The sequence below is a fragment of the Stegodyphus dumicola genome, chromosome X1, assembly GCF_044657685.1.
Source record: "Stegodyphus dumicola isolate Sdum_Otavi_A_Nest chromosome X1, ASM4465768v1".
NCBI classification, from domain to species: Eukaryota; Metazoa; Arthropoda; class Arachnida; order Araneae; family Eresidae; genus Stegodyphus; species Stegodyphus dumicola.
In genome coordinates, this window is record NC_140780.1 from 49474583 (window position 1) to 49719651 (window position 245069).

General features: G+C 33.6%; 1 protein-coding gene across 1 annotated transcript; it reads right to left on the bottom strand.

The window, feature by feature from the left end:
* Positions 1-8159: 8159 nt before the first annotated feature.
* On the bottom strand, positions 8160-167826 carry LOC118183558 (ras-related and estrogen-regulated growth inhibitor). The gene is made up of 5 exons (XM_085808388.1): positions 167448-167826; positions 40084-40140; positions 34251-34324; positions 27140-27371; positions 8160-20230 (listed from the first exon to the last, which is right to left on the bottom strand). Exons 1-5 carry the CDS (start codon positions 167542-167544, stop codon positions 20034-20036), a joined length of 657 nt encoding a protein of 218 aa, XP_085664514.1. The 5' UTR covers positions 167545-167826; the 3' UTR covers positions 8160-20033.
* Positions 167827-245069: the final 77243 nt, after the last annotated feature.

Genomic DNA, 245069 nt, shown 5'->3' on the forward strand with positions numbered 1-245069 from the left:
TACCCTATTTTGTTCATTAACAAAGAGAAAAGTTCTACTTTAACAGGACAGACAATCTTTGATTTTTCTCTTTCTTGAAAGTTATCCTATCTGCAGCAGATATGTTTACAATTTTTTAATTGTATTTTAGTTCTTTTCCTCTATTATCTTCTTCAAAAAATTACTTCTGAGAAATATGGATCTGTGTCTGATCGCCCTCGAATCCGAAAGAGTTTTATTCAAAATTTAAGCCAAACCAACTCTACTTTTTTGTTCAAAGATGTTGTGTTATAACAAATATTCTTGTTTTGACACCAAAGAAAGAAAAAGTTGGAGATGCAGCTAGTCACTAAAGCTATATAAAATATGAACAATTAAAAGAAATGTTAGCTATTGGGCGAAACCAGAAAACATATGACATCGAAAGTGTTAAATTTTGCGAAGCTCGTAGTTCTGATTTTTTAATTGTATTTTAAATACATTTTTGAATATTTCATCACAGTTTGAAAACTATGGTAAAAATCTAAAAACAGTATGAAAACTGTGACTGAAAAGTCACACTTTATACTTAGTTCTTAATAAATCAAGATTTGAAATAAATATTTGTTTAATCTTCACATGGACCTTAAAGTGAATGCAGTTCAATTATAAAACATTAAGCAGAAACGATTTTTAGATCATAGTAGTAATTCTAAAGTTTAAATGAAACTTATCATTCAGTAATACTATCTGCACATGCTGTCGCATGTTAAGTCCAGATTTCATCGCTAAGTAATTTGTTTTCAGAAGGCTGAGGGCGAGTATAAATCATTAGAATACATTAAGTAATAATTTAATACATTGCAATTTAGAAAACACTCCCATCTCAACATACTTTCAACAACTTATTGACATTCATTAATTTTCCTCCTTCTTTTAATAGTAGTAATTCCCGTAAGAACTGGAAGTTAAAAAATTATTTCAATTGCTGATTCCTCTGCCAATGGTCTAAAGTTGCTGAATGTTGGTTGTTCGACCTGGGTTCGATTCCAGGTGAACGGGCTGGCTGCATAGACATTTTGGCAGTTTTTCTTATGTGTGACATGAGCATGAGCTAAGTCCTCCCTGAAAGCAAACCTCTGTTCAGGCTAATAACCTTGTGTGCTCTGCTATAATCAAATTAAACAAACCAATAAACTGCTGATTTATCCTGAGGGCATCAAATTATGTATTTATATATATATAAGATTACATCTATATCTGCAATTAGAATAGTTCTCTATAACAAACTTTAATTGATCTATTTCATATAAAAATTAAAGAAGGAAGTAAAAGATGTATTTGCATGCAAAAAATTATTTTGCATAAATACATGATATGTCAAAAGTTAATAATTAGCTTATTTAGGTATTTTCAGTGTTCGCTGTTAAAGACCTTACGTTGATTTGTTTGCCAGAAGAGCTCAACTTTTATGCATTTACTAGATAATATTTTCTGAACTAATTAAATTGCATTTTGCGAGGTTCACATTTCTCTGCGTGTCTGCTGTAGCGCATTTTTTTAGCTGTTCTCTTTGTGTTTGAGAATTCACATGCGACTTCTAATTTTATCTTATTGTGAGTATTACTTGTTTGCTTATTAATTATTCTGAGAAATTATTTGTTGGCTTTCTAAAGCTTTAGTAGCTTTCTAAAGCATTAATAGCTTTATAATTTTGCAGCTCATTACTATAAAAAAAGATGCTTCATGTCATCCTTTCCTTTAGGGAAAGATGTACTTTCAAGAAGAAATGATTGTATTTTCTTACAATCAGTCAGTAGCCAAGTCATGAAAACCTAGTTTAGTTTTGTCTAGGCTTCATATTTAAATGACGATAGTTGTTTTAATAGAATAAAGTAAAATTGTATATATATATATAGGGTGACCATACCACCCATTTAACTGCTGAACGGCTGCAACTAATAAAATACAGTGAAGTGACTATCCGCTGTTAGAAGAAACAACTTACAGCGCCACCTGGTAGGAAACGGCTAAGTTAGTGTTCCTACCTCGAAAACGTTACGAGATAGGAGAAAAGTGAATTATAAAGATATAGAGCATTATCGATTTAGAACGAAAAAACACCTCGTGAACATGAATGCTAAAAATATAATTCTGAACACGCACATTTGTTTTTTCGCGATATCTGAAACTGTCACGCCACAAAACTTGAAGAAATGATTATCTTTCAGACGAAAATCGAGCCCGCATCACGGCATAATGGTATCGCTTATAATTCACAGTTGAGAGGATTGTGGTTCAGGTCACGTGGAGTGTATCCCTGTAATGACTGTTTTTACAAACAGAGTAGACAATATGCTGAAGTTGATCGTGCACAATCTTTTCGCAAAACTCAATCAAGTAAACGCAACTTGAGCTCGGTGTGCGAAATATGTTATGCAAAAGGTCCATGAAACGTCATACTTCTTCACCTGAGACAGCTGTAAAAGAGATATCGCCTCGAGTTGTATGTTGAAACTCATGGCCATGGAACGATTTTCAAACAATTGTAATTGTGAGATATTTCTACTTTACCGTGACACGAACAGCAGGGCGGTTGTACCGGCAGTGTTTCCTTGCAGGCCCGAACCCTTTTGATAATGCAATGATGCATAGTATATATAATGCAAATATGATTGAAGCTGATAATTATTAAAAGCAAATATGACGAACTGAAGAATATTAGGAAAGATGTGGGTGAAATTAAAGACCTACTTAAAATAAAAGGATAATGATAACGATCGCGCCCTGCTGATCGGGCCCATAAGAGATAATGTTAAACTGGAAACTGGAAAAGAAGGTTGAAAAGAAAATAGAGGAAATTAAAGTGATCTTGAAACCTACTGCCACTGATATTGATGAGTTATCTTTTTATTTACAAACCAGAGGATGTGAATATCGAAGTTTTGAATTCTTATTATAATAAAAATGGAGATTTTGTTATAAGAGTTAAGGATAAGAAAGACACAAAAACAAACCTTCGTAAGGCGATTGAAGAAAAGGAAAATTTGAATAATACGTACATGTTAAGAGCAGTAAATTTATCACAACTAGAGTTATTATATATAATCTTCAGGATTTTATGAAAAGTGATGAAATTGCGGAAAAGTTTAAACTTGATTGTACCTGCTCCGGTGATTGTGTCCACTTTTTATTTTATATGAATAAAGATAGAAAAAGACTTTACTAGTCACAGAGTTTTCGGCACTAATGCAAAATGTCAGGTGGTTGGAGAGTAACAGGTTAGCAGTTGGATGGAAATCTTATCCAGTCAGGCGTTTTCTTCAGGCTAAGCGCTGTTTAAAGTGCCTAAATTCGGACACACTAATAACGACTGTAGAAATAGAGTTAGCTGCATATAAGATGCTCTGGAGAACACAAAACATATTAGTGTACGGAAGGAAAACTGTGTTGTATTAGTTGTCGAATTTCAAATGAAACATTTCAAACAGATTATGGTACTAATCATGATACGTTCTTCAAAGGATGTCCAGTCTATAAAAAAAGAGGTTAAATACATTGTAGACCACTTGGATAGTGATATATAATAAATCATATGTAGATAATTTATACAATTTAGTTTTATCACTGCGGATTGGCTTTTATTTTTTCTATATTTTTATTGCATTTTATCTTTCGGATTTTAAATTTTGTAAATTTTTCTATTGTGTTATTTTAATTTGTGTTTTATTCGCATAAAGTTATTAAATATTAGTCTTAATCACTGTTCATTGCGGCATGCCAGCTTTCAGGAATACAGAAATCATTGGGCAAGCCTTATGATGCGATAATTGTGCAGCAACCATATCCTATTGAAAATAAATTTGCCTATTTGAAAAAGGGTTGGAGAGCGGTAATGATGAATCGTGTTAGATGTGCTATTGTGTTTGCCAATTAAAATATTAGATTTCAGACAGATTTGATTTCAGATACAATTGTGCGGTTTCCGTTTCCATTGAGAAAGAATTTATGGGAATTATTTCTGTATATTTCTCGCCACGTGAGGATTTGCATGAAAATTTAATTAAATTGGAAGATGCCATTAAATGTTATAATAATTTTCTTGTGTTGGGAATTTTTCTAAGCTTTTTTAACTGGGGTGACCTCTGAACGTTGGTTGCTCGACTTGGTAAACGGCAGCGACTAGGGTATTTTTGTGTTTTCCTCCATGTGTAACGTAGATTTTGGAAAGCACTGCTTAGGCAGTAGAGCCCCAAAATAACACTGTAATATCGCAGTGTAACGTAAATACGAGACAGTTTCTGTTAGGAAACTCTTCACAAAGGCGTCTTTCTCTTTACGAAGATAGCCCCTTCACTCGTTGCCGTATTCAGACTAACTAAGTTTAGTAGCACGAATTAATCTCTGCAAAAGTTTGAAAAAACACGGCCAATATCATAGAGAATATCATTCAGGATTCTTTCACAGCAAATATCCCTGCCTACCTGAAGACGGAAGAAGAAGCAAAGCTTACTCTTGAAATGTTTCCAAGAAGCATACAGTAATGATATTATTGCTCCATCTCCTCCTCGAGAAGTGATGTATCTCATTCAAAACCTTGATGTCAAGAAGGTTAAAATTTTGATACCATCTCCATAAAGGCTATCAAAGAAGCACCAAGAAGATAATCATTTTAATAACCACCGTTTTTAACGCATTATAGTCTTCGATTCACTACTACAGCAGTAGAAGCATGTTTGTCGTTATCATTTCCCTAAGCCAAGAAAGACCCCAAAGATCCTAGTAACTATATTAGACTTGTGGGAATTTATTTAATTTACTTTACAGTTTAAGCAGCCTGTCCTATCGCTTTTGCTTTCAACTCACACTTTCTTGCCAAAATGCAAATTGACTAGCGTACATGTATTAAAATGAAGTAGAAAGAAGTTAGTACTTAAGGGAATGTTTCGGAAGGTGAAATCAAAGCGTGTCCTACTTGTCTGAAGGCCACGTTGCTGGCTTTAATTTTTTAGCGATTAGATTTCTGTAGCGTTGAGCTGTTCTTGCCATTAGGCTTGTTTACGCCGACGTTTTCGAGTCAGGGCCAGATTGCGCGATAGTTAACATGTGAAGCCGTTAAGTTAAACTTAACTTCATTTACTTTTAAGTTATTCTGTACCTTTTAAGTTAAGCCAAAAGTGTTGGCTTTTGTAATCACGAGCTGGTGCCATCTGTGAACTTTATTTGAGTTAATAAAGGGTTCTTTACACCCTTCTCCTGACTTTGTAGTACTTAGCGATTAATCACTAAACAGCCTCCTATCCCCGAGCTCAGTTTATAATAGCCAAGCACACAAGACGTTATAACCAAGCTAATGGGTTTACTTCATTTACTTTTAAGTTATTCTGTACCTTTTAACCATTAGCTCACTCCTTTGTTTAGGGAAGCTGTTTAAGAGGATCATCCAACTAAGACTCTTAAAGCGTATTGAAGAAATACATAAAGTCTCATCAATCAAATAAGAACTAAAATCTCATCAATAAAACCCCGTTTGGGTTCCATAAAGGCCACAGCACTTCACATAAGCTAGTTAAACTGCGGTCGATAAAACTGCGAATGCCTTCGCTAAAAAAATGCTTGTTTTCTCGAATTTGAGATAGGATTTGACCGCGTGTGGAATCAAGGGTTAATTTTCAAAATCATAAAACTTCAAATCCTTTCCAAGCTTGTTAAAATCAAAAATTCATATTTAATACGCAGAACTTTTGAAGTTTGCATTGCCGAAGTACCTTCGGCTAGAAAATGCATTTCAAATGCAGTTTTTCGATGCTGTGTTCTAAGTGTTGTTTTATTTGTTTGTCAAGGGTCTGTCAAATCTTCTAGGAACGTATTTCGCCAAATATGCTGACGAAAGAGCAATCTTAAGTGTTTTGCGTAACCCAAATCATACGATGGACAAGCTCAAATTTAGTGCTAGCAGTATTTCTTACTGATAATCAATGTTATGTTTAAAACTAACCCACTAAAAAGCAATAGAGAGAAAAAACACTGTATGTCTCCTTGATAAAGTAAATACTTACCCACGTTATGCCAGCTTGGACTATCACTCTCAAAACCCAACGGAAAAAATTCTATCGTTTCCAGTGCAAGGTTATAAGAAACATAGTCAGTGCGCCGAGGTTTGTGCGTCATAGGCTTATCTTAAATGATCTACATTTGCATAACTATACTTTAAGGACTTGCCATAGGTTCTTTAGTAAGACTTCAACCACAGAATTCCCTGCAGTTGCTGCACTCACGAAATGTGATCCTACGATATCAAATAATTTTGAAAACTAAGAACGGTACATCAGGATCCTAAGAGATGAAGGTTGAACATCAGTAAGTCATGTGATAATTTGTTTTATGACTGTTAAAAAGTTTTTCGTATTTTTATCAATTTTTTGTGTATGTTTGCACGTTTCCAAAGGGTTTGACTGATTCCTTTTAATCATTGTTATATACTTCTTATAATTTAATATTTATATGTGTTTCTACCAATGACTATAGTTGGGTACCGACTGTGTTATAGTTCCAGAGAAATTTAATTTTTTTTCCTATCCCTCACCGCGTCATCAGCTCGATAGAATAGCTTCACACTAATGTAACGGGGCGCTTGCGCATTATTTCACATTTTCCTCAGAGAATACCTCCAGAGACACAGGCAGTAATAGGCCAGAAAATGTTTCAAGTTAAAAGTAACTGGCATGACATGTGGTAAAGACTTGGTAGTTGTTGCTGACATCTGTTTGTCTGTTAGAGAGGAAAACGCTGATTAAACTAAACGCCTAACATTTGGTATGGTTTTCATAAGTGTGAAATTTAGTAACGGTTAGGTTCTCGGACTCGGTTTATATATAGTAACTTCGAACAGGGTAACTTATAATTAGTTCATTTGTTATACTCCCAGCCTGTAGCTGTAGGTCAAGGATTGACTTTAACTTTGCTTTTGTAATTAGTTCATTTGTTATACGTTTCAGCCTGTAGCTTTAAGTCAAGGATTGACTTAAATTTTGCTTTTCATTATTTTAAGTTAAGTCACCTGCGGTGAGAAAATAAAGTTAAGTAAATAGTTCACATTCTGGTGTTATCTCTTTTTCAGACAGTCAGTTAAGCAAAAGGCGATAACTTGCATACACAATAAACGTTGAGAGTTAGTGGTTGATAAAAGAAAGCAATCTGATAGTAAGCCATCCTTCAGTTGTTTTAAGGTACATCAGAAAATTATCAATATACATTTAATTGTTAGCATTACGAACTGCATTTACTCGTACATGAACTGAGGAATAGCTCCTATTCACTATTTTGTTACAGGTAGAGCATCTTGTATGCAAATCTGATCTGAGGAAGCAGATCTGATAATATATACATTTTCACATACGATCGTATGATTTTTCGCATCAAAACATTTATTCCTCTTCACTTGTTGCAGTCGTTGTTCCGCAGATTACCACTGTTTTTAGAGGAGATCTGCAAATCAAATAGAGGAATTATGATATATAATGTTTAGAGAAAATTTAAATCTCAGTCTTTATATTTAAGCTCTTGCTAAGCTGTATAAAGCGCTTATGTATACTGGTACCTTAATCCTTATTTATTTGAAGTAATAATTATAAGATAATTATTTGAAGATAATTTATTTAAAGGTAATAATTTGCTCGTACTGAATTAAGTTTTTTTCTTAGGCCAGTACACTGAGAGCCGTTTAGAATTTCCATTAATTTTATATTTATTACTGAGCTCAAGATTCTGCGCTTGTATTCTGCATGAGAAATGAAAGATTATGTTGAATGATTTTCAATTAATATGAATATTTAAAATCGCATTTAACTAGCAATTCATAGCTCATATTCAGTATAGAGTTTTCATTGCTTTCCCTTTACGTATTTTAAGAGTCTAAGAAAAATGAGTTGGTGAAAAGGGAAACTGGAGCGTTTTCCGTTGTCTGTAAGGAAAACTCTTAAAATGCTCTTGCAACTAGCACGTTTAACATCCAGAAATAAAGTTACTGTAGATAACAGAATATAAGAAACCATTGCAGTAAAGCGACCGAAGAAACAAACCTGACGTATCTTTTACTAAAAATCTGCTTTGATTTTAACCATTCGGCTACTTGTGAGCAATGATTGTTTCGATATTTACAATAAATGACATGAATGGATGAAATGAAAAAGAGACACAGAGACAGTTTACAACTTTATAATATGAAATAACAAAGTTACAATACAATTAATATAAGTGCGAACTGATTCAAATTATAAATAAGGCACACAACTGCTTCAATAAAAACAAGACATAACATCAAGAAAAACTAAGCAGCAATACAGTATAGTACATAAAAAAGGTAAATACAGTGTGTAAAATTTTGCGCTCACAAAATTAATATTTTACACTGATATCTGAAAAACGTTTGATTGAAATCGCACGTACCTGCAATGAACATTTATATACTAAAGTCAGTCTGAAGAGACTCTAAATTCTGAAAACTTTAAAAGGTATAAATAATAGTTTAAATCTGTATTATTCTAAATGCAACACAAGTATTGTCCTTGCTCAACTAAAATCGCGCTGATGTATTACATACACAAAGTGCATTATACTGATATGCATTTCAGTCGAATATGTGCACATTGCTAAGTTCTTTTGAGGTGTAATCAGCTAGCGATGGAAATGAATAAATGACTTTTCTGCCCTTGTGCTTTAGAGTAAAACACGATATTTATGATATATAAACGATATTATTCAGACAGTTTTTCTATGTACTGCTGACTGTTTTTAAAGACTAGCTTAAAGACAGGATTATATTTTATGACTAGTAAATTCTATGGCCGTTGCTAAGAGAGTGATGTTTTTGTATAAAAATGCCTAGGCACTATGATCTAAATGATTTGAGAAAAAGGAAAAAATATTAAAAACTCTAAACTATTTTCAGAATTAAAGCTTGGAGATAAATCCCAGGTAATATTCTTATCTCAAACTGTACATAGTGCTATGTTTTAGCGAATAATAATCTTTGTTCATATGAAAAGGTACTTTTGAAGTTGGAGCTTTAGACTTTTTAATAAGTGAAAAATTGATACTTCAGTTTAATAATATTAGAATGTCACTTATTAAAATATCTAGTTTGGCAACATTAATGCCTCGCTGGATATAATGCTTCTTAGGCATCCTTTGGCATTTCAAAGACTAATGTGAACACATGAACGAGAACAAATGTGTAATGATTCCCAATGTCAGACAAACGCCTTTAAAAAACTGCAGCTTAAAATTTACATAAATTACTGTTTTACAGTAAAATACGTGATACCTGTTTGGTCATGAGTCACCCGAAACGTTTTAAATTTATAGATGCCGTGGCTTTGAGATTTTTGATTGCAAAAGCTCATTCCATACGTTATGCGGTGTAATTTTCCGTCATCAATATATTGCTGTAGTCATATGCATCACGAATTGCTCACTTTCAAAGTTCCATGTTCTTTAATAAATACACTCATGTCCATAAATTAAGGATAATTCGGAGTCACGCGGAAATCGAACTCTAAAATAAATATATCACCTGTAAAATCACTGCACACATCTTCAAGAATCATATGCAAATTTGAGGAAGTAACCAGATAACACCGATGGTACGTCACAATAACGAGAGTGTAAGAGAGTGACATATAAGGAATACAGGCAAAGAAGTAAAATTGTTCGCAGGCGCTTTATAAGCATTTCAGTGCAATAACCGAATAGTTATGACACAAAGGACGCATTTGGATTATTTTTTACGTGGTAGAATTATCGGCCGTCTGGAATGTGGGCGTACCCAACTGGAAGTATCAGACGAACTTGGAATTGCCCAGAGTGTCAGCTCCAGGCTTTGGCAACGATTCCAAGATGATGGTAATGTGAGTAGACGTTACAGCACAGGTTGCCCCAGAGTTACAACGCCGAATGAGGACCGGTATTTGGCAGTTACTGCCAAAAGAAACAGGCGGAACACAGCCTCAGACCTGTCTCGTCAGCTCTCTTCAGCCACTGGTACGACAATTTCAAGGCAGACCGTGTACAGACGCTTAGGGCAGATTGGTCTATGTGCTCGTAGACCTGTCAGATGCGTTCCTTATTACTGCAACTCACTGTCGCCTGCGGTTAGCCTGGAGTAGAGAGCATGCATTGTGGACACCGCAACAGTGGGCTTGTGTGATGTTTTCCGACGAGTCCAGGTTTAGCTTTCAGTCTGATTCTGGCCGGACTTTCATATGGAGAGCTCCAGGTACCCGTTACCACCAAGAAAACATCATCGAACGACACCGTTACGGTGGTGCTGGAGTGCTCGTTTGGGGTGGAATTATTCTGGGTTCCAAAACTGACCTGCATGTTCAAATTGGAGCCATAACAAGCCAAATCTATCGGGACGTCATTCTGGAACAACATGTACGTTTGTTTCGGGGCGCCATGGGCGCACAATTTGTGTTTATGGATGACAACGCCCGTCCTCACCGTGCAAACATCGTAAGCGAATGCCTTCAGTCGGAGGATATCACTCGTATGGTATAGCCAGCATTCTCACCGGTCTTGAATCCAGTAGAGCACGTGTCGGACATGCTTGGCCGACGAGTTGCAGCCCGTCAACCTCCTCCTACATGTCTACCGGAACTCGGAGAGCATTGCGTTTTGAGTGGTGTAATATCCCCAAGATCAGATCGATAATTTGATACTCAGCATGCGTAGGCGTTGTACGGACTTTATTGCATCGTCGGGGAGACATACAATGTATTAACAATCATACCAACCATGTAATATTGGTTTTTTGTTAACAGGTTTTTTTTTTTTTTTTTGTAATTTGCTCCAGGGAGAAAAAATCGCTGATTTTTTAATAATATCAAACATATAGCATCTTTTTTTGCTCTTTACCTTTTGTTTAATAAATAAGCTTTACAAATAAGTCAAATTTGTTTTGCTTCTAACTCTTCCTTTGCCTGATTTTGCATTATCCTTAATTTATGGACATGAGAGTATTTTAGCGTTTTAATGAATAAGAAATTATTTTGGAAACATGCACCGATATGTAGAATTTTGAAGTAATGTAAATCATAAAATAAATGAAAATTTGAGTTGTAATTTATTTAATTACCATTGGTTCCATTTCAGAAAATGATTTTATTAAATCATATTAACTGCGCTATTTGTTTTAGTAATATATATATGACATAATATGGCTGATTTGGAACTTGGTGGTGGCGTAATAGATGCGTGGAAAACGCTATTAAAATCAAGCTAATTTTTTGACAGATTAATAATGAAATTTTTGAAAATGTAATTGGTGCTTTTTGGCTTCGAAACCATGTAGTAATAAATCTGAAGCAGAAAGAAGTTTTAAATATGCGGCTAAATTTCAGTGAAAAAGACATAAAATATGAAGGTGTTGGGGTATCACAATAACAATATGAAAAATATAGTACGTAAATTTTAAATTTGTCTTGAATCTCTGCCGTAAGGTTACAGATTTACTGAAATGTGAATTTAGTGAATATTTGTAATATAGTCAAACTGAAATTAAACTTTACTCGTATTTAAGATTTAAAAATTCTACTTCTGAGTATCGCAGAGCAGTGGCGATGAGTTTGAATTTTCTTGTGCTAAGATTGCCGGTATCTCCCATAAGCAAAATCCATTCCATATAATACGAGACTTAAAACGTTTTATAAGAGTAACTTCACTTAAGTTATGTGTAACTTAATATTTGTCCACAACTTCTCTTATAATAATTTTCATTGCAGTACCTTTCCAGTTAATAGGTGCATGTATATATTTTATGCTTCAATTTGTGAGCGTCTGCACACTGCTTGATAATACAGTGGAACCTCGGATCACGAATACCTCACTTCACAGACAGTTCTTTCCACAAACAAATTATATGAACATCAACTCTTCGGATGATGAACAGTGTCACGAGTTACGAACATTCAAGTCAGCAACATATTAATTTTCAAAGTTGTTTTGAGATAAACTGTGCCACATAATTAACACTCTGGGTCATCTAGAAACGTCACATTAATATTTTCCATTGCTTAACTCATTAGCAAAGCCTGAAAACAAGTGAGTCAGATGACCACATACTTCTGCCTGGGGGAAATTATGGCCAAATTAGATAGCAGTCAGAGACGTTGAACACTTTGATAGTTAGGCATTTTTTTATCTATGATATCCTGTCTCTTCTCAAAACTATAAGATAGAAAGTTGACAATGAAAAAATCGAGAAGTTACAAGAGGATCATAAAAGTGAACATAATACGAAAAAAACTACAACTTCAGAAGAAGCAATAAGAGGCAATTTTGAGAGAAATGTCTTCGGAAGAGCAAAAAGCATTTTGAATGGCAATCCCATGTCTCACTTTAAAAGCATTTAAAACACAAGCGACAGAAAATCTTATTGAGCAAATGCTGAGTGAAATCGAAGCCCAATGAGTCTGAAGCACAGTCGAGTTGCGCTTCCAGGTAAAGCAAAGAGCAAAGAAGATGGCCCTTAAAGACAATAATTATCTGATGCTTTTATGCAAGGGAATTTCGTATCTAAACAACATCTTTACTATTATTTTTCACTTATGTCATACACTCTTCTTTGCACAGCTGCAGTAAAACTAAATTAAGTTTTCGTCTATTTTATGTGTTTAATAGTTTTTTCGCTTTATATTTAAATATTTCCATTGGTTTTGGATTTCGAACTTGGCGGCAAAGTATTGTTGTAAAGTTTAAGCAAGGAACCACTTGTGGTCCAGTAACGAATGAATCCATTGCACATTAATTCTTATGGGGAAAACTGTTTAAGTGTACGGACATTTTGACTCACTAATGGCCTTCAGGCACGAATTAAATTAGTGAACCGAAGTTCCACTGTATAGCAGTTAAATAAGTTACGGCCACAATGCAGAAACGTTAAACACACTTGCTGGTGAGTATATCACATATGAATTTACATATAAATGAGTTATTTGGCTTTACTCACAAGTAATACATTTTAACCATTTGCGTAAGAGAAACATTTCACTAGAAAAAATTACATAATCAGAAGCATAATTTTAGAATGCTGGCTGTATATTGCAATACAAATTCATCATTAAAAATTGTTAAGTCCGTTTACATTTTCATTCTGTAAAAAATAATACCTTTAATAATCTAAAATAATGTTTTAAGTAATACTTCAACAATATAAATTGCAGGTCACGATTAAACATTCTACATGAATCCATAGACTCAGACTGCCAACAAAACAATCTGGAAGAAAACATGAACACATACGCACTTAAACAGTTACTGCAATATTAAACACGTAGGTATAAGTGAGACGTCATGTATATTCTGATGCATAACTGACAGCATAAAATCTCAGAAAAAGTCTTGAATACAATCCACCATTAAAGCAAAAATAATATATGTAAAGTGAAAATGACTATTTTGTGTGTACTCAGTATAGCTTCACACAACATTGTAAGTATAATGCGGCGTTTCATTCTTTATTGTAGATAGCGTAAAAGTCTAAAATTCTAGTACTGAAGGTGTACGAAATGTTAAAAGCAAAATACATCATTAAGTATTCTCCTTGAATAATCAAGAGGCAAATATTTGCAAATATCAGTACAAATTTACAAAAAATTCCAAAATATTAAGTTTATAATCATGCAGGATGAAAATGGACGTCACACAAGCACACAGGGTCTTCGCTAAACCTATAATCGATACGTCGAGTTCCAGAAAATTCTCTTAGAGTGAGCTTAATGAATAAAAGATTGAAAAAGGCAACAAACAGTACACCAATCGTATAAGCACTTAAAGCAATCCTTACAGTACCTGTACAATAGAAATATTATTACTACATTTTCAGCTTGAAGTTTGTTTTAGTTCAAACATAGAGTGTACAACATTTTTTTATGAAGTACAAAATTACGTGGATAATCAGAATCAAATTTCATTCATAACTTTGCAGTAGTTCAGCTTGATTTCATGGTCATAAATATCTTTGCTACTACTTGTACGAAGACAGTATGTACGATCAGAATCTGTAATTTCTAGGAATAATTGCATATTAAACTTCATCAATTTGAAATTTTGATATCTGGCTAAGCTGTAATTAGTTTATTTGCTAAGATGGAACATTACTGTGAAAATAATCAACTTCTCATTGTTTCATAAAAAATATACGCAAATTTGGACGCCTTCCGATATTAAATTAATTTTAAAACACAAAAGCACTTCAATTTTACAGATTTGCTTTTTGGATTGCCTGTAATTGTGAGATGTACAGAAGAATCCATAATTCCAAGGTCTTCTACTAATCAAAAGTTTCAAAAGTATGCTTTTATTATTTCAAATAGCCGGACACATACAACTCAGTTCGTTGGGAATGGCCCATACCCATCGATCATTTAGCCGTGTCATCAAGGAGTACATTACCTAAGGAGTGACACAGAGAGAGACCAATATTATACCCGAGAGAATGGGCAAATTCCGTCCCAGTGTTGATGGAGAACACCACGAGGAAATATGGATACGAGGGTCTCCCAGCTCTCTTCTCCTAACACAAAAGCCCTCTAGAGGACGTTCGACCGGCCAGGATTTTGAGTGCCTCCCAAGTCGTATAGGCACCATACACTTACAAATATCCTAGCCTTTTTCGAAATTCGAACCCGAGCCAGACGATCAGGGCGGAGTTTAGGAAATATATACTGATATCAGTTCTTTTGAAATCTATGCATTGCTTTGATAATAAATCAATTCAGAAAAAAGTATGATGAATAGCAAGATGTAATACTTATAATACCTAAAGTAAAGAAGAAGCTGAATCGGAATGGGTCGTTCAGTGAAATATTTTTTACGTTTTGGATAAATTAGATGTCTTTATGTGCAAAAGAAGTTTAAAATACGTACATCATTAATTTTGCATTTCTTTGAATTTAAAATCTTGTATAGTGACTAAGAAAGAAAAATATCTAAAACGTATTAAAAAGAAAAGGACAGATTTAACCATAGAATTCACATTAATACCAAGAATAAGCACATCTAGAGATCCAAACTATTTAAACTTCCTCACGGTTACTATTAATGCTTATCGAAATTTTGCAAGGTGTGATTACAGCTTGATGCACATTCTATATTAGCTTACAATACATTAACATATAGACATATGAGGGCAAATATATACACATATGCACAGCATGTACTGTATGCAATAGTATAAATTGGACCTGTCTTTTAGAAATATCATAAAGCTCTTTTCATTTTCAAAAATTTTTAAAACGAGCTTCAAGATTCCATTTTGTTATAACGTTATTCGTTCCGAGTAATCCAGAAACAATCTTAACTTCAATCGTTTAACGTTTTAATAATCTGAACTTGGTAAAAGTTTGTTTTAGGAAAATATATTTTTAATTTACATGATTTACCTGAAACATCATATTTTGGACATGGAACTACATGCAGATTATTAAAATTACGGGGAAAAATATCATCACATTGCGACAGAAATAGCCTCAGTTATGTAGAAAAAATATTTTTAAATGTATTAACAGCATTATTGCATTGCACAGGCTTTAAAATTTGATATCTGCTTTTAGTTCGAATAGCAAGTTATAGGTATTATATTTAACAAGCACCAAAATAACACGCTTTATAACAATTATACAACTGAATACCGTCCATTTTCTGGTTTACTTAGACTACTTTTCGAAAACAATTGCCATACAAATATAGCAAAAATACATTAGTGTTTATTCAACACGTCAAGCAAAGCTTTGTTTACACGCTATTAAAAAGGGGAAACAATTTGTTTTGTTTGAAAGTTTTCCACTAACTCGAACAGAAAACACTTATTTACAAAAAAACATTTCACTTTACAAAGAACAATCATATAAACACCAGAAATCCATTTCTTTATTGGGCACAATGAAGTTACCTCTCATAAGGCTTCAAATATATTTACGTAGATATATAAATGCATGCTGATACGAGTTAAAATAACAACAATTGTTAAACGCAGAAGAATGGCTTATAAAAGACTGCAAAAACATTTTCTGCACGTCTTAGAGAACATATGAATTAGGATGGTTTATCATATTATGTTTTAATATCTGAATATAGATCTTTTTTAATGATTTCATATGCGTATTCATAATATCCATAACGCATAAAGCGTAACCTCAGTTATTCAAACTAAGTAAGTCATCTAAGAAGCAAAATAAAATTTAAGTACTCGATATTTGTTACTGAAAATCCGCATTTACTTGCATCCTCTCAGTTAACTGAAAATAACCTCGATTTCATAGATCTCAAGTTCAAAATTAGCTTTCCTAATTACCCTGAACCTTAAAATATAAAAATGCATTAAAGATAGGAAATGCTCATTAAAACATGAATACTTCTCAGGAAATATTAAGACGCCAGATTAGTCATAACATAAACATATAGATAAATTTTAAGAATCGTGTATTAAATACTAAAAAATATCTAAAATATGTAAAATCTTGCAAAAATCTACAATATTATTTTTAATAGACAATTTCGTTTTATTTAAGTCTTTTTATATTTTCTTGTTGCTGCTAGAAATGATATCATTGATTTTCAAGTTCCCATTATCCGAAAATAAACCACCCACCCCAAAACACAAATTTAAAGAAACTGATTTTGTACGAAGTAATCTAATTTCAGAAGAAGGGAAGCTTATTAGTTTAGAATTCTCAATAAATTTGGCTACTTGTTTTTTTATTCCTGTCTTAAAAGTAATGAACCGTAGCTTAATTTCGACTCATAACTTGGCGAAGATGAATATATTAGTTAGCAAACCATACGTTTAAAATAAAAAAGTAGAGAAAAATTTATTAATTTAAATTTAACATTGCTGTTATAAATTTATTTACATTTTATTATTAGATGTCTGTAAAGTACATGGTCAATCTGCATAGCTCTTGCCGAATGGTCATCAGGTGTCAGCGCCATATTTAAATAGATTAAAGCAGCTACAATAAAAGGACATCTTGGGAGTCTGTGTACCAGTTAATTCTCGAACGTTACGAAACAAAAGATAAGAAAGAGGTTATACAGTGTTTCAGGACGATGGGCGAAAATCTATTACAGTTTCATCCACCATCATAATAAAAATGCCAAACTAAACAAAATGCCGGATGATGCGTATAATGACGATTCTGTAGAAGGCAGAATAGTTCGCTAGCGTCTCGCTACATTTTAAACTGAAATCTAAAGCTGGAAGATACAATATATAAATCTATTCTAATATTTGTTTTAAATCAAGTTTCTCTTTGGAAAGTTGTCAAGGATTTATCAGCCACTTATCTAACGGAGTTTATGCATGGCTTCTTCTGACTTCCTGGACTTCTGCTGGCATTAGCTTCATCGCCGACTTGCATGTTTCAACTTGCATGTTTGTGGCGATATGATAAAAGTCAGTGTGTATCAGAAAGACACTACGTACAGTCAGTCTAGTTGTTACTTAGAACTATCGATCTGTTTCATTTTTCGGGGCATCACCGCTTATTGGCTTCGAGCAGGTAATAGACCATGATACTAAAGCTGTGACTGTCGTATCGCTTTGGAATATTGTTAATATGAACGTGTTTACACTTCCATGCTGCATTTCCATCACATCATAGCAGCGATTGATGTTCGCAGAACAAAGTGTACTCGGAACACACTAAAAAGTTTCAGTGAACTTGCTGTTTGCTACTAACAGCCCATAATTATTTTGATGAAATTTCTGCTTTTCAAGTTACTTTACGTTTCTTTGAATGTCTGTAATTATGTGATCTTAATCACTACTTCATTAACACTTTTAATATTATTTCATTAACAATGTTGAGGAGCAGAGTTTCATTGTAATACTCTAAACCTTCGTGAGTAGTTTAAATATATTGCTAAACTTATTTCGAAACCTCAAAATGTTTTGCAGTTGATCAAAATATAACCTTTCAATTTAACTTTAAAAAATATTCGATGGTATGACGATATAATAAAACTGAATAAGTCGTTTGATCTATATGATAAAATTTTAATATGATTAAATCTGAATTTAATATAGTTTATTTAGAATTCTGAAAACTTAAGAGATTCTGGACTTTGTAATTCCTTTTTTGGGAGGGGCAGCAATCATTTTCTTCCAGTTTCTGAAGTTAAGAGGAGTTTCATGTTGTAAGGATTATGTTAATTTTATTAACGGTTAAATTTCAAGTTAAAGTTTCTTTCCTGTCAAATTCTTAACTTCAACTTACTACTTCCATCCAGAACGCAGTTTTAGAATCACGTCTGAATACATAATGAGAAAGAGCGGTATTTAACCGCGAAGTTCTTTGGTCTTAGAGAGAGAGAATCAGAGTTTCTGATTTACCCGCGTCTGCCTTTTGGCCACTCTCTCTCTCTCTCAAAGTTGTTATTACGCTCGGCCGTACTCAGGCCCTTGATAAGCTTCGTAGTCAAATAGAGTTAAGGGGCCAACTCGATTTGAATCTTGATAGCTTCGGCTATATTTTTTTAAATTAATCTTAGTTTTAGTTAAATTTTTAGTCTCTTAAGTTCAAGCCCAAGTGTCGGCTTTGATTGTACACTCCAAGACGGAGTTTTTTTTAAATCTTATTGGAATAATAAAGGGTTAGTTACCCTTCCATCTTGTTGTTTCTTGTCACACGAACTTAAGCGATTATTAGCTAACTAGTTCTTAAGATTTGTCACTTTCTACAGTAACTGATATTTACACTAGTGAGAAGCTTACAATGTGTATAAATAAGATCTCTACTATGGTGGTAAAATAGCTTCTTTTAATTCCCTTCTTCTGATTTCAAAAGAAAGCTAAAATAAAAAATATTTTATGAAAATGTTTCCTTCAAATAATGTTAAACTGTGAAAATTTATGAGAATTCCTTGCAATAAAATTACTTAAAGGAGTAACCTTACCTGACGATTTTCTTTGGCTCTTAATGCGCAATATAAGTACACTTTAATCTGTCACGTTTCAGCAAAATTTACATCGTATTTACTCGAAAATAATATTATTCTTTTTTTTCTTTGTTACATTTTTATTAGAAAATGTAGTAGATTTTTTAATCGGTATTTTAGTAAATGAAATTATAGAATAAAGGGAAGGAGTTTAATTGTGATATTTTACACAGAAAATTACACTCTTTAAATGCTAAATAAAGAACACAGGTAATTATGTATATATTATAAACTGCATAGCTACGGTAATTATAATTAATAACCACGCCCAATTGAGCAATTTCAGTTTAAGCCTGCGTCCACTAAACTGGTCATTGGTATGCCTGAAAACAAACAAACAATAATGTACCGTTATTTTTCTCAGTTTTTTTCCTTCTATACCACTGCAAAATATCGTAATGCAGTATATTGTATGTGGATATCTGGTTAGGAGATGGCCTTTCGTTTCAAGCCGAAACAAATTAATTCTATTCAGGACCATGCTCTCATCAAACATTCATCTACATTTTTAGTGCTTAAGCTTTATTATAATAAGTAAGACCGTGTTATATTAGAGGGGTTGTTATTTTCGAGTAAATACGGTATGTAAATTACAGTTTACTCAAATTTTAATTGTAATTCAAAATCAGTTTCGTATTAAGATCTTTTCTCATTAGCATTTTTTATGCTTTACAACTCGCATGCAGCAGTTCTCTTAAACATAAATTAAGTACTTAAAAATAAAAAGATCTAATATCCTCTTAAATAAAATGCAATATTTACATTTTGTAACTCGCACTAAATCAAATGCGCTAAAATTAACTCAATGCTAGTGCTTAACAGCTGCCAAATGAGCATGAAAAAATATATCTAAAAATAAAAAGAAAACGATTTAAAAAATTCTTCTGTTTTGGGAATTTACTCTTAAATTGAGCAACAAATAATTCTTTTTTATTTTGCAACATTTACGTATAAAAAGACCAAACTTTGCACGCAAATGTTGCAGCAATATGGCTTATCTATAGTACGCCATTTTATGCATCTACTAGCACCATCTCATTGATGTGTTTCCATTATTTTCCACAGCGACCTTTCTTTTACTTTTTGCTTCCATCAGTTTTGTTGCTGTTTTTCCCTCCATATTTGATGCGATCCAAAAGAGATTGCTTGGATCTTCGACGAAAAGTATGGACTTCCCTGCAGAGTTCGTAAAAGGCTTCAGCAACTTGGCTCACATGCTCCGATGCAGCGACTTCAAGGAATGCTGCCTCACCATCTTTAGCCAAAATTTCCCCTGAAACATAATTTTACTTTATTAAAGATTACTTTAATGTGAACATTCTTTTTAATAATGCTCTGAAAGAATCTGTGAGAAATACATAAAGTATCGATAAACTCCCGGTGCGCCCTTATGGGGCCACAAGGAGTTGTTGCGTCTGGATTGGGGAGGGTGTGGGACATATGCCTGTTTACCTCTGTTAGACGCCAGGCGTCCTCCGTCACCTGTGTCCTGTGAGAAATACAAGAGCAGCAGAGTGTACTGGTATGCATGACCCTGCTCTAAGACGAAGTTTGAATTTAAGCTACTCTGCCTCATTACCAAAGTAGACTTACCAAAAAAAAAAAAAAAAAAAAAAAAAAAACTCATAAGTACCTATGAATTGATTTTAATCACTATAGTTTTCTTAACAGAAAGTTGAAAATTTAACTGCAACCCAACCGGGATACTGGCTAGTGACCCTGATTGTCGTACCGAATGGCCCGCGTTCGAATCCTGAAGAGGAGATCGATGTGTGTAAATGTATAACGTCTGTGCGGCATGGAAGGTGATCTAAATATGCGGCGATCCGAAAGTCCTCTTGAGAGGTTGGTGGTAGGGAAAGAAGACTGGTCATCCCCGGACCCGTCCCCCCAGGGCGCGCTCCATCAAAACTGGGGGCGGAAGTCATACTGTCAGCTGTATGGTGCTCTAGGGTCTTGCCAACGACAGGGGCAATCTTTCGTTGCCTGCCACGATGAATTTCGTGGGCTTGTTCTGATGTTGTTGTCAGGCAAGTGAGATAACTCACCGCAACTATAACAACAACACTTTTGTGTTTTAATTCACTGTAATAACTTAATCTGACATATTTCCTTGTATACATAAATAAAACACATATTGTTAAGGTTTTTGTATTTATTTAGCTATTTATGGTAGAATTTGTAATTAAAATTGTTTTATGTTCCCGTGCAATCCAGCACAAGACTTATTTGAAGAGAAAGCTACGCCGAAAAAAATTTAAATACAGGAGCACGCGCATTTAACATTTTAATAAACAGATATCTCGTAATTGTACTCTTTTGCTGTCGAGAAAATACCAGAATGTTCTCCTGCAGGATTATAAAGGTTATAAAAGCCGAAGATAAACATCTCAATTCAGTTTGTTTACTTAGTGCTGTTATTGATTGTAGCGAATTCGCGGTGAGATCGGATTAGCTTTCTCTGTTTTGAATTGAGTTCTATTAAAAGTTTTAGTTGTTTAAAATATAACTACTGTGAGATATTGCAACATAGTAGTACCTTTTGTGTTTTAATTCACTGCAATAACTTAATCTGGCATATTTCTTTGTATACATAAATAAAACACACACATATATATACACATGTGCACGTATATTTCTTGTACACGTAATACAAGTGCATATCCGTCTTACGTATATACAAACATATCTAACAATATAAACAAATTACCTGAAATTAACTTAAATAGAAACATTAAAATCTTAAATCTTAGTTTAAAATCTTACTTTTTAATATCGTATAAAGTTGCATGAATTTAACTTATTACGTAATTATTTAAAGTACTATAATTTTTTTTTGGGGGGGGGTAATTAATATTACATTCAACTTTATTGACAGAGTATTACACAAGATTGAGTTAAAGGTTTACTTGAGCACTTGTAAAATTTTTATAACTAATATTTCTAATCCCCTTACGAAACCGAGGTATGGATTCCAGGCCCTTTTATATCTTACATAGAAAACAAACCTGAGCTTTCTTTGTTCAGAGAAATAAAAATTGTAGAAATTTCTTGGGAGTTTAGTTCAAAAAACATTCATTCAAAAACGCCACCGATTTCAAAACATTGAATTGGAGCGGAGGTAATAGTATATTTAGAATTTTTACTTCTATTTATATTTGAGAAACTGGATTTTCTTTGTTAACTGATTCAAAAAAACAAACATAGGAACGGACTCTACACTTAAAATGATTTACTACTGTGCCTTAGCAAGATAAATCTAACTACCTATGAGCTTTGAGTTGCAAAAAAGTTCAAACTGCATTATGTAAGAGATAACCTAAAAGTATAAAAATGAATTGTAAATGTATAGTGCCCTTGCGGCATGAGAGCACTTAAAATTCTCCCAAGACACAGGGCGGAAGAAGAGGGATAGAGAATTCTTGGATTCCTTTCTAAGAGTTGTTCTGGATAAAATGTGGACTAAACTGGCCAGCCGATTTAGTTTCCTGAAGTCTAAATCCAGAAGAAATAACACTGAATACGATGTGGTGGGCATGAGTCATCATTTAAGTGTGTGTGCCTGTAACTAAGACACTTGTGAGTCTTGTTCGTAACCAATACCTAACTGAACTAAAAGCTTATGTGACTATAACCTTAGCTTTATCAACAAATAATTATATGTTGAATGAACTTATGAATATAACCAATAATTATATGAAACTTATTATAAATTTAAGCTTTATTTTTAGATTTATTTACAATGTCAGAAATTCGAAACATAAACCCTAGAGTCCACTATTCTTAGAAGAATAATGCGACAATGCTCGAGACACCCTTATTCAATGTTCGCACGAACAATATTTTTCTGAAGAACTCTCGGCTTTAGACAGACCTACCAGTCTCCAACAATAGTAAGTTAAATCTTCTTAACCCCATCCTCCGATGAGAAAAGTTTAATATAGTTTAAGTAATTCCAACATGAGTTACAATTGAAAATATCCCATCATTCTCCCAGCAAAAAGTAAATTAACGAATCATAGAGCCTCAATCTCTCTTACATAGTGTACTTCAATAGTTTTAGCCTATTAATGGCCACAATTTAGCCCGAAAAATTATTCATAAATGCATATCTTGTTTTAAAATGAATCCAACGGTACTGTGAAAATTAATGGTTAATCTTGCATTCTAAAAATATTACCAAGCTCGTCATTTAGTAGTACGGATATTGACTTTTGCGGTCCTTTTCAAATCAAATAAAAAGAGTGCTTTGCAAAAGATTTATATTAACATTTTTATCTGTTTGGCTGCTAAAGCATTCCATTTTGGACTTCTGACGGACCTAGCTTCCAAGGCTTTTACTGCCGCCATAAAGAGATACGTTTGCCCGGCGGGGTAAAAGTTCAACGATTTTGTGGAATAATGTAAATAATTTTGTAACAGCACTTTCAGAATTACAGCGGTTGGAAAAGTTAGCTAAGCAATCAGAATATATTGTAGCTAGTTATTTAGTATCAGAAGGCATTTTTAGAAGTTCCGTCCTCCTAGAGCCCCTAATTTTGGAGGACTTTGGAAAGCAGGCGTTAAATCCTTCAATCATCATTTTAAAAGAACTGTTGATAATGTTAAGCTTACAGCAAACTGGAGGAATCTTGAATGTGCGTCCGTTAACTCCTTAGCTTCTGAAGTTATAGATTTTGGAGTATTCACTCCTGGGCATTTTCTGATTGGACGCCCATTAACCGCCAGTGCGGAAAGCCAGTGTAAACCCTGGTGCTCTTGCTATACTCAAGGAAGATAATCTGCCTCCTTCTAAATGGGTTACATGCTATATATAAGAAGTTATAACCTGGCCTGATGGAAATGCCAGAGTAGTTTCAGCTGGAACTCCTGCAGGTGCATGTAAAAGATGTCTATCAAAAGTATTTCTGTTACATATTGAATAATAACATTTATCTTTAATAGATGAGCCTTATTAATGTGGAATCGTGTTATGTAGTATCTAACCATTATCAATTTTTTAAATGTATGCTATTTTAATTTAATTATATCCCAGAATGCATTAATGTCGTAACAGATATTCTCTTTCTTAATATTATTCAATACCAGGGATGGCCAAAGTGTGGATCGCGAGCCTCATACGGCTCTCGCAGGCAATTCGTGCGGCTCATGCATATAAAATATATGTATGAAATATCTTAAATTAAAACTATTCAGTGTCCAAAAGGAAGTAATTAATTAGTTTGGACTCTTTTTACAAAGTTATCAGGGATTTCTTTCTATTTAAAACCTCCTCCACTACTTCTATAATGATGTAAATATGAACTTGTGGCTTTTAAAAATTCTAGAACATTCCTGAATTCAAACGTGCGGCTCTTACTGACATGAAGTTTGGCCAACCCTGTTCTATACGTTTATTATATTATCAATGTTATACTTACGCAATTATACTGTGCTGAAATGTAAATATTTCAGCGTGGGATGGAATTATCTGTCTCATCCTATCTTGTAACTTACGTTTTTTATCCTAGGGATACATCTCGTCCTATCCTTGTAACACACATTCTAGCAACGCCCACCTCTCCAAAATGCTCAAAACGCCATGTAGACCGCGAGCAGAACGGATGTACACTTTGGTTCCTGCGCCAAACATTTTGTAATTAGCCAACAGATGTAATAAGAGCGTGCGAGTGTGAACCTTATGGCCTCTTGTGCCTATTTCTACGTATGAATAAACATTTTTGTAATTGATTACAGACCACTACTTGTTCGACAAATCTCAATCTTTAACGCCATGCATGGAAAAAAATTCATAAATATGCATTTGGTTAATTAAAATGAAAATCTAAATTATACTGTGAAGATTTAGACAATATATGTCTCCAGAAATATCTTTTATCAATCGCTATAACGCTGGAAATGTTCACAGAAATTACTTTAAAATAATTTTTAAAAAGTTTGCAATATTTTGAATTTTAAATGGGAACTTTTACAATTATTAGCAGTTTTTTTATTTCTTGGAGGTTTATTAATTAACCAAACTCCTTTTCTTGTTATTAATTAACCAAATTACTATTCTATTACTAACTTCAAATTATAATTTTGTAGTGCATAATTTATTTAGGCTCATGTCAGAACAGATTATACCTTGACGATAGATTAATTGTTTTTATTCTTATTAACATCTTTATTAGCATTTTTAATGACTAAGCAATATATTTTTAAATTTTAAAGACCTTGCCATATTATTTTAAATTACATTAATATAGTTTATTTTTTCTCTTACTGTTTGATTTATTTTGTTAATCATTCGGATATAATTCAGAAACTTGGATTTATTGAAAATATTTCCGTTGCTCCTTGAATGACCAAAGTATTTTCAACTATTTGTTATATGCTGTTTAGCTTTCGTTTCAATTTTAATTTATATTCATCCTATTAGTCATTTTACCACTTTTGCTGATTTAATTATTTCTATTATATCTTGATTATTTAATTAATTTCGTAGCATACAGCGCGATTTTAATAATCAATAATTGTAATTTTGCAAATTCCAACGTTTAGATTATATTCATAAAATTATTCACAATTGGTAAAAGATGCTTGAGTTTAAATACCGAAGATGGGACATGCATATCAGACTACAGTTTCAGGTTACAAAGATGATCCTATTAAAAAAAGGCTTTTTAGAGATGAACTTAAAATATTGAAATGATTACTCATCAAAATACAGATCTGCCCGACCTGTGCGTCCTAGAACTTGCTGATATTCTAAAAGTTGCGATTCGTACGAGCGAAAAATGAATGATAAGATCTTTCGACGGGGAATTTAAAACAAAGACCTGGTTAGATGAATTTTAAATGGATATATAACTGCTGACTCAAATGAGTTAAACTGCTGGTCTTTCAGGCCAAAAGCACATTTAAACTGCTGGTCTTTCAGGCCAAAAGCACATTTAAATCGCTGGTCTTTCAGGCCAAAAGTACATTAAATTATTTTTTGAAGAATAAAAGCATTAGAAATTAAACTGAAGTTGCAGTGGTCTGAAATTAAACTACAGTAAATTATTAGCCACGTAATTAATTTTGAAACTCTCTGCACAAAGTCAAGTAAACAAGAAAACGTATGCGGCGTTGGATGACATTTTATTATATTATTTTAGATTAAATCCAAGATTTCACGAAACGCGAATTGCAGTTCAATACATTTCTTATTCATTCTCAGTTTACACCACGCTTTTCGTCGTGAAGCACATGTATTTAACAACAAATTGTTTCCCTTATAAAGCATATAAAAATATAAAACAAAAACAAAAATTTCCACAAATATCTTAAATATAAGCTTCGAAAATGTACCATGTATATCATACTAGATGTTGATGCACTGATATTCAAAAACTTGGCTCAATGTTTATATTAAATATATTGTGCTCATATTTTTTTCTAAGTAATATTTTTCGAAATGAATGGTAAACAGAATTTTATCAGAGACAATGATAATACGGGTTGTAAGGTTTTATATGTAGTAATCCTTTATCTTATTGTTTTTATCTTTGCTGTCACTTCTGCTTTCGTCAGCTCCCACCGGGATACAAATTCATTAACATGTGTATAAGAACAGTTAGGGAAGTTAAGTGTGAACTTTTGGTAGCGAGATTTGACCTTTGCTATTTCTCGACAGTTCTTAAAATTATCCTTTATCTTCTTGCTTGCTGTGTATGCTAACATATTTAGAAGTTTGTGCCAAAGCTTATAACAGGACCTTGCCTTGTGAATTCCAAACGTTACTCACTTGCGTTTTAATCAAGCATTTCATTCGACAAGCAGTGGTGGCTAATTTCTTGTATACGAGTTGTGTGTTTGTTGAGTTAAAATAGAAAAGTTCACTTATAATAAAATCTTTATCTTAGTTACAATAATTTAACTTGAAGACTGAGAGGGAGCAATTAGCTCTTGACACACGGAAACTGATTTTAGTTTCTCTAATTCTTAGGTTTCCTTAAAAGGTTATATTGCGATAATTAATAACAAATTATTTCTGTATTCGGCCCTTGACATACTTTTCTAGGGAAGTGCGGTGCACGGTTCTCCTTTTGTTGGGCATTCAACTTTTGCCATTAGAAGCTCCAAAATGTTAAGCACCCATAATCTAAATGATCATCAGAAACGCTACAGATAGAAGCAGAAAGGAAGAATAATTTACCTTCTTCTGTACTGACTTGTCTTAGGTGTATGAGATCGGCTTTATTCGCCACAACAACTATAGGGCACGGTGATTGTCTTTGAGTCCCACCCGGAGACGCCGGCCTGGAGCTTTGAATGAGCTGCCGTACTTCTCGGAGGTAGGTGAAGCTGTCCCTGTCAATTATGGAATATACCAACATAAAACCATCTGCCCATTGTAAGGTCTCCTCTTTTGGAAAATCGGTGTCTGTCTGCAAAAAGCATTTCATAACAAACTTAGCTAAAAGTGCAAATTGATAATTAATATTAGCATGTCAGTGATGGCATTTTCATCGTAGAATTGAAAGGTCATACAAAATATGATCTTTTAATTCTGCAGTATTCTGACAAGGAGAAATTCATGATGAAAGATGCTTTAACGAATTCATAAAATCCTTTAAAATCTCTGGAGGTTTACTTTAATTTGAATAACCAGTTACTTCATGTTTGGAATCTGTACTATCACTTCACCCTTTTCTTTTTCCCGCCAGAATGAAAATGAGTTCGCATGTATTTAAAAGGAGGTTTTGAGATTGTTAAGTTAGATCGTGTTCTGCCATTCATGGCCACGTTACTAGGTTTGATACTTTAGATAAGAATTCCTGTTATCGGCAACTTTACTTCTTTAGTTCCTATCAACTATCGGCATTATAATTTGCTGATAGTTGAATTAATGTTGGTGAAGTTCTGAGCCGACTTCGCGTTAAATTCTTTGTGTAGCCTTTGGCTATTAGCTTTACATTTGACTCACTACTTTGAGTTTCTTCCCATAAATGCTGATGGATTCGTAAGCACCACGAGTGCTTTCTGTTCATCGCTTTAAATAAAGGGTCTTTTACACTCTTTTCAAGTTTCTGTGGACTCAGCGATAAGTCGCTCACGTCAACATAGAGCTAAATACTTCGTATGATAGTAAAGTGCAAAGAAAGTCAGGCTTTACGAATCCTTTAGACAAATATGGAAGAAATTCTGTAAATAAAGGGAACAAATAAATGAACTTATTGCTAGTGATGAAGACTATTTGGGAAGTCCGACAGACTGTACACTTCTCTTATGTTTTAAACAATTTCTTCTATCATGTACATTCACTTATATATCTTTAAGAGTTTTACTTTAACCAACCACAAACACTGATGTCATCATAACAGAGACAACAAATGCTAACTTAGAAAACACCGATTATGGAATTCTCTAATTATATAATAATTAAGATTGCTAAAATATATACCTGCAAAAGAAAATTTTAAACATTTTTTAAATTTAAAAAAAAACGTACTTACGCAGTAATACACTAAAAGCATCATATTTAGAAATGCATTTATTAATTATGTGACACTGATGCTTTATATATAACAGAGGTACTATAGGACGATGTTCCTGAATCCTCCAGCGTTTAATTTCTGTGCATTAAGGTAAAAGGAGTAACTTGTACATACTTAGAAAGTGGAGCGTAATCTTAATTGCATTTATTATTATTATTATTGCTACTCATTTACGTTTGCACTGTCAAAATATTTTCGTAAAGATATTCCGCATTGCTTGTTACAAAACATTACCATTTTCGTCAACTTTCCTATTTTCCGTCATCATTAAATTATACAGAGGCTTCTGTTCTTTGCTATTTATTCTTATGACCTAGTTTTATATTTTTAAATTTCTACTACATGTCCAAAATGTAATCTATATATGATTCCTGTAAACCTAAAGCAGATATTTCAGAAGCTGCATGAAAATAGAACTTCGTGAAATTTTCTTCGAAAGGAGAGGTACTGCAAAGTATGCAGAGTTAACTAACGCTCTGTTCAGAATGAGAGCTCTAATTGTATCTACAAAGTTCATTTAAGTTTATGTAGTATGGGTTTATTTCTGAGCCTGAGTTTATGGCAGAACCAGGCAGGATATTGAAGATCTCTCGTGATTCAACAGCTAAACCTAACCTGTAATAAGTTCCTTGTTAAACTATTTATGTCATTTTTTTTTCTATTTATCTATACATGTAATTCGAATGCAACATTCATTGTGCAAGCACAGTGAAACGCTGATAATCCAGCAGTTGGGGACTTTCGAGATGCAGGATTATCATACCAAAATTATATGACGCCGCAAAACGATTTTTTTTTTTTTTTTTTTTTTTCATTTTATTGAATGCATTAAGACGTAAAAAATTTGCATGTAATAGATTCCGCAAACATATTTAATGGGTAAAAGTTATTAATTCATAAACTTATTTAGAGTTTAATTATATTTAATCAATTCCTGCCTTGAAGTCATCATGATTGCCTTTAAGTCTTTTAAAATAAAGTTTGAGTGCTTCCGAGATTGCGCTCATTTTTCAAAATATGAATGTTAATTATTTCTACAATATTATATATTTTTTATTTTTTCCACAAATTTCACAAATAATTTAACGCTTCACTAGCCTTTCGCCTAGTGATCTTGATTGAGAATTCCTCTTAATCATTGTCGATTTCTGTTGCTACTTCCAGATTCAACACAGCTTGAATTATGGTGTCCTCACTTGACGTTTTAAACGAATACCTAAAAATCACATGTTTCCGTTTCATTTCTTTATCAAAATTTATATCAAGATTTGAGAAGCATTTCAAATAAAGAAAGAAAACGATACGGAAAGGCGAAGTTTTAAACAATAGACTAACTGAGCGCCGCCTGATATAACCACTGACCTGACTTTGTTGTAAAAGTCTTACAGTGTTAATAGTCATCCTAGCAGAAGGGAAAATTTCCTTCGTGTAAAAATATACATATAAATATTACATGGGCATACAAGGCCTGTGTATAAGCATAAATATGTTGATTACAATCATTGTATTGTACAGGTTACATATGATAGATACATAAAATCATGACAGCTATGTGTACATTTAAACATTATATGAATTCATATTTACAATACTTTTACTGAGATAATCAAATTAAACTTGTAATTCATTTACACATTGACTGGATTTTCAATATCATTTAAACTGCTTTACAATATTATTTTTATCAAGTACATACAAACTGGATAGTAATATGCTTACATTACAATAGTTTTGCTCTTACAGTCCTGTTATTATTCTACGGGGTGAGCTATTTTCCTAGTGTTGATATTCAGTTGTTGTAGTATTTTACAATAGACTAACTGAGAACTGCAAACGGGTGGGAAGCAACTTCTATATCTTGCAGAATATTACCGAAAAAAATAGTAATAGAGCCATTTCACGACAGGAAGGTGTTTGAAAAGAGTGCCGGACTATCGAATGGGCCAAATCTTTAGATGTCGGATTATAGGACATTTTTCTGTATATGTTTTATTTATTTCCATTGTTACGATGTAACTACAGATTTATCTATCCATAAAAGGCGAACTCTGGTACACTCTGGTACTCTGAACATAAAAGGCACACACACACACTGTTTCTAGGAAGTACGAGTAAAATATTAAGAACCTTTACTTTAAACCGTATCTTTGCGGTTTAATAGTGTTCACGTCCAGATAGCATTAGAAAATCTCGAATTTGATTATCGATGATTTTATGGTTTATTTTTTCCAGGTTCCTAATTCAAAACAATGACTCTATGAGGCATGATCTAGTTTTCTTGAAGCACTCAGTCAGCTCAATAGGCTTTAATTAACGGTTAAGGGAAAAAGAGGATTTGTTTATAAAGTCATTGTTTCTTACTGTAAGATTTCAGTTTGAAGGTTAAGGCTTTCGTGCTCTTACGTATTTGCGAATTTACGTAAGTCGCGTGTCACATAAATCGGGGGTTCTAGTAATTTCAAGAGCTGTAAGAAACATTCTGAAAAGAAACTCATTATTTTAAATAATTGATATGGAAAACATATTTTAATGTCGATAAGCAAATATATTGTAATACATGTTCTTTCTTGACAATGTTATATGCATTTGCCTATCTTTCTTTAACTGCGGATTCTATAGAGTTTTCTGGAAAAAAAAGAGAAAGAAAAACATTATACAAAATGGCAGTGTCCATTTTAATTTGAATAAATGAGGCTCTACTACACACGGAAATCAGTTAAAGGTTAGTTTTATGCATAGCAGAACCCAATCTACATAAAAAAAGCAAATCGGATTCATTCTATAAGGTTCTCCTTGAACAGTCTAATATGCTTTCCAGAATTCTCCTGATGGAAAACTTACACGTAAGTAAACCAGTACCAAATTGTCAGAATTCAACTCGAGACCAAAAATAAAAACAATTAGTTTCAAAGTGAACATGCATTATAATTGTTCGAGGAAAAATTTCATTTAGAATTCAGAATGTTGCATGATATTAAGATGTTAACCTAAATGATTAATCAGAATAAAAAAGTAACATCATCAGATTTCTCTATAGTGCTTACTGCTAACTCGATCTATAACAACTCTCATTTTGTTGATCCCCCTCCCCGGTAATATTTACAGAAGCCCTTCTTTAATTAGTCAGTATTACTAGATTTCTTTCCCAATCCTTCACTTATAGGTTAAAAGGATGTGAAGACCATAGGACAATTTAACAATTAAAACGTGTAACATTAAATAAACCGAAAAATATAATGACATTTAACAACTTAGTTTTTTGTAAACGGCATAGCTGCATAGACTTGTGACTTTCAGTAACGTAAGTACGTAGTACTCTGCTTTGGAAAGTACGCTACGAAGGCCTCCCTTCCCTTGGCCAATAGCACTGGCACGCTTTTGCTTAACCAAATAATCTAATATCAGTTTATTTTTCATTGCCAATATTATGAAAGAGATATTATTCAGTTGATAGATATTAGCGCTGAGTAGATGAATTAGGTTGGCATATCCCTTGTTTCAAAATCGGTGCTTCTTTCAGTCTGTTTACGGCAACAGCTAACTTCAGAACTTATTTCTTGCTTATACACCAGCCACGGTCAAAATGTGGCTTTCTGGTCTCCTAAATGCCGCTTGCACTGAAACAAATAGCAATTTTATTTATAAAATACAATTTAAAATAAAAGTCATGTAACCTCACCCGTTTTTAATAAATAGTAATTGAGTGTTTTTATTATTCATTTACTTATTTTATCAATTTAGACTAGAGAAACAGTAGGAAAAATAAATACATTGGCAACATGCTTCAGTGATAAAGTATATGAAATCTTACTGAACAAGACTACCAATACGTAGAGCTGTAATTAGTAATGGGAAGAAAAGGGAAACTTTTCTGATCCAGGTCACAGATAACGAATAAATTAAATGTTTTATAGGTAAATATAATCACTTTACATTGAACTTTCTCGTTCGTGTATGAGAAAATTGAATTCTTATTTTTTGTGCAAAAAACTGCATTAAGTTGGCAGTTTATTTTAAAAGGATTTTCATATTTTGAATAGTATTTTTTCGCAACTCCTGTTGTCACAGATAACTTACTAGTTCTCTTCCCTGCAGTGCATATTGTTACGAAATGTACAAGCGCGGTAAGATAGCTTCCCCGCAAAGCAGTTTAGGGTTGCCATAAATGGCAAGGGAAGGCATGGTTGCCACATTTGGCGAGAAATCGCTCATTTGGCGACAAAATTGGCGATATACAATGGACGGTTGGAGAACCTTCTGGAACGAATTCTTACCAGTTTAGCCCAGAATGTTGTCGAACACCAGTCAAAAGCTATATAAACCCTGCTGGTCCGCAGTCAGTGTGTGTCTCGAGTGTGCGTCTCTCATCGATTGAGTGTGTCTCGTCTGGCGAGTCAATCCCTGCGGAGGCGATAGCGTTGACAGCCGGCCAGCTAGTACCGAGTGGGTCATCGAGTGCAGCGTAAGAGTCTCGTAGACTATCGCGGTTAGTGCATCGTCGAGAGAGCGTGTTGAGCTCCGGAAACGACTGAACCGAAGAGTCAGAAGCTGTGCTCTGTGTGTCGTCGAGTGCATCGCGAGTTGTAGCGTGGAGAGTCTCGAGAATACGCGGAGTTCCGAGAACGACCAAGCAGAGTCGGGAGCTGTACTCCGGAAAGCAGAGTCTGGTGCTTTGCAGGAAGCTATTTCCACCGTGATAGCCTGATAACCTGAAGGCTGTGTCGCTGATCGTTCAGCGTGTTTATAGTAGTTCATCGACCACTGTAAAACGTGTTTTGGAGCTGTCCTGACAATATTGTCTAAATAAAGTGTGTTTCGATACTTCATCAAGTGTCGTCGTTATTCACTCCAAATCTACGAGCCCCGTACGAACGTGAAGGAAGAAAATAACGCAACAATACGGTTTAAGAGAAAAGAAGAATGTTAATTCTATTTTCTCAAATTATTGAGTTATTCATGATTAGAACGAAGTACATTCATCTTAGTACATTATTACAGACAGCAATATTATGAATAGTGTTACGTGTTCTTTCGTTTCAAGTTAAAATCCCGTAAAAATCAATATATTTAAAACTGATTAATAATTAAAATCAACATTTTTAAAATTTGGGAGAATTAGAAGAAAATGCTTCATATTATACTTGAAAAAGAAGAGATTAATATGTCATACGTATGTTTAAAATTAACATACTGTTTCCTAAATACAAAGCAACATCAACAAGAATATTTATTTATGTTACTAAATAACTACATCAATTTTCGTACCAATCACGAAAACATTATTAATATTTCGAGCATTTCTTTTTATTCACAACCTCTTTTAATAGTTTTAAAACTTTATAAAAATCTTGTTGCAGGTTTTGAATATTCGTGAATTTTATCGCACGGCTATTTCTGACACGAGGTTTGGCCATCCGTATTATACTTGTACATTATATCCGTATTATACCCATAATCATTGCTCTACCAATAAAGATAGTTTTTTAATCTTAACAAGAGCAGCAAATGGAAAGCGATTTACGTATTGATTCATTAATAATCAATCTTTGCTAAAGTTTTTGCCTTCATTGATCATGCCTATTTAATGACATTAATATGTTGTTAAGCAGATTTGATTTAAGGGAAGTCACTTCAAATGCGAAGTCGAATCGCACGTAAGAATTGTTTTATTTCAAATGCACAAAATCATTTTGAAATGATTTGTTCTCAAAGCTACGTTTTATTTTTGTATGGGATAAATAATTTCATAAAATTCAAATATCAACTTACTCGTGGGCAGGTATCAATTATTTCAAATATTACAGGTTCATTGTCCACCATTACTTCATTTTTGTACCTATTTTCTGAAAAATACATGAATATAAAATACGTAAGCATTTCAAATGAAACAAAACACTTTTAATAAAATAAAACAATATGAAACAATTAAGTGCATACAAAAAACTTTTTAAAAGAAGTAAATCTTTAAGAGTGGGTTTCTTAAGGTTCATTCAAATCATTTCTAACGAATGACTTCCCTTTTTGGTAGAGCTTGAGCAGGATGGGCACTCCTTTTTCTAAGCATTTAATAAGCAAAGTCTCATTTTCTTCTATCTCAAAAGGGAATGATTTTAACAAGTAAAACAAAAAAATGGAAGAGGCTATGAGCTAGGCGGATAACATTCTTTGCGTTTACCACAGGAACGCATCGAATGTTGAGTGTTGCAAGAGTGTTGTTGTTGTAACTTATCTCACTTGTCTGACAGTAACATATATAAATCTTAGAATACCACAATAAATCTCAGAAACGTCAAGAAGCATAGAAAATTAATTGCTAAGCATGAAAGCCAAGAAATTTCGTAGATGTTTTTAAATACAATGATGCGACGCTCAGAAAATAAAAACAGTTCTGGACCTGCACTGTATCACAAATAGTTTCTAGCAAGTTTATGTGGTCAGTTAACAAACCGCAAATGCAACATGATAGTGAGACTACCTATCTTGAAAACAAAATATTACATTCGTAGTAAAACTAATGATACTGCGTAAAATTTCCAGACACTAGTATAATTTAAAATTGATAAAAACAACAACATAAACAATATACTTTCAAAAGAGTTATGTTACTAAAATGAATGATAAACAAAAAATCAAAATGCTTGAGGATATTTTAATTAAATATATGTCATTAAAGAACTGCTGCGTATTTTGTATCTTTTCTATACTTTTTTAAAAGGCGTTTTGTGTATTAGTCATATTTATTTATTTATAGCATATCCATAATATTTATACGTCATTTACATTTTACATTTTATTAAATTTATTTCATGTTTATCCTATATTTAGTGTTTTTCTCATTCTTTTAAAATTTGGCTTAATTATTTCTAAGTTATATATGTCTAAATTCTTTAAAATGTACAATGATATTTTATATTATATAATTTGATTATTCTTCAAAATTAATATATAAAAATCTGTAAACATAAATTTGCAACATATGTAACAATTATCTGTATACTGTGCTATGAGCTTTATTGTAAACATTGCCATCTATGTAGACACCGCAAGACCTGAATAATATGTTTCGGTATGTCCTATGTATATTTGTACAACCATTGTAACTTTGTAAAATTTTATTTCAAATAAATGCCGCTGGTAGCGGATGGTAGATAGTTTCCATCAATACAGCACAAAAGCTAAAAGTCGAAATGATAGTGTAGCTGCTCTGTTGATGATATCCTGTCTCCTGTATTAGTTATATGCATTGATTAAATGTTTAACAATTTTGTAAAACTTCGGCAACTTTCGATTATGGGAAAATTATAAATCACTTTGGAGTAAAAAACAGTTGATTATCCCATTTTTTCCTTTTCAGTATTTGTAAGGTAATTGCATACGAAATAGCTTCTTGCCTTCTGCCTAGAGTTGGAAAAATGCCCGCTTTAAAAAAATAATTCTGTTTTTCTCTTTAAGTCACTACATTTTGTAACACAGATAAACATTTTTCGAAATTCCATAAATAGATCTGGATATTTCTTTAAACATTTGCCTTTGCAAATAAGAATTCCTTAGCCCAATTTATCAGTATTGATTGCAGTGCCTTCATACTAGAGATCTTAGGAGAGAGAAAATACAGAGACGGAGAACATATCACAGCTAAGCTTTCGTTCTGACAGATAAAATAAACTTCGAAAACCCCGATTTTCATATAGAATGTCTTACAATCTCCACAAGCATTCATAAACATACATACGAGATTTGCATTTTAATACGCGAGATGTTAGATGTTCAGTATTGTATCCATCTGAGATATCGCACATTCTTGAGATCTGGAATGAGCTGCATATGCTTACGTAGAGACGAAAATGGAATATTTGGTGTGATCTTTTAATTTAGGACAATCTAATGTTTTTTTAGATTCTCTGTATGATATTTAAGAATATATATATATATATATATATATATATAATAAAATTCCATAGTCAAGAATACACTTAAAATTCTAACTGTATGTTCTTTTCATTTTTTAATGGCGACGGTCTCTTATTTTGAAAGTACGTGGAATTAAATCCACAGCCCTGTAGTCAAGTTGTTTTTCCCGCCTTTTCTACACGTACAGTTATAGAATGTTCTGGAGATATTTAAAGCGAACTGGAATGGCTGACGAGGCTGACGTCATTTCTTGGAAACTCCGCCTTTCCAGAGGCTATAAAAGGACTCGCAAAGGAATATCGGGGTCTTTTCTTTAATGTAACGATGCAGTAAACTTCATACAAAAAGTTATTAGTAATTCTTTTTTATTTACTCCGGAAATAGGATTTTTGTAACTGCTATTTCTCCTGACAAATAATAAATGGATCCTGTTTTTTAAACTTATCGTCTGATAATTTAAGCTACGACTACATCTATATTTCTTCACCAATCTATTTATTCCGGACAAAAGCTGGTACATAACACACACACACACATATATATATATATATATATATATAGGTTATATAAACAGTTTTGTTTTTACAGCGTTTATATAAACACTATTGATAAGAAATCAGAAGTAGGCTAAAATGTATGTGAGAACAAATTTTCTTGGTTAAACACATCCATTTTAACGCAAGAAATAAAATAACATCAAACCATTTAATTCCAAAACATACACTATTAAACCTATTGAAAATAATTCAGCAAATCAATATAAAGATTTTGAATAAGATATAGATAAATTATATAATAGATAAATTTCATCACTCGTATTTTAGACTAAAAACGTACATCGAAATTCTCGGTGAAATACAAATTCTAAAACTTAATGATGGAAGATAAATGATCATTTCGTTAGTTAATTGCGTCTTTTCCTGGAGGTGGGAGGACGCAGATGCAACATTTTTGTAAAGTACTGAAAATTTAAAATCAGTATTACACAGATAAAACAAAACTTTAGGAGATCATAGGATTTCACATAAAAATATGAGTTATACACCTCAAATCTGACGTCTTTTTGTACTGTTTTTGGTATTATATATGGCATTTTGATAATTAGCGGATAAAATTGGAATGGTTAAAAATGTTCCAATTTCCGTCCATCGAAAGTTATTTATAACTCCACCTACTTGAAATGTAGCACCTAATTTGGGACAAAACTTTCCACCTTAGTGTAGCAAATAGTTTAGAACGGACGGAATATAAAATATTGAGGCTGCTAGTCTTGAATACCAAGTATTTCTACCTGTTTTCTAAGCGCTTTCTTTTTATGGAAAAAATTCTTCATTTAAACCATTTATACAATCGAATTCATCTTATTGTTTTATAAAATTAAAACATTTTCTCATGACCGAAGTTTATGTTTCCAACTTAGGCGATAGTTGTGAACGAAAATTTGATTTGCATATTCAAAAGCATAATATGTTCTTGAAAGAATGAATTCAATAGTGGCCTCATACTTAAACTGTATGTTGGCTGAATTGCTTGATCTGAAAGCAGATGACGAACTTGAGTTATTTTTTTTAATAAAATGAGAAATTTTTAGCAAAATCAACTTTTTAACTAAATTTTGCTCATTAAATATTTATTAAAACTATAAACAATAATGATAATGATAATAATAACGGCTCAAAAGAAAGTGTTCAAATTTATATTTAATTTTTATCTGAGAACTAAAGGTTAGAACCTATAAGAAATTTTTGTTGGTTATACTTTATAATATAAAATTACTGAGAGCTAAATTTTCAAACTGACATTTGTTACAAATAATTCATATTATTTAGTAGTTAATTCATTAAATAAACCAATAATTAACTTACTTTTAGCTTAAACTAAAATAAACAAATTATGAAAACTTTCTAAATGGGTCAGAGCTTGAAAAAATAATGATATCCTGTTCTCTTTTATTTATTAGATTTTACTTCAACAGATACAGTAAAAGTACATATTTTTATTATGTCAATAACTATAAACTTGCGTCTTTCTTCCTACGACTTGACACTTGATGGTGTTTCGATTCTGATGAAGTTCGTTGCCTTGAAGGAAAAACGTAGAATTTTATTGATACTATTACAAATAAAATATGCAGTTTTATTCTATAAAACATCGTAAAATATGTAATTTTCCATTTAGCTTAAAACACACGTCTTTCTTTATTCGGTTTCCTTGTACATTTTGTTAAAACCATGGTTTGTGCAATTTAATTGTTAATTTAAATTACTTTTATAATTTCATTTACAACTTAAATTCAACAAGAATCGTTTACATGTTATGTAACGGAGAAAAAGCCAAAATTCGTCAAAAAAGAGTAAATAGCTGCTAATTTTGAAGCCATACCTCAAATAAACCGCCAATGCAACCGTATTACATTTCTAATATTTAAAAGCGCCTATAAGTTTTAAGAACGGAGTTTTATTTTTTTCGGAATTTGTAATTGTATCATAGATCTATAGGATACAGTAAACAATGCAGATGATGATATTCGTTTCTTAAAGAGTACAATGTATTACCGAGTAACCATCAGTGTTCCAGTTTCCGGAGTTCATAACTAAATACTGAGTGAGAATGGAATTCTCCAAAATGGCGGAACAAGAAACAGGGGTACAGCAAGACACAATATGAAGTCGTACTTAGCGGAATTCACGTGACGGTAGAAAGTTGTAAATCATGGTAAAAAAGTCCTTTGAAATTTTTTTAAAAGCAATTATCTAAGATTTTCCAACCAAAATAAAGAAAAATTAATTATATCAAATTAGTGCAAAGTTAGTCCTTTTCCATTAATACGCAAGTACCGATGAGTTTTCGTATGAAAGCAACACTCAAGAGTTATGCACAATTCTAAACCATAAGTATTTATACAATGAAGATTAATGTAATGTTAGTTTGTCTCCATTTATATAGCAATATCAACTATGTAGTTATGCATCCAGCTAACCAACTAGCTGATTGACTCAAGGAAAGTGTATATCTTAAGTACCTACTCAATACGTAAAAGGAGGGAAACACCAAAATTCTGATGCCTCACCAGTGGCTGAGCGGTTAAAACCGCTGAATGCTGCTAGTTCACCTAGGGTTTCAAACAACTCAACGAAGGCATCCCTTCTCTTAGGAAGATAGCCCTTGTAAACTTTTCCATAATCAAATAACCTAAGTGGAATTCTGAAGCGTCACCAACTGTCAGCTGGTGAACTATATTTACTGATTGTACCAACCTGGGAAGTTCTGGCACCTTCCGCCATTCACGCAGCCTGGCATATAAGCATGCAGTTACAAAGACAGAGCACAAACCTATGCTCTTTACTTTAATAGGCAGTCGGGTACATAAGCTCAGTCCGTATCTCTATGCCTCTAAAATTATATGCACCGTATTTACAACAAATGCATTATCGAAAACTATTCGAGGAACGGGAAAAATGGTTTGCGGCCTGTTGGCTGCCTTTTTGAGAAACTTGCCATACAAAATAATCTCAACGGAGTGTAATCATGAATATTACTCCTAATTTATTTCTAATTTCAGTAATTTTTCAGCTTAATATATTCAGAGGTGTTTAGTTTAATTTGCTACCCTAGAGCCTCTAGTAGAAGAAAAAAAGTAAACAGTCCACTGATATTAATTGTAATATCATAACTTCAATACATAACTTACCAGTTTGGTGATCATACTCTCCTATGTATCTCTTTGTCAGAAAACGGACAGTGAGAGCTGTAAAAGAGAAAGAAAGATTTTCAAATGCTATTTTAACTTTCTCTGCTCGATATAATGAAACACATTAGTTTATGAGTAAAGTAATCGAGGTGAGGAAGAATTCCGTTTAAAGAACAGTACCTCTTAAATATTAGAAACTCTTTTTTTAACGAATTAAACACTACCAATAAATAACACCACAGCAGAGTTTAACTACATGTCAAAGGCATATGCTTCCATTTTTGTTCCCAACTCGTTAAAAGATGAATCTTACGATGAAATTAGCTGCCTGTTACATACATAATACACTCATGCCCATAAATTAAGGATAATTCGGAGTCACGCGGAAATCGAACTCTAAAATAAATATATCACCTGTAAAATCACTACACATATCTTCAAGAATCATATGCAATAGGAAGTAACCAGGTGACACCGATGGTATGTCACAATGACCAAAGTGTAAGAGAGTGATATATAAGGAATACAGGCAAAGAAGTAAAATTGTTCGCAGGCGCTTTATAAGCATTTCAGTGCAATAACCGAATAGTTATGACACAAAGGACGCATTTGGATTATTTTTTACGTGGTAGAATTATCGGCCGTCTGGAATGTGGGCATACCCAACTGGAAGTATCAGATGAACTTGGAATTGCCCAGAGTTTCATCTCCAGGCTTTGGCAACGATTCCAAGATGATGATAATGTGAGTAAACGTCACAGCACAGGTCGCCCCAGAGTTACAACGCCGAATGAGGACCGGTATTTGGCAGTTACTGCCAAAAGAAACAGGCGGAGCACAGCCTCAGACCTGTCTCGTCAACTCTCTTCAGCCACTGGTATGACAATTTCAAGGCAGACCGTGTGCAGATGCTTAGGGCAGATTGGTCTATATGCTCGTAGACCTGTCAGATGCGTTCCACTTATTGCAACTCACTGTCGCCTGCGGTTAGCCTGGAGTAGAGAGCATGCATTGTGGACACCGCAACAGTGGGCTAGTGTGATGTTTTACGTCGAGTCCAAGTTTAGCTTGCAGTCTGATTCTCGCCGGACTTTCATATGGAGAGCTCCAGGTACCCGTTACCACCAAGAAAACATCATTGAACGACACCGTTACGGTGGTGCAGGGGTGCTCGTTTGGGGTGGAATTATTCTGGGTTCCAGAACTGACCTGCATGTTCAAATTGGAACCATGACAAGCCAAATCTATCGGGATGTCATTCTGGAACAACATGTATGTTTGTTTCGGGGCACCATGGGCGCACAATTTGTCTTTATGGATGACAACGCCCGTCCTCACCATGCAAACATCGTAAGCGAATGCCTTCAATCGGAGGATATCACCCGTATGGACTGGCCAGCATTCTCACCGGACTTGAATCCAGTAGAGCACGTGTGGGACATGCATGGCTGACGAGTTGCAGCCCGTGAACTTCCTCCTTCTACCGGAACTTCGGAGAGCATTGCTTTTTGAGTGGTGTAATATCCCCCAAGATCAGATCGATAATTTGATGCTCACCATGCCTAGGCGTTGTACGGACTGTATTGCATCGTCTGGTAGACATACAATGTATTAACAATCATAGCAACCATGTAATATTGGTTTTTTGTAAATAGGCCTTTTTCTGTAATCTGCTCCAGGGAGAAAGAATCGCTAATTTTTTTAATAATATTAAACATATAGCCTCTTGTTTTGCTCTTTACCTTTTGTTTAATAAATAAGCTTTACAAATAAGTCAAATTTGTTTTGCTTCTAATTCTTCCTTTGCCTGATTTTGCATTATCCTTAATTTATGGACATGACTGTATTTAAATTTCTTGTTTTATTCACGAATTTTACTCCGTTATTCAAAATAATATCTTACTTTTAATATGTGTAGAGAATGTTTAATTTTTAGTTGTTTATACTTCAGTATCGCATTTGAATGGCTAAATGTTTTAATATGAAAAGCGGTAATGAAATGGCATAGTTTATTTATTTCAGCTTTTATCTTTCTCCGTGTCAGTTCCTTTAAATGACCAATTGTTTAAATGATACGGGAATAGAAAAGGAACGATATTTGAGTCGAAGGGAATCGAAAGTTGTTACATGGATATGCACTTAAATATTGTAATATCCATTCCAAACAACCTTTGGCAAATTACATTTCTGAAATGGTTCCCGTTGTGCAAGATTTCAAGATAATGGCAAGACATCTTATCACGATTTAGTACATGTTCAGTCTAAGGAACTCTTTGACAGCCACTTGTCATAAGAGCTAAAAACCTTTCGGGTTTAATTCTGTTTATATCCAATAAACACGTGTTTGACATGATCAATGGCTCATGGTTCAATGGCATGGATGGTGTGTGATCAATGGCTGTTATTTATACGCAGTTAAAAAGAATTGTTGTTGTTGTTGATAATTATGCTCACTTGTCTGACGAAGTCAGCACAAGGCCCACAAAATTCCTCGCGGCAAGGAGCGCAAGATACACCTGCTGTTGGCTACCGCCTTGAGTATCATACACGTGACAGTGCAATTTCGCTGAGTGCCGCCCCCCCCCCAATTTTGATGGAAAGCACCCCTGGGGAAAGGGTCCGAAGGTCTTCCAAACCTCTCCCCTTCCATCAAACCACACGAGAGGACTTTCGGCTCGCCGCATACTTAGAGTGCCGCCATGCCGCACCGACGCTATACATTTACAAACATCCATGCCTTCTTTGAGATTCGAGCCCAGGAACTTCGGCATGGCAGTCAGCGACGCTAATAACTATATCGGTTGGGCGTCGTTAAAACAATTAGACAGATGGAGAGTGTTATAAGATAAAATTAAATGGTACCGAAGGAAACATTTTGAAAATAAGAGAAATCACAATGTAATTTCTTTTTCTTTAAAATAAAGCATGTTTAAAAACCCCCTTTTGCACAAATTGAGCGACATGACGCATATCTTAAGTCTCATTTATTTTCCTAGTATATTATATTTAAATGCATTATAAAAAATCCTAGAAAAGAATTCACAATGAATTTCTGAACAAAAATAAAATACACGACTTAGTGTCTTTGATTTAATAAATTTTTTTTTCTTCAGTGGGTTTCAAGCAGACTTAATTAAAACACCGGCAGTCGATGTATTTTAATGAACGCTTTGCTTTCAATTTATTTATTAGAACTACGTGCCATCTACAAAATATAAGCAAAAACTAAAAGAAAGGGAAAACTTTTTCTCACACGTTCGTTTTAAATTAATGTTCAACAGCAAATTTTAGAGTAATTACGTTCCCAGGGTAAAAAAAGGAATAAAGTTCCTGAAGTGCAAATTATATTTTCAAAAGAATCCTTTATGCATTTTGTAATAACGAACATTCTTCAAATTTTAATTAAATCCGAAGAAAGGTTTGCTAAACACATTTAAAATAAATGAGTTTTTTTCCGGCAAATCAAAGGACGACAAATTTTATCAATAAATTGATTTCCCGTTAGTACTGAGGGAATATAACAATTTAATTTCCAAAGTAACTTTTCTGGCTTCAGAAAAAATATATATTATTTAATAGAAAATGTGAAATTAAATGAAGTAAAGGGAGAAGGCAATGTTTTAGCCTTGATACTAATAACTTAAACTATTTTCATTTTCATTCTTTTGCCTTTTTTTTTAACCAAGGGAACATTATTGCTTGAAATAGAACACATCTGAAATTAAAATTTTCGCTTTACGTTAACATAAAAATAGTTCTATCACTAAAGTAGCTCACGTGTTTATGTCTAGTGTGTAGGGATTAATATTGTCCGCAAAATATCGTTCAATGAACTACTATTTTTTTTCCTCGAAGAATTCTGATCTGCACGTGGTTAATCTTTTTTATGAAGAATTTCAAGTCATTAATTGCTTTTTCGATAATTAACTGCTAGTATGCAAAAAGAATGAGACTTTTGTAATTTTATTTTTAATATTTTAAAGAATATTTATTAAAAAAGGTACTAATAAAACTTAGTTTGAGGAAAAAGAAACATTTGTTTGGATGGGAAGGAAATATAATCTGTCAGTCGACGCCATTTAGAGAATGATTTACATCGCAGTAAATGGTGTCTATAGTAGCTCTCGATAAACAGTTCTTTTTTACACCCGAAACACTAATTTTACTTGTGAGAACAAACTGTAGAGCCATTTAGGTTGTAAGGTATTTCTCCCGTCTTCTTAGCGTGCCTTCGTGGTGTGGTGATCTGCACGCTGGGCGCGTATTCCAAAAGTTCGCGGTTCGACTCCCGTCGAAGGCGTTGCTAATTTTTCAATCCCTCTTGCTTCTAAAAAAAATCCTGATGACTCTGCAAGGTATTAATCGGAGCAGGAAATATGAAAAATCAGCAACACCCTGGCCCGGATTCGAAATCTAGACCTTCCGCTTACTAGCTGGGCGTGCTTTTCAATTAGACCACAAAGGCATGTAGTGAAGAAAGATAAAATACCTTACATTCTCCTTTACTTAAAGGGTGTCTAAGGAAGGATCAGCCCCAGTCACCAAACCCAGGTATAAACGAACTGTCGATCACTATATTTTAGTTTGGACGCTACTTGTGATTCTCGATTGCTAGCCAGACGTGCTTTTCAATAACACCACTAACGCAGTGAGGAAGAAGAAAATTCCTCACAAAGTTAATCAAATGGCAGTATATGTAATAATATCTCTTATAATCATGATTACTGTTCTTAGCTCCTGTCATATGACATGATGGGGAAGCAAAACATCATTGCTAAATGCTTTATTAAAGTGAAATAGCATAAATAAAGCAAACAGTAAAGGTTTCTTGGAAAATGAAAACACTCTGTTGTTATTATTTTTTCTGTATAATTTATTTTTAAGTCATTCAACGCCTAAGTTAACGGACGCAAATGCGAGTGACTATAAAGCAAGATATTTCCTTACAATGAAAGTCCACATGATGTGAGATTATTTCTGTTTCTAGCGAAAGGAAACAAAAGTGACAGAAACTGTTATGTTCCTAGGAAGCAGTTGAGAATCTACATGAGATTTTTTTGCTTTTCTGCATCAGAAATGCTTTTGTTTGATTCATTTCATATGCGGAAAAACACACGATGATTATTTGCCTAACGGAAAGGATGCCTTTTTGGAGGACGTTCTAAAGAAAGCCAGCATAATCGTCGGGATTTGAACCTGCTTCGAAAGGCCACTGTTCAACGATTTTACTGCTCGGCTGTTGGTGGACCGAATGAGAAATGAAGATAGCTCCCATTTCATCTTGAAAGAGTATTCTAGAATTCTTCTGAGCCTTTCGAACGCTTTTGCGTAATACCTATTGAATCGGCATCGTAGGTTAGGTTAGGTTATTTAATTACGGCAAAGCCTCAAGGGCTATCTGCCTAATGGAGGGATGCCTTCGTGGAGGACTTTCTAAGGGAAACTGGCTCTTATACACGTTACACATGGAGAAAACCACGAAAACACTGATGCAGCCAGCTCGTTGGCGGGATTCGAACCTCGGACCGAACTACCAGTGTTCAGCGACTTTACCGCTCGGCCGCTGGTGGGTTCTGAATCGGCATCATAGAAACATTCTCTTCTACGAATAGCGCTCTGTTGTTATAAGTCAACTATCCAACAACAAAAAATATGAACATGTTCCAAATAATTAATGTGTTATTTAGGATGTATTTTTACTGTGTAGGAATAAAAAAAGTAATTTTTATAAACAACAGGCAAACGTTGGAATTTTTGAGTCACATCAACTTTAATGCATAAATTAAAATTAGTAGATCCGCCAAATGATTGAGTAACTTACGTAAAAACCCAGAAATAATGAATTTAATTAAACATCCTATAATTGTCTTAAAATAATAAAGGCTTTCTAGACTTCTTGCCAATCAAAATGCTTTTAAGTAGATGGTTTAACAATAAGAACATGAAGTTCCCAAGCAGTTCTTTTTTGGATTACCTCTTCTTTTTGAATACCAGCTACTGGCAAATGTAGCTGCTATCAAAATAAAAAAACACTTTACATTAACCAACATTTAAGGAAATGTGACGTGTTAGGATTCAAGGAAGACTGAAGAAAAACTGAAATCAGTACTTGGATGATAACGAAAGACTTTTTCAGTTATCTGTTAAACTTAACTCCTAGCAAATAAAATATTAAGTGAAGAAAACGGAATGGGAAGCAGATTAAGAATAACATAAAATAAAATAAAATGAAAGACAGACATAAAATAAAGTACTAGTAATAAAGACTTCTGACTTTCTAGGTTTTAGACAAAAACACTTAATATCAGATTAAACATGCAGAAATTATTTTGTTTTTATTCTCTTGCTCAATGTTTCGCTCCAGATTAAGAATAAGACAAAAGCCTCGCGCTTAAATCCAAATCACACTTTGTAGAGCTATTAGGTATTTTTTGGAAGCAGGCAAGATGAAAAAGGAGCAACGCCTTCGCCGGGAATCGAACCACGGACCTCTGGAATACGGGCCAAGCGTGCAGACCACCTCACCACGAAGGCATGCCAAGAAGGCGGGAGAAACACCTTATACACTTACCCTTTTAAAGAGCGACTGGGGTATTTAGGGGACCCAATCGCCAAATTCTGGGTGTGGAGAATCATCATCCACCACTTTTTTTTTTAGTTCGGACGCCAGTGTAGAGATACTAGGTATTTTTGGAAGCAGGCAAGATGAAAAATGAGCAACGCTTTAGACGGGAATACACGCCCAGCGTGCAAGCCAACACACCACGAAGGCACGCTAAGAAGGCGGGAGAAGCACCTTATAACTTTAAAAAAACTCATCTAGTAATTTCTACGTAGCATAAAATATTATGAATATAAAAGTTACTTCTTAGAGCTTTTAGATGCTGAGTTGTCTAATTAACACTTTGTTCCATCCACTTATATTATATATATTGGTTCTGCTCTTGAATAATATTTTAGCTGCTACTTTTTCAATTAAATAATAACTTTATATAGTTTTGATTACAGAGCTCGATGTTTTAAAATTCCTTTAACACTTCAATTTGAAGAAACCTTCGTGAAATGTATTATTGCAATGATATAGCATTAAAGAAAGATGAAAAAATTCCTAGGGAAAACTGATTCATCTTTATAATACGCACGGGAAGAATTTGGAAAAAAAGAAAAAAGTAAATAAATTGAAAAAAAAAACCTTAAGCCAGCTCATTACGCTAAGAATCGAATCTCAAGGAGAACGGTTTAGCGGTTTTAGTTGGGTATTGGCGGGCTATTTGAAATTACACTTCAAACGTACTGTTGTTTCCTTTCTTCATAAGCGATAATGAGAATACACATAAAAACCTGACATCTAAATTTCTGGTGTATAAAGCATAAAAAATAGCATCAAACAAACTGCCAAAACCAGCTAATACACGCAATTTAATTCGGAAAAATGAAGGAAGGAAGACATTTTAATTTCTTTTATTTCTCAAATTCTTTTAATTTCATAGTTGTGCAATTAACATAACACTCGCTATACGCGGTTACAAAACATGTAACATTTAGTACCTATTTACTTCTAAAAGCTTGTGCATTTATTTTTAAAATAGGGACTTTTAAAAAAAAATTATTTCTTTTTTGCTGCTTTATTCTTTTACTATTTCTATTCACTCTTTTCACTCAAATCTATTATCTATTGCTGATCAATTTTTCATGCCAAACATTTCATTCACTAAAGTTAGTACACTGGTTTATGTACACCAATGCCTCTTTCTATTTTAGGATTAGTATATTTACGTTTTATTATTTAGAATGGCACAGATAAATAAAGATACCTACGCAACTACAGCGGCGAAATAAGCATGTTAAGTCGCGCTCCTGTTTCGGAATTATAACTTAGAAATTATCTAAATGTCACCAGCAAAATGTGGTAAAGTACCGGTTATTTACCTCGGCACTTTCTTAGTGATTCATAACAGATCTCCGATCTAGAAATTCACATTAGACTACATATGTAGCGTATTTTCAACATTGGAGAATGATCAATTGTGGAAAATCATGTGCACATCGTCAAATGAATCAAAACTTGCCTCCGCCCCATGAAACACATCAGGACACTAAACAGATGAAGTTTCTTTCTTTCTTCTTGCTGGTGTTGGGTACGTGAATTTTATTTGAAGTTTTGATACTGGCATCCAGAAAATAGATAACAGTTCGCTCTTTTTTTTTTTTTTTTTTTTTTTTTTTTTTTTTTTTTTTTTTTTTTAGTTGTAAAATATGCAAACAAACACAACATTTTTATTGAGTGGTTCAAGTTCTAAACGCAACTTGTTTGTACCTCAGTTCCCGTGTGAGGGTGCGAAGCTTCAACAAGCTTCTGTTAAAAAGAATGGTCGAGAAGGGCTTTATATACTAGTAAGAAAATTATAAAATTTAACAGGGTAATATTAACAGCAACAAAATCTGCAAATTATGGTTTTAAATAACTTTCAGCTTTAGCATAGCTCTTCGATGAATACTTTGTTAGGCTTTCTAAAAAATTTTTACATTCCACTATCACTTCAGTTTCCAATGCGCGCTTTATTGAGAGCATAAGAATGAGCCGTTATGTGCAAAGAGGCAATTTGGATTTCTGTCATTTCATTGTAAATTTCTTCAGCTGCATTTTTAGTTTCTAGAGGATAAAGTTACTGAAGCGTTTCACGCATTTGATCATATTACATCAATGAAACAAAAGTAATCAACTGTTCAATTATTGAACTTGTTAACAACACAGGAAGGCATAAAATATTAAATTTCTTAATACATAATTTTAGGTAATTGGAAAATGAGTTTTCTATGAGTTGATTTGAGAAAAATAAATATAAATTATTTATGCATGTTTCTCTATAAAAACTTCCCCGGATACGGGAGAGCTCTGGATTTTGGTTGTGGGAGGTATGTTCCACATGTCGTGACATCATATTTCCTAGAAAGACAAATCTAAAGTAAAGTTGATTATGTGAGCTATAAAAATTTCGTAGAGAATTTAAATCTTACTGCAAGTTAATATTTTTCAGAAAGAAAATCCAGTTTTGAAGCAGATCCTAAATTTGTTTGTAAGACACATAACTAATTTAATGAATATCCTGAAATTCTTAAGGAATATACACTCACGTTTGTGAAAATTGCAACACCAAGAAGGAATCGTCATAATTGAATGCAATTTAATACACAGATGAGTGGTAGTGGTACAAATAAATGATTAAATGTTCAAAGCAAACAAACAATAACAAGAGATCAGAATCAGTATTTTGTGTGGCCACCACGCGCCGCAATAAGTGCTGCTACACGACGTGGCATGGAGTCAAACAAAGTTTGAATGTCTGACTGAGGAAGAGCATTCCATATCGTTTGTACGCGTACCCAAAGTTCGTCTGCAGACGCAACAGGACGAGGATCACGAGCAAGACGCCGACCAATGACATCCCACACATGTTCAATTGGCGACATATCCGGAAAACACGCAGGCCAAGGAAGAAGCTGTACCTGCTGCGCTGTAAAGAAGGATTTAACAATCCGAGCAGTATGAGGGCGGGCATTGTCCTGTTGAAATACAGCGCCTGGCAAGCTTTGAAGGAAGGGAACAGCTTCGGGCTGTAGAACTTCACGGATATACCGGTTGCTGTTCAGATTGCCCACAATTCGTAGCAATTGAGATCGTCTATGATATGCTATGGCGCCCCAGACCATAACTCCGGGTGTTCGTCCACTGTGGCGTTCGATAATGCACTCCGGAAGGTGGCGTTCACCGGCATAGCGTCTGACACGAATGCGGCCATCATGGTACCACAAATTAAAGCGGGATTCGTCAGAAAACACGACATGCTGCCAATCAGCACGCCAGTCTCTATGCTGATTGGCCCATTGTAGCCGCAGGCGGCGATGGTCGTGCGTTAGGGGGATCCTGTATAAAGGAGTCCGTGCGCGCAGTCCACACTGCAGCAGACGTCTACGAATTGATGAAGCACACAATGAAACACCTGTAGCTATTGACCACAGTGCTGCCAATTGTCTAGAGGAAGCTGTACGGTCCGTCCGCGCCATGCGGACCAGGTGTCTATCATCGCGAGCTGACGTCACATTTCGGGGTCCACTCCCGGATTTCCGAGTTGTCCGACACTCGTCCGTCCACTGCTTCCAAACGCGCATCACTGTGCTGCTGTTACGCTGCACACGAGAGGCTACTGCACGATACGACAATCCAGCTTCACGAAGGCCGATGATTCTCCCTCGTTCAAACTCTGTAAGTTGTTCAAATCTCGCTCTCTTTCGTCGACGAGGCATAAGTACAGATTGAGTTAACGTTTACCACTAGCAGATAACCACCGATAACCATACACGCCTCGCTACAGCCGTCTATTTATTCGGATCCATCAGCCGTTCAGAGGGCGCTGCTCAGCATACGCATGCGATACGGATTTGCAATTCTAATCATTTGCATATCATGCGCTACTTTGCATTTCCTGAAAATTTCAGCTCACTCGCGTAAGTCCTTCATGGTGTTGCAATTTTCACAAACGAGAGTGTAATTTTCAGTAATTTTATGCTAATGATTATCTGATATGCAATGAAGATTTAGTTTCTGTAGTTGCAACCCATATAGAATCTGAAATTTATTCCTTTAATATTTATGCCGTAAAATTATTATTTTGAACAATACAAAGTTTAACACATATTATGCAAACTTTATTATTCACTTCTGAATTGCGCTTTTATTATTACCTTAAAAAATCTAAGGATTACTTTTATGCTGCAAATAATTTTCTAACATGTGCATGTTTAATGCAAATACTAGGCAGTACTTATTTTTGAAGTATTTAATGCCTCCTTTTTTTCTAACTTTGCTTTACATAATATTTAATTCTCACTTTATTTACTTTAACCTAGTTTTCGGTAACTAGCTTAGTTCCTTTACCTTTTTGGAATTATGATTCCTTCTAATTTACAAGTGAAGGTACTAAATCTGTTTATGTTTTTGAAACTAGAAGCGTTAGAAAACAAAATACATTTAAAAGCATATTGTTCATAAATTTTTCTAAGTCGATATTTTTCTTACAACATATTTCCAAAGCCAATTCTTGAGCTAGCCAAACCATTATGGTCCTGACTTTTATGCACACATTTGAAACTACTAATCCGTCATGGAAGAGATCTATTTATACTTATAAAAAGAAACTGCTGCAACGCTGCGAGATTTTCTCTCCTGTTATAACTTATTAAGTAATTTAGCACATAACTCAAATTAAGGATGATAAAAGACACTGTGATAATTTTCTAAAAGGATAACTTATAGGTCAATCTGAACCACCACAATTAGTCGCACGAAAATATATGATGCCATAACAACTGTTTCAGATAACAAAATTTGTTACAAAATTCAATAAAGACATTTACGTAAAAAATTATACCATGTACAACACCAGAGAAATAAGTTAACAGAAAAAGGTCATCATTTAAGTCTAGAGCACATTGAAAACCCCATGTTAACCCTTAATGCTATGTCTTGCGAGAATACTGCTTGGACGCATTACGTTATTCTAAAAGAAACAAAGTTTGAATTAAGAAATTACGATGCTTAAATGAAATTTACTCTTTGTAAATCCGATTATAGATAAGCCAATGGTTGACATATTTTATAATTTAAACCCACGTAATTCTTATAAAAACTGCTGAAAGCATCCTATGTCCTGGCAATGCACTTTTCATTAATGCAGTTTTATTACCGATGATTATATTCTAAGCGTTATTAGCACAAAGTATTTACCCCTCTCACAGATTTCTCTTTTTGTATGTATCATTTTAGCGTACAAATGACGATTTTGGGCAACTTACGCGTTCGATAGTATTTTTTCACTAATTTACAAAGGAACGCAAAACATGAAAGCAACGGGAATCATGCGAAATAGCATGTAAATATTTGGCATTTCAAGTCTGTCCCATCCATTACTATGATTGTATTTCATTTTGTTATTAATTAAATCATACATATAATATCCGAATAAAAGTCTTAGCGTTTACCGAATATACATTTCTTGAGCATGTACAAACTTTCTTGAATTGTATATTTTTGCGTATTATTTGCCCTATTCAAAATTTTATCACTGAGTATTCTTTTGCATCCGTGCATCACTTTGATATTAATATTCAGAGGCTGGTTTCCGATCTGGTAAGATCAGATTGCTGCAGAGCACGCAAAGGCTTGAATATCATGACAAATGGCTCCATTCCCTAGGGCAGCCTCTTAGGCCAGCGTATCGGCCCTTTTATTACCACGCATTCCAGAGTGCACTTTAAGTGCAAGTATAATCTATGTATAGGTGTATATATATATATATAGGTAATTTTCATTCTGCAATATGCATCAGTTTTTCTTTGGTATAATTGAAAACATACTGCATTTATCGGAGCTTACCAGTAACCAAGCAGTCAAATCCCTCAACGTTGGTAGTTCGCCCCGAGTTCAAATCTCAACGAATGGGTTGGAAGGGCGTTTCAGTGGTTTTTTCCGTGAGTAAGGTGGATGCGAGCCGATTTCCGTTATAAAGTCCTCCAGGAAAGCATTCCTACCCTCAGGCAGATAGCCTTTGCGTGCTTTGCCAAAATCAAATCAAACCAAACCTGCATCTATCGAAATCCGGTACTTTCCTATGTTTTGATTACAGATTTTACGCTGGTTTTGTTTCATCAATTGAACTCTTTTCTAGCTGCTGTTCAGAAGTATGTCCATTTCTGTCGATAAAGAAACCAATTAAAGTAATATGCTAAAATTACGCAGTAGTTTGTTCCTCCACTGAAGACGCAAGTCAAGGCAAAGCTGAAATAGGAATAGTTTTACTGCGCAACTAATTTTCATCAAGGAAACGAATAAATAAGCAAATAAATAACAACTATATTGATTTTTATGTAAAATTTTCCACATATATTAAAATATATGACAGTTGCGTTTAATACAAAGATTAATCATAGTCAGAAATAAGTATACTTTATATCAGAATTAGAAAATTAGATGACTGTGTTGCGATGTCAGGTCGTCAAATTAAACCTGCATTCATCCAATTCTTAAGCAAGCCTTGCTTTGAAATTTGGTTCAATGAAGACTTCTTTTTCTTCCCGCAGAACCTCAACATCTGGAAACCGTGATAGTCTTTTGCTAAAGGCTTAAAGTCAGATTACTTCGTTTCATCAATAACACCTTTGATTCTGAAATTCCAAGTCAAGCGTAATTTCTGAAGTCAAGCGTAATTTCTGAAGTCAAGCGTAATTTCTGATGAAGGGAGCTTATGATATTTACCACTTGCTTACTCAACATCGCGATCACATGAATTCCATACAAATTCACTCGGCCAAATATAATTTCACACAAGCTGCCATCTTCCCCTCCAAATAGAGGAAAAAATAAAAGAATAAAGTAAAATAAAAAAATCTAAAAACTTTCAGATTTTATATTAACGCGCAAAGGAGCGTTTTTTTAACGTTTTGTTTGTTACCTTTACTTATTAAATATCATGTTCTTCGCACTTAAACCATAAAATTCAATAACAGCAATATCGCAAAATATTTAAAAGAGCATATCTTTTAATTTGAATAAAGTAAATAGCATATCTTTTAATTTCTAGTCAGAATTTCCGTTACACAGTCTCGCATGCTGGAGATAAAAATATTTCTCCAAAGTACAGTGTTGCCATTGCTCGCTTTAAAATCGCTAAATTTGTTAATCAAAAATTTTTTAATGTTTGAGAATTTATGAAACGGGTAACAAAACAAATTCCAAATTTCAAATTTAAGCTTCCAGATGCCCGTATTCGGGTGGAGACGCACCTTATTCAAAATTTGATGGCTGTAGGTACCTTTGTTTTCTCACAGTGAGAGAAATATGTATACATTAATGCAGATTCTTCATTATTTAATTTTTTAAATATAATGCAGGGTTCTAATATTTTGTGGCAACAATTTGAAAAGTGAACCGACATTTGTAGTGAACCAACGCAAAATGCCAAAACAAAATTAATAGCTCTTCTGGGCAAATTGCCCCTTTAGACTAAAATAAAACTCTGTTAGTTCTTTCAGGTATTGAAACAAGATGAATGAAAGAGAATAAGTGGTAGAAGCAATCTGAAATACAGAATTTGAAAAATGAACCAATAAAATTCGACTCCAATAACAACCACTAAATGAAAGAAATTTAAATATTTAGAGATGAAAGAAATGTAGTTTACTGCTCAAGAAGATGAAAGTTAACAGATAAGTCTTTATGTACGTGCAGATGAAATAATTTTTATTATTATGTCCCCTGAACATATTGCTTTGTGTGATCACATCAAATGTTCAAACATCAAAGAAACTAATTCTTTTCGTAAATACTTTGGACTGCATTCCGAATAAAAATGTAAGAAATGTTGTCTGATGTATTAGGCTTAATGAAGCCAAATTAACGAAAGCTATTCCAGCTTTTGGTTCTAGATAAATTACTTTGTTTACGATTCGAAATGCCGAAGTTAATTAAAAATCAAAAAAAAATATTATTTGTGTTTCGCGTAGACAGATTAAACCAACATTTAAAATAACTACATTACTTAAAGAAACTTTTTATTTAGCATAGATTTGGAATGCCTAATTTAATATGCTTTAATTTTAAAAAGTCTGCGAAGTATTTATTTAATGTGCATGACTAGCATATTAAATACAGAACACAAGTAAGAAGTAGCGCATTTGAAATGAAGACTTTATAAGGAAAATGCATCTGAAGTATTACATAGAGTTTTTTTTTCCTCTGAATTGTTTTGTAATGTAAATTCTATTAATTTAATGTCAATTTCAGAGCTGTAATTGGAATGTTGTTCGAATGCATTAGAATAATACATGTAAGGAATATTCCCATAACTTTAAACGGCATAAAAAAATTAACGACAGTACACTCTTTCATTATTAAGAGAAGGCATTTACATACTTAGATAACTAAGAAAATGTATTTTAATACAAACATCAGGATTATATTCTGTAATTAAAATAGGCTTATATTACTGTAAAATTAGTAAATGAATTCTTGGAACTTAAATTGCAATTCAAAAAATTAAAATGCATCGAATATTTAATTATTATTATTCTTTCTTAATTCTCCTTTAAAAGACACAATATAATTTATTTTTCCGATAAAATGTTTGATGTAATATAATCTTTAAAAGACACAATATAATTAAAGTTTATTTTTCCGATAAAATGTTTGATGTAATATAATATCATTTTAAACTTGGAAGTATATTATAGGTCTGTTTAATCAAACAATTATTCATACGTTATACTAAAAATATTAAAAATGATATTACATTCAGAAATCAGCAAATTACAGATTTCTTTGTTTCTGATGAAAAGGGACCCGTACTTGTTCGCTCTCAAAATTCATAGTCTTAACTAAAATCTATGTCAAACCCAAGGTTGTTGCTTTGCCTAATCCCATACAATACTTTCATCCCTGTGTCTTCCCAATTTGTAATACAATAAGTGTTAAATGGTACTGTATAGTATTGTAAATATGCAAGTGTTAACAGTATATGTGTCTCTATTGTAACTTAGTAAGTGTTATATAGTACTGTATAAAATTGTATAAATATGTAATTTTATAAAATAACCGTACTGCTCTACAGCGCATAAATTCAATATATTGTTCCCTGCAATGAATTACATGTAATCAGAGAGCAAAACAGTAACTTGTATAAGAAATGCCGTAAAAGGAAGTAATGAAACAATCTAAGAACAGGATAGTAATCTACAAACAATGTAGCAAACCAAGGTGCCAAGCGAATTCTACAATAAACTGATAATACCGGTAATACACTCCCGGCGCGCCCTTATGGGGCCCCAGGGAGTTGTTGCGTCTGGATAGGCGAGGGCGTGGGACATATGCCTGTTTACCTCCAGGCGTCCCCGTCCTCCGTCACCTGTCCCCTGTCTACCAGCATGTATCTGTGCATTTAACCATTTTATTAAGTATCTATTATATATTTGAATTAGTGAAATTGCGTACTATGTATCTGAGTATTATGTGTCTGCATCTTTACAAACTCATGCTTGCACTAGTATCCTTGTGTCAGAACGAATCTATGTATTTAATATCTCATACCTTCACGCATATGTATTTCAAATAACCATTTAATAAGCACCTATTATATATTAGAATTAGTGAAACTGTGTACTCAGTATCGCAGTATTTTCTGTGGCTGCATCATTACAAACTCATGTATGCATTTATATCATTATGTCAGCAAGTAGCTATGTATTTAATATATCCTACATCCACGCATATGAATCAGTGAAATCACGTATTCTGTATCTGTGTATTCTTTCATAAGATCTTTCAATATCTATGCAACCTAGCAATTAACATTATGTACACTGGTGTGCAAAACTTAAGCAATAATGTAACTTTTAATCAGATAGCCATGAAATTGCAGAAAAGGGATTCTTGCGATCAGTACAATGAACATGCAATTCAGCAATTCAGTGGAAAAGGTCGTGCGTATGCAAATGTCAGGATCAAAACGTCACAGACGACGTGAGGGCACGCAAAACGCGTAGAGTCGGCGCGCTCAGCTCAAGACAACAATAAAAGGAAGGATGGAGACGCAATTAAAGGCATTCACTTCAAGTTCAAGTGAGTTCTTTCGTGAAATATGGTTAGAAGAAATCCTCTGGATGACTTCATACGTGGAAGAATGATCAGAAAGCTGGAGAAGTTGCGTAGTGTGACCAGTGTAGCTGAAGAGTTCGGAATCAACAAAAGACGCTTTTCGCTCGCTTGGAAAGCCCTCCAAACCATAGGTACAGCTGTTAGAAAGGTTGGTGGTGCCCACCCTAGGAAAACAACTGCAGTGGATGACCGATATATCGTTCTGCAGTCGAAAAGAGCCCGAAAACAGTCAGCAAGCGTCATAGCTCAGCAACTGTGTACAGCACCAGGGCGACAAGTGTGGTGGTTTACTGTGTCCAGACGCCTTCACAAAGGTGGCCAATTCTCCCGGCGTCCTGAATGCTGCATCCCTTTGAAAGTTGGTCATCGGCGGCACCGTTTAGAGTGGTGCAAGAAGCACAAAAACTGGACATCTCATCAATGGAGTCGTGTCGTTTTTGCGGATGAGAGTCGTTTTAGCGCCACAAGCGATTCTGAACGCCATTTGATTTGGAGAGAAGTCTGTACAAGGTTTCATGCCAGTAACATTACAGAAAGAGACCATTACGGTGGTCCTGGAGTTCCCATCTGGGGAGACATTATGCTGAACGGGCGGACAGAGCTAAAAGTTTTTAACAGTAGTTCCGTAACCGAAATCGCTATTGTCAGGAGACGATCCTTCTCCTTGTGCGTCTGTTCTGAGGTGCCAATGGAGCAGACTTTGTTATTATGGATGATAATGCACGGCCACACCGGACTCCTGCTATTCAGAAACTACTGGAAAGTGAAGATATCACTCGAATGGTTTGGTCAGCGTATTCCTCTGATTAAAATCCCATAGAACATGTGTCGGATGCTTTGGAGAGACGCCTTGCGTCACGATTACAACCTCCGGGGAACACACAACAATTGAAACAGATGCTGATTGAGGAATGGGCACTCTTACCTCATGATCTGTTGGACAATCTGGTGCTGAGTATGGAGAGACGGTGCGAAGCAGCCATTGCAGTAAGGGGAGGGCATATCCCATACTAAGGAACATCTGCTTGGTGTTCTTCCTCTTGTACAGACAATTATATGTAACGGTACTATGAGTTCAATAAAACCTTTTTTGTTTGATTCCATACTGTATGCATTGTATTCCTTTTTGCGCTACTATGCTTTCGTCATCGTTTAAACACAAAATACTGTCTCTCATTTCTGAATTTCATGTTTCCGAGATGATTTCTCGTGGGGTTATGGCAAAACGAAAACCCGTTGCTTAAGCTTTGCACACCAGTGTATTAGCATCTATGTTTCCCTTTGCACCTGTGAATGTATCTATGAATACAATACCTTTGTTTTAGTGTATTAGTTTCAGTGTAATTGTATAAATGTATTAGTGATTTCTGTATTTGTATTAGTGTAAATGTATTAATGTATTTGTATTAATGTATTTGTATTAATCTACTAGAGAACTCTGTACCTGCGTACATGTCTGCGTATTTGTACCGTTATATGAGTTTTCTGATTCTATATTCGATGTCATATAACTACCGTATTTCTGTAGACTAACAAGTAACTCGTCTGCCCTTGTATGGCCCTGTAATTTTAATTTAAGATCAAAATAAACTCCCGGTGCGGCCTCCTGGGGCCCCAGGGAGCTGTTGCTACTAGATAGTGGAGGACGCGGGACATATGCCTGCTTGCCTCTGTCATACGTCAGGCGTCCTCGTCCTCCGTCACCTGTCTTCCCAATTCTTTGCGATTGAACACATACCATTCTTAGCAAAACTAAACTCAGCCAGCTTTCCACGGTCAATACTTTGGCGTGTTTCTCTCTTTTCTTGATCCAAAATAGTATTTTAATTGTAATTAAATGAAGAGCTTTTCTATACGAAAAGCATAGCATACATGTAAAAACCTTATAGAATTTCATTGATATAAGTCGCAGACATGTCTTTTAAACACGCAGATTTATTTGCCATTTGTTTATAACAGAAGTAAATACAAAACCTGGCATATATTTATTTATTATTTCTTAATACATACAACCATAATAAACTGTTGCATATTTACATTTGCACTGTTAGCTATCAAAATTGCTACACAATGAAGGCAACATGCAACAAACGTTAAATTTGCATGAAAGGTATTGCCTGCTGGGATATGCAAATGATTATCATTTCAACGTATTTGCACAAAGCAGGTATGAATAACGGTATATACATTGTATATAAGTGAGAAGATTTTACAGCAGATTTGAACCAAAAGTTCGGATACCGTATAGGTCTCTACAACAATGCAGCGGGTTCAGATAATCGAGTTTGTCAGCGCTGGTATTCACAGACATCAAACTACGACGTTCCCTTATGTTGGACGTGGCTAATGCTTTTGACCGCGTCTGGCATATCTTTAAGCTCATATCTTTAAGCTCATTCCTCTTGCTATCACCCGAGAAACCATAAAGTATTTTCTCTCCAGCAGAACCTTCAGTATCAGACAGGGCAGTCCATAAGCAGAGATATCAATGCAAGTGCACAGCAAGGGTCCATCTTCGGACCAATTTTCTATTAGATTTACGTTATGGACTTCCCGATGTTCGACGATAACAGTAACTGTGTCATTGCGTGTTACGCTGATAACATAGCTATTCTTTCCTGTTCGCTGAACCCAAAATTTTCCATAAAACGCATCTAAGATCGTATGCATGAGATAGAAAATTGGTACCGAAAGTGGTGAACAAGCATAAATGCCTCCAAATCTCAACTATTGCTCATTGGCCTTCATTGCAAGATAAATGTTGATGAGGAGTCATTACCGTTTATTGAAAAGATGCTTAAGATAGTCAAGACAGCATACTTAGTGGTGAGATTCAAATGCACTCTCATCCTACTGGCAAGAAGAGGAGCAGGGAATAAGAGCATTCAAGTTCATCACTAAGGTTCATCGACACATTCACACGAATGCACTTATTAACTGGCTAATTTCAGGTCACGGCCATTTCCCTACATATTTCTACGAAAGGAATATGTGCCTATCAGATAACTGCCAATGTGGAGAAAGGGGTGACCCGGAACATTATATTTTCAACTGTCCCCTGACAAGTCAGTGGCAGCTCAAAAGACCCAGTACTGAAATCCCTGCGTTCACGAAATTTGCTTACAAACACAAATACATTCGTAGCAATCTTCTCAAGATACTGGAATTTCTTGAAAGTAGAGGCATAGATTTATGCATCCCATCATGAGAAGTCCTTACCAAATCCATGTCTGTTGTTACGGTATGTGCGATCTAATTCTATGTATGCTTCGTGTATGTTTTAAGTCTATGTATATCTATGTATGCTTTATGTTCAGTTTTAAATAAACACCCGCACCTTTGGATGAAATGAACGGTGCGCCGCGTGCGATTCAGAATCTGTGGCATGAACTAAGTCAGCAAATGCGCCTACGTACGTCTCACACGATCCCGAATAGGGTTGTTCTAAATACTTATAGGAATGTGACTATACCTGCTTGTCTATGATGAATACCTGGTGTTCCACCCAATTTTCCCTATACCTCTACCCATCTCGTACTATTTTTCACACGCTTGCAGCTTAAACACCTGTAATCTGCATTTCACCCATACGGACTTTTATTACGGTAATTATGCATGGTCTCCTCAAATCGAGGTTATCTGAGGTTTTGGTAATAGCATGATAGAATTCCCGCTGACACCATCCTAAAGATTAATATCACAGTATCATAGTATCTTAGCAGGTTTCAGTTCATCATTATGAGACTTTTTTGCAGATCCTGAGCTTGACGTCGCTTTACAATGTCCGCACATTTTGAAGCTCTTGCTTCCCTTACAATTTTGGACTAAATATTTTATCATGTCAGTTGCTGAATATTTTCCGCTCAATGTTATTCAAACGAAGCTCCATTTAATTACGTGGGGCGTGAAAGAATCCGAAGATCTTTTTGATTTTCCAGCCGAAATTGGAGCTATACAAAAGCGAGGAGATAGAGATGATAATGTCACTTACTATAAGACTACAACTAATCGAAACGAACTTTATATAAACTTTATATAAACGAACTATATGTAAAGACTTGTACCTGAAAGGTTTCTTGTTAAAAAGTATCTTGATCAAATATATAAGCGTGTTAATAAGACGATATCAAAACTACCTCTCGAACCCAAGATGAGGGTTGTTGGATTTCTCCGAGAAAACTCGCCAAGCCTCAGACTTGCCCAGAACAATGCTCCATTGTCTGAAATTTCAAATTCATTTGCTAAGCCGGAATTTGAAAACATTTTGAACATCTTAGAAACAACGTCTGCCGATGTAACGGAAAATGAAGAGACGCCCACATAAGTCGAACCTAACAATATGCCGTTGGTTAAGAAGAAAAAGAGACTCCCGCCATTATTTGTCCTTTTCCGGAAGTCACTTGGAATGAAAAAAATATTTTTACTCAGTATGCAGTAAACGAATTAAACCAGGGAATCCATCACGATTACGTTTAACTCCAGTGACTAAATTGCCCAAGTTCTTGAATATTTAATGAAGAATGGAGAACAATTCAGAGTCAAGGCGAATATTCCAATGAAAGTGATTATCCGCGTTTACCTGTGGATACCAGACTCGAAGAAATGAATGAACTCTGTAAGAATGGTTCTCCAGGAAAAACGTTGACCGTGAAGAAATGCTTTCTGTATGTTTCGCCTCTGTGAGAAGAACAGGTGTAGTGAGAAAAATCTACACTGTGAAGCCCATACAAAACCTGAATGTTAACGTCAGACATTACCGATAGAGTAAAAATCTGATTTAATGTTTTAGATATCAAAGATTTTGGCCATGGCCTAATTTTCTGCAATAGCAACACAAAATGCCTCAAAGGTTCCGGAAATAACTTGACTATACATGTGAACTTCCTAGAGATGCAAAACTCACCTGTGTCAGACTGCAAAAGGATCACGTTTCGTCATTTAAAGAGAGCGAATTTTCACCTAAACTTCGTAATAAAAACCCATAAGGAAAAATTAACTCCGAAGCTGATGAAACCCTACTCCTCCCTCAGCTTCCATTTTCAAGAAATCGCTTCCGGAAAGCACTCTCCCGATTACATCTACTGAAAAGATTATGATGGACTTGATTTCAAATAAGAATATCAGCAATCTTCCTTTTAGAGCCTTGGAAACGGCTAAAAATGCAAGACATTACACTAGCCGATTCAGAAATTTAAGCTGGATCTTGCTCTTTTAGAAATCTTGCTCTTTTAGAAATTTTAGATTTTAGAAGAAGTCTAAATTTCTTCAATTCATCGAAGATGCAGAGAGAAATTAAATTTTCTCACACCTTGAACTTATGATTCGGCGACAAACGTCACATTAATTCCAACTCCTTGATACGCCGTTCAAGTGATTCTTGATTCGGCAGCCGACGATCCTCGAGCTGTGCCTGTTTTTCACCCCCTGCCTTTCGATTTTTCCTCGCTTCTCAGTCCATCAGATGGCGCCACTTATGCCACCAGCTTCCAGATTGAGATTGCCGTCTTCTACTCCACAGAGGTTCGAATCCCGCAAACGGGCTGCCTGCATGAGCGTTTTCGTGGTTTTCCCCATGTGTAACGTGCCAGTTTTCCTTAGAAAGTCCTCCACGAAGGCATCCCCTTAGACAGATAGCCCTCGAGGCTTTGCTATAATCATACACACACTCTACTCTACAGAGGAAAATGAGGCCTCCCGTCTGAGACAGTGGTTAGCGACGCTGATTGCCGTACACTGAAGGGCGTGGTTTCGAATCCCGGAGAAGGCATGGTGGCACTCTAAATATGCGGTGAGCAGCCTAAAGTCCTCGCGAGAAGTTGGTAGTAGGGGAAAGGGGTGGGAAACCCTCGAACCCGTCCTTTCGGTGTGCTCTCTTTCAAAATGGGGGGGGGCGAAGCTAAGTAAAGTCGTAAGAGAAATAATGGTTTCGTAAAGGCTGTATAAGGGAAACTTTCGCATTCACATTACACATGAGAAAACTATGAAAATGCAGCCAGCCCGTTCACCTGGGTTCAAACTCTGCATGAACTATCAATATTTAGTAGTCTTTCACCGGTAAGTCAGTACCAAAGCCAGCTTATAATAGGAGCCAGGTTATTAGTCATTAATTTTCTATTACATTTGTAAACATTTAAAACATTATTATATTCTCAGGGACAAAAAGCAAAGTTTGTGTTAACGCGTTATTTTGTAAACTACTAAACTGTACTGTAAATGAATGTCCAGTTACATTTGCTATTATTCTGTCTTTAGTGTTATTGGAGTTTAAGCTAAAGACGAGACGATTATCTCCCTGCTTTCTGGGAAGACTGGACAAGAATTAGATTTTAAAATTAGTGACATTTAAGGTTTATCCTGCAAGCTGACGTTTCAAAACAATTTTGCAATTTTATAAGTAGCCTGATAAGTTGATAGCTGAGAATTAAGCAAACTATTTTTAATCGTACGTTATTCATTCGGAAACTATTATTTCAAATGCCAAAATTGTTATGGCATAATAATGTACCTTTCTACAGATATCCTTCTTTCCACTTCGTAGAACTGCCGTTATACCCGAATATAAGTTTGCGTAGTCAGTCATCCCGCATGTTCTCCAAATTTGTTTTCTTACGATTATTTTCGCTTTCCCGAAACTAAAGTTAGGTCTCAAAGGAAAGCTTTTTGTAACATGAAAGAGTTAAAATGAATGCGAAAATCATTTCTAAAGGTGACACCAAAACTGACCTCTACAAGACTTATCTCTAAATACCTGTTGCATTTGCACGAAGACAGATAGTTGCATCAGTGTTCCTTCTACGACTCTGCTGTTTCTTAAATACACTCTGATTACTTAATTAATGGACACTAAAACTTTAGTCGAAAGTTTTGATGGAATGGTTTCCGAAACTAAGAATGCGAAAGTAAGTCGAATATTGAAATATAGTACTCGAAACAGATATTAAGTCGAATTTTCATTATTTCTTTTGAGAGATATGTCCTTCATAGGCGAAAACTATCATATGTTCCTTATGATAGTTTTGGCTTATTGAAACTTGACATCATTTAGACTGATTCCTCGTTTTTTACCACAAAAGTGAAAATTCTTTGCACGATATACCTTTCCCGTAGTGCATAACTTCAAATTAACTATTTAACGATTTATAAACTCCCAAACTTTTAAAATAAAAGTAATGAATTATTTCAAAGTATAAAGTTATAAATTAATTCAAATTATTATTAATAAAATTAACTCTTAAAATAAAAGTTATAAATTACTTCAAATTAACCATTTATATACTTTCAATCTTTCAGTAGGTCAAATCCAATCTTTCAGTAAAATTACGCGAAGTATAAATTTTTATATTAACCCTCTTTACAAAGAATATTTCAAACAAGGAATTTCCTTGTACTATTGCAGATAATTTTAAAAATATGCTCTTTAATACAGGGATTACTGGTTTTAAAAATTGGCAACATTATATGATTTAGATTATTTACTTCGATTTTAAAGCTGTATCTCTAGGCGGGATAGAATAAACGCTAGATTTTTTTGACCAGAAAAGTTTGGGAGATGCTTCTGTTATTGAGTTTCGGGGAAATCGCCGGTTAAGCGGTTTTTTAACTGCTTGTCTTCTGAGCCTTACTTTAAATTTAATTTGCAACAAAAATGTCTAGTAAACGAAAAGCGGTCTCTAGAAAGATACAATTGAAATTTTAAGAGAATTCGACAAGAGAACAAAATTAATGGAAATACAACTGTCGAAAGAAAACTAAATATTCTTATATCAATACTGAAAACAAATATTTCTGAAAGTAGGAAATTAGAAGAACAACAGTTTAACGAAAATGCACTCCAAAGAAGTTGTGCGTTCAAGGAGAAATATCTGTACGTTCAAATCATATTTTGCTGAAGTATTTCAATCGGTGCAGTGCGTCAAGTAGTCCAGCGAATGGGTCTATGTTGACAGAAAAGAGACAAAAAAAATGACATCAAGTGTGAATATAGAAAGCGACTACTTTTTTCACTGAAAGCTGTACAATTTTAAATTGCGTCACAGAATGTTATCATAAACGGAGAATCCAAAGATGTCTCAGATGAATTTGATGAAGATTCAAGATCTTTTCTAAAGTATATAGACATCAGCTAAAAGTATTGCAGAAATCGGCCTTTCCTTTCCTCTCCTGTCTTCAATGAATGAATGGCTTTGAAGACTTGCAGTATCATGGTCAAAATTGCGTCACTATTTTATGCTGACCAAATACTCATGAAACAAAAGTCGATAATTCTGCTCATAAGCGTGTTACAAAACCAAAATGTTTACAATGTGTTCGTGATATATAGCGAATAAAAAATATGTAGATAATCGCGAATATATTTCCAGAATGCCTCAAGAATATAGATAAAGTATTAAAAAATAAAAATAATTTTTTGCATAAAATTTAGTTTTTTTAATGTTCTACTATTTTATTCTTGCTGTTTAAAAAGTATTTAATTTTTTTTCTGAAATATGAATAATATTTTAACAAACTTAAAATTAAGTTGATAAAATATAATGATGTGCAAAGCAAAGGCATGATGATAAAAAATCGTTTAACCATATAATGCATCTCGTTCTAAATTAATGTGCCAATTATAAATATCTTTCCTTTACATATGCTTTCTGAATGATCCATTGAAAGACGTATTAACTGCCGCTTTAGTGTATTTCCTCTTATATGTAGTTTTTAAATGCACCATGGCGTATACTGCGTCACAGAGTATTCTTTCGAAAGAAATGCAGTGAAAATAACTCTGTGTATATGGACGCCTGAGTGGCAAAGTCTTTGTCAGTGGTATGAAGTCGTCATTACTTATGAATCCCGCTTTTGCTTGTAAGCGTCATAATGGTCTTCCAGTCTAGTGGGGATCAGTAGGATATTCACAATCTCACATATATAGCAGAACCCTACACTTTAAGCAATTAATTTTTATTGCATCAAAACTATTTTATTACTACATCCTTATCCAAAAAATATTGAGCAAAATGTCTAAAAAGACATTTTGCTCAATATTTTTTGAAAGTAGAAAGTAGTAATTGAAAGCGAATTACTACTTTCGTTGTAATTAAAAGTAGTAATTGAAAGCGAATTACTACATTGAAAGTAGATTCACGCAATTTTTATGGTTAATGGAATTGCTAAAATTTATTGTTAAAGTAGTTTTATTTATATGACATAAAAATTTCTTGGTTCATAAATGAGAAATCAGTTTTGAAAGTGTTAATCGTCAATAAAATTTCCTTCCTAAAAAACATTTATCAGATGAAAAAGCAAACTAATAATGATACAGCAAGAAACGAAACCGGAAGAAAAATAATACGAATATTTTTGTGTTTTTAACCCAGCTGCGCTGAAAGAATACATTAACTGAAGACTTCAACTAAGTGTTATAAAGTAGTACCGCTTAGCGACGTCCGTTGGGGGGGGGACAGGTGGAAAAAGGATAAAAAATTACTTTTTGAGCAGAGGGAGAAGGAAAAAGATAAATGCAAACGGGAAAAAGAGGTTACTAACTTAAAGGGTGTGCAAGATATTTGAAGTCGGCAGGCTTCACCGTAATTTCCCTTCAAATTTAGAATACATTAACAATTTTAAATCAAATTTACGACGAAAATAATAGAAGTTTTGCAGAGTATTAGGCGTCACCCCTTAAGGTTATCATAATACGCTAAATATATTTTACTACAGTGGAGATATCCGAAATTTTTTGCGTTGTAAACTATTAGTTATGTAAGCATATGAAAGCAAATTCCTACTTAGAAAATCCATCGCTATTAGAAAAGGTCAACACAACTCAAAACAATGCAAGTTTAGAGTTAAAAATTCGCAGATTTCCGAATTGTACCAATTTTTTCTCAAGTAGCGATATCATTTAAATGTACTTATAGCGGGCCAATAATTTTCAAAGTTAAAAATTAAACTTTACAGTCATTCTTATATAATAAAGTAGCCGCAGATTGGTTGACACCTTTATCTATTAGCTTATAATTAAATATATCTGCTAATAGTCTCCTAGTTGATGACTCTCAAAGTTTATACAAGGGTAAAAATTATATTTATTGTAGAATTTTCCAAACTTACGAGGATAACTGATTGAATGTCCTTACAGGACACACTATTGGTAGGCCTACCCTAGTATTAATGCGTACTACTGCTCAAGATGTCCAATGAAACCTCGAATCAAGTAGATTTTCCTACTTTGGTAACTTATAGGTCCCGCTTTAACATTAAAAAATTTTTAAGACAATATAAGAAAGACATATAAAGACTAAAAATAGAGATATTAGTTTTAAAAGAAGGGTAACACGAAATCAGTACGACTGCAAGCGTTGACAAGAAGGTAGTTACCTGGAGATTTTGCTCTGATGTTTGAGTTAATGACACCGCAATACTACATAAATGTACTAATTAAATTAAGATTACAGTTAAAATAATTAAATATTTTATAAACTATCGTAATAAAATATTCTACTTTATTAGAATTTTGTGATTTTAGATTAAAAAATTTTCATTTTAGTTAAATAGTTTTAATTTAAGGTAATAGTTTAAAAGGCTTTTTCTCTTTCCTTTCGGCATGCCTTCGTTGTGTAACGGTTAGCACACTCGGCGCGTATTCGAGAGATCCGGGTTCGAGCCCCGGCGAGGGCATTGCACATGTTTAACATCTCTAGCATGAAAAAGTACCTAATGTGACTACAATGGCCCTCGAAATAAAAGGTGGTGAATGGTGATTCTTCACCACCAGGATTTGCCGTTTGGGTTCCCTAATCCCCAGTCGCCCTTTAAAAGGGGGAGCATATAAAGTATTTTCTCCTTCCTTCCAGTCTGCCTTCGAGGTGTAACGGTTAGCAAACTCGGCGCGTATTCCAGAGGTCCAGGTTCGGGTCCCGGCGAGGGCATTTTTTATTTCTCCCCTCTCCTACTTCAAAAATCCTAATGATTCTACAGGTTATTCCTTCATATTTAAAGAAAAAGAAATAACCAAATGAGCGTTATTTTAAAATAACGCTTTTTGCTGGTTTGTTAAATACATCGCGTTTCTTCTAAATTATAAGAACACAAAAAAAAATATTGCTTTCCTTTTAAGAATGAGTTAGGTGTACATTTGTAGAGTTCTACTTCTTGGTTAACTTAAACCTTGGTCCCTATTGTGTTTGTTAGAGAACTCATCACCGCGTATATGTAAATAACAACTGAGTGAGAAGAAAATTCAAAGAAGCTTTTTCCTTTACCTTAATGCAAGGCTTGTGCTCACAAATAAGTCTCTTCTGCCTGCAGGATTTTCAGGCAACATAAATGTAGACTTAAATTTGAAAGTAATTAATGCTGGAGAATCACAACTGCAAAAGCCTAACACGTGATGGTAGAATTTTGACTAAATGCTCGTGTAATTCGGTTAGCAAAAAGGCTACCGCTCGATAAAGTACATATTTCTCAGAGATGAGGGAGGAATTATCTTAACAGTCAGCATCGCAGGCAAAGCTCTTTATCTAATACACGACCTGATATACAATCTAGGAAAACTAGAAATAAAAGTTAAAGCACAGACCATGACATAAGGTAATGAATCGATTAAATTATAATCTTTGCACACTAACTTAAAACAGTGACTTCTTGCTGTGTGTGTGTACGTGAACTCTAATTTTAATTCCTCGTGTTTCACAAAATATACTAAGAATCATACACAGGTAATTTACACCAATAACAAAATAAACAAATGTACAAAAGCACTGCAAATGGGTAAAAATCATTACAAAACAAGAAATAAAATAAGAAAGAAAGAAAGAAACGAATAATTAAATTTCAGTAAAAAGGCTTCCTGCCGAATTCTTCCATTTCCATGCGTTTACTTTTTATCATATCTAACTACAAATTCGTGGAAACTAATTACATTTACCGACTATATATGTGTTTCTAATTAAAGTTCGCCTGATGTTGTTCACTAGTTGAATTTTCCTTCGAAGTAAACCAAGCACCAGCAATAATATATAAAGGCTGGAAAGAAACAGTAGAAGAATAATTATTTCGCAGTTTAAAATATACTCAAAATTGCGAGAAAAACCTAAATCACTTAGAAATAATATGTATATAAAATGTCTTATGCAGCGATTATATCAAAAAATTCAAAAGCCGTGAATTGGATTAATTCTTAGAAGAGGAAGGCATTAAACTCTAGTCCTCAGTCGAATACAGGACAGCAACAAAATGGAGTTATAGAACACGCTAATAGTTACTCTAGCTGAAGTGGCCAGATCTCTGCTGTTCAGATCAAAATTATCTCAAGGGCTGTGAGTAAAAATGATATCAACAGCAGCTTACATACGCAACCAGTGTCCTACTAAAATCAGATCCAAAACGCCTGAAGAAATATGATCTAAACGAAAGCCTACAAGATCGCATTTCAGAATCATAGGCAGCAAAGCTTTTGCATTATCCTATTGGAATAGGAGAAACAAATTTCTCCCGAAAAGAGAAGAATATATTCTCATTGGATATTCCGGAAGAGCAAAAGCATTTCGTAAATGTAAATCTGGAACTTGTGAAGTAATTCAAATTCGATTCAAAGTTCGATTTTTGGAACTGCCGGAAAATGAAGAATTTTCTATTTAGAGGCCTTAGAAGAAGGTACCAGAACCAACTGTTCTATATAATGATAATCAAAGTGCACAGCATTTAGTGAAAAATAGATTTCATCTTTCTAGAACAAAAGGCATTGATACTTGTCTTCATTATGACAGAAAATTATATAACAAAAGAAAATTGACACTAAGTATATGTCTGCAGCAGAAATGCGCGCCGATATTTTAATGAAGAATCTTGGCAGGGACAAACATAGAAAGAATGTATGAATTTATTCGATCCTGAACTTTAACTACTGAATGCATTTTTTTTCTGTCTTATTCTCTTTTAAGCTCTGCAAGGAAGAGTGTTGGGAAATTTGCATTTTCTCTTGCATCAGTACAGTGTTAAAGAGAATAAAGTATATAATCCGTCGGTAGAAGCCAAGAAATATCTGAAAACTGTGTATCGTCCCGAAGTACTTACCCAGGGTGTACGTCGTCCTGGTTATCGACATAGCCAGTAGCTGTGATTATCTCCAGCTTAGTAAGGCGATTTGATGCGTGGAATCCCAACATGGAATATAGCTGTCAAAGTCTAGAATGGGAATAGGAATTTAGCAGAGTGTCCCGGAAAACGCATGCAAATTGCACAAAGCAATTGCCCAGCTAACGTAAAGGATCCTACTCACGTAATGCAACAGTTTATGCCAATCAAGTTAATCACCTGTTATCCACCTTTTCTGATAATACTATAGGAATTCTTTTATGTAATGTTTGTATATGTGATAGGTTGGCATACCCTGTTCATGTGCTTTGGGGAAGGGAAATACACATTAAAATTTATGTTTCATTTATATGAAATTTGCTCCTTTGGTAGACAACCACGTTTTCTACTACGTATTACTCTCAAAAACATTTTGCATTTTAGAAGCAAGAATCGGAAGCTATTTATTGAATATATAATTTTGAATAACGTTAATAGTTACTTAAACTAGCATAGGATTATTATATTATAAAAAGGTCTTATTATGAATGAAGAGTGGAAAAGCCAGATCGTCGGATGGTAGATCACTGGGAACTGAGACTTCGTACATAAGATTCGGACAAAATCTAAAAAGTGTCGGATCAATTATAATTGAACTAATACGGAAACATTTTGGACGAACCAAAGTTTCTATTGTGAAATGTTTTATAACATTTTTGTATTTTCATTAATCAAACATGTAAATATTACTGGCCAATCATCAAGAATCCTGAATATGTTAACCAGTGTTCCTTACGTACAGGATTCAGAATTTATCGAAATACTTCTTTTTATGATTTAATATAAAAACACGCTAGCAAAAGCCGACGGCAAATTAAATTTTATTTACTCTTCCCATCTAAGTGAAGAGTTTTAATTTTTTACTTATAATTCCCTAAAACAATAACGCCACAAATAAATCCTTCCCATCCTTTTTAATCAAAATGTCTACTTTTAACTTTACATCACGCCTTTTCTAAAAACAATTAATTTTACCGCGCGATAGCTGGATTCTTTCGCGCTAACTAGAAAGAATTTTAATTAAATATTTAAATTAAGTATTCCAATGTACTGTAATTTATGCTTCTCCTCTCTTAAAACAATGTAATATTTCAATAAACACGCCGTAGATTCAAGAGTTAGAAAATTTTATATTAGAGATGCAAAATTCCTACAACCTCTCAGGTTAAAAAAGCATGTGGCAAAAGGAAAGATATTATCATTTCTGGATTGATATTAACTTATCTTGAAAGTATATTAAGCGAAAAAATAAGTATTTTTTCTAATGTATTTGATTAAAATTAATCCTAAAGCTGAAATATACCCAACCTATGTAAATGTTTAGCAATCAACACGTGATACTCTTTGCTTACTTAATAATGTAAAAGATGAATTACTTATATTTTTTGCAATTAGATGGTTATTAGATATATTTTGCCAAGTAAACTACTCTATCTTTCTATATCAGGAAGACTTGGTTCATTAACAAGAAAAGAATTAATTTAAATGTAGCTTTCAATTCAAGAGCCTAGCATACCTTTGGGCACTATACAAATCGCTCTACCACTTTGCCCTAACTTTGATTATTTGAACTTGAAAAGTACATTCTCGGTACTCCTTGTAGTTGTATTGTTTTACATGTTGCTCGAAAAAATGGTACCAGCTTGATTAGTCTTTCTTTTTTTAAGGAATGCAGTGGTACTTTTCTGTAGCTGCCGTGATACTTTTCTATTTTATTACTTCAGATGTATTTAAAGACTTTACAACTGATTTCTACATCGGCGAATTTTCTCTTTTTAAAAATGATTCAACTATAGAAACATTAGGAACAGTACGTTTTAGGGTATTCGTTTGGAGTCATCTTTCCGTGTAGAAGTAATGGTTGAAGGATTTTCCTTTTCTGATTAATAATGTTGCTTATTTTGCACATAGGAATTTTAATAGAATGCATTTTCACAACTTTTTGAATTATGGAACAGGAATATTGCCCTTCGGGAAGCTCAAACACATAACTTCAATCCATCGCTTGTTTACATGCGACATTTTAAAAGAAAAATAAATTTAAAAATATCTGATATGAGAAATGAGAAATATTTTCTCATTTCAAATAATAAGCTGTTGTCAGAAATTTTTATTCTAAAACATTTACTTTTTTTAAAAAAAATTCTTTATCGAAATCGTTCGAAAAATCTATAAACACACTCTATAGGGCAAGACATGCTGTGAAAGTTATTTACCAACATAGTAGTATTACCTACCTATTACATTACCAACATAGTAGTATTAATATTTACCTACCTACTGAGAAGACTACCTACTATTGAGAAGTGTTTTTAAGTCAGTTTCGGAAAAAAAAAGTAATAAATTTCACCATCGGCAATCGCTTCAAATACAAGCATTCATGAAATTTCACTGATTGCTCTTTTTTCATAATATTTCAATTGCTTCGTTGAATTGGCGAAATTTATGCATTTAGTTTCCATGAAACTTTAATATCTAGTTTATTTTAAGTAACATTTAATTACCAAAATACCATTTTGCCCATAAATTCTAAATATTTCTATCTTTTCTAGGTTATAAGACAAGATATAGTATATGTTTAAAGAAACTATACAAAATCTAGTATATTTTCAGTATCGACTATATATTTCTATTTCATGTACTAAATTTAAACAATTTTTTTACATAAATCAGCTTTTCTTCATAATTTGTTCATTAATGACAAAATGGATAAGAGCGCTATTTTAGCTTATTTGTATTGGTGTGTAAAGCGTTCAATTTTGTAAAAATATATTTTTACAATCATACCAATATATTACAAGTATGTGTTTTAATGATATGTATTATATACTTTCATTCTGTCAAAACAATCATAATCTTATACAAATAAACCAAATTACTAAATTAAAAATTTACGTCTGGGCTCTCAAATAACTTTTGAGATCTTACATTTATTGGTTCAAAATAATTACAATTAAAGATAAACATAATTATAATAAATGGTCTAAGACATTTCTAATTCATGCTTCAATATATTTCCACAATCCATGGTGTAATATAATCCCGATTCATGATTCAATATGCCCCCAATTCATGGTTCAATGTATTCCTTATTCATGGTTTAGCATTCCCCATTCATAGTTCAACCTACTGCCAATTAATGGCTCAACATATTACGAAATAGTTGTTGAAGTGCCAAATAATGGAACAACGTTTTAACATGTTTTGTTTGCAACGTTTTTAGAACTATAAACTTTCACGTATTATAATTGGGTGAAATCTTGAATAAAATATTTTACACTGTAGTGAGACTTTAACATGAAACAATACAAAACAACTGCATCACTTTTGCTGATTCAGCGGCTGGCTGGAACTTTACGGTAGCTGAGTTATAACTCCAGTAATTCTACCCGAAGAGAGAATCTTAATTGGGCTGGAGAAAATAAGTGTAACTAACTTTCAACATATACCAAACGCGCCTACGTCAGATACCTACGTCTATTTTATTACAAGCTCTCTTTCTTTCTCTGGGTAGGCCGCAGCGGCAGTTGCAGCATAACTCGTATTACAAATCATGCCAGTTATTACAATTTTCCTTCTCAATTTAACCTACGCCGCTTCACATAAAATCTGCATTAACCTCAGGACTGAGCGAGAAAATAACAAAACGAAGCATAAAGTAAAACATTGAGTGTAATGCTAACTATCTGTAAAACTTTAGTAAAATGTCACAAATTTACACTTGTTTGTTTATTCGAAACATCCAGTGGAATTAAACAACTAAAAACTTAATGAAATTACTGACTAAATACGTTTTTAACATTATTTTATTTTTACACTAATCTGCAATAAGCAAGGAAGAAAACGTTCACTTCATATAAACGAAAAACGAATAAAAACAAACATCTACCATTTTCCTCGTCGAGAACACAAAACAACTGCAATCGCCATTGAGAATAGCGTACAGTTTCAAAATAAATAAAATGTTGTTCTTGAAATGATGGAATACATACGATATCTATGCAATACTTTATTTTTCTCTTTGTTCTTGAACAACTCTGTGGCAACCACTCTGTGGAAAAGATGGGTTTCAAATATTTCCTTTTGTTCAGGAAATATATAGAAAATGGTGTCTTTTTTGAATTCTCGAAGTCTATCAAATGAAAAACATGTAAAATGGAATACTTGTAACTGGTTGAAATTATACGTAATGGAGGCATCATAATAAATGATAATTGTTGTTTTTTAAGAACAATTTGCAAAAATCATGATTTAGAAGCAAATATCAGAACGTAAGATCGTATTAAATTATATAGCTTTCCATTAATTTTTTTAAATGTGTAGAAACTTTCACATATTATTATCAAATTCTGATTGTTGAAATGTAATTGAACAGAACAGCTCCACGAATAAAAGTAATGGTTATTTTTGTTTAGCTCAAGAAATCAAACTTTGAAGGTATATGTGTTTTTCTGATATACCTTCAAAGTTAAATGAATGATAATTAATTTCATAATTAATAATGAAATAAGTTATTATTCATTCATAAGTTTAATTAATGGTAATTCATTTCATAACAAATTATCACTGGAAATAAAATATGGTTCCAGAGTAAATGAAGTACTCTTTTCGAAATGATTAAATAAGTTTAATACCAATGACATTTTCATTTTTGGCTCTGTTACGGACTTTTGTAACCAGGTAAACCTGTTTCAGGTATTTTTTTAACCAAAAGATATGTAGATCATGAACCATTTTCAAATTATTGATGTCTATCAAATAGAAAATATATCAAATTAAATATTTGTAATCGGTTAAAATTCAACTTAACCTACGTATTTCATAACAAACTGCAAAAGTCACAGTTTAGAAAATATTACGACCTGACATCATATTTAATTCCGAAGATTTCATTAAATTCTGTTAATATAATATAAGGTATTTCTCCCGCCTTCTTGGCATGCCTTCGTGATGTGGCGGTCTGCACGCTGGGCGCGTATTCCAGAGGTCCGTGGTTGAATTCCCAGCGAAGGCTTTGCTCATTTTTCATCCCTCCTGCTCCGAAATAACCTAATGTCTCTACAACTACATAGAATCTCTCGCATATTTTTAGCAAACTGTTTACCTTAATAATGAAATATGATCTAAAATAACAGAACAAAGTAAAAATGACTTTTTTTGTTAGCCTAAGAATTAAAACTTATAATTTATTATTATTAGTTGATTAAGAACGAAAACTTGCAATTTATAATTTTTTGTTCTTTTCACAAAAGAAATTTCTTCTTTCCTGCTGACGAAATCGCCATCACGATTTTGTTGAACTCATATTTAATAATTAACTTAAAAAATAGAGACAGGTACATAAATGCTCAAATAAGCCAGCTGATTTGCTATCTGAAGTGCTTTTAATACAAACTTATCTTGAATTGTCAGTTTTTTTTTAGGGAATTTATTTGATTCTGTTAATTATTACGCAGTCTTTGAACATATTCGACTGGCTTGTTACCTAAATCTGGATGTTTAGTCAGCAAATGTCTCATAAGTTTTGATGGTTTCATGGCGCCATTAGATAAACTCACAAAACATGTAGCACAAAACTGTCGTGGATCAAGTTCAGCCCTAGGTTCTTATAAAAAAGCATATTTCAAATAATCATAATCATATTGCCTTAAAATTATTTTTTTTTCTTTCTTCGACCTCCAGTTTTATCATCTTCCCTGCTGGTTCTTAGTGATTATGAAAATTGTGAGCGCTAACTTGCAGTTTAAATTCAATACCAGATTTTACAAGGGAGATTAAAACACTTCGTTTTTGTAATTATATATATGTATAAATTGTTATCTATTATCATGTTTTCTATTATATATTAAAATTAACATAACGTTACTTTACTATTAAATATTAAAATTGCCATAATATTACTTCAAGAGGTAAGTAAGTTTTTGGGGACTCATACACCTTAAACCCTCTCATGATCTTCGAATATGTGACTGTTGCAGGAATTGAGATATATTATTTATTTTAAAAGCAATTACTTCCAACTTTTTACAGCTGACTACATAATATAGCTGCTTTGGAAACTAGTAACCAGAAAGTTTGTGTTGCCACAAATATTTTTGTAACTTAATCCTCTTTGTGACAAAATATTTCGCCATGTTTCCATCTTGCGCGCATCATATTTTAAAAATTGCTAATGGTACATACTTGAAATTTGATGGAATTCTTTATATGGGCACTATTTTCTAACTGAACCTACAATCTGATGAATATTTTAGTACTGAAAAATTTTATGGACGAAAACATTACATATTTTTTTTAATAAAATACATTTTATAAACTCAACTCCAAATAAAATAAAAATTTAACATAAAATTTTTAGAATTTTAGGTTCACAGTAGTTTCCAAATGTTATAAAAGCTATACATTAAATATGAAATTAAATTATGAAACAGAATGTTTTAAAATGTGCGCGCAAGTTGGGAACATGACGAAAAATATTGTCACAAAGCGGATTAAATTATAAAAATATTTGTGGCAACACAAACTTTCTGATTACTATTTCAGAAAGCAGCTATATTATGTAGTCAGCTGTAAAAATTGGTAGTAATTGCTTTTAAAATAAATAAGTTATCCCAATTCTTGCGATAGTCACCTATTCGAACATCTTATGGGTTTTAAGGTGTATGAGTCCCCTTAATTGTACTCGGAATTAGAACTCAATTATGTCCCAGATTTATTAGATACAAGTGTAAAGAAGTACTTAAATGATTGCAATATTTAATTCAAGAGCACAAAATAAATTAAAACCAACTGTGCACCGTAATCTAATTTGATGCCAAGTCAATTGCACAGAAATCGGTTTTCTTATTTTTTTACTTTTTATATTCCGTTGATCGCGTAGGGAGGTTTTTGAGGTAGAAGTTTTGCAAGTCACAATTATATTTTGTAACAAATCAATTCGCAATACTCTTGTTCTGTTTTACATATAATAATACAGCTTAAGCAAGACTTATTTTTTACTTTAACATTTTTATTACATGAGCTTAGCCAAATTAAATAATATCTGAATTTCTTTCTAAACTATAAATATAATGCTACGGATCAACGGTGATCCGTAAACCACAGATTGCCGACCAATGTTCTGTAAATTTAGAGACATTATATTGCCATACCTATACATAAATTCATTCTATAATTCTCTATGAAAATACATTCCATTTTTCACATTTTCAATTACCTTAAGCAATGTTAATTGAAAGTTTTCTATTAAGCAGTGCCAGCATATGTCAGTAAAATAAATATACATAACAAGCAAGAGTTAATGATTAACACCAAAGGTTCTTTCACCTAGAAAGCAATATAAGCACTAGACTTCTTGATAGATATAAATTTTCTTGAACGCCTGAAGTGAATTAGAGATTTTCCTATTAGATCAATTATTAACACAATAATCTGCTCATTGAAAAATGTAATTCTTATAAATAACATCAGATGATAATTTATTGGTTATTCAAACCTACATAATTCTTCTCAATGACGGAGATTTTTTAATCCGATAGTGACTTGTTCCTTTTTATATCTGAATTTGATTCATTTGATTTTGGCTTAATTATTTTCATACGGATTCTACTGTTATTCTTGATGTTTGTGATCATTAAAAGTTATTCTTTTGCTATCTAATATGAATTTTATCATTATTATCGTTTTTCAGTCGTGAGGAAAACAAGCCTATCTTTTCAATTCCGTTTCATATTTAAATTTCATAGTTCGGTACAAAAGCAACAAAATGTTTGTTTAACGAATGATTATATTCTTTTATAGTTGTGTTAACCAAAGTTTAGAGATTTTGTTCAAGTCTTAAATTTAAGTAAAGTAATTAATTAGTAAGCAAATAAAATTAGGGAAATTTCAACAAACAGTTTCCACACTTTCTTGAATTTTGAGCCAATCTTTGATTTGCTAAGCAATTCCATTCACTTAATTCTTCATATATAACGTTTTTTCTCAAATTCTTGTTATATAGTTAATATTAGTAATTTATTTTCATTCAGAAATTAAAATGGCTGAAGAAAGTTGAACCTAAAACGATTCTGATTTTCCTTAGTGTAATCATTTATATATAATAATGTGAATAAACAAGTATTAGATGATTGTATAACCAACGAACTTGAAGATCTTTCGTACAATGCACTATAAACATCACTGCATACATCTTCGATACAATTCATATACTTCTTATGTAAGATTAAAAGAGTAATCTCGATTTTAAAATAAAACTCTCATCAATCAATTGAAGAACGAGAGATTTTCCAAGAGCTCTTTCCGCGTTGCTGAGTGATGAGGACCAAAATAGTCACTTTAAACTGCGAAAAAAAATGCAGGATCTTATTTATGCGTTTGGTTAATTGAAGCATGCTTTACTGCTGAAGAAAGATGAAAAACGAGGTGGGAACATTCCAGAAAAAGATTAAAGACGTTAGAGAGTGAAACATTTCAGAAAAAGATTGAAGAGGATATAAAATATAGATTAAGAGTGAGAGAAGTGCAATTTTACATATTCCTACATTCTAAACGTAAAATTCATTTTAAATGATAAAATGAGCCACTCGGCGTTCTGACAGCAACAAAACCCCATCCAAACAAGTACATTCCTTATATATTTTTATAATACACCGCCAAATCGAATGAATCTGTTAGCTAAATTACATCTATACTATTCAAATTAAATTATTTTTTTTTTGGGCAAATGGAACCCCAATTATTTTAAGACTTCACCTAAACATTAAAAATGCATTGAATAGTTAATTCGAAAATAGTAATTTCATAGAAGCAAGTAATAACTGAGTTAAGAAGAAATTTTATGCTGCAACTTTGTGCCCAAAGAAATTTCAGCTGAATAATCATGCACGGTTTAGATTTGCTAATACTCCATTAAAAAAACGTATTCTTTTCTCATATAGAAAGCCAAAGCAAAACGGTATTTCTCTAGACATAATTACGATGCATAGTTTGGTTTGGTTTGGTTTATTAGATTACGGCAAAGCACTCGAGGGCTATCTGCCTTAAGGGAGGGGTGCCTTCGTGGAGGATTTTTTAAGGAAAACTGGCTCGCATACACGTTACACATGGGGAAAACCACGAAAACACCCATGCAGCCAGCTTACGATGCATAGAAACTACTTATATCTATACTAGTATATGATTTCTGACGCAATCTCAAAATAACTACAAGTGCGTTTCCAGTAAGATTTTAATAGTAAAATTTGAAAGGATACCTTATTTGTTGAAGGCAAATACATAGAACAATGCAGAGGCCCCAGCGAGAGCTTTTTCTTTTGTCCTACTGCAACACTCGGTCTCACATGCCAATTGAAAATTTCGTGAAAATGATGGAAGCATCCTGGCATGTCATCATTGGCATCCACATCCGATTAATGAAGCGAAGCTATATTTATGATAAATTAGGTTTACATATTTTAACTTTCACAAATTTTTTTAATCATTTTCAAAATTTCTTTTTATTTTCATCTATAATCCATGCCTAAATTTCATTTATTGTATATTTTTTTTATTTTGCATGTTTATGCTTACAGTTTGCTTAATTCTTTATTCACTGATTCGTAATTTCGTTTACTTTTAATTTGCATTCTCGCTTAATTTTCCATTTTAACTGATTCGATTTTTGCATTATTTCATCATTATTCATTTGCAATCTCATTCTTTTCAAATTTCTATAGTTATTTTATATCCTATTACACGTCAAATAATGTTAACTTAATTTGTAATCTTTCACTAATTCTGTAAATTACGTACTGATAATTCCATTAGTAATTTTAATTGACTTCATATCCTCATTTATGTTTCGTTCCGAAGTATTCTTCATTATTCTTTTCAGTTATATTTTCAAGCATACTAAACTGAATTAGTATTATAACTAGGTCAATAGAAATTTATTTTTAACTATTTTTCATCGTATAATTACGTATTAGATTTAATTTCAAGACGTATTAAATAGTAACATCAGAGAGAATCGAATATGCAGGTTTGATAAATATAGGCGAATGTTGAAATCGAAACACTTTAATAGTATTTGATACATTGAACGGAGTCAAAAATATTAATAACCTGTTAGCTGCCTATATAAGCGAAACAGTTACCTACTAAACAGCGGTAAATTGCTTAAATCAATATTAAAATTTAATTTTAGGAATCAGCTTGCTGAAATAAAAGTATTTTAGAACACGGTTCTGCTGAACCTGGCTGAATCCCTTCTATCTTGTACTTGCAGATATTACTTTAAGATTTGCCACCCAACCGGGATAGTGGTTAGTGACTCTGATTGCTGCACCGAAAGATCCGGGTTCGAATCACGGAGAAGGCACTAATGTTTGTAAATGTATAGCTTCTGTGCGGCATGGGGGCACTCTAAATATGCGACGAGCCAAAAGCCCTCTCGAGAGGTTGTGGTACAGGAAGAGAGGCTGGAGACCCTCAGAAGGAATGCTCGCCTTTCTAAACTGGGGGTGGAGCTGAGCAAAGTCGTTCACTTGTATGCTGCCTAAGGCTGTTGCTAACGGCAGGCGCAATCTTGCTTTCTTGCCACGATGACTTTCGTGAGCTTCCTCTGATATCAGACAAGCAAGATTAGTCACAACAACAACAACGTTTAGATTTAATGTTTACGTTAACCATGCTAGGTTTCTCCTTGCCACGATGACTTTCGTGAGCTTCCTCTGATATCAGACAAGCAAGATTAGTCACAACAACAGCAACGTTTAGATTTAATGTTTACGTTAACCATGCTAGGTTTCTCCTTGCCACGATTACTTTCGTGGGCTTGCTGTAATATCAGACAAGCAAGATTAGTCACAACAACAACGTTTAGATTTTTACAATTCAAATACTTCTTATGTAAGATTAAAAGAGTAATCTCGATTTTAAAATAAAACTCTCATCAATCAATTGAAGAACGAGAGATTTTCCAAGAGCGCTTTCTGCGTCGCTGAGTGATGAGGACCAAAATGCAGAGTTTCCCCTTACTTTAATTCATTTGATTTTCAATTTCCTATTCGATTAATTTCTGTCATTTCCATGCTAATTTATGCCTCTGTATTTCGTAAGAAAAGTCACATTATTAGTAAACAGAAGGCAAGCGTGTGATTACATTGGGAATTAGAAGCGGAATTTTTATTTTAACTTATATTTTATTTCATACCGACATTTTTATTTTTGTGCTACTTATCCTCATTTATTTCCTTTAATTTTTGTATACTCCACAGGCGTGTTATTTAACGTAAGGAGATGAATGAAAGAAAATAAATCAGGATGTTTAAAATCAATATGACACAAAGGTCAGGTACCTTAAGTTAATAGTTCTATTACCACTTCGTTAAAAAATTGCCTTTCACTCAAAAAACAGAATCAGTCCTTTCTTTAACAAAATGTTTAACTTTTTTCACGTTAAAGGCTCTTGATGTTCTTCACTATCGCTGCTTTCACCATCGACTGGTGTTATAAGATCATCCAATTCTTCATTTGTCATTCACGATCGTCATTTCTCGCCTAATTCTTTGATTTCTCCCTCTTCCATACCTGAAAATCCTTCGCCACCTATTGTTTTTACAGTTTGTACGATTTTTTGGCTTCATTTTCATTCGATGAAAATCCTTTAAAATTGTTCACAACTTCTGGCCAGCGCTTATGCCAACAAGCATTCATTGCTGATGAATTCACTTGTTGAAATGAGAGTTTAATCATTTCTATGCAGTGTTGATTTGCTTCCCAGATGCCATTAGCGTTATGTTGAATTGCTTCGTAAATGCCGTTTGCGAAGCAATTCAACATAACGCCGTTAGCGGGTCGTGCTTTCCTTCGTTTAATGCTTTTATCTGCAGAGATATAAACATGTCTGACTTAATATATTTTGAATATTTTTATGATTCCTTTATCCATTGGTTGGATTAAGGAAGTAGTGTTCGATGGAAGAAATAAAACATTTATATTTGGATGCAATATTGTGAGTGCCTCAGTCCATGTCCTGGGGCACTGTCGAGAATTAGGAAAACTTTCAATCTCAGGCTTTTCTGCTCAAAGTAATGTTTGACTTCTTTAATAAATGAATTTTCAAAACAATTATTTTAAAGAGGAACACCGCAACGCGGCCGATGCTCTACAGCATACTGCGCATATCTGAAATTCTCTCGTTGGACAAATTAAATGGGGGCAATCAAAAAGCCGTGTTCCGTAAGTCGACGTTGGGCAAGGTTTTACTATACTGCGAATTCTTATAAACAGACATCGGATCTCGACGAACGTGATCGACAACTGCACAGTACAGTAATCCGCACTCTCGATAAGCTATAACTCTCTCGCGATCAAATTTTGACCTTTACTGATATGAATTCTTTCCTCTTTACACGAGGCGAAACATGATCTTCGGCTTTTAAAAATCAATGAGCAAACACGATTTCCAAATACTACAAATCTTGCATTTCAAACTGTCCTTTATTCTGCTACGAGATGTCATTACTCTAGTCCAGTGATGGCGAACCTATGGCATGCATGCCACAGTCGGCACGCAGAGCCTCATCTTCCGGCCCGCGACTAAAATATTACTTCCTTAATCAATAATCACAATAAAATGATACTATTTAATTTAAATAAGTGTTTTAGTCTGTTTTTGAGCGTTTCACTTACTTACTTATCGCATAATGCCACTGGCATAGGGCCTAAGACTAGACATAAGACTTTCATACATCACCATAGAAATGATATACATATTTATTGACCCAATTTATGACGTTTCAATTGTTTGGGCCAATCATATTACTTTTTACATGGCAAACAATACGCCAGAGTTGAAGCAGCTAATGTTTAATAAACGAATTCAAATTTATTGCAGACTGCCGGTGAGCTTTAATACTTTCATTGCTAAATAGATTCCAGTTTTCAGATCTAAGCATTTTGAGGTAACTTATGAATAAGTCTAATTTAACATCTTAAACGGAATGGCACGCGGCCATTCTATTTTGGGCATGTGGCCCCAAAAAGGTTCGCCACCACTGCTCTAGTCTGACACGTACGCATGTCGCGAAATGCTAATCATTTGCTTATCCCAACATGTTCTACCATTTATGCAAGTTTCAGATTTGTTGCATGCTTACTTCTTTATTTAGTTTTAACTGCTAGCAGTGTATGTACCTATATGAACGTTAAAATATGACTGCCTTATTCTTGCTTGTCTTTACATATTTCGAAAATAACAGTGCTACAGAGTTTCTTATTACATATACATATCTAAATAGTTGATAAGTTTTTGTTCAAAGCCTGTATTTTTAACTCTTCGAGTATATTATGCTTTTTTTATTATCATGTTATCCACCCTGCACTTTTAGAACTAAGATACTGTCACATGCCTGAGATTATCTTTTCTCTCCCTCCACAAACATGGTTTCTTTTTTCTGCGACGAAGAGGTAAATTATGTGAATACTGAATACTTCCATCAACATTTTCCAGAAGGTAACTATTTTTCATTTAGGTAAGCAGTTTTGCTGCTGTGCACTTTTTAATTGGGGCAGGCTGATCAACAGCGCACGTACACACACCGAGACACTACAACAGTTTATGATAGTAAGATGCTAATAGACTTCTGAACTCCTCTGTATGTTTTATTTGCTCTGTAATAACGGAGTTCATTCAAATGGAAATCAAATTAAACGGAATGACTAGAAACACGAAACATTTTTTAACAGAAATAAATTCTGAACATTTGATAAAGATTTTCATTTACACGTGTCTAAATGTTATGAATTTTATTCAGAAAATTGAACTTTCTTATGTAACATAGCTCAATATTTATTAATATAACTCGTACAATTTGAGATATACATGCGATCCGAAAGAAATAATAAGATTTTGAGAAATTTTGCCATCAGCTGTAGGCAATTATTTTATTAATTAATCGTCTTCAAAATCATTTAATTAATCACCTTTTAAATCATTTAATTAATCATCTTTATAAAGATTTAATTAGTCATCTTTCTAATCATTTACTAAATTCACTTAAGAAATAACAATGCTTAATGAATTAAATATGATTAATAAGGAATTATGAATAATGAATTGAATTATTATTATTTATTAAGAATTAATTTCTCATTAAATCTAAACATTTCCTTGAAAAGTACTTTGTAATTAATTATCTAGCTTCAAATTTACAGGATATATGAATCAAGGATTTGTGAGAATTAATATACATAATTTAAATTAATTATAATGAATATTTTAAAGGCTTAACCTTTTAAATTATAACAGAAGGCATCCCAGAATTAAATATAAATGATTATTTAGTATTTCGCAGTATGCAATAAAATTTCTTTACTGAATACACAGCGTTTATGAAAATTTAAATAAAATGCTTCTTACTGAGAAAAAGCAAATTTTAGGAACGAATTCCTGAAATCTGAAAACCAGAAAACGTTCTTTTGTCAATCAAAGGCTAGACGAAATGGATCGCTTTTCTTGCTACTCTGTTTAGCAGAGGTCAGTACAGCCAGGTTCTACGAAACGTTTTTAAAACATCTTAAGCAATATTTCTGGAGTATATATAAAAGAAAGGAGAATTTATTCTCGGTTGGGGAAAAAGAAGCGAAACATTATGTGAATATTCAAGAAGCATGTGTAACGAAAATAAATAATTCAAATTATATAGACGACACTTTCCCATTTTTTCATATTTCATATTCAGCCATGACCCTATTTTTTGAACAACTTGGTTAAACTCTGTCTCTAATATAAAACATAAACGGAACTTTTACTTTTCACTATAACTATAAATTCCATTTTTATAGTAACACTGCACTGAAACTTAAAAAACGGAATTTCTAAAACTGGAAAAACATTATACATTTATTAAAAATACAGGGTGTATCAGTACAGCGTTGACAAACTTTCAGGAGAGATAGAGTACACCTAGAGGATGGGAAATCACATAGGAATTGCATGGTCGGAAACGCTTTCCTGGCGCGGTAGTGACGACACAAAAGTCAAGAAAAAAAAGGACACGATCGGGGATGAGAAAACATGTTTATTATTTGAAGTACAACAAAAACAAGGAAAAAACAACATAAAGGTGTGGTGTGTGGTGTATTTAAATATGGCAAAGCACACTAGGGCTATCTGCCTAAGGGGAGGGATGCCTTTCGTGGAGGACTTTCTAAGGGAAACTGGCTCGTATACACGTTACACATGGGGAAAACCACGAAAACGCCCATGCAGCCAGCCCGTTCGCGGGATTCGAACCTCGGACCGAACTACCAGTGTTCAGCGTCTTTACCGCTCGGCCGCTGGTGGGGGAAAAAAAAACATAAAGAGACAACAATCATCATCAAAGAATGTGTTCGAAATTACCACCCGGACCGCGATGCAGGAACTGCGCGTCATGCATCGTTCACTCGTGAAGCAGATCTTTCATGCGGAGATGTGAGGCCTGCATCCCTGTCCGGGGTCGTAATTTCGAACACCTTTTCTTTAATGACGATCTTTGTTTGGTTTTGTTCTTATTTGTAGGTTTCTGCTGTACTAAACATAATAAAATATGTTTTGTCTCACTGTTTGTGTCCTTCCTTTTTTGCATTTTGTGTCGTCACTACCGCTCCAGGAAAGCATTTCCGACCATGCATATGCTATGTGATTTCCCATCGTCTAGGTGTACTCTATTTCTCCTGAAAGTTTATCAACGTTGTACTGATACACCTTGTATGTTTAAATGCGTGTAAATTAGGCTGTCTTCCTATGTTATTTACATAGATTTAGGATGATGAAATGCATTGTAGGTGTCACATTTATTACAAATTTTCAGACGTCGTAATAGAATAATAATTTTATCATGGAAACAAAGACAAAATTAGCGGGGTAGTTTTGAGGTAAAGAGTGAGATTTCTTGTCCTGGAAATTACAATAACAAATCCGTGAAGCTTATTTGCTGCCAAGAATTTATCAGTTCAAAACGGAATAAAACAGTTTCAAAAGTATGACGCAATGCTATGACTAAATAAGGATCATTTTACATATTTAAACATCGTTCAACTCATATTTATGCATGTAAACGATACATATTCTAGCAAATTAAAATTTAATTCTAAAAATTAAAATTTAATCAATTTATTTAATTTAGAAATCAAATTAAATTTAATCAATTAAATTTTAATTCTAGAAATTAAAATTTGCCTCATCCAAATTCTAGAAATTAAAATTTAATCAACAGTGTGATATGAGATCAAGATTGCCATTTAAATACACAGCTTTCAGCTACATCACACTACACACACAGAGATTATCCTTATTAAAAACCACGTTTCTAAATTTAAATAAAACACCACACGACTTCCTTGTACTTCCTATTAAAGTGCACTTTTTATTTTTTGCTGTGCTTCACTTAAACTTATTTCCTCGGATTATTATAACTTAAGTAACCGATCCCTCACTAAAAATTGAAAATAAACATCAAAATTTCAAATTTTGCAGTTAAATATCCATCTCAACGTTTGTAATGCCGGAGTCAAACTTTTTATAATTTTATTTTTTCACAATGAGTACAAAACTTTCCCAAATATAAATATAGGAACCAGGAGACAGCATTAAAATTTAGATTTCGCTATTTGTCGAAAATCATTTTTTTTTATTTGAATTTCCAAAACATGAATATTTTCGTTAGAACCGTTTCGTCAGTTTCTTCAGTATTTCATTCTGTAATTGTTTATGTCTACGACCAACGATTGCGAAATAAAAGGCTGGGCAAGGACTTTAAAGCCAGTAAGGATGTTGGTATCTATGTATTTATATATATATATACTGATATACGTTTGGTACTGCGGATTTCGATAAAAAAAAGGGAGTTGCACAACTAGATGTTACAGCAGTTCAGAAATTTTAGAACTGAAATTTAAGTACAGTTCTAAAATTTCTTATTTTAGATACCTAATAACTAGTCATTTTATACAGATAAGTATTTACACAGTAATCAAACTTCCTTTAAATTTTAATCAGACACTGAAATTCACATTTTTACGAAAACTTAATTTGAAAATGAAATTAATTAAAAATTTGTAAGCACATTATTCTTCAAATTAATAAATACAGGGTGTTTCAGCAAATGAGTTACAAACTTTCAGAAGAGATAGAGTACTCCTAGACGATGAAAAATCACATAACAAGGCATGGTCGGAAATGCTTTCCTGGCGCGGCAGTAACAACACAACACAGGAAAGGATGGACACGAACAGGGTGAGAAAGTATGTTTATTATGTTTAATACAGTAGAAAACAAGACATAAGAACAAAACAAAGAAGAAAAAAAGAAAAGGTCGGTATTAAAGAAGGTGTTCGAAATTATGACCCCGTATAGTGTTGCAGGGTCACATCTCCGGCGCATGGAAGATCTGATGTTCTGGAACATACCGGGCGTGTCTTGGACTTCCCCAGCAGTTGCCACGATATGTGCAACAAGTTCCTCAGCCCTGTTAACGGGGTTTTCGTGCACCAGTGTCTCAAAATCTGTAACCGAAACAGTGTATATAGATGTTACTGAAACATCCTATCTATAATGCGAAAGTTAACGTTTTTATCATGCTAAACCATGCGTTTGTATAAAATTGTATACAGAAGCCCTTTGTGCATATAATTCAGGGTATTTTATATGAGGAACTTGCTGAAATGCAAATATAAAATCAAGTGGCTCTTTAAATGGCAAAAGCTTATATTAATTTTTTACCGTAACTTTGTTTCTAGAGAGAATGTTGAATTTGTTTATGATGCTTGTAAAAAAGTGAATTTTGATATAAAAGCATAAAGTTTCGACTTTATGGCCTATTTAAAAGTATCTCAGCCTTTTAAGAGACTTTTACATTTCTTATACCTGCAAGATCATATTATATATGAAGGTGTTTCAAAAAGCAACTGAAAAATAAAAATTTCGAAGAAAATAATTCAGTGACAGATACAAATAATGGGCCAGTGCTTACAGCCAGTAATGCACCACTTCTTTGACTTCAGCAATACTTCAAAATTGCCGTCCTCTAAGAGCGTCTTTCAAAAACTGCAAAAGAATTAAGAGAAACTGAAGTCGGCAACTGTTGCATAAGACTTCTGTAATTATAGTCACTTTCACTACTGTAATTATAGTCACCATTTAGATACTCTACTTTGAGAACCTAAAGCATCCCCACTGCAGCCCAGACGTTGCTTCATGCAATAACCATACATTCGGACCCCTGAAGACAATTATGAGATCATGACGATTTTGAAATCAAGAAAGCAGTGTATTCTTGGCTGCAGACATAATCAGAAACGTTTTTCCTTGATCGAAGTTGATTGGCTTTGATTAGCTGGTGCAAAGGTGTAACAAGTATATATATATTGAGAAAGCGAGTGATTATGTGAGTAAAATTAGATATCATTTGTGTCTGTCGCTGAATTATCCATTTCATAATTTTGAATCGGTTGCTAATGCTCGATATATCCTCGTAGCTCACCTATTTATAGAATCATAAAATCATCACCACTACCTCATAAAACGTACTTTGTAGCTCAATAAATAATACGATCAGGTTATACGGTTATACCTGCCGACAGGATTCTGTACGGATTCGAGTAATTTTCTTTTTCCTATTTACCAATAAATCTTCTATGAAGTCTCAAACTTTATGAAAACTTCCAAATGGTTTTGAGAAGAATCTTAAAAATCCAGATTTGTAAGATGAAACAAATACTTAAAATTTACTTATACGAAAATAAATATAGGAAATATGGCTGATCTTAAAGCGAAATTTATTTAATTATTTCTCTTTCCGAATGCTCAAAAATTCTGTTATTCACCACTTCGGATGGAAACCAACATACGAGTAAGAATAATGGTGAATTCATTTCAGAATATATATACACAAAAAAAATTATTACTGTTCTATTTATAAATTCTTTTCATCCTTTGTTAAATTTCTTTAATATTCTCCGAACTCTAGTCTATATCTTTTCTTAAATTCTTTTAGTACAGAAATGCTTGCAGTTACAGAAATTTGTTGTCTTCTATTAATCTTTTTCTTTACTAATATTGCGTTAAAGACTAAACAACTATCCGAAATAATGAAATCTTTGGTGATAACTAAATATGATCCTAAAGGATTGCTCAGAAATACCTTAGAGAATTAGTTCGATTTACTAATTTCTTTATCAAGACAGAAATAAGCTCCAAAGCCTGTATTCTCAAATGAAGCATAGGGATTAATTCTATTCCGCTTAAAGTTAGAATAAATTTATGCATTCCTTTGATCAAAATAATTGAGCTAGCTCAGTGTTCTCGGAAGTGTGGCGATAACGTTAATGAACCGCTCTCTATAATTCACTTATTATCTGAATGTCACGGAACTATTGACTCTCTTTTCATGCCGTCATAGCTGTCTGGCTGAAATGGATAAATTAACAGTTGAATGCGGTCTCCTGAGAAGGAATCGCAGCATTGTGCAAAAAGACTTGTAAGGAGACATTCTTGAGATTAGTGCAAATGAATTAATAAATGGATTCAGAGATCATGAATTCGTATATTATTTTCAATGCAATGATTAATTCTTCTATTCTGAATAATAATATTAGCAACGTTTGTTTAATTAATTCCGAAAATAAATAATTCCAATTCGTTATTTCTGATGTTGAATCTTCTCCGAAAATCTACTGAAAATGCAAATTAAGTGCGTTTATATTGTGAAAGAGTTTAGAGAAAGAGCTCTGGCAATTTTTAGGCTCGGACTGTAATGATTATGCTTCTACCTGCAAGAGTGCACAGTGCGCTCAATCGGTATAGTAGTTAGGCGTCGCTGACTGCAGTGCCGAAGGGCCCGGGTTCGAATCCCGGAGAAGGCATGGATGTTTGTAAATGTACAGTGTCGGTGCGGCATGGCGGCACTCTAAATATGCGACGAGCCGAAAGTCCTCTCGTGTGTTTGGTAGAAGGGGAGAGAGGTGGGTGACCCTCGGACTCCATCAAAACTGGAGGCGGAACTGAACAAAATAGCACTGTCACAAGTAGGTTGCTCAAAACTGTTGCCAACGACAGGCGTAATCTTGCGCCTCTTGCCACGAGGAAATTCCTGGGCTTGAGTTGATGATGATGTTACTGTCAGAAATGTGAGCATACGTAACAGCAGCTGAGTGCAGACGAAGTTAGCTTTTCACTTGTACCTATGAGAAGAAGGCGCGTCAGCATAGGGGCCAGGTTTATTAGTCTCCGTCATTTGATTTCTACATAATTGCAACAGTTATTATATTATCAGGCCACAAGAGCAGGATTTTTGTTATTTTAAAATGTTTATTGGCACTTCAACATGAAGTGCCATTAAACACTATAATTGCTTTTATACATTTGTTGCAATTAGTTGGTGTTGTAAGACTCAATAGGATTTAAGGAATCTCAGTCAATTTGGTATGATTATAATATTTTTGATTTTACTTATTACTGAACGAAAAATCATTTCAGAGTCTCGTAAGGTAATGTTACTCAGATAGTAGATTAAGTTAATTAGATTATACGTTCGCGGAATAAGGACAACCGATAATTTACTTCGAGCGACATGGAAGTAAATTAAGTGGCCGATGCTTTTAATATTTGAAGAGTTCTTCAAAAGTTTAAGCATTTGTTTTACATTAACAGCCCCTATAAGCAAAATGCAAAGGTTTATTTATGGATTTGATACGCTTTTTGGAATTTTCAAATTTTCAAATGAAATTTTTCAAATTTTATACTTTTTATCAATGAAACAATTTTATAAAGTTAATGATAGTTCAAATTAAATTATTACCTCTCCTTTGCAATTAATTCGGAATTTCATTTCACGACAATAATATTAGTTTTTATAATTCTCTCGACTTAATTAATATGAAAATTAATATAAAAACAAGATTTAATGAAATTTTTGTTAAGATAATGTGAAGTCATTACAAATGAAAGCCACGTAAACAAAAGTTCAAGTACACTAATGTATACTCACGCAGTAATTTTCCACCCAGCCTTAATTTAATAGAATTGTGTAGCTCTGTTTTAAACAGTATTAATGCTTTTTTCGTGCGCCGCTAGTACTGGCACTCCAAACCAAATAAATACTAATAGCGTTCAAGCGTTCTACTACAGTGCAACTCAATCACATTCTTGAATAGATTCATGTCTTTCTAAAGGACCCCTTAATACAAAAAGCGTTTCTGAGTAGAAATCAGTTTAATTCTTTTAAAAGAAATCCAACTGAAAATTATTTTGCGGCAACATCGCAAATTCATTATTTCCACTCGTAAGTTGCAAAATCAACGTTTACAACACTTATAATAGATATTCAACTACTGAAGGTAATTTTTTTTCATTCTAGAATAGCTTGAATGCGAAGCAATTCCGTGTAAAATTGTAAACGAAATCTTAAAGCGAAAAGATGAAATAAATCTAAAATTATAGTTAAACTCTTTAGCCCCAAAGACCTCAGGCATGAAAATATGTTAATTACATTTAACATAGCTACTTAGGTTTAGACATGAAATATTTATCCAAACATTTCCTCATAGCCATAGGAGAATGACCCTGAGTTACACTAACTGATTCAAATTGAATCAAAGCTGAACACTACAAGCTGTTTTCTCCTGTGGCCGCATTTAATTCATTTATACCGCATTAAATGTAACTTTCGTTGTAGATATTTAATGAATCAGAGACCAAAATAAACTTATATTCCTTTACTTTAACACCCGATAAGCGACAGATTATTTCATACGATTAAATATGAATAAAATGTGTTGCTTCACCAGCCGTGGGTAGGCATTTTTTTCCCTGAGGCAAAGTCGTATATATGCGCCCCTATCCAACACTCAGATTAATTATTATCTGTATATTCTTGTGTTCAACAAACATAATTATACAAAATCAAATGTCTTATAATACTTTTAATGATAAATTCTTTTATTCAGAACATTAGTACATGTAATAATTTATTATTCTAAAATGAAAACGTCAAATATCACTTTTTAATTACCTTTATAATAAAATAATGACATTTAAAAATATTTGTTGAAGCATATAGGGTTCCTCACTTTGTAAATGCTACGTTACAGTTGAACGTGAAGAATCTTAAGAACTGATAAGCGAATAGCCGCTTGAGTTCGTGTGACAAGAAACAACAAGATGGAAGGGTAAATAACCCTTTATTATTGAAATACGATTTAACAGAACTCCGTCTTGGAGTGTACAATAAAAGGCGACACTTGGGCTTGAACTTAAGAGGCTAAGAAGTAAACTAAAACTAATCTAAACTAAAAGAGATATAGACGAAGCTATCAAGATTCTAACCGAGTTGGCCCCTTAATGCTAACTGACTGCGAAGCTAACAAGGGCCTGAGTACGGCTGAGCGCAGTAACAGCTTTGAGAGAGAGTAGCCAAAAAGGCGGACGCGCGCTAATCAGAATATCTGATTCTCTCTAACTCAGCAAGTAGAACTACGCGGTTAAATACCGCTCTTCCTCATTATGTATTCAGACGTAGTTCTAAAACTACGTTCTAGCCGGAAGTAATAAGTTAAGAATTTGACAGGAAAGAAGTTTAACTCAAAATTTAACTGTTAATAAAATTAACATAATCCTTACAAGCATAAGAAGAGTCTGTATAAACCGTTTTTTTATATATTTTTTTAAGTTTTTTTAACCTTCTTTTATCCTAACATTAGTAAATGAAACCATTAAAATTATTCTTGACGTAATTTTCGAATTAAAGTACAGTTGAACTAAAACATAGTCCTCCTGAATGGTATTTAGAAAATCTGATTTTGCTCTATTGACTAAAATTATTGTAACAGTGGGGTTTTTAAAACTAGGTATTTGTGAGGGAGTACGTAGATCATTTGTATCATTTGGATGTTTAACTGTTTTCTCCTTTTGGAAATACTTAAAAAAAAAATAAAAGCATTAATTTTTTCTCAGTTATAAACTGGAAGTTGAAAGCTATCTCATTTAATTTTTTATATCTCCATTTTAGTAGCTTAGACTGAAATATCTCTATTTCTTTCATTCCTACCGTAAAAAAATACTTTTCGAAAAATTACTTCTTTCGTCAAGTAATTCTCGACAATCTGACTTATTAACATTTCTTTTTCATTTTAATTTCGTTTCTTTTTCACTTTAATTTTAATTTAAATTACTTTTGCTTCATATTCTGTTGATATATTCATCTCTAATGGTAAATTTTCACATTTTTTAAGAAAGCTATATTTTTTCCTCTTATGTTTGTTTATTGTTTATGTTCTTATGCTTGTTTTTATGTTTGTTTAAGTATGGTAAAGCATGTAAGTGCTTATGTCTAAAAGAGTGAGATCGAAGGATTTTCTAATGGAAATTGTCTCGAATTTAGGTAACGCACGGGAAAACCCACGCAAACTCCTATGCAGTCAACCCATTTAGTGAGATCCGATATATAATTAATCATTCTGTTGACCTGCTTTTGATTGCAAGCCTTTATTTACGCTTTTTTCCTTTGCAGTACAAAATTCCGCGCAGACTTAACTTTTAAATTGATTTCCTGAAAGGTGTTATTAGTTTCTTCCGTTACAATGATTTTGTCATTTGATGCCTTCTATAAATTTCATCTTTACATAAAGTAGTAATGACTAGCTGAAAATTATATAAAATACGTGATAATGATTCTTCGATCTTGCTTTAAATATTTACTCGTTAACAATTAGTCAGATTTTTGATTTCCTTTGGTTATTAAATTGAGGCAAAGCACGCGAGTGCGCAAATTATCAAAAATATAACCTCCCTTTTTATCACTTTTAATGATCTGTTTTGAAACTACCCTTCTCGATGGGTTTCAAAATTAGGAATTAACCATTACAATTTATATTTAAGGAATTTTCCTTTTTAATAATATTGTAAAACAATAAAATTAAAGAAATTTGTAAATAAAAAAAGAAGATTTTTATTAGTTAATAAAGAATTTCGAAGATGAAAAAGGCTTTCAGGGAATAGAAATAATTTCTATTAATTTTAGTTCATTAAAACAGAAGTTTATATAACCTTCCAGCAGATTATTATTTCATTCTAATATAAAATGATTTAAAACAGAGATTTCAAGTAAGTTAATTATTGAAACTATACTGTCCAAGGATTTACACAGATTTCCAAACGGAGACATTTTAATGATTTTATGTGTGCCAAACTTTCCTCTCTTTGATTAAATAGAGTTTCAGTGAAAGAAAGTGCAACACAAAAAATATATGCATTTCTAATTCTCTGAGGTTCTTTAGCTTCCAATAGTTAAAAAGAGATGTACTGTTAATAATTACTTTTAAGTCTTTCAAATAGTATTGTAATTATCACTCAATTAAACTGCATAATGGCACCCCCCAAAAAAACAGATTGATTTGAAATCTAAAACATCCATTTTGATATCTTTGTATGCTTCTACAGAATACTAAGCTTTCTTAATTGCACATATCGTACCTCCCCTCTTATATTCTGACGTTATTTTTTCTTCGTGTAAACTAAAATTTTAATTACCGTTTAGTTATCAGTTCTGTGTAGTAAAATATCTAAAAGTTTACCTTAAATATTTGCTATTTATTATATTACACATTAAAGAAGCGATTCTCAACTGGTGGTACACAAAACAAAAATGGGTGGTACGCAAAGAAACAAAGTATTTTTAACCATTAAATTCAAAAATTAAATACTCCTGGCATCAGGTTAAAGTTTGTTTCCTAACACTCGTAAATTTATGGGATCTGAGCTCTGTTCAAGGTCAATAGCCGCTCATAGACTTTAACAAAATAATCCGTTTTTATTTTTATAAATATTCTTTCAGCCACAGACATAACAAAATTTGTCATAAATTATGTCTTTAAAAGGAGTAATAGAAATGGATGTTGTATTTAATAGGAAATAAAAATAAGTTCCTATAAAATAATAATAGCATCTCATTAAATCTTTTAGAATTGAACGATTTATTACCATGTCTGCATTTTATTTATTGCTTGCTCTATTTTCAATTAGAAACATTTTTTTACGTCAATTTGGTGTTTCTGACAGTAGGTATTTTGTCTTCTTGTTGCTTTGTATTCCCTACTTTTCTACACAATTTAAGAATAGCGTCGTTTGCTTTTGAAGAACTCGGAATATATTGTGCATTTAAATATTTGTGAGAAAATAATAAAACAAACCTAGATTTTCAAAAAGGAATGGAATGGAATAGAATGGAATATTCAGTTATGGGAAGCACACGAGGGTATCTGCCTAAAGGGAGGGATGCCTTTCGTGGAGGACTTTCTAAGGGAAACTGGCTCGTATACACGTTACACATGGGGAAAACCACGAAAACGCCCATGCAGCCAGCCCGTTCGCGGGATTCGAACCTCAGACCGAACTACCAGTGTTCAGCGTCTTTACTGCTCGGCCTCTGGTGGGCCCGATTTTCAAAAAGGAAAAATGCCTAGGATTTACTAAGCGGAATAGTGATGATTCACAGGTTATGGATCCAGGAGAACCTACTAACACTAAGAATACTGATAAGAAAAATTGTTCATAGAAAAATATAATGAAAGTTATTTATCATTTGGGTTTATTTGGAATGGATATAAAATTGACCCTCAATCTCAATGTGTTGTTTGTTAATCCAATCAAAGTATGAAACCATCGTTTCTTAAAAGACGCCTTGAATCTACGCATGCCAGTTTAAAGAATAAATCTGAAGAATATTTTAAGAAGAAATTATCGGAGTTCAAAAACAGTAACAAAGTAATGAAATGTTTTGTTAGTTCAAGTGAAAAAGCTTCGGAAGCTAGTTATGTAGTAAGCCTAAGATTTGTCAAGACTAGGCAGACTTATACTATTTTAGAAAACCTTATATTATCGACATCTAAAGATACCATTTTAATATTACTGAACGAAAAAGGCGCTAATTAACATCATAATATTCCGTTATCAAATGATACGGTGAGTCGACGAATTCATGAAATGGCAAATTCCATAAAAGAGAAACTTATTTAAAAAATAAAACAGAGTATTTCGCATTGAAATTGGATGAAAGTACTGATATAACGAACTTTGTTCAATTAGTTTACACACGTTTCGAAGATAAATGAATTGCCCAGGAATATTTATTTTGTGAGTCTCTTCATGATAGAGCAACTGCAAATTAAATTTTCAAAGTAATTGACAATTTAATGTCTGAGAATGATATTCCTTGGAATAAGTGCATTGCTATATGCAGTGACGGAGCTCGGGCTTTAACAGGAAAACATTCCAATGTTTTTTCTTAAATAAAGAAAGTCGCACCTGAAACTAAATTTACTCATTGCTCATTCATCGCGAAGCTTTAGCAGCTAAAACAATACCGGAAATCCTAAAAATCGTTTTTAATCAAACTGTGAAAATTGTTAATTTTCTTAATAGCCGAACTTTGAATTCAAGAATATATACGATTTTTTGCAAAAAGATGGGCAATGAATATGAAACACTTCCGTTACATTTCGAAGTAAGGTGGTTATCCATAGGCAAAGAAATCATCTTTTTGGACTTTGATCAGAAATTCAAATTTTCCTCTGTGATTCAAAATTTGAATTGTAAAAATGTTTATTTAGTGAATTATGGTTGGCGCGTTTCGCATATTTAGTTGGTATTTTTGGAAAGCTAAATGAGTTCAATTTAGGATTACAAGGAGAAGTTTTAATTTGTTTACCATTAGAGATAAATAAAGAAAACTCGAGCTACTAATAAAATAATTGGATATTAATATTTTAAGCTTTTTACACTTTTAGAAAGTTTTCTAACTGAAAATATCTTGAAAATAAAAAAAAAAAGAATTACCTTTCGATATTAAAAATCATTGTTTTTCATCGATAAATAATTTCACATATTTTCCCGCGGATTATGAAAATGAAATTGGATTAGAAATCCATTTTGTTCAAATGTAGCTGAAATTTTATCTTGTTAAGAAAAAGAATAATTGGTAGTAATTTCCTGTGATTGAACTGTAACCGAAGATTTAAAAAATGACACACTTGTTAACTTTTGGTGAACCGAAAAAAAGAATTTAAAGGCATTTCAAATACAGCTGTTAAATTTTTATTGCTTTTAGCACAACCTATTTGTGTGAACAAGGTTTTTCTTCCATGTTATATTTGAGAAGTAAATACAGTACAAAATTAAAAGAAGATCCTAATTTGTGGCTTAAGCTAAGTGAAATAAGGCCAGACGAAAAGAAACTGAACTCCCTTAAACAGGTCTGTTTCTGACTAAATTTTAGAATTAAAGTATTATATTTAAATTTTTATAATTAAAATGGTAACCAATTTTAAATGTAATATCTTTTATGTGCGCATATTTAATACAAATAGCCAATAGGTAGTGCAAATGGCAAAACATTTTTTTAATATTTCTATTCAGAAATTGAAAAATAATCATTATAAAATGTAGAGGTGGCACTAAAATTTATCAATTTTTGTTGAGACGGTATGCATGAGTCAAAAGGTTGAGAGCCGCTGCATCAAATGATAGAGCTGCGCCTGGATAATTTACTTTATTTCGTTTCACGGAAAAAATTTGCAAAATTAATTTATTTCATAAAAAATCTTCAGGGGAAATAAGTGCTGTTTTCTATCAAGTTCTACGCGGATAAATATTCTTTTTACTTACAGTGTATTTGTTTTCTCGTGCCTAAAGCTTAAGCGCATGTACAATTTCCTGCTTCTTTCGGGAATCTCTAAATAAAGAACAAGTAACCATGCTTTCCTCTTCAGTTAGTCAGATGCTGACATGATTAACCTTTTCAAAACAAACATTCCTTTCCATCATTCAGAAGAGCTTAACGGTGTTAGTCAAGCCCTTTAGTAACTCATTCATTTTAAGTTTACATATATTAGATTATTTTGCGATGCTTGACTTTGACCTAATCTCATATTTTGTATTTAGTTTAGGGTGTTTTCAGTGTTTATGCAACTCAGTCATATTTTTCTACCTCCGTCAAGTTTCTTAAAATAGTTTGTTTTTAAAACGTATGTCAGCGCGGCAGTTGATAGGTTATGAATTGCAAGACTCAAGACGAGATTTTCATGCCTTATATAAGTAAAAGAAGTGTGTTTGGGAATATAAGAATTCAGTACCCTATAATATTAAAACGCGCAGTTTATAACCGCACATTCTAAATCTCCTCAATCACCAGGAACTGTAGCTTGAATAACAAAAGAAGAATGTTTGAATCCTAGCACGCGTAAAAAACTTAACCCTGAAGCTCAGCACCTGAAAAGTGGAACACTGAAAAAAAATACAAAATTTCGACATTGAAGAAAAATGCAAAATAAGTCCAGCTAAGATAATTTTCCTCTAAAACAACGGCTCTTGCGCGGAGTTCCTCGGCTCAGGGGCTTCTCGCCAGCTTCAGTAAAATCTGAATGAAATTAAAGAATTAAAATGTCAGCAAGAAGAATAACAAAAATTAGAATGAGAATAAGCAATTTAGAAAATATGTACTTTACTAAAGCGGAAGTTCGCTTAGTTCAATTTCGCGTCTCCTCTAGCACACGATGCTCAGCCATTCCTTGGACTGCGAATTCGAAAAATGTTTTACTCATTCACGATCATTCGAGAATTCCAGGAATCCGCTTGAAGTTTCTTCGAAATTTAGCTGCATATAAACACAGACGCCTAGTCGATTTGGAGTCACTTCATTACAAATATTCATAGCGAAAATATTGTAATTTCTTAGCGATTCTTTCACGGGTTTGGAGGATTTCTTTATAAGGTTTAGCTGTATAATTAGTAAATGTTCATTAACAAAGAAAAGAACAAAATGTGTAAAATTACGACCTCCTAAAAGTATACTTAAATAACTTAAAAGTAGACTCAAGAGGCCACCATGAGTTCCTTATGCTCCACGTACAAGAAACGTGATGTTCCCGAAAAAACGCATTGAAATATTTTTAATGGACCGTACCACAAGTACTGACAAAGATTTAAAATGATAATACCTTGGTTATATAAAATTTAATATTGTTCGAAATTTAATATTCGAAATTTAATATTGTTCTCTAAAAGAACGGAATTAATCTATTATTGCCAAGGGAATATGCCATAATTTTAATGCAAACACCAAAGTGTCTTCTTTTAAGAGAAAATCATGTATTAATTGGGGTGCCTAGAGAAAATATCATCAGATCTGAAAACGTTACAGAAAAATATTCAGATACATCTCGAAACTTTGGAAGAATCCTTTGAATTTTCTTTTCTGACAGCTCAAGAGAAGAAACTTGAATGATTTTGAATGGAAAATAAATGTGTTCAGCATAAACAAGACAAATAAACATCCAGTTAATGAAACATTTCTGTAAAGCAGGATTCTCCACTTATGCGGGTGCAGAAATAATATACAAATAATCCGCGTCAATGCAGAACAAAGCATTCACCTACAGTTCTTAACAACTAATCCGAAAACTAGAAAAATGGGCATAAAATGCTATCACAGTTATTTCAATAAACGTCTTTACGTTTTTTAATGGTATGTCTTAATTTAGCTAACAGTGCACTACAGTTGCATAATAATAAAATTAAACTTAAATTATCTTTTATAATAAGGGCATAAAAATTTCAAAAATGAAGTAATTAATGAATATGCATTTGAAATGAATAAATTACATGCAAACTTTCAGGCACTTAATTTATTAACAAAGATCGTTATCTTCGGGATGCTGTCAGCAGTAATGTAAAATATATGTTGTAATACAAATTAGTTTGATTTATTCAGCTTTGGAAGAACTTTTATGTACACTTAAACTTTTGACAATATCTTGAGAATAAATTGAGATACTATCGTGGATTAAAAAGATTTTTATTATAATTTCGTTTCACTTAATTTAATAACTATTCAGATTTAAATTTTTTTAAATACAATTTCATTTCATGGGTATTGAACAATTGTTTAGCTATATCCTTGCATTAAATTAATTTATTATATCCTTTTAGAAAATTGCAAAGTTTTCAGCAAGAGGAATTGATTCTTAAAAGCGCTCCACGGGTCAAAACGTTTCGGAACCACTGTCCTAAACCGTAATACAAAATTATTATTTTTACTGATACAAAATCTTTTACGTTAAGAATGAAGAGTTCAAAACAAAACATTTAATATAATATATTTTGACCAGAACGACATCGGGAATGTAAGAAATCACTTTTGTGTTTCTTAGCTCATCCCTAAATGCTGCATTCATTTTGTATTTTTCATAAAGAATCCATCATGTGCTTAATACCTGAATAATCAATACAACGATACGAAATATGAGCATCAAATTAACTTTCTGTGGTGTGGAAACTTGAAAAATGTTTAGAGACATTGGATTTATTTAGGACCAGGAAATATTAAAAAACAGCCATGCGCTGTCCAGAGTCTGAACTCCAGACTTCCTTATTGTTAACTGTACGCCCTTCTAATTACAGCACGAAAGCACACGGTAAGAAAGGAGAAAATTCCTTAAGAATGTATTCAAAATACGACGTATCATATCTTCCCAGAAAAAGAAATCTAATCGGGAGTTTGTCTAGCCCTTACATCATGAGATTTCATCCGCCAGTACCTTCGACCTGCTCAGTTATGTGGGCCTTGACATAAAAGTTTAACATAATGGTGCAAGAGTCTCCCCCTATAGCACAGGGTTTTTTACCCTCTCCCTGTTAGAGATTCTCATTGACATATTTACATCTAACATGATACTACCTCAAACTAACATGATTGCTTCATCAAAATAGTAACTTTATTTTATGCTGGAGGAATTGCAGAGACCCACAGTCTGTCTCATCGTATAAAAATATCGACAGCCAGTTTAGGCACAGTGATGAGCCTACGTAATTCGTCTCATAATACAAAGAAGAAACTCACTGCTGTTGCAACCAAGAGTGTTACCCACTATACCAAGTAAAACGTAATTTCCAATGGGAAGCAATCGGGAGAATTCATAATTTTTTGTCAAACGACAACCTTTTTCCTGCTATTTGTCAATACAAAATTTGCCATCAAAGCGATATTCTTAGAGCAGTGATTCCCAACTTGTGCTCCGAAGGTGCTCTGGCAAAATAAAATTAAAAACAGTTGAATGAAATTCAAGAAAAAATAATCTGAAAGGTTTCAGATTTTAAATTACGTCCAAAAATTACGTTTTTTTATTTAAAAAAATTTTAAATTACGTTTTTTTAACGTTTTGTGTGCTACCTATATTTATTAAATATCATATTCTTTGCACTTAAACCATAAAATTCAGTTCAGTAGCAATGTCGCAAAATAATTTTAAAATGAGTGTATCTTTAGAATTTCCGATACACAGTTCCGCGCCTGCTGGAGATAAAAAAAAAGGTCCCCCCCCCCACGCCGGTAGAGTGTTGCCATTACTCGCTTTTAAATTATTGAGTTTGTTATTCGAAAATTCGTTAAATTTTTACAAAATATGAAATCGATCATAAAACAAATTCCAAATTTCAAATTTTCTCTTCCACATGCCCGTATTTGTAGGAGGATTACGTCATTGAAAATTCGATGGCTCTATAATATTTATCACACGTTTCTTTATCACAAGGCGAAAGCATTTATGCAGATTTTTCATTATATAATTTCTTCAAATATAATCAAAGACTCTTTGGTGGCAACAGTTTGAAAAGTGAAAGGAACATTTATAGTGATTCAACGCAAAATCGCAAAACGAAAACAATAGTCCTTCAGGGATAAAGCCCCTTTGGACTAATAAGAAACAAAAAAGTAGAACCAAAATTAGAAACTAAAATTTACATTCTGAATGAAAATTTGCCGGGATGAAAGTTGCGTCTTCAGTAGCAGACGAAACATTTAAAAAGAGTTATGGGTCATAATGATGGGGACATTGCCAGAGTTAAAGATAAGACGGAAAAATCTAAAGGCGACTATTTTATTCTTTATAGACTCACGCTAACCCCGAGAAAAATTCCTCATGAGATAGTGTCGAATGATACAATGACAATAATAAACTACATAAAATGCAATCTCTTAAAAGCAGGCTCTTCCGACGTAATGTGTGAATGTATAGGAAAGATATTATAAACCCTTTCTACCATGCACTGAATTGACGTGGTTTTCTCGACGAAAGGTGTTGTCACATTTAATAAAGCAACCCATATAAATAGCTGTATATTTGTTGGACCATAATGCTGTGCTGATGACGGTTTTAAATGATTAAAACTGAGTGTGCAATTTAGAGTATTTTACCAGCATTCTTAATAAATGAAGGAAATGAATTTGTCATTGCAAGGGGAGGAAAATGCCCCAGTTTTTTATGTGATTAACAAATTATCTTCGTGACTCTGCTCAAAAGGAAACTTATATATTGGGCTTCAGCACATAGTAAAGATAGATCGCTTACTTTTCACGAAAGTTTTCTTGTATAAAAATAACTTCAAAATTCAAAAAAAAAAAAAAAATAAATAAATAAATAAATAACAAATATTCAAGCTCATCTCGAAGCTTTTAAAGACCCATTTGAACATTATTTTCTAATAGCTTAAGAGGAGGTGCCTGATGTCTTTAAATGGGTACCAATTCATTCAGTTCCACCAAAAACTACCTAACTTCAACTAAGCAATATAGGAGGTCCTTTTATATATCTAACATCTCCCAACAGACTAAAAAAACCACGTTTGAAGGAACATTTTAAACGAGTTTTGACTGCACTTACAAAATTAAACTAAACTTCTCTGGGAAAGCAAAATTCATATTTCTGCCTTTCTCATCTATATATCTCTGTAATGTGGAATTCTCCACCTATGCAGGTACCAAAACAAAATACACAAACCTCTCAAACGCAGAACCAGATATTCCCCTATATTTATCCTCATTTTAGCCTAAAATAAATACAATGAGTAAAAACTGTGTTCCCTCATTAAACGTTACGCTGCATTTTAATTTAGTTGCTAGGGAAGCTTGTTGTTGCACTACAAGCTTCCTTAGCTGTTCTGTCTTTAGTAAAATTAAACTGAAATTGTCTTCTAAAACGAATAATAAAAATTTTTAATAACAGTTACTGAACAATATGTAAAAGAACGGAATTATATGTAATAATTAAATTAGATGTAATTCTACCGACCTTATTCTTGCTCTGTTCAAAAAAAGTAAAATCTTATGCAAAGTAAATGGTTTGATACATTAGAAGAATTTTTATGTATGGCCACGATTTTGACAATATTATGTGTATTAACGCTAGTTGAGAATAAACCGAGATATTACGGTAAATTTAGATAAGATTAAATTAGATTAATTAATTAATTAAGGCAGAACAACTCGAAATCTATATGTCAATGGGGAAGGATGCCTTCGTGGAGGATTTTCTAAGGGAAAATGTCTCGTATACACTTTATACATAGAGAAAACCATGAAAACTATTATGCAACCAGTAAGTTCGTCGAAATTCTATTATGTTAAATTTAAAGATTTTTAAAATAAATTTCATTGCATGGACATCTCGCAGTTGTTTAAATAACTCTTTGCTCTACATTCGCTTATTATCTATCACCTCTTCTTCTCTTGGTTTCACGACTTCTAAACACGATTAACTTTAAAACACAAATGGTAAAAGGATTCTGTGAATTTAAAAAAGTTGGGAACCATTGAGGCTGTGGCAAACGAAGACGTGAGGTGTGCGGATTCCATCTGCCGATGGCGCCATAAACGTCCTGACAGCATACGATCTTGATGGAGTGCTATTCTCGGGCAAAACCTGCCCTGATCTACTGGCAGTATTAGTAGTTTTTCGGAACTGTTTCTATAACATAAATGCCTCATTTTTTTAAAATATACAGGCATTGGGCTACTTTCGTTCTCGGATCGAGAGTCTCAATTTTGTCTATATACACTCATTGTAGACAATCATCTTAACAATTACTAGAATACGTTTTAGCGATTTTAGATTTATATGACCACAGTCACGTTTCTGAAATCAAAAACTCAAGTCGCAAAAACATCATTTTTCTCTTTGCTTCATAAATTTCTAGTTTCCACTATTTCCATATGAAATGGGCCCACCAGTGACAGAGTGGTAAAGACCGCTAAATATTGAGAATGCGACTCGGGGCTCGATCTCTGGTGAGCGGTATGGCAGCATGTTGATTTCCGTGCCACCCCCCCCTTATAGTCAACGTGCATACGAGCCAGGTTGCTTTAGAAAGTCCCTAACTAGGCTATCTCTTTTCCGAGGCAGATATCCCTCGTGTATTTTCCGTATTCATATAACCAACGCTACTCGTACGAAATTGATATACCAATTACGTTCTTTGTTATATTCATCGTATACACACCGTGTTCGCAGAATTCCTTACCTAGCCTTTATTTCTGCAACCGCTGTTCTATCACATACACTACAAACACAAAAATGTTTCAAACTGCACAAATATCCATGTGTGTCAAAAAATAAATTAGGATCAATCGAGGTTGTTTTTATATCTCTTTAAGGACATTCAATAATATTTCACTTTGATTTATTAATGTGTAACATTCTTAAATTTATAATTTGTGTATTATTTATAATTCGTGTATTATTCTATAATTCGTGTATTATTAATAATTTGTGTATTATTTAGGTATAATTTGTGTATTATTTATAATTTGCGTATTATTTATAAGTTACTTTAACTAGCAGACAGTACACATAAATTGAGCAAAAAATATTAAATAAACGATTGTCTGACACTGTCTGACAGAAAGATTTGTAAACTGTGTGGTGTCAGCATGGTGGTGCTCCAGTACATAAATCCTTAGGATAATCCGAAATTTTTTAGAAGTACATATAAATTAATATTAATTGGTTATGAGATACCACTAGAATGGCTACCACGATCACCTAGCTTAAACCCAGGAAATGTCTGAGGAACTTTGAAAAACGAAGAAAGAAAATCAACACGTCATGCAGATCTGCTCAGTCGTGTATTAGCCGCGAGTACGGGCTTACGCCAGTTATATTAAGAGAGTTCCTGAATACTTTTCTTTACGGCCCTAATTATGAGTAGCAAAATTTTGTTACGTTAAAATGCAGTGGACCATAGTTCATGACATCCCGATTTGATCGATTGGGTCTCGTGCGATTGGGCCACGCACTCTTTAAGTGACGAAGAATCTCATACCCCCGTTATCTCACACCCCCGTGAGGGCTTTCGTGCTTCAAATGTTAGAACGTACAGCTAGCAACTGAAAGCTCAGCGATTCGAACTCCGGTGAAGCTGATTTAACACAGCTTAGATTATAGTTTATGATTAGATAGATAGATAGGTTTTATGCATAGTTAATTTTTAACCTTTCCTGGCTCCAAAATCCTAATTTTCTTATTAAAAAACATTAGAACTGTGTGGCCACTACAGAAGGGCTTATAAGAAAATATGAAATGAAAGAAAGATAAATAAATAAATAAAACTTTACCTTTAAAAACTAAAACTACTTTCAGTGATTAGATCTAAATATTAGTTAATTTTTTTCGGGAATGTTAAGCAGTATTTACTGTATAACCACATAAGCTACACATTTTCTACCGTACGCGCAGACCATAAGCGTGAGATGAGAGCATAAGATTAGAATTATAACGTAAATAAATCGGATTATATTAGAACAGTATTTCCCAAAATTTGCGGTATCAAGCGTGGAAAGAATTCAGCTAATCTAAACGGGCGATGACAAAGTTGGAAGCATGGAGATATTGAAGGGGTAAGCACAGTAAAGTGGTAGGGACAAATAAGAAGAAAAAGGCCATACAAACTGAGATAATAGATATCGATAAAATAGGTAATATGCTAAACGAGACATATCTATGCATTGTTGCGACCGAAACAAAGGCGTATATGTCATATAAACTTTAGATGATTACACTAAGGAAATTTCAGTAGCATATTTATCAGAGATGAGCTGTCAGTTGTGTCTGTCAAGTCAGACTTAAAATCATGGTCTATGAGAAGAAACAATCTTCAATAGGAAATAATTTAAGTCTTGCAAAAGTCAGTTTTTTAGTTTATTTTTAATCTGTAAAAAAGAATTAAATTAGACTTTGGGGAAATAGAATCAGTTTCTTCAAGCTCGTCCTCCATATGAAACGGGCTTAACAAGTACAGCAGCTGTATTGCTTTTCAGAGCTGTTTTCGGAAGTTTTAATTACTTTGCATTTTAAGTGAGACACTACTATCAATTCCATCATTAATGTTATTAAGGTATTTGATTCATATTATTAATTAAATCAAAACTTTTATCTATATTTTTAAATGATAATTTACTGGAAAATGATGGAAGCGATAAAATTATTTTACAAATTTAAGAGAATGTTGAGCTGAAAACATTTCGGATAAAACATTAAAAAACTATTAAAAACCTATCAACTAAACCTATAAAAACAAAAAACTATTAAAAGCCTATCAACAAAATATACTCCACATTCGGATGTTAATCTCATGGCACCTTCAGGCACCAGAATTTATAATAAATTATTTTCCTTACGACCTTGTAAACAATATCAAGCTAACGAAAAACAAGTCTTTCTTTTCTCTGTACGTCATACAATACATTGTAATTTATTTTACATTGGAGCAAATTTTTCAAATGATTTCCACAAAGCTTTATGCGCATCACTGACAATTAAATTTTAGAAAAGAAAAGAGTTTTTCTTAAACTTACAAGCTTAATTCATACAAACTAAATGACCCTTTTCTTTAACAAAATAGGTTCACATTGAAATGATTCTGGCAACTGCCGCAGAAATATTGGCAGCAGCTCAAAAATACTGTTTTTCATCCTGACTCTTGAAATACCAGAAAAATTTTATGGAATTGCATTCAGAAGCTAAAGTATGAACTAATGGCAGACTGAAACGGAGTGTGTGAGATAATTGTAAGTTACTCGTTAAGATGAATACTAATTTCGATTAACATACCAGATACGGTGTCTTTTGGTGAAAAGAGAAATCGTGGTAATTCAATCCTAAAATTATGCTCGTAAAATATTTTAACGTTAAATATCATTTTTGATATCTAAATATTTTTTTTTTGTTAGGATTGCTTACACTTAAGAGGATGAAAAGTGTTTCGAAAAGATCATTTATTAATTTACTTTATATAATTTTTCTTAAATTGTTAGTTTTACGATTATGAGTGTACTTACAATATGTAATTTTCCCTTTCTATTTCACAAGTATGATACTTATTACTATATTCTAAGTAGTAGAATATATTAATAAGTATCATAGCTCTAACATGTAAGCTCACGTTTCTTTTCTTTTGATTTTAAGGCAGCTTTACATTTACGATCATCCTTTATTTGTACTACAAATAGCTCAGTATTCTCACTCCAAATATGAAGCAATAAAAAGAAAGCTCTCAATATGTAGTAGCAATAAAAATAAAGCTCTCAATTGTTGCAATAAAAAGAAAGCTCTCAATTGTTGCAATAAAAATAAAGCTCTCAATTGTTGCAATAAAAAGAAAACTCTCAAAGCAATATGTAGCAATAAAAAGAAAGTAATCATAGCAAAACAATGAACATTGGAACAGAAACTATAAAAATGAAATTTTCCAAATTCCTGTTTGTCAGAATTCAAAAAGACGAATAAGTACATCGCAAATAAAAGAGTACAATATTATTCTTTGCAACACCTACATATTTTATCTACCGTAAATGAGAATCTAAATTTTAATCTGTAGAACCTTGCCCTTGTCAATAGCATTCAAATAAACAAGGAAGGCATTTAAATGACAATATTTCAACTGCTTTCTTTATAAGCTCTCTTAGTAATAGACAAGTAATAAAAGGCGGCCTGTTCGCTTGGGTTGCAACTCAAGTCGAACTACCAGTATTCAACGGTTCACTCGGCCCTAGTGGGGCCATTATATCAGTGCAATACTATTTGCGCTCCGGAAAATTTTGAAACGTTTTGCATAGCTTGAACTTAATAGCTGCTACAGATTTAAACTTCTAATAATTTATTTCACAAAATGTATACCGATTCTCACTTCTGTTTCCCGTGCCAAAAAGTTCCACTGAAAGGTTAGGTTGTTATTTAATTACGGCAAAGCCTCTAGGGCTATCTGCCTAAGGGGAGGGATGCCTTCGTGGAGGACTTTCTAAGGGAAACTGACTCGTATACACGTTACACATGGGAAAAACCACGAAAACACCCATGCAGCCAGCCCGTTCACGGGATTCGAACCTTGGATCGAACTACCAGTGTTCAGCGACTTTACCGCTCGGCCTCTGGTGGGCTCATTCCACTGAAAGCTTTATTGAAAAGCACTGCAGTTTTATGAATTTCGTTCTCTGCAAACATTAACGTAAAATATACAAATAGCCATGATGATAATTCAAAAGCATTCTTTAGCTTTTTCATTGCTATACTCATTTTTCTAAAGATACATTAGTTTGAATAAAACGAATAATTCTCGCAATAACTTCGCAAGGGTCCAGTCGATTCTGTGTCATAAAATAAAAGCCTATTTATCTCAATCGGTAAAATACAGGTCTCTCGGTAAGGCAAAATGTTCGGTCAAAGCTCAAAATCTATTTATACCTTATCATAGAGGTCTTATTTTTAAAAGTAATGTTCTCCGTTTTTATCTAGACTTTTGAGCATCTCTCTAATTCAATTTATGTAAAAACAGAGTATTTGATACAATTGACTTTTCAAGCTCGCCTTATCATTCCTTATTATATTGTAGAGGTATTAGGTTATTTTAAGCAGGAGTCATGAAAAATAAGCAATGCCTTTGCCGGGACTCGAACCTCGGACCTCCCGAATATGCGCCGAGTGTGCCGAAATTACATGCTAAGAAGGCGGGAGAACTACCTTATAACATGTAATTGCCAATTATATTCAAATTTTGGCAGCGCTAAACGAAAATTTGTGTCTAATAAAGTTTAAAAACTTTAGTTACCTGGGCTGTTGGCATTAATGTTTGTCAATATGCATTACGTTTCAATTAAGAAGGTAAAGAATATCGATTAACACTTGTTTTAAAATATCATTGTGGCATCGCAAAGAGTTTTAGGTATTCCTTTCATGCGTCCTGGTTGTAGAGTTAAAAGTAAGTAAGCAATGGAAATATTTCGGTTTTGGTTGCCGGAGAAAATGCCGTTGACTTTCAGGACTCTTACACAACAACAAAAAAAAAATGGAAAAAGAAAGAAAGAAAGCTTTATGCTTTATATTGGCCCCCGAACTAAAATATCATGGACCATAACTCACTACTACTTTGATTTGGCTTATTGTCTCCCCTCCAACCCCAGTCGCCCTTTAAGTGAGAGTATACAAGAGATTAAAGGCATCCTATTAATCCTTGGGGTACAATGGTCTGCCTTTCCAGCTGGCATTTTAATACCTAGTGAGAGCAGTTTGATTTTTCAAGATTCTTGCTTACAAAAACCGTAATCAGTAATCTTTTCTAAATGGTTTTCTTAATATCAAAGGCAATATATTTAATCCTATGCTTGCTTTGTAAAACGAAATGTTACGTCTTTGAAAAATGAGTGAGAAGATTATTTAAGATTACATGAGGAAACCTAGAAGTCATTAATGAAAATATTGGGGAAAATTTAAAAGTCAGTTTAATGTCCATAATAAGAAAAATGAGTGAGAAAAGTATTTAAGATTACATGAGGAAACCTAGAAGTCATTAATGAAAATATTGGGGAAATTTAAAAGTCAGTTTAATGTCCATAATAAGAAAAATGAGTGAGAAAATTATTTAAGATTACATGAGGAAACCTAGAAGTCATTAATGAAAATATTGGGGAAAATTTAAAAGTCAGTTTAATGTCCATAATAAGAAAAATGAGTGAGAAAATTATTTAAGATTACATGAGGAAACCTAGAAGTCATTAATGAAAATATTGGGGGAAATTTAAAAGTCAGTTTAATGTCCATAATAAGAAAAATGAGTGAAAAAATTATTTAAGATTACATGAGGAAACCTAGAAGTCATTAATGAAAATATTGGGGGAAATTTAAAAGTCAGTTTAATGTCCATAAGCTACACAGGTAATTTTAATGAAGTAAAATAACTATATTTCAATGAAAATTACCCTTTGTACTTCAATTATCTAACCAAAACAAAAACGTTAGTATAACGGATCCTAAACACAAACACCGCTTAAATTTCTCTCTTGTTTGCCAACCAGTAAAAATAACAAATCACTAATTCCGTAATATTAAATAATAATTCGAAAATTAGGAGGCCATTAGTGTCTTTTAATCCAGAAAAGAGCAGTGAGGAAAAAATAATAATGATTATATATTCGTAAGTTTTCAAATTTGTCAAATAATATATGCCTAAAAATGCCAGATGTTGATTAATTAGGAAAAGCTCATCCTGCTTAAAAAGGGCTAAACCACACTCTTTAAATATAGTGAGACAGATTCGAGCCATCAAGAACTAACAAGATCAGTCGATGGAATTATGAATCCTTGGCTTCATTGTAAAGAACTTAACAATCAGCTATCCTTGCTCTCCAAATAACATTGGCTCTTCTCCAATATGCTCAAGTTGTAAGATCCGCCCTTGGCCCTAGCTTCTGCTATTGTGGAAAAGAGGCTTGTTTTTAAAAACACGAGGATACATACGTAACAGGAGGTGATAAGATAGTTATTATAAAACAGACGCCAAGAATCTGTACTTCAACGACAATTTGATGTTCAAGCAAAATTTCTCAACATGTAAGAGGACATGGTGTCACCGTGCAAAAAAATATCTAAATTCGGTTGCGTGTGAACACTTACATAAATTGATGTAATTAGCCTAAATTTCTGAAAATTGAGATAATCATTTTATTTCCCGTTTTTAATGAAAATGAAACACAAGGATGTTTCTGGAAACTGCTCTAAATTAATGTGCCCTCATTTAATAATTTTAGGAAATAACTTCCAAAAAAAGTATCACAACTTCCTATTTTTGTATTAAATTAATTAAGCGCTTACTCTTTTTGGTAACATTCTGTTAGTAAGAAAATTTGTGCTGGGAGATGCAGTAACTTGGAAATTTAAGAATAACTGCTACCTTATTGTTCAGTAATTTTAGATTGGATAATTTTATAGAGATAAGATAAGTGATGACTCTGCCTAAGATCTTCCCTAGTTTCGATCACATGCCTCGGAACATCATTTTGATTTCTACCTTTAAGATATTATTTTAGCAGTAAGTGTTTTCAATCAGCCAAATTTCAAAAACTGTTATATCATTCACTACTTTTCATTAATTTTCCCTTTTGTTTCAAGAGCCCAGAAACGGCCAAGCGGTAAAGTCGCTGAACACTGGTAATTCGGTCCGAAGTTCAAATTCTATGAACGGACCACCTGCATGGGCGTTTTCGTGATTTTTCCCATATGTAATGTGTATACGAGTCGGTTTTCCTTAGAAAGTTCTCCACGAAGGCATCCCTTCCCTTAGGCAGATAGCCCTTGAGTGCTTTGCCATAATCAAATATACACCCTCAAAAAATGTCCTGAATGTTGCAAGCAGTGCTTAAATTGCGCCGGAGCCCGGCTCCGGTGCTTCTTAATTTTTAAGATAAATTACAATTTTAGCCGGAGCGCACCGGAGCCCTAAATAAGATGAGCTCCGGTACTTCTTTTTATAAAACTGAATCACAATGTAAAAAGAACAGAATTTAGAATTCCTAACGTTTTAGTTTAACAATAAGCAGACTTTGCAATGCTCTATTTCCCTAGAAATACGAACTCATGAGAACATGAGACGTTCAAGTAAAGTCCCCTCACTCGCATGCGGAAACCTTTCCCTTTAAGAAAAGCAATAAATATGGGGGAGTTTGTTTAGGAATGGCTAAATTTCTCGCCATGCCATCGTATCTAGTGTATTGTTATCGATGCTTACAGTTAGTTATCCTCGCAGGAAGGAAAATTTGTGTTCTTAAATGTGCGTTAAGTGACAGCGAGTACAATAAAAGTGAAATACTGAGATAAACTGCTCAAGCAACGTCCTATCCACTGGGGAAGGGTAACCAGCAACTTTACATTTAGGAGTCCGATTCAAGACTCATTTACCCCTGACACCCATCTGCTTGATGGCTATCAGCAGAGAGCCGCGGTCAAAGAGAACGTTCTCTCTCACCAAGATTCCCCTCATTTTTTGTTTTCACCCATTCATACTCTCATTCTGTTTCGCCCTGGAATTTTCATCAGCTATACTTTAAGTATATTTAATTTTTGTAATGATAAAAGAACCCCCTCCTACGATCAGAACTTAAATTAGGCCGGAACCCACCGGATTTCGGTTCCGGTGCTTCTTAGTTTTTGTAATAAATTATAATTCTAGCCGGAACGCACCGGAGCCCTGAATAAGAAGGCTGCGGCACTTCTTTTATGTAGTTAAATAACAATTTCAGTAGAAATTTTATCTCGAAAATTTTATTTTAACAATAAAATTATATTAAAAATCGCGTATTAAATTTCAATCTATCTCTTTACGTTTCATTTAATTTTAATTAGTTAATTACTTCAATGTTTAATTATTTTAATAAATAATAATTAATTATCTAATAATTATCAATTAAATTATAATTAATTATCTAATTAATTATATAATAATTATTGATTACATAACAATTTATAAATATTAATTAATCTGATAATAATTATCTATTTTTTTATTATTAAGGAGTTTAATAGTCATTTTATTTATTTATTTACTCTTGTTCCTCTCTGCTGACGGTCTTCCATAGGGCTCCGGCACTTCTAATCTTAGAAATTAAGCCCTGGTTGCAAGGATGAGGCATCACGTGCTTTATCTCATTGAAATAATCTAACCTAAAATTAATGAGCAATAACGAAACCTTTTTCTTAATTTTTCAAACTAGGATGCTGCATTTTTTTAATACAGATTTTCTTACTACATGAATGGCAAGGCATTCGTCTTCAAAGAGAGAAATATCAGGTTTAGTTTATATATTAAGTCAAATCTTTACAGGGGCGCCCCATGGAGAGCAGTTTGTATGTATATTATGGGCTAAGATGTGTTCTGCCTCAAATTAGACAACAAAAGCTAAGGGAATCCTGCTCGTAAAATTTAAATTGAAATTAAAAAGAAACGTTCAGCAGCTTTAATAAGACAGTAACAAGTGCTCAACTGTAAATTGAAATGTCCCGGTTTCGATTCTTGCTAGAAGAAAAAATTTTAATATCTATATGTAATAGACTAGAGAAGTATACTACGTAGATATAATGATGACACTTGCAGGCAGACTTAGCAGTAGATTCAACATGATTTTATTACTCATTAACACAATCTTTAAGACTCATAATCTGATCCACACATCATTATGGACGCAATATGCACCCCACAGTTTGGGGAAGCTTAATTTTAAGACATACGAGGCGTATTCGAAAACTAAGTACCGTTTTGAAAAAAAAAAAAAAAATAGTAAAACAATTTTTTCGAATCCAATTTTATTTTTACATGAAAATACATGTCTTAAACTATTTTTCAACATAGTTTCCGCCAATGATCAAAAACTTGTCATAGCGGGTGACCAGTTTTTGTATACCATCGTCAAAGAAACTTCCCGCCAGTTTCGATAACCACGACTCCACAGCACTTTTCGTGTCATCGTCAGATCCAAAGCGCTTGCCACCAAGCTCGCGCTTCATGTGCAGAAACAAGTGATAGTCGGACGGCGCCAAGTCCGGGCTGTACGGTGGATGATCGAACTGCTCCCAATGAAACTGTCGAATTAACGATTGAGTGACACCAGCAGTATGAGGCCGAGCATTGTCATGGAGCAACACAATTCCTTTACTGATCATTCCTCTTCTTTTGTTTTGAATGGCATGTCTTAGTTTTGTTAAAGTCTAACAATATCGCGCCGCATTAATGGTTTCACCTCTGGGAAGAAATTCAGTAAGCAAAACGCCTTACTATCCCAGAAGACAGTGCACATGATTTTTTGTGATGACATTGTCACTTTGAACTTTTGTTTCTTCGGAGAATGAGTGTGTCTCCACTCCATCGATTGTTGTTTCGATTCTGGTGTGAAATGACACACCCAAGTTTCATCACCTGTCACAATTTGGTTTAAAAAGTTTTCTCTCTCATCACTGTACCGCGTGAGAAATGTCAGGGCACTACCAAGTCGCTTTGTTTTGTGAAAATCAGTGAGCATTTTTGGAACCCATCGGGAACACAGTTTGCGATAATTCAAGCGGTCAGACACAATTTCGAACAAAACAGTACGTGAAATTTGTGGAAATGCCTCTGAAAGAGTTGTCATTGTGAAGCGTCTGTTCTCATGAATTGCTTCATCAACTTTCCTTACCAAATAAATCATCGGTGACAACAGAAGGCCGACCACTCCAAGCCTCGGCGTGGACATTTGTTCGACCTGCATTAAACATTCTTACCCACTTTCTCACCATTCCACCACTTATCGCGTATTCACCATAAACTTCTGTCACTTGACGATAAATTTCGGCCGGTTTAACATTCCTCGCGTTCAAAAATTTAACCACGGCACGAATCTCACAGTCAACGGGAGAACTAATTGCCTTAAACATTTTGAATGTGCACAGCAAACTGAAACACAACATAGAGCAACCAAAATGGCGACAATTGAAAGTCGGTGAACAAGAAAGACTAGTGCGCATGCGCGGGACGCCTACCACAGCGCTGCGACGGCGCTAGAATGAAACGGTACTTAGTTTCCGAATACGCTACGTAACAATGGATGATAGACAGAAGCGAGCAGTGACATGTTACTTTGATGCAGGCAAGCGGGAAAGTGTGTAGTTATCCAGTATGGAGGCTATGGAGGCTTAATTTAACAGGAGAAAGATTTCAGTTTGGAAATTTTAAGTTTCGAATTAGCTACCTTATCATAGTTACGCAAAGTATGGAAAGGGAAAAGATCGAAATTAAAATGGAAAATAAAAGATTTATAGCAAAATTAAAGTTAGTAGTTTGCTTTCATATTTTATATCTTACACACGCACGCATATATAAATTTTGCTGCATGTCTTTTGTTTCATGTTCCTAAAATTTAATAGGCTCCTGTTCATACAATTGTAGGATTTTCCTAGAATGGCTTAATCTATTTCTACTAAATTACTAATTTAAGTTGTGTGTAATTACTAACTAAAGTTTTATATATATATATATATAATAGTAAGAAATTTTGTAGTGAGCTTGCATGAATGGCAGGGCATTTTTAGACCAAATAGGTCTTACGTCACATTACTTATTAGCTTTTCAATTTCTATCAATCTAATCGATTATATATATATATATATATATACGTATGTATGTATGTGTATATATATATATGTACATATTTTAACACCTTAATGTGTCATTTTGTGCGGACGCGTCGGGAAATTGGAACAGAGAATTGAGACTATTAAAATTTTCCAAGACACTTTGTCTAAATTAAAAAATTTTGTAGCGAAAAAGTTTCAGTTGTCTGTTTCGGCGAAACGCGTAATGGGGTTAGCTTGATTCGACGTTCAAACAAGTAAAATTTCCCTTGAAAAGCCATTTTGGAAGTCGAGTTAGGCTAATTTACCCTTTTCCGCTTACTTTTTTTATCTGATTTAATTTTTTTTTTTTTCATGTTTTACATGTTAAATGGTTTGATTTTCATATGTATTAATTTTTTTTTTTAAACGTGTTGAACTTTTTGGAGCAACAGCTCCTGGTAACTTTTAGGCGAGCTTACTACAATTTCTAATTTACTTATTTTGCAGCATATTGCGCAAGATGTTTTCTAGACCAAATTGGTTATTCAGTATTGTAATTACTTCCTTGCTTGATATATGTAGTATATATATATATATATATACCCAACTTATAAATAAATATAACTTAAATGTTCGTAATGCAAATCGTGCCGAATTCCTCAAGAAATGGACGGCGCCTTAAAATTTTTCACGAATTATTTCTGTTGTTGTATATTCTTGCTTGTTGCTTTGTTTGTTTTTTTTTTTTTTTTTTTTTTTTTTTTTTTTTGTTTGTATTTTGCAGTGTCCTGGAGGGCCAGTCCACCCTCGGATGGCCGAAATGTAGTGCTGCCGATCGCTTGGAGCTGTGATGAAAACCAGATGCCGTGACGTCATTCTCTCTACGAGCTGCGAAGGCGCCAAGCAAAAATTAGAGGAATTACCGTTTTGAGATGATAGACGATTGACGTGGGAGCAGAGACGCTGCTTCTGTTCAAAAAGAACTTTGACGAATCATTACTTGTTTAATTCTCTTAAATGTTAAATTTATGTAATAATCGTTTGTCTAATTAAAATGTCTTTCGTTAATTAATTTGTTCATCGTTTAAAATCACCACACACACATATATATATATATATAGAGAGAGAGAGAGAGAGAGATTGATATATGATATACATACGAACATTTCTAAATTGGGAATTAACCACATTTAAGTCAATATTTTACATTTGATGGGCGCATTTACTGAAAATATATAAATGTTGCAAGTCTATGGGTAGCATGTTATAAATGTGCAAGTTCAAGAGTTATATTTGTTTAAAACAAATTCGAAATTTTGCGCAGATTTTATTGTAGAAGAATATTTATTGCACTCCCTTCATCTGAACTTTATTGATTTTGGTAGCTAAAGGATGCGAGAAATAAAAATATAAATAACGTGAATAAATTTAAATTTAATTCAGAAATTTTATTTTGTTTTAGAAATATTTCTATTTTTTAAAACAAAAATTTTTTATTAATATGCATTAGAATTATTTTTATTCTTCTAAGGGAAATGCAATAATTTCCTAACTTAGTCAGAAACAGATTTTAAATGTGTTTTATTGTACAATGATTTCTTTCTTTCAACATAAACCAGAAATAGAAAGCACTTCTGTTAATGACAGCAATTTTATTCTCACCGTGACGGTGTAATAATCAACTTTCTCATTCTACAATGTTTTCCAGTTTTGCTTCATCAAAGACATCTGAAAAGCTGCTCGTTATCTTCAGCTCCAAACTCATTGCATTAATACAACTTGTTTAAGTTTTCTAGTTGGTTATTGCATAATACGTATTTCATGTTGATTGGCCCAAAGATACCTTTTTCGGATCTACTTATGAAACTACCGTTTTACAAATTCTGTAATCTTTATTTATCATTCTGTTTATAAATGGGCTTAATTTTTTATTAACATCTGAAAGCGGAATTGTATTCATTTTCAGAAGAAATTCCTGTCTTGATAAAATGGCAGATTGCCAAATCGTGCAGTCTGAAGAACTGCCAATTCACATTGCATGAAATATTTTCTACGACATAAGGGTGCATTGCTGATCACTATGACATTGGTGTTTAAAAAATATCTACGCGTAAAGTTAAAAATTTTTAAATATTTTGACTGTAAAAAGTCTTATTAGGAATAATACTATTAGTAAAATAAATACAGCCTGCAGCTGACGCCTTACATCCTTAAATTCGTGTTACAGAATTCTTCTGCAAATCTGTACCTAAATATTATTAACTGAATCAAAACTCAAACTTATGTAGCAACGTATGTATTGTCATAGCCTAAATCAGCGGTTCTCAACCTTTTGACTAACACGTACCATCTAAACAAAAACTGAAAACCTTTAGTACCACCACTGCAAAATACTACTATTACCACCACTGAAAAGTACTACTATTACCACCACTGCAAAATACTACTATTACCACCACTGCAAAGTACTACTATTACCACCACTCTTTAACAAAGCTCAGATCGCGTAAATTTACGAGTGTTAGAGAAAAAACTCAGTCAGGATGTTGGGGTTTTAATTTTTGAATTTAATAGTTAAAAAATACTTTGCTTCTTAGCGTACCACCTATTTTTCTCTTGCGTATCACCGGGTGAGAACCCCTGGTCTAAATGTTTCTTTCACTCTTTTTTTTTTATTTAATTGATACAATTTTGTGTTTATTAGATGGCAACGCTGGGATTACTTTTATTTAAAATAGCGACATATTAATAAAAGTTCCTATTGGTTTGCATTTTATCAAAATTCGACTAGTAGAATTCGGAATATTTATACCTTCCATATATCATTCATACGTAACGGTAAATACTTCTCGTTGTTAATTTTTTTTTCCTTTGAGTGGATTAGTACATTTTACACTATAAGAATATTAATTTATGACACTTTTCAGGTGTGAAATTTAAATTCGGAACTTCTGAGAAATAGAACGATTTTTATATGAGCTCACAGGATTAGAATGCTTTTTATCTCCTTATTCTATGTCCTAAGAGATATCTTCAAATAAATTAGTGCAAAAATACAGCATGGAACGCGAAACTATTTTAACTCCTCCAAACACGAATACATTGTGTTAAATATAATAATATATAAACAGCTACTTTTACTTACCAGGAAAATACTAGAAGAATTTATTTACTATTTTAGAAGATTTTTATCGAGGTAATATGTAACTGGATTCTTACTTTATTTATTGTCACTGTTAAAATATTCTTTCTGTTTCTGCTTATGAATGAGTGAGGCAGAATACAGCCTTAATTAATGTCACTGAATCATAAAACATGTATTCTCCTACAGCACTTTTCATTTCAGACACTTTATTCCAAAAACATACCCTGAATTCTTGAGCTTTTTTAATGGTTTTATAGTCTTCAAATCTTGGAAGTCTCTGTCAAGCACTCTATAACTAGTATTTTCGTCCATAACATTGAAAAATTCACATTAATTGGCGTTACATAAAAAGAGTCTTAAAGAAATTTACATTTTGCAAAGCCATGGCATTTTTATTCTTCTAATTAAACAAATGCAACATAATCTACTAAACATACAACGACCATAAACAAATATTATAAATTCATTTAACATTGATTGTATCTCATTGTGGAACTTAAAATATTTTAAACAATTGATTTTTCGCATATCTTGAAAATTCTAGAAAGAACATTTATATAGTGGGGATCCAAATTATGCTATGCATTAATAAGCGGTGGTTACTGTGTAGGGTTACTCCATGTAAATTAAATAAAATTCTTCAACCCTACTAAGATACATTAGTTATCTCTCCCTCCATAAAATAACAACTGAGTCCTGGAAGGTTTAAACAAATCCTTTTATTAAAAGATTTAAACTGAACAGACGTACGACTTGTACTTACAAACTAAATCTCCGCTACTTGCAAGTTATCAGTTAATAGAAAACGGAACTTATGCAGGAGACTACTAATGCAAACTGCCTAACTAAGCGTTGGCTCAAATTATTAAGTGCGCGATTTACTTCGGCTAACAAAGTGGCTAATGCCGGATAGCCACCATAGCAGAGCTAGACGAGAGAAAATTCGTACGTCGAGAGTCCCTTCCAAAAGCTCTCTGTCAAACACTATCAAAAACTTTGACTTAAATACTCTTAGCTCATTTACATCCTCATGAAAGCTAACGAAAAGGAGAGGTTATACTAAAGTTCTAGATCGTAAGAAAATGGGTTAATTAAAATAAAATACTTATTTTACTTGTTTTTCATTATTATATTTAATCTTAAAACGAATTTAATTAGCAAATTACTTTATTTTCTTTGATTAATGCGAATTTCATTGTATGAGTATGAGATTTGATGGGGGAAGAAAAATTTTAACGAACAGCAACAGGAGAAAACTGAAAATATAAAAAATTGTTATTTTACTGAATGTAACATATGGGAAGGTAACAGGAAAAAAATATTAGACACATATGTTTAACCCTCATGTTGTCGTTATTACTGTTATTAATATTATTCGAAAAAGAGCAAGTACTATACTTGCTTGAGAGCTTCTAGAACTTTAAGAGGTTACAAAATTTACTAGACATAGCACGAAAACAATATATGCAGTCACAACGACTAGTATATAAACACGGGTCGTAAAGTCTGATTTAAAAAAGATGAACTAAGCACGAATTTCAATTTTTATAGACCTAAAAGTTATTTATTTCGTTTTTCATTTAGTAAAATAGGTATCAGTCATAAAGGATTGATCATTTTTTCCGAAACCTGTTTTGCATGGCAAGCACCCAATTAGTAAAACTACGTCCAGATTCGGGTTTAACTAAATTAGATTCATTCTCGGATACATGATTTTAAACTCTCGACGTTTACGCACCACTTGAACATTTGACTGTCTTATCCGAAACAACAATAACAAAAAAAATTGATCACATAGTAGCTTCTTTGATAAGATACACCGTATGCCAGTGCAACATACTTTACTTAAATGTTACACACTCTTATAGTAAATCACTAGTTAATAAATTACAAGACTTTTTCTATAAACATGTAATATTAAGCAGCGTCCTTCATGTCCAAGCCGCCTTGCTGAGTGTCATACTGAACTCCTGACAGACCTCCATCAGTTGAAATTTCTGAAATTACTTGCTCATACTTTCCATAAATCAGATTAGCTTCAGCATCGTGATAAATTCTTTCGAAACCAGATTCTAGAAAACTTTCTCAGCTTTTATTTCCCTGAAAAAGATCTTTAGCAGAAAATGGCAAAATCACTACACAGACAATTATGTCCCTTGGAAATAATCGAAAGAGAAGCTGTTGCTAGGAAGCTGGTACTAAACCATAACGAAATACAAATTTTCTTTCTTTTCTACGCTAACCAGACGGCTAGTCTACATGGAAAATGCGCTTATCAGCTAGTTATGCTACATTGTTATCTAGTTAACTTATCTTGTCAAGAAAATGTCCCAGGAACTGTCAAAATTTACTACGTCATTGCTGCCGTATGGCTCATTTGTCCCATTAAAAAAGACTACAGTGGTCACTTGCGTGTGCTAGCATATACAGAATCAGAGTACATTCGTCCGTAGCAGCCAGTTTGGCAATTTCATCTGCTTTTTCACTGCAGCATACTGTAGTGTGTGCATAGACCCATTGGAGTTTTGGTCTGATATTTGCCGACAAGCAGCGTAGCATTCTCTGAATCTCCTTAACTACGTCATTTCTACTTTTCCAACCTCGTATAGAGCGTAGGTCTGACGCTAAGTCAAAATATACTATAGTTAACTGGTGACCAACTAGACTGCTGTAGAGTTCGCATCCGTTGCGACAGATCTGCATCTGCCTTACATAGTAATCAAGATAATGCTGCTCGTCGCAACATTATCGTGACTTCTATGTAAGCTGAAGTCAGAGTTTACATCCGCCACTGGAACTTTTGCCTCCTGTCAAAGAAGGCTTAATTAGAAAGACACTTGTGCCAAAAACCTAATGGCTTTTATTTCACTAATCTCATAACAAATGAGCGGCCATTTATTAATGATAGAAAATCAGAGTTGGAGTCTACAATGATCAACTGTGTTCTACATTGGGGAAATATAATCATTACGGTCAAGCGCACGCAATGATACGAGAAAGAACAAAGGCTCAGTGGATATACTCCCTCTGTTTGTAGAGATACCGAAATGAAGTTTTAAACCCTACGTAAAGCATTTAAGAGCTGCGTGTGGTTCTTTCTTTTGGTGGGTAATTTTACAGGTGAGCCGCCATAAGTCTCTTTAATAAATTTCTTGAAATTAAGGCACTGAATGGATAAACAGGCCAGCCAAATACTCTAATCTGAATCCCAAACTGAACTTAATATAACATCCTCCGAAGAGTTTCTTCCACGGCGAAATTCTCCTCCTAGAGAGATTAATGGCTTAATAATTGCATTGATAGAGAACGGAACTTCTTCCCTAAACTTGGTCAATTACTTTATTGAGATCATGAAATCGTGTTGCGGTATGTGTGTGTGAGTTAAAACATGTCACATTCCTTATAAATATCGAAAGTTTACATTTGTGTCCAACGTATTTCTTTTTTTAACCTAAAATGACAGTGTCACATTATTTTCACTTTATTTTTTTAGAATACAGTTTTGCTGTCATATGCAATCATATTCGATTTTTTTGTTGTGTTATTGTGATTAATCTCACTTGTCTAACCTAATCAGAACAAGCAAACGAATTTTATTGTAGTAAGAAGCAAAAGAAAGCGTCTGCCGTTGGCAAGATCTTTGGACACCATAGGTGATAATACGATTTTTCCCTTTCCCCAATTTTCAGGGACAGCATCCTGGGGGCGGTCTGAGGATCTCCCACCCATCTTATCCTAACACCAAATCACACGAAAGGTGTTTCGGCTCGCCATACATTTGGAGTGCCCCCATGCCGCAAAGACACTATACATTTACAACATCCATACCTTCTTCAGGATTCGTACTCGGGCCCTACGGTATAGTAGTGACAGTCACTAACCACTAACCCTTTGGGCATCATTCTGTGTTTTAGTTTGCGTTTATGTGTTATGATGCTCTGCCTCACCTCGTATAAATTCATTTAATTTTATCCGATAATTTCCGAGAAATCAGTCTTTAGTTTTTGTAAAGATAATTCTGCACGGCAGTGTAATTTTAACTACTACTAATACATGAAAAGGATCTAGAAATCCAAATAGTGTGGCATGTGATGTTTATATAATGACTTGTATTATACCAGGTGTAAAATATTTGATGGTGGCAACTTTAAAGGGCGAGACAACAAAGAAAAAATTACAGTTTTGTAAATAAAATGCGTGGTGGAGTGTGAAATGAGAACACTACACGAAGAACATGGAAAACGAAAAGTCGTTTTCAGTCCCATATATTTACAAGAAATAACATTTGATATTTACGAGGATTGCTAAAATGAAGGAAAACTATGTTTAATCTGGTATTTTCCCCAAGGTCTGCCAATATTTTAGGTATTTGTTTTCTGCGTCTTAACATTTAATGTGCATTAAAAAAAAACCCAAGTCCCTATGGCTCTTAGAAAATAATGAAATTTAACCTCAACCGAAGACAAGTGACGTAGAAATAACTGGATTAGATGAGATGAATAAAAGCCTAAGAAAATGGTGGTCATTACCTTGGAAGGCTCTTAATGAAGTTCGTACTAAGTTCAGAGAGTGCTTTTAAAGGCAGACACCCAAAATAAAATAAAAATGCACACTTCCATAAATTGAGCAAAGGGCACTGAAAATCGTTAAGTACGCAGAGAATGGTTAGGTAAAAAAAAGAAGAAAATGTACCCAAATACGCTGAGTAATTATCTTAGAAAATCGGCTAAACCTTGCTTCCTTTTCGTTTTTTCTCTTTAGATTATTGTGGAATGTTGTTAATGAATGTTCTTTTCTCCTTATTAATCATATCTTTTAAAAAATCTGCTTACAAAGCAATTAAAACGTTCAAGAATATAACAAACTTGAAAAGGCTGAACAAAAAATTCGCGAAAAAAACTACAATGAAATTTGTCACTTCCTAATCATTGCTTGGCATCCTAAATTCAATTCAGCATAATACACAGTAATATTTCTAACGATACACTGGATTGTATTATTGGTATTTATTGTTATCTAATATTGTGAAGGGATAAAATATTTTCATTTTCATATAATTAATAGAATTTAGCAATAAACAGCTCTACTTATTCAATTTTAATGACGGTCTCTTTTCAATGATCAAAATGCTCAAGAAAGTTTGTTTTTGTATGAGAGCTATCTGTGGTAATTTATTTCATTTAATTCTGTGACGTATGTTATGAATTTTAGAAAAATTTTAAATTGTGCTGTACAAATCACAATTACGTTAAGTTTCATTATATAAAAATTCTTTCTTAAATGTTTTTAAGTTATTATTACTATTTTATGAAACAATAACGTATAAAAAGGTCCAAATCATTCTTGTTCTTTAAAGGCCTTAGAATATCATAATACTGAAACCACAGAAAAATTCAACGTATTTCACATCTTTAATATTTACTATTCCTTGCAGTGATAGTTCTTAACCTACTTCATTTTTTCCCTATTTGGCTTTTCTTCTGAGTCATTCACTCAAATGCTTCGAATAGATTTGCATTACGTTCAACATTCATATCGATCCCGCCACTTCAGGTAAATGTAAGAGTCGAAAACGCAAGTGGTTTTTGTACTCAGTAACTAACTGTAACTTTAAAACGAGAAGGGAACTCGTCCGATACAGATTAATTTGCATTTAAATGGCATGCAATAGTCAGTTTGAAAAAGAAAGGAAAGAAAAAAGAATTTTTATTCTGAAAGTAATAAAAAAAAGTGTCTTTTACGTGAAATCCCTGCATTTTTTAAGCTATCTTTGCACCATTTTAGAATGTATGTCATAATTAATTAATTTCCAATATACAGATCTAAGAGTAAGCAGATAGTTGAGATAGAAATATATGAATTTTCAGAAGTAATAATGTAGGTTAATTTCTTCGGTGTTTAACACAAAGCTCTTAATCTCGTTTATCCTAAAATTCCCATGGCAAAAATAAAATTATAACATCCATTTAAAAATAAAATATTTCCTTCTCATCTCTAAATGCTTATCAACAGTTCATAAATTAACTCATTGGCCTTTCAATTCTCTTTGCACTTCTTGTTTATTAATGCTTGCTTATTAATCATAAATAATAAAGTCAAGCACTTTGTTCCTTCTGAATAATCATCTAGCTCAGAATTAATTTCTCGTGACGCCTACGATTTCTGCTGATCAATGACTACAAAATTCCTCGCTTTCCTACTTGCACCTTCACAAAATCTTCCAAGAATTTATGTGGAGCTTTAGGTTCATTTATGAAATTCCAAGCACTTTATCATTCCTTTGCAACGCGCGAACATTTAGCAGATTTCATATCGCAATGCAAGCACAGCTGGTTCAGGTATGTAAATATACTTAAGCGTGTTTTAGTCTTATACAGCGTAAACAACTCATATTTTAATAAGTAAAAATTAATACGCATAGGAAGCGTTGACGGCATATTTTAAATAGGAAGCTGTAGACGATGCATTCATGCTTATTCAGAAAATTGAAGGTAGTTTCACAGCCAAAATTGCCGCTTCCCATGTTTTATATATATATATATTCTATATATAATATATTCTGTTAAATCAGAAAATTATTGAAATAACAATGTTGCAGCTCAATAGCGTATATTACTGCAACCTGTTGCTATGAAGTACATCTATATATGGGTAAGATATAAAATACGTAACTCAAAATTATTAACTTTAACTTGACAATAGTCCTTTCTATTCCCTATTTTAGTTTGGCTATTTTCCTTTTCTATTCAGAATTGTCTATAATAATTTTTATGAACTGCGTCTTTCCATTTCATGTTTGGTTACGTAATCCTCCTGCATTGCGGCAGCTCGTATCTAATCGTAGATATAGAATTTAAACAAAGAAATCAAATGTATAAATACCACTACTACAATTATGCAGCCCTTTTTTTCACTTCGCTTTGCTGGTACTCAGAAGTATCGGTTTGCTTGTCCACTTCGTCCTTTAGTCTGAAAAAAATCTAAAAAAAATTATGGGATTCTTATCGCGCACACAGTGATGCGTAAACGAGAATATGTGTGTTCAGAATTATTCATTAAAAAATAAAATTGTGTCTTGTTCTCTATGCCAACATCTGAAAATTTCTTCTTCCAACTACTCATTCCATCTGTATGCCAGCTACATCTATTATCATATCGGCCATGACTAAAAAATATTTGGTGTCTTCTCTCCTACGCATCTTAAATTTATTACAATAAACAGAAGTCATATACAGAATTATTACACTTTTAATTAGTTGACAAAATTTGAACGCGTGGGGGGTTTCTCGTTTACCCACCAACTATATGTACCAAACTATAGGGTGCTTATCACAGCCCATACTTTCTCGTAGCATATCACATTTTTTTTTTCAGACAAAGGATGAACAGAGCAGCAAAGCGATACATCTTAGCACCAGGCAAAACGAAGTGGAAAATGGGCTGCGCAGTTGTAGCAGCGGTATTTATAAACTTTTTTGCTTTGTTTAAATTCTCGATCTTCAATTAGCTATGAGCTGTCACAATGCAGAATTATTACGTAAGCAAGCATTAAATGGAAAGACGCAGTCCAAGAAAAAATGTTATAAACAATTTAAAACAGAAAGGGAAGATAGCCGAATTAAAATGAGAAATGAAACGGATTGTTGCCAAATTAATGTTAATAATTTTGAGTTACATATTTTATACCTGATATATATATATGCGCATCGTGTCTACAGAATTCCTCACTTGGCCAGTCAAAAATAAAAAAAAAATTCAATTTGCTCATTTTTATGATTACTCCCAATTCTAATGAAAAAGCTTTTAAGATAATATATAAGATACTTCTTTAAAGATACTTCTGCATGCCTGTGTATCTAGATGCTAACAAAGAATCATGTGGCCTTTTATGCTTACCGGTGTTAAGAGCTGTATGTGCAAAACAACATCTTTAAAAAATATATAGAATCATATAGTGCCATGTGACTCTTGTAATTAAAGATCTTAATTAAATAACGTTACGTAAAATCTTTTTAACGCATCTTTTTTCCCACGTTTTCATTAGCTAGCTAAAAATGTCTTTTTTAATGAATTTAATAATGCATTACATACCTACCGAGCGTAACATCACAAATGCTTTATTTAATTAACACACATTTCTTCAGAGATATTCAACCGGAAATCTTAAATTGCGCTCTTGCGGGATAATACAAATTTCAGTATTACTAATGTGTACACGAGTTTTACTATATATTTTTATTACTTATTAAGAATTACGTGATTATAACAATCTCTAAATTTTCCTCTGGAAATGCTTATAAAAATAGCATTATGTTATGGCTTTCCTCAAACAAGTCGCTTGAAATAACAGCATTGAAATAACGGCAACTTATGTTTAGAAGTTTCCTAAAGGTAAAGACAAGATTACTCTAAAGAAAAAGGTAAATATACAGTATTCTACTAGCATTACCTCTGTGCGATTCAAGTTCTTACAACTGGAGAAGAAGAAAAGTTGAAGAATAGAAAATGTAACATGCCGATCAAAATGAGCCTTTCATAGTCAGAAGACCGCGATGAAAGCGATCTCAGACGTGAGTCAAAAGGCTGCTGGATTTATACGTTAAAAAAGCTTTACTTAATGATATATATAAATATATATGTGTCTACAGATGTGAACGTATATGTACACTAGTAGAATATATCTAAAATAGAAATCTTCACCGCTAAATAAATAAATAAATAAAACTATCCAAAACTACATTATCATTTGATAAAAATTATGAGCTTATGTCTAATAAAGAGAAAACTGTAAATTACTGAATTAAAATAAAGTATATGGAAAGAAAAGGTAGCATAAATAAAAGTTAAAACTGTACCCAAAAGTCAGTAAAAATTAAGATTAATGTTATGAACATACGCGGAATCAAATATTTGAAAACTTGATCCATCGCAGCAGAGAAGGAATACAGGAAGCTAATTAAATGTATAAAAATATTTTCAACGTATTTTATTACATTTGAAAGACAATTTTAAAATGTTATACAAACTGAAATAAAATTTAAAATCTTTTTTTAATGAAAGTAATAGATCTATTGCACTATTATATTATTATTAAAAATCCTTAAATCAAGTGAATAAGATTTTTGATTACCTCATATTTCCCGCATCTGTATTTTCAGCTTCTACATTTCGTTCCCCTTTTTTGTGTTTTGTATAGCTATTTATATTTTTATTACATTAATTTATTACATTATTTATATATTCTTTGTTACAGTATTATCTCATATGTTTTATACTGAACCAGTAACAGCAATTTCATCTTCACTTCACATTTCAAAACCGATACAAGTATGCTCACATACTTTTATGCTGCTATTCATATATTTTACAACAGTTTTATGTAATATATATATGTTACGGTGAAACACCGAAATCTGGAGAATGTCGACTTTCACCGGTGAATGTCAACATTCACATAGTCTCTTGGTTATGTCCGAAATATTTTCCAAATACTCTTATTTCTGACTTACACCAGTCAATGCCGACATTCACCATGTACTAATGGTGAATGTTGAACATATAACAATATTATATTTTCTTCTCCGTAATTCAGTAGAACTTAAGAACATGAGAACCTAAAACACACAATACATTCAAAATGAGAAAAGAAAATAATAGAAGTTAAAAACGTACTTAATTATACAGTACGTTCTAAATGAGAAAATAAAATAACAGTAATAAAAAACTTACTAAATTATGTGATTCAAATCTTATTTATTCCAACAACTTAAACTATTATGGCACTTTATAACATCTCTTTTCGACTTTCATCAAAGCATATCTGTGATTGTCGGCATATACCGGTGAGGGTCCGAATATACAAGAATGTAGTGCAATATTCGATCTTTCACCGACGTATTTGGTGAATGTTGACATTCTCCGGTGAAAGTCGACATTCTCCAATTTCGGTCTTTCACGGTAACATATGTTTTCTTGAATTATTTACAATCAACTACTTTTTTAATATTATCCTTTTTAAAACACTTTTCGTAGTACAAACCGCCTACGTTAATGTTTAGATGTATATAACTATAGCATGGTCCGGGGCTTGGACGTAAAGCTTACTTTATACTCAAATTTTATTGGTACACACATTGTTGTAATTTGTACACATTGCATATGTTTTTTGTTTTTAAAATTTTGTTGTTTAATTTTGACTTAATCTAGTTTAACTGGCATATATAGAGAGAGACAGACGGATAGATAGATGACATATAGATAGAGAGAGAGACACACAGATAGACAGATGGCATATATATAGAGAGAGAGACAGACAGATACACAGATATACCTATTCGATTTCAAAATTTAAGAATATGAAACATGCATATAAAGTAGATAAGTCTACATCTGTACACAGTAGAAAAAGACATCGTTGGGTTGTAAGCAACTACCTTTTAATTTAATAAATTAAATTAGGAAATTAATTTTCGACTTTCATTCATTCCCCAAACCAAGTATACAATTTCTATTAGATTTTAGAAAATGCGTTCTATTATTCCTCTTGTAATACTTACACAATGTTCAGATTTATTCTTGAGGACCGACTGGTTAAATACTCAACCTTAATACGCTTTGTAATATATATGCTTTATTATACGAGTTTTTCTATTTAAATTTTAAAATAGATCTTTATTAATTTGAAACAATTTCAGTACGGAATCCTCAATCCTTAAATAATATTTATTAATCGTGAGAAAATGTTACGAAAATGATAGAAATAATGCTGTAACACGATATGAATTTAGTAAAGAATTTTGCATAACGATGCTAATCTTAAAATTTTCCAATCTTTAAAGTTCCTTCGTTTTCATTACGGTCTTCTAAGTGTATTGGCAACGTTTTAGTCTGATAGCCCTTTTTTAATCAAAACGTGCAGGATCTGGAGGCAAGCTAGTATGAAAAGAAAATGTAAAACAAGACAAACGTTTTGAGGGAAAAAAAACAATTTAACTTCATCATGATTAGGACATCAAAAAAAAATTCATTGAAAAGAACAAAGCGTCCAAAGGCTATTTCCGCAAAATACACAGTTTTCTTAGCTCAGACACAACTCGTTGTAGTGAAAAGACCATTCAAAAGTGATACAAGGATAGCGGCACCGAAATGTGATCACGGGGCACTGCAATTAAGGCATACTACTGAAACTCTCTGGAATGCGGTACAGCTAACCATTAGATCTATGAATGATTTAAATCTGTGACTAAAATGGAATTGCTGTTTCCTCATGCAATCGTGCAGCATTTGAAGAGTGGATGCCTTCTCGAGGATAGTCTTTCAACCGTATGAGAGGAAGTCAAGCACATACTATAAAAGTGCCTCTAATTCTCGCTAGAAAAGTGCCTCTTGGTCATTTAACGTACAATCAAGGACTTATAGAAATCTTTCAAGACATTTCATTAAATTCTGCACAAGCTGTTCAACAAAGGCGTTCATTTCGCAGAGACGGACCTTTCTCTTATTCATTATTATTACACTAATATATCGTATCCGAGTTTTATTTGTGCAATAATACTGCCAAAGTGCTAACCACTAAGTATCAAAATACTAACCCATTGCTTACGAATTTTCACATCATAATGAATGAGTATGTTATAATCATTTAGCAGCGTTTTTAAACTCAGATCCTGATAATTCTGAATTATGTCCATATGAGAAATGGTAAGCAGCTTATAAGCAGAGAAACGATTCCTGAAACCCATAAACGGCCATACCAAAAGATCCTTCAAAAATGCTGAAATACAAGTGTCAGCATTATTTGGCTTTGAATTCTCTAAATTTGCCCATGACTGATAAAGTGTCAAGACTACTTTTCGATTTTAATGATTTCTATCAAATGTCACAGTTTGCCTGAATGTTCTGATAATGCAGCCAAATCTTTATCCTCCGAATGAGGAATTATATTCGACTGGTCATCATCAAATGATTGATCGCACTTTTGATAAAAAAATACGAGTGATGCAATATTCCATAATTAAATCGAATATCTGAAGAGTTTATTTACACGTTATTAGAAGATTTCGGAGCCGTTTAATTAATGTTTAAAAATGTAAACGTATTTTTTAATGTTCCATCTGATAGCCTTTTTCTCGGAAAATAAATCTGCTTCGTGATTTCTTTAAGGTGGCTGAGTGGTAAAATCGCTGAATACTAGTAATTCCGATCTGAGTTCGAATCCACGCAAGTGGGCTGGCTGCACAGGCCTTTTCGTGATTTTCCCCATGTACAGCATGTATACGAGCCAATTTCCTTTAGAAATCCCTCCACGAAATCATCCCTTCCCTTAGGCAGATATCTCTAGTATATGTTGCCATAATAAACTAAATCAAACCAAATGTGATTTCCTTAATAGAAAGGTTTTCATAAAATTTCCAGGGGTATTGATTTCCATTCCTCTTCCACTACTTTCCAGAGTCCATTAATCGCGATGCGTTTGCGATTGAAAAGATCTTTTCAAGAGACCAAAGCACAGTCCATAGATGAAACGTCCGCGTCTATATATTTTTCCATAATAAGAGACCATTTTTGTGCACTTCTTCTAGTGCATTTTAAAATCTGTTTTTTAAGTTTCACTCCTAAATTCTTGAACCTTACAGACTATCAGTGGAAATACCAGTGAGTTAGGACAAGGTTTAAACAATCTTTTTATTTAAAACCTCAGACGTAACAGATGCACGATCTGTGCTATCAGTTCTACCATCAGCGTCGCTTCCAGAGCTCTCTCTCAAACTTCAGTGAACTCTATTCTTAAATACATGTATCCCATTTACATCCTGAGGAAAGATAACGAAACGTAGAAGTGATAGTATAGTTCAAAATCATAGGATAATTATTTAATTTATATCAAATACTTCATATTGTATTATAAAATATTGATTTCATATATTAAGAAACAAAAATTGAATTGCTTATAGTTCTAGACTTAGAGCTCTAACGTTCGACCTTTTAGCAGACTACGTCTTTCCGTACAGTTAATCTACGTTTTCTGAAACGTTTTTTAGTCACGACCGCTTTTTATCACTGAGATTTTTTCGCGACCCCCCAGGAACCCATAATATTTACGAAAATTTTGTGGGACCCCCATAAGCCTTGCGAAAATCCGACAGACGCGTGTGTGAAACTGTCGATTTTTTCACTTGTACTGTAATATACTATTACAGCTTTACGTCATTAACTTTAATTTTAAAACATAGAACAATGTGAAAATTTTAAATAAGTAGCAGACGAAATGACAGCGTCACGTGCAAAGCAAGTAAAGTGAACATTTCAGTTATAAAAAGAATGCGTCAAATCGTTTTCCTTTTTTCTTTGTGTGTATTGTCTTACCTTTATCTATTTTCAGATACATTGTGTAAAAATATTTGGCAGTTGTAAAATTATTATAATAAGTTAAAAAAATATCAAAACTACTAAATTTTTTGGCAACCCCCTGCTGCAGATCCCGCGACCCACAGTTTAAGAAACGCTGATCTACAGTAATCATTTTGCTATTTCATACGTCTGTAAGTCTGTACAAACGTATATACGGTATAAGTACTTTATACGTCCGTTCACGTACATGTTTGTACATAGAAAATTTCCCAAACATTTAAGCTTCCCTCTAATTGGTAAAAAATTGTGCTTTTGCTTAGATTTATAATTACATCGACCCGTAGTTCAGGTGCAGATATTGTATACACCTGTAACTTTAAATAATATACTACAATAAAAAATATAGCTTCAGATATTTACTATTCAAGAGTTCGTTTCTTTTGCTTCATGAAAAACGTTTGTTCATTTCTTTGCTTCGTGTTCGTTTCTTTTGCTTCATGATTTCATGTTCATGAAAAAGGATCTGAAATTTATTGTCTTAGCAGAATTAGCACTCTTATGCAGAATTGTAATGCCATAATAGAATAGTCCTCTTATTTGATTTAAAGGAATGACATATATCTTCTTTTTCCTGAAAAGAACATGCATTCCTGCTACGTCCTCCTACGTGATAAATTAACATAACTAATTAAAGGAAATTTTTCTTATTTGTTAACACTCAGACCTTTCTATGCTTATAAATTATCTACCTTAATTATGCTCCTTAAACACAACTATTGATTCTCATTTCTCTTAAAAAAGTACACATTGCTTCATTAGTCACTAAGATACTTTACCTTGCTTACATAATTCTTTCAAATAGTTCTCCTTCGAAATGAGACAAGCATCAGTACTTATAATTCAGCATATACCAGAGGGGTAACGTGAGCTGTGAATACTAAATTTGGGTATATCACTGATATTCTGAGCCTTTATCAAACTAATGAACCAATAAGCTCATCACGAAATCTTCTATGAATAAATTAATAGCTTTCTAAATTCATTTTAAATATATACTATATGTTATGCAATTAGTATATTCATCTGAGGATTAATGGTTGTTGTACAAAAACCTCCTTTCATCTTCTGTTAACGAGTACATTTCATTTCTCGTATTCCACGAGATAAAGAGTAGGAACACAAAAGCCTAACATTTTCTTGAGAAATTCCTTGCTTTACGCCTTGAATGCGTGGAAAGAGAAATCACAGGTGCAGCGTAATAAGGAGAAAATGCTGACAATTTTCTGTAGAAAGAACTACGAGAGGATTCGGAACCATCTTCGCTATGCTTCACTAAGAATGCAACGGAAAAGAAGACGTCTATTAAAATTCTCCAGCAAAACGGAAATTAAAGTTTTCTAATGATTTAATTTACATTCTACAAAATAGTCCTCAAAGGAATTTCGAATATGTGAAGGAGCGGCGAAATAACGCATAATAGTTTTATTTTAATTCATTCAAGTAAAATATAATTTACAGAATCTATTATATTTTAGTACACTTTATGCTTTAAAACGTTAAATTTAATATTCAGTGTGATAATTAGTTTTTTTTTCCCATGACTTCCATCTCCGAACGCTAAACGTGTTCGGTGACGATGACGCGCCAATAAACAGTATACAGTTGATTTCCGTATTGTGAAATTCTGTCTTTTGAGACAAGCCACCCAATCGATATAGAAGTTAGTGACACTGATCGCCGTACTGATTGGCCCGGGTTCGAATCCCGGAGAATGCTTGGATTTTTTTAAGCATATAGTGTGTGTGACGCAAGAGGAAACTCAAAATGCACGATGAGCTGAAAGTCACCTCGAAAGATTGGTTGCAGGGGAGAAAGGCGGGACTACATAGTTAGTGCGGCTGGGTTGTAACATGTACGACCAATAGCCATATTTTTGTGCCCCGGCCATATCTAACTTTACCTGTCTTTTAAAACAACTAAATTAGAAAAACTGCTTCCTAGTTTAACATTAAGACAGGATTTTATAACATGTAGAAACACTTAGGCTGCATAACTTCATAAATTAGGTTCTTCAAGGAAACCCATAACTAAAAATCACAGGTATTCAGATCGGTCATTGTGGTGGCCATTGTGTTAGAAAGTGATAATTAAATTACATCCATTCCACAATTTTGCAGCCTTAAGGCCAGCCAATTTAATCTGAAATAAGGGTAGTAATTTATCTTGCAAAAGATTATTGTATTCAAACTGTTGAAATGTCGGAATGAAAATGTTTTGGAGCATATCTTTATGCCTAGCTGCATAAAAGCACGAGAAGTCAAACTGCAGAACTTAATTCAAAAAGTTACGGACCATTTTGTAGAAAATACCTTAACGCCATATTATATTTTTTGGTTCATGTAATGGAATTCGTTAATTAACCTGCACATTGCTGGCAGACCAAATACAGCAAATATTTGTGCTAACAAAATTTAAATAAAAATATATCCCATTCCTCCATTGAATATTTCAAGCCCATGGAACATTCTTGGCAGCCCGAGTTAAGAATAAAAAAGCGAATGTTTCTTGGTTATCACTATTACAAGGCCGCAATTCGTAACTTCAAAATACTCCTAAAGGATAAACTGCAATGTATTTGCACACTTTCCAACATTCTTCAGATAGCGGTTGTATGGTTGGCATGGTATCGCTTCCCGACTCCATTCTTATTTTATAGAAAACGTTTTATTTTCCTCAAAAAGCAAAGTTGTTATCTTAAGGTTAATAATTGTCACAGTAACCTTTGCAAATATTTTAATAGGTAAAATTATTTAAACATAGCATTGCTGCTGCTGCTTCATAAATGTAGAGCTGTTTCAGGAAAACGGGCAATCACGTAAAGTTAAAATCTTTTAACATTCAAATATTAGTTAAAGATGTTTCGGACCTCTTTCCTTCCTCTGAAAAGGTTGCACCAGTAGCCGAGTGGTTAAGATCTCTGAACGTTGAGAGTTCAACTAGGGCTCGATCCCAGGCGAATGGGCTGGCCGCAAGTTTGGATTGCGTGGTTTCACCCCCATGTGTAAGGTGACTACGAGTCAGTTTCCCTTGCATACTTTTCCATTTAAAGGTATCCTTCTCCTGTTTCCTGTTTCCTGTTCCTTCTCCTGTTTCCTGTTTCCTGTTCCTTCTCCTGTTTCCTGTTTCCTGTTCCTCCTCCTGTTTCGTATTTAACTACAATCCCCCTATATGTGCAGATATATAAGTATATAAAAGGTGCTCAAACTAAGATGGCTACCGAAAGATTAAGAATAAGAGCTATTAATCAGGATCAGTGTTGACAACAGAAAGATTATCAGAATGGGTGGGACTAAATTACAGGGCTGTGAATGGGTTGGTTTGGTTTATTTGATTATGACAAAACACTCGAAGGCTATCTGCTTAAGGGGAAGGATGCCTTCGCGGAAAACTTTCTCGCAGAAACTGGCTCGTACACACGTTACACATAGGAAAACCCACGAAAACGTCCATGCATCCAGCCCGTTTGCTGGATTCGAAACCTAGACCACTCTATCAAAGTTCAGTGACATCAAGTCTCGGTTGCTGGTGGGCCTGACAGGGTTGAGAGCTTTTGGAATTTTAGATGCAGGAATTTCTTTATGTCGTTGACGAACAGTTTCGGTTTTAGATCAAAATTTATGATTGCCAGTTCTGCTTCTAAATTTTCCTTAATTGATATAAAATGGTTGTGGGCCTCCCATTTGCTGCAAAAAATGTTTTTACTTCTGAAAAAGAGGGACCTATGTCTGATTTCGATGGCCTTTGTCTTCGAAATCTAATTACATTTACTGAAAATGTACACCAAATTAAGTTACCGTTTTGCCAAATTTGAAATTTTACACTCATGTGTTTCGTTTCAAATTCGAATTCAACTTTTTTTTCCCTTTTTTAATAATATGTTTGAATGATATATTTCAAAATACATTTAATTTGTTATATATCCAATTCACAGTTCTACCAAATATTTACAGCATTACTGTTATTAATAAAAAGAATATTTCTAATGTTATGTATTATGCAACTAATACAGAAGCGCTTTTATTTACTAAATTGCATTATTTAATCAAAATGGATAGGATGATGTACTTGAATTACTATTTCTACAGAAAATGTCTATTTTATTCAGCAGCATAATGAAAAGATTTAAACAAGATTGCTATGTTCTACTCTTGTTTATGTTGCTATTCGAAGTTTCTCAGTGTTCCTCCAAATATCTCTATACTCGACTGTTTTCATGTAAATTTGGTGTGGTTTGAAGAAGAAAGATTGCTCTATTTCCTCAATCGATGTAGTGTTAAAGTCATGTGCTACCGTAACAGTAATTCTCTGTTAGAATCCTGTGAAATAGTTGAATATTTGTGATTAAATGCTTTGACAAGAAAGACCTCTCATATAAATGACATGTGTGGGAAAGAGAACGAGAATCTGGGATTATCTTCTCCCGAGAAACTCGCGCACAAAATTAAACTGGTGCGCTTTTCTCAAAATTCTTTCTTCTGGAACTACATCACCAGTAACTGGATACAATCTATACAAAATGTTGCCCTGAATATTTCTCCTTACATCTCGATTTTTTTTCAGTCCAAACAGTGTCTTCAGGCTTAACTTTAGCTCACTCTTAAACTACACACTTGTTTACCTTTCATGTACTCTAGACTATTTATCGTCTCGGCACTAAACTAATTCTAAATTCTGAAAAATACAGAAAACGTAAAAGAAAGGTTTATTTACAATTTCAATGTTTTATCGTAAATGCATGATCAATTTTCCAGTGAAACTGCAGTCTACATTTATTCGAAATCTAACTTTATTTTAGGAAAAATATAATTGTTTCTACACCCTCAAAAAGAAAGCTATAAAATTAACTTCTAAATTTTTGGACATGTAACTAGAATTAAGAAGAAGAAAGAGGAAACTAAGTAAACTCACCCAAGGTAAATTTTCTCTCGTCATTTACTGCCAAAAAAAAATTATAAAAATATATCTTTCTTTATCTTTTCAAAAAAATTTTCTGTATCGTGCTACCTCTTCAGTTATTCCAGAAATAAAAAGTCCTTCACGAAGGCATCTGAGTTACCTGACTTACATCTGAGTTATCTAAGCATTCTTTGATGGTATAAATAAATACAATGTGTCTGGACATAGTTTCAGGATTATACGGCACACATTTAAAATTAACAGAATTTACCCAAGAGAATATTAAATTGAAAAACATGACTTTTTAAATTTTGAAAGTCCAAGGAGAGTTACGCCTGACCAAGTAATAGAAAACATTCTTCTCTTCATAAGCTGAAGAGATTGAGTCTGAAAATGAGTCAGGTGACACATCTGAAAGTGAATTCAGTTTTATTATTATTATTATTATTATCATTATTATTACTAAATAATGAATCTGGGAGATGGGAGAAAAAGATTTAATCATTTAGTTTGGGATTGTGAGGAAAATACGATAAAATTCTAGGGTCATATAAGAAACGATTGAAAAAAAGTCAAAATGTATCTTGCACTCAAATGCGTCAAAATGTCAAAGTAAACTTGTAGGGATTTATATTTATTTTGAATAACCAGTTAAGTTATACTTTCTTTCCTAGAAGCAGTTTCTCCTAATTGTCAATGCCAGAATATTTAAATTTGGTAGCGCGCGTGAAGGAATGCAAATTCTACGTTGAGGAGAAAGATTTAAATACCGAGTTCTAGAAGGGAAGTTGGAGATTGCGGGCAAGCAGAATACGCCAGTATTATTTTGATAAAGAAGAGAGTTTCCTACGCATTAACTCAAACACCTTGGCGCAATTTGGCGATTTTTTACAGATAAAAATGTAAGTTATTTATCGGGTACAAATTGGTGATTTTCACGATATTCTTTAAAAAGATTTCCAAACTATAAATATTTATTTTAAGTTGATAAACATCATCAACATGTGAAAAGTCAAAATATCTTAGCAATTTGAAGTACAAATTTTAATTGTTAACTAAGGGTTTCGCAATACATTAAAAGATAAAACATTTGTCTTCAGACCTTTCTGTTATATTTTAAGGATATTCTTTTCCCCAAGCACAGTTTCCCCAAGATCTGTTTTCGGTTAAAAAAAGCAGAGACCTATCGCACGAACCTCTGCAACACTGCTTAGAGACCAAATGCATCTTTTCAATGTTCCCTGTAGAGATTTTGTGACAAATTTCTGTATTTCTGCAGAAATTTTACTGACGTTTCTTACATTGCTGGTAAATTCCACAAGAGCATATTGTGACTAAGTTTAAGGCAAAAAATATCACGGTGTATTCATAAAAACCGTTGGAACTTGGAATACAGCAAAAAGAACGCATACGAATATGGAGACGTTGCTTGACTGTAGGATTATATACGAACGGTTGCCTGAAGAGTGATTATGCGCCTGGTTGCCAGAGTTTGGCACATTCTGAAAATTTGGTGACCTTTACGAAGGTGGTTGCGATAACACGTATGTACCAGTAGAGATATTACTGCAGGAACGCACCATGGAACAGAATCTTATCTTCTAAAGTAAAACGCTACTGAGCATTTACGACTATATGCACGTTTCTAACTATGACTGCATATTCATGACTTTAACGAAATGGTGGCAGTTCTACATTTAATGAGACTTTTTCTGGTAGACGAAATCTTTTTCTAATCTAATACAGTTTCTTCTTAAAAGTGATATCGGGAAATTTGAGAAAAGAATATTTATAGAATACTATATAGATTTATTGAAAATATATTTAAATTATAAATAAAGTGATAACAGATATATAACTGCATACCTTTACGCTCTTTTACAAATACTTCTGCTTGTGCTTCCTACAGGGTTCCTGGAGGACTTCTGTGACTTTTGGATGTTTTAGAAATGAAACAAAAGTGATTTCAAGTGAACAGATAGTATTTCCTAACGGAATAATTTTGCACATTAAAAAATTTAATAAAAACAATAAATTTAAAGCGTTAAACTTCTTTGCATTAAAGCAATTTTTACTTCTGTTGCAAGTAACTTTACCTGAGAAACATCATTACAATTTTTCTAAAAAGGAATATAAATCAGCAATCGATAAACATTAGTTTATCGGTTTAGTTTATTTAATTACGGCAAAGTATTCGTGGGCTATCTGCCTAAGGGAAGGGATCCCTTCGTGGAGGACTTTCTAAGTGAAACTGGGTCGTAAACAGGTTTCACATACCACAAAACAATGAAAACGACAATGCAGCAGCCCATTCGCCGGGATTCAAAGCTCGGATCGAACTACCGTTGGTCATCGACTTTACCGCTTAGCCGCTGGTGGGTCGCAATCGATAAACAGTAGCATTAATAAATTATCAAACAATATCGCTAATAATTTAAATTGCACCCATCAAAAAGTTTACATTTATCATGCCTAAAAAACTTAATATAGTTAATCAGTATAGCACATTCATAAAGCTTTGCATTAAAAGCTTTAAAAATTTAATAGTATATTGTGAGAAATCAATTTAGATATTCACGAATTCACTGTAAAATGTGCAACTATCTTTAAAAGTTTTGTGCCAACTACGCAAAAATTTGATACTACAGGAAAACAAAAAAACTTCTTAAAATATTCCAAAAATGCTTGAGTTTTCCAACCACGTATTTTATTGCAGAAATGCGAAGTGAACTGCTGAATAACAAACAGATATGAAAAGCATTCAGGTAAAAGCAAAATGCATTTTATTGGGAAGATTCTGAAATCAGGAAGAATAGTGAGACAATGCTCTCGACAGTATCATAAATTAAATTTTGCTCTGAGACACAAGGTACATCCATTTGCGAAATCTGTTCCCAAGATAATGCAATTCTAAGAAAGAAAAAAGGCCTTTCTTTTAGTAAAGGGGAAAATAGCATGCTTTCTAAAGGTTTTTGCTTGCAAAAGCTTCTTAAAAATTGTTTCGAGAGGTAAACGTCGAAAAATCTTACCCTAGATTGACTTTAATTTATTCTTTCTTATATACAAGTATTATTATTATTATTATTATTATTATTATTATTATTATTATTATTATTATTATTATTATTATTATTATTATTATTATTATTATTATTATTAATGGGCGCATCCCCCAGTCCACCTAGCCGGTAATATGGCTAAAAGGATGACCGGCCGATCCAATCAAAAATCAGGGAGCCAGCAGCCGGCTGCGTCCCCCCCCCTCAACAAAATTAAACTAATCCCAAGGAAACCAGGTAAGGGCTCCAAGTAAGAAGAGGTTGCATTAAAAAAAAAAAAAAAAAAAAAAAAAGGATAGCAAGCTTTAAAATTACTGTTAGCAAAAGGCTGCAAAACCAATCAATTAAAGCAACACTCATGCAAAACGAACATAAATTATAATATTATTAAAATTAACTAAGACACGTCGCAGACCACAAGCATATACTTAGCACACTCTAAATAAAAACAAAAGTAAAAGTAGGTCTAGTTCTCAATTCCAGCAGTCTTCTTATTCCTATTAATAACGTTCATTATTTCCCTAGCATATCTCCTTGCCTTTCAATTTTTCCTACTCAAATCTTTCATATTAAATTATCCATATTTTGCCCTCACACTCCCTGTTAATACACAGTCCTCGACCAAATGAGCTGCATTTCCGTAAGAATTACAAATTTTGCATAAGCAGTTCTCCTGGAGAAGGAACCTGTTTAAATAGGAGGTAAACCTACCATGACTGGTAATTATTTGGTTAAGGCCCATATCATCCATAAAAGTCATTTTTTTCCTTGATACATATATGTCTTAAATAATTATTTTTCTCAGATGTCTCTCACGTATGCTTTCACTGTTTCAACAACTGATCTTTCATTATGGTGATGATCTTTTTGCTTGATTCTTGAATATGATGACAAATGGCTCCATTCCCCAGGGCAGTCTCTTTGACCAGTGTATCGTCCCTTTCATTACCACACACTCCAGAGTGCGCTTTAATCCAATCTACGTTTTCCTCTAAGTTTTCTATATAAACTTTTGATTTCATTCATAAGCTCACTGTTACGAGTCGGGTGGGAGAGCGCCAGCAGTGCGGACAAAGCGTCTGAATCTGTTATGTACAAAGCATAATCTGTTATAGTATAAGATCATCTGTGACAGAAATTGATGGACTAATAAAAATAACATACTTGAAGAAATGAAGTTAAATCTTTTTTTTTATTTATCACATATGTACGAGTATTTGTCAGTTTCTTAACAACAGAATTACAACAATCTTAATAGCAGCGGCATAAATTATAATTTAACAAGTTAGAAAAGGTATTCATATTATATACGCATATCCTTTGTTAAACTTTATAGAATTTGAATGATGCTGCTGTAACTTTTCTTCAACAAACGAAATTAGAATAAATTCGGCACCAACCGCTACGCATCCCCAAACTAGTCAATAAATTATTCATGTATCTTAAGTATCAATCGGAACACTTCAAACACATTTTCCGAACGAATGCTACAAAATCCTATTCTTTTATTAGAAATGTATGAAAGAAGTGGACGTAGTCAAATACTCTTTCTATTAACTTACTCGCGCGTCACTATGTTATAATTGCAGACCGTCCTGGGATGCTTTAACCCCGCCTGTGGAATATATTTGAAAAAAAACATGCCAAAAATGGAGATTTTCTTCCTGTTTAATTTTGTTCGTTATTATCATCAAAATGTTAGAAGTAGATTATTAACAAATATTAAACGAAATAACTACTATATTCAATATTTTCACGTACATGGGAAATGTTAATGGATTACAGCAATTTTGTGCTCAAAGTATAACAAAATAAATCAAAGGACATAATTTTCAATAAAAATATAATAAACTAATACAACAATATTATTATTTATATCAACTGTCGTGAATTTCATGTCCCTCAGACTTTTACAGTGGATTTTTACATGAATGAGCCAAAATTTGTGCAGTTCTGCATTAGGGTGTGTTTCAAGCTCCACTTCTTCATTGTACACAAAATGTAAATATTTTCTTATCATTTGAAATCTGTCGTAGGACATTTTTTAACTGTGCGAAAGAGTGGAGTTTCAAGACATATCTTTTTTGACCAAAACATTGAGACATCGGGCATCTGAATAAATACCCTGTAAAACTGGAGCAACAGAAATATTTTCATTTCATGGTCATTTAAACCCACATTTTTTATCATTCATGGTCACCCACATTTTTGATTCATTTCATGGTCACCCACATTTTTGATACATTTCATGGTCACCCACATTTTTGATACATTTCATGGTCACCCACATTTTTGATCGGCTTTTTGATTTAGCCCAAAATCATTCATCAGAAACACCAAAGTATTTAAAAGTTATCTACCTTGGAAAGTATCCTTCGTGGAGGACTTAGGAGTGGCTCGAATTAACATAACGCACAAACCAAATCATCTAAATAATTAAGCCGACACATCCATTTCACCAGAAATCAAACTCCACGAAACACCAAAATTTCATGGTTTTAAGTGACCTTTAGCCCTTAGAAAACCGAAGCCTTCACTAACCTGCATGCTAAAAATACCAAAACGCCGTCCCCGTAAGGTTTAAAGACCATACAGACAAATATTGAATCACAGATTAAAATGGCAATTACAGTTTATTTGAATATAGCTTTCTCATATCAGGAGCGTTAATACTGAATATAAATTTTACATTTTGTGAAAAATTTCGTGAATATTTCTCCTATTGCATTGCTTTACGTACATCCATTCCATTTACACTTATACATTACTATCTCCGTAGCGTCTATCAAATTTTATTCTTTTGTTTCAGAAACATATGTACTGTTGAACTACTAAATATAAAAGTCTTAGGAAGAGGCGTAAGTGCAACTAATTTGTCGATTAGTAGAGAAAGTAACTGTGAGCATAATTTCTCTAAGCTCCAGTGGATGTTGCCTGACCTTTTTTTAACTCATAAAATCTATATTTGTGCATTTAATGACAATTTTGATTTAGCTTTTAGTTTACTCATAACCTGTTAAAAGGCATAGAAAATTAGTAAAAGTTAACCAAATTTTCTAGTAAGTTACTGTTGAATAATTTCTGCAGTAGAAGAAATAAAATTTTCATTATAATACTCCATAACAGTAACAAAAGAAAATCCTGACTGCAATTAATTGATATTTAAACCTTTCTAACTTAATTTAACTTCCAAAAGAAATTTTTTGAATGCTTATAAATCGTTTTCCCTGTATGTAATGAATAGAAGCACAACTTCCTGGTATTAAAATAGGAAAATATGAAAGAATATCAACCAAATTAATCAAAAGTTTTCTAAAGTGATTTAAAGCATTCATTCTTTCATTTTTTGTCATTATCATAATCTGCAACTATCTCTTAATTTTTCCCTTCGTGTAATATCAAAATCATCTAGGAATTTCCAAAGTCGTTACTAAATCTTCATATTCTCCATCGTTATAAATACTAAACACTATATCCGCTTCAAGTATTCTTCTTAAATTTAAAAGCATCAGTTCGCTGTCCTTAATTGATGCCGTAAAACGCAGTCACTAAGTCCTGTTTCGGGAGGGGGGATAGTAAGTTTCTGAACTCAATAAGTTGGAAAAAGGGTTGAATAGGGCTTCCAAAAGCTTTATCTTAATAAACAGCAAATTTGCACCTAGAAAAAGATCATTACATTTAGATTACCTTAATTAAATGGGAGTTATTTGAATTACAAATTCATTCATCGATTATTTTTTCTTAAACAGAAAATATCACTAGTGTCCATCATGCTTTAGTTCTGTAACATTTTTTCTGCTTTTATAACTAAAAACGGTTGCATTGGTTCGCTTGCTTATGGAAAATCAAGGTCTATCTGGCTGTGTAACTAAGATTGATCAGGCACAGATTGGCTTAAGATTCTAGGCAGAATAAAAACTCTTGTTAGATGTTTGACTAAAACGAAGAACACGAAGGCTATCTGCTAAGGATGAATACATTTTTGCTGGACTTTCTAATGGAAACGTTTGTGTTTTCCCACTATACGTAATGAAAATTACAAACATGCCCATACAGGTTGACCGTTCGCCGACATATAATAAATAACTGAGGTTTTCTAAGGAATTCGTAATACGTGAAAGATATAGAGAGGTAGATAAACGTTTGCAATTCACTAGTAACATTCTGTGAAGTTCCAGATCCAATTCGTGGTCGATATATATATTAAATTACTTCGTAATAGTTCAGAATGTGTTTTATATGTCTTTTTATTATGGTCAGTTTCCCTAACCAAAACAAGAATAATAATGGCTAATACCACGGAGTTTATTACCGTCTTCTGTCGATGCTACAAGCCCATCAGCAACCAAGCCATTCAGCAGTCGCTGAATATTGGCAGTTCAACATGGATTCGTCGATTCCAGGAGAACGAGCTGGCTGTACGGGAATTTCCATGGTTTTCCCCATGTGTAACGTGGATATGATCCAGTTTTTCTTAGAAAATCCTCCACAATGGCATCCCTCCTCTTAAGCAGATATCCCTTGTAGGGTTTGTATTTATTTTAACTAACATTTATTTTAAGTTTAAACTATCTTTCCTGTCAATCCTTACTTTCCCCTGGAACTGCCAATGCCAGAATATGTAAATTTGAGTAGAACGCGCAAGCATTCAAATTATCAGCGGAAGTAGTATGATTTAAATAGAAGGAAACAAGTTCGGTGAGAGAGAGTTATTCTTACTTAGCGAGCGCGGAGGTAGTTATAGAGATTTGAAAAACCCCGCGTTGCGGCCTATGTGCTTGGCGGGAAGTAGTTGCAATTGTTCCAGTGAGCTTCAAGTCTGCTGAATTAGCAGCCGTATTGTAAAACGCGGTGAGTTAGTTATTTGAGAGAGCCTCGTAGTTAGAATATTGTCTTTAATTTCTTTTCAGGTTTTTATTTTTATTTTGACTGCCGAGTTGGCACCGTTTGTAAGCGTCAAGAGAACGCAATTGTAAATTAGTACGTTGAATAAAAAGGGACTTAAACCCTTTATAAGACTCTGTGGTTTATACAAGCTTTCACAGTCACCTCTTGGTTGCGTGCTAGTTAGAGGCGCGCAACGTTATATTGGCGCCCGAACACTTATCGAACTGAAATGGCCGAAAACTGGATGGAAACCGCTGGACAACACCAAGAAATGACAACGCAGTTAGAAGGATTTGGATACCTGGTCCAGACTTTGAGAGCATCAATCAAGCCAAACGTCTATTTCGACGGAAAAAATTCGGTGTCCGTATTTTTAGAAGGTATAGAAAACCACTTTCAGCTCTATCCTGTGCCCGAAAGACAAAAAGTTGCTATCGCCACATCAGCACTAAGAGGACAGGCCGCGCTATGGTGGAAAAATATAGGCAAATTTCTTCTAGGTGAATTTGGAAGCCCGACGTATACTTTTGAAAATTTCAAAAAATCGTTAGTAAAGGCCTTCCCCATAGTGAAAGATCGCGCACGGCTGGAAGCCGAGCTATATAGTTTCTATCAACGGGATACAGCACAATTGACGGACTTTATTTTACGAAAAATCAAGCTAACGGATATGTTGTATGGGAAAAAACCCGATGCGGAGATTATTGAAATAATATTACCAAGATTGTTACCCGCTGTCCAAGACTACTTTGAAATTAGAAACCCAACCACATTGCAGGAACTTTTCGAATTGGCGGTGAAGTTTCAAAATCGCAGAATCGCGGAAAGAGCGAGAGGGGAAACATATTCTCAAAGTACCAGAAGGAAGGAGGAAACAAGAAATGGAAATCGCTCATATGGGGGAAAGAACTATCAAGCTAACGCATCGAAACTTGAAGGGCAAGGCCCAAAAAGAAAATTTGAAAATAAGCATCCGCGTACCCAGAAGACACAGATTGAAAGGAAAGCTTTAAACGACTAGAGGGGCCTGTGAAAGGGAGGGTCCAGACCCCGGAAGTTTTAGAAAAACCCTCAAATAGACATCTAAATACAGTCATCGTAAAAAACTCACAGCTACCAATTATACAAGTCCTGGTTGGCGATGTACCAGTAGAACCCCTCATCGATACAGGGGCAGAAGGCAATTTCATGAGTGAAAAGTTCTTCAAAAAGAATTTTTATAGGATACGACTCTTTAAAACCAGAAATACGGAAGTTATAGCGGCGCAAGGAAAAACATGTCACTGCATCGGGAAAGTAGCATTAAACGTACAGGTAAAAGAGGAAAATCTCAAAGTATTAATTTTTGTGGTGAAACACCTCCAACACTCTCTTATTTTAGGTATGGACTTTTTAAGGGCCGCGAGGGCCAAATTAAATTTTCAAGATAGTTCCGTGGTGCTGGAGATGGACCAGAGGGTGGTGGAACCGGTGGAGACACCTGAATTGGACCTTAGCCATTTGAATGACCAGGAAAGTAAAGCAATACAGCAAGTGGTGAGTAATTTTTCTCATTTGTTTTCAGAAAAGCCGGGAAACTGTCAGATTGTAACTCACAAGATTCAATTAAATGCCGAAAAACCTTGTAGGACTAAACCTTACCGCTATGACAAACAAAAAGACGTAATCATCGAAGAACATATTCAGGAGATGTTAAAGAATAAAATAATAACGCCCATAAATAGTGAATACGCGAGTCCAGTCGTACTATGTAGGAAAAAGAACGAGTTTCCTCCTTCGGATAAAAGGGCTTGAAGGTTTGCTATCGATTATAGAAAACTAAATAGCATAACTAAATTCCCAGTTTACCCTTTGCCGGTTATAGACGAGATCATTAGACAGATCAAATCGACGAGATATATGTCTACTTTGGACTTAACGTCTGGCTACTATCAAATAGCTATGAGACCCGAAGATATACATAAAACCGCGTTTATAACAAAATCGGACACTTATGCATTTTTACGCATGCCTTTTGGGTTGTGTGGGGCCCCGTCAACATTCCAGAGAGCTATGGACATTGTTCTAAAGCCTGTCCTAGGAAAATCAACTTTAATTTATCTAGATGATATAATTATAACGAGTAGTACGTTGGAACAACACATTAGTGATCTCGAACAAGTTTTTAAATTATTAAAAGAGGCCGGTCTTACAACTAACGCCTCAAAATGCAAGTTCGCAACTAAAGAACTTAAATATCTCGGTTATAAAATTTCGCAAAAGGGTATAGAAACGCAAGATTCAAAAATAAAGGCTATTAAGAATTTCCCACCGCCCAACACCGCCAAGAAACTTTCGTCTTTCCTTGGACTATGTTCTTACTATCGATCTTTCATAAAAGATTTCGCTAATATTGTTGAACCACTCTTAGTAATCAAAAGAAAAAAGAGTAAATTTACGTGGACAGCGGAAGCTAACACGGCTTTTGAAAGATTAAAAGAAGCGCTTATTAATGCCCCTGTTTTAAAATTCCCTGAGGGGGACGAAAACCTGGAAATTGCGGCAGATGCATCAGACTATGCGGTGGGTGCGGTTCTTATGCAAAATAACCATCCGCTGGCATTTTTTAGTAAAACATTGAATCAAACACAAAGGAATTATACAGCTACAGAAAGAGAAACATTAGCCGTATTAATGGCTGTACACAAATTTCGAGTTTATTTCGGCAAATCGCCAGTAACTGTCTTTTCGGATCATGCGGCTGTTGGTAGACTTTACTCGGGAAAAAACCTAACGCCCAGGTTAATAAGATGGGCTTTAAAACTCCAAGAATATAATATCACAATAAAATATAAACCGGGTAAGGAAAACAATGTAGCTGACGCACTTTCTCGTATAAAACTGGACGAGGAAGGTAATGAACTTAAATGCGCTGTGTTGACTTCAAAAATTTTAGATTCTAGAGATACGGTTATTACTGAACTGAAAGCTGATCCTGAATTTGGAAATATCTATGCTTATTTGAAAGACCCCGAAGGCTTTGAGCATACAGATATCGATGCGATAAGAAATAGAGCAAAAAACTATGAAATAATAGATAATTTATTATTCTATACGAAAACAACGAACGAAAATCTTGAGTATAAGCCAGTCATCCCAGCCTCGCTTCGATTAAGCATTTTGAGGGAGTTGCACGAAAAAAAAAACAGCGGGCCACCTCGGGGTCAGAAAGACTTTAAAAAGGGTACGCGAGGCGGTATATTTCCCGCAATTATACAAAATAGTAACGGCGTATGTCAGGTCCTGCAATCAATGTCAGTTAATAAATGATATTAATTACAGCCCGGCCGGGTACTTAAATAGCATTCGCGCTACATTTCCGAATGAAATTTTAGGCATAGATCTCCTTGGTCCCTTCCCCCCAGAGCGAGTTAAATAAAAATCGTTTTCTTTTAGTAATAGTAGATCATTTTTCAAAATGGATAGAAATTGTTCCACTTAAACGCGCGTCAGCCAAAACAGTCGCAGATGCATTCTTACACAGATACATTTTAAAATACGGTGCACCGATAAAAGTCATTAGCGATAACGGAAAACAATTCATTAGTCAAATATTTGAAAACATATGCAATGGACTTGATATACGCCATATCAAAATGGTTCCGTATAGACCACAGGCTAACATAGCAGAAAGAGTTAATAAAAACATTGTAAAAATAATTCGCAGTTACGTTAGCACACATCACAAGCGCTGGGATGGCTACATAAATGAATTAGCTTATGCTTTAAGAACGGCACATCATGATACTACGGGAAAAACTCCAGCAGAATTATTTTTAGGCAGAAAGTTAATTACGCCTTTAGATAAATTATTCTTTGTGCAACAAAGAGAGCAGGAATTCAAAAAAAAGGACGTGCAAAAACTAATTGATCAGGCGCTTAAAACCTCGGATACGGCAAGAAATAGGCAGAAAATTTATTACGATAAAAAACGCCGTGAAGCAGATTTTAAAGTTGGTGATAAAGTATTGAAACGGAAATTTTCTTTATCAAGTGCCCCAGACAATTTTATGGCAAAGCTAGCTCCAAAGTTTGAAGGCCCCTATGTAATTCAGGAAATCAAAGGAGTAGTTTTATATCTTAAAAACGAGAGAGGGGAAATCTGTAAAGCAAGTCCCGACCAGGTGAAAAAATACTATAATCCCAATGATTTTGAAATCCTTAAAAGTTTCTTGCAGGACTCAAGTCTAAACGAAATAGAAGGGCCAGAGACTGCAACAACTATTCCACCACCCAAGAAACGGAGAACTGAAGAGAGACCTAGCACTTTTACAACCCGGACGTCGGTATCAAAAAGAAAAAATGATTATCAAACTCCGGCGTTTAAGAAAAACAAAAGTACAGATGAACCGGGTAAAGAAACCGTGGTAAAAAGAAAAACACCACCTACAAAGGATGGCAGGAGGAATTACACATCAAGAAGAACGCGCACACGGCCACAGAGTCAGGTGCCAGCAAGGCCGCCGTTCCGGAAACTGAAACGCCAACAGGAAGCACAGAAGTACGAGGAACAGAAGAAATTCAAGGACTCCAGACCGGAGGACGTCAAGACCAGCCGTCCCAGGCAGAAACGCAAAAGCCAACAACCAGACGATTACTCCGTCAAGAGGCCAGCATGTAGAGGACGCAAAAGAAAGATCAACGGGGACGACAATTGGAGATCAACAAGGAGAAGATTGACATCCATGACACCTCTAACTTGGGATCAATTTTGTCAAAAACGGATGACGGAGTTTCAAGCATCGAAAACTCAAAGATAAGTTAAAACCTTCTATAAATATTTTTCTCTTTTGTTCCGAAATGTTATGCATAAGTACGAAGTTCTATGTTTTGACGAAAGTCAATATGTCTCGGTTGAGACTTAGTTTTGTTTTACTTTATTTAGCTAAGGCAAAAGTATTATTTTCTTTAAGTGTAAAAGCTAAAAACAAGCATTTTCTGTTGGTCGAAAGACTAATTCTGTTATGTTAAAGCCAAAATTTGGCCGGAGATAAAAATAACTTCGTATTCTTGTATGTACTAATAAGAATTTTAGTTTCAGTGCCGCCAGCTTGGCGAAGGATGAGTAAAGTAAAAATTTATTTTCTCTTATTCATTTTATGGTAAATTGTAAAAAGCAGATGTATTAAACTTTTGTAAATGTATGTAAATACTTGCATGTTATGTAAAAGTAGAATTTAGTCTAGAAGCATAAAATTGTAGATGCTAAAAGTGAATGCTTAAAAGCAATGAAGTCAAAATTTAAGTATTAAACTGTAAAGTCATGCTTTAGAGCGAAAGCCTGCATGTTTAAAAGATGAATGAGGGGGAAGTTAGAATGAATGTGTTTTGTAGGGTTCTCCACCTACATTTGAATTTTTAAGAATATTAAAGTAGCTCATTGAGTTGTAGAATGTCGAGTAAGGTGTGTCTATTTGGTTGTTGAATTCTAACAAATCATGGTGGTTAGGGGAAGTGTTGTAAGACTAAAACACGAATATTCCCGTTTGACACCACACACGGTGGAGAGCCAGGGTAAAGTTAAATTAATGCTTGAAAAATTGAATGAATGTGAAGTAAGCAATAACTAAGAAAAACGAAACGTTAAAAACAAAAATTTATTGTGTCAAGAAAGTGTAAATTATAATGTATGTAGAAAGATACTGATACTTATTCCTTCCAGATGCTGGAAGGAAAGACCAAGATTGATTGATGAAGTCCAGGAAAAGTTGCTGTAAGAAGAAACCTTTGTAAAGAGTAACAGAATTTTAATTGTTACATAAGATTATTTTTGTGTAAACGAGGCTTTCGCCAGTTAGTTCAGAATTAGATAAACTTACAACAGGTCGTTTGTAGGACCTGCTTCCAAGTTTTCCAAATTCTGGCAGCGGCAAATGTAGGGTTTATATTTATTTTAACTAACATTTATTTTAAGTTTAAACTATCTTTCCTGTCAATCCTTACTTTCCCCTGGAACTGCCAATGCCAGAATATGTAAATTTGAGTAGAACGCGCAAGCATTCAAATTATCAGCGGAAGTAGTATGATTTAAATAGAAGGAAACAAGTTCGGTGAGAGAGAGTTATTCTTACTTAGCGAGCGCGGAGGTAGTTATAGAGATTTGAAAAACCCCGCGTTGCGGCCTATGTGCTTGGCGGGAAGTAGTTGCAATTGTTCCAGTGAGCTTCAAGTCTGCTGAATTAGCAGCCGTATTGTAAAACGCGGTGAGTTAGTTATTTGAGAGAGCCTCGTAGTTAGAATATTGTCTTTAATTTCTTTTCAGGTTTTTATTTTTATTTTGACTGCCGAGTTGGCACCGTTTGTAAGCGTCAAGAGAACGCAATTGTAAATTAGTACGTTGAATAAAAAGGGACTTAAACCCTTTATAAGACTCTGTGGTTTATACAAGCTTTCACAGTCACCTCTTGGTTGCGTGCTAGTTAGAGGCGCGCAACGTTATACCCTAGAGAGCTCAAGTCTGGCGGCTATCGCAGGTCAAAACAGCCGGAGCCCCTTGGTATACCGAATTCAAAAACAGCTTCTGGCAATGCCTATCACACAAAGACCCACTTTAAAATGGGTTCGCGTTCATACAGGGATTCAAGGCAATGAATCCGTTGACCTACTGGCCAAGCAGGCAGCCAACTGCGCGGATTTATTAGAACGACCAACTAAAATTCCTTGATCTCCCATTAAACGAAAAACTTTGACAAGTTTGCTACAAAATTGGCAAAGTTGATGGACAGAGGCAGAGGCTGGACGAAGGACATGTCATTTACTGCCAAAAGTTAACATGGAAATAAAGACCCACCGTGCTAGCCTAACACAATTTTTGACAGGTCGTGGACCATTCCCAGTATATCTCAACAGATTCAGACTTAGGAATTCTCTTTTCTGCGAATGCGAAGAAGGCGACACGGACCATCACTACTTTCATTGTGTACATACAAGAACGTGGCACTTAAAGAAACCAGCGGAATGTGCCTGGGCAATGTGGACGTCTAACACACTCAAAAAGATATAGAGAGGTAGATAAGCCCTTTGTGAAATAGAGAAAATCTCAAGACACTGCGTAAGCAGTAACAACCGTTAATAATATTATGTTTCAAATGTTCAGAATTTAAAGCAGATAATCAGAATACGCTTGGTGCCTGCTGTTATCAAGCTATAGAAACTGTTATTAGTATGTAATATTCAACTTTGTTACTTTGTAGTTTTCCCCGCCGTGATGGTATATAATTCCGTTTGGTTCATGTCCGTGGTCGGAAGCCACCATAGCAATGCACTCACTCACTCAAAAGTCTCATAACATTTATTTCTTTTCTCGGCATGTTTTCGTCCTTCCATTGTATAAAACTATTTATAAATGAAAAATATATATATATATCTAAGAAATTATCAAAAAGGACTAAAAAGCTGAAGCTGAATCAATTACTATACAAAAATAAAAATAACATGTATTTATAGAATTGAATACTCAATTTAATGTTCAAAATTGAAAAGTAATTGTATAGTCTTATTATATGTATAAATCTCAAAACAAGTGCTGCCTCATTAAGTGACTTACTCATTCCAATGAACAAGGGCTTACTCATTTACACTCATGTCCATAAATTAAGGATAATTCGGAGTCACGCGGAAATCGAACTCTAAAATAAATATATCACCTGTAAAATCACTACACCTATCTTCAAGAATCATATGCAAATTTCAGGAAGTAACCAGATGACACCGATGGTACGTCACAATGACAAGAGTGATATATAAGAAATACAGGCAAAGAAGTAAAATTGTTCGCAAGCGCTTTATAAGCATTTCAGTGCAATAACAGAATAGTTATGACACAAAGGACGCATTTGGATGATTTTTTACGTGGTAGAATTATCGGTTGTCTGGAATGTGGGCGTACCCGACTGGAAGTATCAGACGAACTTGGAATTGCCCAGAGTGTCATCATCTCCAGGCTTTGGCAACGATTCCAAGATGATGGTAATGGGAGTAGACGTTACAGCACAGTTCGCCCCAGAGTTACAAAGCCGAATGAGGACCGATATTTGGCAGTTACTGCCAAAAGAAACAGGCGGAGCACAGCCTCAGACCTGTCTCATCAGCTCTCTTCAGCCACTGGTACGACAATTTCAAGGCAGACCGTGTGCAGACGCTTAGGGAAAATTGGTTTATATGCTCGTAGACCTGTCAGATGCGTTCCACTTACTGCAACTCACTGTCGCCTGCGGCTAGCCTGGAGTAGAGAGTATGCATTGTCGACACCGCAACAGTGGGCTTCTGTGATGTTTTCCGACGAGTCCAGGTTTAGCTTACAATCAGATTCTCGCCGGACTTTCATATGGAGAGCTCCAGGTACCCGTTACCACCAAGAAAACATCATTGAACAACACCGTTACGGTGGTGCAGGAGTGTTCGTTTGGGGTGGAATTATTTTGGGTTCCAGAACTGACCTGCATGTTCAAATTGGAACCATAACAAGCCAAATCTATCGGGACGTCATTCTGGAACAACATGTACGTTTGTTTCGGGGCGCCATGGGCGCACAATTTATGTTTATGGATGACAACGCCCGTCCTCACCGTGCAAACATCGTAAGCGAATGCCTTCAATCGGAGGATATCATCCGTATGGACAGGCCAGCATTCTCACCGGACTTGAATCCAGTAGAGCACGTGTGGGACAAGCTTGGCCGACGGGTTGCAGCCCGTCAACCTCTTCCTACATGTCTACCGGAACTTCGGAGAGCATTGCTTTTTGAATGGTGTAATATACCCCAAGACCAGATCGATAATTTGATACTCAGCATGCCTAGGCGTTGTACGGACTGTATTTCATCGTCTGGGAGACAGACAATGTATTAACAATCATATCAACCATGTAATATTGTTTTTATGTAAATAGGTGTTTTTTGTAATTTGCTTCAGGAAGAAAAAATCACAATTTTTAGTACCTTTTTTGCTCTTTACCTTTTGTCTAATAAATAAGCTTTACAAATAAGTCAAATTTGTTTTGCTTCTAACTCTTCCTTTGCCTGATTTTGCATTATCCTTAATTTATGGACATGAGTGTAAATGAAGTATAAGAATCACCTTTTTGTGAAAAGAATTTTATAAAAGTAAAAACTTTAAAAAGCAGTTTTTGGAGCGAATTTCGCTAAAAAAGGGGGAAATAAGGGGGTAATTGGAAAATGGTTTACACACACGCACACATATATATATATACATATAAATTTTTAATTTTTTTAATTTTTATTAAAATTTTTAATTTTTTTAATGCCGAATAAAGTGTCATACCTGTAATAGAGACATAATTTTCCTCCAGATCAAACACGTTAAATATCAGGATTAAATTAAATCAATATATTTTACAACAGCGTGGTAAATTACAACTGTTTTCTTTAGAACAATAAAATATTTGTTGCTGCATATTTTGAAATCTATAGATGGGTGACTGTATCTCATATAACAACAAGAAAGCTTTCTAAATATTTACGTATTTCATTTGATGTTACTGAGGTGAATGAAGGCGTAGAATATTAGATTTCGTTTCTTTCAAATCAAATTACGAATAAAGATTGTAGAGTTTAAAATCTTCGATCTCTGCAGTAATGCAGAGTAGCCCACGAGATCGCAGCCATCCAGTGGAGTAGCGAGCATAACTGGCGCCCGGGGAAAAATACCTTTTTGGTTCCTCTCCCTCACCGAAAAAAACACAATGATATGATGAAAATCTTGTTTGGAGACCATTTTGAGCCCCTCTACGAGCGGCGCCCGAGGCATCATACACCCCCCTTGCCCCCTTCGCTACGCCACCGCAGCCATCTCCAATACCATTGCTACGCTTTTGGAGATGATATTTGATCACTGATTGCTGTCTATTTGCCTGCCAAATATAGCAATGTTGCAGTCGTATTTTACCTTCCTTTTCACAGCATTAGTGCACACCGTGCCGGAAAGATGGTGCCCAACTTATATTATCGCTGGAGGCGAGGTACATTTTTGTCGGCCGTCCTGTATCTATTTTAAATATCAGCATTGCTATGTGACGGTCTTGAATGCTTCGTTCTGTCCCAATGCAAACAGGAGCACCCTAAACTTGTAGTAGTAAAATGTTTTGATCGGAAAAATGAAATTAGTTCAAGCATCGTACGAAAACTACAGGCACTATTTATAAAATAAAATTAAAATTTTAGGCAGAAATGAATAAAGTCATTCTGAATTATTCTTAGCTCATATTTACTCTGTGTGGTATTATTATCTGTAAAGAAAGAAATCTCATTGTTTCCAAACACTTGTATAACTTATTATTAAACTTCTTTCTTTCTCTCTTCTTCAACTTTGTAAGTTTCAAATATGCTATTAAAGCCCATTCAAATACTTATTCAATGTTTAATCAACAGAAATATATGAACAAAAAATAAAGCTTTCGGCATACTTGAATTTTGAAAATACTATATAAAACAGTAACACGTTGATAATAATAATATCAAATATATGAAACAGTAACATATTGATATTAATAACAGCAAAACATCTGTGCACTAATCCGTCATATTTATAGATATAAGTACTCTTCAACAGTAGCTATGCATACTGACGTCAATATAATACTGCAAATGACATATTTATTACTGTCATCTATTTAACTTTTATTTCATTTACTTATATATCTTTTATTTTTGTTTATTTATTTATTTTTTATCTGATCACTTTTATCTTAGTTTATTGTTCTTTGCTTGTTATAAATCACTACACCACTACATCTTTATGTAGCAGTTACGTCATGTTCTACTTCATTTCTACCTAAATATCACTATATATATATATATATATATATATATATATACTTAAAGCATCTAAATTTAAAAGTAAATTCGAGTCAAAGAAGGGCAATTCCTTAACAATTTTAATAATTGCATCCTTGTAAAGGGGTTCTTGCTTTAACTCCAATGTACTTTAAATACTTTTAAGTTTATTTTACTTCAATCATGCAGCTATAGCGCAGGACGGGTTTAAGATATTCGTTTTTAATTGTTGCCTCTTATTAAGTTTCTTTATGTGTATATATATATCGTATTACTTCCCGAAAAATGCAAAAATCGTAGCCTATTTCTGAATTTATCTAATAAATAATTTTCAGATATTTTAATAATACTTACATTAACTTGCTCGTTAGTTGTCCAGCCTCGACAAGCTGTGAATATGATATAACAGCACTTGGCTAAATACTTTCGTAAATAAAGAAAAATAAAAGAAAAAGTTAAATTTGGAAAAAAATATACTTAAAATACTAACTAAACCAAAAGGAAAAGGGAAAAAGAAGTCAGTAATAGTCGCTGCACATGGCAGGAGCGTCCTGCAATATATGCGGTCTATTGAAAACAACAAAAGTTATACGGTATTTACTATACCGACTTCTTAGCATGCCTTCGTGGTTTAGTGGTCAGCACGCTCGACGCGTATTCGAGACGTCCGTGGTTCGAGTTCCGGCGATGGCATTGTTCATTTTTCACGTCTCCCAGCATCAAAAATACCTAATACAACAGTGCGCGAACAAAAAAAATGTGGTGGATGATAATTCTCCACAGCCAGGATTTGGCGACTGGGTCCCCTAATCCCCAGTCGCCTTTAAAAGAGGGAGTATATAAGGTATTTCTGCCGACTTCTTAGCATGCCTTCGTGGTGTCGTTGTCAGCACGCTCGACGCATATTCGAGAGGTCCGTGGTTCGAGTCCCGGTAAAGGCATTCTCATTTTTCATCTCTCTTGCTTTTAAAAGATAGCCTAATATCTCTACATTGGTGCCCGAACTAAAAGGTGGTGAATGATGATTCTTCACCACCAGTATTTGGTGACTGGGCCCCCTAAAACCCCAGTAGCCCTTTAAAAGGGGGAGTATATAAGGTCAATCCTTCTTAGCATGCCTTCGTGATGTAGTGGTCAGCACGCTCGACGCATAGCGCCGTGGTTCGAGTCCCGGCGAGGGCATTGCTAATTTTTCACGTCTCCTGCTTCGAAATAACCTAATGTCTCTACAAAGTTTGCAATAACAACCAGAGTATGAGGGAAATCTAAAACCGACGACAAGCATACGGGACTGAATATACTGATACATACAACCTCTTAAGCATGTACTAGCTTTTAAATAAATGCAGTCTGTAATTTAATTTGTTAAACCCGAAAAATCTTCATTCAAAGAACAAATTTTGATGTTGGTTTGGTTAGTATTTTACGTATATTTTTTTGCAAATTTAACTATTTCTTTTTATGTATATTTTTTAAAAATCTAACTACTTCTTTTCTTTTTATTAGTCCAAAGGGCCTTTGTCCCTGAAGGACTATTGTTTTCATTTTGCGATTTTGCGTCGGAACCCTATAAACGGCGTATCACTTTTCAAATCGTTGCCACCAAATACTATCGCCCTGTATTATATTTGAAGAAATTAAATAATGAAGAATCTGCATAAATGCATGTATGTTTCTCGCATTGTGATAAAACAACGGTAACTAGAGCCTTTCAATTTTGAATGACGTAATCCTACTGTGAATATGGGCATCTGAAAACCCAAATTTTAAATTTGGAATTTGTTTTATTATCGATTTCATATTTTGTAAAACTTTAGCGAATGTTTTATTAGCAAACTCAACGATTTAAAAGCGAGCAATGGCAACACTCTACGGAGGAGAAAAAACCTTTTCATCTCCAGTGCGCGGAACTGTGTATCGGAAATTCTAAAGATATGCTCATTTTAAAATTATTTTGTGACATTGCTGTTGAACTGAATTTTATGGTTTAAGTGCAAAGAACATGATATTTAATAAATGAAGGTAACACACAAGATGTTAAAAAAAATGCCCCTTTGGACGTAATTTAAAATCTGAAACCTTAATTTTGTTTTGTTTTGTTCTTCTTTATTCACGAAAGTATTTAGCCAAATGCTGTTTTATCATACTCACATAACAACTGTCGCGGTTGGAAACCTATTGAGCAATTTTATCTTAGTTTTTATCTCAACAATATTAAATTATTTGGCTTTACTAGATCGGATCGTTCACTGGTTAGCTCGGAATCAGGTTATAGTTTTCATATTTCTCTGACATCACCTCCTGATGAAGATGCCAAAGAAATGTAGAAACACTCTTTGATTTTTTTTTTTTTTTTTTTTTTTTTTTTTTTAATGTCCCTTTGATTTTCAAAACATTTTTACTTTTGTTTATCACTCATTCAGTTTTCTGCAGTAGTTTATTTACTATTTTTTTTCGTTTTTGTTTTTATGTTGATGTATTGCTATTTCAATGGAATGTGAATTTAAAGAGAATTTTTACTATCTATTATTTTTTATATTTCGACTTAATTATAGTAGCGTTCAGGACGTGGTTTAGTTATCAATTTTTTACGAACTTAGTGCTGAGCATTTTTTTTTTTCTTTTGTAAATACAACGCAGTGCATTTACAATACTACATAATACACATGTGTATATTTGTAAACATTTGCCATAGTTTATTCATTTATATATATATAAAATCATAATTAGATTTTATCAGCAGACTTTTTGCTATCCTACTATAATATTTATGCTTCAAGATTTAACAAAGTTAATGAACTTTAAGAGTCGTTGGTCCTTTTGAAGCATGAGAAGTGAAAAAGGACGCAATGGATTCAAAATGTTTCGCGTAGACATAGTTTGGTGATTCTTTTGAATAAAATTAAGTTGTGTAAAGAGTCATTACGGTTTTTTGAAGCAGAAGATATGAAATGTGAGCAGTACCCTCGCCGATACTGGAACCAGTACCTCACGAATATGAACCGAGTGCACTACCGTTACACCACGAAGGCATACTGAAAGAAAGGAGAAAAATACCTTATAAATTGAGTTACTATATTCTAACTGGCGTATTTTATCAAATTTAGAAGCCATTCTCAAATAAATATCGTTAGAAATCAACTTTGTTTCTGTTATTTATTATTATTTGGGGAACGTCTTTACGTGTAATTCAGAAAAATTTCACTAACAAATATTCATACTCGCAGAATTTCAACTGGATTCACCAAATTATAAAAGACTGACTTTATACCAAATTCCTCATTCCTAAGGTATTTAAAATATTCTAAAAGGCTAAGCACATAAACAGGTAGCCTACAAAAAACTGATTTCCCTAATTGCCATGGAACTTGAAAAAGAATAAATATAATGAGTGAATTCTAAGGAGTAAGAACTTTTACTACAGTTTACTCATGCTTTTACGTAAACAAATAAGCCTGAAAATTCTGTGATGATAATTTTAAACTGAAACTCTAATAAAACTTAAATACTTTTAGTTTGACTTAAAATATACACTATCTGGTAATTTCTATAATTTTTCATATAATTAATATTGTAAATATAGCGAATTCTCTCAAAAATGACCACCCACATTTTCAAATGATTTTGGTTTTCTGTTAAGGTATCACTTCAGAGAAAAATGTTCAATACCGACATTTATTTATACTCTATTTACATTATACATAATTATATATATATATATATACACGTTACCGGCAATGTATGAAAGACGACATTTTATAGAATTTCTAGTCATTTTATAGAATTTCTAGTCATTTTATAGAATACTTGCTTGTTTAGGGAAAGTGTGAAATTATTATATTGTTATTTACTCTTTCTAGATATTGTACGTAATACCTAGACATTCTATAGAACGACAAATGCTATTTAGGCAAAGTCTTAAAAAGAAGGTAATATAATAGAGCTATTATTTAAAAGACGTGTATTCCTCAGAAAATCCGCATGTTATTTTGAAATAATAATGAAAGACTGCCATTAAAAATGTTTTATTCAAAATACACGAAGAAAAATGAAAATTGTACAAAACAAAATTTATGCATTTCTTATTAAATAAACAATATATTCAAAATGTATGAAATGTATATAATTATGGAATTAATGTATTAAATGTATGGATTATGTATGAATGTAATATTGATATTCGAAATGGGTCGGAGATGTATTCATACATTGCCCGTGTGTCATTTTGCATTCCATAAAATGCATTAAGTATTCCATAGAATGCTGGCTCTCAGACTTGCCTGTAACTTATATGTTTATAATTATCTTCATGAAAAATTAATTTTTTTCAAAGATTGCTTGTGATGCTCACAGGAAAGCGTTTTCGAATAATCACGACTCAAAGAATTCCATTTTATTTCATGTGTTCATTCAATAATCCGGCAAACCAGTCCTTTATCTGAGTTTAAATTATTTCGCTTCCGTATATTATGTATTCATCCTTGATAGCACAAGCTAGCGTATTTGCATATCAAAAATTTAGCACGAGTAGAGAGTACCATTACCATTTCTTTCTAAACTTACGTTGCATCACGTAGTGGGTTGAATAATGATATTCCTTTCAATCGACTGTTCTAGATTTAAGCTTTTCTTAAGCTATTAATATCTTGGGTGGGTTAATGTATAATGTAAACACAGATTTCCATCAAGCAAGAAAATATATCGTACTTTCCGATGATAATCACTACGAAGCTTCAGGAATAGTCATGTATGTGAACAATCCAAGAGATGCAATATATGGCATTTTTCATTCCCCGCAAACCTCAGAACAAGGCGTATGTTGGTGTATTTAAACTTGCAATATTTGCAGCAATAGATGGGGGGGACATACTGCATTTGGAAAGTCTGAGGCATTCGATCGTCAACAGAGATTACTGTCTATCTGTGACAAGAACACCTCTCGCCAGTATGTCTAAGTGGAGGCGGTCACTATAGTAACAGATCACATACATTTCAAACTGGAGAAAGTCAATTGAAACTGTTATTTTATTCGAGTATTTTATTTAAAGCAAAAATCTAAAAGCGTATATCGCAAGTTCGTCATTAAACGCATAGAGATGGAAAACTTAAATTCATATCATTCGCATGAAAAAATATCTGATATCTCGGTTTTTACTCGTTAAGATAGCTGTAGGTATTCTGTCGGGAGGTGTTCTTGTAACAGAGAGTGCGTACCCGATCATAAAGTTGAACATGTCACACCGCGGCATGGCAATATGGTGGAAGGAAGCAAGGCGAAGAGGAAAATTGATTTGTGCAATCACCGAGAAAGAAATGGAGACAAAGGACTCAAAGAATGGAACTTTTTTACTGGAACTCTACCTGTTCCACACACAATAAGGTCTAAGTCCGGAATGAAAGATGCATTTGAGATAGTGAAGAAAATATTATATGCTAGATTTAAAACAGGTGTAGCCGCTTCTTTTGCCTCCTCATGCAACTAGTGAATCACGTGTCACGTATTACATGCATTCTGGAATCTGATGCATAGTGAGTCAAAAAACAGGAAGAGACAGTTTTATATCTCCTTTTCTAGTTGGCCTATCGACAAGCTTTAAATTGTATTTTACACGTCTCGAAAGCGCGACTTAGGATATATTACATTTATATGTAGCATTGCTAGAGCATATATATTTTGATACTTTTCGAAGTCGAAATTTTTATGAAATGGCGTGCCATTTTTTTCCATGATTCGATTCTATGCCCCAAACTGTGCATAAATAACAAATTTTATGATCATCGTACAAACCATATCTCACCTTCAAAATTTAAATCCGCGTTTCAAAAACTGGTACCAAAAAAAGAGTTTTACTTGGCAAACTTCTGATTTACGTTAACCCATACTTTTTTAATTATTATTTTTTTAATATTTCTTCGCTAAATGAGTCCCCGCTAAAGTCTTTCGAAACTTTAAAACTTAACTAAGTCTCATATACGTAAAATTTTACAATTTTCAAGTAAATTTCAATTAATTTATTTTCTCAACTAAAATTGTTAACTACATATTTTTAAAATAGTTAAGTATAATTTTTCAGAATTACTAGGAATTTTTAAACTATATATATTTTTAAAACAGTTAAAATATCAGAAAAAATATTTAGAGGATTTTTAAGATAAGAAGTCCCTTTAAAATTTGATTCATTTGCAAATAAAATTTGATACAATCGTCCGACGCATTAAAAAATTTGAATTTTAACATATGACTGAAACGTGTTCGTATGCGTGAAAAGTATATTTTAAACAAATTAGAATAGCTACAGCTGCTCATAAATTATTTTTAAGTTATCTTTGAAATTTTCATGAATTAATAATTATCAATATAGCCTTTATGTGTTATTTAAAATAATGTCAACCCTGCATACAGTAATAGCCGACAGCCGAATATTACGTGTATATACGACAGCAATGATCTCCCCGAGACAAGTACTACCTCTGAAAGTGACCAGTATTTCTCATATAATAATTTTTAAAAATTAATTCTGAATCTGAAAATTTCAGATTCATAACTCAAAATCGAGTTAGCGATTAATACTTTTTAATCGAAAAAATTGAAAATATGACTAAATCATGCATGTACTTTGATTTTTTTAAGCAAAAATGCAATTTAATGTTGATAGCATATAAAACTAAATTTTTGCTGCTGTTGCATGAAATTAATTCTTAACTTTATTTCAGTTTTAAGCGTTCCTGCGTTTGTTTCTACAGCTCTTAGAGCGTAGAACAGTGTGAACAAAAAAAATATCAAAATATTAGAAAAATAGAACAAAATTAAAAGATGCATGTAGAAAGACATTTTCAGTATATATACATTGTCCAAAACTTTTATTGTAATGTAAGTTAAAAAACAGATTATATAAGAAACAAAACTGATTTAATTTCAAATGCAGATGCTAGTCTACAAAATGATTACAAGTATAAATTTTGCAACCGATAAATAAAGGTATCGACTGCAAAATTTCTAATTGTAATCATTTTGTAGACTAAATATTTTCAATAGGGCATTAGAAATAATTGCTTAAATCAATTAAAACAGATTTCCTTTCTAATACTTATGGTATGAAAATATATTTGTCCTGAAAGTTTGTTTAGGAAGTTCATATGAACGTAATATACTTCCTTATACCGACAAGCAATGCACTTTTATAATACCGGAGATCAAGATGGCTCTGAAGTTTCCGCAACCCATCCGTGAATTAAAAAAAAAAACAATACTTTGTAATTTTTTACTTTCTTCCCACCTAAAATTCATTTTGTGGTAATAATCAAGCAATAAAATTATATTTAAAACAAACCTATTGCTTGAATTTTGCGGAATTTTTCTAATAAATCATATAGAATTTCCATCTGTTAATCATGAAAGATTTGTATGCTAATTTGAGAATATCATAAATTAGTAACTTTACTTTGAATTTGACTATTATAACTTGAATTTTGTTTTCTAAAATGATCACTTACTGCTTGAAACTTCAACACGTCAAATCAAAATTATCTTAAAGAGACTCGATAAATTACAAAATATTAAATTATTGGATACAGTTAACAGGGTAATATCAAAAGTTTTACCCATTTGAAAGCAAGTAGGAGAAACTGAAGCACTTTTACCCCTACGATTATAAGCTTTAATTTACTCTTGCTGAAGTTAAATTTGATTTCATTATCTCGTCGTAAGCTTTCATAGATGTTCATTTTTTTATCACCATCGTTTATTAGATTTCTGAAAGAGTAACAGTTTTTTTTTCCTAAATCTTCATTACTAGTTACTAACGTATTATGTAAGCAACAGAAATCATCACTGTTTATTTTTAAATATGCAGAACATCCAGATAAAGAAGTGCCTGTATTATCTAAAAGTATACAAAATATTTTAATTCTATATTTATTTGAGGCGATTTCTCATGTTGTCTGTATTGAAACAGTCGTGTTACTTACTTCGGTTGAATTTCATCGACAGAGTTAAATTCTCATTCTTCAGATAGGTCTTTATTATCAATATGATTTTTCCTCAGTTTCAAAAACATTCTTATAGTCTGAATCCATTCTGCATTTTCATAAAATATTTTCATAAGTTCACTAAGTTTAATATTTACACCTTTATGTAGTTGTTTGCACGTAATATTTATTCTGATAAGAAAATGGTGAACCAATTTTAAAATTTCTAATTTTAATTAAAAATTTGATTACCTTATTGTACATGTTAACTAAAATTGTCATAATTCATAATTTCGTGCATAAGCTATAAATCGCTTCTAGTTGATATCGTAGGATTAAAACTCCTTTTCTTATGGAGTATCTAATGGCTTCTGCTGTTAAATCGAGTATGGTCCCCAAAAGAAAGCCCCAAAACACTGGTGAAGCAAAAAATGACAATATTTCTACTTACTTTTGTTGTATCATTTATTATTAATTTTAGAGTATGAAAAAAAAAAACACTGAATGAAATTGCCTCAAAATTAATATTTGAGTGAAACATTTAAAGCCGAATTTTTTCCTTTCATATTTGCTTTGTTAATTGTATCTTCAACCGCTCTGAAAAAGAATATTACATTTTTTTAGGTGTTTAATTATAGTTTCATATGCATAACAACCTGCTGAGTATCAGCTTGCAAATATGGCCCGATTAAAAGAGTGCGCCCCCCATGTCCGCTTTCTTTGTTCTCGTAAGGGAGGAAACAGGATTAGGGAGAGTTAAAAGATCATTTCGGGGTTCATAAAACTTGCAGCCTTAGAGGCCTAGGCATAACGGGCTATTTGAAACACCAGGCCCGACTTGCGAAACCTCTGAGGGGTTTCACCGATTTCAGATGCTCCTATAACACGCAGAATCAATACTGGAGATAAGAATATGAATTTGTTTGTATTTCTAATTATTGGTTTTAAAATATTTATTATACTGTATTGATTGTTTTTTTATATATTGTGATTGATATTGGTATTGATTGTTTTTTTATATATTGTGATTGATATTGGTATTGATTGTTTTTTTATATATTGTGATTGATATTGGTATTGATTGTTTTTTTATATATTGTGATTGATATTGGTATTGATTGTTTTTTTATATATTGTGATTGATATTGGTATTGATTGTTTTTTTATATATTGTGATTGATATTGGTATTGATTGTTTTTTTATATATTGTGATTGATATTGGTATTGATTGTTTTTTTATATATTGTGATTGATATTGGTATTGATTGTTTTTTTATATATTGTGATTGATAGCAGTGGGTGAGTTGTTTAGACAGACTCACAGCAGTGAGTAAACGAGAAAGACAATTTATGAATTTCATACATTGAAAATGAAAGAAAGATAAAACATGCCCTCGTATGTACTATCTCCTTGATGGATGTTTTGATTTGCCACTTGGGAAAATCAAATTATTCATCAAGAAGCTATGTAGAAAAATTGTGACGTTAATCTTATAAGTTACAAGATTCACATTATGTTTTGTAAAAAGTATTTAAATAGATACTACATAAGAATAACTACCAGACTATGCACTATAAATAAATGCTGGCTGAAAAATAATTTAATTTTTTGTCTTTTGTTTATGCTGCAGATCGCGCTCCAGGATTAAGATTAAATCTGAAGCAAAACAAGCCGGTCTTCAAGAATTTAATGACATAAATAGCAGAATACACAATTATAGCTTTCGCATGGTGTGTTTTGCTCAAGTACGCAACCAAATAACCTAGAAAAGCTTTTAGCAAACTTTTGAATAAACAAAAGCAATAACTAAATTAAAGTATCTTATAACATTATTAAATTTGTAAAATTTTATTTTAGCTGTCTCACAGAATTAAGTGATACAGTAGTTTTCTTATAATGTTCTTCTTATAAGAATTTCGAGCGCTGAGTGCAGACTTTCGTTTTCAGAACCTTTATTTCTGATGAACAGGATTTTACCGTTGAATGAAAACAAATAACCCACCTTCAAGTTGTTAATAATTGCGTTGGGTATTATAGAACTAACTGTGCAGAAGATCAAAATCATATGGAATACAAAATGTTGTTTTTTAGAGGAATATGCTACATAAAAGTTAAACTGAAAGAACAATTCTCATATTTTTTAAAGATTTCGTATAGTTTCTTGTCACAGATGTTTCATGTAATGCACAAATGATTGAATGTTCAGCCTTTAACTAGTATACGAGTGGTATATGTTCCGAGAACGCAAGCATCACATAATAACGTTACGTAATGACTTCTGACAAGTATTATGTAACGACACTTTTATACATATGGGAGGAATATCATGTGTGTGTCTTGCTGGCCATTACCTTCAGCGGAAATATGAAGTACGTTTCGTTTAAAAAGATACTAATCTTCTTCTCGCTTAAGTCATTGCTTGTGTAAAAAGTATTTTCAAAATTACAGTTTTATTTACTGCTTCGTAGGATCCACTCATTCCATCCGGCATGACATTTTCATTATAAAATAAGAGGTAGATTTTTCAATGAAAAATTAAAATAGAAAATGAATGCACGAAAAAGAAAAGGAAGACAAAAGAAATCAAGAATCCTAGGCCGGTATTTTGTTTTGACTCTACTTGTCTTAACGGCAGTTCATAATAATACAGCCCGTAAAATTACCTTTTAATTCTACCACACACTGAATCTAAACAAATTATGTTAGATATAGCTTACAGAAAGGCTTTTTAAGCGATAACAAAATTTTCACTATATAATGAGAAAAGTGCGGAAGTAAATTAATTGAAAGAAATGCTTCATAAAACAAACAAATAAATATTAAGACTTTTTTGTACATTTTGTTCATAAATACTTCAGTATTTCATATTCCAATTTGATAATGTCTACATGTCATCTTACTAGACATAAAATCGTGAAATTTCTGAAATCCGACATTTCTGAAATTTCGACGATTCCGGAATTTGGACATTATACATTAACACTTGCATTTAAAACTTTCTAAGCCATAACAAAACTTTCCCTATATAATGAAAAAACTATAGAAGTAAATTATCAGGGAACAGAATAGATAACGATAATTAAAAAATATTCTCAAACCTTTATTGTGAGAGAAATATACTTAATAATACAGCTTCACCATTGGCTACAGTAGGGAGATATATAGATATATCAGCGACGAAAACATCACTTTTAGTTAAGGTTAAAGTTCATAATATATGTTATACCACAGAAGAAAATCATTCACAAATGATAAAACATTTGAAAATACATAAACAGATCTTGATTTGGTAAAAGTATTTTACTCAATAATACCCTGTAATAAAATTCTATTCAAAAACGATGTAAGTCTGGTAAAACTTTCTTTATATCATGGTGTAAAAGAAAAAAAAAGTAATCATATTTGTTTTGCTAACATTAATTATTCACTTAAAAAAATATGAGAGCGAAACTTTTATCATTGGGAAAACGGAGAGAAAAACACCTTTGAGCAGTGACAGAATGTTTACGAGAACCTTGTAAGTCTGTGAATGAACGCTTATTCAGTTTGAACGACATACGCATAAACAATACTTATTTATGTTATGACAAAATTTGAAATTACCTATATAAAAATCGCAAAAAACGTTAATTCCTGATCTTCGTATAAAAAGAGAAAATACTGGCTTCTCTCCCGCAAGCAAAAGTTAAAAGACTTAATGGACATATGTATTGCTGTGTGAGATATATATTACACATAAGAAAAGTATTTTCACCTTGTAACATTGTAAGGTTTATTTCAGTGGCATCCAAAACAATCTTTAACCTTGACAATAGAAGCGGAGTACTTAAGTTCACCGGGTACACACAAACCATACTTATCCCATAACATATAAATATATACTATTAATTTAATAATTATATTTCCTCACTTTCAATATAACGATAAGAAAAACTAATTATTCCGCTCTACTGACAAAATTTTCTGGCCAGATAATGAATGGGGTTCACAAACAATCACGGAACTTTTCTTAAAGAATAAACTAACTTATCTTCGAATTACAGAAGTATGTTGCATTTTGGAATATAAATAAACTTCTTACCACTTTTTCCAACTCCTGGTGCTCCTAGAACAGCAATTTTAACTTCCGACAGAGAGGATTTCTTTCTGCGGATACTGCGGATAGCGTTGCTGGTCATGCTCGAAATTCCAATTATTCATAATTTTGTCCGTACAATACCATCACGTTGTCCTTTAACCCGCGCGTGGTACTAAATCTGACAGTTCGGAGAACGTTCTCCCCCACACGTGGTTCGAGCGAAGTGAACGAGAGAGAGTTTATACTAGCAGGTGGCGGTTCTGAACATCCTACGGATCAGCTCTTCACGGAGCGAGAGCAAATACCAACTTCACTGATCCGTGCGTCGGGCAAGTAACACTGCAAGTTTTGGCGCTAATCATCCCTTCTGCATCTTATCCGCCATTCTTTCCTTTCGTCGAGTAGCAGGCGCGCATTGAGAGGGTTACCCTTCAGCGACTAACTGCGTCGCCAAAGCGAGATAAAGTTCTCGCCAAGTGGCGATAACTAGACCTACGCTAGGTGTTACGAAACAAAACAATAATAGTTTATAATTGGCTAGTATTGATAAAAATTTTGTTAAGATACAGGACAACCATATTTCTATTCAATTATGTCGGCAACAATTACAGCATAAAATAAGCTATAATATGAAGATTTAGTGTTACTTAACTTTAAAAACAAGTTCTTTAATTTTCAAATTTTAAAGTAAATTTTAAAGTAAATAGTAACACCTTCTGCATGAACATAATTTTTGTTTCATACCCAGCCTTCTCCTGAGCTCATTATTCTATTCCCTAAACTTTTTTTTCTTTTTTTTTTTCGTTGTATTGCTTTTATATATTGGCAATAACTTTTCAAACATTTTGCTTTTCCTTTAAAGGCATATTTCCATATGGCCTTTCATACGATCATTATACTCATTCCTCCCAATGAATATCCACAGCACAACCAGTAAAATATATTTCGCTGCATAATCAATGGATTCTATACTTAAATGAGCAAAAGATTTACATTATCGAAGCATCCATGCATTATTGATCAATTAGAATTTGACAAGTAGTTGGCTCCTAAAAGTGTACTTTACAGACAAATTACCCATTAAAAGTAAAATTATCTTTGTTTTACAATGATAGTAGATAGAAGAATATCAGAAAAGTGCAATATTAAAATTTTATTAACTTAAATCAATTAATTTAATTAGTATTTAAAGAATATTTCTCTCTGTTTCTGAAATGAGAAATCATTCAGACATGAAAAAGAGACAAAAATCCCGCTTTCTATCTTTTTGTAGCAAATAAAATGTTCAATTTTACCAAAGTAAGTTTAACAAGAATTTTATGTATACCAAAGAAATAGAAAAAAAAAAAAAAAAAAAAAAGACTACAAATACTCATATTAAAACTTGTAATATAATGGTTCTATGTAATCCACATTATTGAAAGCAACCATTATATCAAGTTAAATATAATAAAGCTCAGATTACTGTAATTTCGATTATTCGAAAATTTTGATAATTTGAAATGAAAGTTTCGTGTTGAAAACGCTTACTAAAATTGTACATTAATTTCTCTCGATGAGATTTCTCTAATCCGAAACATTCGCTTTCTCTAACTCGAAATTCTTCCCATATGTTGCTGATTTTTTTTTTCCTACATTTCTTTTTCGATAAGCCGCGATCATATATTATCTCCCAGACATGGAGGTCATGTCCGAAACCGACTTTGCAGAATACTCAAATGAAAATCAATTTCCACTGAGTCATTTACCCTTCCCCAAAAGCAAGTGCTCTGTTTCTTTCGAGAGTATTTAAAAATGCACAAGAAACTATGCAGTTTTTTTTATAAATCTGTTGTTGTTGTTGTTGTGCCGTGACTATAGCAGTAACATCAAGCAGTGACTACAGCAGTGACTTATATAACAGTAACATCAGAACATGCCCACGAAATTCGTCGCGGCAAGGAGAGCAAGATTGCGCCAATCGTTGGCACCATACAGGTGACAGTACGACTTTCCTCGGTTCCGCTCCTAATTTTGAAGGATTGAACCCGTGGGAGAACGGGCAGTGCCTCCTAGATATAAAGCTGTCGGACTGGTCTGTGACGTCACGAGCACTAGACCGTATAATATGAAACGGCGGAACTTCCGATAGCGATTTCTCCGTGCATACGAGTATGAATTTGCGTTAAATAATGAACTCTCAGAATAATCCAAAAACTATATTTCCGCAATAAAAAATTTATTTTACTATCGGAATATCTTTGAACATTACAATGCAAGAGCAATAAAACTCATTAAAGATGCATTAAAATTTCATATGTAATGTAATAAGATTTGATACTTAGTCCAGCAAAACTTGATCTTGAATATCGAATTTGGCTTTATAAAACGATTAGTAGATGCTGAATTTTCAAATCATTCAATTAAAAATTAGTTCTGAAAACCAAAACTCCTCAATATCTTAAAAATTTCTGATATGTTGTTTTTATCTCATCTATAGACATAATATCATGTTTTCATAAAATCATATTCCTTGAAAATAAGAATTTAAAATTTCATCAAGGAAAATTTACATTTATTAGTCTTAAATATACTCTCAAATGTGTGGAAATTATAACATATATATATATATATATATATATATGTTTGAGTAACTCGTTCAACTTTACCATTAGTTTGAGGCCCGTTAGTAGTTAATAATTGTTTTACATTATGATTTTACATTATGATATATATATATATATATATATATATGATATAATTAAATACTCTGGCTATGTTAAGAAAGGATTGGTGGACAGACTTCTTGATTTTCAAGTAGAGGATCATAAGGCAATTTTCCATACATTAAATAAGATTGCGGGGATTTTGCAACACAATGAGGTGTATTATTACATTATTCAGTAACTTGAGGTAACAATTTTGTCCATGCAATATTAGCCTGATAAGAATTTAATTTACAGTTTAATTATATTTGTTTGAGTAACTCGTTCAACTTTACCATTAGTTTGAGGCCCGTTAGTAGTTAATAATTGTTTTACATTATGATTTCTTAAAAAGTGCTTAAATTTGGAAGAAGCAGCATTTCTATCACTTAAAATTTTCTTTGGTACTTGAATTTGAAAAATTTGTCTTAAACTATTTATGTAACTATCTGTAGTTACACTTTTAGAAGCAAAAAATCCATATTTAATGAGTAGCATGATCAATAATTAAGTGAATATACATTTTAATATAATTATAATAGTTTAAACCACCAACAGTATCAATAGATAATAATTCAAAAGGTTCACATTAAACCAAATCTCTTTTGTTTACTTTTCTTATTAAACTGACATACTTCACAATGTTTACAAAAAATTTTAGCATCTTGGACAGACAATTCCTGACCAATAATATTGACAAGATTAATATGAGCCTTTTAAAGTAATTTAGTACAAAGAGAGATTGCTATTATGATTTTGTATAATCCTTGCTTTTTAATAGTTAACACATCATTAATTTCTTTATACTTAGGATTATATACATTATCTAAATTTTGATGCTCTTTAATTTCTTCTAATGAGAATAAATTAACTTCCAAACTTAAATGTTGACAAATAGGATTTCTAGTTAACATATCAGCTTCAATATTAGTAGAACTATTTTCATATTTTATATCAAAATCATGCATAGATAATTTTAAAGACCATCTAAATAACCTACCTGTAAGATCTTTAATGTTCTTAAGCCAAACTAAAGCAGCGTGATCAGTGTGTACAGTAAAATAATTACTGAGTAAGTATTAATAAAATTTATCTGCATCACCAATACAAAACATTCTAATTCAGTAATTGCATAATTTTGCTCATAAGACCTTAATTTTCTAGAATGAAAACCAATTTGGATGTAGGTTCCCATCCTGGTGCTTCCAACAGCTTCTTCAGATGCATCTACAAACACATAATTACATATGTAAGATATAATAAAATATGATGGCTATGTTAAGAAATAATTGGCGACCTTAAAATTGACTATCCTAAATTTTATTTTCTCCCCCCTTCCCAAGTTCATCTGTTCTCCCAAATTCAAGATCTTTCCAAATTATTCAATTATATTTCCGAATTTCTGGGTTTACGCATCCATATTTCTAACCCTGTGATTAAAATATCATGCATGTAAATATATACACATAGTACCTACTAAGTTTTCTCATCGTACAAACTTCTAATATATCACATATATATAATAATATACAAAGATTACTTAAAAGTAACATCCAAGCATACAGTTTATATTTTAAATGAAAAAATATTTTGATGTGAAAAACATTAACATAAATCTAAATTAATTCCTGGTATGTAATGGACAACTATTGCTGTCACCTATATAAAATAATACAGTACAACAAATGAAGTCTTAAAAATTATTTATTTATATAACATATTTAAATACAATTCCATAATTTTTAATATTTTAATACAGAAACAAGAAATTAAATTACAAAAATAATAAAATTACACATATATTTACTAATGCATGTTTAGAGAGCAATTAAAATTAAAAAAGTGAAATGCACTAAAATTATTTTCAGGCCAAAAAATTATATTGGTACATTTCTAATATATTCTTTGTTTGTTATGCTTACATAGCAAGTGTTTTTAGTTTTCTTTTATCTGAATATTTAGAAAAGCTATCATTTTTGAATTTACAATAATTGTTTAAAAGAGTATTTGTGCATGAGTATATAAGCAGTTGCATAATTTTACGTGACAAATGGTTTTTACAGGAAATAATTTTAATTTCCTTACACATAAGAATTTCTAATGTCATAGTGGATATTAAATTACGTTGGTTACATACTTGGAGGAAACTATTTTCATATTCAGGGCTTATGAGCTTCTGTATGACAATAAAATTATGCAGTATTACATTAATGACATCAGCAGATGGGTACTTTAACCCACCTCTATCACAATTATGAATATGTTTGAAATTGGGAGGAATTATTAGTGGTTTTTCAATAACTAAATTACCTCCACAGTCATCACATTTTAGCCTATTCATAACTGAGTGGCAACAATATCCAGCCAAGTATGCAATTAAAGGTAATTTATCAACCATAGTTTCAAGATCATTATCTATGACATTAATATGCTTGAAATTATGAAAATATTTTACAATAGATTCATGGGAACTATCATTAATCAAATCAAAAGAGTTAGAAAAGTCATCGATAACAATTGTCCCTTTACTTTTCGATATCATAGTTAGATTTAATACAGAACATGCACGTAGTTTGTTTTCTACTTCAAAAACCTGTCGAAGTGATATATGATAATTTGTTCCAGCCATCCTGCGATATAAACTAAAACGATGTTCCAATTCATCTGTCTGAATTTTACCGGGCAAAAAATACGACATGTTGAGTTCACCTAGACAATACCTACACATTTCTATCATACACGTTATTGTTAATATAAGAGCAGAAAGTGTCTCTTTTGTCAACCTACCCGTATCACTCTTCATTTCTTTCCATTTCATCAACCAATCAAGAAAATTATTTAAAAATACAAACTTCTTGTTTGATTCATTCCATACTAATGGTTTACAGAAGTCATCACAAGAATGTACCCCCTTGTTTGGTGTTTTAACATTCATTATTGAAACCCACGACGAAAATATTTTAATATATTCAGATGTTTCGTGAAAATTTAACAAATTATGCTTTACTCCTAATTCTTTCAGGCCTTGTGATGTTTGATCGTTGAAAATTTGTAAAGCCAGTTTCACACTTTGACGTTCTAAATTTGTAGGCCACAGAGCTTTACGAGATATTGTATATCCATATTTTAACAAATTACCACTTTCAGCTTCATACATATTTTTTTAAAGTAAGAAATGAAGAGGTACATACATTATTTGAAGACAAGTCAAAATTTGGAAAATACATAGCTTGTTCAGGGTTTTTCTGGTTTAACCAGTTGTTACGAACACTTTTAATAATATGAACAGAATCAACTGCATAAAACAATGGACGAGTTGCATCAACAGGATGAGGAAATACAAAATTTGATAATGGATTATTAAACAGAGATATACATCTTCTATTAATGGAATTATTGTCACTAACAACAACAATTACTTTGAAACCTATTGCTTCAAGACCAACAATTATTTTTTTCAAAACAGTGAACAAAACTTCAGCTGTCATTTTCTTCGATGGTAATATATGGACAACATCTTTAAAGCAGCACAAAATACTCTGTATCATAAATACATGTGCACTAGAAGCTAAGTTATCAACTTCCTGGCCAATTCCAACAATATCTCCACTTTTGTAGTCAAGAAAAGGTCTGATGTGAATTTCATCCATCATTAATGAAACATATAATTCATGCTCTTTCAGATAGCAAGCTTTTTGCTTAGCATATGCCAAAAACAACATATCATCTGTTTCCTTTTGGGGATTTACATTTAATTTAGAACTTATTTTATGTATAGTACTTGGATGAGGCAAAATTAAATTACCAGATTGTCGGACAAATTTATATGCTTGGGGCGATAACAAATAAAACATAGAAGCTAAAATTAAGGTATTGGATGAATATTGACGATTTTGGGGCTTACATTTTACAAGAGAAAGTTGTTCAATCATGAACTCAAATAAAATTTTATCACCTTCATTTGTTAAACTTAAAGATTTCATCAGGTTAATTATAATTTCAATCGAATTCATTAAGTCTTTAGTTTCTAACATTTCAATATGATCAAGTATTTCATGAATTTCATTAATATTACTTACTTTTATAGGTAACTCATTACACTTACTACTGATATGAGTCAATAACTTATTTTGAAACGATACAGATAATAAAAGATCTGCAGTAATGTGGACTGCATAAAGCAATTTTACACATCCATCAGTGCATTTTAAATTCAAAAACATCAAGATATTGTCGTGCACAACGTTCCAAAATGTAGAAAATTTATATTGCATACAACAGGTTAAAAGTTCATTAAAGTCTGAAAATGTCCTCGATTTATAATACTCAGCAGCTGATAATTTACTATGAGCAATAGCTTTCATCATGAGGTTTGCTTCTCGTTCCATTTTTTTCTCATTCGGACTTTTTCTCGAACTACCAGCTTGTGAAGATAAATACGATGGACAGCCATCAAATATGCTAGGAAAAGCGCCTTCTTTTAGTTTTGGTCTCTGCAGTGAAGCTTTAATGATTTTCCCATTTTTTTCATCGAAAGCTGATGTTTCCCAGATGAGGTCATCAGGTTGAAAATGTTTATGGCACACCTATTAAGTAAAAGGAAGACATCATGTAACTAACTTCTTAAAACAACCAACTGTAAAGCAAGATTGAATCACTTTCCTTATAAATAAAAACATTCAAGCTTTGGCAATGCTTTGGGCAGGTTAAATTTTAAATGCATATATGCAAATTAAAATTTTTTTTCAAATATTTAAGGATCAGTTAACACTACATATAAAAAATCTGATCATGACAGCATACGACCTCCTGCCTATTCTATGGCTTATACAGCAACGAGCTTCGAAGTATCATTAGCCCTTGATTGTTTGTAAATTAAATGTAATTTGTTGATTCATCAAATAGAAAACTATACACTGAAACCTATTTATACATGTTGGCGGGAGGTAAAAATTATAGCTTGCAGAAAGTTTCCATAGCAGACTAAGAATATTCTACCAACAATTTATTGAATCTTAATAAATTAATTAGGATTACACCTACCCGAGAATATGGAGTTGCTGAGAAGTCCTTCCTAGGTATATTTCTTAGCCACCTCTCTCTAAGAGCATCATTTTTGGGAAAGGAAAATGAATGCACCTTTTCAGTACCTTTATAATTTCCCCGACAACCAGTTACACAGCATTTAAATGGCATATTTTCTGTAAAAACAGTACAAAAATCAGTTATATAAATACTAAATGTTATAACAATTTAAATTTGCATAATTATACATTGAAATTCGATACACCATAAACCAACGGTGGAGAATTTCAAATGTCATTCAAACATTTGAATAAATGAGACTTCAAGAAATTCGTATCTGAAGAACACCTAAGCTTCTATTAAGATATCTATTATTATACTGAAATTATTACTTGCATCAATGATGATAATTTTGATATTTAAAACATGCTGAAACAGTCAAATGAAAATAATATCAAACTTCAGGCGAATCATGTTTAGAATATTTAGAATATTGAACAGTAAAATATATACGTGAAATCTGAAGAAAGACTTTGTTTGGTAAACTAAACACTATTTATGGAATGTTAAGATGAATTTACTGCTTTAAATACATTGTATGCAAATACACAGTATAAATTTAGAAACCACATAAAATACATCTTTCAATAGTGATAAGTTAATACATAATTAAACTCACAATAAAACAAACGTTTTTACTAGACTGTTCTTCAAATACTGAACGCTTTGATCACATAACTTTAAAAGTTTGCCATTCTCACTTATACTTACACTCATTATACAATGCACTCACATATTAGCTATACATATTAGCTATTATATTTATTCTACACACTCACATATTAGCGTACATACGTTTGTTAACTGATATACGTAATTATTAATTTAACTAGATTTATTGTATAGGTTTACTTTCAATTACATTTTTAAAAACTGTTAAGCTTTGTATAAATGATTAGGTTAAAAATTCGTAAAACAGTAATGAAATAATAAAAAAAAACTTTTATAAAAGAAAATACGTAACATTAGATACTGCACACATAAAATTAAAACTTCGGTGATGCACTTAAACAAAATATATTAAGTAAATTCAGAAATAAGATTAATAATAATAATAATGGCTAATCAATACGGAGATAAACATAATAAGTATACTGTGTTACTAATAATTAAGGAATTAATACTTAATTTAATTCAACATTAGTAATAGCAAGCGTTTATTTCAATGAACAAAATATAAAGTTACATTTCAATAAATACGAACTTACCAAGTATTTCTTCTCCCCGACAGCACGTGCTAACATTCCAGTCTATGTACACCGCAAAGCAATGGCTTCCCAATTGAGAATCCAAACCTCGAGAACATCACGTGGGTCTACTAACTTTGACGTCACACTTGTTTCTACAACCTGTCCATTGGCTTTATAATCTAGGAGGCACTGGAACGGGTCCGAGGATCTCCCACCCCTCTTCCCCTACCATCAACCTCTCGAGGGGGCGTTCGCATCGCCGAATATTTAAAGTGCCCGCATACCGTACAGACAAAATACGCTTAGAAACATCAATGCCTCCGGGATTCGAACCCGGCCCTTCGGTATCGCACTAAGGCTTCCCCAGGCTATACCGTCTGGGTGGCTTTTAGAAATGTAGTCTATAGATTACATTTCTAAAACTATATTTTTGCAAGGAAAAGAGCTAAACTGAACTGTCCGACATTCTACAATTTTAGTTTATGTTTTAAAATATTTCACAGCTTTTCATCAAGCCAATATCGTTATTTTTATATATTTTACTTTTGAACTGTTTATATTAATATCTCATTTAATACTTCAGTAATTAAAATCAAAGTATTACTAGATGCAAATCAATCCTTTTTTTTAATTATTATTATTTTCATTATCACTTTCAAATCGACATGTACCATCTAATACTCCAAAAAAAAATTATGATACTTCGTATCTTATCACTTTTTAAGAGTTTTTCTAATGTAAACAGAGATTAAAAAGCTAAATTTCTTGATTTTAATTACATTTGAACATTTTTTAGGTATCAAAGTAAATTTCATCATTATTGTATTCAATTATATCTATCTTTCCTTGTTAAATACATTTATATGCATACCTACGGAGAATATTTGGCATTTTTATTTTTTGATGTGCAGTTTTCCGAAAGTATCATTTACATCAATTTTTGATTATTTGAAAAAAAAAAAAATGTTTTCTATAGAGACTGCGTTAGGAACTCATTTTGTAGACTCACTGATTTCTAATATATTATTTGAGGTAATAATAAAAAAAAGGTCTTTCTTTCTTTTAAAAAATATGAAAAACTTATTATAGTCAGTTAAAAGCTCTTTCTTGCAGACAGACCCATAACGAAAATGTTTCTCGTCGCAATGTTTTCCTACACTTAAACAGACCGTGAGGGATTTTGGCACGTGTCTACTCAACAGGCCATCTGTTTTACTTCCTGTAAAAAATTTTTAGCTTCCTTCGTATACTGACTTTGCAAACTAATTGCATGCTTTATAAGAAAATAAAAACTGACATCGAGAAAAGTTGCTTTGTATTCACTTTAAAAACTTTCACTTTAAATTCACTTTAAAAGATGTATCCTACGGAAATGATAATTATTTTTATTTCACTTTAAAGCTTTCCACTCAGAGCTAAAATTATAATTGTTCTCTTCGCAAGACTCGGAATCAATAAACTTGATTATTATTTGTTCTCTGTAAAAATATAGAATAGTTAACTCCACTTAGAATGATCAAGTGCATTTAAAATCCAAGTGAATTTAACATTTTATATAGGAACTGGTGAACTATCCGAGGGTTGCCAAAATGAAATGAAAAAACAAGACAGTATATTTTATTAATGAGCTTTTGTTATTGACACTTCTTCGTCTGATATGAACCTCACCCAGACAAGTTCCACGAATTTTGCCGTGGCTAAGCCAGCGGGTAACGTCTATCGTTGGCCCTAGGTCTTGGGAACCTTAGGGAGCATTCAAACGAAAGCTTTACGGTGATAGCTGGCATAAGCAGAACTTCGTAGCTAGACAACCAGACTATGTTTCGACACTGGTAAAAGGTGGTGTGGTGTGTGTGATTATGGCAAACCCTCCAGGGCTATCTGCCTAAGAGGAGGGATGCCTTCGTGGAGGACTTTCAAAGGGAAACTGGCTCGTATACACGTTACACATGGGGAAAACCACGAAAACACCCATGCAGCCAGCCCGTTCGCGGGATTCGAACCTCGGACCGAACTACCAGTGTTCAGCGACTTTACCGCTCGGCCGCTGGTGGGCCACTGGTAAAAGGATTTTGTCTAAATGTTTAAATTTTTTAACTTAATGCCAAGTTAGCATGCGAATAGACAAAGCAAGCTAAAGTAAACACGAACTGACATCCGGCTGACGAGTTTGCAGCGTCAGCTGCACATTCATACATGCATACATTCATTCATACATACATTTACCTTTCCTGATTAGCCATGACTTTGATCCTTTTCCACAGGTGAGAGCAAAACTAATGACTTTTATGCGTAACAACTATGATAACAGAGACAACTGAACCCTTATCTGAACTCTTCTTCATACGGGACAGTACGAGTTTGCTAGCAGTTTTGTTAGAAAACCTCTGAAAGACGGATCCAAAGCCTACCGTCCGGCTTCAGCTGCGACTGATTCGTTAAAAGCACGTCCCCCTCCCAACTACTAACAACTATACTCCAGCATTTTAAGTGCCCGATTCCGGGTATAATGTTATGGTTGTGGACTCCCCTACCACTATGCCAATAGGATGGGATAAATGAACTTTCAGTGGTGTACACAATTACGCAAAGGTATGAAGTTTTTCTTACAAAAGTTTATCTATGTCTATTTGGTTTTTATACTTGAAAATAGGATTGCAGTCCGGGTAGAACTACCGGTATCCAGCAATTCTTATCCACTCCGCTGCTAGTGGGCTGCTATGGGAACTGTAACGTAGTCTTCGGGAAACCAGGAAGCACTCTTTTGATACGAATTCAAAGTTGCAGCATATCTCTTTAGTTGATTCTAGCTTGCTCTGGCGCAGCCCGCAAAATGCCATAGGGCGACGTAAAGTCTGCCATCTGCATCGAGACATTTCCATGACAGAAGGGCTTATCGTAAAATATTCAGGGTTACTGATTTCCATTCCGGTTCCACTGCTTTCCAGAATCCAACAATTGTGACTGGTGTGCGCTTAAAAAGAGCTCTTTTCAAGAGACCAAAGGCACAACAGTCTGTAAATGAAACTTCAAGGGATTTCGCAGGAATGCGTTGAAAAGGTATATGTGCAATACCTGTATCAGTCTTCATTTTTTCAAGGAATGTTGTAGAACTTTACGAAGTATGACTTATTTCTTTTTCTTGGTTAAGTGTCCCTTTTTGAAAGCCATTGGGATAAAAAAATAGAATTTCTTCTGTGAATATCGGGCGTAAGACTTTCTCTTGATAGTACGTTGAGTTGACTTCAAAATTTTTTCCTACTCTTCTTATTTTTCACCTCCTATTGTAAGAAAATTCTGCGTCTATCATAAAACCCTTCCTGAAATTTTCTTTACATTGACAGAACCAGGATTGTACATTTTCTTTCTGTTTGTTTCCGATAATAAATCGACCTTCTTTTGTTGCAGTCATTTAGGTCAATCCATGCTTCGTCAAGGGTCTAATGTATTTCCGTTAATCTCCTGCTAAATAGTTTTCAAATAGTATCTACAAATAAATAGTAGTACTACAAATGAACTACTAAGTAATAACTACAAATAAATAGTAGTACTACAAATGAACTACTAAGTAATAACTACAAATAAATAGTTCCTACAAATTGTTCTGCGTCGAGGCACATACTTCCGAAGAAGCTGGCGAACATTATGTTTTGTAGCTTTTTCAAGTTGTAAATCTTTTTTTTATTACTTTATTTATTGTTGCTACAGATATATTTAAAGACTCTTGCAAATGATTCTTGCGTCGGCGAATTTCCTTTTGTTAACAATGCTTGTTGCTACATATATATTTAAAAAGTGTGCAATTAATTTCTGGGTCGGAGAATTTTCTCTTGCTACCAGCGATTATACTTTAGAAACATTAGAAACAGTACGTACATTTTTCGGGTATTTGTTTGGACTCATCTTTCTTGGTAGAAGTAATGACTGGTGGTTTTTCCCTTTCCGATTAATAATGTTGCCTATTTTCCATTCAGTAGTTTTAATACCATGAAAGTCACAACATTTTTTAGTTATGGAATAGGAGTCTCTTCGGAAAACGCAAAAACATATCCTTCAGTCCGCAGCTTATTTATTAGAAACATTTTGAAAGAAAAATAAATTTAAAAGTAGTAGACTATGTTTCTCATTTCCAATAATCTGTTACCAGAAACTTTAATTCCAGAACAATTGATTCTTTTAAATCCTTGAGTGGAAAAAAAAAAGAAAGAAAGAAAAATGAACTAGTGTAAAAAATCCATTTTCATCAAAAAATCGCAAAATTTTAAATACTTAAGTGTTACATGGAAGCATTTAACGCTTTTTATAATGATCTCTGAGTTTCAATTAATTTTTTGATACATTAATTCTAATTTGCTAACGATCTCTACGTATAGTGTTTGATGCTGTGTGCACATTTCCATTCTCTGAACGTGTTTTCATGAAATTGCCTTCAATTATCTAACACTTCTTCAGCTTGATCATAATTTACAGGCGGATTTTTACAGCAATCGATTATTTCGCATTATTTTCGGTTCGGTTATCATTTTCACAACAATCTTTTCCGTGAATATTTTATGAAATATTCTCATTTGTTGTAAACTCATTGCATCTCTTCATCCCGTACTTTAATAAAATCGCATAAGCAAGATTAATTATCATAAAAATGTAAGCCTCTTTTATGTAACCGTTCTAATAATAATAAGCTGTTTTCAATCCCTTTTAGTTGGAAGCGATGTTTTTATTCAAAGCTCAACTTTAAAGGTCTACTTTCTTAAAGCAATTTTGAATAGTAGCACTTATTAAATATGTTTCCAAGTATTATTTAGAAGATAAATTAAATCTAATAAATGCATCGTTGGAACTAATTTCTTTACTATCTTTTTTAACCATGGCAAAATTTTAATTGTGTAAGGAATTTTGAAACTTTTAATTACTCAGTAGCAGGTGACAGGTGACGGAGGACGGGGGCGCCTGGTGTCTAACATAGGTAAACAGGCCTATACCCCGCGTCCTCCACTGTGTAGAGGCAAAAACTCCCTGGAGCCCCATGAGGCCGCCCCGGGAGTTTATTAGGATCTTAAAAGTTAACATGGCCATACAAGGGCTAGACTACATGTAGTACATTGTAAGAACATGAGACAACTGAATGTTATGGTTACAGAGGTAGAACAAAATAAGACATAAACATAAAACATAAATGGAAACATATAAAGAAAAACATGAAGAAACACATAAAGCACTAAAAACACAAGAAGGTACACTAAGATACACTAAAATACACGTAACTAAATAAACACCGAACACACATAGATAAACGCGATGCATCAGTAGTTACTCAGTAGCAGTAAAATTGTAATTGCATTTGAAAAGAGAAAGATTGTACTTACATTAGGTTATTTTGAAGCAGAAATCACGCAAAATGAGCAATGCCCTCGCCGGGACTCGGACCTCGGGCCTCTCGAATACCCGCCGAGTGTGCTGACCCTTACACCACGAAGATATGCTAAGAAGGCGGGAGAAATACCTTATGTACTCCCCATTTTAAAAAGCGACTGTGGATTAGGGGACCCAATCGCCAAATCCTGGTGGTGGGGAATTATCATCCACCACCTTTTTTTTTTAATTCAGGAACCACTGGAGAAACATTAGGTTATTTTGAAATAGGAATCATGAAAACTTAGCAATGCTCTCGCCTGGACTCGAACCTCGGGCCTCTCGAATACGCGCCGAGTGTGCTGACCATTACACCACGGAGGCGGGAGAAATACCTTATAATATGAACTATGTATTTTGTAGGTTTTCATAGAGAGATAAGCAAAGCCGTTATTTACCAAAATAAGAACTTTCCTGTGTATTTGGCGATTTTATTAGCTCACAACAGTATAATTCGGAAGACATCCATGCTTTTCGATTTACAGGCAGATTTTTATTTTTGAAATGTCGTGGTTTAATTAGTTTTCTAAAAATTATTAACTTACAGCAGTAGCTGTGTTACAATTTGTTACATTTTGCACCATTCAGTTCCTGACATATTAGGACATAACTAAACGCTAATCCTTTCCATTGATATTTTACATCTAATACCCTTTTCACTTTCATTTAATGGTCTTTAAACAAGCACTGATTTGTAAGAAATTTCAATCATAATGCTCTCTACTTTTGTTATATCCAGACATTAGCTTAAGTCACGCTTTATGAATCCAATCGGTTGTACAGTCATTAGGATTTTTGGAAGTAGAAGACGAAAAATGAGCAATGCCCTCGCCGGGACTCGAACCTGGACCTCTCGAATACGCGCCGATTGTGCTACCGTTACACCACGAAGGCATTCAGAAAGGAGGGAGAAAATACCTTATACGATACCTTATGTAAAATATGTGGTTTGGTTGGTGTTGCTAAGCACTCAAGGTCTGTCTCTACCTTAATTGCTTAAGAAAAAATATAAAAATTTATTTTGAAAAGCACTTTTCACGCTATAAAGATTTCTCACAATTATGCAAATCTATTATGAAAATTATTAATGGTGAGCGCCGGGTAGTGCGAATCAGTGTATGATTTTTGCTTTTTATCACCATCACTATTTGGTTTATTTATTTTTATTTTTATGTGTACTTTATTTTTACTTTTTTTTGGGGGGGGTAACCATTGTTTGTGCTTTTTGGTTGTTTGCGTTTTTTGTCTTTGGTGTTTAGTTTTGCCTAAATGTTTGTATTTTTCCTTCATTTTTACGTTTTTTTATTATTTTTAACACGACTATTTTCATTTAGTTATTTTATGTTTTACTTATGTTCCTTTATTGAATTGGGCGTGGCCTGTTACGACCATAAGACCAACTTGTTTGGATAGGTGGGTCGGGCTGCGCCCCCTTCTGGTACCTTATAGGATTCAAAATCCTCTGTCAATAGCAACTGATTTCAAATAATTGAATCCATGGGAAAATAACGATTCTGGAAGCATGTGTAACGTTCATTCATCAAAGGCTTTACTTTTCCGTCAGCTCAGTTATTTGAAATCGATTATCTCTGACACGGGATTTTATCCTTCTACTATTGAGAAAGGCTTTGAAACATTTTCGTTTCCCCAAAAAAAGATATTCCACTTCAATAAATAAATAAAAAAAAAAAAAAAAACTAACTCCGCTAAAAAATAACAATAATGTTGTTGTCGATCTTTTTCATCCTTCTTTCATCCTTACAGAATTGCTCAGATTCTGCTGGAGTTTAACATTCAGGTCAATTTATCACCAATAAGTAAAATTGGGTTTTCGATTTATAAAGATTCTATCTCTGATTTTAATTCTTCGGGAATTTATAGCATGTCTTTTCAGTATGGTTTCAGATATATCGGACAAACTAAAAAAGCGTTAAAATTTAGACTCAACGAACGCGAACTTTATGTTTGAAAAGAAGAAAGAAATCAATCTTCGATATTTAATCATAGTTTGACACTATTTTTGATTTTGGTTCCGCAAGAATTATCCATAAAGCTTCAGTGGTTATTATTACCAGCGAGTTATCTTCCAGAATTATCCATAAAGTTCCTTCCGTTGGTGAATTGGATGTCCTTTGAGCTATACACATTCACAAAAATGTTTCTATTAATTCCCATACAGCTCTTCTTAACGCTATCAAATTTCTAATACTTTAGTTCATGTTTTAGACAACGTTAGTTTTCACCTTGAGTCGCCCCTTGCTTTCGATATAAAATGTTGCGCTCTTCCGAATAGTTGAATTCTTTTTTCCTCTGGATAAAGAGCGATTGTATCTGATCACAATTGTATCTTTTGTATTGATTGTATCTTTTATTTAAAATCTGAGTCAAATTATGGTTCTTTTAATTTTAAATTGATAGCTTCTTGCAGGAATTACTGCAAAAGTGTGAGGAAACGCTGATTGAAATAATATGTTGGTAATTAATCTTAAGTAATAAAAATAACATCAATGAATGAAACTCATAAATGAATAGATGCATGAAAATTAAGATTTCTCAAGCATCTATTCATTTACTAGTTTACTTTTTCGTTTTCAGAATCTAACATATAGGCACTCGGGAACTAGCATTTGAAATTTTTAGAAATCGTACTGTAAGGATTATGTTAATTTTATTAACAGTTAAGTTTTAAGTTAAAGTTCCTTTCCTGTCAAATTCTTAACTTCAACTTACTACTTCCGTTCAGAACGTAGTTTTGGAATCACTCTGAATACTTAATGAGGAGGAGCGGTATTTAAACCGCAAAGTCTACTTGCTGAGTGAGAGAGAATCAGAGTTTCTGATTTTGCGCGCGTCTGCCTTTTGGCTACTCTCTCTCTCTCAAAACTGTTATTACGTTCGGCCGCACTCGGCCCTTGATAAGCTTCGCAGTCAAATAGAGTTAAGGAGCCAACTTGATTAGAATCTTGATAGCTTCGGCTATATCTCTTTAGTTAATCTTAGTTTTAGTTTAATTTTTCAGTCTCTTAAGTACAAGCCCAAGTGTCGGCTTTTATTGTACACTCCAAGACGGAGTTTTTTTAAAGCTTATTGGAATAATAAAGGGTTAGTTACCCTTCCTTCTTGTTGTTTCTTGTCACACGAACTTAAGCGATTATTCGCTAACTAGTTCTTAAGATTCGTCACTTTCTACAGTAACAGAGAAATACACTAGTGAGAATCTTACAGCACAATAGTGAGACTCTTACTCACTATACTCTTTAGACTCACTATCGTCTCACTATATTCTTTATACTCTTTAGACTCACTATAGTCTCACTATACTCTTTAGACTCTTTAGAGTCAGTCTCACTATTGTGAGATATTTTATTGTGTGATAGTTACATTTTACATATTTTTACCTGCGTGTCTACAGTAATTCGACAGTTAAATTTTTTATCATTATATACCATTAGATAAGAATATGAAAGTTTATTTTTTCATAAATATTGAGAGTTCAATGTTGAAAATCCTACTTTATAAGATAACTGGTGTTACTGATGCTGATGCTTCTTATAAATGATCTTATGACTGTGTTACTTATGCTCATCTTTATAAGCATTAGTAACACAGCCTGTTCGAATATACACTCCACTCATGCTGTCTGGTGTAGCCCATCGCTTTATGTAAACCTCTAAGCACATACAGGCAGCGTTACTCAATTATGTATCAATATTTTCATTTAAAAACCGTCATGTGGTCATAGATTTCTTCTTTATTTCTATATAATAAAATATCTAAAACCACGTTTTTATTGTCTCCTTCCTCCAAAGAGTGGGACGTATTTCACTATGAAGCTATTACATGCTTTCAGTTACTATGTTTCAAAAATATCTTTACCATTACTGCTTTGCAAATACAACTCAGCCTTTCAATGAATAATATTTCAATGAATTAAATGAATAATAATTCAAGCGAAACGCTAATTACTTTTCTTTATCTCTGGAATAAAAATTATACTTTAAGAAAAACGTTATTTGCAGAAATACTTCCAATAGCAAAAAGAAAGCATGCCGGCAGTAATTAAGGTAATTAAAGAGAAAATTTTCCAGAACACTTCTCCAGAATCATTATTTAAGGAACACTAAACGCGTTTATTTTATCTTTTCATTTAGCGAGCCAACAATATATGAAAGAGAGACTTAGATATCCATTTCAGTTATATTATTCTGCTACCTTTAAATAAGACAATGAAGCAAATCTTGGTAATAAGAACTTTGTACCTAGAATAATGAGTAAAATTAACAGAAGGAATTTCCGTGAAATAAAGGAGAGTGATCAATTATATTCTGAGCAGTGCAGAAGCGTCTGCATAAGGTGCTAAACATAAAAGACCGAAATAGCGAATGAAAGGTACGCATGCAAAATTATCATGAAAAAAAATACAGTTATCAGATAATGTCAAAGACATTAAAATTAGAATTAAAAAAAATGTAAACAGAGCACTTGAAAAAGACTTAGTAAGACTTTTTTTTTGGGGGGGGGGATCTTTTTAATTCTTTTTCCTTTTACCAGTCACTTCAGGTTAATGAGGAAATGCAATTGAAGGGATATTCAGAATCAATTTCCTGATATGTAAAATAAATGAAAACATGGAAATAAAAGAATAAAATTTACAACATAAAAGTGAACTTTAAAAAGATAGGGAAAAGAGCAGGCGACCAGATAATATTTCCTCGCAATAATGCCCGCCCAGGAAGCGAATCTTTACTTGAGGTAGAACCTCTCTGAAGATGTTCGCTATTGCAGCAAGGCACAAACCTGCTAAAAAGTCCTAATCTGTTCTAATCTAAGTAGAAGACTTGACAGAATAAACAGTATACTATATATTGGGTAGTTATAAAAATAACTGAAATTACAATATGAGTCTGATGGCAATATAGTACTTCAGGAGTACTGCATATTCACGTCGGATAAAGTTGTCATTAGTTGTTAAAGAAATAACATGAAGTACTGTAGAGTCATTAGGTTATTTTGAAGCAGCAGACAGGAAAAAATGAGTAATGCCCTCGCCGGAACTCGAACCTTGACCTCTCGAATACGCACCGAGTGTGCTACCGTTACACCACGAAGGTATGCTGGAAGGAGGGAGAAAATTACTCTCCCTTTTAAAATGCGACTGGGAATTAGGGAACCCAATCGCCAAATCCTGATAATGAAGAATCATCATCCACTACTTTTTAGTTCGGGCGCCATTGTAGAGTCATGAGGTTATTTTGAAGCAGGACACATGAAAAATGAGTAATGCCCTCGCCGGAACTCGAACGTGGACCTCTCGAATACCGTTACACCACGAAGGTATGCTGGAAGAAGGGAGAAAATACCTTATTGTACAAAGAACACAGCTGTAAGTAACAGATTCTTTAGAGTATAATAAGACAACTTTCTAGTTCAATGATGGTTGTAACAGAATAGAGAGATAACTTTTGTCACGCAGTGGAAAGTTTAAAAAAAAATTATAAAAGATTTTAATAAAGATATTTAAAAAGATAATTTTTATCGACAGTTAAAGCATTTTTAATCTAGGAAAATTAGACAATTGTAGAAAGTGGTTCATTTTAGTTTAAGGATAGCTGACTGTTGATTTATGTCCTTCGTGATCACTAAAAGTTAATTTAAGAACATTAAATTTATCTTCAATATTTGGAAAATGGTTTTGTTTTGCTTTCTGTTTCTGAGTAGTTCAAATACAAAAATTCATTGGCAATGTAAAAAAGTAAAAATAATTTTAATATCATCTTTACATTTTATGCCACATATAATAATAAATATACTTTCTTTTTCTTTAACTGTCTCCTGACTTTTTTTAATTCAGATGACAATAACTTACTTTGTAAAGAGAGAAAATGTCTTTGCTCAAAATTAAATGCATCTTATTACTTCACAATCAATAATATGCAAATCGTACCACATCATTCTGTACACTGTATTAAAACTCCCGCTGAAGACTTAATTTTCTTCATAAAAACTAAAATGAGATCATTATGAAACGAATATTGGAATTTTCATGCATTATAATTAGAATCTTGCTGAATCTTAATTAAGTATTATAATCTTGCTGATACAAGATGAAACTCTTTCCGGTCTTCTTATTAAATATTTTAAATCAAATCGTCTTTATCGTCAGAAGAAGCCTGTTTTATTTTACTACCTTATTTTTATGAAGCAAAATAAGTTCAAATTAATCTCATGCCATATTCAACTTATACAACCACAGTAAATTTTTCCGCTTCAAATAAATAAATAAAAATGCAGCTATGTTTATAAACTATACATTAAACTTCTTAAAAATCACGTATCGACAGATAAAAAAATGTTTTTTATATGCATAATTCTTTTGCAAAACACTTCACAGAAATAATATCTTAATGGCCATAGTATTATTAAACTTAGAATTTAAGCATTCCTGAAGGCAAAAATGAACAAATTATTCATTATAGAAAGGCCATTTTTTATTTAACTAAGGCACTATTAAGCAGACTGCGAAGGATTCATTCAGAAATAAAGTTTGACTATAAAATTAATTATGGGAATAATATAAAATTAAACACAGAAATAAATAAATGAATAAAGTTTGCCTAAAAGTGTGTAACGATTCGAGTTATATGAGAAAATAAGCGTTTATTTCATGTTCGGGAGAACTTAAAATATTATGGATGTTCCACATCTAACTAGAACACACTAGAATACTAGCCATGTATTATACCCAAAATACATATGGCTTAGTAACATATACTATGCATATTGCAGTCGACATGTAAAAAGCTGTTTTTTCCAAAGTTGCAGCGTTTTACGTTCTCGTCCACTACCACCAAGATGCGTATTAGCTAAGGTATATAAGCACCGAGTTCTTCAGTTCGATGGAAAGAGTCTTTGGAAGCTATTGCTCACTGGTTACTTTATCATACATCCCTGCTACTGATTTTATTTATCCGCTCTAGCTCCGCTAGCAGCCATTGCTTCGTGAAAATATTGAGGGCAGAGCCAAAGTTCAGTAGACGAAAATTACTTTGCATTTAGCATTCAAATTTGATTTGGACATTGACCTGAGCATTAATCTGAGCAATTTCGGTTCACATTCTTGCCGCCGAAGTTGGTATCATGCCGGTGTAGGTTTCTAAGTCAATCTGCTAAGTTAAATTAATTTGTGTAGTCTTGAACTACTAGCTTATTTTTATATTTAGTTCAGTTTACCATTATCTTAAGTTTTATCTCCATAAGTGGGTGGTGGATTTTTATAAGCGTAGAGACTGTGCGATCTGTAAATAACTGAGTTCAATAAAAGGGTCTTTAACACCCTTCCCTTGTATAATCCTCGACGTAAATATTGATATAACTGATTTGCATTTCTGGAGAGGAAACGGAAAAGGAGAAGTTATAGTAAAGGCTGGAATTATAAATAACTGGTTAATTAAAATAATAATAACCCTGCAATGTTCTTCGTGCTTACGCCGGATAAAATTCAATTCAAAGCCAAATCACAGAACATTCAAAAATACCATAATTTTAGAATTCTCTATACAGTGTTAGAGGTTCCCATATATAACTTTATATTGGCTATATTGGTTCTTTAAAGAATTTTTAGGCCGTTACGAATAACAACTTCCTTGAAAACATATTGTGATAATTTAGAAACTAATTACGATAATGGTACGAAAAGACTTGTTCTGTTGGTACGAGGATTTTACAAGGATACATCCTTATATGCCGACTATAAATTTGGGATAGAAGAATAGTGTAAGCTGGGAATCGTACAATCAGTAACTAAACAAAATTTTTGATACCGTCAGAATCCGATATTTATTTACCGCATCTCGAAAGGATAAGAATACAACGAAATTAAAGATTGTTTACAATGCATCTTCGTATTCTCCTCGTGCTCCTTCGCTAAACGAATTGTTGCATTCTGAACCAAAGGCGTTTTTACAAATTAGACTAGTAGAGACTGATCGTGATATTGTACCTTTTCTGTGGAAAGACGATTTACCAGATAATGTATTCAGCTGAGAATTCTGCGAATGTCTAGAGTTCTGTCTGGTATTACTTTCAGTCTGGGTTTTTTTTCCCCCGCTGCTGCAATTAAATTCATCTTGAAGCAATATTCCACTATGCATCCAGGTACTTTGTGGGGATTTATTTAATTTACTATCAGTTAGTTTTATTTATCAGTAACTTATCAGTTAGCTTTATTTTGAATCAATCTTTCTTATCGGTCTTACTTTAAACCCACGCTTTCTTGCCAGAATAATATTTCAGTTTTGCGCATTATGCAAAGTAGAGTAGAAGGATACTATTTAAGCTGGAATCTGAGCTACTTCAGACAGAGTGTATTCTGCTTTTCGCCCACATTATTTCATTAATAATTAAAGCTTGCTATTTTACGATCTTGCATATTAATTGCCGGTTTGTCTATATCAGTGATAGGGCTAAGAGCCAGTTCGCGTTTATTACTTCTGTGAAGCTTCGATTGATTATTTAACTTAGGCTTACTTTTTAATATCATATTACTATTTTGAATTATATTCAAAAGCTGGTTAAAAGCAAAAGCTGGCTGAGCAAAAAAAAGGCTGATTTGTAAGCACCAGGAAAGCTAACTGCAAATCATTTCTTGAGTTGAATAAAAGGGCCTTTTCATCCTTCGTAAGCCTTGTCATTGAAGCAGTTGAACTTAGCGAATAGTCGCTTCACGGTTCAAGTAGAGACCTAGACAACAAAGTGACTTTAACTAGAATCTTACGACTTGTTTGATGTAAACAAATCAATGTTCATCGGTTCAAATCCCGGAAGAGGTCTGAATATTTGAAAACGTATACGTGGCAATGGGGGCACTCATAATACATGGCGAACAGAAAGTCTTTCGAAGGCTGTAGCAGAGGACCAATACAGAGGAGGGCTATCTTCATTGAAATTGTTCCTAAAGGGAAATGATTCGCTTTTAAGTTACACATGGAGAAATCTATGAAAATGCCCACGTAGCCAAAAAGTCCATTCGTAGGAATTCGACATAAGGTCTATCTACCAGAGGTGGGCTAAACTGAAACTCATTCGTACAGACTGGTTGTACTGGTTGTACGTTCTCATTCGAAATGACTCCCTGTCTCCTATTTGAAATCAAACAGGAAGGGCTTAAGAAGCTTTGACAAGAAATTAAAAATATATTAATGTTCAAAGATGATTATACTATCCTAAGAAATTGAATTTTTTCAATGAATGCTGAATAACTTGTATTAAAATTATAAAATTAATTTGTTCTCAGAGCATGTCCTCAATTGGGAATTTCTCATTGGCAAAAGTGGTATTGATCTAACGAAATAACTCCCTTTAACTTGAAAGCAGACATCTCTCCAGTTATGTTACTTACATTACTGCCTTCACTGTGAATAACATGTGAACTAAATAACATTGAATACACTTTTGCAAGAATGTATAATGCTGAACTTTAGTAATTTTCTGTTAACTGAACTTTTAAAACTCGGAATTCCCTCTTCCTCTCATTTGTCACAAAATTTTCAATAAATGTTACAAACAGTTTGTTCAGAATTGATATAATATACAGATAAAGGTTCTAGTATATTTCTTAGCTATATATCTATAATTATTTTTTCATATTAATTGAAATGCAAGGAAAATATAATCATTCAATAGTTAATTCATCCTGAGGGAGTTATTGATAACGATCCTAGCATTAAAAGGGACAAGAAATGAAGTTGCACAAACAGATCAGCTGCTATAGAAACTCGGGGATACAGATAAGTAGGTCTCCCCCATTGCATCACAAATAAAATTCATTTATTAATCCCGATCTTAATCCATCACGATTTTTTTTTCAAGATTATCGATCAAGAAATTTTCAAAATAAAAATAGTAGCCTTTGTTCCTGTGATACAGGAAGCAAAGTTCCCCTTCAACCTGAAATACCAACAAATTTAATCTTCGTTGAACAACGTGTTAAGACCTGGCGAGTGAAACAAAAAGTGTGTTTGCGTGTCTTCACATGTGCGTCTGCACAAAGAGGAACTGTCAAACTCCATCAGTTGCAAGATACACATACAATGTCTGAAGGATTCTAAAACTTACTCAAAGATATTTGCAATACAGGTCAATAAAATAAAGACAAATTGAACACTGCAAAGTTCCCATTACTTTACCGCATTTTCACATATTTCAATTTGACGTTTCTATTCGCCTACCATTTCACTTCATCTATTTCATGATTATTTAAATCAATAGCTTAATAATGGAGAATTAAAAAGATGAGAAATCATGCTGATTGTTACTTATCCGATGAGCACTGGTCTAGTGCTTGCTTAGATCAGACAAGCTCCACCTGTCAGCTCATTCTGGTTTGGATTACTGTAAAAGTGACTTGAGTTAGACAAAAGGTATACTTCTGACAAATATTGTAAAACCTCGCTTAACAGGAATTCAATTAACTAAATCCTGCGTAACCTAAATGAAAGAGAAAACCAGTATATTTAATTATTGGATGCCTAAAACCATGCCTTTTCAATTTTTTTAAATGCATACTTTGGGAGAAAAGGAACTTTATCCAATAAATGTGTAACTACTATTCTTCGGTAACTACTATTACTACTAGTCTACTATATTACTTGTAACTACTATTCTTCGGTGTGACATAGCTGTTTGTAACCGTAGCGAGAAACCAAATCAGAAGACCTCTAATTATTTTAAGTTATAAGGTATTTCGCCCTCCTTCTTAGCAAGTCCTGGCGAGGGCAATCCATATTTTTCATCTCTCCTGATTCCGAAAAATTCTAAGTGACTCTATAGTGGCGCCCGAACTAAAAGAGTGGTGGATGATGATTCTCCACCACCAGGATTTGGCGATTGGGTCCGCTAATTCCCAGTCGCCCTTTAAAAGAAGGAGTATATAAGGTATTTCTCCCACCTTCTTAGCATGCATTCGTGGTGTAGTGTCAGCACGCTCGACGCGTATTCGAGAGGTCCGTGGTTCGAGTCCCGGCGAGGGCATTGCTCATTTTTCATGTCTCCCAGCATCAAAAAATCCTAATGTCTCTATAAAGTAAAGCAGATATTATATAAATATATTGTAAAATAGACTTTTGTTGAACAATTTGATACGTATTTATCTCTATCTCTAGCTTTCCAGAATAGTTCCTGCGGTTTGTTTAAAAATAGTTGTTTCTGAAATAATCCTGCCCCTGTTAGTTTAGATATAGAGGGTACTACTGTAAGTGAATCACAGTTAGATTTATTTTGGTAACAATATTCTTGTGAGAGCCGTAAGAAAAAGCAGTTCTTTCAAAATCTTGAGCTAAGTGTTGCTTTGTTACGAATAGCTAAATATATTAATCTGAGTAAATAACTAAATATATTAATCTAAGTGAATAGCTAAATACATTAGTCTGAAAGCGGCAGCAATATTGATTGTACTCTTTTAATCTTAACACTAAACTGGAATTGTTAATCTTCTGGAATACTAAATTGTTCGCAATAAGCTTTCCTATATGTACTAATTTTTCTTAACGAAACTTACTAATTTTCATTTTTTAATTTTATTCAAGCAGTTCATATGTTCCGAAGTAACAATCTCATTTTTATGTGTTACGCTGATCTATAATATCTCTTAGGGAGATTTAGAATTTAAGATAAAAAGCCTTGAAACTCTCAGATAATGTCTTCAAGCATATTTCATTGTCGTATGCCTCGTACTTCTTTAATTCTATGTTTTATTCATCATTTATTTATCATATGGTGCTTCCGTCTTCGGATTAGGAGACGTACATCTTGCAAAATGTTTTTCAAGAAAATAAAAGAAACTGGCACTTCATATTTCAGTATAATACAACTATGAAAGCTATAGCTTTTTATGCCATGTGATAGATCGTTTCTTCAGCTACAAAATTTTGTTAGACATGCCTTACCAAATATCGCAAAATTTTAAAGCAAATAAGAAATTCTCACATTAAATATATGTCTTTGTCTTATGGCAATATATGTCTTTGTCTTAATGGCAATAATGGCTTAATGGTTTAGTGGCAATTGGCAATATATGCTAGTGGTTCGAAAATCATTTGAAGTTCTGAGTTAAGTTAGCTTGAATTTCTTTCAAAACCGATAACTTTCTAAAAGATACGCAAAGTCGGCCAAACAATTAGAAGTGTGATTAGTTACACACTATAAATGTGAAAATAAACACATAAGAATAACAAGCTTGAAACTTGATTAGTTTCAAAAGTGATTTTAATTCAGAAGTTGTTACATTCAACTTTAATTTGAAAGATTTCGACGTTGATCATTGCAATTGTTAAACATTTACAGGTTTACAGTGTATTTCTTCGTAATGAAATTTCATACAAAATTAGTGTAAGTAATGATAATGAAATAGAAGTATTGTTTTTGCTTTTGCGAAACATTAAAAACAAATTAGGTATTTTATACGTTTCAATTCATTCCTGCCTGAAAGAAGTAACTAAGTTTGCCTAGTCAGTGACGACGCTAGTGTTTGTTCTTTCACGGGAATTTTTCTTTACACAAATAAATGAAGGTGGTCAGCTTTTTACAATAATAAAATATGCTTTATTTAATTGGACTGCGGAAATTGAACGGCTCTCAGGCGCTCTGCTGAGAGCTTGACACATATCACAATAAACAGGATCTAATTCTGTTAAAAGTTAAATACATTTTTCTGCAAGAAATTTCTAGACACTCAGACTCATAATCTTTTACGACTCAAATAGACTGGCGCCAATGTGTTTTTTAGAACATACGGAAAATATTATCATACATTTTTCATGAGCGCACACATTTTGTGGGACACCCTTCATAAATCCATAAAGACACTGGCTTGTACTTTAGAAACAATACAATTCGATTCATAGATTTCTTTATTTAGGCGCCCGCGCTTTCATTATTCGTGATATAAACTTGCAGATGAATTTTAAAAAGAGACTTATTTAATCACTTTCCCCCATTAAAGGATATCATAAATTATTTTTGTTTTTAGTTCATTAATTATTTTATATAAGTTTTAAATAAAATCTTGTTTTATAAAAACTATTTTTTTTATTTTCATCTTTTTAGTCTCAATGATACGTTATGCGTGAAATCACAAGAAGAAAGATTTCGTATTGCGGATCATTGCAAATGTCTAATTAACTAGAAACAGAATTTCAGTTTGGCTTTACTTAATTGTAAAACCTCTCAAAAATAAGAAACCAGAAAGTGAAACTGCCCTTATTTATTTCAATCAGCCCGAAAAGGATCTAGTGGATGCAGATTTTGTTTATTTATGAAGGACATAATTTTTATCGCTCCATAGTTCACAACAACAAATTTAATATCCCAAGGGTTCTTAAATAACCTCCTCACGACAAGCTGATATTTTTAAAAAATAATTCATTTTTAATTATAATACTACCAAATTAGGTAGATTATTAAATAAAGCTATTCCCAAGACAATTAGTATTAAGTTTGATAAAAACAATGAACAATAAATAAAACAATGATAAAAACTTCGAATATTACGTGGCATATGTTGTTCAGTAAGCAAGATGTCGAATCAGGAACCGCCATTTCACTTCGAACTGATGATTCCACTATGCTAGTTCATTGTCTAGAGGCGAATTAGAAGTCGACAAAGACTTGTTTCAAATCGTGTTAAATATTACTAGTTACAGTGATTTGTTTCTTTATAAAACGGGGCTTTATGTCCAAACAATTACAGTCCCACCAGCAGCGGAGTACATAAGACAGCTAAATAACGGTAGTTCGATTCGGAATCGAATTCCGGTAAAGAGTTTGGAAGCATGAGCGTTCTCCTAGTTTTCCCAAAATTTAAAGTGAATATGATCCAGTTTATCCTAATAAAATCCTTCACGAAGCCATCTTTTCTCTTAGGAATACCTTTCACGTGCTTTGCCCCAGTTGATTAACCAGGGAAACATTGTAAATAGTTAAGATTTAAAATACCTCGCCTCCAAACTTTTTACAGACGCTTGGTCTCAGTTTTCGCACCCAGTTCTTTAAAACTTACTGCATCGTCGAGTAAGATTTAACTAACTTCGTAGAGATTATATTACAAGGGAAAATCGAAACTAAGAAAAAGAAGTCAAAACGGCAATGATAGCTTCAGTAACTGAGCCAGTAAACTGCTTTGTATCATAAATGCGTTTGATGGCCATTCGGAGAGAGAATGACTTTATCGAGTACTTTAAAAATTAAACGAGCTTGTATTCACGTTACCTATGTAAAAAAACCACAAGTAATTCCATGCAATCAGGCTATTCACCGAGCTTTAAACCCGAGTCGAACTACCAATGTTCAGCGGTTTCATTTCTCAGCCTTTTCTAGGCCCCATTAAGCGGAGAAATTCAATTCTGACTGAAGGAAAATTTTACATGACTTCCAGAAGGAAAAAAGTGTGATTTATTTTCCTCATTTTGTTATCCCTTTTCAGTTTTAAAAAAATTATCATTCACGTCATTTGATAGACTTTAACTAAAATCCCGTTACACCTTTCTAGAAATACTGGAAGTTTTAGAAGAGGATTAGATACATTATATTCATCTTCGTTTCTAATCGAGCCTAAGTCTTCTTATTATTGACCTGATTTCCTAACCACATTTCGCTAACCGCACTATCTTGAATTTTTTACATTCCCCTATGTAAAAGTTCGACTAAAGAATGAAGAGACCCTTCACTTAATCAGACCTAACTAGAAAAATCTAATGAAAAAGACCTAACTAGAAAAATCTAATCCCTTTTAATTCGAACGTCATTTTGATCCATTAGGAACTTCGAACAAAAATTCAGGAAAAATCTTCTGTGCCTTCACTAAGAATGAAATTCAAATCTTAAGATTACCAGACTGACCCTTACACTATAACAGCACGCAAGAGGGATTTATTTATTTATTTATTTTTTTCCCTGCAATGGCGAGCTCTCAGTCGACTTCGGCTTGGCCACAACTAAATCCAGAAGTGATGGTCACTTTATTATGAAGGCCCCCAATAGTTGGGCCACCTTTGCCTCCTACGAAGGTACGGACAGTTACAACCATGCCTTCTCCGGGACTCGAACCCGGGCCTTTTCGTATCGCAATCGGTGCCTCTAACCGCTATACTGTCTGGGCGGCGGGATGTCTTTGATTCCTTGCAACTGTTAAGCTGTAGCCCAGACGGTATAGTGGTTAGGGGAGCCTACTAAGGTACTGAATGTTTATAAATTTATAGCGTCTGTGCGGCACGGGGGCACTCTAAATATGTGGCGAGCCCAATGTTCTCTCATGTGATTTGGTGGAAGACCCTCGAACCTCTACTCCCTCAAAATTAGGGTGTAAAATAGAAGTCCAACATCTCTTTGGAGTAGGCTCTTGGCAGCCATTCTTTCATGTAATATGGATTCAACAACCGTTAAGTTATTTTACTTCTGATCTAACCTAACGAAACATTAAATGTCTGATTGAACATTTATTACTTTTAAATGCACGTGGATGTAATTTTAACTATAGTATATTTGTCGATTACAAGGCTTCATTTTATTCAGGGAAAAAACGACCATTTCTCTCTCATATTTTGTTTTTAAAAAAAGGCTAACAATGAAAGTAAGTCAATCTTTACCAAACTATATCGAATTGGCTAAATATTTTAATCCTTTTCTGGACATATTCGGGAACTATGGCAGCCTGTTACGATGACAGAAGTTAAGGCTCTTCTTGCAGTCGCCATTACTCCGCCCCCCCCACCCATTTTCCAATTACGCAACTGCCATTAAGTAAGCCAGAACGACGGCATTTCACATCTCAAACACAACTTGTCCATTATGGGAATTAGACATGAAAGTGACTACTAATGGACGCTTAACGATGACTTATCAGAGCATAAGACTGTTTAATATTCCATTAATTTAGTATTTTATCTCAGAATCAAAATTTGACGGCAAATAAGCAGATAAATACGTATATACGTGACAGAGAAATGTAAAAAAAAAAAAAAAAAAAAAGGCTACTCATTATAAACAGATTTGTAAATAGTGAATAAATAGAGAAATATGTTGTTGAACAATCGCTGGATTGAAATGTTAGGTCACAAGCAATTAAATGTACGGATTAATGGATACTTCATATATATTCTTAATGTGCGAATATTAAGTTCAGCTCTCTGCATTTGTCTTTGGCTCTGCTCCAATTAAAATATATTCTGCCTAGTTAATTAAAACTGTTAAATTGGAAATAAGTTATCTCAGGTAATATAGGTTATCTAATTTCGAATAATAATATAATTCAGTTTATCAGAGCAAAAAATAGCATAAATTTATTCATAATTTAATTATATTCTTCAACCACGCTCCAATCCCTTATTTTAAAAAATTGCAATTATTTTTTTAATATATTATTCTCCGAGATATGCGGTCATCTTCTGCATCGACGATGCCATGCGTTGTATCAAGAGTGACAGTCGGCCATTGAGCAGTTTTTGTAATTTAAGTATCCATAATGTCAGCAAATTTGATTTAATTTGCATATTTATTCAAAGTCTAAGATTTTGATTTCATTTACTGATGTCAAGCATTTTTTTTTTGACATTTTGATTTTACTATTTTGTTTTGAATAAAGCCTTTTTCAATTTTAATTAATTTTTTAATTCATTCTTTGAGTAGTGAAAGATGCTATGTATGGCGAAACATGAAAACACCTTCCAACGCCTAACTGCTTCACATTTAACTATGGATTCTTTAAAAAAAATTTTTAAAAAAAGATGTTTGTTTCAGCGTGCTATATAAGACTAAATCTGTTTGCTTCGTTGATAATGTTGATAATCTTAAAACTTTCCATTTGTTTTAAAAACAGCCTGTACAGTTAATATAGCTAAATCTCTATTAGTCTTCATTTTTTCCTTTAGTGATTTTTTTTTTCAAACACTTCGCAGTCACTTCCAGTGTTTCAGTTTATTCGTTTGGTTATAAGGTATTTCTCCCGCTTTCCTAGCATGCCTTCGTGGTATAGTAATCAGCACGCTGAGCCGATATTTCAGAGGTCCGTGGTTCGATTCCAGGCGAAGGCGTTGCTAATTTTTCAATCTCTCTTGTTTCAAAAAATCCTAATGTCTCTACAGTGGCGCCCGAACTATAAAAGGGCAGCGAATAATGAATCTCCACACCCAGGATTTGGCGATTGGGTTCCCTAAAACCCCAGTCGCCCTTAAGAAAGGGAATTATAAAGGTATTTCTCCCGCTTTCCTAGCGTGCCTTCGTGGTGTAGTGGTCAGCATATTGAGTCGGTATTTCAGAGGTCCGTAGTTCGTTTCCCGGCGAAGGCATTGCTAATTTTTCAATCTCTCTTGTTCCAAAAAAGTCCTAATGTCTCTACATGGTTTACGGACAAGAACGGTCGGAAACCGGAAACCGTCGAAATGCAAAAGTTCTCCCACCCCCCTCTCAACGTTTCGAGTTCTTTTTGATAGGCGAGAAACATAAATAATACACTGCATATCTCTTGTTAATTACTTGCATAAATTAACTACCATGTTTTCTGAAACCAAAAGCACTGTAATAGTACAAATAAACGTTTAAATTTAAACTACAAATTTCAAGTCAATTTGTAGGTTTTTCTTGACAACGAAAAGGGCTGAGAGAAAGGATTAGGGATAAATAAACTATCGAAAATCGGATGGATTTGGTGTATGTGTGGTGTATCACTTTGGTGATTCAAAGTAGAATGATACCCCATGAAAAGCAGATCAATTGAGATCTGCAGGTAACATAGCTCTCACTTAAAACGCGTTAATGAATCGCAGCATATATTTTATATCATATCAAAGACGCAAATATCGTGAAAATGTTAAAAATATCAGGCAGAAAACTAGTCAATAAAACAGAGAATTAGTGTAACTATTAAATTCCTCTAAGTTTCCAATGCAAAAATTAGAATTATATAATTACGCTTAGAAATTATATTTTTATATTGAATGAACTTTTTCCTAAAGCATTAACTCACACATAGTAAAATAAAAGACACATAGGTACAAGTAAAATATCGATGCAGTACTTATGAATTGTAATCCTACATTTAAAACTTTAAATGCGATTCGATCAAAGAAAAAAATGGATAAGAAGAGAGGAGAGATTCTTATAAATGAAATAACCTTTTTAGACTGTACTTTGATATGAAATATTTTACCATTTAAGTTTTTACTTTGTGAGCATATTTCGAGATTTTTTAGTTATTTTATACCTCGGGTATTTTTAACTAAAAATTAATATTATATATATTATACATATTGTGAGGACGGGAAAAGGTATGGTTTAAAAGAAATCTAGTCTGAGGACACGTTTTGCATGTGTTTCAAGAAATATCAAAACATAGCTTGGAAAATAATGTATTTTATTCCGCTAATCTATAATCCCACCATTTGCAAATATAGCGGATTATGAAGAATTAATGGTATTAATACATGGAATTGATGGTATTAGATGTAAAACACAGCATTTATCAATAAAGGAGCGAAACCTATTTAGCTTGGGAAAAAATTTAAAAACTGTTACTCTTATACATTAACCATTAGATGAACTATACAAAAACCCTATTTCTACGCATTTACTCATGTATTTGTATAGTTGTTATAAATTCTTTTTTGCAGAAAGAATCATTCTTGACTTTCATTACTTTAAAATTCGAAAATCTACACATATACAACAGTTTTGGCAAAGGTAACAGAACTAAGTTACTTCGGTTGGAAATGGCTATTGCGCATGAAAAAAGTCATCGTAGCTGAAAGATAATATATCTGCAAAGAGAATGTATCGCAAAAGGAAAACGAAAGAAAAAATAAAACACACAGCTGAAACTGTCTGTTCCTCCACCTGGAGGTGCAAATGCTAGAATTTTTTTATCTAGAATTGTCAAAAACCCTCAAGTCTGTTTTTCAAGGCTAGTGATTTTATTCAACGTCAATTCACTTTTACACGTGGAGCTGCAAATGCTAAAATTTTCTTATCTGGACCAATCATAGGTGGGGGTGGGTTACAAGAGGTTTGTCAGAACTGGCTCACACCAATTGGGGGAAAGCGAATACCTAAAAAGAGACGCCAGAGAGAATCTGTATTAAAAAAAAAAATTATCTTTTTCTGCTCATAAGCAACATAATTCGCCAAAATGGTAGGCGAGGAGTTTGTCCCTACTGTTGGATGGCTCACAAGATGGAAAGAAAGAAACGATATCGTTTTCAGAAAATTACCTGGAGAGAAACAAAATGAAGAACCCTAATGAAGCCGATAATTGGATATAAAAGAATGTAGCCGGTCCTTTGCAAAAATACAAACTGCATCAAATTTTTAACACTGATGAGACTGGTCTTTATTATCCAGCCCTACCTCAAGCACACTTTAATGTTTAAAAGTGAGTCGTCAGCTGGCTGTAAAAAAATTAAACAACGTGTTACTGTGTTATTAACGTGTAATATGGACGAAAAAATTAAAAAGACCATCGGTGCAAGCAAAACCCCTCGTTGTCTGAAGGGCCTCAAGAATTTGCCTGTGGCTTATTACAGCAATAAAAATGTTTGGATGACAAGCAATATTTCTAGTGATTTTGTTACGAAGTTGGTCTAAAGAAGTTCAGCAGGAAAACGTGGCGCTCTTGTTAGATAACTGCGCTGCCCATCCAAATGATCTCTCATTGAAGAATATGAAATTAGTTTCCCTTCCTCCTAATACAACTTCCATTCTTTAGCCTTAGATCAGGGTGTTAGAAAAGAATTCAAGAGTCATTACAGGTAGAAAGTTGTTCAAAATGTTAAGTCCTTTTATCTCTTAGATCCCATACATGTTAATTTAAATGCGTGGGATGAATTAACTTCGCAAAAGATTTCAAATTGTTTTAAAAAGGCCGGCTTCCATTCAAAGCAAATTTCTGGAAACTCTCAAGATCTGCCAGAAGACAGTGGTGACGATGAAGAAATGCATGATGAGACCTTTCTCAAATATTTGGGAATCGATGAAAATATCCAGACTTTGTTACCAAAAGAGTATTGCAGAGATCATCGAAGTTATCAGAGGAAACAAAGAAATTAGTGAAATCCCGAAAATGTAAATCCCGACCCTGTACCAACAACAACACAGTCTCAACAAGAATTAAAAATTTTGAGAAGTACGCTCAAACTTAAAGATGGATATACAGAAAGTTACAAGCAATGTCGTGTCTCGGAGACCACCATTGAAATACTAACGAGAAATATCCACAAGCTCGAATGGATAAATTTATAAATAATGTTTTATATGCTTACATATTGTATTGATCTGTGTAACATGTTGAAATAATTACAATTTATCTGAATTAAGATGGCTTTAATCATCCACGGAAAAAATAATGCAAGCTTTATTTTTAAAATGTGTATGTAACTTACATATTAAACAGCATATCGGTAAAGAATATTAATATCAAGAGCAGGGCCATATGCAAGGAGAGAGAGGTTCAGATATGTGCACATTTCATTCATAAAAAATTTCTTGAAATCTCAAATAAGTCTATTTTTAAAAATTTTATTTTTATATCCTCCCCGAAAATATCCAGCCTTGTATCCCTAACTGAAACGAAATTCTACGTGCAGCCCAGCACTGCATATAAAACTCAAACACTTTTATAAAATCAACTAAGGTCGGAACGGAAGTGATCATATTAAACGGTACCCACTGTGTTTGTAAAATTTAATACGTTATTTTTTGTGGGCTAATTGATTTAACTTGGGAGCATGCACGCTATATTATGTAACAAAAGAACGTGCTTGAAATGTCAACACACTCCAAGCAATTAAATGACGTACAAACAAAACATATTACAATTCAGTAAAAAAAAATTCAATCTATGTTAATTACAACATTTATTATATAAAACAGCTTAAAAATAATGATAAATAAAAAATTAATAACAAGTAAATCAAAAAGTGCTCACTTTTTTCTTTTTCAAATGACTGGAATCATTGATTTCTATGCGAAAATTTTATTTTTTGTTTGTAAATGCTACTATAATCTACATTATGCAGAATTATTATATGAACAATGAGTTATAGAATTAATTTTCAAATCAATTAGGCTCAAGAAGCATTAAGTATTTTGTAGTTTATACATGAAGCTTCTATTTCACAGTGCTCTTGACATATGTTTTTTTTTACACTTCACACATGCAATTTTTGATTTTCTTTCTTTTTCCTTGAGCACATGTAACATCTCCGGTAACATAATTATCTTTTCTTTGTCTGTTGTTTATCAAGAGAATCTTAGCTGTGTTCCTTCTGTTTCTGCCATGATTTCAAATGAGGATCTAAAAGTGCAAAGGCCAAATCCTTCAAGAAATGACTTCTATTCCTGAAATTCTCTGGTGGATTTTAGTAAATAAAAGCAAGTTTCTTGAATTTATACCGGCAGTATTTAAAAGTGAAAAAAATATTACCATAGGCCGTCGGTTTAATATTCTGGCCACAAAATAAGTGCCATCCATTTCAACTGCATCTTTCGTCATGTTATAAAATGTAATTACGTCGGATTTTTTCAAATCTCCCGTGCTTTCATCGATATGGTCATCATTATGCATAGCCGAAAAAACGATTAACACATTTGTACTTTTTTGACTTGTAAGAAAGTATATCCTTTTGAAATCAGAAGAGAGTTGTATGCTTTTATCTGTTCTTATTCGACGCAAATTCAAGTGGGATAATCGTCTTGTCCTTATGTATTATTCCAATGATAGAAATTTTATTTTTCTGTAAGAAATTGGCCAGTTCATAACTGGTATACCAATTGTCTGGGGTAACTTTTCTTCTAGAATTTTATAATAGAGCTACCATGGACTTTGCTATTTCATAAGAACTATTGACTTTCTTGTATGGCTCATCTGGTTGCTGACCTGCGTTAATTTCCATGTTGAAAGTATAGAAGGTTCTAGAATCAATCACAGTAAATATCTTTATACCATATCTTGCAGATTTCTTAGTATACTGTAGAGAGAAGCATCGTTTTTGAAAAGGTTCTAGCTGTTCGCCCAAAGTCACGTATTTCCCAACATGATATAATTTCTAACAATTCGTGACAAAATTTTCAAACAAATCTCTTATTGAAGCTAGTTTATCACTCTTTCTTCTGCCTGTTAGTTTCAAAAATATATTCCTGCCTGTTAGTTTCAAGATCTTCAAAGTGTACTTTTAAAAATCATATTTCAATTGCAGTTTTCATAGTTCCTGGTTTCCATGTGATAATATTTTTCTCTATTTTCTACTGTACTTTAATTTGTTACAGAAATATTTCCCTTTTCTATTCTATAAATAATTATGTGTTTATAATAAATCTTTCTAATGTGCGATACTTTAGATTTAAACATTGCCCTATAATTCTTATATAACGCAAATGACGCATAATAGTTTAAGCGAAACCCAATAAAATAAAGTCTTTTCCACAGTAAAATTTACATATAAAAACTTTCAACCAATAATTAGAGATAAAGCAGAACCGCAACAACTGTGTTCTTAATCTATTGTCAGTATGGTAGCCTTGAGCTCTTTTAACACGTCTGTGTGTTTCTAAAATGTTATCCGCCGTTAATTTCATGAATATGAGAAAAATAAACTAATAATTATGGAATGCCGGGAGCGCGCTTTTGGATCAATTTAGCTGCGTATGTATAATGAATGTTAGGGCAAGAAAAAAAGAAATATGTTAGTTATGTTACTTACCTCATTTGCATGACGGTAACATCAAAACATATCCATGAATTTTATTGTGCCTAAGAGTGCAGGATTGCGTCTGTCTTTGGCACTGGTCTCATAGATAACAGTGTGGTTCTGCGTTATTCTGTTTTAATTTTGAAGGAGAATACCTCGGAGGACAGATCCAAGGATCTCCCAGCCCTCTTGCTTTACCACCAAACAATTCGAGAGGTCTTTTGGCTCGCCATGTATTTAAAGCGTTCCTATGGCGCAATGATACAGTACATTTAAAAACATTTAAACAACCTCCGGATTTCGCACCCAAGCCCAACAAAAGGTCAGTAAAGAGACCTAACTACCATACTGCTCAAAGCCAGCAAAAAGAAATATTCCCCCGGCAACGACTGCGACCTTCCTATAACCACCAACTTTCATCATCATCATTTTAAAAAAATTCAAAATTTTCGTTATATATAGATGTAAGAAACTACAGCTGAAGAGAATCAACGCAGGGAGTTAGCGGTTCGATTAAGTTTACTCTCTTGATTCCACTCTTCTTTCGATCACTTTCGTACTTCATTCTCGCATATCATTCTTGATTCACTCTTCGTTCTCGGTCTTGAATACTGCTTGTGAGCAATAACCTTGATCTAATCACTAAAATGAATCGGTTCGTTTTCAGTCATAAAAAAGAACCGATTCATTTCAGTGAGCGAACGGCTTTGATCTGATCCCATAAAAGAGCACTTCTGCACAACTCTAACGCCAAAATTCCGATTACCATGAGAATCAATAGATGTTTATAGTACTGTAATTCAGTAAAAAAGTACAAAAATACTACTGACGATATCTGTTAATATATTTTTTAAGTTTTTAGGTAGGTGCAGGTCATAAACTACTAACTTAATTCAGTAATAAGTTTTCAATTTTGGAGTCAATCACGAACTAATCACGTACTTTTCCGTTTATAATTTTGCATAAGTCAGTAGCCACTGATCCTCTTTAACGTTTTCATATCGAGTTATTTTGTTATGGACGAGAAATACATCATGCTGAAAGCACTGACAAATTCAAAAGTAAAAGCATACATAAAAGAATAAACTGCTCTATTTAACAACTCCAAAGGTTGAACGACAAAAACTATTTCCACCGCTAAAGTGTTAAAAATCGTATCTGCAGGAGCCAATAATAGGAAGCAGTCGGAAGTGGTTTTCAACTAATAAAACTGCAACTGCCTTTTCGGTTCGCTTATCTCTTAAATGATTCATCAAACAATCAGCAAAATTTAGTCTTTATATTCATTTAATAAAGTTTATGCAGTTATTAGTTGGTTTTATGCAACATATTCGTAATTGCAAACAATCAAATATTTTAAAATACAGCTTTCAAATACTTTCAAAAATAGTAAAAAGTAATAATTTGATTTCCTACTAATGTAACGATATAAAATGGGCCTCTAAGCTCTGAAATGACATCTGATTTAGCCAATACATACTCTAAAGCTTACCGGCAAAAATTCAGAAAGCATCAGCTCTATTTTCCTTCTTTTTCCCTCCCGTTTCGTTTGAATCCAAGCCAGAGCTGGCCTGCTGTAGAAAAATACGATAATCGTCCCTTAGAGGCATTCAAGAGAAAACGACAGAAATTTCGCAAATTTTCCGAACTTATACGTTGTTAGTCCTTTTAAGAGCGATATGTCTAAATCTAACTTAAATTTAAACCGCAATTTATATTTCTTTTTCAAAGTACACTGTTGGAAAATGGAATCCTAACACCAAGAAAGAGTTGCGCTAAGATAAGCGATATTTGGAAACCTTAACCCTCTGACTGCTCAATTTGTGGACCGAAATCGCTTCCAAAATTGCGTGTTTTTTTTTTTTTTTTTTTTTGTTTGTTTTTTTTTCCTTTCATATTTTAAATCTCTCTCTATATATAGGAGAATTGAAAAATGCACTTTTTCTTTCTAGAAAATATCTTTATATAGATTTTTATCATGAGAAACTAAGTTGCCAGAAGAACCAATTTCAGATGTTATCACAAAAAAAAATCTTTTTTTAAACCAATTTCAGTCGAATTACAGTTAATTTCTATTTATTGCATAATATAAAAAAGTAAAATGTATAAAATTTAAGAAAATACAAAGCGCTGTGGAAAAAATGCCTTAAAAATGCAGTTTAGTATGATCATTTGCGCTTTTGCAGCTGAAGATTGTGGTTCGGTAAAACCATCGAAACCAGTCCTGTGAAAATTTGAAAATATAACGCTGATTTTTGTTGTTTGACTTTTGAATTAGTATGATAGAGTTCAAACTTCACAGCCTTTGCACCAGATTCAATAAATCTAATTAATAATCAATCTAATTATTAATTTAATCAATAATTCAATTAAATAATCAAGATAATCGATGAACGTTTTCTAGTAGCCATTTCTGTAAGAAAAAAGCGGTAAAAAGTGAAGTTTGAGCGATAATACCACGTGCCTTCAAATGCCGCAATTTAGTGGACAACTAACGATATCTGTTGGCCAAAACGTAAACTAAACACCTGTATATAATTTATTTCAATGGTTAAACGGGGAAAAAACGGGATGCACTCCTCAATAAAGGAAGAAAAACATATGCCCGCGGAAATCGCGGGATCAGGGCTAAAGGGCTGGCTCATCAGCTCCTCGCCGCTGAAACCGGAAGAAGAGAGTGATGACGTAGATGGGTTCGCTTGCTGCTTTGAAAGAGTGCCTTATACCACCTTCGGTTTCATGAGTATTTGCTTGAAAACCAAAAGTTTTTGAACAACTGTTCGGTAAATAATATGAGGAAGAGATTTTATCTAATGAAATTACAATGTGTATGGATATATAGCTGACCTAGTAATGTAGCTATGGTCGATTTAATTAAACTATAGTACGTGTAAAATATAAGCCTTAAACTAATATTTAAAGTCGAATATACATTAAATATGGTTAATTTTTTTCTACAATATTTTTTTAAATGTATGTAAATAGTAACTTATCGATAAAAAACATTGACAAATTTCTATATTTACGAATAATTCTTTTTGAGTTAAAATATCACAAGTTGGGTTATAGAAATATCAAATAAAATTATGCAAACGTATATTCAGAATACGTCCTTACAAACTCATCTGATTAAAAGCTAATGAATGCTAACAACATATTTCATAATATATTAAATCCAAACAAATTTCACTTCATTTAATTTTGTCTTTCAACTAGCACTGGAAATGAGATAATTAGGTTTTTGTAAGTCTTGACAATGACTATTATGAAAGCATTATTATTGATCATCAGGATTACTATGCAGTGTCCATTACTCATAAATTAATAAAAATATTTTAAATTGACATTTATATACTTTCTTATGAATAGTGTAGTCTTACATTTTAAAAGCATGTATTCTAATGCTAATTTATCTCTATGCAGAATTTCATGTTTTGTTTTGTATAGTTTCATAAATAACCAAAAACGCATAAAATAAATCACATAACACATTATGAATAATAAACCAAATAATAAAACCTTATTTTTAATACAATAAAATGAATTAGTTTACATGATTTATTTCCATTTACCTATTTTATGGTTAACTTTTCTTGCCGACACAAGGGATGCATTCCAATTTAAGTGTCAAACTCTTATGACTGTTCATAATCAGCAAAATAAACGAATCGTGTTCCTATTGAGGGACGAAAGACGTTTTTTAAGTTTAGAAATATGATTTTCAATTGCTCCCATACATTTTGAAGAATTTTTTTCAACCTTCGGGGAGGCTTTTCAAGGAAAATTGCTGATATCTACTAATCATTTTACGCATAATCATTTAATTACAATGCTTTTTGAAGTGCCATTTAGAAACAATTTAATTCGCTTTTGTTTCACTAATGCAGTTATTTGTATTTCGGTATATATGGTTAAAACATAAATTTTCATTTTCCATTTTCTCGATTAATTTTTAGGCCCGAAAGAGATGTTATTCTCGAATGGGATATTAGTCTCGATACGGCATTTTGAGTTGAATAACTGTAAACAGCGTATGCGTTTCAAATTGTTGCCACCAAACATTATCACACTGTATTATATTTAAAGAAATTAAATAATGAAGAATCTGCATGAATGTATACATGTTTCTCGAACTGTGAAAAAACAACTGTACAGAGCCACCAAATTTTCAATAACATAATCCTCCACTTGAACATGGCCACCTGGAAGCTCGAATTCTGAATATCGTATTTGTTTTATTATCTATTTCATATTTTGTAAAAAGTTTAATGAATTTTTAAATAACAAGCTCAACGATCACAAAGCAAGCAGTGGCAACACTGTACGGAAAAAACCATTTTTATCTCCAGCGCGCGAGACTGTCTGTCGGAAATTTTAAAGAAAAATGTTTTTAAATATTTTGAGATTTTGCTGTTGAATCGAATTTTATGTGTAGGAGACGCCAAGAAAGGGATGTTTGATAAATAAAGTAAACATCAAAACGTTAATAATAAATCTCAAAACGTTAATAATAAACATCAAAACGTTAATAATAAAAAGGCTAAAAAATTTGTAAATCCAACTCAGTAAGAAAACTGAATATTGATATGATGAACTGATTAAATATTGGACCCCCCCCCCCTTGGCACTTAAACCATAAAATTCAATTCAACAGAAATATCGCAAAAGAATTTTAAAAATGAGCATCTCTTTAGAATTTCCGATTCAGATTCTCGCGCGCTGGAGATAATTTTTTTTTTGGGGTGGAAATGTTGCCACTGCTCGCATGGAAATCATTGAGTTTGTTAATCAAAAATTCATTAAAGTGTTACAAAATATGAAATCGATAATAAACAAATTCCAAATTAGGGCTTACAGATGCCCATATTCGGTGGAGGATTACGTTATTCAAAATGTGATGTCTCTAGGTACTGTCATTTTATCACAATGTGAGAAACATACATACATTTATGCAAATTCTTCATTATTTAATTTCTTTAAACATAACGCAGGGCTCTAACATTTGCTGCCAATAATTTGAAAAGTGGTACCGCGTTTATAGTGATTCAACGCAGAATGCCAAAACGAAATTAATAGCCCTTTGGGCTTAAAATAATAATAATAATAATAATAATAAAAACAGAAAAACGTATGCTTGCTATGCTGCCATTCTTTCGTCTACTGAAGGTTTCTGTACGGAAATTGTTGAAATATCACGTTTGTTTGTTTCGTATTATGGTACGCATTACCGCAGATAGCAACGGCACAGGGCTCCATTTTTTTGAATAATTTCCCGTTACAAACACTAATTCATTTTAAAAATATCCTCAGCTATAATTTTCAATTCAAAGAATCCTCTTTCAAAGAAATAAGAAGTAAAGATTTAAGCTTTCGCACTGTGAAGCTCTGGTCAGTAGACGAAGCGACGAACCCAGTGACGTCACACTGCTTCCCAACTGGGTTCGTGTCGGCATCGTTCCCCCTCAAACGGATGACCTAGCCCTTCTTTTTCTTTAGCCCTGTCGCGGGATGAGCAAATTTTGCTACATTTGAGTTGCCCGTGGAAATCGCGCGATGGTCAGCCAGAAGGTTAAAAGATAACGTCTATTCAACCTGCGCGCTATGCAATTAACTGTGGCATTAGTAACGCCAATATAAACATACAAATCACGTTTGCTTTAAATAAGAGATGTAAATTGCTTGAGCCAGAAGGTTAAAAGGGTGCACCACTTGCGCTGCCATTCTTGATCAATATTCTAGGGGGCATTTACGAACAGAATAATGCTCGTTTCCATACCGCTGCTATCACACAACATGCTCTATAGTGTCGACACTTTGTCTTGGCCCGCCAGATCCCCGATCATTTTCACATCAAACATGTATGGGACTGGACGATTAATCCAGCGTCATCCACAACCAACACTGACCGCTGCTGATTTAAGTGATCAACTGAAACAGACATGGAGCTCCACCACACAAAATGACATACGGCGCCTGTACGACCCAATGCATGCGCGTTAGCATGCTTGAGTTCAACATCGAGGTGACTACAGTGATTGTTATTACATCACCATTTCACATTTGTAATGACTCTTCTCGCACCTACTTTAACCTCTAACCTTGAAATACTAATTAAATAAATATGTTATCTAGACAGATGTTTTACCACAATTTCATTTCTCTAAAATTATTTCTTCGTGGTGCTGGGATTTCATTTTTCATCAGTGTATAAATTGCAATTTTCATGAAACAGGAATTGCTAAAAAAATGAATTAATACAACATTACATAGTCTAAAAACATGCATTTACAGAACATATATGATATGAATACTTACATTAATCACTATACAAATACTATATAATATATTCATAAATACTTAAATTAATCGATAATAATATTGATGTTATTGTATAAAAATATATATGCTAAGTCCTAGCCATTTGAGTGCCTTCAAATACTAGCTGTAATGCATTAATCAATATTTTACCATTATTTCCCGGAAATTTTGAAGTAGAGAGATACTTGAAATCTCAGAAAGCAACAGAGTTACGATGTATTGAGTAATCTCACCTTTAGAAAAAGTAGCTTTTAAAATTCTGACGTGCCATGTTTTCGTGTACCCTTAAAAATGTTACTGAAACGTTTCCTTCCTGCTTTTCTTTTCAGTCCATGCATAATAGATTTTCTTCTCAAATGGATATCGTTATTCGTGCTTTCTATTTTTCACCTCATAAAAAAGGGTGTATATGATTAAAAGTCCTTAAAAATTCGTCGTTATGGCATCGTCTTTCTTAAAGTATTTAATATATTCTATTCCGTTAATTAGATCTCAAACTGGCAATGGGATACAGCTTATAGTCTGACACTCCGTGTAAATCACATGTTTTTTTAGAAAAGTTTCAGATTCAAAATGGAAAGAAGTATAAACTGGTGTGCAAAAATTAAGGACGAGACGGTTTTTTCAATATATCTTTGTACAAAAGCTTTCCAAATCAACACATTTAATGCCGTAAGATCCCCAATACGTAAGGACATGAGTAATGTAAACAACACTTACTAAAAGAGAAATCAGAGGGATAAAAAGAAGCTTTATTGAAAAAGTAGCATGGAGCGCAGTGCGACTGAAGGCCGAAACATCCCTGTGATGGGTGTCCAGCAAGAAACATCCGGTCTTTAATAGGGAATATGATCTCCCCTGACTGCTAGGCAGGTTTCACAGCGTCTGCCCATGCTGAGAATGAGGGTGTCAATGAGTTGTTGAGGCATTGCTGCCCATTCGTCTTGCAGCGCCAATCGAAGCTCCGGAATCGTTACTGGTGGTAAGGTACGAGCTGCCAAGTGTCAAGCGTCTGCCTAGAAAATCCCGTACATACTCGATGGGATTGAGATCCGGAGATCGTGCCGGCCGATCCATACGTTCAATATCCTCACACTCTAAGAGCTGTTCGGCAGCTACTGTGCGATGACATGGTGCATTGCCGTCAATGAAAAGGAACTGCGGACCCATAGCGAAAGACGCACATATGGAAGAAGAATCTCGTTACAATAACGGGTCCCGTTGACTGAACCTGCTTCGAAGATGTGAAGGTCTGTACGACTACCAAGCATGATGCCTCCCCAAACGAGAACACCGCCACCTTCATACCTGTCCCTTTCAATGATGTTCGAGGGATGATTGCGGCTTCCCCGCTCTCTCCAGATGAGTATGCGATGAGAATCCCTACTCAGACTGAATCTGCTCTCATCTGTAAAGAGTACTCGTCCCCATTCATTGTCTCTCCAATTCCGGTGTTCCCGGCACCACAAAGAACGCCTTCTCCGATGGGCAGGCGTTAGAGGTACACACCGTACAGGGCGTCGTGCAAACAGACCACCACCGTGCAGTCTTGTGGCCACGGTAAAACGCGATATCGGTCGTCCAGTCGCCTGTGTCGTGTGTGTAGCGATTTCTCCCGCTGTCTGCCGCCTGTTTCTTCTGGCCTGTAAGGCAATATACCGGTCATCTGCGGGTGTGATTCCTCGTGGACGACCACTACTCAACCCCCGGATAGCTGTTTCTGTAGTTTGAAATTGTCTCCAAAGTCGTGAAACGATGCTGTAAGCAATTCCGAACTCTGCAGCCACACTTGTCACACTACGGCCTTCCTCCAACTTCCCAATGATTCGACCTTGGGTAAAAGCATCCAGATGTCGCCTAACAGATTGATTATTCGCCATTTCTCGCTGAGGCAGCAACTCGGTGTGATTTTAACTGCTATACGGCGTGCAATCTCTTTGCCAGAAATACTGATCTTACACCGACAACATGCTTTATACTACTCAGACACTCCCCCATTACGTCTACCTGCATATCTGCGCATGTGCTACCGTACATCACCTTACTTAATCACCTGATTGGTCTTTCTGTCCGCTCTGCCTCTTCGTTCAGCTGATATGCTAATTTTTCAACTTCGTCCTTAATTTTTGCACACCAGTGTATTTCAACTTTACTATATTTAAGAGAATGAGTCATCATCGTAAACACATTACAAAAAAATTATCATCATCGTAAACACATTACAAGTATAACGTTCTCTTACTAAGAATATTCGGAAATTCGATAGCTGGTAAAAGGCGAAATTCATAAATATCAAACGTAAAAACTACCTTGAATGATTCAGAAAATGACCTTTCAGAAAATTACCTTCATAGAGTTTCATCTCCTTCTGTTTCGAATTTTGTTTAATTTTATTAAGCATGTGCTTAGTTTCCGACAATAGATGTTTAAACAACATCTATACTGTTCAATATTTTTGCAACTCACTCAATTGTTATTTACACCATTAGCATATTTTTCTTATCCATATTATCCATATCGTGAAAACATTCACTTAACAGTTTGCCTGAATTCTTTTAATTAATAAAATAATTAATCCAATTAATGTAAGTAGAAAAATTCTGAAGACTTTTTAGCAAGACAAGTTACAAAACTTTTATCATCTAAAATATTAAATTTTATTTTTCACCACAGAAATTACTGTAAAGTAAGGCACTTCTGAAGCGCATAACTATATTTCCTTTCTTTTCTTTTAAAGGATTCACTCCTAGTACTGCTCAAAATACACCTTCAAATTGTGTTACATAAAAAGCTCTAAAAGGAACCTCGCGAAACTCCAGGAATCTGATTAGTTCTTGCTTTCCACACTTAATGCTCGGCCAGATTTAAGCTCCAGAACTACGGCTCTGTAAGAGTAAGGAAGGACTTTTGCCCGTATAAACGTAAACTAATAAAGTAAATTATATTTGCATTTTAAGTAGTTTTATGGAACTTGCACCACCAAACAGAAACTGAAAACTGCTATATAGTTTTGAGAAGTATGCTTAATCTGGAAGCGTTGAATTTTGCCCTGAACAAAACTCCTATTTTTCAAATGTAGCATACGACTTTTCTGAGATTCTTCCAGAATACCACATTTTACACTTCATTTACACGAATATGCATATGACAGACAAGATTTAAGGCTTACTATGTTTATTCTTTGCTTGTGAATTCGAAGTATGGATGAAGATGTTTCGAAAGGTAGATGAAGATCATTCAGAAATGAATGATTTCGTGGCGTTATTAATTAGCTATATATGGAAGAAAAGATTGGCAGTGAGTACATAATGAAACAAAAGAATACATATAATCGTTTATTTCTGTTAAAAAAAGAGATGTGTAGCTGTAAATATAATATAAAACATATAACTGTGTATAGGATACAGAATAGTATAATGTAGCTTAAATGCATTAATGTTTACATAAACCATGCATAAAATACGGCATTATGAACACAACTCACAAACTCGCGAAGGATGAGTTTATCTTCTCAAGGAAACTTTGATTTTTATTAAGGTCCAAACATTGAAATTAGTCTATGGGAATGCGCTCGAAAGAATTCTAATTTAGGCAATCCAAGTATTCCAATAGTGTAATTGTACAGGTGACTGTAACAGAACTCGCTGCAAATGTAACATATTGAAACTGAAACTCCGAACGTAGAAGCTCCTTTTGCAAACATTAATAAATTTTTATTGATTACTTAATTAGACATACACATAAGAACACGTCTATGCAGTGAATACTTTTTTATTTATTACTTAATTAGATATACACATAAGAACACGTCTATTAGTGAATAATGAACGTATTTTATAAATAAAAATAATAATATCATGAAAAATCTTTTAGACTTCCCGGTTAATTTTTAATATTTACCGGTAAATGTGACTGTTATGCGGTATTAATTACATCGACCAAAAGATGCGGTTATTATTAATAGCAATTGGATTTATCATTTGAACAATAACACATAAACTCGTATAGTAAAAGGGATGCACAAAAATTTCTGGAAAAAAATTATTAAAGTGGATAGCATCATATAATAAACACTTGAATTTAATAACATTTAAAAAAATTACGTAATTATTTACTCAAAGATGCTTTTCCACCAAAGTACTCATTCAAACGTCCACTTATTACTTCATTCAACGTCAACTATCGAATGGAAAAGCAACACGTCAACGAAACACTTAACAATTGGCAAAAAAAGGAGCCTTATTTTGGCTCAAATTTTAAATAAAACTCTACCGATTGCGAAGGCGACTAGATGCACATCCCTCTTCTTAAGCCAAAAAAAAAAAAAAAAAAAAAAAAAAAAAACTCAGACTTTATCTGTTATGAAAACGATTAATTCAACCGTCCAATTCACATTTGAAACTGAATCTGACAATTCCCTTTCTTTACTTGATATTCTAATATTCCACAATGAATTTGGTTTCAGCTCCACTGTTTAACGTAAACTTTATTCTGTTTCTTTGCGTTCCCATACTAAATCATGTCACCCTACTACGCAAAAAATGACTTCTTACTCTTATTTATATCGCGTTCTTAAAGTTTGTTCTTCAGAATCTTTGCTCTCTAATAAACTCAATTATTTATTATATTTGCCACTGACAGAGGATTTTTCTACCGTGGCCACTGATAAATCGTTTGAAAAAATTTCATTTTACCATCAAAAAAGACATTTCGCTGTTAAAAAAATAATATTAATAACTTTCTCGTTCTTCCATTTCATCCTTCTATAAGTTACAAAATTGAAGAGATTTCCCAGAAGTTGCACTCGGTCAAAATACACTCATGTCCATAAATTAAGGATAATTCGGAGTCACGCGGAAATCGAACTCTAAAATAAATATATCACCTATAAAATCACTACACACATCTTCAAGAATCATATGCAAATTTGAGGAAGTAACCAGATGACACCGATGGTACGTCACAATGACGAGAGTGTAAGAGAGTGATATATAAGGAATACAGGCAAAGAAGTAAAATTGTTCGCAGGCGCTTTATAAGCATTTCAGTGCAATAACCGAATAGTTATGACACAAAGGACGCATTTGGATGATTTTTTACGTGGTAGAATTATCGGCCGTCTGGAACGTGGGCGTACCCAACTGGAAGTATCAGACGAGTTTCGAGCTGCCCAGAGTGTCATCTCCAGGCTTTGGCAACGATTCCAAGATGATGATAATGTGAGTAGACGTTGCAGCACAGGTCGCCCCAGAGTTACAACGCCGAAAGAGGACCGTTATTTGGCAGTTACTGTCAAAAGAAACAGGCAGAGCACAGCCTCAGACCTGTCTCGTCAGCTCTATTCAGCCACTGTTACGAAAATTTCAAGGCAGACCGTGTACAGACGTTTAGGGCAGATTGGTTATATGCTCGTAGACCTGTCAGATGCGTTCCACATATTGCAACTCATTGTTGCCTGCGGTTAGCCTGGTGTAGAGAGCATGAATTGTGGGTGGACATCGCAACAGTGGGCTTGTGTGATTTTTCCGACGAGTCCAGGTTTAGCTTGCAGTCTGATTCTCGCCGGACGTTCATATGGAGAGCTCCAGGTACCCGTTACCACCAAGGAAACATCATTGAACGACACCGTTACGGTAGTGCAGGAGTGCTCGTTTGGGGTGGAATTATTCTGGGTTCCAGAACTGACCGGCATGTTTAAATTGGAACCGTGACAAGCCAAATCTATCGGGACGTCATTCTGGAACAACATGTACGTTTGTTTTGGGGCGCCATGGGCGCACAATTTGTGTTTATGGATGACAATGACCGTCCTCACCGTGCAAACATCGTAAGCGAATGCCTTCAATCGGAGGATATCACCCGTATGGACTGGCCAGCATTCTCACCGGACTTGAATCCAGTAGAGCACGTGTGGGACAAGCTTGGCCGACGAGTTGCAGCCCGTCAACCTCCTCCTTAATGTCTACCGGAACTTAGGAGAGCATTGTTTTTTGAGTGGTGTAATATCCCCGAAGATCAGATCGATAATTTGATACTCAGCATGCCTAGGCGTTGTACGGACTGTATTGCATCGTCTGGGAGACAGACAATGTATTAACAATCATATCAACCATGTAATATTGTTTTTATGTAAATAGGTGTTTTTTGTAATTTGCTCCAGGAAGAAAAAATCACAATTTTTTTTAATAATATCAAACATATAGCAACTTTTTTTTTCTCTTTACCTTTTGTTTAATAAATAAGCTTTACAAATAAGTCCAATTTGTTTTGCTTCTAACTCTTCTTTTGCCTGATTTCGCATTATCCTTAATTTATGGACATGAGTGTAAAAGAGCGCTAAAAGTTCCCATCAATAAATGTGAATTTTATGTTTGAAAAGGAGAAATAAACAAAGCTTCGTTAACTAATCATAGTTGAAAACTTAACCACAGTTTTGACTTTGCTCTGCGAAAATTATCCATAAAGGATGCTATGGGATGGGTTGGATGGGTAGCATCAATTTATATAATTTATCGGCATTTACGCAAAAATCACGTGTTGTTTATATTTCGATAACTTACAACAGCTATCATGGAATTTATAAAATTCTCTAATACACTCTTAGACAAAAAAAAAAAAAAAAAAAAAAAAAAGACGCAGCGAGAAGATATAAAGCAAATTGGACACAAAATTAATATGCATACAGGTTTCGACGGAAAATGCAAAAGTTTACATTTCGGCTGCCAATGAATAAACGGTTGTCGCTACAGTGCATCTGATCTGCGCAACTGGCAGGATATTTAACAGGAGAAATTACGATTCCAGGTCATAAATTCTTCACGAATTTCATTCCGTATTCTCTGGTAGACAGTAACTATGCCTCGCATACAGGTGCGCGAACGATATGCGCAGATGTTAGAATTTGAGAGAGGTCGTGTAGTGGGCTCAAAGAAGCCGGTTGGACTTATCGGGGAATAGCTCGACATTTGAGCAGGAAAGATGCCACTATTAGACGATGTTGGCAGGAATGGGTGAACTATGGCCGCACACAGCGTCAAGAAGGATGCGGTAGGCCTAGAGAAACGACAGAACGTGAAGACCGAGCAATCGTCAGAGCGGCACTCACAGCCCCAGATGCATCATTATCATCGATTGTACGTACAACTAGTGCTTCAGTGACCCCAAGGACAATTCATAGACGGCTCACAGAAAGGGGGCTGAGGTCTCGGCGCCCGTTGCGCCGACACCATTGACCTCTGTAGAACGTCTAGCTCGTTTGCAGTGGTGTCGGGCTCATTCGCACTGGAATATCACTGACTGGAGTAGAATAGTCTTCAGTGATGAGTCCCGCAATGAACTGAGCCCCGATGACCAGCGAAGGCGAGTCTGGAGACACCCCGGACAGCAGTGTGATACCAACCTGACTGTCTTCCGGCAGACAGGCCGACAACCAGGAGAGATGGTCTGGGGTGCCATTTCATTTCATAGTAGGACCCCTTTGGTAGTCATCCGTCGCAACCTTACAGCACAGCGGTACGTCGATGAAGTTCTAAGGCCCGTTGTGTTGCCCTTCATGTCACGCCACCCTGGGCTTACATTTCAGCAAGATAATGCCCGTCCCCACACTGCACATGTTTCTAGTGCTTGCCGAACATTACCTTGGCCAGCATGGTCGGCCGGATCTCTCTCCTATTGAACACGTTTGGAGCATTATGGGCAGGGCCCTCCAAGCAGCTCGGGATTTTGACGATCTAACGCGCCAGTTGGATAGAATTTGGCACGATATTCCTCAGTAGGACATCCGCAACCTCTATCAATCGATGCCAATCCGAATAACTGCTTGCATAAGGGCCAGAGGTGGACAAACGCGTTACTGACTTTTTGAATTTGTGAAGCTCTATCACTCCAATAAGTCATCCAATTTTTCGCAAACTGTAATCATTTGTTTTTCTGTACACTTCTACCGGATTTCTACAAAAAATAGTGTAAATAATTCAGTATCTATACGTCAATTGTATACAAAACTTATCTTATTTCATTGTCAGTGATTAACGGACTTGTAAGGAAAAGATATCAAAATAAAGTTCAATCAAAATAAAACCGGGAGAGTCGCCAGCTATGCAACGAGGTTCGTTTGCCGTGAATGAGCATTATCCTCCAGAAATAAAAAGGCCAGATCCATAAAAAGGTTTAATACCTCATCTCGATATCGTCACAGATGAGCTGTTGAAAGCGTATAGGGGCGTACGTCCATTGATCATTATTCCCTCCTATATCGTCACATCTGCATTACTGAAACGGTCAGATTCCATAATGTCTGATGGAAAACTCACCCTCCTAACTGCCTCCAAATTTAAACACATTTAGACTCGGATGTTAAACTAAACTTCGACTCATCAGTAAAGAGAACATGGGACTACTGGTGCTGAGTCCAGCACTGATGTTTTTTGCACCAATTAAAGCGATACCTCTTTTGCTGTGAAGACAATGAAATATACCCTTAGCTTTCTGGCACATCGAATGGATATTTTATGGAACGGCCTTATTTTTTGATAATTTATAGTTAACTTTAGACATGAATGTATAAAGGATTTTGCCCTGACAGAAGACATTTGGGCACACCATAACTACAACTAAACGATAATAGATACAACTATTGTAGGTATTTTTAAATTACGAGTAGCGTACACCTCTGAATAACAGGTAAAACAGTAAAAAAATAAAACATATTACAATTATTTGTGACAGGAAATCCCCCTACATCATCCGCAGCAACATACTCCAGTGGACGACTAGTAATTGGTATTCTCATTTACCTTGCATTTTTAATCTCTGTTGTTTCTGCTCAACATAAATGACATTACATAATTTTCGATACTGGCATACTTTCAAAGCTAATAAAACTTTTTATTAATTTTATCTTTTATTTTAGTAACTCCCGGATGTGTAACATTATCATGGCAACTTTGCAAAAATATTGAATCTAGAGACTGAGAGACAACTAGTGTTAAGTTCACCTTCTTTTCTTGTCTTAGATACTTGTCTTTGATTACAACAATACACCATATCTTTAGTTTTACACCCGATATCTTTGTTTTTAATATCTATAAGTCTATTTTCTCTCAAACTATTAACTATTTTGTTAAAAAATTAGTCGTTTTCTTGAATTTCTATTTTGGGAATTTCTTCAGTTTTGGGTTGTAAGGATTATGTTCATCTTATTAACAGTTAAATTTTAAGTTAAAGTTCCTTTCCTATCTAATTCTTAACTTCAACTAACTTTAACTTACTACTTCCGGCCAGAACGTAGTTTTGAATCTTGCTGAATATTTAATGAGGAGGAGCGGTATTTAAACCGTGAAGTTCTTTGGTCTTAGCGAGAGAGAATCAGAGTTTCTGATTTACGCGCATCCTGCCTTTTGGCCACTCTCTCTCTCTCTAATGCCGCCAAGACAGGATATGATCTTCACTGTGACAAAGTTCTTTCAGCTTAAGAATTGTTAGATCTTGATTCTAAAGTGCAGAAACGGAAGAGTTCAGATCAATGGGCTGTTTTTCAAAGAGCAGCTATAAAGAAATGCTGGATAATACTTACTACTATCGGATATGGCTCTCCAGTGGTATTAGCCATTCCTTCCATGCTGCTTATTGTACCCACTTAACTTTAAAATAGACAGTATGCGGTCATTGTATACACCGGCTTTCAGAATTCTTTCCCATTCCTTTTTACTCAATACAGAAACATACTTAGTACCTATATTGTATAACTTATTTAATCTAATACGTACCTCTTAATATTGTGTTATAGATTTAAGGTTTAATTATTACTAGTGCACCAAGAAACTCACACTACTTTGCCTATTATTTATATGAATGTTTTTTTCTGCATCAGACTATAGCCAGCTCATTCCTCCTTTCTCGGCCTTTTCAGATATCACTTCAGGTCTATTGAAACTTGACGCACACTTTTTAGAAATTTATCTTTTAATGTATCTCTTATTTCTATTTTTATAATTTAAAAAATATTAAAAACATGATTTAATTATATATATATATATATAATTAATCATGACAGTATTCGAAATAGCATATCTGTTCTACGAGGGGTAGGGTCCTTGACCCAGGCACCCTGGTGCTACACCGTTTCCCCAATGCGTCAATATAGAATTTATCGATGGCAAATAGAGATTTACGAATCCCTCTGGTTCCTCCAATGCACATCACGTGCTTTTGCTTTACCTTTGTAAGATTTTCACTAGTGTAATTCTCAGTTACCGTAGAAAGTGACAAATCTCAAGAACTAGTTAGCGAATAATCGCTTAAGTTCGTGTGACAAGAAACAACAAGATGTAAGGGTAACTAACCCTTTATTATTTCAATAAGATTTAACAAAACTCCGTCTTGGAGTGTACAATAAAAGCCGACACTTGGCCTTGAACTTAAGAGACTGAAAAATTAAACTAAAACTAAGATTAACTAAAGAGATATAGCCGAAACTATCAAGATTCAAATCGAATTGGCCCCTTAACTCTATTTGACTACGAAGCTTATCAAGGGCGTAATAACGGTACGGCCGAGCGTAACAACAGCTTTGAGAGAGGGAGAGAGAGAGCGGCCAAAAGGCAGGACGCGCGTAAATCAGAAACTCTGATTCTCTCTCGCTAAGACCAAAGAACTTCGCGGTTAAATACCGGTCTTCCTCATTATGTATTCAGACGTGATTCTAAAACTACGTTCTGGCCGGAAGTAGTAAGTTGAAGTTAAGAATTTGACAGGAAAGGAACTTTAACTTAAAATTTAACTGTTAATAAAATTAACATAATCCTTACACCTTCATTAAAGATCATTAGTTTTGATTCAGTAGGAATCACTGAAAAATGCTCCAGGCCTCTCTTTGTTTTCTGATGGTTTCCTGACATTCAGAATTCCACCAAGGCTTTGGGCATTTGGGGAATTTTGTCGACGATTTCGGAATAATTAACTCAGCTACTTGAACAATTTTATCGGTGCCAGTCCTCACAGCATAATCATCTGCCATATTTTTCAGTAAAATAGGCATGAAAATAGAAGGAATCCCAATCTGCTTTATACAACAGAAACCGCAGTGTTCTGGAGGCAAAAGGACTTTTATTTCCTATTAACTTTACAAAGACTGGTCTCTATTAAATGGATATTTCGCAACTCTAAAGAAGCAGAATGGCAGGAGATGCGAAGGAACAATTGCGAGATCGGTAGAGTTAGGGGTTCTTATCGGTTGGTAAAAGTGTGTGCTTTCTGCATTGTTGAGGATAGAGGGACAATGATCATTGAGCAGTTATTCAATCTGTTTTCCCCGCTCATTGGCAACTCTACTACCTCACAGGGAATTGTGTCCATCAAAATCTCCAAACAGAATAAACGGTGCTGGCAGCTGACCAATCAAATCGTCCAAATCTCTATGATCAATACTCTCATTTGGGGGAAGATAGATACTACAGACAGAAATAAACCACACAGCACATATAGTTGCTGCTACGTTACAGTGACGTCTCCAGGTTACATTTTCGTCACATGGCATTTGTGACCACAATGCGATGTCACGGAGATGTCAGATACACTTCACAACAAACATTAAATGTCACCACAAGAATATTCTCTGTCTCACACAGCCTGACCTTTCATGACCTTGCCCCCCTATTCTTCTTTAAAGAAATGTATCCCTCCGCAGTGACCTGTTCAAACTTCAATACTTAATGATCCAGCGCTGTAATCTACTCTCCCCCTATTCAATGTTAAATGTTTCAATAAACCTTTTGAAATAAATAAATTTGTATGCTAATAGTTTGCGATTTTAATTATTTCTTTTTTCTTAAAAATATTAATAGTTGATAGCGTTAATATTAATAGTTCCACGATTTCAATAAGAAATCATGGAACTATATTGTATGATGAATGCATAGACATTTTGTCATATTTAGTAATATCAAGTGAGGCTGATCAAGAGAGTTTGGTATAGAGTTTTTTTCTTTTTTTTAATGTAGGTGTGTGTGTGTGTGTGTGTTTCTTGAGGACTTTTCGCGACCATTTTTTTTAGTTCTGTTCCTTCTGTTAACTGAACATCTCGTTACTGCTAAATTTTCAGGTAAGCACTGTTTATTGTATTTTGATGTGAATGGTACCAGTAATAATTTATATATAATAATAAAATCGTTAATTTAAAAATTATGAACAAAGAGAAATAATGAATTGACAATCGATTAACTTTTATTTTTATTAACAAGAATGCGGAAGCAAGGACGTCAGTAAAAGTTTACTTTCATATTTTTCTTGCTGCTTAAAATATTTGACTTACGGATTCAATTTTATTTGATAGATATAATGCAACTTCTGTTGCTTTTAATATTAAAAGATAAGGCGGAAAAGTAATTTACTATAGTGTGTAAATCAAATGGGACAACTCGACTTTTTCACAGAACTTTACGTTAGTAGCCAACTGACGTCAGCAGGTGCCTGAAAGTAGTTTTTTTTATCTGCCTTAATGTCATTTTGATGTTTTCCTTTGACTACTTAGGTTTAAACGATAAATTAGGATTATTGAACCATTTTTAACTTTGTTTCTGTGAGATGAGGAACTTACTTTTGCATACTTCTTAAGTAACTTTTGCATTCGTTCATTTTATTGCGCTAAAATGGATATAAGGCCTAGAAAGAGAGCAAAGATTATCACACTTAACAGTCACACATCCATGACAGTAACAAATACTGTGTCAACGGTTGGTAATTATGAGGAGACACAATGGAAACTGGATCATTTTCTCCAGAAAGGAAGGACAAACGTGGATGGACAAATAAATTCAGATTTGATCGATCCCTACTCCGGAATGGCATTATTAATCCAATAAAAGTTTTCTTTCCATAAATTATATCATGTTTTTACATATAACATAATTAAGTTGTGTTGTTAAAGTAACCCAATGTCTTTATTAATAGACTTAGTTAGAGAAACATATTTCTTAGTTTAGGTTAGGCTACTTTAATATGGCAAAACACACAAAAGCTACCTACCTAAGAGGAGGGATGCCTTTGTGGAGGACGTTTTAAGAAAAAATGGATCTATTCACGTTACATATTAAGAAAACCAACCATGCAAAAGTGTTTCTTACTTGAGAGAGTAAGGAATGGTAATTGTGGCATTAAATTTTTAAATAAATATATTAATTATTTAAGCGATAACACTATAAAAACAAATATAAGTAAATTACATTTCTTTGGTACTTCTATATTGTGACAAAAGAGTGTAAACTTATATTAATTCGTGCCCAAAACTGCAAGTTACTTCATTTTATAAAGAATTTGAATTTGAAGCTGTATTTAAACATAATTTAATCCACTGTGGAAAATTTTATAAATAAAACAAAAATTACTGTAAATCAAAAATTTTATTTAAGCTATGACGATAAAATGTATCCGAAATAATAATTTTATTTTAAGTAACTTTATTTCACAACTGCAAGCAAGATACTTTATTTTGTTATAGAAATTTTAAAAATATATCTAACCATCTAATTACATCTAGTTGAATTATCTAACCTAATTACATCTAATATTGCTTTAATGCATCTTTAGCAGCAATGGACAATGAAATGACATTAATTTCTTTTTGGCAACCGCCGTTGATTCCCCTAGCGCATGCGCATGATAAGCAAGTTCTCTGCTGCGTAATACTTTTATACGTAGTTAGCCAAAGTCAGTGGTGAGTATTGCATGTAAGCGAGAAGTGCTAAGCGCTGTGTAATATCATGTTTCTACTCTGCTGTTCAACGTCTTCATAGCTTAAATAAATGTTTGTCATGTATATGGAAGACGTCATTTTATTCTTCATAGGTTATGGGCCCAGACAGCGCTTAACTGTGCAGTCAAACTACCATTGTTAAATTCTTTCGGCAAGCCAAACTGCGTCGACTGAAGTGAAAATGACGACGACTAATATAGTGTCAATTGAAAAGCTAAACAAGGACAACTTTGATACGTGGAAGTTGCAAATGGAAGCAATACTGATTAAAAATGATCATTGGGACTACATAACTGGGAAAATTCCGAAACCAGAACCTGGTGATGAAGAATTTGCTAAATCGAAAACTACTGACCAAAAAGCACGAGCGGATATAATCCTATCCATCTTACTCAGTGAACTTCCACAAGTAAAGAATTGTGTAACATCTCACGAACTGTGGAGTAAATTGCATTCTATTTACGAATCGAAGGGACCAGCTAGAAAGGCCACAATTCTAAAAAAATTGCTTTTTACAAAAATGAGTGATTCTAAACAAGTGAATGATCATCTAAATGATTTTTTCATTCTTGTGGACAAACTGAAAGAAATGGAAATAAACATTGCGGATGATTTGCTTACAATATTGCTTTTATATAGCATACCGGACTCTTATGAAAGCTTTCGAATAGCCATCAAATCTCGTGATGAACTGCCTTCTCCAGAAGTGCTGAAAATTAAACTGTTGGATGAAGCTAACGCTCGCAAAAGTAAAGATTCATCGTTTTCTGAACCACAACATGCGTTCTATTCGAAAGATCGGAAGTATACTCAACGACCGGTTCCTAAACCCAAACCAGATAAGTCTGCAAACCGAAGACAGTATCCAGTTAACTACAGATGCAACTTCTGCCATATCTATGGGCATAGAACATCGAAATGTAGGAAGAAAAGTAAAGAAACTAAAAGCAAACGCCTCAGTGAAACTGCGATGTCTGCAGAAAATCAGAATTCCTTGGAGCAAGAAAAAGCCGCAGCATGCACTAATAGTAATTCTAAAGACATTTTTTGTCTGGATAGTGGTGCAACATCGCATATGTGTAACAGCAAGGAACTGTTTCAAGAAATTCACGAGGTAGGTGGTGCTTATGTTAAATTAGCTGCTGATAAAATAGTTAAAGCTATTGGAAAAGGAACTGTGAAATTTAAAGTTCGCATGGGTTCTAAAACTGAAAATATCAAACTCAAAAATGTATTGTGTGTACCTGATTTGAAAAATAATTTAATCTCAGTATCTAAAGTAACTGAAAATAATCTTTCAGTAATTTTCAAAGAAAAATGTGCTCAAATAATTAATTCTAATAACGAAACAGTAATTTTAGCTAAACGCGAAAATGATCTTTATTTTGTCATGCCAATATTTGAATCTGTATCAATTGCTAAAGAAATAGATCAGTGGCATATAAGATTTGGCCATTTAAATGAAAATGATCTTAAAAAACTTCAAATAAATAACATGGTTAGAGGTCTTTCTTTTTCTCAAAATGACTCTCTTTCTACTTGTAAGGTATGCATTCAGGGTAAACAAAGCGCAACCCCCTTCCCAAAGAATCTGAATATAGAAGTACTGAATTGTTGAATCTAATTCATTCTGATTTGTGTGGTCCCATGAGAACCGAATCAATAGGTGGATCATTTTATTTCGCAACATTTATCGATGATAAATCTCGATATGTTCGTGTTTATTTTCTGAAATCTAAGGATGAAGTTAAAGAAGCTTTCAGAAATTTTAAACCATCTTTTGAAAATAAACTTAACTCTAAAATCAGAATCCTGCGAACCGATAACGGGCTAGAATATATAGGGAAAGACTTTAATAAATTTCTTAATGATGCGGGAATAAAACACGAAATGAGCACTCCTTACACGCCAGCCCAGAATGGCGTCGCCGAAAGATTAAATCGCACTTTAGTTTCAATGGCGCGATGTTTGTTATTGCAATCCAATCTGCCTCAGAAATTCTGGGCCGAAGCCGTAAATACGGCTGCTTACATTCGAAATCGCTGCCCAACGCGAGTTTTAAAAAACGAAATAAAAACACCTTACGAAGTGATGTTTGGCAGAGTACCTGCTGTCTCTCACTTCAGAACCTTTGGCCAAAAAGCATTTTCGCTAAATAAAAGGCCAGGAGTAGGCAAATTTGATATTCGATCTAAAGAATGTATTTTTATTGGCTATTCTGATGAATCAAAAGCGTATAGACTTTGGGATCCCGAGGCACGTAAAGTGATAATAAGCAGAGACGTAAAATTTACTAATGAGTTTGAAAACTGCTGTAGTTATGACTCAGAACAAGAAATAAATCTGCCTTTCGCTCTGGAAGAAAAAATTATAAATAAAACATGTTGTGATGAATCATCACCTCTGGACGGTAGCGAGTCGCCACTTGACTCGAAAAATTCACTTGAATCTGAAAAGGAAAGCGGAAGTGATTTAGATAGCGAAACAATGCTTCCTATCCTGATTAAAAGGGGGCCTGTGTTCGAGATTTGCAAGAACTAAACTAACCGTTCTCCTTTCTCCTAATAAACTTAAAATAAAATAACTTTACATATAAAATTCTACAGCGTCATATTTATTTTCAAAATCCATAGAACTGCAACAAACTACAACAAAGATCAGATGGTTGCCACTCTTACAGTGATAAACTATGAAAAGAAAAATAACAACTGAGGCTGGGTTCTAACAGCCTGGTCGACCCAAGAAAATAAAAACAGGTTTGCCAGAAAGGCCTAAAAAGGAATATCACTATACAGTTGTAAATAAAAATGAACAAACTCAAAATGTTGTTGAGGGAAGCATTAATCCTACGGTGCAAGAAGCATTAAATGGACCATATGCCGAAAATTGGCATAATGCCATGCTGTTAGAATATAACTCGCTTGTTCAAGAAAAGGCTTGGGAATTAGTAAAAAGACCTGAAAACAAGAAGGTTATTGGTAGTAAATGGGTTCTTAAAATATAATCACGACGGCACTATCGAAAAATACAAAGGTAGGCTAGTTGCTAAGGGGTGTGCTCAAATCCCTGGTCTCGATTTCACTGAAAACTTTTTCCCTGTTGCTAGATTAAGTTCCACAGGAACAGTTTTAGCCTACGCAGTAGAACACAATCTCAAAGGTTACCAATTAAATTTTGTAATGGCCTATGTAAATGGAAATTTAGATGAAGAAATCTACATGGAAATTCCCGAAGGTTTTCGCGATGAAACTAATTCAGATAAAGTGTGTCTTTTAAAGAGATCATTATACGATCTTAAACAGTCAGGACGTCAGTGGTACAAAAAGTTGGATGAAAAATTAAAATCTATGAAATTTAAATCTCTTAATTCAGATAATTGTGTTTATATTAAAATGACGCCTAAAAGTGAAACTAACTGTTATATTCGTTTATGTAGACGATCTTAGTTTTTAACGATTCTAAGCAAACGTATGAAACAATTCGCGATAGTTTAGCTTCTGCTTTCAAAATGAAAGACTTGGGAAAATTACATTATTGCTTAGGAATAGAATTTTACCAAAACGAGAATTCAATTAAAATTTCTCAAAAGAAATACGTTGATGATATTTTAAATCGGTATAATATGCAAAATACTAAATCCGTGTCTTCATCTATAAATAACAGCAAAAAATTATCAAAAGAGATGAGTGCTAAAAACGAAAACAAAATCGCTGACATGAAAAATGTTCCATTTAGAAATCTGATCGGATCACTAATGTACCTTTCAGTAGCTACTAGGCCAGATATCACATACGCTGTGAATTTCTTAAGTCAATTTAACAACAATCCGGGAAAAGAACATTGGCATGCTGCGAAAAGAATACTTCGATATCTAAAGGGAACACAAGATCAAGGACTAATTTATACGAAAACAGCAAACCACTCATCGCCTTTGTGGATGATAGAAAATCCTACACCGGTTTTGTATGTATATTAAGTGGTTCAACCATAACCTGGGAATCACGAAAACAACGCAGTGTAGCTGTATCTTCATCTGGAGGCGGAATATATGGCTCTGTCTGAGGCCGCCAAAGAAACCGTCTACCTACGTCGTTTCCTGAAGGAGCTGGGTTACAACATAGAACACCCAACAACAATATACTGCGACAATCAAGGAGCTCAGAAAATTACGAAGAACTCAGTGTTTCACTCCCGTACAAAGCACATAGACATTCGCTATCATTTTGTGCGTGAAGTATATGAACGCGGTGAATTAGATGTGCAGTACATACCTACCAGTGAAATGGGAGCTGATGTGTTAACCAAACCCCTGACTCCTGTTAAACATCAAAACTGTTGTACAATTGTAGGATTGAATACTGTTTAATATGTATTTTGTTTTACTTTTCAGGAATAGCGGAATCAACGTCAAAAGTTGGCAACCGCCGTTGATTCCCCTAGCGCATGCGCATGATAAGCAAGTTCTCTGCTGCGTAATACTTTTATACGTAGTTAGCCAAAGTCAGTGGTGAGTATTGCATGTAAGCGAGAAGGGCTAAGCGCTGTGTAATATCATGTTTCTACTCTGCTGTTCAACGTCTTCATAGCTTAAATAAATGTTTGTCATGTATATGGAAGACGTCATTTTATTCTTCATTTCTGCAATCGTATTTAAAAAGCTTAGGAAAATTAAGAAAGGAATCTTTCATAAAGGAATTTAAAAATTTCACTGCGATAACTTATAAATTTGAATATTATAAAACACTGATTCGTTAAAGCGAAGTCTTTTTCACCATTCAGTAGAAGACAAACTAATTTTAGAGGAAAAGATAACTTCATAGGATCCTTTATGTTGGGATAAGCCTCGTGTTCTTTGCCGCATTCAAACAAACAAATGAACTTAATATCGAAAATTTGTCAATTCCTGGATAGTCAGGCAAAATTAAATAGTGGAATTACTTCTATTTTCATAAATACAATCCATTTCTATTTGAACTAAAATAAATAGATGAAATTAAGTTTTAATTACGTAAATTCTAAAATGAAAGATATATTTGTTTTATATTTACTGTCCTAATTTTTTTAAACCATTTTTTACGTTAAATAAACCGTATAATCGATTTCTCTGCAAATAAAATTAGATTAAGAAAATGCTTCTTTAATTCCCGTCAAGTAATAATAGAATAAAATCAATACCAAGATATGTATTAATGCATTTTCGGCACTATACAGTTTGAAAAATTTTAATAAAGAAAATCAAATTAATCCTATAAAGAAGGTCCACTTGTCCAGCATCAGACAGCCATGCCATCAGATTTTAATACCTGAAACAAATCTCAAAATTGCCTCTCCTATTTTTTTATTACCTTTCGAATCCTTATTTATGTAGTACTGGCGCCCCATTACTGGCAAGTGCCTGTCGCGCCCAAAATGGCACGGCTCTGTGTTGTGTAGATTTATCTAGATTAAAATAACAGCTTTTTAAAAGTATGCATTCTAAAGTATGATATTTTACGTTATTTAAACCAAAGCAAAAACTGAAATCAAGAAATAATAAAAAACGAAATTAATTTCGAATAACATAGGAATAATAAATAATCACGTAACTAATACTTTGGGTATCATATTTAAGGTTACTAGAACATCTCTCTGTTTCCGTATTTATTTTAAACGCGGAGAATAGCACTGTGCGTATTTCATGTAGCCATCTTTATCTAAAAATATAGTCAACTGCCGATTTAACCTGAGGAGGATTAACTGGGTTGCGGGTTAACCGAAGCCCCGCTTAAAAAAAAAAAAAAAAAAAAAGCGCTCTGGTGGAAAAAAATATTATAGCAAGAATTATTATCAGACACGCTAGTGAGACAGAGAGACAGACGTTGATATGAAACTTTAGGTGACGACTTCTCAGGCTTATTCCCCTTTTTAGACGTTTTTAACAAGCCGACTGGCAGTTACAAATCCCTTCCTGTATCCTGTCCCCCTCCTTACAGCTAATTATAGGCGCACTCTTGATTTTGGAGATACAGTACAGTGGGTACCGCATAAAATCGCTGCTTTATAAAATCAACCGCTTATTAAAATCAAAACCCAAGGAACGAATTCACAGGAATACAGTATTACTATAAAATAATCACTATTTTAAAATTGTAAAGTCAAAATCCCAAGTTTGTGTTACAAGTTTAGTGATTTTGTTCAGCGTCGATTCAGTTTCGCAAGTTGAGGTGCTAATGCTAGAATTTTCTTATGTAAACCAATCGTGGGTGGTTGTGGGTCACAAGAAGTTTGTAAGATCAGGCTCAGACAGTTGGGAAAAGGGTAAACATAAAACGGATATAAAGACGAAGGAGAAAAATCTGTATAAAAAATTGTCTTTTTTGCCCACAAAGTTCGTTCAGTTTACCCATCCACATCGCGCTTTTGTTGTTTGGTCGTACGTCAAAATGTCCAAACGCAAGGAATTTAGCCCAGTCAAATTAGAGAAAAAGAGGGCAATCGGTGGAAAATAATCCTGGAGTTTTGGAAATGGTCTTAAACGCCTCCTTTAGGCTTGGGTTAATGTGTGTAAAACGACCCAGAAGGTTAGGGTATTGAGCTTGAGGTGGGGGAGGGTTTTATAGGTCTTTTTTTTTTTCTGTTTTTCACTTAAATTCGGAAACTATGATTTCTACAGAAAAATACTCCATGTATAAAATTGAAGCTGACAAAATTTCCTACAAAAATGGTTTTATGCATTTTTGTCCTAGGAGTCGGATTTTTGTCGTATGGTAGCCGAGCTATGAGCTTTTGAAGTTAGGATGCGAAGTCAAATTGCATATATCAGCGTTCAACATCCTTCCAAATTAATTTAATTTGTATATGGTAAGGGTTTATATGTAAATCGTGTGTTTAGAAATCAAATTTGAAGTTTTACAGAGGAGATTAATGGTGTGGTGTTGTGCCAGCGAAGGGGGGTAAAGCCTCAGAAGCGTCCTCCAACTGCAGGGTATTCTTTTTGGGGGGGTTCAAGACCGGTGACTCAGTGCAGCAAATGTTACCGTACTTTCATGCATGGTCGTCTGCGCTCATTTATGCCTTCAGGACCCATGCGTTCTCTTCCCAATACCCATCCCCAGAACTTCGAAGATTCCACCGACTACTTCACTGTGAGCAGACATATTCACCCGGATCTAAACTGGTCTGATATGACAATAAAGCTCACTTTAATACACAATATGAAGGCGCATGAAGGGCTGACAAGTGGGAGAGGGATAACGGAGTCTATACTGGCTAAGTGGATTGGTGGAGCTGCTACATCATCAATTTGCTTTGCTTTGGAAACTTTGCTGGCCTGCACTTCTCTACATAGAAACAACATGTAGACTTCAGTTTTTGTTCTCAGCACCCTCCCTTTCCAGAATCACAAGTACTGGTTTTCTTCGCAACAGACGTCGTTGATAACCATGATGTAAATTGCCACAAAGCCCTACAAGAAAGCAAGGTTACAATGAAGAAGATAATAGCGCAAAAGTTTGCGGGAATAAAATAGACTCGAAAAGACAGTCTCATCACTGGCCTCTATGAGCAGTACTATCAAAACTGACAACGTTTCGGAGGTCGTTGACCCTCTTCTAATATTCCAACGAGTAATTATTTCCAAGAAAAATGACGGGGATCTAAAAGATCTTCTCCATTACCAGCTGGCGCCTTATCCGTTATCTCTATTTAATGAAAAAGGGATGAGAAAGCCAAAAAAGCCTGCATTAAATATTTTCCCTGTTCACCCCGTTACTCCAGACCTCAAGCTTCACACTGATGTGATTGATGGCGGATTCCTTCTTCATCGAGTCAGGTGGGGTATAGGATCAACCTTTTCAATGATATTGAATCAATATGCGATTTACATTAAAAAAGAGTATGGTGAATGCTGAAAGTATGCATTTCTGGTGATTATTTTGACACTTTCAACAGCTACTGAAAGCAACTGCAACGTTTTGAAATGATTGCTGCCAGTAAGTGGGTTTGAATTCACGCCTTCTAGACACTCTTCTTATCTCACTCCGCATTAGGCAGGAGGACACAGGTGCTAGTTACCAAGGTGGGCAAAAGCCAATAGGCTAAAACGAGGCAGAGCACGTCAGCTGAGAAAGGGGGCCTCAAAGAAAAGCCAAACGGCTGAAAGAGGAGGGGGTGATTTTCGGCTTCCGTTTTCGGGAAGCCAAGTAGAGAAGTAGCTAGACAATGAGAAGTTGCATGTGGTCACACACGGGCTCCTTCCACTTCAACGCAGTTTCAAGGCCTGCAAACGCTTCACTAGCTGATGGTCCAGTATCTGCTTCAACTTCGACATTAAGGTTATCTTCTCTCACAACTTTCAATAAGTTCATCATCATTTAAAAGGGTCTGAAGAATCACACACCATCCATTCTGCTGTATCCTCAGCACTAACTTCTGAACATCCAGGAATTTTCAAAAGAATGTTTCTCAATTCCTCAAACGACATGTCATCCTCATCTCCTCATGTCTCTTCCCTTTCCTCCTTTTCCTTCTCTTCTTCAGTTGATTCTGAAAAATTCTGAAAGCGATTCGGATAGTCGGAGTTGTACTGTATTTATGAAGAACAGCAGCCTGCATTTCATCTCCCACGTCGTTTACACCAGCACGTAAACACACAAGACAGTCGCAGACGCAGGGGAACAGATATTACAACGCCAGACTAGCAGACCTGCACAAACAGCGCTACTTAGCGTTCCCAAAATCCACCACAAGGGTGATGCCAGACCTCTTCTCTCTATTACCGACTAAAGGCTCTGCGCTGCAACACTCATAGAGAGTCTATATGCAAGTTCAGAAATGGCTGGACAACAAACTGCCACCTTACTGACTGGGGTGGATGAGAAGGTCAGATAGAGACCTTTAACTCTTGCCTACCCTGCATCACGCTGCCCCAGCTGCTCTCCTATCAACAATATTCTGCAATTGCACCAAAGGCTGTTGTACACGCTGTGGATGCAGTAAGGCAGGCATTCATTGCTCTTCAATGTGCGGTTGTGAGCGCGCGTGCACCAATGGCCCTCCAAGTTGAAGACGAGAATTCAGCATATAAGGACGACTCTGAAGACCCACTTGACATCCTGTAATGAACTGTTTCACCCAATACATTCGATTTATTTACTGGCTACAGTTAAATTTACTAACGTAATTCAAATCTTCAATATTAATGTACAAGACAATTGTAAACTGTAATTTAGTTTTAAATCCGAATAAAGCAGAATTTTTGGATTGATGTTACTTTTGTTAATCCTGTAACTTTAACAGGTTAGTCCTAGAACAAAATTGCATAAGACCATTTTTTGTAGTAAATTTTATCAGCTTCAATTTCGTATATAAATTATTTTCCTGTAGGAGTGATAGTTTCCGAGATATAAGCGAGAAACTGTAAAAAGGGACCTCTAAAGACCTTCCCCTCCTCGAGCTCACCCCCACCCACGGGAACTCTTTACACACATTAAGTCTAAATGAAGCGTTTAAGACCATTTCCAAAACTCTGATTTTTTCCCCCACTGATTTGTCTAATTTGACAGGGAGATAAAGAATTGTTGAAGTAATATGATGCTTTATCACAGGGTTTCTTAAACTTTTTTCAGTCGCAACCCCTTTTTATCGATGAGATTTTTTTGCAACCCCCTGGACCCCATAATATTTACAAAAATTTTGTGGAACCCCATAATTATTGAGTAAATCCGACACACGCGTGAGTGAAACTGTCAATTTTTTCACTTGTACTGTAATATACTATTGCAGTTTTAGGTCATTAACTTTAATTTCTAATTTTAAGACATAGAACAATGTGAAATTTTTAAATAAGTAGCAGATGAAATGAAATTTTTAAATAAGTAGCAGATGCAAAGCAAGGAAAATGAACGTTTATATTATAGAAAGAATGCGTCGAAACGTTTTCGTGTTTTTCTTTGTCTGTATTGTCTTATCTTTATCTATTTTCAGATACATTGTGTAAAAATATCGGTAATTGTAAAATTATTACAATAAGTTAAATATCACAACTGCTAAAATTTTTGGCGAGCCACAGTTTAAGAAACCCTGCTTTACCAAAATGCAGCCGAAGTGAAGCTTCTGTACAACTCGGAATTTCCCAAACTACATTACGTACGTTGTTGAAAAGAAGAAGGCAATTTCGGATAAACTGATGGCAAGTGCGTAAGTGTCGCAGAAGCGAAGTGGAAACTCTAACCGACGTAGAAACTGCCTTTTTAGAGTGGCTTCGAAATGCTAGAAACAAGAACGCCACGATGTCGCGAGAAATCTTGTATCAAAAGGCAGCAGAATGCGCCAGAATGCTGGGACATGAGTTTTTCCCTACCTTTGGATGGTTCACAAGATAGAAAGAAAGAAACAATATCGTTTCAAGAAAATTACATGGAGAGAAATAAGATGCAAACTCTGATGTAGCTGGTAATTGGATAGAAAAGAAAAGAATGTAAACTGCATCAAATTTTTAACACTGATGAGACTGGTCTTAATTATCGAGCCCTACCGCAGCATACTTTAATATTTAAATGTGAGTCATCAGCTGGCTGTAAAAAAAAGGGGAGGTATTTTAGTGATTTTTCTTACGAATAAGGGATAAAGAACTTCAAGAAAAAGCAGCACTCTTGTTAGATAACTGCCCTGCCCATCCAAACGATCTCTCGTTCAAGAAGGTAAAATTAGTTTTTCTTCCTCCTAATACAACTTCCATCCTTCGGCCATTAGATCAGCGTGTTATAAAAGCATTCAAGAGTCATTACAGGAAGGAAGTTGTTCAAAGTGTTGTTAATGAAATTGTTAAGTATTTCTCTTTTAGTTATTTGAAACTCGCGGAATGAAGTAGCTCCGCATAAGATTTCAAATTTTGTTAAAACAGCCAGCTTCAATCCAAAATAAATTTCTGGAAACTCTCAAGATGTGGCAAAGGCAAGGGTGACGAAGAAGAAATACATGATGAGACCTTCCTCGAATAATTGGGAATCGGCGAAAATTTCAACACTTGCTATGAAAAGAGTGACGTAGAGATCATCGAAGCTATCAGAGAAAACAAAGAAATTAGGTAAAATGAGAGTTCGAAGATGAAAATCCCGATCCTGTACCAACAGCAGAGGCTCGAGAAGCATTAAAAATTTTGAGAAGAACGCTCGAACTAAGATGGACATAAAGAAAGTTACAAGCAATGTTGTGTCTCGGAGACCACCGTTGAAAAGCTACTAACAAGAAACATGCAGCAAACTAGAATGGATATATTTTAAAATAATATTCGATATGCTTACATATTGTATTGATCTGTGTAACATGTTGAAATAATTATAATTTATCTGAATTAAGACGGCTTTGAATTAACCTTGATTTTGAGTTAACCGTGCGTATCCTCTCCTATATTACCACGGTAAAACGGGAATTGAGTGCATATTTTCTGCAATCGCATCTTTGCTCTCTAAAAATCATTATTAAAATAATTTCAAATACTCAGGTTAAAAAAAGGCTCTGATTTCATTTTATATATGCAAATATGTGTGGATAGCAAATAATATTCCTTGATTTTCTCGCCCTTCTATGAAATTCATGCATCTCTAGTATTTCGCTTTAATTTTTGTATTATTACTGCTATCATTCACGTCAGTATACAGTGGAAAGTGCTCACCTCGTCACAGTATTATTAAAATATGGAATTTATGAAATGCATAACATAACCAGCTGAATTTCATTCAGTTTACTGTAGGAGCTACTAACAGTATTTAAGCATTGCTATGAAGGTTACAGAATATTGCACATTCTCAGAAGTGAATAATGCAGATTTTTTGTAACTAAGCCTTGATAGCAATAATTGTTTTATGAAATGGAATTATTAATTCGTGTAAATTTGTTACGCTTTTACATAATAAATAGTGTAACACTGTATTTCATTTAAACTTTTAAAAGGGCAGTAAAATGCATTAGGAAATTCAAAAATATCTAAAGTATTAAGTAAATATCTAAAGTTTAAAGTAAATATCTAAAGTTTTATATTAATTAATTAATTAATTAAACGAATTGCACGACATTCTTACTTAATATTTTTTTTAATATTTTGATGCTCTGCAATGTAAGAAAGTTACTTTAAATTTACAGTTTAAATGCCGCATAAAATTGTAACTTGTCAATGAAGAAATAAAGATGAAAGCAAAAGCACGTTTTGTGTAAATAAATATAAATTTTCTGTGTTTTATCTTCCAGGCCACGTTTTCACTGACTGATTTTTGTACCCTTAACTCTTCGCTCAGTACCACAGGTTAAGCAAAAAAAATCACTGATTTCATAATTAAAATTTAATTTTCGTGGAAGATTGCGTTGATTTACAAAATGCGTTTATTCAGAACGTAATATTTCGTTAAGAAAAATGTTCAAATATGTAAATATGATTCGAAGAAGCGAGCAGCTACATGTTAGTTGCAAGCCAAAAAGTGCAACGCATTCAGAAGGAAGGTTGCGAGAGTGTCAAAAGCTTTAAGTTTGGAAAATTAAAATCTAGTAATTTAGAAGATTTTGTGTAGATGATGACCTGAGGCTTTAGAAACAGCAATATTTTAAGATACGTGTAAAGAATGCACCAATTAGTTTTTAGTCATGGCCGAGAACGCTGTAGGTGTTGCTAGTATGCAAATAAAATGAGTAATAGAAGGATGCAATTTGGAGACCAAAAGTAGCTGGATATTCACCTATAATATAAAAACTATTACAATAAATCTAATTTTCGAGTCAAAAATTTAATAATGCACTTTATTTTCTATAACAAGAAATTTTAAAAAAATAAAGAAATGGAGAGTATAAAATAGTATTAAAAGCCAAATCATTAAAAAATACTGCAAGCCAAATTTAAAAAAATAATAATATTTCAATTTTTGGAAGAGAAAAAAACTGGCATTAAATTAAGAAAATACAGCTACATTTTTTATACACTAATGTAAAGAACTCGGTACAATTTTGGAAAGATGTGTCTTGAAATATTAAGCTCTAAAGTTATAGAGATCAAGTAAGAAAGCAAAATTAAGTTGCTTCTGAACAGTTAATACTAAAAAGTACATACTACAATGGAATACTGGTACCTAATCACTTTTATGACCACATTTAATACTTTCTACATTTGCAAGTAGGCTATATTTTATATAGATGTATTATTAAATCATAAATGACTTTTAAATGCCTAACCTTATGAGATTAGATATAACCTTAGTATAATAAGAAAATTTTTTATCGGCTTCAGGATAGATGCTTTTGTAACTAATGTGCTGTATTTCTTTCTCTTCTTTCCATTTAGGGCAGGTTCGTGAGTATGATGGATTATCAACATGACAATTAGCACATTATGGATCAGCAATGCAAGCCTGACTTTAATGCCCAGTCAATAATAAGCACAAGCCAGGTTTCCGCGGCATGCACCCTTTACATAGCCAAACTGCTGATAATGAAAACAATGCAGTGGGTTCAGTACGTAAGGTCTGCGAGGACAATTTAAGTATATCACTTAATGGACTTTGGTAGCTCTGGGGATGAGAATGTATAAGCATAATAAGCTTCATAATAATAAGTTGCCCATCCTCACAGATTTTTAATTCGGCAAGGCCCCCACACGTTTTGCCCAGCAAGTTCTTTAAAAACTCCTTCCTCACAGACTGATATCAGGTCTGTTTCTGAAATGACATCTCTGGTCATGTTCAGATAATTACGTGGAGACACACTAACAGGACGCTAGCCGCATTTGTCATTTTCAATAGAGAAGGTTGTGCATCAGATATTGTATATCGACAAGCAAAATTCCTGACAGCAGTCATAATGTAACTTTTTATGCTTTTCGGCTTGCTGAAGCCTCGATATTCTTATGAACTAGGAATGGTAATGGATTTTCCAGTTGACCAGTGATGACTAAGAACTTGCAACATTTGATGCTGTCGGTAACAATGGCAGAAGCGCATATTCCCTGAACAAATTCAGAATTTTACTTCAGTGTGATTGAGAAAAATTTAAAGTTGCCATAATTTAAATAGAAAAAATTCGAGTTCAACCACTCCACCTACCACAAAGCTCAACAACAGAACACAGATTTAGTGTTAAGGCTAGCTAGACCAATTCATAAATTGAAGCCCCACAGTCAGTTTTCCCGAAAGCGGGAACTCTTGAAAGCTTGTCACGAAGCCACTGACAGTAAGGACAGGGAAAAGTGGACGGAGCACCAGAACTTAAAAAATTAAATTCGTCAGTGACTTTTACAGGTATTGCTCTGCCGCACTACTGTACCCGCTGGGCATTCTGTTGGCCCGCATCTGAAGCCAGCCTAACAAGACATTTACAGAGATACTTTACATTAATTCTAGACTTTCGTATTGAATATAGGATTACAATAACACGGTATAAAATTATTACAATGAGCTTAATTGATTAACAAAAGTTACATTATGACAGATTAATACAACGTAATTATTTCGAACATACATTAGTACATCAAACAAACAATACATTTACACTAGTATATCTAATGACATCAAATTAAATTAAACATTTTAAGGACCTAATTATTGCAGAATATTTTGTCATAGTACACTGTCGTATTCCTAAGGCAATTAATTATCTTGTTAATACATTTCCTTTCATTTTTATTATGTTACAGACAATTGCATCATTTCTGAAATCTTACATTGCTTTTGTAAACTAATATATCATAATTACATCAAACATACATTTGTACATCACATAATACTTACATTTACATTAATATATCTAGTTACGTCAAATTATATTTAAAAAAAATTCTTTTATATTAATAATTTAATTGTTACAATTTTTTTCATCTCCTAGTACATTGACATATTCTTAATATAATTATTTTGTTAAAACACTTCCTACCATATTTAACCTGTTTCAGGCATTTGCAACATTTCTGAAATCTTGCATTATTTTTTTAAGTTGTATAATGAATATATGGTATATAAACAGACATGATAGCGTTTTGACATATGTCTTCTCTTTTATATGAGAAAAGTTCCTTCATAATCAAGGAAATTTTTTGTTGTAATTGGGGGATCGTTAGTAAGTATTTAATGTACTCAGGCATAATTTGTGTCCTTTCTTTGTCATGCAGCTCTTTTGTGAGCTGGCACTTGAAAATAAAGTGCTCTGGGTCTCCCTTTTCCCCACATACGCAGTGAGTCGCTCAGATTTTGTGCAAAGTAGTACGTGGGGAAAGGACCATGTCCAGATAAAAAGGTGTTGATAAATAAGTTATATGAGATTGTATCATATGTGGGTTTTTTATATGAGTTAAAAAACCTTCCTACTTCTGCATTTTCCCATTCAGCTTGCCATTTCTTTAATGTAATTTTTCTCAGCATATGTTTCGTATACGATTTTGGAAATGGGACATTGATTGATGGTAGCTGCATCCCTTGCAAGCACATCTGCTCTCTCATTTTGGGCTTGTCCTGCATGCACTTTTACCCACTTTATTTTTAGAGACGTCCTATTGTGCTGTGATATTAAATTGTAGGTATCTTGTACTATTGATGATTTGTTTTTCGCATCATCAACTTCTTTTATTGTAGCTTGGCTATCACTATAGATGGCAACGTATGTTAAATGCCACTAGTGGGAACAGCAAATTGTCCCCTGTTTGTACTGAAGCAGAGGCCAAAGCAGCATGTTGGAAACAGTACATCAACTGCAAGAATCCTCTTTTCTAGATTTACAGGTCTCCATGCACGATTTTCTCACAGTGGTAAAACAGAAACAAGAGAGTTGTAACTGCATCTCTCAGCCGCCTCCGTCCTCCATAAGAAAATCAAGGGAGAAGTAAAAGCTAAGCAAAGATGGAAAAGAAAAGAGGAAAGGACACTGGGGTCCCACGATTGTGACACCCGATCACCAAGAAGGTAATCCCCTTGAAAGATCTTCGCCTGCTCTGCATTAGCTGCACATATTGGAATGGCCTTCATGACTAGGTTGGCCCTACCAAGAGCTAGGCTACCAATATAGTTCACCCATTCTGCCCACTGATACCCCAGCCACAATAAGGCAGCACAGCAAGAAGTGTGGGGTGAAGACTAAGGAATGGAGAACTTATAGTAAAGTTTGAATTATAATAATAGGTTAGTTACCTTAGCTTACCCTACCCTTTCAGATTTAATTATGATTATTTGATGAATTTTGATTTCATTTAAAACCCTCCACTCCAATTTTAACTGTCTCCAAGTTACACTACTATTTAACATTTGAAACAAGCAATCTGGGATCTTGCATTTTATATACTGGGTTGTAGCACTGAAACATTTTCTCCAGATTCTCTGTATTTTTTACTGTTTTCATTTTTGTCTGCTCCTAGTCTCAATTGCTTAACTTCATTGACTAGCCCTTCAGTTACTTTATTATCACGTGGAAGATTGGTGGTGTGGTACAGGTAAAGTGGCAGACTTTTACCTGTACCTGAGAGATTTAGGCATTTGTCACAGCTTTCTTGTGAATTGCCTGGGTTCTTGCTTCTTCAAAGGATCCTTTTATTAAGAACTCAAATAACTCAACAGAAGGCACATTTTTTATGGCACAGCTCAAAGGTAAGGAATTTCAAATTAAGTCCAAGTTAAATCTTAATAGTTAGCCGAAAGGCTACATAGGAAGTTCGCTCAAACTTATACAGGTGTGACAAGCACTACAGTCCAGAATAAAGCAACACGGAATATAGACCGCTAACATAGAAATTCAACTAGTAATGTGGCCTTCAGCAGGCGGCACATGCTCCGACTAAACAATCTAAAACTTCCCTTAAAATACTCTTTCTACCTCATTTGAATACATGCGAACTAAAATTAACATTCTGGCAGGCATGCGGAAAAGGACAAATTAAATTGCCTAATGGAATACATATATACCATGCACTCTCAAAAGAATATTTTATCTGACAGCTTCAGAGAAAACTGGAAGAGACGTTTTACATAATTTTCCATGTTGGGCATCGCCCAGTTACTCAATTATGTCAGCAGTCAGAAATCATATACTGAATAGCTTGAATATGTTTTATTATTCTCTTGTGCACACTTAAAAGTTTATTTCTTTAAAATCCCAAGTCCTTGACACATGTTAGTCCATTTACACGTTAATTACGAAAACAGATCATTTTACACATGTTATGACTAAAACTCAATATATTCCTTTGAGAGCTTGATGTTAAAACAAAAGCGGCCCGATGCTCCTAGATTAGTTCCTTCTCAAACAGCTGCCAAAACAATTAAATTCTCATAAGAAACTCGTAGTATTTTTTTTTTTTTTTTACTTCGCAGAATAAATTTACAGATGTTTTTCTCTTTTCCTTCCTTTTCCTGTTCATGCCAGAGCAGTAACTGGTTTATTGACACAATGCCAAGAAATATCCAAGGTTCACCAAGACTTTTGTTATAACATTATATACAAAAATAATACTGATATTCTGATTGTAAGCAATATTCCAATAATGAGGTTTTGTAAATAGTCTTGTTTATATCTGATCTACCCACAATACAGAAAATATTTATTTCATTCATAGAAAATAAATCCTTAAAAAGAACAGCACTCCTAAACAGGTTCAAAGTGAGTGAGAATCTCGTCGACACACAAAGAGCGGATATGAAAATCTTTTAAATATTATATTCTTATAAGCAGTTTCGTAGATAAATAAATTTACTTGCACAGCAATGAAAGTAACTCACACTTGAAAATTACAAATAATTCAATTATTCGGTATTTATAAAGAATTCTCACATTAAACACAACAGCATTCTAAAAATATCAGCGATTTCATAGACAGCAAGCAAATTAATATATTTATGTACAGCAAACAAATTCATTTGCACAAGATAACATTGAAAGTAACTCAAATTTGAAAATTAAAAAAAAACTCTAGAAAAGTAGCATTTATAAAGAATTATCGCATTAAATAAACCAGCATTATAAAAAATCAGTTTTTAAATTCTACTTATGTTTCTTAATTTTAAATATAGTATTTATTACAATGGTATAAAAGGACAAATATGACTGAGTTGCTGCAAGATAAAGCAAAAACCAAAAAGAAAAAAGGTTAACATACTGAAAAAAAGGGCAAAGTTTTCAAACATCAAAAGGAAAACTGGTTTAAAATAATTCTCAAACCAATTTTCAATAACTTAAGTTTTTATACAAAAAAAAAAAAATTAAAATAAAATTATTTCAGCATGCATTTCACTGGCAGGGGGCACAAAAAAAAAAAAAAGAAAGAAAAAGAAAAAGAAAAAGAAACAGATTTCAAGAAATAAATTACCCAGTCTTAAAATGTTGCATTTCATTAAAGTTGAAAAACGGGAAATTCACAAAAAAGAAAGCTCCAATGCATATTCTCATATATGGCTGCAATGCTGAAGTACTAGTGCTAGAAATTCAATCTCAATTTAAACGGTTGCCATTTCATAACCCTGACTTATTTCAAATACTTCATATTTTAGAGAAGACTGACATTACAATAATTAACTCAATATTTACAGAATCATGAAAAATGTAAACACTGTCATTAAAAGCATGAAATCCCATACAAGAAAGATGCTCTAAACATGCACAGAAAACCTGAACTGATGACAGAATGGACACATAGAAAACAGTAAAAATCAAAGCAGTAACTTGAAATTCAAAAAATGTTTATAAAGTGCAGCAGACCCATGGCACCCCACTGCAGTGTATTACTGCATTAATATCCTTATTTAAAATAACTTATTTAAAATCCTCACGAGTGTTTTTAAGAGTAATATCTCTATAAACATAACTTTAATGACATTATGGCAGTGAAATGCCGTGGTTTTCACCTGGCGACCAGACATGAAGAATTAGTACTTTTTGAATACACAGCTTAAAAGTATAATAGTGCATAATATGCTATTCTAAAGATATGAAAATCAGAAAGGGTGACAAAACAAAGTTGGCATACTATAATAAATAATCGTTTTAGTGAATTTTGCTATAAATAAATAAATGTCTTAGAAAGAATACAATCTCAATGGATTATTTTTCAGTGTGCACATAAATAATCTTATTGAAACTGCATAATTAATACCCATTTTTAAATAATGTGTTTCATTTTTGTACAAATAAAAATATCTGTGGGATGCCCACTTTTACTAATTTTTTCTTTGAAAAAGACAGGACCCAAAAAATTGCTATCAAAATGCAAAGCATTATTATAAAGTAAAGCAAAGTAATGATGGATTGTGGGAGAAAATCTCATTTTAAATCCCTTCACTTTAGTTTAAAATCACAATTACTTTATTAAAAACTTTCATAATTCATGAATATGGACCAAAATATGCCACTGAAAGTAATATCGCTGGTAAGAAAAACATGCAAAAACTAATATTCCTTCCAACATATCAAATTATTTTCAGCAACTATAGGAACATTCTAAAGAACATTCTATTCTGCCAGCATCTGAAATCAATGCAATATATGCTCACTTGACTGACACGAAAATATGCATGAACAATGCACGTTTTCAGAAAAAGTGGTTAATCTTTCGATTATGGTAACTTGGCGATTTTTTTGGCGAAAATTTGGCGACCAACTCTGCTACAGCAACCCTCTTTTTTTTTTTTTTTTTTCGCCGCCATTTTGTCTTCACGAAGTAAAGACATGTTTCTTTTCTTTTTATTTACTGAACACTTTTTCCAACAATCTGCTATCCGAATTACACTTATGCTAGAAATTTTATTGAACAAAACTGCTTAATCATGACAAATATTAACTGCAAAATTGGGAAAAAGTGCAGAATCGCAAACTCCTTGCCGCGTTTTTCAAAATCGCACATACACATAAACCATGTACACGTCGACTTATTTTTACTTAAAAAAACATCCCAGAATTGCACAAAAATGGCATTGCACACACTCTTCACTATATCCATGTACAGTGCTTTTTTGTCATAAATTACAAAAATTTGCACGAAAATGCAGGAAAATTTTGTGATTTAAACTCGGTAAAAAGCACATATATGAAATTACCTGTTCGCGAAAAAGTATATACCCTTTCCAAGGATGAACATTTCCACGTATAAAATAAATAAAATATCCAAAAACTTTTACCTCTAAATTATCTATTATAAACGTCACCAACAAATTCATAACGCAAACATTAAAAATAGTTGCAAATACTTAGTGTCAAATACTTAAATTATTGCCATGCACGTTTACTTCCACTGAAACGTATACGAAATTCCTACAAACATATAATTCGCAAAATAACTATCATTTAATTAAAATATAATTAAATTAAAAAACATTAATTAAAATATAAATAAGCATATACATTAAATTAATAAAAATTAGCTTACAATCCTAATTACTTTAAACTAAATCATTGCTAATAACAATTTTCCAATAATACCATATTACTTTATTTACTCCTTACATTTACAACAATGCATAAAAATAATA

Coding starts and splice junctions, on each gene's coding strand:
- LOC118183558 (XM_085808388.1), bottom strand. CDS start 167,544: ATGACCAGCAACGCTATCCGCAGTATCCGCAGAAAGAAATCCTCTCTG. Junction 34,325..40,083: donor AGAGTATGATCACCAAACTG/GTAAGTTATGTA, acceptor TGTATTTTTCAG/AAAATAGGTACAAAAATGAA. Junction 27,372..34,250: donor TAATTGATACCTGCCCACGA/GTAAGTTGATAT, acceptor TGCTTTTTGCAG/ACAGACACCGATTTTCCAAA.